The 215,595-nt window shown below is 40.9% G+C and overlaps 6 protein-coding genes and 1 long non-coding RNA gene across 7 annotated transcripts; 3 read left to right on the forward strand and 4 right to left on the reverse strand.

The window, feature by feature from the left end:
• Positions 1-42,202: 42,202 nt before the first annotated feature.
• LOC310996111 lies at positions 42,203-123,427 on the forward strand. Its single transcript, XR_014595883.1, has 3 exons — positions 42,203-42,618; positions 100,630-100,681; positions 123,337-123,427. It is a non-coding gene; the product is annotated as an uncharacterized lncRNA (long non-coding RNA).
• A 3-nt stretch (positions 123,428-123,430) lies between these two features.
• Positions 123,431-151,780, forward strand: lrfn1 (leucine rich repeat and fibronectin type III domain containing 1). The gene is made up of 3 exons (XM_083985417.1): positions 123,431-123,452; positions 146,387-147,782; positions 150,388-151,780. The coding sequence occupies exons 2-3, from the start codon at positions 146,407-146,409 to the stop codon at positions 151,286-151,288; spliced, it is 2,277 nt and encodes a 758-aa protein (XP_083841543.1). The 5' UTR covers positions 123,431-123,452; positions 146,387-146,406; the 3' UTR covers positions 151,289-151,780.
• Positions 151,781-156,261: 4,481 nt separating this feature from the next.
• On the reverse strand, positions 156,262-159,828 carry nkapd1 (NKAP domain containing 1). Its single transcript, XM_083984734.1, has 5 exons — positions 159,486-159,828; positions 158,433-158,521; positions 158,138-158,278; positions 157,942-157,995; positions 156,262-157,322 (listed from the first exon to the last, which is right to left on the reverse strand). Exons 1-5 carry the CDS (start codon positions 159,591-159,593, stop codon positions 156,869-156,871), a joined length of 846 nt encoding a protein of 281 aa, XP_083840860.1. The 5' UTR covers positions 159,594-159,828; the 3' UTR covers positions 156,262-156,868.
• A 5,546-nt stretch (positions 159,829-165,374) lies between these two features.
• Positions 165,375-175,131, forward strand: dixdc1a (DIX domain containing 1a; the record flags this gene model as incomplete). The annotated part of the gene is made up of 15 exons (XM_083984723.1): positions 165,375-165,397; positions 169,031-169,188; positions 169,312-169,457; positions 170,784-170,873; positions 171,129-171,182; positions 171,282-171,332; positions 171,607-171,711; positions 171,833-171,886; positions 171,986-172,078; positions 172,722-172,799; positions 173,368-173,529; positions 173,687-173,753; positions 173,938-174,046; positions 174,279-174,387; positions 174,654-175,131. The coding sequence occupies 15 exons, from the start codon at positions 165,375-165,377 to the stop codon at positions 174,735-174,737; spliced, it is 1,383 nt and encodes a 460-aa protein (XP_083840849.1). The 3' UTR covers positions 174,738-175,131.
• Positions 175,132-175,548: 417 nt separating this feature from the next.
• Positions 175,549-178,087, reverse strand: pih1d2 (PIH1 domain containing 2; the record flags this gene model as incomplete). Its single annotated transcript, XM_083985707.1, has 5 exons — positions 175,549-175,683; positions 175,835-176,106; positions 176,242-176,469; positions 176,643-176,769; positions 177,905-178,087. The coding sequence occupies 5 exons, from the start codon at positions 178,085-178,087 to the stop codon at positions 175,549-175,551; spliced, it is 945 nt and encodes a 314-aa protein (XP_083841833.1).
• A 445-nt stretch (positions 178,088-178,532) lies between these two features.
• Positions 178,533-184,608, reverse strand: tmprss5 (transmembrane serine protease 5; the record flags this gene model as incomplete). Its single annotated transcript, XM_083985708.1, has 13 exons — positions 178,533-178,541; positions 179,338-179,490; positions 179,633-179,775; positions 179,871-179,969; positions 180,865-181,049; positions 181,173-181,335; positions 181,514-181,557; positions 181,665-181,778; positions 182,006-182,147; positions 182,516-182,629; positions 183,724-183,804; positions 184,188-184,326; positions 184,525-184,608. 13 exons carry the CDS (start codon positions 184,606-184,608, stop codon positions 178,533-178,535), a joined length of 1,470 nt encoding a protein of 489 aa, XP_083841834.1.
• A 10,718-nt stretch (positions 184,609-195,326) lies between these two features.
• Positions 195,327-213,769, reverse strand: zbtb16b (zinc finger and BTB domain containing 16b). The gene is made up of 7 exons (XM_083984607.1): positions 213,641-213,769; positions 211,094-212,342; positions 208,345-208,442; positions 205,968-206,054; positions 198,367-198,537; positions 197,091-197,258; positions 195,327-196,142 (listed from the first exon to the last, which is right to left on the reverse strand). Exons 2-7 carry the CDS (start codon positions 212,245-212,247, stop codon positions 195,913-195,915), a joined length of 1,908 nt encoding a protein of 635 aa, XP_083840733.1. The 5' UTR covers positions 212,248-212,342; positions 213,641-213,769; the 3' UTR covers positions 195,327-195,912.
• Positions 213,770-215,595: the final 1,826 nt, after the last annotated feature.

Below are 215,595 nucleotides of genomic sequence, written 5' to 3' on the forward strand. Positions count from 1 at the left end.
TGAAACACGGGTCTGTCAGTCCCTCTGCTCTGCTCTGAGCCGAAGAGAAAACATTTATCGTATCCTACAGTTTTTATCCAATGAGGAGAGAGAACGGCATGCAGGGCTGTGTGTGCAGCCAAGGAACGCCGTGAATGTGGCGACGTAGGGACGAGGACTGTTATGGTGCGTTCAAGGAAACTCGTTTTTTTCCGACCTGTGACGTCGTACCAGTTCGATCTGGTACATAGACTGTACAAAAAGACGTACTGGTACGATTTCACGGGTCGGAAGTTACGAGTGGCCGTTATAGTGACTTTCACCGGTAAAACAGGTCGGAAAAACACGAGTGGGTTGCCTGGAACGCTACAAAGTCGTAAGTTGTGACTTGAAGCTGTAATTTATGATTTCAAAAGCCTGCCTGGAACGCAGCATTAGCGAAAACGACCGGATCACTCACTTCTGCTTTAACCTTTTGTTTTTTTTTAGTTTTTTTTTTATCTCGGAAAGCAAATATCAGACAATGACTTTGATTCAAAACAGTCCGACATTGTCTCATGGATATGCAACACTGCGCCTTTCACACACTGCCACTGTAATGAGAAATAGATTTGATTTCACATGGCAAAAATTACTCTGGTGTCGAGAGGAAATGCACGCACAACATGCTGATTTTTCCCCAACAAACAAAATTAAATCAGATCCTCTTTGCATTACACAATTGGTATCCAGAAAGTAAACAGTCTTGTTCTTTTGTTTTAGAGAGACAGCAATGCATTGATGGTGATGGTTTTAAAATTCAGGTCATGTCCCAGCAGACAGCGTCTGAAATGGGTGACCATATGATCCTGTCTGCACTGATTACCTGCAGCACTGTTAAGTGATTACTCTGGCTAATAAGTTGTGTAAAGAGAAGAGTGTCGTATCTGCAGTGGAGTCGTCTCTATTCCTCCTGACAGACATATCAACACAGCTGTCGGTTTTTACAGCTGTTGTTGCTGGTATCACTGCCTATTTGTGCCTTGTTTATGAAGCTGTAAACTGACAGGAGGCAAGAGGTGTGTATCTGCCTCTGTCATTTTGTCTGTGTGCGTGTGCATGTACATCTATGTGTGTATCCATGTGTTTGCAGAATTGTGTATTGGCCTTACAATAAGTTTTGGCTATAAAGAGGCCTGCCGTCACACTTGTCTTGTCAAGATTGTCTTGACCTAGTCCCATAACAGTATTAACACTATCTGTAGAAATTTTCAGAATCAAAGTAATAGCAATGTTGTCAAGGAAAATTCATCCTTAGCTTTGTACCACACAATAAGTGTGAAATTCTTACACAAATTTGACTGAATATACATGTTGGAAGGCTGAGGAAGTCTGTAACCAAAGAAACAAGTTACAGTTACACATCAGCCATGACAATTTTAGATGCATCATTGTTGCCACAGAAGCGTGGCACTCTTGTAATCCTGTGAATTTGTTCTTCTTCTTAGGGCGCACTCACACTAGGGCCAGTTGTTCCGTACCGTGTACGTGTAATCTCCGGCATACTTTTACCTCGAGACTTAAAGCAGAAGTAAGCGATCCGGTCGTTTTGGCTAATGCTGCGTTCCAGGCAGGCTTTTGAAACCGTAAATTACAGCTTCAAGTCACAACTTACGATTTTGTAGCGTTCCAGGCAACCCACTCGTGTTTTTCCGACCTGTTTTACCGGTGAAAGTCACTATAACTGCCACTCGTAACTTCCGACCCGTGAACTCGTACCAGATCGAACTGGTACGACTTCACAGGTCGGAAAAACACGAGTTACGAGTTTCCTTGAACGCACCATAACAGTCCTCGTCCCTACGTCACCACATTCACGGCGTCCCTTGGCTGCACACACAGCCCTGCATGCCGTTCTCTCTCCTCATTGGATAAAAACTGTAGGATACGATAAATGTTTTCTCCTCGGCTCAGAGCAGAGCAGAGGGACTGGGAGACCCGTGTTTCGGTCCAAACACTCTCACTATGTAAGCGATTGCTGTCGGAAGATATAACTATTTAAGACTTATATTAACACAAATATATCACTTACTTCTGCTTTAATTTAAATTTTAAAATATAGACACAAGTCTCTTCAATTTTTGTAGTATTCGGCTAGAGCAAGAGACGGTCTAAAAGGCACCTGAAACTTCTCTCTGAAACTCTGCACCATGGTCACCAATTAAGCTCTACACGCATGATTTTCCCTACAAATTTAGTTGATGCTCAAAAAATCAGAGAGAGAATTTTGACCATGAGCCTCCAAGTGCAGCCAGATCCCTTCCTGCTACTCGGTATTGGCTGATACCCACAGCACAAGTGTCAGAATTGGTATCGGGAGAGAAGGAATGGTATCGGAAATCTCAAGTAAGTGCTCACAGAAAGATGACCGTGCATCCGTCTCTGTCTGATGAGCTCTGTCTTGACGTCAAGGTCGTGGGAGCAATTTCTCTGTTGATGCAGATCCTGTGGCACTCTCAAAATTTCCACTGTCTTGTTTATATACATTACTTTGTAATATGCATTATATTTGTGTTATCATATTAACATGATGTCAATGTTTGTTTGTTTGTTAATGTCATGTTTGTCAATTCCAATATTGGTGACACCGCCACTTTGAAGAGTACCATGGAAGAAAAGTATAAGAAGTTGTATGCATAGAATTGATAGGACAATTTTTTTCAAGAACTGTAACAAACATTTATAATTCAATTCACACAAAACACAAAGTGCTGGTGGAGGTAAAGTAAATAATCCAATCACCGCTCACTCCGATCTCAGCTGGAACCTTTTCAGGTGTTGAATAACTTTCAATTTTATAATCAGCCATTAAATAAGGAACAAAAGCTGCAATGGTGCTGAGGAAATGTGGCTGCATAAATTAAACAAAATCGAGTTGTAATAAACCTTTGACTTGCAGTATTTGTGATTATGTGTGTACGTGTGTGAGCTCATTTGCTCCGCTACAACATTTCTGCCATTTCTCATCACTGTTCTCACCGCAGTTAGTTATTATCCTAAAATGTACGTAGGCAACAACAAATAGGAATGATTGCTACTTTGTTTTGTTCCAGTGATGGACAAGTTAGTCATTTTGACCTTAACACAACCCATTGTGCTAAGAGAGGAGCTGTTCTGTGAACTGAAAAGATGCTGGCAAAGTCTCAAAAATTGTAAATATTATAAACTGACTTCTGAAATGGCAGCGTGTGTGCTAATTAATCTTGAGGATGTTGATGTCAATTACCTTTTCACTCACACGAGCATCTTATAGTGCATCAAAGGAAAGTCGTTCAAAGGCTTTCAAGATGCCGTAAACAAATGACACATTAAAGTGAGTTTGCTGATTCCTAGTGTTTGAACCATGTTTTAAATTTTCATTTCTATCAAAGATTCACAATTTCTATTTCAATTCACGTGTCCTGGCACTCCATTGTGCTCCGTTCCATTAAAATGCACATATAAACAGAGCGTTTGCTTTTAGATGGAATTAAAGCTGCGGCTTGATTTGATAAATGCATGTGTGGAGCGTGAAGCATCTGAATCTCCTCATCTATGGGAAATATCCAAAGTGGGTGAACTGAGGTGACAGCTTAGCCAGCTTGTTTACCAGACAGATGGAAATGCTGTTTTCTATTTATGCTGGGCATGACACACCAACCCCCTGAAGCATCTCAGAGTGGGAGAGGGAGGGGGCAGAGGAAACGCAGTTGTCTGACAGTGATTATTCTGTCTTAAGTAGAGGGGTGTTAGCATTAGAGCAGTTTCAGTGCAGCTGTTTAGGCCTCTCCCTCACAACTAGACTGCCCTTAGTTATGAGGGGAAGTCCTGACACGCACAGAATCCCTTTTGACAAATTGAGGCCACTGGGAAATAAAATTGCAGTGGTGGGTACAGAGCAATGACATACTGCAGCAGGCCAAGTGCCTAGACTGTTAGCAGTTTTTGTGACCTCACACTCAAGTCCACTCCAGCATCCATTCACCATGTCCCTTTTCCCCCTTCATCCCTGTCCTGCCTCCCTCTAGGCCTGAGATTAGGATTGTTGTGAGTCAAGGAGCTCCTCCAGACCTGCCAGTTTTTTTTCACAAATTGATATCAGGACCTTGCCAAGGAACATGAGGTGTACTGTAGTCGGCCAACGTTTAACTGATAGATGACACCATGGTAATCAGTCATGACAGCTCATTGTGAATCAGGAGAGTCTTTCATTGGAAATCATGTGTGCGTACACTAATTATAGCCAGCACAGCCAGTGCGTGACACATGTGCCTCATGGGCAGCGAGGTCATCCAGTGAGGAGGCCGTCCTTGACTTTTAGAGAACTCTTAAAGATCCTGGTAGTGCTGGTGAGCATCTGCCATTACTGCAGTGTGCTTGAGCTGGAAAATACAGCTCTGACCCTTCAGCCAGGCCTCACTGTGGAGCAGGAGGAGAGCTTTAGAAATAACGTATCCATGAATAAAATATCATTATTTCGACGATTCCCATTAATTGAGATACCATAGATTTGCCCTGAGTACAGCTGCGGTATTCAATTAGAAACAGGTGGGGCGACCTTGTGTCCCGCAGCAGAAAAATCTACAGGCATGGCTCAGCATAGTAGTGGAATAAATGAATATTGAGGTCAACTTGAGATAACATTCAAGTTGGTCAATGTAACACTGTTCAGGGACAAAATGGACACCTGCACATTAGGGTTGGGTTTTGCCAGGTTTAGGCCCTGATTCGATATCGATTCAGTCAGAGATATTTAAGTCACAATATCAATATTGCTTAGATATGAATGAGATTCTCAGAGAACTAATGCTGTAAATTGCACCTCTAGCCTAGTGCATTATTGAAAACATTAATGCTTACATTATGAATGGAGCCCCAAGCAGTTGCATTAATGCACTTTCTATTTAATATGACCAACTATTTAGACATCCATGTCAAGAAATAATAGATGTAATGTGTGTTGTTAATGGACCCCAGTGCATGGCTAAAGAAAATGAACAAGTACACAGTACACAGCTTCTTCTCGCACATCTTGCATATGGCTTTGCTTTTGTCCAGCTCTTCGCTGTCTCCATTGTCTTAAAATCCCACATGTACTGTAGCCACACAGCTGCCTATAGACTTGAAGGTGAACTGGTTGTGTCGTCTTCTGCTATCTTTAGGTCTCTCACATGCAGAGGTGTTTTTGTGTGTTGCAGCTTGTTTAATTTATTTTTATCAGCTGTTTGTATGACATACACTCAAGTAATTAAAGCCATAAGCGCATAACAGCTATGTACATTTCAATGGGTTATGTGAACTGCATTTTTTCTATTTCATTATGAGAGAAAAAGGTGTCAGATTGTGTTTGCTCCAGTAATGATCACATGACCTCATTGTGGCTGCTTAACTCATCCACAGGAGTAGAAGTCACATGAAAAGGTATAGACCTTGGCTTTGATTGATTTTTGAAGGAAGCTTTTTATTTTTTATTTTTTTTCAGCCCAGCCCTGGTGCCCATGCTCGCATTGGAGATGGTTACATTTAGGTCCTGTGTGAAATGCAATGGTAGGGCTGGTCAGGGTCAGTGATAACAGGAAGGTTTAGTGGGAAAGCTGGTGTGCACATGTTGCCCAGATTCACCTTGATAGCCTGTGGAGCCTGGCAGTGTGTTGTTGCCTCTGGTAGGGTGAAAAGTTATGATGGTTCTGGAGGTTGACAGCTGGGAATAAAATTTAAAAAAAGAAAAAAAAAAAAAAGGACTTGAGAAGGGTGTTTATGATGAGAGAGCAGGGGAGGTGCAGCGCTTTCGCTGGGGGCAGAAGTGTCTGCTCTCAGGGGATTTGACACTGTGCACCCCATCTGCTTATACAGACATTCATCCCACTACTGGTGAGAAAAAAAAATCATCTAACTCAATAACAAAACCCTCATTGTTTCCCCTCACTGGCCGCGATATCTACCGCTGAGCCTATAAGACAGACAAAAGAAATGAGACCTATTTCATGAAGCCTCATGGGGCAGAAAAGGCAACACTGCTAGAAATGAATTTATCCATGGACTGTCAGATTGAACACTTGAGCGACCGCTGTGAAATCCCCCTTTTCAAAAATAAATATCAACATTTTTCCAGCAAATTATTATTAAAAGCCATACTGTGACTGCCCTGTTTCTGCTTTTCCCTTACGAGTGGTGTGTTCTTTTATTGGTAGTAATGGTGTTGTGGTGGATCACAACTGCTCCAGGCCAAGATTCTTTTATGGCGTAATGTTGTTGTGTCAAATTGCATTTTAGGCCTTTAATATTGATTTTTTTTGTGGAGCTTAACATCACTGGCAGATGGCCATGTTCTCATCATTCCCTCTGATATCGAAACAATGACCGAGTCAGTGTGTAAGTGTCTGTTATTTGTAATCTTAGACTTTGGGAGAGGTTGTTGACATGATCATAGGCCAGACAGAAACAAGCAGAAAGCGCAGGCCAAACTTGAAAGTAATTATATATGCATACAATTATTACCATTTTTACGGCCCAATATCATCATCATTTGTGCTGGAGGCAGAAGTAAACAAGCTGCCAAGCTGTGATGACATCTCACTAAATCTTTGCTGTAATGTATTTAAAGGATTTTCATTTGAACAGATTTTACTTTTCCTATGAAATGTGTATCATAATGCACCAGAAATAAAGTTTGTAATCTTATCAGTTTTAACAGATGCCTGCTGCAGGTGTCTTTTTAGTTTAGTTACCCTCTGCATATGTTCCCTGGCAAAATGTTTCAGATATGATTAATCTCGATGGAGGAAGCTATGGATTGCAAAATGGTTGTTTTATGTGTTGATTGTAGCTAAAGCTGAAGTACCACAGCTTGGGGTTACTAAACTACTTTTAATGCAGAGTGTGAAGGTCGGAGGTCACCTGTCAGGGGGGCAGCAAAATGCTTTCACATCAACTTAATGACAGTAATGAAACTGCAAAAACACACAAAGTAGTCTAGTACAATTTTGTTTTGTCAAGCCAAAAAGCAGCATTATTATAGTGTTTAGCATTGTGATAGGTATGTTACCTCTTCAGCTCTACAATGGAAAAGTAACCTCGTCTCTGTAAATTACAGGCCACCGCAAGCGGCATTACACTCCTATCTGTTTGTCTGTCACGAACACAACAGTCAGTCAACAGTGAAGCACACACCTGTCTCTCAAACAGTAGCAACAGATACTCAATCCATTGAGCAATACACTGCTCAGGTTGAAAGCTGCTTCCCATTATCATCATCAGTATCACACACACCAAACATGAATTTGCAGGGAGACTGTAGTACTTTTTTTTTAATCTGAAAAGTTCTTCCTTGTATAGAGAACTGAACAAAACACTTAAGGGAGTGTTTTTGTGTCATAAGTGCTGCACACAGGTGCACCCTCTCCACCCACGCACATTTTCCTTTGCTCTTATCCACGGTGAAGAATCTTGACATACAGACAGAGGTGTGAATTACTCACGGTGACAGGAGCACTGGGAAAGGCAAATGTTGCTCACATTAAGAGATTGCAACTCAAGTCATGATTGATAGATAGTGGCTTGACAAAATTTGAGCTTTTTAATCTGTCAATTACTGTTAAATAACTGAGTAATGGTTTTGTCCAGCATTGCCCAAAAGACCCCTTAAAACACAATGTGAACACCACCTTGTCGCTGGAAGCTCTACCAGACTGAGCTTCTTTATGTTACTCCTGTGAGCCTGAAAAAGTGGAGTCATCCAATAATTCACCAAAAATGTCAAAAGTTTGAAAGTCTAAACAGAACTTGGCATTTGAAATATTTCTGGCTCTTTCATTAATAATCATCTCGAGACCTCTCAGACTTATTTGTGATCTCCTGTAGTAGTCCTGACAGAGGCTGTGAACCACTGATTTAGTCTGTCCTTTGCGAGAAACTACTTGACAAATGCCCGTCATGGTTTCCCACACTAACATGGTGTTTTCAGAGTGCTTGTTTTGCCTACAGAGAAGTCCAAAAGCCAAATGTATTAAATTTACAAAAAGAAAAGGCAAATCTCCACATTTGAATAGCTGAACTGGATAAGGTTCGGTGTACTGCTTCAAAAATCACCTCTCATTTTACTTATTTTCAGTATCAGACAAATTGCCAGTGGTCAGGGGAATTTTATCCATTTTTATGTGTAGTAGACACTCCATAGTTGTGTTGCTGTTTTATCTTGTGACTGGAGGCTAGGGCTGCAGCTATTGATTATTTTGTAATAGATTATTCTATTGATTATTTCATTGATTAATTGAGTAATACGGTTGTTTGCCTTCTAGTAAAAAGGCATGTCTGCAAAGGAACAGTCTATAATTGTGATGTACTGACATGCCTACTAAATATAATATCTTGATAATATTTGCGCCTCTTAAACTCCAATCTCTCTTACATTATTCTATTCTATCCTATTATTTCAAATGCGATTCTGATCGGGTTTGTACAGATCCGTTTCTATGTAAACGGCACCGTTGCTCAAATAGGATTTGGAAGTGTTTTCTGTGTCACTCGCAGCATGCATGACACATTGAGCATTCAACAACAATGACGACATGATGATGGCGTATTGAACCAATGCCGATAAATCGTGTGGAATGTCTGCTCTTGGATCCAAAAATGAAAGTACCACATTGCATCGTCCAACACCCCCACCACGTGATTTCACTGGGCTTCGCTGGTCCGCCTCCACCAAAGGCCCCCTTCCTCTGTGCTGTCATCCCAGTGGTGATGGCAGCACAGGAGCACAACTCAGCAGTCGTCTTGGTTGCTGTAGCTTCCTTGCAATTAGCAGACTATTTGCACTGCAGCTCCACATGAATTGGGACAGAAACAAGCACAGTTCACTGTCGTCCGTTTTGTTTGTTTATTTTTTTATGGGTGTAGCCTCTTACCATAGAAATCAATGTGGATAAGACAGGTGCAATATGGACACGCAGCTTGGATTTGGGTTAGGATTATTAGGGGTTATTTACTAGGGATGCACCGATTCCATGCGTCAAAACGCGTAGTGTCCGAGTACTCGAATACTCACCGATACCAAGTCCTAACATTACACATAAAGTTACTTCAATTTTTTTTTTTCTGGGGCACCGAGTGGCGCACTGCCAAACATACTGTCTGAAATTTAACAAAACAAAAGTGAACTCCTTATATTCTGCGTTGTGCTGAGATTTCAAATGTTTAATCAAAGAGGAACTATGCAAGTCCGGTCGCTTTTCCGCTGTTTTGCTATAGCTGTCTGTCTGGCCATGTGCATTTGTTTACAACAAAGCCGGCAAAAAATCAGTACATGGGGCGGTGGATAACGTTGTATAACATAAACGATGTTATGACATATTTTTGTAGTCTTAACTGTCATTAGCAAAAGATTATGGTTTATGGGCCGCGTTTGTGTCGGGGTGTGCAGAGACGAGAGCTGGGACACCGGGGCGAGTACTACACTGATGTTGCAAGGTTGGTTTTTAGCCATGAGCCAGGTAGAAGGCAGAGAGCCTCCGTTCTCACTCGTACAAGTCACAAGTCATGTAGTTAGCTATCATTAGGTAAAAATGTAGCATAGCCATGGGGAAATCCTGCTTTGTACCTCTTTAAGTTGCTTGTGTTGTAGATTTTGTCCCTCCTTGAGAGTTTTGCTGGACATAATTCGCATTCTGCTTTGTTTTTGTCGCTCTCATTCACCTGAAAATATTTCCACACTGCTGACATGACTCCTCGCTGCTCACCTTGCAGTAAACCGAGTGCTGCCGTAAAGTGGTATTGATGTCATGGTATAGGTGGCAATTTTATGAGTACGAGTATTACCCGATACCGCTATCAGTATCAGTGCATCCCTAAAATTTACACAATGTGAATTAAATGAACGCAGTGTGTTTTATTTCGTTTCCTTGAGCTAATATTAGGGACGTCATAACTAGTCGTCAATATCTAGTCTCAATTAGCGAACATATAAAATGAAGTAGAATGGCTGCTTTCGGTTTAACTGCTGCATCATTGAGGACTTTAATTTTACAGTGGATGCAACATGAAATGGTCCTGCACCTTATTTGCTATTGTCTCTCTTTCCTTTTTTTCTGTCTTTACTTAGATCGGGCCACTAAACTCTGACAACACTGTGTGTCAGTAATAAAGTCCATGTTAAACACAAGGTGCGTAAGCCGTATATATCGCGAGTGTTTAATTAATTAAACAAAGCTTTGATTCAGGAAAAATTGCCTCAATCATTTTTTGTAATCAAATTATTCGAATACTCAAGTAATCGTTTCAGCCCTGCTTGAGGCTGTAGTTGACTGGCAGGGGAAGTTCCCAGACAAAAAAACCCCAGAGACAACCACTTTTTTTCCAGTCAGTTTAGGCCAGGATTTGACTCGGTGACGTTAAAATGGCAGTGACTGAAGCAGGATTCAGAGGCAGTGGGATTCTCTCAGGACATCCTTATCAACTATTCTTTCATTTGTCCAAGGTGAGGTTTGAGACCCTGAAATTCAGGGGATTAATGTCGACTGTGATAACCGACAGGATGTGCCTTCGGACTTGGAGCAGCAATCCACAGGACTGCTGAACCATGACGCCCTTGCAAAGTATTTCATTTATATTTTAGAAATGAAAGAAAAAGAAATAACCAAATCAAATGAATGATAAATGAAAGGACAAAGATGATAAAAAAAAAAAAAAACATAGCTTAAATGCTGACCGTGTCGGTAAAGTTGGATGAGGAGGCACAAGGAATACTAACCTCATCCTCTCTGCAAGAGCTGAGACACTTGATTAATCAAAGAGGGGGTCAGGCTGCCTTCATCACCACCAGGTGGGTTTCATTAAGTTGTCATCCTCAGCAGCAGTGAGTGTGCTGTTTGTGTGTTGGCTGCTCTCCACAGTGCTGAAATTCTCCACATTGTCTGACTGTATTGAAATCTACCCTGTATGTTTTGCTGTATTTGTCTTCTCTTCCATTTAAAGCTATCGTATTTGTGATCTTCAGTCAAGGTTGTTCACGTTGACCTCAACTTAGTACATTGCATTTCTCTTCAGTGTAGGTAGCAATGTCTTTTAAAGTGTGATACAGATGCACTGATGCCCTTTAGATGTCAGTAATGACTGTCTGACCTTTCCATATAACTAACAGAGATGAGTCCGATAGCTACTGTATTTACAGTGATGAATCGAATAGCACAGATAGCACAACAAGTAAATGATGTCTAATGGCTTAAATTGGATATTTGCAAGTTCTAAGTGCTACATAGCCCATGTTGGCATAAACAGTTATTCACTTAACAGGCTTGCCAAGACCTGCACTTGTCATTGCATCAACAAGACAAGAGATTACAAAACGCACTACTTCTTCAACGCAGTCTGAATGCAGTAGTGACTCAGTATTGGCAAGTGATAAGATGGACTGTCCAGACTGGGTCTAGTTGGTTTGCAGGCTAACTAGTAGGGCTGACCCAAAAAAAATCGAAGCTTCGAAGCTTCGTTCGTTGCCATGGAAATCGATCTTTAAATCCGTCATCGATTGTTTGTTTTTCTTCTTCCTTTTTTTTCTTTTTGACACCGGTTCTCATCAGCAATTGTTACATTAAAATGAGTAGGCTACTTGGCATCCTGGAAACCTGCCTGATTTTGGAGATATGCAGTGTTTGTTTGCCATTACTTCATTATTTCCGCTACGATCGCGCCCCCCCCCCCCACACACACACACACACACCCCACACCCCACACGGTCAGACGTTACGGTCGCCGCCGGAATAATGTGCAAGTCTTCTAAAACTTTTCCTTTTTGTTGGTGAGTTGATGGTGCATTCTAAATGAATATTAACTTCAATTTTGGCAGACATGGAAAAACTGCACAGAGGAAGAAAAGCAAACAGTCATCATTGAAAATACAGATTTTTTGGCTCAGAGACACTGCTAATGGAAATTTTATGCTGCTGTTGGACCCTTAACAGAGGAGGAATAAATTCATGTCTATGATGCTGTGTAAAAAATGAATGGTGAGACGATGATTGAAGCAATTAGTGCCATTAAATTTAATTGTCCACATATTTCTATTTAATTGCACCACTCATGCATATCAATCCGTTGGGTCTAAGAAAAGGAATGTTTACAAACTGTGTCACTTCAGCTTTGTATAAACGATAACCACATTATTATTTACATAATAAGCAATCAACTCTTCATATGAGAAGAAAAGCTGGGGAAAAACTGTAAACTTGAATGCAGCACAAACTAGTGTGTCGGATTTTTGGCCTTAAAAAGAATGTGTAAGTAATTGTCTGCCACAAACTAACCTACCCCTATATATGCTTGATAGTGATGATTAAACATTCATCACTATGTTCAAGCAGATATTTTCTGAGGCTCCTGTGGACAAAACCATCATCTTCCTGGAAGCAAAAATATAGTCCTCATTTGATTTTCTCCACGCCAGCAAAATCTTTCTCCTATCTAGTAATGTTTTATTTTCCCCACATTTGTATTCCTCGTTTGCATGGTTTAAAGTGTGGTCATTAAAAACAAACCTGTCATGCAGGGTTTTCATACCCAAGTGTGTGTATGCTTTTGACTATGTAAGAAAAACAGCATGGTTCATTAGGAAGCATTTGGTGGAGCACTGGCTTATTTCTAGTATCCACCGGGGCTATAACTGTGATAATACCACAGTGACATCATTTGATAAACTAAAGTGCATCATTATAACAACTCTGTGCACAGGCTTGGGTTGTTTGTGGGAGCTCCTCTGTGGTATACAGAAACAATGAAGACAGCGTTGCAGCAAAGCATTTAGATTTGCCTTTCCTAATCACACTGCCAAGACTGTTGATTACATCCGCAATAATCAATGTGACATCCTAAATAGAAAACGGAAAATGAAAAATAGAAATTCACAGCCTTTATGAGGGATTCACGCCCATAACACACTCACCGACCAAATGATCAGATTTTATTTGTCAAGACTTATAATTACATTTTTAAGCAGCACTAAATCAGATGTGTCTGTGTTTGCGGTTGTGGTTACCTATTGGAAAAAGATCAGGATGAAATATTGGTATTGCTGCTCCAGGCTGAGAAGATGCTTGTTTCAGCATGTTGAGCATGTCACCCTGCCTACAGTACCACAGGACCACAGCCCCAATCAATGCTGCCTTGACAAATCTCCCCCAGAGTGGGAATCATATTTTCAAGCACTTGAAGGGCATTTGCTCTCCCTGGCCCCCATGGTGACCCGGCCCCAGCTCACATTTACAACCTTTTCACGTTGCATGACACATTTAATCCACTCTGTATTCACAGAGACTGGAGGATGTGTTCTATCTCCACACTGCACTCCATCCGTCACATGTTTTACCAATCAGGAAAATACAAAATAAAAAAAAAGTTAGATTACAACATAAGACTGGGGTTGAATGCAACATTAAATTGTCTAGCCAAGCAGTACTTTATAATATTTAATAGCTCCACCACAGTAATAAAGTAATGTACCATAACTGTTCATTTTATGGATGCATAATCTCCTAATAATCTGTAAGGTATTTTTCTGGAAAGAGTAATGTAATTTGACATTTTACAGTGAACTTTGCACACTGATATAAACATAGCTCTTCATTAGATATACCTGTTTTTATTTAGTTTGTACTTATTGTAGGAAAATGGAGACAAATGGGACCACTTCTAATTAATGACTCTTTACTAATTGGTAGAGCAAACTAGAGTCTTTAGGAACAGGTCAACTGTAAAATGTATTTACTGGAATAAAGTGTAAATATACAGTGTATATAGAGTTATCAATAAATGGATGAAGAGATACTCACTTAGGTTTATTGGAACTATCATTAAATGAAGTTAATTAGTTAACTTGGGTTCAGGAGCGAGACCACGCCTCAACCACACCTCTAATCACCAAGCAAGCCTTCATATACCCGGTCACCCCCTCTCCCTCCGTTTGCCTCAGACGTTTCTAGGTCAGGCAGACTGCGCTGCAAAGCACGCACATCATGGCCCACGAATTACAGGTCAATTTAGACTCAGAAGACGATCTCTACGATGAACTTAACGAGACCGATGTCTCTCTAGCCCCGTCTCAGCCCACGGCTCTCGGCGATTCCCCCCAGCGAGACGAATCCCCCCAGCGAGACCGAATGCGCTCCGTGGTGAATATTCCCTCACCTCGCCGACGCAGCCGCTCCCGCTCCCCAAACGAAATCCCGCCAACTCCGACCAGATCCCTCGCCTCCTCCCACTCGTCGGGGAGGGCCGAAAGCCGCGGTCGCCCCAGGCAGAGCCGCAGAAGCCAGCTCCAAGGCTCTCCTCGCCGTCGCCGGCGTTCACCCCACTCGGACGCCGGCTTTCGTCCCCGGCGCGGAGCGCCCTCCCCTCCGACCCGGCCGACTCGTCGCCACTTCGAGCCCGACATCAAGGACTGGACCGTCGCTCGCCTCCGCCGCTTCCTGAAGGGAAAGGGCATCCCCTTCCACAGCAATGACAACAAAGCAACGCTGTTCAACCTCGCCTCCGCCTCCACCCGCACTCCAGCGGCCATATCCGAACCTCCCGCGCTTCCGGGTTCTTCCCACGGACCGAGCGCCGACGACGTCACCGCACGTGACGTCACAGGGCTCGCGCCGCCTCCTCACCGCCAGCCCGCAGCATCAGCTCCCCCTGGCGGGGAACAGGTCGTATCTACCCCTGCTCCCTTCGATTTCAATCAGGCAATCACTGCCTTCTTTTCATCTCTCCGTCCACAAGCTCCACAATCCTCCCATGCATACGCATCCTTCCATCCTATCATCCCTTCCTCTACCCTTCCTCCCGCTGCACCCAGCCATGCAGCTTCTGCTCCTCCCTCTTTTCCAACGACCCTCCCGGCAGCCCAGGAGACCCATCCACAGGCTCTCCAAAGCTGCAGCTTCCAGCCCCCCTCTTCATTTCCATCTGCTCTGTCCTTTATCCCGACCCTCCCCCTCCCTCCCCCCTCCTTCCCCCCATACCCAAATGTTTTTTCTCCTGCAACTAACTACTCTCTAGCCACAGCAGCCCCACCGACTCAGCCGGCCTCTTCAGTGCATCGCCCTTCTCCCATCTCTTCCGCTCTGCGTCATCAAATCCTCTCCGGTAATTACGTCGATCTATCCCAGCTCTTGCAACCGTCCATAATCGAAGCCAGTCAGCCCAGAGAACTGCTCACCAATTTAGGTCCAGTGCAGCTCCGCCAGCCACAACCCTCCAGGTCGAAAGACCTTACTTCCACCGAGTTCGCTTTCGCCTTCTCTCTCTACCGCGACGTCATTTGCTCCACATTTCCCTCTCGTAGAACCGAGCTCGACGACTACCTATCCATCGTACTCGACATGGCCCTACGCTTCGGAGGGACAGGGTTCTACTCCTATCACATGCATTTCGCCAGCCAAGCAGCAGGGCGCATCCAACAATTCAACCAGGGCACATACTGGGGAGTCCTCGATTCAGAACTCTACTGCCGCATCTTCGCGGCCCGCACTTCCCTCTCCTGCGAATTGTGTGGAGCCCCCTCCCATCCTGCTTCGGCGTGCATGGTGAGTAACCCGCCCCCTCGCTCACGTCCCTCCTCTTCACGCAACCCTGTCTTCGACCGATTATCGGCTGCAGCGCCTCCTCCTCCCCCCATCCCCAGGCCGGCAGCCAGTCGTCCAGCTGTTAATGTTCCCTTACCGAAGGGAATCGACAAACGGGGAAGGCCGATCCTCTATCAAGGGGGCAGGATGGTCTGCAACAACTTCAACCATCTGGGTTGCTCTCTGTCCACCTGCCGCTTTCTGCACGTCTGCTCCTTTTGTGGAGGAGCCCACGCCAGATCCACTTGCCCTCACAACCCAACCACCCTTCCGGACTGACTAGCACGCCACCTCAGCACACCAGTCAAGGTAAACGTCCTAGCCGAAGCTTTACAACACCATCCAGATAAACAGTTCGTGCACTTCCTTATCAACGGCTTCACTCACGGGTTCCACCCGGGCATAGAGGTTTTTCCAGACACCACTCACACCTGCCACAACCTCCAGTCCGCCCTCACCGAACCCGACACCGTTACCACCCTCTTGGCTAAAGAAGTCAAAGAAGGCTTCATGATGGGCCCGTTCGACAGTCCCCCCTTCCCCGTCTGTCGCATCAGCCCAATAGGGGTGGCCACCCGGAAATACTCAGGGAAAAAGAGGCTGGTCATAGATCTGTCCTCCCCACACGGATCGCACGTCCCGAGTATCAACAGCGTTATTCCTAGCCCGGACTTTTCCATGCAATACGCTACCATCGACCACGCCATTACCCTCATCCGTCTGGCGGGCCACGGCGCATGGCTTTCTAAAGCAGACATCACCAGTGCATTCAAAGTGTTGCCCATCCACCCCGACTTCTGGCGATTTTTCGGGGTACGCTGGAACGGGGCATACTACTTCGCCGTCCGCCTCACCTTCGGCTGCAAAAGCAGCCCCAAAATCTTCGATTCCCTTTCCGAAGCCTTATGCTGGATCCTGATCAACACTTACAAACTGCCTTACCTAATCCACCTTCTTGACGATTTCCTCATCGTCACCCCGCCATCCTCGCCCCCCCGCTCCGGACTGTCTTCCCTTATGAAGGCCTTCTCCGAACTCGGCGTCCCTCTCTCCGAAGAGAAGACCTCAGGACCGGCCACTTCAATCGAGTTCCTTGGCATAACCTTGGACTCCGTGTCCTTTCAAGCATCTCTTCCCTCCGAGAAAATTCAACGTATTTCTCTGCTCTTGTCAAACTACCTCCTGGCTGAGAGGTGCACTAAACGCCAGCTTTTGGCCCTGCTCGGTCACCTCAATTACGCAATGCGCATAATCCCTCAGGCCAAGTCCTTCCTCTCCAACCTTCTGGTTAAAGCCGCAGCGGCCCCCGCTCTCCACGACAGAGTCGTGCTGGACGGTGCATGCAAGATGGAGATGCTCATGTGGCAACAATTCTTGACCACCTGGAACGGTGTCTCATTCTTCTACGATGACTTCCTCACTCATCCCGAGGATATTCAGCTCTACACCGACGCTGCACCCTCCATCGGCTTTGGAGGCTACTACGGCGGTAGATGGTTTTCTTCCGCCTGGCCAATCGAGTTCAACTCTCTTACCCCTGAGTCTCATACTCAGTCTTCCGCTCTTTTCGAGCTGTATCCCATCATCATAGCCGCTGTCCTTTGGGGGCACGAATGGTCACGAAAATGCATCATCGTCCACTCCGACAACATAGCAACTGTTGAAATCATCAACAAAGGCCGATCTCGTTCTTTAGCCATCATGCAGTTCCTGCGCCGACTCACTCTAGTCTCAGCCCGCCACCAGTTCATCATCAAAGCTGCCCACGTTCCCGGTCACCAGAACGGTATCGCTGATTCATTGTCCCGCTTTTCCTTCCAGAAATTCAGACGCTTGGCTCCAGAATCACATCTTCATCCCACTCCGGTCCCACCGTATTCAGCCACAATTCACAACTAACTCCTCAGCTAGCCTACATTACCAGAGCCTCTCAGGAAGCCGTCCTCGACAGCCTGGCCCCGAGCACACTCTCGGCCTACCTCACAGGCTGGAACTGCTTTAAGTCTTATCTTGCCGCATACCGGCTGCCATTTCCTTCCCTGGACGTCATGTCCATCTGCAACTTCGTCACCCACGCTCATTCTGTACAGAAAATCAAATCTTCCACCATCCAAACATACTTGGCCGGCATCAACTTCGTCCTTAAACTAGTCACTGGACACCATTGCCCCTCCACTTCTCATTCCCACGTCACCATGCTGATTAAAGGATTAAGGAAGCGGGAGCCTCCACGTACAACGAGACGCTTGCCTCTCACCGCCGACCTTCTCGCTCTCTGCATCCGTACACTCCGCTCGGGTTACACGTCCCCCGCGGTGGACCTAACCCTCGAATCCATGTTCATGCTGGCTTTCTTTGGCTTCCTGAGATGCTCCGAATTCGCCCCTACCTCTCCTCGATTCGACCCCTCTCGACATCCCAGCCTGTCCGACGTCACCTTCCACACTTCCGAATCGCTCATATTCTCTCTCAGAAGAAGCAAGACAGACCAGCTGGGAATCTCGTTCCCAATCTACATTTTCCGCCTCGATTCCTACCTCAGCCCTTTCGAACCAATATCTAAGTACATCTGCTCCAGGTACTCGGCGAACGCATCCCCCACGCACCCCCCTTTCGTCACCGAAACAGGGAAAATGGCTACCCGGTTCTGGTTTCAGAAACACTTCCATAACATTCTCCGCGTCTCAGGAATATCTCCCTCCCACTACTCGTGCCATTCCTTCCGAATCGGTGCGGCTTCCACGGCCGCCAGGCTTGGCATCTCGGACCAAACCATCCAGGTTCTCGGTCGCTGGTCTTCCCAGGCGTACCGTTCTTATATCCGCAATAACCTCGACGACCTCCGGCGGGCGCACACTCAGCTCGGTTCCGCTTAATCCAATTTTGGGGGCTCGCATCCTGCTCTGACCGAATCCCTCTGAGACGGAACCCCCACCCTGAGTCTCAACCGCCGCCATCGCCCCATCCCCCAGACCAGCAGAGCCGGCCCCGACCCCCTTCACCCTCACCCCTCCACCCCCCTCATTAAATGATTGAACTCAAACCGTTGTGGCGTGGTCCTTGCTAGTGAAATGAAGTTAATTAGTTAACTTGGGTTCAGGAGCGAGACCACGCCTCAACCACACCTCTAATCACCAAGCAAGCCTTCATATACCCGGTCACCCCCTCTCCCTCCGTTTGCCTCAGACGTTTCGACCCACCCGCCCCTCTCCCCTTTTTCTTCTATCCAGGTATCCCAGGCCTCCTCACTCCCTCTGGCATCACCCGGGGGCTCGCATCCTGCTCTGACCGAATCCCTCTGAGACGGAACCCCCACCCTGAGTCTCAACCGCCGCCATCGCCCCATCCCCCAGACCAGCAGAGCCGGCCCCGACCCCCTTCACCCTCACCCCTCCACCCCCCTCATTAAATGATTGAACTCAAACCGTTGTGGCGTGGTCCTTGCTAGTGAATAACTGTATAATTTCAACACCTACAATGCTAATTACGTCATTTAATTTTTTTATTTTTTTTATTATGTCATCACTCAAGTGGGCAGAGCTCGGTAATGACTGAGGGCTCTAATTTTGTGGCGCAGCGTAGCACAGCCCACGCAGTGGTACCTTCGTCCGGCGCAACACTATGCACAGCGAATTTGGCAGTTTGGTAGACCAAGGTGCGCTGAGATGGGTGTGGCGGTGCAGCAGGGGGAGGAGCCGACAGATTCAGCTTGATGCAGTGACAATTTTGTACGAAAAGGCGGCGCCGAAGGTGCGCTGAAAGCTCGCCAGCTCCAACCTGGTCTACTCTTGGAGCAAGGCGAACTGCAGCCAGCGCAGTGGTAATTTGACTGACCAGCGCACAGTGAGTACACGTCACCAAGACCTCACAGGCAGGTTTCCAGAATGTCAGGCACATTTCAATGCAATAAATAATCACAACAACCACTATTTAATGTAACTATCTGAATCAGCACATAAATTTATATCTATATTGATTGTCCCGACTTCTGTCACATCTGATGTCAGATCAAAGGCATTTGTCACGCGTAATGGAAACTCGACATGACTGAATTAACACAGCTGAATTTGTGATGGAAACTAACGAAAAACTAAACACAAACAAACTATCATCTCTCTCAGCCAAGTATACGTATATATGTATATTCAGCATCTCCCATCTCAAAAGAGAGACACTCTGCAATGCGTCCTTTATGCTTCTGATTTCATCCCTGTTATGCATGATATTTGTTTATGTTGTGATCTGTGCACACTACCTGATCTTTGTTACAAGGGGTTTAGCTTACTAAATGTGAGTGTCTTTATTAGTAGAGAAGGGGCCGGGGTGGGCTTTTTTCATTGCAATGCGCCTTGCCCACGGCACATTTAAGGCGAGTTTAAGCCGAGTCAGGTGAAGACCTGACTCGGCTGTCTGCACTCTCGCCTTCTCTCCTCCCTCTTTGCCACTTGCACCGGTAGGAGGGACGGAGGCGGGACAGAGGAGTACTTGCGCCAGGCTGCGCTGGGCTGTGCCTTGCACGAAATTGGCCAAATGCGCCTGGTCACACCTGGTGGCCCACTGCGCTTGGTCTACAAAATTAGAGCCCCAAATGATAATAAGTCCTTTAACATGGAAGAAAGTTTGGAACAAAAGCCTTTCTAGAGCTGGCAGTATGATAGTTGGCCATGGTTGCTCGGCTGTGCTGTGTTGTGTTTGCATGGTCATCTGTGAGACCTTGTAAAGACAACTGTGTGGCTTTCCAAATCACACCCAATCAACTGAATTTACTCAGAATTCATTCAAGGTGTAGATGCATCTCATAGATGATCACGACATTTCCAGTGTCATATCAAAGGGTCTGAATTTTTATCTCAATGTGATATTACTGTAAATTTCTACTTTTTGATAGATTTGTGAGAAGAGATTTCTGAAATTCTGTTTTCACTTTATTTTTGAAGGATAGTTGGTGTAGATTTAGTGTACATAGACTGAAATATGTATATATACAGTATATTTTAAAGTTTTGTGTAAAGCTGCCTCAAAACTAAATGTGATACTTTCTAAATGCACTGTGGATTATCTTATAAAAACAAATCAGGTTAAATCTGGTCATAACAACTTGACATGGGGTTGTTTCTGGAGAAGCAGAAGTTGTCACCATTGTAATTAAAGAAAATACTGTCATTTAGAATAGTTCGTAATGAGGATGTAGGTGGATTTATTGAGTTATTTATGAAACAGTGGACAAAAAATGAAACATTTCCTCTTTCCAGTGTCTTGAATGTATGTATAGGCCTATGTATTTTATTATTTTAACAAATGAAGATTAACATCCTGCTTTGGCCCGAGCCGTTTTCAAAGGCCTACAGACCTAAAAATATGGCTGTGTGTCTCCTCACATTTCCTGTATTTTGACAGTTACTACAACATTTTCACTGCTCACTCTGTTCACATGAGTGCACCTGAAGTGCGGGGGTATAAGTGAATGTTATAAAGCCTTTGACCCATGATGATCAGCCAGCCATGAGATCCAGTTTTGATGTTCAAATCTTTTCTTTCTGTTGGCGAGTTTGCCTTTCCCTATAATATTTGATACATGCTAACCTTTGACATGAGAAGAAGTCAGACGCCTGACAACAGTATACATAAAGGCGCTCAGGGGTGAGGGCAAAATCATCCATTCACACAACCTTCAAGGACTGTCAAATCTTGCCATTTCAAACATTTGGACATATACGTAGGTCTGATGTACTCAGCTTTACATCGGAACAAACGTTTGAGAAAATACCACGAGTGATTGGCAGGTAATCTTCTTTCTTCTAGCTATGGATGAAGGTGAATGTATTATTTTCTGGTCAGACAATAAGCAGCAAATGAAAAAATATGCCCGAGAAGTGCTCTGTCTAGACTCTCTTGGCACGGAAAGCAACACTGTGCAGATAATGTGCTGCCAGGGTGAATATAACATTGTTCCATTTAATTCAGGGCTGATGCATGTCGGTGCCAGTCGAGAAGTTAATGGCATAATAGAATTACATTTTGTGATCCCCCCTTCACAATCCCCAAAAGGTCAAAAAGGGAGTAAAATGTCAGTAAAATCTCAGACTAAAGCTTCTAGAAGAAGCCTAATCACAAAGTCGCCTCAATATTGTATTATCAATGTAAATTCAATTACAGGTAGATTATTACAAATAGTTTTGTTGATGAATAGATAGTTGACATGAGAGCAGAGACCCTCATCTGAAAAAGAACAGGTTGCTGATATAGCACCATAGAAAACTCTGACTAGAGGCTCTGTAGCACTGCAGTGACCGATCAGAGGTAGGTAAAGAGGAATAAATGAAAGAATGTAATGTCCTGAATGTAGGGCAGTGCAGGAAGGGACACAAATAAAAGCTCAGACCTGACAACTAAACCCTAGTTTCCTGCTGAAAATGATGGTGCAGCTGCACGCAAATGAAAACACTGAGGCTGCCAACCTCACTCTTAAACTTTCAAGGTGATACCTGATTCTTTGTATCAGCAGGAAACTGTTGCCAAGGGAACAGAATTACTTGACTGTTGATAAAGAATGTCAGGCAATCAAGAGGGAGCTGGAGGCGCTGAAGCACACTCTGATAGGGCGGCACCTCCACCTCTTCTCTCAACAAGGATGTGGGAAACCTGACAACCCATCAGCTATTCCATGGATGCTGGTGGGATTCGCTGGGATCAGGAGCGGACTGCCACTGTTGTCTAAATTTCTCTATCCAAGCACGACTGCTGCTGGTGGAAGCAATGTAAAGCAAAGACATTCATAATGACAGTCATTACCTGACAAAAATAGATCTTGGAAGGTCACCTGTGAGGCAGAGCCAGTTTTACACAGAGAGGCAGCTTACAAATGTCAAGGTGCCATTCTCTGAAGATCTATAGCTCCACATTTTTTGTCTCCCTTTCTACAGCGTGTTGGCTGCACAGTTTGGGGGAAGGCTGTCAAATCTGCACACACAAGCCTCTTGTCCTTATGTAACATGCCTAATTTAATGCTACTTGTTTCAAGTAGGAGCTCTCACATACACTGAGTGGTCAAGTGAATGTAGGCCCTGGAATATTTTGTTACAAACTCTAAATCAGGGCTATTCAACTAGCGGCCTGCGGGCCAGATCCATCAACCAATAATAATAAAAAGAATAATCATTATCATAAGAATACGAAAAATAAAAACGGTCCGTGCATTTTTTTTTCATAAAACCCAACATTAAAACCCTTAAACAGGCAGGAGTGGAAAATAAGTTGCAAAAAATAATTTAATGTTATCAATTATCTCTTTAGGCCCTAAGAAAAATATTTCCACATTCAAAATATATATATATATTCAATATTTTGGATTTTATGAGTTGTATCTCCCAGGATACGTTGCCCTATTAAGGTATAAAAAGAGCCCAAATGATAAACATATTAATGTTCAATTTTGATGAAGATAAGTTATACATTGTTGTAATCCTTGGTCATTTACATTACACATAGCCCTTTTAAAGTTGATTTTATTCATTTTTTCCAATCCAACTTTGTAATCTCGTAAGAAAGCGATCTCATAAAGTGACACGCCACTGCTGCTACTCCTTAAAAAAATCCTAGTGGAAACACTGTTTGTAGTGAAGACAGGCAACAAACTTTTGTATGTTTTTACAGTAAGTCTGCATAAGGGAGAAATTAAAAATAATATTTTTGCATTTACCTCTAGAGAGACAGAATTTTATGTTTGTATTTCGCACAAATCTAAATTAACTCATAATAACATTTTATTCTAACATTTTGCACATGTGAATGACAGAAGATGGCAAAATACTTGCTTGTTTTGTGCACATAGTTAGGAAAAGACTGAAAAACAAAAAGACCAGGTTTTTGGCCTGCCTGGCTCAGGTGTCTTATGTTTGTGTCTTAGATAATGTCTTTTTCGCTGTAGTTTCAGCCTCAGCAAGGTAGCGATCTACTTGTTAAAAACAGAATTGTTATAATTGTTATAAGCTAAGAGATATGATTTTGGGTTGTGCATTTTGAGCCAAAAGTATAAAGGCCCTAAGTCAAAAGCTTTCAAAACTTCTATGTATAGGAAATAATAAAAACAAACTAGTGAGATTGATAAATCTATGCAGGAGTGTTTTGCTTCACAAAGAAAGAATGAAAACACTCTCTCCAACTTTTGCGGTCAAATTGTTTTTCATCAACAACAATTTGTTACACAGATCTTCATTGGGTATTCCCCCCCCCCCATTTTTTTTTTTACATTGTATCGTTACTATTTCGTATTGTGAGCCCTATGTCGTATTTTATCGTATCGTGAATTGACTATTTTGTTACACCCCTAACTACATACATACCACCTGTTATTATTTATTTTTAGCTATTTATAGTCTGTGTTTAGTGTTGTGTTGTGTGTGGGTTCTGTGACAGCAGTTGACCACATCCTTTCTTTTCCCATAAAATGACCTATAGCCGAGATGCCCTGCTTGAAAATAAATATATGTATTTAAGTAATATACAGTTATACTGTTGTAATGGGCAAAGCTGTGCATGATAATATCTGGTACTGCAGTAATTATTAGCATGCCTTCCAGTTTGAAACAAAATTTTGAATAATGAACATTGACCAAATTTCTACCCCTAATCTTGCAACGTATCTCATGGGATACATACATTTCAAAAGCTGCTAAGTAAAAATAATTTCTTCATGAGAATGTTTAGACAACTGTTCTAATTAATTTTAGGAATTTATATTGTGGTTTTATTGAAAATAAGTATGACTAATATATGATTAGTTCCCCGGACGGAAGCAGGTTCTCCACCACTGGCAGCCATGATGTTTTCAGATCAGGCTGACGAAACGATGAAAGATAGCCTGAACCAAATCATATCATCTATATGCTAATACCAGACAGGACTTTTGATAAATGCTAACTTCATTAGTGAAAACCTCCCAGCACACCCCCTACAGCATGTTAAAGTGGGTGTATCTCCTGGTGCACGTTGTTAAAAGTGAGAAGCAAAGAAAGAGTGGAGATATTGTGCAATATATTTGCCAAACGAAATGTTTGACGCTCCTAAACGATACATGCCCATTTCACGACACACTGCCGACAGCAGACCAGAGAGAGTCTGGCCAGAGGTGCAAACATGTCGCTTTCAAAGTTTGTCCGCTCCGCTTGATCTCCATGGTCCTCTCAGCTCCTCTCAACCACACTACCCGTAATTTAATTTTTTTGCCTATTTATTTATTTTTAGGGGATGATGTAACTAGTAGCCTAACGTAACTAGTAATCTAACTCATTACCTTTGAAATAAACTAATAAGAACTGTAACGTGATTAGGAGTAATCAGTACCACCAGTAATGTAATTACTTTTCAAGAACACTGCTGTTGATGAAACGGTAACAGAAGATAGCTCAGAACAATGACCGGCCTCCGGGCCACAGCCCTCCAACAAAATTGGCCCCCTCAAAAATATAGTTGAATAGCCCTGCTCTAAATCCTAGAGTCTGTTTTTATATTTTCATTCATGGTATTATAGGTTGTCCTTCATCCTGTGTGAATTCTTCAGTAATGCTTTGAAGGTTTTGCTTAAAATTTCATAGAAATATACACATGGACTCAAGGATGAACTGAATAGATTTGAGATGTCACAGGTCATGGTGAGCTCTGAAAACACATTTTTGGCCTTGTGAATTCAATATCTGTGAAACCAGGGAATCAGGGAATCCCTTCAACTTTTGCTGAAGTTTTGCAGAGTAGAGTTTGGTCAATGTCATAGTGACCTTATAAAAGATGTTTTTGTCAGCCTGCATTTATTACCCCACACTCACATTCAGAACCTTGCATACACATGATTTTCTGGCGTGGGTGGCCTGATAATGTAGGTATGAAACGCATTGTGAGAGATGTAACCTTATGATAAAACATGTTGATTTAGGTTGTTTGCCAGTTCCTGTCTTTTTATTTTTGCAGTCTCTTCAAATCAGTGGTGTGCACACTCAGGTACAGAACAGCTCGCACATTACTGATGTGAAAGCTGAGCAGCAGGGATATCAAGGGCTACAATGATGCATTCAGGCACAATCTGAAAAAGCCCCCAATGGTGCAGAAATTACAAATAACTGCGGTCGTATGTAATGGTGCTGTCACAAAACCTCACCAGTATGGCACAATTGGTTAAAATTGCTCTTGCTTCTCTGCTTTTTCAATTGAGAGGTGTACCAAGTGGAACAGGCACAAGTATCAATATTCAAACATGTGAATGAGGGCACTTCGACATATGGCATACTGTGGGAGTGGAGGAGGTGTTTCCCCTTTTACAGTGACTGAGATGAAAAGACAGAACCAGCTTTGGGTACGTGACAAAATGTGGTAAAAAAAAAAAAAAAAATTCAGTCTCTGCTGACACAGTTTAATGCATCTTGCCCAAGGCCCTGCTTCTGTGTTTGTGACGATCAGTGTCTAATAGGATGTCATGTAAAAAATATATTACTAGCTCTGGCATTAAAATAATGTAAGGTACAATTGAGTCTAAACTATAAAACATGACTGAACCTGTGATAATCAAAAATTGTTGTTTTTATTTTTCAGTTTGGCTAACCCCACCTCTTTTTTTCACATCAGGCAAATGAACTGAACTGAGGCTTCCAGTGCAGAAGTTGAAATGATTGAATAATCATAAGATTATTTTTCTTCCAGAGAGTTTTTTTTTTTTAAGTGCTAATTAAATGAACCATTGTACATATCTGTGGGATATCATTGGTTATTTCAAATTAAAGGTAATGATTCAGTTTGTAAGCGATGCCATTAGCTGAACCAAAAAGTCAGAGGTTATCATTACCATGGATAAATTGGGTATTTCCAGCATTACTCAATAACTTGGTTGCACTCATTTAAAAATAATTCAGTTTTTTGTCTTCTTTGAGTGGTTTACTGTATTCTGAGGTCTGAATAGTGATGGAAGCAGAGAGCACAGTGTGAGAGCTCACTGTGTACTCATCTGAATCATGCTCAGTTCAAAAAACTGTAAACCGCAAATTGGAGGTAATTATGCTCCACTTACCACAGAATCACCTCTCTGAAGACTCTTACAAGCTAAAATGTTTGAATAACATCCGAAGACAGAACATTTTATTTCCATAGTTGTGTGTATATTTAAAATCCTAACTAAAATGATAACATTATATTCAGTAAAATCTGTGAAATACACCCCGCTCTCTTTTCGCACTGCTTGGGAGACATGAAAACGGTAGTTAAGGTAATACTGGAAACTGAGGAAAAGAGCCAGCTCTCAAGGATTTTTGGCATGTAGGTATGTAAAATTCATTGATGTAGAGCCATGCTCGTTGAGATTCTTGGCAGGGTTAATGTGGAAACATTTGTATCACGTCACTGCCAATTTACCCCCAAATCAGAAACCAGCAAATATAATCACCTTGACTATATTACTGTTGCTCTGATCATGCATTGTTAGGATAATCTAAATGAAGGTTCATAAGTTTTATAACTACACAGTGGGTATTGAGTTCACATCTTGTGGATGTGATACAGTATACAGTTATTAAATGACTGGAACTAAAAGATACCCTTATGTCCATTGGGGGCACATTGTAATGGACTTACTGTACTGCTACAGTGGTTTGTGCTTTAGGATACTAAACGGTCTTTTTTTAATCTGTTGTAAAAGAGCATATTAACCCTTTCCCCATATACAACCTCTTCCTTCTGTCGAACTAGTGGGAGACAAAAGGGAAATACCAAAGGGGGATAACCAAATCGTAGGTGGTTATGCTTTTGTACAGAAGCAGTGCCACTGACTGATGAAGTTATACCATTGGCCAGCCACATGCCAGTTCACTGTTGTAGTTCCACATTGGCTCTACTGCATTCAGTTTTTATTGGCACAAAGTGTTTCTATTATGTATTTACTGCCTGCAGTGTTTCCAATTTAGTGCATTTATAGCTAGATTAAGAGTCTCCTCAGAAAAAGCACCTAGCAATGAATATATAGATTTTCTGGACGAAACTTAGGTACAGTAGTTATCATAAAAGATAGTCAGCAGTACTGGCCACGAGTGAAAGGTACTCTTCTCCTGTCTGCTCTGTTCACTGAGTGGCAGACAGGTGGAGCAGCAGTTTGTCATCCAGGCTCAAGCTGTGTGCTTTGTGAGAGACAAAAGAAAAATACTCTGTCACTTGTAACTTTCTCTGTGAGTGATCATTGTACAAGTGTATATACACCAAATTTCAGGACAGTTTTTCTATTTAATTTATGTGTTCGGTGATATTGTCTGTCACCACAGATACAAAATAGCCTTTAGATTTTAGCAGTGTCAGACCAGCAGCTTGGAAAGGGCTGGCAAGTAAGGTGACATGTTTTAGCTACTTTTTCAAACATGGTCCAGATCACAGCAAGAGAAAAACCGAGAACTGTTATGGGAATTTGGCTATATTAACATACTGAACATGTGAGCATTCTTTCAATCTATTCTTCTTGTTCTTTAATGATTTTTGGTTACTTACTTATTTAGGAATACTAAATAACTGTGCCAGAAGAAGTTTTTCACATGCACATGAAGTGCATGGTTTGCCCAACTCATTATGGATGACATTATACACTTTTTTTTCAATTTGGATAATGTTTCCACAGTAAGCATTTGAGTAAATACAGTATACTTTTACCCATGATTTGGGCATCTGTTTGCCTTTCTTGGCTGTCATTTACTTCCTGTGAAGCAAAGAATCATGAGGAAGCACAGGAGGAATTCATTTTCCATCACTCTACCCTGCTCGAAGGGTTCTCATTGTGTTTATTTGGCCATGATTACCTCCAGCTGTCTTGACAATTCTGTTTTGACAGCTGAATTAAATATAGTATTACTTCCAACTTTCACCAATTACAAGCCAGAATTAACACTGTTTTTGTCTAACAGTAGAAAGTAGAAATTATTTCTTGTCTGGTCAAAGTTTGGTATCCGATCCTGAAGGTATGGAGAGAGAAAAATATTTAGCCTAAGTTGCATTAACCTTTGCTATTTATTTCCGTACTTAATCTCTTTTTTTTATTTTGCTTCCCCCCAGGGGCCTCACATAAAATTTCCATTTTATTCATCTCATATCGATTTAGAAGAACAAGCTGTCAGAGCACCTGTTTCCAGCTGTACGTTGAAACAGGCTCAGCTGCTCAGCATCCTCTCACTGATTCCACTTCAGCAAACCTCAAATTCATTTCAGCCATGGGAAACATGAGGCGTCAGTTTTTGGATATATTAATTTCAAGAGAGTTAGAAATCTGAATGTTGTGATGAAGTTTTTTCTCACACACTTTCAACCTTGATTACATCTTGTTTTCTGTCTTGATATCAGGCCAGTCTGGTTGAGGATGGAGAGCTCTCTGCAACGTACTTAAATTAATAGATTGACATTTTGGGATATATGATTCTTGACAGTTGATGAGAAGATCCGCAACTCCGTATTAAATGTAAAACTAGGTTCGGTGAGGTTATCTTACCTTCAGAAGACTTCCAAAGACAGGAAACAAGTTGAAACAGGTACCCTCACTCATTGCATAGTTAAAGAAAAAGCTTTGAGAGGTGTTGATTGGATGCTTGGATTCTGTTACCTTTAATCAAAACCAGGCTAGATGTTTCCCTGTATCTCCACTCTTTACACTAAGCTAAAACAAATCCACAAAGATGGCTTTCTATCTAGTGCCAAATAAGCATATGCTTTGCCACTTCTGGTGATACATTTTCTCAATTTCTTTTGATTATGTGAAGCATAAATGGGTACAGATTGGTCAATGACTAAATGAGATAAATTTAAATCTTGTTTCGGATCAGACGTTTTTTCATCCACACTGCCCATAGCTGTTGAGAAAATTGACAAATCATTTATCTTGGGAATGATGAGTAGTCCGAGTAGTCTAGTCGAACAAAGACAATTTATACCCTACCTGCCTTTCCAATGACTCCAGTCTTGGCTGCTCTCCAGCACCAGGTCCTAATCACCCGCTAACTCAGAAACTCTTGAAGTGGAAGTGTCTGCTGCCAGGATCCTTCCACAATCCCAAGACTGTCGGAGCAAATTGGTTTGCAGGGGGATGAGTGTGTAATTGTTGCAGAATCAGATAAAAAGTTGCTTGACTCAGACACTTCATGTTGAGTAAGTGAATTCTTTCAACTGAACAAAGGGCTAACAAGTGGAGTGGGTCAGGTATAGTTACGCATTACTGGGCAAGTTCTTCCCCTGTGTGATGGGTTTGTTCTGAGCAATCAGCAAAAAATAACACAACTTCAGAAATGGGTGAAGCTGAAAGTTCCTGTTGTTCAACATCTGCATCAAAGGCGGTTAAGAATCACACATTCTTTTGTATGTAAATGTGTCAGTGTCACACACACACACACACACACACACTTTAATAAGTAATACAACGAGAACATTGTCAGGAAAATTACGACTAAATTCCAACATGTCAAGGTGGCATCAAGTTAAGTGCACATGAGGGGAGCTGTTAAACTCCTTCGCCACATTTCTCTTTCTGTCCGTCACTCACACAGATACTCTACGGGCAGATTTGACAGCCTGTATCTGCTGGTAAGAGTTCAGAAAGAATGCCTTAGTTCTTCAAGATGAGATCTGGAATTGATGATTGCGCCACATGATCCAGACCTTGAGCCAGTAATTTTGCTGTATATGAAACTCCCCCCTGCAGATCTGTCGTCTGGGAGTAACATCAGTTGGCTGACTGCGTGAAGAGAACAAAGTGCAATAGTGTGTAGTTCTACTGTGATGTATTCTCATTAAATAAACCTACGCTTGACACTGAGGCAAATTATGGATAAATGTTGGGTAAAACTGCTCAAATCTCTTCTAACAGATACAATACTGTAACAAGCTTTGAAAATGTTTAACTCAAAGAGCACTTACTTTTTGTACATGTTTTCATTGTTCAAACAACTACGATAGACTGTAACTGACATCTTGTCCTTCTCCTTTGTCCAGCCCTGTCGTTCTGATGAAATATGGATATTGGCTACTAATCATTTGCATCAGCAAATACATTTTGAAAGAAACAGTTTGACATAACAAGGACACCATACTAAACCACAGAACAGGGCATTTGTGATGTTTCTTAAAAACAGCACTTGCGTTTTCTGATTGGATGCCTCTACCAGCAGGATGTTATCATTTCAAACTGCCTGTCGGTTTTCTTTTAGGCCTGGCTTCGTTTAAGGCTCAAAACCAAGTTGGTTTAAAGTTTTGGGAAAGACGTTTTGTTGACCCGTCCAGCTGTGAACCTCTTCTACTCTTCTGTTTTCTCCCATGCTTTAAATTGTCAAGATTCATGCTGTCAGCAAATGTGGTTTTCTTGCATTATGCAAAAGACACTGATACAGAAAAGACTAGTACACTAATTTTTCTTAGGAGGACAGTCTTGCACATTCGTCCTATGTACAAATTTCACTCACGGCAACTACAGCAGATTTAAGAAGCCACGCGTCCTACACCCACCATCCTCCTAAGAGCACAACTACGACTTTTGTGCAGTACAAGAACTCAGCAGTTTGTCAGGAAAGAAACATGCCACGCAGCAATTCAATCATCCTCAGAACATACTAGACAAAACCATCAAGTCGTGTAGACAGTCAATGTGACATCAAGGAGGCTGGGTTGCTCTTGGCATGTCGCCAATCTTCCCTTTAAGAAATCATTTGAATATGCAGATCAATGCATTTTTGGACATACACATCAGTAACATCACTGTCATGGTAAAGAGATTTCACACAGTCTCAGCCGTCATTGCCAGAGTTAATTGCTCAAAAGAGTCTCTATGCAGTTGAATCAAAACAGGATTAAACACCAATTGATCTTCCCCCTCATGCCTTTCTCTGACACCCTTTACCAATGAATGTATACTGTAAAGGCGCTAATAAGCGTCAGCCCTTATGGCTATTCACACTGTTCACACTTTTTTTTTTTTTTTTTGCAGAACTGCAGATTTGGGTTTGTGTCTTCTTTGAACTCAACCCAATAAGGAAATATTTTGTAGGACCTACTGTCACTAAGCATCTGCTCTTTTTGTCTTCGTTAGACTATTTTATTTGTACTTTTATGTGGATCTGTTAAGTGAGAATGTCTGCCTGTATTTCTGTATTTCATGGCATTTTGAAAGAACATCTAGTTCACCATAAAAGTGCCTTTTATTACTAAACATGCCTCAGGAACAGCCTATTAAAATGTGTCACAACCTATATTTTACGCAGGACTTTTTTTTCTCTTGCAGAACAAACACATTTTGCACTAAATAGTCTCAGCTAAGCTGGCAGCTGGTAGAGAGAGAGCATTTGGAAACAAGGTTATTTTTCGTGTCTTAGTCTGATCTTGTGATCCCCTCGCAAAGATTGTTTTGAGCTCTGATGATATTGGTCAGGAAGAGCAGCTTTAGGAGCTTGATCCACAGTTGGTGCTGTATAACAGTAGCTATTGAATATTGAATAATCAGCCCCTGGGGAAATTAATGGTGTTTCCCAGCAAACAGGCTCTAACTCTGGTTAAAATGACAGTGGGCAGGAAAGAGGGAAAAAGGGGGCCGTGAGCCCATTTGCTGGGCATACTTTGTGCTATCTATTGAAGTTGCAGAGCTGCAGGTGCCCAAGGCTCGACTCCTCCTCCTCCTCCTCTCTTGTGACTCTTCTGTGTACACACTTGACTCCTGCATGAAAAGAGCAACAGCAGCTGTTTTACCTGAAGCACTGTTGTCCAACAGAGGGATTTATGGATAAAGGGCTGTCAATGTAGAGCAGAGAGAGAGAGAGAGTGTCATCACGGTCGTCCTCTGAATACACCACATTCACTACTGCAATTGACAACTATGGAGCCTGAACAGCTGCTCTCAAACTTACATTTTGCATAACTTGCAAAACCCCCAAACATAAGCGTGCCCTGTGAGAAAGAGGAGAGTGCTTGAAACCAATAATATTAAATAATGTTTCCTGTGTTGAGGGCTTTTTAGTGGCGGATACAGTATGTAGAGAAGCCTGAACAGGCTGCCTCCCTGTTGGACAGCTGTACTAATGGAATCCTGCATAGTCACAATTATAGCCAAGTCCCAGATCTACTCTGAGTGCCAGGTGGAAACAAGACATTGTGCATCTACAATTTTATTTCTCTGCTGCTGCCTAACAAGAAAACACAGAAGAGAAATTAGTGTCAGGCCTAAAGGCAAATAGTGCACCATATGAGATCGTATCATTAGGAAATGATCTTACACTAAAGTGAAACAATTACATACATTCTAAATGTGTTGGCTATGTTTTAAACTATCGTTAGATTACGGCTAAGAAGTGAACATTATATTTGTTGAGGTTTTGAGTATGGGAAAATTGTGCAGAAAATACAACAGACCAGGACCCAGGCGGACCAATCAAGGGGCTAACGCAGAGAGACGCACAACCTCACAAGCTTTCAATCACACCTTTGGGCAATTAAGAGTTCCCAAGTTAACCTCGTGTGCGTGTCTTTGGACTGCGTTGGAGAACCTGGAGAGAACCCACACAGACAGAGAGAGAGCATACAAACTCGGGACTCGGGAATCTTGCCGAGAGGCGACAGTGCCCACTGAATGCAGCTTGATGTAAAAGTGAAGTTTGCCTGTAATCATCATTTTCTCTGGAACTGAATTACCTCTTAGAGCATGGTATGGTAGAGGGTGATATGAGACTTACCAATGACCGCTTGGAGGCTCTCACTAATGTGCCAAAGAAACACAGAAGAAAAAGCTATGTTGACGTTGGGCCAGAAAGTTTGGTCTTTACAAGATGTGATAAATGTCTGTGGTGGAGATTTATCATAATTATCATCTCCATTTTTCGGATTTCCCTTCTGTATGTCAAGATTGAGATAGAAACAAAGTACTGGCTGGTTGAAAGTTGTTCAAATCGATATGTTGCAGCTCAGGAGGAAGAGCATCCTGCACTAATTGTTTTGTTTGCTTCTGGATCTCTACCATCAGCATTAACACTGGCGGCACCTTCACCTGTCAGGATGCGCTACAGTCCTATTTCCTAGCATCGACACATACTCAAAATCTAACAAGTCAATTAAAAAACATCAAAACAAATCAAAGAGAACTGAAAAAAATTACATAATACCACAAAAGCTTTTTTTTTTTTTTTTTCTTTTTTTTTTAAATAGAAATGTCTCTGTCTCAAGAAGTGAGATAAAACAGGGAACTGACTCTGTGTGTCTAATCTCCTGCAGGAGAGAGAAGTTCAGGGGTGCTAATGGTGAAGGCCTGCTTGTCTCCTTTTGGTTGTTAACCTTGACTAGCAATGGGTCCATCTCAGACTGCACCCTGGGTTATAGGGGGTAAAAGCTCAGATATATAATGAGGCTCAGCGCAAGCCTGGCCTCAAAAGTAATTAACAAAATTTGTTAAGTCAGTCCTAAAATAGACGGACAGGGCAGGCAGTGTAGAGATGCGAGGACCTGGGCGATGTGAAAATATTTTTTAGACTGGGTTAGTAGTGGAGCAACAGCATTCAGGTCTTGGATTGACTTTTGATTGGAACTAGTAAGTGAATGAATTGCAGTAGTCTAGGTGGGAGGAAATAAAAGCATGGCTAAGTTTCTCTGGTTTGTGGCGGAAATAAAAGACTTGACCTATGTTTCTCAGGTGATAAAAAACATGGCTGAAAAAAACTTTCTTTCACTAGGTCCATTGACCTATATGGCTTCTATCAAATTTAAATTCCTATTGGGAGCGTGCCAAGTATGATGACCTCAGATTTAGTCTGATTTGAAGAATAGTTTTTCTGGCACTCCATGCAAAGACATAAGCCACCCAATGATCCTTTACAGTTCACGCATTGCTCATCTGGGAACTGCTCGGCTTAATATGGTGTTGCACCACTGAACACAAGTAATGCATAAATCAGTGTTTGACCTGGGGGTTGACTCACCCTCCGCCCCAGAGTGTTTTCTTATGATTCAGGCTGCTTTGACATTCACCTGCCTGCCCTCATGGGCAAAGTAACAGGCTGGTAGCTCTAACCTTTACTCAACCAGTGATTTAGCCTGCCTGTCTGCACTGATAACACACTCGATCAGAGTCAGCCCGAGAAGAGGAGATGAGCGTTGCTCTGTGGCACTGCTATGCTCAGGTAGGGCTTTTAGTCACTGCCTCCCATCCTCGGTGAGTTAGCTGGCATCCTCCTTTTATCTCAGCCTTGGTAGCCTCTATTCCTCACGCCCACTGAACCCTAACACTCATCTATTCCACAGCACACAACCATGACGTGGAGCCTTGAAACTCACCTACATGAACTCATACAATGGCAGCCCCCAGATCCATCTAGTCAGATATCCTTTCACTGACTCCTAAGCTCAATTCACTTCATCTGCAGGGGAGAGACCGCGGATTCACTGTGGTTGAATGGTGTCATTTTGATGAGGCTTTTTGACTTACTGAAAGAATGCCTGTAAACTCCACGTGTGCACGACTCTACATTCACAACCGCTTTAATTCAGGCAACAATGGCACAGTGATAAATGGCATGACTAACGTCTCCCTTCATTTTGCAGCAGAGTACAATAGAGCAAATGTTTTATATTGCAGACCTTGATGTACTCTGCTTGAGATAGAACACTCCTGGAACACATTTGTCAGCAGCAATTTAAGTGTCATAGTTGAGTTAGTGATAATACCTTGTATAACGTTTCTAAGTTCTGTAAATTTTAATAATGTCCTTTATGTAATAATGGTCGTAGACGATATGCATGTGGCTAAATTGCCAATAAATCTAAGTTGTGCAGGGTAACAGAGAAAATATTTTAAAAAATAATTTGTAGGAAAAATTGCAGCAGCAAAATGACCTTCATTATGTGAATTTACGGATTTTCAATTTAAAGTCAAAACTTATAGGACATGGAGTGTTTAACCCGCTCCCTCTTTTTTCATGCATAGCATTTGACACAAATATTTAGTGAACACGGCATTAATGATTCTCTTTGAGTTTCCCTGCCTCGCAAATGAATGTGTAATGTAATCTCATATCTGTGATTGTTGGCAAAGTCTCAGTGCTCCTGCTTTGTGCCTCTGTTCCTGATGACAGGACCTTTTACAAAACAATCATCACCCAATAATGTGCAGCTGAGAGTTGTGTGTTCAGCACATAAAGGTGTGTAAAACTGAGAGTGCATGCTGCATTTTTTTTGCAGGTTTTTTTTTTTTACTCTACTGACAGATGCTCTGTGAATCTGTGCTGTGAGTGATTGTGTTTGTCAGGACGGTGGTCTGTTTGTCGAGCAGTGGAGAGTGAGATTGGGAAGTGAGAACAGTCGCCCAAGATAGACAGCTGCAGCCACTTCCTCCTGTATGCTCGAAATTGAGTTTCTCAGGATAAGAAAAAAGCAAGAAAAAGTAAAAACTGTCCGCCCACTGCATGTCTGCTCTTCATCCTGCGGCACTGCCAATCAAAGCCGTGTCCACCTCATATCACTATGCCAACGCTTTAGCTGCTAAACTAGCCTCGTGGCAACAGCTACCTAAACTGAGCCCTTCATCTCCACACCAGGATGCTCCAGCCGCCCTCACTCGTCCTCAGACTGGAGAGGAGAGGAAAGAACAGTGTTTTTGCACAGTGGTCCAGATACAGAATACGACACAATGCTTGTGTATGTGCAATCAGACTCTGTTGCTCTTGTAATTGGAGTAACAAATTGTCTCCCTTGTAATCAGCCTCTCTTTGCCTGCTGTTCTCATCAAAATTCTTTTGAATGTTCTGTTGCCATGGTACCTTGAAAAATCTGCTGCTGAGATTTTTTTCCTCTTCTTGAGATAGCAGTCCTCTTTTCTTTTTTCCTGTTTGCTTCCCTCAAAGACAAAAGCACTTTGGATCAATTTGAGGCAAAATTAGAACGTAATGCAGAAATAGATTGTTTTGAGAAAAAAAAAAAGAAAAGGAAAGAAAACATACACTATGAAAATAAAAGATGTGATGTTCTGCTGTGAACCATCTGCTGAATTTTTGTTGGATTAATTCTGTTTGAGTGCATACACAAACATTAAAAGAGATATAGGGTCTGAAATTGCTCTCGGCAGGACTGTGGAGACTCCAGGGCAGAAGCCTCACCCACAGCATCCAACACACACATCTTAGGATTTAATATCTATATACAGAACAAACATTTTCGGACTAGATGGAAATTCTTAGCTGAACTTTCTAATCTCAAAACACTTTCAGTGTGTATCAGACGTACTGTGCTAGGATCAGACTGACTGTGTTGGCCTGACTTCCTGAATTCCTGATTCCCATCACGATTTCAAGGAATCAATTTTGAGAAATACTGACTTTATTTGTTTCGACTGAGGACTGAGGATGAGCAAGTTCACAATTTACACCGGATTGAATGTTAAAACTGCGCTGTCCAATATTTCTTATATTAACAGTGGATCACATGACTGTGTGTACTGTAGCCTATGTGGTTTCCGTCATCTCAGTGGAACCTTTTAGCGTCTTTCATCTCATTGTTTTGGTTTTACAGCCCCTCAGCTTCACTGTTGTAGCTCACTCTCACCTGTCTTATCAAACCTGCTTCCAGGCACAGCAGGCTACTGTTTTCATCAAACAAGCTTAGATAAACCACAGTACACTACAAGCACAGCACCAAACAGCAGACAGCGCATCAAAGGAACATTTAGCAGCTAAGAAGTCAGCTCCTTCCCTCAATAGTTTGAGGAGAGCAAAAGAGCTTAAAAAACAAACAAACAAACAAACAAACAAACAAACACTACATCTGGCAAGTGGCCATTTGTGAAAGCTAATGTGTTAGCTGGATGTGTAAATAACTGCAACAACTTTATAAGGTGATAATTTGACTTTGTTGGTTTCAGTTTGTTCTGCAGCTACAGTATAAGAAGAGTAGTGTTGTCATGCTGTATGTGGAGATAATATTATGTTATTTAGCCAGAGTGAAATGTGGATTTGTCTGATATAAGTTTAGTTGCACAGGCTTGTGCCTGTTGTCAACAGCAGTCAACTCTATATTAAAAAAAACAAAACAAAAACACGTGGCAACCTCTCAGCTCCACCAAGGTGTTAAACTGAGAAGAACAAAAGAAGTGAAAAAAAATGCAGCAGCGCCTGAGGAATAACAGACAAGGCTTTAATGTCAGAAAGCCTCACTGTCAGCCTGCATTAGGGTTACATGATAATTTGCAGTCAATAATAAAGATATTCGTTAATATCCAAGACGCCTATAGCCTTAATTCACTATATATGAGAAATACAGAAACTTTTGTAAGACTGCAGGCATGCAGAGATTCATTAACTGTAAAACAACAGATGTGATGGATGATTTCATGCCCCCGTGCAAAGTGAAACAGAGTGCTCATTGAAATACTGAGTTATACTGAGTGCAGGAGCTCCATTAAGAGATAGGGTGTCAAAAATCTTGTAGGAAACCTCTTTAAAGAGGCCAGACACTCACTATGTCTGCTTTTTCTTTTATTGCCACTGAGGAGGTGTCTCTTGGTCCAGGAGGAGGTGATTTAAATTTCATTAAAAAGAGAGAGAGAGACCTTTTTGGATCTTTTTTTTTTTTAAGTCTTAACCTAAGAATAAATGGAGTACGTGGTTTTTAAACATATCCTCTAGCTGTTTTAATATGGTACAATGTCAGATCCTTAATTACATGTGGTGATATAATTTCTAATATTCTTAAATACCATTATCCAAGGGGCCATTTGAGATGTATTGTAGATGAATTACCCATACATGTAACACTGATGAAAGCCGTTGCTGCGAAAATGCACTGGTCGTTAACCCCAGTGCTTTGTCTTTAGTTCCTTAAGAGCAGCAGGGCTCTTTTTATAACTTCAGGCATAAAGACAAACTTGGAGGACGGCTTGTGAGTGAGCTGTACCTCACACTTCCCCAGATGGCCTATGTCTATCTTTAAGATTTCGCATACAAGGACACATTGAAGAGCCCTTAACGCTGCTAAGTAGCACTTGTTATATTCAAAGAAAAGCAAGACAAGGCTGAAACACAGTTGCATGATACGTGAACGTGTGATTGGATTCTGTGGATATAGCATTTGTGTATTTTGTGACACACATAGCGTAAGAGTGACCTAATGCTGTTGCTGAGGCCACAGCAATAATTGCAGCTCCCTGTGGTTTGCCATGCACAAACCACTTGCTGTAGATTTCATTCACGTCCTGTCATTTTATCATATAGCCTGCTGCAAGAGACTTGGTTGTAAATCACATATCATTTTCTTTTTATTCTACCGAGATCTGAGGACAAGACCCACTTGAATAAAACAAGCGTTGAATGCTCATATGCATACATACACTATATATACTGTACGTTCTGCATCCACTCTGATCTCTGCTGAAATAGTCTGCCTCCAACAGACGCCTGTTATTCCACCATGTTAAAATAAAGTCCCGCTGATAAGCCAATTAGAGACCCTCACAGTGGAAATCACATCTATGGTGCTTCCGCATTTGATGGTAAGATGGAAGGTTTAAAGCACATTAAGAGGAACTTTTTGCATTGTGAGAGTGAGCGCTAATGTACAGGGTGATTCAACGGTATAAACAAGACTGCTCTAATCCACTACAGAGCACTGTATGCTGTAATGATGCTGCTGCTTTTATAGTCTCTGCTGCTCGGTACACATATGCAAAACTATCCAGTGACACGTTGCACTGATGCAGCGCCACGTTATAGGTCCTTGGGGCTCACCGCATGTGTGCACCTGAACCTAAATTGAGCAACTTCAACTTTTAAGTTACCTCATTAGAGTGGATGGATCAGACTGACCTAATCTGCCATTACGCTTTCAAAGACTAGTGTGCAGTAATTTCATCACTTTGGCAAGTGAAGACAGTTAAGACGGACAATCTCTCAATATCGCACTAATCAATCACTTACAGTGCATTACTGTGAGAGGGAGCTTTGCCCCATGGAGTGAGGCCTGATATAAATAGCAGATTGGCTTCCTTCATGGCTCTTTTGCACTTTGCATCAGTATTCACTGCATGCGTCTCCTGCGCTCACCCACCTCAGGAACACACATGCTCATTCAGGTCGGCCTCAGAGAGTAATCACATAATGAAACTTCAGCTCGGCAGCACGCTCTGCAACACAATGAAATTTTTGAAGGATGCATCTATTCAAAAAAAGAAAGAAAAATAGCACAAAACTAGTTTTGGGGGTGCATTTGAATCTAAACCCTGCTGATTTGAGCTTTTTCAAAGATAACCTTGTCGTGAATATTTGTGGAGTTACAGTAAAGTAAGGTGGGTTTGATAGAGAAATTGGCATTCAACAGAGAAGGCAGCACTTTGTGAGTGCACAAGTCCCCAAAATGGGATTGTGTCACATCTCGCTGATCCATTTTAATTGCCCTGGAGATGCCCCGCCCAGTATGGAATGCCCTTTAATTATGACTGGCTGCTGCTCTTGTACTAATAGTTGTACATCAGATAATTGTGCCACCTGTCATGTTGCAGCAGTGAAACAAAGTCGATGTGATACCTACAACTACAAGAGTTCAGTAATATATTGTTCCAAAACTGAGAATAAAAAACTCCTATGAAGATTTAATGTTTCTATAATTTTCCTTTAAGGACATTAAAGTGTACCTGTGTTTCTCGGTAATGAGGATTACTGTACCTTTTTATTTCTTATCATATCCACAATAATATAATCTTACATTTGGGATCTGTTATGTGTGATATTTTCCATTAGCTTTTGTTATACGATGAGGTAGTTTTTATGGCTTATTAATTCAGCTCACAGTGGACAAATTCCATTTAAACCAGCATTTTGAAGCTAAATTTATGCTTTACTCTCCTGACATTCTCCATGTCTTACGTCTCTAATTTAACCACCATTTCATATACTACACCTTGTACGTGTGTGTCTGTGTGAGATGCTCCTGCAGCCAAATGGATTGGATTTGACAGGATTTGTCAATCCACCAGAATTTCTTTTTCTCATCACATGTCCTGTGGCCCCCGTACAGGCAGACAATACACTTGGGGAAGATGCGCAACAGAAGAAAAAAGACATACAAAACATGTTATCCTCTACTTAGAGGCATATTGCGGCTGCACACATTATTATGAAGGATGGGCTCTCTCTGGATTTTCTTCTGCAACTCTGAGAGGATTACCCATTGTTTTGTTGTTGTTTTTTTCTTTTCTGGTGGGTGGATATTCATGGTTATTTTTCTATACTGGATATCCATTTCCATTGATTTGGGCCAACAGGACTGCTTGTCCCAAAGCTATGCACAGCAAAGCATTAGGTGCTGTCTGAGACACGTGGGTGGTCAAGTTATTTGTGTTGCAACATATTATGATGGCCATTCAAGATTGAGAAGGATAAGAAAATAAAAGGGGATTCATTAAAGCCTAAACACAAAGCGGTCAAAAACAACTTGTGCCTTTAGGGGCTGAGTGTGATTTTTTTTTTTTTTAAGTGCAGCAGTGACCCAACACCCCTCCTCCCTCGCTCTCCATCCTCCCTCCATCCCTCCCTCCCTCCTTCCCACCGATGCAGTATCTTGTTGTGCTGGACTGAGCCACCAGCCCATCCCGGTGTTATCACAAACACCTCATAGCGCCTGCTGTCCTGTCCATATGAAGCCGCTGTCATCTTTAACATCTCCCTCTCGTCTCCAGCACAGTGCGGTTAAAAAAAAGGAAGAGGAAACCCTCACTTTAGTCGTGTATAGTGCTTGAAACGCAGTCTAAATGACATCACATTGCTGCAGTGCTGCACTGTCCGTGAAAGGTGTCAGTCGTTTCCTCTGATACCAAAGAAATGTGTCCACTGGCCACTTGGCTCTGCTCTGCTCCGCTCCAGACATCATGGCGTGACAACATGTACTCATTTATATCTGGCTGTTATTACGCAGGTGGACGCCTGCACGAGGAGTCGTAGGCTGCAGGCGCATTTTCTAAAGGCTGCCTGTTTTCTCCGCGACACAGGAACATTTCCTGTCCACATCCCGCCCGGGGAAATCGACCGCATTGCCTTTTTTTTTGTGTTGTGTTGTTGAGGGAGCGGACAGACCAAGTCATGTACGAAAACTAATAGCTGGCATGGGTGCGCATTGTATCAGAGGAGACGGGGAGAAATCACGGTATCAGTGCCTGGGTGGGATTGTTTCTTTGCGCTTCGTTCAGGGGAAGTTGGGGCAAACAAAACGGCCACAGTGATGGCAAACAACTGCCGGTAAAAACAGCCACAGATTAACTGCACTGTGGGAAACCCGCTGCTTACGGACAGTTTTTGACCTTCGTGATTAGTGACGGACTTGAAGCCTGAATTTGACGCCGACCTTAAACCGCCTCAAGCTTTTTTTTTTCTTTCTTTTTTTCCTCAGAGCGCAACCTCTCCGTTGAGAAAGCGCCCCGGACTGCAGTTTCCCTCCTCTCACCATCTGCACCGCAATTCACAACAAGCGTGAGATTTATTGGAAATTGAATCCACCTTATCCCTGCGTTACGAGCCCGTACGCCGGGGGAGACTTGGCACGACCACGTACTGACGCTTTAACTCCTTTTGAACACGGATCGGACGCGAGCGTCAGGACTCTTGTGAGCTGGTGGATTTTTTTTATTTTTTTGGTGGGAGGGAGATTTCAGCTTTTTACATGTTCTGCCTTTAAAGCCCCAATCGGATCGTAGGCTACTGGGATTTAAGGTGGGGTTTCATCCAGACACAGGTAACTGGAAGATACCCCGCGGTCTCTTGTTGATGACACTTCATCAGCAGATTGTCGCTCATCACGTCCGTTTGGATTTTTTTCTTCTTCTCCAGCACAGCCCTGACCAGCCTGTAACGAGAGGGTTTTTTTTTTTAACGAGTGGATTTGGAATAACTGAACTCTCGCTACCATCAGTGATTTCGTTGTGAATTTATCCAGTGAGACGAGCGCGTGGACGGTTGAAACCATGTGTAATAGGATCAACCCTTTGGCATCTTCTTTATTAGTCCCACTTTTGGTAAGTCACTGAGTAGACTTCGTGAGAAATGTGCCGTGGACTTTTGCACCTCTGACACGTTTGGATGAAATATGCATCTCTCCGAGGAGCTGAACACTGATGTGTCGCATTGATTGAACAAACTATAGGCTAAATGGAGAATAATAGGCCTGCATCTATCTATCTATCTATCTATCTATCTATCTATCTATCTATCTATCTATCTATCTATCTATCTATCTATCTATCTATCTATGCTGTGTTGCATAATGTGAAAATCTTATCTTCACTCTACTTTAAAGGCAGCCGTTCACAGTAGTCTGATGGATAATGTGATGTCTGTCTGGCACTGATGTGTTCAGGTTACTCGAGATATTCAGATTCAGTCCTCACGTGGCGGAGCAGTTATTGATAGTATTAGTGCTGTTCTACAGTCTGTTAGTCAAGAGTCTGATGGAGCCAAAACAGCCCTGTCATACTGTATACCAGTACTCTGGCTCCCGTAGAGCTGTGCAGTGAAGGAGACTGTTAAACACATGTGAGTTGAATTTCCCAGGGACTAGAGCAGAAGTGGAAATGGCCCGGGCGTGTCTGCATCAGCACGACGCAGAGACCAAGACTTTTCATAAATTAGCAGCAGCACTGAAACGTCTTCCATCAGGGCTAATTGCACTGATTGCTGAGTGAGTGGACAGTTTTACCATGGAGCTGGAATGGTGTGGGGAAAAAAAAAACTTGCTAATGTCCTATAAGTTGAGTTTAAAAGGGATCCAGGCAGATGATTATCTTGTTTGATGGTGAGGCGAGGCCTGGGCAGCGTGTGTGCACTGTGTACACAAGTTAGAGGGCTGCACACCTTTGTTTTCCACAATCAGCTAAGTAGGTTTAGAGATGATAAAGAGATACAGAAGCACTGATGCAGCATGATAATGATCTCATGGGCGCTGTGAGTGAATGCTGGCAATTACGTTTGCAGCTGGAAATTTTAGCCCCTCTCATCATTTTCCAGTTACTCAATAAGCTCATTCTCCTTGGATTCAGCTCAGCATTTGCTGGAAGTTTGTTACACTCGAGCTTTTGTAATTTTCGGTATGCAGGGCCAGAGAGGTCAGTGTCTGGTTGCTGGATATACAGTTCATCACTCAGAGGACATTGGCAACAACAGATGGGAGAAGCGAGGGTCCAGGGTGACTGTGTTGGAGATAGTGAGGTTGTAAATCTGTTAGATTGAGGTGGGGTTAGATGTCAATATGCTTACACTAGAGTCAAGTGAACATCCCTCATCTAGCTCGGCTTTATCCGCATAATACCTTCCAAGTCATCCCCTGGGGAAGGTGTAGGCATTGGGCAGCTGTGTTGCTACATCAGGGCGTGCAGTGAGTGTTACTGCAGCTTGCAGTGTCTTTGGAAAACACTGACTACCAGCTGCATCTACTGTATGCACCCTCCTTTACTCTTAGTGAGCCTTAGGATTATGTTTATGTCCCTCCTAGGCACCTCTCTGCAACTGTCCACTGAAATTACACAGTCAGATGAAATATGAACATTGCCACAAGGTCTTGGCATTGTTCCATGGGCTGACAGATGCCTGTAATGTCTAAGAGCAATAAAAGAATCTACTGCATACGTCACATTAGGCTTTTATGGTTTACAAAAAAAAACAAAAGAAAAGCACAAGCAGCTCAGGGGCTTTGGCTCACTGTTATTGTTAAGTGTTTCAGTAAAGGTTGAACTTTGTGCTTTGACTGGCTGTGTGAATAGAGCAAATTGAAATTATGTTTGGTTAAAGCTGTGCATCATACAGGTTTTTACGTAAGGGACTTGAAGTGATTTCTAAAAACAGAGGTTAATGAGGTTTCTTCTTAGGAGGGTTGATACACTTGAGCCTTATTGGATTTGTAATTTGAATTAGCAGTGCATGCAGCAGGGCTCTTATGTATTTAGATGTGTGTTTTTTCCACTAGCTTTGTGTTCTACAGTAAGTGGTGATGATCACGTCTCTGGCTTGTCAATGTGTTGCAGGATGTTACAACAGAAGCTCAGAGCACTTGCTGTCATGTGTTCCCCTAATGAAGTCAGGCAGGTTGGTCATTATCATGCATTATTGCCAACACTTGTATGTTAAGCAATTCAAGTGCAGGGCGCGAATGACTGCAGAACAAATTTAAAACTCAGCAGGTTGTGCAATGTGCATAGAAAGAAAGTGGTAATAACATGTGTGTTGTAGGTTTTTTTTTCCCTTTCTACTTTGCCACATACCGGCCATGGGGTGAGATTAATGGAGTCTCTTTTACTTGCCGTTCTGTTGCATTGTGTTACAGCAGCTGCTCATGGTGCCGGTGTCATGTGTTAGCATTATGAAATCAGGACCAGTAGAGGTTTATCAGCCAGTGCAGGAGTGAAAGGATAACAGCAAGCATGAGGTATTGATCCGCATTTGGGAGTATAAATGTCTTCATATGAGAATATGTTGGCTAGTATTTGTAATAAAATTGCCTTTTACAGTGAGTCATGCTTGTAGCTTGACATTTGCAAACTGTACACATTATGCTCCAAAAAGAGCAAGCTAAGATATAATTCAAATAGTTGCAATGGTATAAGTAGTCTAACTTTTCGCATGCATGATTTTCAGTCAGTCGGACACATAATTATGTACAGTATCATAGTACCGTGTAATATTGTGTGCTGGCTTGGAGTCAAGAGGCTGAGAGATAAGAGCGGATCCCTGCATTAACGAAAAGGCAGTTTGTTGAAACTGAGAAGGGTCACTGGCCTTAGTTGTTACGTGATGGAATTTTCATTTTCACATTTGAAATTCATGCTGCTTTCGCACCCATGCATTGTCTGGATATAAACAGTGAGGGATCAAAGGATATTATGATGCAAACCATGACAGACTTAAAAGAAGTGATGTCAGTGAATTAATTCCATCCTTGTGTTATTTATTTATTTATTTTTAAATTCTGGACTCTGCATGCAGGAAAGAACCAGTAAAGAAAAGAGAAAATAAGTGCCAATTAAGTTGTTATCAGTCGACAGAATGAGATAGATGTTTTTCCCAAGGCAAGTTAAGTTATTTAGAGTTCGAGATGCATGAAAAAAGTTGGAAGAAATGGCGTAATTACAACTAGCCAAAAAGATCAAAGGAGTAGCCACCAAAGCACTGAAGCAATTAAGTAGAACTACCCTTTGAATTTATTTTCTAAGGTTAGCGAGTAACAAAAGTGACAGGAAAAAGGCAGCGTTGCAGTGAAAGCATTGAACACCGGAGGAAACACAGGTAAATAACATTCAGGCCTCAAGAGTCATAAAACACTTTCCACTTTTCAACTTTGCTGCATCATGAATTTCAACAAGAGCAAAAGGTAAAATATTACACTAAAACGCCACTGCAGTGATATTTTTCAAAGCGAAAAACAGGGCTGTTATCAGGCATTGAGACATTTGACACAGCTGTACAGCTTATCCTATTTGAAAAATGTTTCTTCTTAACACGAGACAGAAATGAATTAGTTTACAGTACTTTATGATTCAAAATATATTTTTTTGTGTACACAGGGCATGGGTCCACCTCACATGACTGAATTAGTTCAGACGGTTTGTGTGCATGCATTAGAGAGCAGAGTAATGCAATTCCTTGCACAGTCCAAAGACATGCATGTGAAGTGGATTGGAAACTTTATTTATATTTTTTGTTTGGAGGTGACTGTGACCTGTCCTGAGTGCAATTTGCATCTTGCCCAATGCATGCTGGGAAAGACTGCCCTTCCCAGCGACCATGAGCTAGAATAGCAGTGTTGGGAGTGGATGAATGAAGCGCAGTATTTGCTGAAAGTGACTGGCACTGTCTCTCATGTCTACAAATACTTAATAATTTGTGCTTTTGGTCATTTTGTATGAACATTCATATTCTGATATGCTATCTTTAGAAATGGTGATAGCTCCATGGCTCCTTTTATCTCCGAGGCTTTTAGCCCCTCACATCTGAGCAGTACATCTGAATGAGGAAACCTGTCAGTTATTATCACCGAGAACCGAACATGTGCCAGGAGCATGGCTTAAGTTGCTGCTTGTTTCTGACAGAGACTTGAAAAACAGGTGAGCAGGTGCCTTAAAGACTGACCTGCTTGGCGCCATTCGATGGAGTGTCACCTGTAAAATGGAGCAATAGGGTGTGACCAGTATGTACAATGGCAGCTGGAGTGGGAGGAAGGAAGCTGTTGAACTGTGAAGGGGTGGGGAGGGTGGGGGTGGGGGCACAGATTCACATGAAGATCTATATAGAGAGAGCAGAGAGCTAATTCTTTCAGGAATAACTGCACAGGATGTGGTACGATATTGGACGACCAGCTGAGCCCAGTGGTAAGCAGCCGTTGCAATCCAAACATACCATAATCAACCTGTCTAGAGCAGCCAGAGTGACACACATACTGTGGAAAAAGCATTTCACCTGCTGTAGAGCATATGGTATTTAAACTGCAGAGTAGCGTCACATTTTATACCCATGTGATCTACTGCATGGTACCAGCCAGTCGCCCGTTCCTTCTGTTGAGTCGGATAAGAAAATTATTGGTGGCATCTGTCTCCCTCAAGAACCGATGTTGTGCAGTCAGCCTGCCACTGTGGGAGACTTGAACTGTTGCTCATGACACTGTGTGTCATAGCCTTTACATGGCCATTTAAATGAAGCGATATGATATCACTATGTAAACAAGGAACAATGCCTGGATGTTGCACAGTACAATAGCAACCTCCCACTGATGTCCTACACTGCTGCTTCCAATCTTGTACTGTTTAGCTGAAGGTGACATTGATTTAGATCATTCTTTCACTAGCTTCATCTGGTCATATTGATCAATATCTGCTACCAGAACAGCATTTCCCTTTGGCTTTCTCGAGAAAGCCAATTAAGAGCGCTACATGCTCTCATACACAATTTGAAATGCTCACAAACACCATCTTCCCAACAGTCCCATTAAATAATGCATAAGAACAATACATTATTGTGCAGGGCCGCGTACCACAGGTCTTACTTAGCCTCGTAAACCAGCCTCTCGCGGAAGTGCATTTCATTTCATTCCGAGGGAGAGTCTGGCCTCATCCCCATTCTAAGCGTTTGGACTGAAACCCTCAGAAGGCCGAGCCAATCAGCGTCGCCCGCTGTGATTGACACAGCACGTTGGCCAATCAGGGACCGACTGGTGCAAAGCCCCGTCACTACACCAACTTGCTGATTGGCCGAATGGGGTTGTCTGTCAACGCTACTACCAAAGATATTAAACCGTCTTTGCTACTACTCCCGCCCAGCTCCCGCCCAGCTCCCGCCCACCCCAAACGCTTGCAGGGGGGATGAGGCCAGACTCTCCCGAGAAATGAAATGAAATGCATTTCCGCGAGAGGCTGGTTTACGAGGCTAGGTCTTACTAGCCCTGTTAAGACTTTCTTGACCTAGGAAGCACTGGACAAAACTGAGGCATTAAGGAAAAGATAATGCCTCTATGATTTACTCCTACTGAATATGCCACTACGATGAGGGATCATTCTGTCCTTACATATTGATTAGTTTGTCAGAGAGTCGTACTGTATGGTGTGCTCTTCATCCGACTGCTCTAGCCTCAATGGAGATGTCTAACTCTTCTGCCTGTTATAGGCTGGATGGCCGTTGAAGCATTAAGTATTCTAGTGAAGCAAATGGTTAAGAGCTTCAACCTTCACATTATGTTTCCTCTCTTTTGTTGCATATCTGCCTTTAATAGAGACACATGCATAATCTAGTACCCCAGTGCAAAAACAAAAAGTCGAGAGAACAATATCTTGTTGCTGACTTTATTTTTATCTAGTTGTCTATTAAAAGTATCTATGCATGTTGTTCCAGGACAACTGCAGGGATATGTTTCACTTAATGCTCTTTGATGTTGTGCAACCACAATAGGGTATTGTTTTCTTATATATAGGAGAAGATGAATCAGAGACTATTATTACAAAAGTTTTTTTTTTTCCAGTGCTTTAATTTTTTCCAGAGTCCCAATGTCTTAATACTTAATCAAAGAGATGTTGAATTCTGAGAGATGCTTGGCATCTTGCTTTCTTGCTTTTCGAGCCGACAAACAATAGCAGTGGGAAAAAAACCTCATCTAGCCTTGATTAAATCTCTCGCAAGTCTTAATGTCTGTGAGGAGAATGTCAAAGGACCACTGCTGCATTGATACAATTCCAGCAAGGCTTGATCATCACAAAAATTCAGAGCTTAAGCGAGATGAAAAATATATTACCTCAGAGGCAGTATCCACTCATTTGGCTCTGTTCCATGAAATAAGTTCTACTTGGTGTGGCGAGGCGTTGCTGCACATGTTGTTTGATATCCATCTAATATGCACACAAGGAGCTGATAATTTGCTGTCTTGGATTTTCTTTTGCTGAAACAAGAGCAGCCCTGCAGGTTTATGTCAAGGTGTGGTACATTATATTTGTGTAAAGCTGCACAGTATTGATGTGTAAATCTCGGCGGCATTCAAAAGCTGAAATACTGAGCGTTTTCCTCAGAATAGAGTGAACGCGCAGCCTCTGCACAAATGTAGCACAAATAATTGTTGCTGTGTATTTTCTGTATTAGAGATGAATGCAGAATGTTGTTATTATGTCTGATGGTCTGATTTTATGTTTGATTTTCCTCACCAGTGTTAAGTCAAGAAAAAAACACAAAATGCTGGAGAAAGAAATACTGTCCTGATAACAAACGTAATAAAGTGTTAATTCAGTGTGGTCTGTTTAGTTGACTGCACCTTTCTTTACTGTAAGTAAGCTGTGTAACGCATTGATCAGCACCTTATTCTACATACATGAGCAGGGGGACATTCAAGCTGGGTGGATTACATGCTGACGTAGAGGTTGAACCGTAGCTTAGAAAATCTATTCCTCCGATCGACATCTATTTGGAGATCTTTATCTCTGTTTCCAAATTACAGGAGCTGTTGCTGATGTACTGTTTCCAACAGTGAGATAATTTTAGCAGTGCTTCACTTTTTGGGTGATATTTAAGGTCTCTCTTCTTTGAATTGATGTTTGTATCCCTGGAATGTGCCCAGTGACTCCCATGTGTTCACAGGCTGACTTGCTGTTTAGTAGGCCGTATAAATCCTGCAGGACCTGGACTTTTCATGTGTTTTCTGCATTCACTGCTTGACCATGCTGAGTGTAGCATAGATTAGCATAATGTAATTCACATGATATAGCTATAGCTTGTATTCAGTTAGTCAGCACCCACTCTCATTCCTTTCTATGGATATCCACCCACCTGCTCATCGACACTCACCTGACAGTTTACATTAGATGCACCTTGCTAAAACTTACACAGTCTAATACAACATTATTACTGTCATAGGATTTATAATGTTGCTATTTTCGAGAGGTGTTGATTGAATTTTAGCTGTGAGACTGTTTCCTTTTTTTGTTGCTCCAACCCATTTATAATTATGAGAACAGCTCTCAGTAGAATGAATGAGAGAAAATTGGTCAACACAACAGCAACCCCCAGAATTAGAAATTCTGAAGCTATGTCCCAATTTCGCACTACATACTAATCTTATAAAATATGTATTATGGATGAATCTTTTCAATATCCAGTTTCTGCAGTTCATCAGTACTTCACCCTTCTATCAGAACTTTACCCTCTTTTACACTGGAAAAACAATTTGTTAACCACAACAAATCCACAGCCAAAACATGAAACTACAAAGAGCTCAGATTAAAAATGTGAAACTGTTGCAGCTCATCTGATTCTGTTTTATTGTGAGGAATTGTGGAAGAATAGCATCCATCATCAGCTCACTCAAAAATGAAGTGCTTTTGAATAGGCTATGCATTCTGTGCTTAATTTTGTCATTGGGGAACCTTTAATTGGCATGATTTAACAATTTAAACAGAGCCTAATAATGCCTCCAAATCCCCAGAAATGTGGGCATGAATGTGTATATGCATGTATCTGTGTGTCTAGTTGCCCATCTGTCTGTCCTTGATGTCACTGTCTGTCTCTTAGAGCTACTCTAGCTTATTATCTTTGGCTAATTTGTGCATATTAACAGAGCCGGCTCTAGTGAGTGATGGGACAAACCAAGGAGAAACTTGACATAAAAAACAACTGTGTGTGTCATTTGTAAATTTGGTTTGTTAACAGTGCAATGTGTTGTGATTACAACTTAGTTGTTAACACCATTTTTCAGACAGTGAACAGCAACATCAGTGAAAACAGGGTTAAAGGGGAAAAAAAGCAAACAAGAAACAGTGTCTCAAAGAGGATTCCTGTCAAACCCTTTTTAAGAATGCATCTGCCCTTTAGTGGGGCACTGACAATATCCAAAAAAAACTATCTTTATTTCTTTTGGAACAGAGCCTCATGTGAAGTGGATCAAGTACATGCTTTGTGCAGCTACTGCCAAGTCACAATGCAGCTTCAGCCAAATATAGCCCATAAAAGGCTATAATGGGACAATCTCTGTACCTTACTTGTGCTTAAAGCCTTTGGAATAACTATTTACAATAGAGATACTGTACAATGCAACAGAAAGTGCTTTTTTACCATTCATTGCAAAGAAATTGCTATACTGACAATGTGAGTACTTTTTTACCAGCATGTTTCAGAATGAAGACAGTATCCTAAGTGTGCCTGCCTATTGTGCCCTATATAAATGGAGATCTATTCAAGGGAATGAGGCTTGTTAGTCCAGCACACCAGTTCACTCTTTGTAGGACACTTGCGGTCAGCTGGGATGATCTGGTTGCTGCCAAATTCCTTCAGTTGATCCGATGCTATTGTTGTAATTATGAATACTGAGGGCTGCTCTGAGCTGCGCTGGATAAGCCTGTCTAGCAAATGCCACAAATGTAAATTCTAATGGGAGGGTTGTGATTTTTTCGTATTTTTTTTTCCCTTCCTTCATTAAACACATGCAAGCACTGGCCATTGCAAAGGTAATACTCTGCCCACATACCGCTATCCGAAAATTAGAAATGTCTCTCCGGAGGCCAATTAACCCTCAGCACTATCAGAGGATTTTAAGAGGGTTTTTACTTTGAGCTGCCCAGTTGCTAAACCGGCATGATTACATAACAACAAACCAGCCGAAGGACGAGTGGTTTAGCTTACCATGTTTTCGATTAAATCCTTTCTGATGTTTGGAATCATCTGTAAGGGCCTGCACTGAGGGCAGGTTCTTGACATTGACTTACATGAGATGTGAACTGGCGAAACAAAAGCAACTCACATTTAACCATTAAAAGAAAAACAGCAGTGGCATAACAGCCCCAGCCCTCAGTTAACCTGTCTGTCAAGATGCATTGAGACATGCCAAACTGACTTGTGTCAGAGAAAACAGTGCCCAGTAGAAGGTCAGCTCTATATCATGGTCGTACGAGCACTGCTGAGATGTGAAACAATATGAAGGCTTTATGGTTTGATACTGACATCAATATACTCTGTGGCAAACTAGCAAATAAACCAGCCCAGCAATGTAAAGCGGTGATCTAGTTAAAGAGTGATTATCTTCCAACAGGCAGTAGCTGTATGTTTTTGGCCTTTGGAAGCCTTTGGCCATGCTTACAGTTATTGATGATGCATTTTGACGGGCCTCAGCAAGATCAGTTCATTAGATCGGTCTGACAAACTACTTTCTCTATTGAGAGACTTGACGGATGATGACTGCGTGCAGTCATTGTGGGCTGGTGTCTATTGACTAAAAGGCCTCATTTCTGGTGGCGAGGATTAGTGATGCAGGACGTTCATAAAGCGTGTCAGCATCCTCCTGGATGTTTGGATGGACGGATGGTTGAAGGCTCCAGACTTACCCTGCAGAGCCACACGTAGGATTTATCTTGGCAGAGGTGGAAGGTAAAACGTGAAAACTGATTTACTGTTCTGTAAACAGTGGACCTCATGTTTACCATTCTGCATGAATGTTTAATTCACAGCTTTTGAAAGGGAATCTCTAGCCACATGACATCTAAACAGTGTTGGCACTAGACTTTACAGCAGGACAATGTTAAACAACACTCTGTAAGGGGAGAAACTCCCCCCCCCCCCCCCCTCCCTGGCATTGTACTATCAAACAGTTACCTTTGAGGTTAATTAATTAATACTTCCGATTGAATATTGCCATTTCTTAAGTGAAGAATCTGAACACCTTTTCTGTCATTTATGTCAGTTTGTTTTAAAACATCAATCTGCCACTTACTGTGGGGCTGCTTTAAATATGTCAACAATCTGTTAATTGTCTGTTCTTTTATGCCCCAGAAATGTGAAAAGTTTTTCAGTGTAGAGCTGCAATTGGTAATCCCTTTAAAATTATGAATACATTTATTTGCTTTGTAAAATCCCTACAATAGATAAGCTGTGACAAGGGGGAGAAAATGGGGTACTCATAATTATTCATTAGAAGTGTTAATTTTTTGCTTGTCAAGTAATCCCTCAATTGTCTGTTTGTACTCTTAAATATCAACTTTCATACTGGAACAGAAAATAATATTAGTGGCAATTCAGATACTGTAGCTTTAAATCGCACACTGTAAGAAATGTCCGTAGAAATTACGGTAAAAAACTGTCAAATAGCAACAGTAAAATACCGTAAAATCAAAAATAGTATATCACTGTATTAAATACACTGAATTACCGTAAATCAAGATACAGTAAATAACTTTAAATTTTACGGTCTTACTAAGTAGAAAATATGGAATTTTACTGTGAATGTTGTAAAAAGTTCGCAAAATTCACGGTAAAATACCATAATGTCACAAGCGTGTAATTACCGTAAAATTGACGGTATCATTCTGTCTGAATTACAGATTTTGCTGGTGTTTACGTTTAAATTTACGGTACACAACCATTAAATCATACCATCATTTCTATAGAAAGTAGAATGTTAAAAAGTATGGTATCAGGACAGGCTGTGGTCACGTGGGCATTGTTCGGGTCGATGTGAAGCACTTAATGCAATAGAAAAACTACATGTTGTCAAAACAGAATTAAGATAAGATTAAGATACTAAGTCAAAATAACATGTAATAGCCTATATGTAACATATATTTCAGAATAAATGTGCAAACATGGAGTTTAGACATAAATATATATCTTTTAAAATACAAACATCTCTATTGTACAAACATGTAGTCTCCATAACATACCTACACACAGTAAAAAAATTAAAAAAAAAAAAAAAAAGGAAAAAAAGAAGAAGCTTGAGTCAGCTCTGGCTTGGGTGACCCACAGGTGACCCAGCAGTAACCATAGTAACCCATTTGTTGGATCAACGGTTGGTTTGCTGCGCGCCACCAAGATCCGTTATTTTTGGCCGGAGCGCCGTTACAACCTGGTTACAACCAAGCTGCTCTGTGGTCAGCCAAAGACGACATAAGTAAAGTGGATTAATTTTATTTTTGATGGAAATGCCCCAGCTTCAGTCTGCAAAAAAGTCTGACTGCTTCAGCAACGAGTGTCGGTGGATCGGACTGGACTTTCTCAGGTTGGATCGATACCAACTGTCCGTGGAAAAGCTACAGATGAACTGTAAGTATTTAAAAATGAGCATGGTTTGTGTTACTTTGGCCGTTTAGCACATGAGCTAGGCTAACGCTAACGATGGCTAGGCTAACGCTAACGACCATTATGCTAATACAGCTAACGATCTATTGTTATGCTAATAACGATAACGGTCGTTATGCTAACGCTAACGGTGGATCGTTAAGCTAATTATGCTGACTACTATAGCATGAGACTAGCGTGAGAGACAGGACCTGAGAGTAACCAGAGTTTTTGTGTTTTCTAATCAGAGTAAAGTATGTGGAAGCTAACGTTAGCACATGGAGATAGACGGTCTGAAGAGGAGCCTTGCTCTCATGGAGGTGCAGAAGTTCCTAAGGGAGGCCAACATCATTACTGTTAAGGTAAAGTTATGTGTTACTGTGTTTGTGTGGAAGAGGGAAAATACACCGGCCTAAAACTGCCTTGTTCAGATATCCATGTAGCTACTTCTGTCCATTATCATTATTACTGAAGTGTTACATGAGTTCATTTTGTGTTCAACATATATATTTGTACAGAACCATCCCATCCTTAGTTGTACACATTTTTAACACTACAAAATCATTTTACCTTCTCCTCAGCATGGTGCAGCTGGAGAATACAAGGCAGCCTACTTTGCAGGAATGTGGCATGGCCAGTACATCTTCAGCGTTATCAACACTCAGCTTCAGTGAGTACATTTAAATTGATAGGCTTCTGAACTGGTGCTGCCATTAGCCTAAATGTTTTTGTTTCTTCATACCTGTCAAATATTTACATGGCCACATCAATAATTATGTCTCCCATTTATGTCTACAGTCTACTACCATATTATCTGGAGTTCCTTAAAGCAGATATCAGCTTCACGGCCGTTTTGGCTAATGCTGCGTTCAAGGCAGGCTTTTGAAACCGTAAGTTACAGCTTCAAGTCACAACTACGACTTGGTAGCGTTCCAGGTAACCCGTAGCTCGTGTTTTTACCATCCTGTTGTCTGTGAAAGTTCCCTATAACGGCCACTCGTAACTTCCGACCCGTGAACTCGTACCAGATCGAACTGGTATGACTTCACAGGAAGGAAAAACACAAAGTACGAGTTTCTTTGAACGCACCATGAGTTAGCAGCCCCCGCCCTTGTCAGGCATCAATTGGTCCTCGTGCTACGTCACCACATTCACGCGCATCCCTTGCCTGCACACACAGCCCTTCATGCCGTTCTCTCTCCTCATTGGATAACACTTGTATCCCACAAGGAAAATTTTCTCCTCGGGTTACAGCAGAGCAGAGTGACGGAGAGACTCGTGTTTAGGCTGAAATACTTCATGTAAGTGATTGCTGACGGAAAATAGGACTATTTAGGACTTATATTAACAAAAACATTCCACTGATATCTGCTTTAAGGATAAATCCTCGGAACTATCCTTAAAAAAAAACATCAAAATCACTGATTTAATGTCAAATCCAAAGGATTGTGTGTTTTCAGCTGTAGCCTCCACAGTTTCTCCCTCAATCTCTCTCAATCTATTAGATCTGCTAAATCTGTTAACTGTTTTAAGCGCCTCCTGAAATCATATTTATTGGTTGGCCTTTCTATTAGATTTTTTAAACCTACTCTTCATTCACCATTTTTTTTTTTCTGTTCCAACTTCTTTTATTAATGTTTTGTTTGTTGTTGTTGTTGCTGCAGGAAGCACTTTGCAACAGTGTGCTATATAATAATAATTATCATTATCATTAACAATGTTTTCTTTGTTGTCTTTCTTTGTCTGGTTGCAGAGAGGTTCATGCCAGTCCACAGTAAACACCTGATTGAAGACTGCTGGTGAATTTTCAAGCAGGAATGATGACAACACCTGCCCGAAGTTCTTCAACATTGTACCATGTCTGTATGAGACTCTGTCCCACCTGTCTTCAGTCAAGTCTGGACCCAATGACTCAAACACCAGTCTTGTCAAGGCTAATTAGAGGTAAGCAATGGTTTATGTCAGTGTAGCAAATGAGTAGATGCAAGCACAACTCAAACTTCACTCAATCGATCTCCCACAAATGCACGGTGCCAACAGCTTCATACAAACATACAGTAGAAAAAAAATCAGTATTACGGACAGGATTCAGGATTTTGGCTGCAATTCGACAAGGGTGAAACAAATACTGATGACCATTTAGTCCTGAAAAGTGACAATTTCTACCTTTTACACAAATACAATAAAATAAATGAAATACTCCTGATGACCTGCAAAACTATATTCCAGAGTGCTGGTTTCATTCTATGTATAGCTCATTGGAGCTCAGTTTAACAACAGAAGGCTGAATTTATCTCTGTAGGCACCATGCTCAGGCACTGCATCAATCTAACCTTTGCTTTGTTTCTGTTTTCTGGCTGCAGAGAGGATCATGCCAGTCTACAGTGGACACCAAATGGACAAATATGAGTCTTCAAGAAGAACTGGTGACTGCTGGATGCTTTAAGCTCCAGTTTCTTGAACACCATGTATATGTTAAGAGCCCTCTTCAGCCAAGTCTGGACTCAGTGACTCATTAGTGTTGATCAACACAGGGCAAGTGGCTCCTTTTTTCATTATGTTTATTTCTTCTATCATGGACTATCCTTCTTCATATGTATGGACACACACTGTCTTTTCAAGATGTCAACACTGCCTTGTGAGTATACTGGACAAGTTCTGTTTTTCACAGAGAATGTGTATATGCAAAGAGAGGTTTTTAAAGTTTATCAATTATAGTCTGTACTTTGGTTTACAATGGGCTTAAAGGACAATTCCAGGCGAATTCAACTCGGGGGTGTATTTTCCTATCATTTTAGGTCTAAAAGAAGGAATCTGAATTTTCAGTTTAATCGCTCCCGTTTTGCAGTAGTTGCGTCTGTCCCCGCATCGCCACGGCAGCGATGAATGGGAGTGGATGTAAGTTCTGCTGTTTAGGCTGTTTCCAGCCCTCAAAGCCGCAAATTTTTCCCACAGACAGCGTCAGATGGCGACTCAAACATGCGCCGAGAAGTTTATTTAAGCAAGCAAGCCGACATGTTTGTAAAACTAGGTCTAATTCAAAGTCTCCTGGAGTCTCGCGCGAGACCCAGTTGCCGTGCTCGGTGTGTTCAGGTGCAGTAGGAAAGCTACAGTTTGTGTCATAAACACAGGAATATCAACTCTTTACTTGCTTCAAGTAAAAAAAACTTCTCGGCGCATGTTTGAGTAGCCACCTGACGCTGTCTGTGGAAAAAAATGTACACTTGAAGCAAGTCAAGAGTATTCCTGTGTTTATGACACAAACGATAGCTCCCACTGCACCTGAATACACCAGCACTGCAACTTCGGGCTCGCGCAAGACTCTGGGAGACTTTGAATTAGATCTAGTTTTACAAACATGTCGGCTTGCTTGAAGTAAATAAACTTCTCGGTGCATGTTTGAGTCTCCATCTTACGCTGTCTGTGGAAAAAAAATGCGGCTTTGAGGGCTGGAAACAGCCTAAACAGCGGAACTTACATCCACTCCCATTCATTGCTGCCGTGGCGATGCGGGGACAGAGGCAACTACCGCAAAACAGGAGCGATTAAACTGAAAATCTTAAGATTCCTTCTTTTAGACCTAAAATGATAGGAAAATACACCCCGAGTTGAATTCGCCTGGAATTGTCCTTTAATTGGTTATTTCCTTAATAATTTACCATTTGCATTTTCTGACTGTAAAATCTACGCCAACAAACTGTAATTCCATTATGTGTTGTACCGTATTTTTTACGGTGAAATTCTGGCAACCACAGCTGCCAGTATTTTACCGTGAATTTTGCAATAAAATACCGTACTATATCTTACAGTTTTACCGTGTTTTTTACGGTGAAATTCTGGCAACCACAGCTGCCAGTATTTTACCGTGAATTTTGCAATAAAATACCGTACTATATCTTACAGTTTTACCGTGTTTTTTACGGTGAAATTCTGGCAACCACAGCTGCCAGTATTTTACCGTGAATTTTGCAATAAAATACCGTACTATATCTTACAGTTTTACCGTGTTTTTTCACTGATGGACTGTAATTAGGTTTACAGTATATCCGTTATTTTTAAAAGAATTTACCGTAAACAGCTTTATATTATAACTGTTATTTTTACAGCAAATTACCGTAAACAAATAACAGTTCTCTACTGTGAAATTTACGGTTGCCAAAACAGCATACCGTAATGTGTAATACATTGTGACCGTATTTTCTACGGTAAAATTCTGGCAACCACAGCTGCCAGTATTTTACCGTAAATTCTACGGAATTTTTTTTACAGTGCAGGCATAGCATTTATACTATCCAGTGAGTCCAGAAACATATTGTCCCACTTTTCACAGAATTAGTTAATGACAGAAGCAACTTCAGAAAGTGTCACTTCAAAGATTAATGAACTGCCTCTCCAGTCTCCATAGCTTCAGGAAATTCTTATTCATGTACACAAATCTGTACCAAAAAAGCACCAGAGATCACGCTGCAGAGATGATGCGACGTTAATTTAGGGAGTATGTGCTGTCAGTGTCTCTAATTATTAATCCAAAGGCGACATAGATTTGTCAGGATTTCCTTGCTTCAGCTCAGCACTGAGGTGCAATGTGAATCTCATAATTATTGACTAAGGTCGGTCTCTGTCACCCTACAATTCACGAATAAAGCATCCATATAAATGACATTTAAAATACATCGTCTTATTGGTAAAATTATTATGCATGGTGATTCGTCAAACTTTGAAATATAAAACTCAAAACACTTGCCCTCTCCTCTTCTCTCCTACTTTGTTTGTTTTGCCCGGTGATTGGGTGCTGCTTTGTGAGTACACGTCTCTGAGGAAATAAAGCTCCGGTTCAGGATGAAAAGGAGATAACGTCTGAGAAATCCTCTAACTGAAAGAGCGCATGGCATTAGCTCAGTAATAGCAGATGGATACCCCTTTGATCCCCGGTTGGGGAGGAGAAGTCGATTGAGTGACTGTGATAAGACATTCAGCAGCTAAGCACTTCCATTGTATCTCAACTTGACTGTATTTAGACTACACAGGCATTTTAATAACACTATTATTTAAAGAGGGGATTGAACTGAATTACAACGCACATATATCCCTTTGCTACCGTTGCAACAATCTTGATAGTGTTTTTAAATATGGCACTGACGTTGACAAGACGATACCCATGAAGCATACGTATGTCAAGAACACGTATAGTACATTACAGCCTACAGTGTCAAATCCAATCATTAAATTAAAGAATTCATCATGAATATCTGTACAGCGGCAAAACTCTTTGAATTTTGACACGTCAGTAATTTTTAGATTAGACAGCTGAGCAAGCAAGACACTTGGCAGCTGGCTGTCACTTGAGTAGCTTTGGGGAAGAGACTTCATCGTATTAGACAGTGAAACGCGTTGTGCATTTTACGGTCTTCAGTGATGTCCCCTGTGATCATTACACATAGCCACAGGAAATTCAGTTTTAAATCACACATTAAAAAATAGTGGGACTAAAATAGTAATGACAAAATGTGTGTGCTAAAGCTAGATGCATAGAAGCTATGTTCATTGGCCATGTACTGGAGATGGTCAAAAAACACCTTTTCACTCAGATAAGAAAAAAACCCCATTACATCATAGGAATAACATGGTATGGACGGTTTAGCTTTGAATGGATTTTCCTTCCTCGCTCCACGATCCCTTTGAATCTTGACATTAGCTTTATTTCACTTGTGAGGCATTGTGGCTCAAGCTCTTTGCTCGTCTTTCATAAGACACATCAGTATTATTTGATGTGTTGCCATGGCAGCAAACATCTCTCAAACCCGTTAGGTGTTTGTGGCATCCTGACGGCTCAGCTGGATAAACTGTGTGTCATGTAATTGTGATATGCTGTTTGAATCCAGCAGGGACACTTAGTTACATATCAATCTTTGTCCCATCTTTTTCTCCATGCTGCAGCACTGTATTCAACCATAAAAATAACCTCCGTGACAGCTGGGAAGTGAGACTCTTATCTGACCAAATATGGAAGGAGAGACATTTTCAGCAAGATGTTCTGATTTACTGTGCTTTAGCTGAAGCGTAGACAGGAAATCATGAATGTTTGTTTAAAAATCTGATAATGGATGGTGATTTGAAAAGTAATTGTATGTAAACAGTGCAACCTTAAATCAAACTGGTCTTTTGGATTAGATATGCAATAAAGACACTTGGAGGTGTAAAACAAGCCTTATTCAAAACAGATGCACCTCCATGTTTGACTTGAGGGTGAGTGTTTCTCTCAGCATGGCTGAGGTCTAATCAGTAGCCTAACATATGGCTGATGAACCTACAGCTCTATCTTTCTGGTCCAAGGACACTTAATAGACTCCAAATGATTTTGCTCCAGGCAAAATACGTTTTGGGTGACAGAGAACTGACTAAGATATTTATGTGATACAAATATTAAAAGAGCAGCACAGTTGCGTGTTATTTGTGAGAATCATATTCTTCTGTGTATTGGGGATGGATTGCTGATTTAATGACTTGTCTGAAATGTCTGAGAAATCGTTTTCATCTAAGTGACAGAGAAGAAGACCTCCCTGTAATTGAGTTGGTGAACATTAAGATCTTACTCTCCGTTCAGGTGATTTGATATTCAATACAAGTTAAAAGGTTGTTTCGACCTTGCGCCATGACATTTAAAGCAAAACTCCTGAGAGACTTCATTTGAAAATCTTTGTCCTCTAACGTTGGATGAAAAATCAGCTACATACACTTGTCTTGTCATTATCTGGGGGTAGGTACGTGTGCAAAAATCACTGTTAAATAACTTTCTTCTGGTGCTGGAAGAAAAGTCAAGGGGTCACCAAAGTCATTAAGAATTAATATCTGGGAACCATGAAAGTCTGAGGCAAAGATTTTGCCAGTGGACTCAGTGGGTAGTGGTACTGAGTTATTACACATGATAGGTGGAAACTCTGACCTGTTGGCTGCACCAGATGAAGTCAGGATCATGGCAGTAATTAGTCTTCACCCTGTACGGCCCTGAGCCATTTCCATTTCCATACCATTTCATTGCAACACATTACCGTAGTTGCTGTAAAGTTTACTAAATGGACAACTATGCCACCATTACAGTAAATACAATAGATTGAAGCTTATTTTATTTCTCAAGCAAGATAAGTACATCATGGCCCATAGATTGTGTATGAATGACTTCATCATGATGTTGATGCTCAAATGATACACAAATCAAAACTTCACATAACTGCAGTCATTCACCATTAGTCTGTTTGCTTTCAGTTGAGCTGACATTAGCTTTTCACATTATGTATGTCCATCATTTACATTTAGTTTGACATCTATTCATATGAGCAGGTACCTTTTTGTTTCTAATTTAGGTGTAGTTTCCAAAAAGCATCTAATGCACAGCTGTGGTCACACTTTTCCACTGCCCAGCTTGTTATGATAAAAGCAGAAAATGGTTTCTATACAAAAGCCTGCCCGACTGTTATTGAAATATGTAATTATTTTCACAGTAATATGTTTGGCTAGGAGTTTGTGATTGTCAGGAACTCCCTGTTAATCATGTTGGATCAGATTACTGTTAAATCTTACATAGACAATTATGTTTACTTTGCGCAACAGTGATCCTCCTAGGTGATCCAATTGTCTCCCAAATGAGTTTTTAGATAATATGCTGATAACCAGAATGAAGTTACAAAATTGTCAGTGTGGCAGGTGATGAAGTGCCTCAGCAAGCAATTTACATATATGGGAAAATCAATAAGGACATGCTAGGGAAAAAGGGTAAGCAGGATTTAGAATGTAAATGAAATTAAGTATCACTGCTAATAGAGCACAATTATAAGACCACTGCTACTAGGGATGTCAAATGGAGATGTTTTTCAGCAGATGCACACAGTTTTGATCAGCGATTTATTTTCCAGTCATATAAACGTGAAATACTGATGTGAAAGTATGAGGAAAATTGAGTGTGACACAATGTTTTGCAGGAAAGATACGCAGGCGTACAATTTACAGCACGTATAGTGTTTGCTCTTTTTACTAGATTGCTAATTTACATAAATGACATGTACAGTGGACTAGTCAGGGAATGGTGAATTAGTTATAAATCTTGACACAAACTCCAGATGATTTTTGACAGTAGGCAACATCACAGGAAAGTGCCATAAAAAAAGTCTTTTGACTTTGAAGTAGCTAAATTAATTTGACAAGGGCACATGGGAACACCATAAAATGAGCAACAATTAAATGTGACTCAGCTTTTGAATCTTTGGGGACAAAAGCTTTCCTTGAATATGAAAACATTAGAGAAATCACAGCCCCGGATGTCTTAGAGTTTTAATTTAAAACATGAAGATATCATAGCCAGTTTAGGGTCATTGGGCCAAACCAGAATCAAAGGGTTGTGGGCAACAAAGATGTAAGTGATGTTTTAGAATAATAAGCATTTGGGAGAGCACTGCTACTTATTATTAGTATTGTTAATTATGATATGTTTTGGACATTTCAGTTAAGACAGACAGGAAATGTAGAGGAATGGCATGGTAAATGGATTATCTGGCCAGGAGTCAAACTGGTGACTTAGTGCTCAGGGTTTTGTTGTGGAACTGCACCACTTTTTTTTTTATCAGGGCAACCCCAGCTGTGTTACTTAAGTAATGTATAGAGCAAGGGTAGATGTCCCTGCATGGTTTTTTTTAAATGGGCAATTAAACAGTGTCCATATGTTACAGTGCAAAATTCATGATTTTAGGTACTCATCCCTGGCTGTGTTCCCTGGGACGGAGGCTGTCCATGAATAATTAGCTCAGTTTGAGCTTACTCGTTAAGAAGCTTAGAACTGCTATGAGCACATAAGTATAAGCCGGCTTAGGGAGGTAAGTCTTGTACACCAACTATTGACCACATGTTCTTGGGGTGCACAGATATATTTCCAGCATCTTTAATAGGTGGTATACTGGAGCACGATCACCTGTCGGATTACGGTGTCTTCTGAACCTGGAATCCAGCAGTGGAAGAGCTGAGCTGTCATCCACCGCTACTGCAGACACTCCACTTCCACATCCTGTAAACGCTTGAAATGATTATGATAGGAGCAATAGTTGGGATTGACATTGACTCAACCTGCCATGTGCAGGTTACACTGGCAAAAATGAAGTCTCTAAACGAAGTCTTTATGATAGCTTTTCCTTCATTTGGGCCATACCACTTATGAGAAAGTAATAAGCGAGTGACCCTTTATGTCAACCTGTCTAAGCTGTGATGGCAATGTCAGTAGGATAAGAAATGTATAATGGCCTTGTAGTCCCTGTTGCCTTTTAAAGGCACCCAGATTTTCCACGCCATTACCTTTGAGAGATGAGCACCACTAAAGAGCGAAATATCCAGTTTGAGCAGTGTTTCACACCAGCATTGACTTACACAGAAGGGGACCTTGTTTTTGTCAGTAAATCAACATGGCCTGCGAGTCTTGTGGCTGCACACAAGGGGGAATCATTGGCAGGTCCCATCCTTCAGGTTTGCCTTTGTTCTCTGCATAGTAGACTGTTTCCACTAGTTACCAAGACCGTCACATAACCTGGAAGGTGCTGCAGTGGAGGCTCAGTGAAAATAACATCTGCAGTAATATGACACATCTCGGATTTCTGGCATGATTGCATGGCAGCTAATTTGAACGCAGCTACCTATTAAATAGGACAAGAATAGTAAACATTTCTATTTCCGGTAGGCAGAGAATTAAGATTTTACCACCATTATAGCAAATGGTGCATGTCACTAGTGTAGCGCATATAGCAACCAGCTAAGTGCCCATAAATGTACCCCTTTGTAATTCAGGCAGAGATTTCTTCATCCACCATTTCCCCTTGAGATCTTTTTTTTTTTTTTGGAATTACAATAAAGCTCCATCTGTCCATCCATTTTGAAAGTAGTTCATACAGCACAGAAAAAACTCTCGAGCCTATACTCTTGATGACAGAACTGGATGAGATTTGAAAAAAAAAAAATGTAAAGGGGGATCTTGTGCGCTTCAGTCACCTCAAAGGAGCAGACGGTGTAGCGGAGGAGAGAATCTATGGGTCATTTCACAAGGGCTGCACTCACTGAGAGCACTGGACCATTCATATGCATTTACGTTTGTTGAGCGGCTTCCATTTTAGTGTGCAGTGTGTCGTCTTTGACGCCAAAACGTTGATTAGCAAGCGTACTCCGGTGTCGCCTGTTGCCCGGCTGCAGTATCCCCTCGGTTAGATTTGAAGAAAGTGTTTCAGCTTTGTTTAATTATGGATGTTAAACTTGTTTGCTTTCTGCTTTAACTCTGTTAAGAAATGTAGAAATGGCCCCTGGCAAATGAATATGTAGCGGGCTAATGTCTACATGTGGTGTGCACTGTATACAAGATTTACATGTTAACTAACAACGCTCTGCAGGCTTGACTTCTTGCAGATTGCACTCAGGCTAAACTAAAATGCCAGTTTTTCAGCACACTGTCACACCCACCAATGAAGATGCATCTACAGTAAGGGAGGAATGACGCAGATGTTACTGTCAGCTGACTTCTTTCTGCGTGGATCTAAATTTGGAGCAGGGCCATATAATATCAGTTTAGAGTCAGTTTATTACAGAAAAAAGTGGATTTTGGACTGGATTTCACATTTTCGATTCTAATTTGACAGCTGTTTCACTTCATATTTTTTTTTATTATAATAGGATGACAATAATAGGAGAAATCCTTTGTGCTGAGCTTTGACACTACTACTGTTGTTAATCCACCGTATTCCTGCTGAGAGTTTGCCAGCATACAGTAATACCCCAGTCAAGAGAATGTCACTTATTCATAGTGTATTTTTAGCCCATATTATTGAATATCTTTATGGGTGTTGTATATTCTTTGGTAGAAGGCAGTAAGAGAAATGCATGTCACAGACAGTTGTGATGCAGCTGTGTAGCTGCAGGGCTCTGGCTACATGATCAGATTTCACTGGTTTCCTGTATCCAGTTTCTGCAAAACCACAAGAGAGGATCAATTTAACATGGCAAAATTTAACTCTTAATTGTCTCGGTTAATTTAAACACTCCACATTTGAGATATGGAGATGGAAGGAGGCACATTTTCAAACAGTTCACTGCTCTACAGCTCGCTCCCGCTATTGGCATGCAGTCACACTGTATCCATTATTAATCACACGGGTCTCAAGGACGACGTCTGTGCAAATTAGTATGCAGAGAGCGCGAAGATCACTTACCAGCAGTGACTTCAGAATTAAGTATTAAAAACAGAATTCTGGCCTTTCTTTCTATATGCTGGGCCCGTATCTTTCTGCTGCACAAAATGGCCACAGGGATTTAGCTGGAAATTTCAGGCTTCACAGTGTTTGCAGTAAAATTCTCTGTGCATGACAGATAAAGATGTTGCTCTAACATAAATATTTTTACCTTCATCTTCTTATCTTGGTTTTTGAATAGGGCCCAGGAAAAAAAGAAGGGAAAAAAAGGGAAGACTCATTGAATCCCCTGCTGAACTCTTACTTTACAGTATGTGAGCAGTTGAATTATAGCGATTGCTAACAGAGCAAATCTCCATATGAAGCTGGTTTTATCAGTATGAAGGATTTGGGGAAAAAACTTGAACTTGTTCAGGTTCATGAGAACTGATCATACTAAATGTGCTGATAACACTCAGGTTGCAGCAGTCGTACCTTGTTATAGCAGAAATACGTATTTGCTAAATGGAAAGTGACAAAACTGACGTTAGCTTGTTAAAATATTTGGAAGAGTACAAGAGGTTTATCTGACCTAATGCTAAATCAAAATACTGTTTAATTTAATAGGGAACATTTAAAATTACATTTCACAAACACACACAGTATGCCACATAGTACAAGATGTTATGCCAATTAAATTACATCAGTCACCATGGCCTAGTCTGATATTTCTGTGAATGCCAACTTCTAAGCCCAGACATCTACATGTATGCAGATACAAGTATCTGCAGATAACTGTAATAGTATGTTTGCTCTTGTCAAATTGATGCCACTTCTTGTTTTCACAGTGCTAGTTAAAGCTAGCCGAAACCCCTGCAACAGCTACTAAATACGCCTTATGTTTGATGCACTGTGTTTTATGTTGGCTTATATAATTATCTTTTCCAGATTGCAGTCCACAAGTTGACACTGATTTATTTTTTGAACCCCGTGGTGCCTAATCCATCCAAAATGAGAGGGTGGCTCTTCACAAACTCATATTCACTCATATTCTGACTAGAAATTGAAAAGCTTCTATTGCAGTCAAATAGCTCATAGAGGGCAAAGGTTCACAGATGGGGTTTCAGTGAAAATGCCTTATCAAAATACAGAAAGCTATTATGGTAAGTTATTAAATTATCCTGTGGATGACTTGAGTCCAACTAAAGGTCTTCTTTCATGTAGGGAACTGTGGTTGAAAGGCAAGGCCCTGTCGGTGCACACTTAATGCCTGACATTCAGCTAATGAATCGTCATGCTGCTGTAATATATTCATCCCCCTGCTGTTCCTGAGAACAGGTTAGATTGGGATACAGAGGGATTCATCACCGCTTTCGCTGCCCTCTACACACTTTCACTCTATCAGTGGGTGAACTAAGACAGTGAGTAGGGACCTTGCATTGCACTGCTCAGAGGCATCAAGCTGAAAACTGTGCCACTTTTCCATCAGTGGCAGCGTGATATGGCCGCCTCTCTCACTGAAAAGGAGGAGTCAATTGACCAGTGAGCAAAGGCATTTTGCGTAGTTCAAGAAAGTAGTAGTAGTAGTAGTCTGCAGTTTTGTTTTTCAGTGGAATTTCACCTTCCCAAAGCCGCTTTGGGCACTTAAAGGCAGCAATGGACACTGAAGGAATTGCACAAGAACAACAGAATCTTATGGTGAAAGCATTCCTTCTCTCTGCCTGGAATTACTCTGCCAAAGCTGTACTCTGCCTTCACAGAGTGAGGAGGGGCTCGAGAGGCAGTGTTACCTCTCACCCGTAAATGCAGTACAGTCTAGCAACTCTGGTGGTGTTTTAAGTTCGCAACAGTGCACACACTTTTTTTTTTTTGGCTCCGATGCAGGTTACATAGAGATGATTAAAAAAATATATTGCTAATTACAGCTCACTAGTTTAAAGACGGTCTAATAAGGCAGCATGTTAGTGAGAGGGAACGACCCGTTAGGTGCAGCAAAGATTCATAAAGAATAAAGAAAGCAAACGGAGAAATCCCCAGTGCCAGCTCGCTGAGACTCACAGTCAACCACTGACTGAGATGACTTTGAACTTGAGATTCAAAATTGATTTTCATTAAGTTGCTTTAATGGGTTGAGGCTGCCACCCTATTACCGCCACCCAAACTCCTCTATGATTTTTTCCCAACATGCTCTCATTAAATTTGAATGTGAGTTAGGCCTGTTTCAATCTAGGAGGGATCATCGCAGCATCCCTCAGTCGCTCTGTTGTGACACATTGCCCCCCTTGTCTTATACTCTGTGCTGACGTTGGCTCACGTCCTTATTGTTTCTCACGTTCAGTCAGTGCAACCACAAACACACTTACCTAATACATATGATGTGTCGCCAGCAGCGGGGCTGGCACCCTGCCGCCGCTCTGATTTTGGGGATGAGACGATTTGCTTTTGAGGTGACTTGATCCCTCGAGGCAGATAGTATCGTTGGTCCCACAAGTGCAAGACACTTAACCTGGCCAGTTAATCACCCATGCTAATGATGTCTGCTGCGAGTCCATATGCTGTACATCAGAGGCCAATAATGAACAGCTTTCATCTAAACCGCAGATGCATGTGTGATGTGCAATTATGTTATACAGTACACATGGTTACAGATTCCAAATACGTTGTCAGGTCAGGTAATGTAGTGTTATCTGACGTCCAGAAAGTAATATTAGTTTTGAAACAGCTTGTTATATCATAGGAACAGCCTTAGTGGATGTTCTTATGATATAAACATAATAACAAGCTATTTGACTTAATGCTGATGCTACAGGATTTGGTCAAAGAAGGTTTTTTTCAGATATTAGATCATGTTGCATTTTATTGTTACAAAGACAGATTTGTTTCTGTCTATAATTTCTTTAAGAGAAAGTGTATGTGTTGGAAGACTAATTTGGCAATTGTGTAGCACTGATATGTTACAAAACAAAAGACTCCAGGATCCAAAAGGATGCAGATGTCCAAGAGCAAAAACGGAACTGGGGCACCAAGCAGCGCTTCTTTCCATTTTTTCCTGTTTAAAATGATATGTTGCCGCTAAATCTTCAAATTTTTGATGTTCTTTGTTTTTTGTGTGGCTTCTATTTAAAAGACACAAATTAATGCAGCAGAGACTGAGACATCCAGGCTTTTAGTCCCAAGTGTGGGTCAAGCTTCAAAAACGCAGGATCCTACACTTCCCCTAATGCAACCAATGACATCTTTTCCTCAGACCCTCCCTGTCTAGCTACATCTTTAAACACTCCACGCCTCCACTTTTAAACAGGATTTCTATTTTAAAAACTGTCTGCAAGCTTGCGATGAGATTGCTCCAGAGATTTCCCCTGTCATTTTTTTTCAGCAACAGTATTTTGATGTGTAAAATAGGTGGAGTACCCCTTTAAATGAGATCAGGTGTACAGTACAGTAATGGTCACAGTCGAAATCTTAGATTATTCTCATTAAAAGAAAACCTTCAGGTTATAAAAAAAAACTTTTTTCTAAGATCCTAATAACAGTTTTTGTTGTTGTTGCTAAAACAGGGATTGTGCTATACAGATGGTTCCTGATTACAAATAATGAAGGTTTTCCCTCATGTATAACTGAGAAATCCTTAACTTTCTATTGGATTTCTACAAAGTAATTTAGAAGGGATTCAACTGTGTATCTCTGTAAAATACAAAAAGCCTTCATTGTTCGCCTTGTCCGTTAGAGCCTACACACCAAGTCTCATTTGAATTCCTTTTAACTATCTGATCGAGTTGTACAATTACCATTAATCATCTCTCAAGCCCTGCCATTACAAAGGTTATATCAACCCTAATTCAATCTTCTTTTCTGCTCTCTTACTCTGTGATTGAGGGAGGGTTTCAACTCAATTGAGTCTTAAAATGAGAGGATAAGACTGTCGACATGTAATTATGTCTAACTCCCATGCAAATGTTGTGCCATTGTGCAGAATATGTATGTAATATGTTCTTGCATATGTATTAGGGTAGACACTTCACTTTCTGCTGTTTTAATTTTGCTTTATCTGTTTTTAAGAACTAACATGGACTCAATCATATACAATTTACTTATGCACTTATGTGTGTGTGTGTGTGTGTGTGTGTGTGTGTGTGTGTGTGTGTGTGTGTGTGTGTGTGTGTATGTGTGCTTTAAGGCACAACACATTTGCAGCTCTTCCGGCTGACATGCTATAGAGACCTTCTGTGGCATTTAGGTGGCAGGTGGTGATTTTTTAAAAATGTTTTTTGACAATTCACCCATTGTGTAACTGCACTTGTCACAAATAATTTGTTGTTTTTCCCTACGCCCCCTCCCATGCTGCGAAATGCCTCTTAGTAGGAACATCTATATGACTCGTGTGCTTTTCCTTTTAGCAGTGCTCTCATAGACCACTTAGAAAGACCGCAGTTGTCTTGTGCCATACTGCTCACACTTAATAGAAGATTTCCAGCATTGTAATATGATGCTGCCAGGCCGTAACTGCGGAGGCCTGGCTCAGCCTCATCCAGCAGCGTGGGCTTATATGCCAGCGCCATTCACATTACCATCAAAGGCAAAAACAGGAGTGTACGACCCAGTGCTTATCCAATGTCAGACAGTCGTTCTGGGGGTGCCACTGCTCAATGCAAATAATAACAATTAAAAAAATATACAAGAAGAAAATTAATTCAATTTGCCACTGAATTTGTTCAATCATTAGCTTGTTTGGTCTCCCTCTTAATGCTGTTGACTGCCTGATTGGCTATAACAGTAACAGAGGAGCAGACCATTTAAAGGGTTTTACAAGTGAAATGGACTGCAAACACAACAACCTTTGAGGAATGTCGTTCATTATGGCATTGTGATCATTTCCAGCTTTTCCAGCTGAAGGATGATGTGATGATCGGGAGCTAAAGGTTAGAGGACCAGAAGTTCAGGTCCTCACTCTGCGTCTGAATATGTGGGTGAACAAGAAGCCCCCCCCCCCCCCACACTCTCCCCTCTCCCTCTGTGGCTGCCGAAGGTGGTGCTGAGAAAGAATGGTGGCACAGGTCAAAGAGAGATCAATGCCTCTGAATATGTATCAGCTGTTAGGGCACTTTTGTGTAGCTGCCCTTTGTTCTGCCCTTACAGATGGGAGCAAGAGAAAAATAGACCTGGTTAGAGATGAAATGATTTGTTGATTAATCATTTAGTCAGTTGATGTAAAATATGATCCTGCAACTTTTTCGCTGATTGATAAATCGTCAGTCATTTGTTACGCAAGAGTGTTGAAGGCAACCTAGTTACAGCCCTTCAACTGAGAGGATTTGCAGCCTTCTTTTCTTATATAATAATAAACTGAATATATATATACTACAGCTGTGGCTGCGGGCATTAGGTTTTTTCCGGTTGTCCATCCTTTGGTTCCGTCTGTCCCATTACAGTGAAAGCAACATCTCAGTACCGCCTCATTTTAGTTCCTTCAGAACGATAGAAGTTCAAGGTCACTGTGACCTCACAAAAATGTACCTCGTCATTCCTCAATAATTCATACCGGAGTTGAACACAAACAGTATAACAAGATGAGGGGATGACATTTGATATGCAAATTAGATTTTTTGCATTTTTTCTGATATTAATCGATTTATTGTTGCAACTCTAAAATGAAGTCACTATTTTCATTCGGTCACAATTTATATTGTATTTATAGTTCAAGGTGCTTTAATGTCACTTTATTTTTTTATTTTTCAGTTGTTTTGCTCCTCATCGTATTGCTGTGTTAGTGTTACTGATAACACATAAAAGGAAACAGGTGTGTTACTTCTGCTCTGAACCTCAGCTGGGTGCTCTGCCAAAAACAGCAGCGGGAACAAAGGCAGCACTCTAGCAGTCAAAACCACTGAAAGAATCATCTAATGTGTTGATATTCTAGGTGAATTTTATTCATCATTACTGGGTTAATGGTGATTCAAGTGCCATGGTTTTTTTTCCCCTTTGGTGGCAAACATAAGCGTATTGGTATTCTGTGTTTGCAGTACACCTTATCCTGTAAGCACGGCAAACCCTCCCAGGAAGAGTAGATGTAAAAAGGCTGGGAAACGTCTAACGCCACACATTCACTTCATCATGTATACAAGATAGAGACCTCACTAACTTTCTGTAATATAAAATGTAGCCATTGTTCCCAGTAATACCCAACATTAGTCACTTTTAAAGATTTATCATGAACAATGTACTCGGCAGTCGCCCATTTGTCTTCTCTGATTGTCTTAATGAAATTTTGTTTTTATTGTATGGTGCAGTCCTTTTTGTTCAGAGAGCACTTAGTGATATCATTTTTCTTTAATCGCAGAATATAGACCAACCACAAGCCACAAAATGGAATTGTAGCAGCAGTAATTCCTTGTAGTGAGAAGACTTTGGAAATCAGTCGTGACTTGTTGGCTTGATAGATGTTTCAGGCTTCCACATATTGAAGTTTCCTACAGCTCAAATGTAACCGTCTTTCTATGATATAGTTGCATCAGTTACAGCTCATACACTTTGGTCTCATGTTGTTTCTAATCTTTGGACCATTACGCGCTCAGCGTCTTTCTGTAAATAACTGTGTGATATCATGTGTGTTGTGCCGTATTATCACTTTAAAGACACTTGTGGGAATCAGCGGGTGTTGTTAGAAAGAGGGTAGTGACAGCAAAGGTTTATCATGTTCTGTAAAATAAAGCCTGGCTGCAGTATAATAGGCTGCTCCTGACCTATTTAGGACACTATAATGATATCCCAGCGGAACTGAGAGCACAGTATAAGATGATTTAACTTGGTGAAATGCTTGGACGTTACAGGGGTCGAATAGAATGGAAAGAGATTGTAAAAAGTTTATAATTAAGAACTGAGCTCTCTGCTATGTGCTAATGGCTTGTGGCTCCTCAGACCGAAGGTTGATGTCTTCCTCTCAAAGATAAATACTGAAGATAACTTGACAGGCAGTCAGAAGCTTCACATTGAATTTAATATAACCTGTGTGTGAATTCTTTTAAAGCGAGATGTGCAGTGATGTCTTAAAACAATGCTGTTTGATGCAATGCAGCACCTTGCATTATATAACTTTAATAACAGCATAGCCACGCTTCTCCTAAAAAAAAAAGAAAGAAAATGGTGTCGCATTGTCCTTTATCTTAGGAAAGGTGTCAGCACAAGTAGAACTTGATATATTTGAAATGTGATCATGTGCTGTCCAGTCTAGTTTAGCTATGGCCAGCCTTGCAGCGGTACTTTATTTTGTTGTCACTGTAAATCCACTCTCCCTGAAGTGCCTTTGGCATCATCACTAGTGTGTATGCTTATACCTCTCTGCATCCTTTCCACACACCTGCATTTTTCCCTTTTGCCTCCTTTAGAAAGCTCTGGGTTGCTTATTCCTCATTCACCGTGTAACTCTTTGTTCTTGCCGGTTATATCACCTGTACTTTGACTGAGAAGAAACTAAACATCAACCTCCCAGTGTTTTTCTGGGTCAAGTGCAAAATGAAATACAGTAGGACTAGTCAGGGATGCACCAGTGCTGGTTTCTATGGTAACTGCAGGGCTGTATTTAGTGCAGTTGTTTCACTGCGCCTGGCTCTCTGTTTTCAACCAGGCGAGGAGGGAAGAGTGAGGACCGTTCCCAAGGGGGCCGAGGAGAAAGTGGGGCAACATCTCCCATCACCGTCAAACGAAATCTTTCAGCCTGAGAGGGGATCATGTCATGATTCCCCTCACCCTTTTCTCACACAGGGCTAATGCATCGAAAAGGTACATACAATAAAACATGTAACAGCCGCGGCCCCAGATGTAACAGACATCACTTATCTGTCGACAGCAACACGAACTTCTGATCTTCGAAGTTCTTCGAAGCATCTTTCTATTGTTAGAAACAAATACAAAAACGTCAAAACATGTAAACAGAATAAATAACAGAAAAATAGGATAAAAGTGGTTTTCTGTATTGACAGACAAATCTTTTATTGGTACTAGTTTCATTTTGTGTAAAATGTCATGTAGGGTGTTATTTCTGTGGCTTCAGTTCATTTACAGTGTTAATGCGACAATTAAAAGACATTTAAGCTTGAAGGAACTAGCATCTATTTTAAAAGTCATTCAACTGTTGCTAGATTATTGCTATGACAAAAGCAGAATCATTCACAACCTTGTGATTGTCGTACATTTCTAAATTTTAATTTACCTTAAAGGACAATTCCAGGCGAATTCAACTCGGGGGTGTATTTTCCTATCATTTTAGGTCTAAAAGAATGAATCTGAAGATTTTCAGTTTAATCGCTCCTGTTTTGCGGTAGTTGCGTCTGTCCCCGCATCACCACGGCAGCAATGAATGGGAGTGGATGTAATACCTGGAATTGTCCTTTAATTTGTAGCATGTACTGTATTGTCTAATACTAATTTCACTGGTTGAGTTATACCTACAGTACAATTCAGGCTCCATCTGTCAGGAAAATCATATTTGCATGAAGTGCATTCTTTCTCCATTTTCTGGGACTCAGCATGGGCTGATTGAATATGAAAAGTACAAGACTGATCAGAACGTTATCATTGAACAAAGTCATTTATACCAATGTGAGGTAAAATAGCATTAGTCAAATTACAGTATTTTACAATAACCACATTAAGAAAAACTGTTATGATCATTTTCAATGATTTAACAACAATAGAAAGACTTGGCTCCAAGAAATTGGGTCCAAATCACAGTGTAAGACCATGACAGCACATTGTAAATGTACTGTTTGACAGTAGAATGATTATTACAACAGACATTTAGTCTGTGTATTTATTAGAGTCTGTTTGATTGGTAGTTGTTTTTGAGTCACTAACATCATGTTCAAACAATCTGACATTTCATTCTTTGTGACTTACCCTTTAATGAAGTCTTGTGTGAAAATCAATATAGATATTTACAGTAATGATTTTATTCTTACTGAGGAATCACACTTGCAGATTAAAAAAAAGAAAATACAGGTTTCAGAAGACCTGCGGTCGATGTACGTTTTCCCCCGAAACAACACAATGTCACTCGATCACTGTTTGAAAAGTTGTCATTGCAAACAGTACAAAATAGAGAATGAGGCGTATGCAAGCAATTGGGTCACTCTTTTCAAAAATTATTTAGACCTATATAAATGAATGATGTAGAGCACATCTGTCCAGATGATTCACATGTTTTCCAAGCCCAAATCTCTGGCATACACACTGCATTTCTCATTTAATATTGCATAGACCTGCTGCTCATGAGAAAAACGCGACTTGGAACAAAATTCATTTGTGTCAAAACATGAAGACACATTTCAGTGCCAGGTGACTCCAAGATATGAGAAAACAAGTAGAGGAAGTTCAAAGCCGGAGCACTCTGGGATGTAGTATTAAAATTAGACTGGAGTGAAGGTACGACTGGGGAAGCTCCTCAGCTGTTTGAAGTTTGACAGTATTTCACTGCCTACTCGTTGCTTCTAGCAACTCATTTCAGGTTCAAGAGGACCACTATGGGCCTGCACCTGCTAGACACACATGGGTGTTAACTATTTGAACACTTAATGATTAATTAAGCACTAAATAAACTACTCACAGCAGTATATTCAGTGCACTTGTCGGCTGATATTTTTATATGACTTGAATTAGCTTTAACCTTTTTTTATTTACTAGTTTTCTTTAAAAGAGTTTCTACTTCATAGTCTCTCTGAACATTGCATGCAGAAGCAAAGCCCTTCAGTTCTCATTGATATGTATTCCGTTTCTTAATTTGAGCAGCAAATGAGTATGTGAGTTAATGGTCGAATTAAAGGTTCTGCCCTATAAATGCAAAAAAACAAAACATAATCACAAAATGTGAAATGTTCTATGAATAATTCAAAATGGAGGTGTGAGGAGGGAAATGAGCCAAAAGAAGAGCTCTACACATACATGTAGAACAAAGGAATGTTACAGACACGCTCATTTAGCTCTCGGATTAACAACGATTCACAGTGAGTTTTGTCTCCCTCACAATAAACACAATCGAGAAGTTTTGTAAATTTAGAGGAGTAAAGAGAATTTCCATTGCCTCACAAAGCTATGTTAAAGATGGAGCCATGAGCACAGCATGTGCTGCATAGAAAAATATTCCCCCCTCTTGACATTTTGTTCCATCTTTTGTGCTTCAGTTGATTTTCCAAATGCAACCAATTGGGATTATTCTGTCAGAGAACAACGCTTTTATGAATTGAAAAAGAAATTGTTGAATCAAATGCTCAACTTCTTTTTTTTTCAGAAATACACACAGACGTGTTAATGTCACAATAAATTACACAGAATAATGTTTTCTTTTCAGGATTGTTATTTCCTGCTTGTCTGATGATGTTAATATACTTTCCCTGCTACACTCACTGGCTGATGGCAATGTGCCACACCTGAATTTTCAATGATCCAACAGTCCTCTGTGCAGTATTACTGCATTTATCAGTGTTTGCCACAAGTCATTTTGTTGTACAAATGGCATTGTCAATGGCATTGTTTCCTGTTCTCTGCTATCATCATTCGCTGCAGTAAGGTAATATTCATACAAAGCTACTAGCACTGAGACCAGCTTTACATGCCCTGCATTTGTTTCACAATAATTAGTTTGAAGTCGGAGGGTCTGGAGGACGGGCTGGAGGCAGGGCAGATTATCAAGAAAAAGCCAGGACCCTTCTGGGGGTCAAGCAGAAGACTGACTGCGAAGGCGTGTCCCTCTGCAGGAGGCCGATGGTGCAGGCGGGTCCCCTCTACAGGTCAGGCAGGAGGAGGATGCGAAGGCGGGTCCTCTCTGGAGGGAGAGCAGAGTACTGGGGTCTAGAGTAGGTGGCCAGCAGCAGGGGGTCCAGAGAGGCCAACAGGCAAAGCTGAGAACCACAGGCAGAGGAGTCTGGGAACTGGAGCACTGGGCAGGCAGCTTGATCATCTTGCAGGGCATCCTCAGCTGGGAATACAGCGTCAGGAGCAGGCGGCGCTTTAAGAACAGACGGGTTTACGACAGCCTCGGGAGCTGGCGAGGACAGCCAACTCAAAAACATACTCAGAAGCAGGTGGGACGCCAGCTGGGATGGCGAGTAAGGAACTGACGAAATGTTAGCCAGGACCCCCAAACTCTTAACCAGAGTCAGGAACAGGCTCAATGCAAGCTCATACCTGGAGAACACACTTGACGGTGGTCTTGACCCCAGTTTGAGAAATGCCATTGGCCATCCACTTAGACCGGACTCAGGACCATTCCTCCTTGACTTTAGTTGGGACCTCTGAATGACTCAGATTGTACAGCCGCTGATGATGGTTGAGACGGGAAGAAAGTCCAGAGGCATCTGGTGGGCAGGTGGAGTAGGACAGGTTTCAATACTGTGAGAACACAAGGACGTCGGGGCCGGCAGGTCTGGAGCAGGGAAGAAGAGAGGCTAGAGACAAACTGTGAGCGTTTAGGCCTCGATTTTAAAGTCAGCAGTGAAGTTTTCACAGCCTGAACAAGAAAAATATTACAAAATACTAAATAGGAGTGTTGGTTTTGGTTTGAGAGCCAAATGGAACAAAATAGAGGCATGGACAGATGAAACCTTAGATGAAACGGCACAGAAGCTTTGCACAAACCTCTGCAAACACATGTCCTGCTGTGGGCATACAGAGGGCAGCGTGTTGGCTCTGTTCACTGATGCTCACATCAGCTCAACACTGTTTGTAAGATCTGTATCTGAACATAAAACCAATAATCCTGCGTGAAGGGCCGTGTCTTCTACATGGTAGAATGTAAAATTTAAAAGTTGAAGTGAAGATCCTCAGCAGGTGTTCACAGTGGCTCATGTTTACATGCAGAAAATCAGCCAGTTTTTCAGTTATTACGAGACATGCTTTGCAGTGGATTAAATAGAACACAAAATGCTATTGTTGCACAATTAACATTCGCCCCATAATACTTATGAATGGCTTAGGAGTACTACAATTGAATTGATTTCGCTTTAATTCAAATTGCTATAATCGGTATGAGTGATCCATCCTCCACACAGTGTTTTGTGTATATACTGCAAAAATAACATTGCATTTTTCACTATGAAAGACTCAACAGTTATACAGGAAAAACTGTTCTGGCATACCAAGTACACCTAAAGGACAAAGTGTGAAAAATGATAACAAATGCTGAAAAACCTTTGCCAACAACATTATTGTTTGAACAACTGAACCAAGGACATTAATATATTTATAGATTGTTTGTTCATTTTCTTTGCCTTCAGTGCATCACGACCAAATTCAAGACCGTCCCTTCAAATCAAATCAAGAGCACTGACGTTAACATACAGGATCTGCACAGTAACAAAACAAATGATTATGATACCAAAGTCAAATTCCAGCGTGGAGAGTGGTCATTTAGCAAGCTTTAAATTTTAGCATTCATATGGGATTAACGTTATATTACAGACAACAGCTTCAAGATTAAAAATGTATGCTGTCGTCCAGAATTCTGTCACGGCAGCCTTTTTCATCTTTGGCAATTTATTGTCTCTGGATGTGCATGACAAACGGCTCATTCTCATTTTTGGCTTTTTTTAAAGAGATTGATGAATGCTCTTTTATACTTACTGTGCATTTTTATCTTCATAATTCTTATTCCATCACTTTAAATCTCTACATCCCTATTCCTGTGCAATATCTGCTGTGGTGGATTGTAATAAAGCACATTTATATTTAGGCTCTTGTACCTTGAATGAGTGCCTCCATTTTATGCTGCCTTATATTTGCACTCCACGACATTTCATAACTGTATGTGCTGTTTTGTACTCCATAATATCTATATCTATCTATCTATATCTACATTTACCGCTTACTTTGAGACTGCAGTTATACATATGAAGCTCCGGCGGTCGCAAACTTGCAGTCAGGTTTACCATATTCAGGTTTAAGTGATAAATTGGGTCATTCGACTTGGTTCTGAGAGAGGTGGTCAATGCATAGTCAGTGTATTAGCGGCAGCATATTCAGCTCAGTGTGTTGCTGAGATGTGTTGCTGTGCATGAGGCTACCAGACAAAAAAAGTTAAGAACTCACGTCTCCCCCGTGGATCTCAAAACAGCTTGCGCCGACAATTAAAGGTAACGAACCTACTCCTAAGAATAGGTGAATTTGCTAAATGTTGAAATATCCCTTTAAATTAAGCTCTCTGATAGACCCAGCTGACCTGCAGCTGCATGCGTAATACAATGCATGCTGGAGGAGTGTTTGTATGTAGGGTATTTCAGCGCTGGGGAAAAAAAATGGTGGACCAAAGTAAGTCACTGTTTTGACAACAAGATGAATGGCTAAAAATATTCTACATAAAGCATACATTTTAATGCAAATTGGATTCCTCTTCCCTTTAAAACACTTCCAGACTAGAATTGTTATTGTTGCAAGTGTTGTTGAGAAAATGATGATATTCCTGCAGATTATGTGTCCTGTTTGATTTATAATGAGTGAATTTGTAGAGGAGTAATCTACTTTTGAGGCGCTCGGGGAGGAGTGGAGAGCTGCATGGCCGGATAAAACCACCCCCAGACTTGAGAGCTGTCATTAATCAGACCCTTGGTTGACGGTGCCTGGTGGTACGTTCCCTTCAGACACTATTGTAGGATATTTATGTTGATTGTCTGTAGTCGCTCTTCCCCCTTGTCCTCTCCCATCCACTAGCTTCCTGCCATTAATTAAAAGCATGTAGTGAATTTCAACTCACAGCTCTCTTAAAAATATGCAGACTAATTTTCCCATCGGGCTGTTTTCGACCCGTCTCCTTTTGTTCCAGGAGCTGTCTCTCCCTGTCAGTGCTAAGGACCAACATGCAGCAACACACTGACACCGGACATTGTAGCTGCTTCAGGATAAAAATAATGGTCTGTTTAGTGATGGTTAAAGGGCTAATTTGCCGTGTTGTGCTCCTTATTTAAACTACATTCAACACACATAGTCAACGCTGGGTTTGCAGCTTCAAAGCTTTATTGGAAGTGTGACTTACTGTGCTGAGATGAGCAGTATCTGACTGTGACTGTGTGTGGTATCATACAAGGGATGGCCAAGTGTCATTTTCAAAATAACTGTCAAAGGAAGTGGATCAGCAGCTATTGCTGAAGTTCGAGATTATACAAACATTTGACTGTTATTGTCGAGGAGGAAAATTGAAAATAGAGTGCAGCAGCAGACACACTGCATGTCGACAACCTGCAAAATGAACTGGAGTAATTGTTGGAATAAAAGTCTCCTGCAAACATACCATTGTCTTCACCTCAGTTGAAGATACAGTACAAGCTGCTTTCATAAGACAACTGGAAGAGCTGACTGTCAGAAGAGTGCTCCATTAGTGCTACACCCACACTGATCTTTTCTCAGACATGCAAGGTGTATCATTTATGGCTTGTGCCATTCTTTACATACGTATGCAGCAGCCTTTCAGAAATCTGCAGCAGAGATTGTCAAAGATAATCATCATTTGTTGTCGTCACTGGCTTTTTTTTTCTTTTCTTTTTTCGCTTTTTTTGTCCTAGTGCTGCAGCGAATCCTGATTCCATGACAGGCGGATGCCAACTTTTATCCCTTTATAGTTTCCTTTAGAGAGAGGCACAAAGTTGGGTGGGAACATAAATTCAAAGTGAGCCTGGAAGTCAGTCTCGTGGGTATTTGACAAGCTGAATATCCCCATCAACTTTTGATCAAGCCCTTGACTTTATATTGGGATTGACAGTTTCTTAAAGCTAATGAGGCTTCTCTTATGGTTAAAACAACTGTGATATGTCAAGTGTTTAATTGATTTTAACACACATAAGGATTTCTTATATTTTCAAGCTAGACTTCACACAAGATCTGTGTAGCGAGAGTCAGGCATTCTTCACAGCAGTAGGTGCAGTGTTGTGGGTGGAGATGTGTGCCCTCAGGGTGAGCATTAAAATCATCAAACAAAACACACAATATACTCAACACTGGTCATTCTCCCGAAGTTTGGAAGGCATTGTGTGAAATTATGTTTATGGTCGGCTGAAAGCACTCAGATTTCAAGGGAATGGTTAAGATTTATTAAGTTTGGAGTCCTTCTAAACTGCACAGTCATTAATCAGGCATTGAAACTGCTACAGCAGCAGTAGCAGCAGCAGTCAAGCTATGGAGTAAATAAAACAACCAAACTGGCTCAGCATGCTGTTCATGTAATTTCACAGGTCAGAGAGCAGTATTTATTTCTTTTCTAGAGTTTTGAATCCCTCACACATTTTGTTTTACTTTAATATCTCATTTGACTCATAACTCCTGTAATACAGCGTAGATTCTCTCTCAGGGAGAGTCGAAAAATGATGCTAAGAAATAATGTAGTGTCTGTGGCTGTGATCATCATCTTAAAGTGAACTTGAAAGAGTCTCTTTTTGGCGCCTTGTCTGCTTTCTTCCTGAGTAGGCTGAGGTGAGCTGCATGTGTCACTATGTGAGGTTTAGTGAGTTATGCAAACACACATGAAGCACTCATGGTGATAAATAGTACATTCTTGGAAAGGCCAAAACTAAACAGCATAGAAATCTGTGATCTTCTAAAACCAAACACTGGTGACTCAATTTAGTCACCAGTGTTATTAGTCAACATACTGTAATAGTAATAGTGTGTGTGTGTAGTGTATTCGCCGTTGACTGTTGTTCATCAAAAACATTTGTACATAAGTTGTAACACTGTAGTTGTAACACATTACTGATGTATTTTTGTATTTGTATTAGATTCAGTGTCAGGATTTAAATACCAAAACGGAAAACAAAACAACAGAGTTTCAGGGCAGGCGAAGGAGTCCAGGTGAGGGAAGACAAACATGATGAGGCTGCGTGACGCAAAGCTGGGGGCGGGCAAGTGGCAGGGCTGGGAAGCAAAGATATACACAAAGTTAGTCCAAGGCAATGGTATCCATAACACAAAGGAAAAATGAGCTAACGGGACTGGAGACGGGAATTAGCCTCAGCTACAATCTCATGCATATTAACATGGAAATGTTCATTAATATGTATGTCCCATTTAAAATAAAATAAAAATCTCAATATCCAGAAACAGTCAAAAGTCAGAGCCACAAGAGCACCTAAACACAGAGTAACAGGGAATGAGGCCGAGAGCGTTACCACGAGGGTTAAAACAACAGACTGGCGGGTAGTGGAGGGTAACACCAGGCTATAAACTGCAATGAGGCTGATGAGCAGTAATCAGGCGGATGTGTTGCAGGTGTGTAGGAGAGTGAGTGCAGGAGACCAGTAGCGCCGCCCAGCCTGGAAAACAAGACAACACAAACACCTAACACCAAGTGATGGGGGGAAAAACACAGGGAGGAGAAGGGGCTTGGCCAAATCCTGACATCTGTGCTGCTGTGCCTGATAGGAAGATGAAAATTACTGCTATGCATTTACAGAAGCAGTGTTTGAATTTGTCATATTCCTGGGCTCACTTCATTGTACGTGGGCTCGTTTTGGTGCTTGCTTTGATCGTTAATGATCTAACATGGGAGATCTGGCGTTCTTATGGTGGATGATCTTCCTTGAGCACATGATCTACTTTTCAGATGAATCACTCAGATTCAACATCATTAAAAGGTGCTATATTTGGATACGGTTCAAAAGTTCATTCTCCGCTAACCAACCCATTGTTAGTGGTTAAACAGCTAGCCTGCTAACTGAACTTGTAGTCATCTTGTTCTATAGCCACTGTAGCCTCTGCAAGTTTGGCGTGGTACTTTCACGCACCAGGTTTCCACCTGAGCAGAATAGGAGCCTACGTCTCTATTTCTGTCAGTTTGCTGTGCATGCTCCGAAGAATTATATTTTCACCAAAATCTGGCTCATCCTCACACATCACACATGAAATGGTTCGCGCTTGTTAGAGCGATAACATCTGGCTCTTGCGCTGCTGACTTCTCTTATCTCACTGTGTGCCATGTTAAGATTCAAGATTTGGTGCTACGCCACCATTTCATATTGTATATCAACACGAACCACTCTTATAATCTCATAACACATTGACTGAGGAATTTCTCCCCTTTTACATTACAGAGAGGATACAGTAATGTGTGATTAATTTTATCCTTGATTTACTTCCTTTTGGTACATTAATTTATCTTTGACTGCTTCAAGCATGTGTTTCTAAAAGCTGTCTCATCATGGCTTTCTCACACAACTCCAGTCAATGATAAAACTGTACAGATTTATTTTTAAATTTCAGATCTTGATTTATTACTACTTGGACTGGCCTGGCATTAATCGAGTCCCCACTGTTGAATTGCCTGAGCATATGAACTTTAAAATGCAGGATAATCATGGTAGCAATCAGCTGTACAGTATATGTTCAAATATCATTTAATCCACTGTAGGATTTTCAAATCTCTGCTGGAATCCATGTTCATGACGAGGTACAGAGAGAGCTGCAGAGCTCGGATGATGTCTGTTTCAACTCCCATGCTCAGGTCAGGCAGCCAAAGGCCTGTTCAGGCATTGCTAACCGGCCCGTGCATACTGTTGTAGCAATTGACTAATTGAGCATTTAAAGAGGCAGATTGCTGTTTCTGCATGTTTCAATCCATTTACTATAACTCACATTTACTCCAAATTTGTGTGTAGACAATGTGAACATCGTATTCATCATTTCATTTTTGTCAGTCACTGCACCACTGCAGATGCAAATGCAATTAAAAGAGTAGCTTGGTCTGAATACTGTAAAATCTGTTTGTGTGGTACATTGATGTGCTTGTGGGAAGTGTAGCCATCCGAGATTTGAGAGTTGGCTGCTTAGAATCCTTTAAATGCAAAATGTTACCCAAAATGTTACCTCATTATCCCTCTCAAACATTCATTCCAGCTTATTGTTTGTCCTCCTGGTTGGATCTTCTGAAAGCTTGTAAAAACAAAGGCTGTTTCAAGTTATCAAGTCTGTGATGTGGCACCAATGTGTTGAGAATTCCTAGGAATAAAAAAAAAAAATCCTAACCACCTAAACGTGGCTAAATACAACCCTTATGTGCAACGATGTGTTGAAGAGGAGTCACATAATGCATTACCAACTATCAAGCATACTGCAGTCTTCAAGTTTATTAAATATACATGTATGCAAAAGCTTATTTACAGAGCATAATGTCGGGCTGACAAATATTCAGCATTTCTGTTTGTCGTGATAAACCTGGTAATATAAAGATTTTACCTGACTATTCCCATGAGCCATGTGCAGACTGCTCACTGTTTGAGCTGACTGAAAGCATTTAAATGTTCTCTTACTTGACTACAAGTGCTTGGTGTCTCTGGAGGAGTAAGTCAATGAAGAGAGGCTTGCTCTTTTTTCTACATCAAGAGGGAAGCAGTTGAGAACATTGACCTGAACTAAGTCACTAACAGAAATGCAAAGGTGAGGCTTGAGTGTTTAGACTATATCATGTAAAGTCACTTTTGTATTTCTCCCTCAAACCTTTTCAGCCGCAGGATTTCCTCGAAGATTACAGTTCACAGCCCCCCAGCCTGTAACATCACTTACATCAACAGCTTTTTCTTGTTCTGGTTTTAAATATAGATAGGTTAGCCATTTGTGTGAGAATTGGATATGAGGGAAAATGATGCAAAATGGAGAAATGGACCTTTGCGGAACAGATCATAAATGTATTCTTCCTGCAGCTTTGCAGATGTGTGTTCAGAGGCAGGAGATTGACAGATTACATTTGTCTTGATCTAGCTCACTAATTAGCATCACTGGTCTAAGTACTGTAGGATGGTGGTCGTTAGCATGAGAGCCCAACTCATCCAAAACAACATCCATCTGTTTAGAGTTTGCTATATTTAACCCACAAGTGCTACATTTAGAGAATTAAAGACAGAACCACTCCACAGGTATATAGGGAGCACTAGCTGTAGCACTGATCTACTTGTTTGTGCAGATAGTGGGAGTCAAGGGGAGGAGCAGCTACTTGTAGCATCCACAGACTTATCCCTGTAATACTGAGGGTTTGCTTTCTATTAAGATATGAATTCATAATTCATACATCTGCAGTTGTCAACGTAACCACCTTTGGTGTGTCTAGACGTTATTTCAGCTCAAACGGGAGCTTATAGATGCAGAAATAAAGATGTACAATGTGCCTTAAAAACATCTCCAAAAGCCTTTTTCATACTCCAGAGTACATTTAAAAGGCTATGTATCAAGGGCCTTGCTGAACTGTGGATTAGGCCCAGTGACAGGGGTCGTGGTAAAGTCCTCCTGTCTGGGTTATCAGTCTCTGACAGCCCACTGCTCTCTGATGGCTGCTGCCGTCACAGGAGAATGCATCACACACTTGTCAAAGCGCCTCTCCTCCACCCACCCCCTTCCGCTGAAAGTCAACACCACGGTCTCACCACACATATCCTTACGTGCTCACAGACACCCTCACAAGATGTGCATGCACACGAGCACATGCACACACTTACAGCACACACACATACAGACACCGTTCCCATTATGGTGACAAATCCTGCCTGAGCTGGCTCCCATCTGTGAGTCATGGTGTGGTGTGTTGTACGAGTCAAACTCCCCCGTCATCTGCCTTTCACAGATGGATCTGCGGGGTGTCCAAGGGCCTTGTCTGGTGGCCATGGTTTGAGGATGGTTTAGATTCAACCCTCCCATGATCCGGATCAAGAACAGACACATATTTCCCAAGCTCTGAGGTATGAGTGGGCCACTCTTCAACAACGGGGTCAGGTTAATCATCACGGCTTGACTGGCTTTAATCCATTAAACCATGAGTTCACCCCTACATAGCTTGGTTGACTGAATCTCTACACTGATCCCATTTCCTCTGTATACATATCCGTTCTTTCACCCTGGCTTCTATTTGCCCCTTTAATGGGATTAACTACAATGACACCAATCTAAAATCTAGCTTTAAAGTCTGCAGGGTGAGTCTTATTTCACTGGTTATTCCCATAAGGGATAAAACATGTCTTTGGTTACATAATTGGATTCCTCTCTCCCACCTAAATGTAAATGATGACAAATTAACGATAAATAGCCTGGTGTATGCACATCTTGTTTTCTGCTGGCCTGGTCAAGATGCCTCCAGTAACATAGAACATAACTGACAAACCATGTTAATTAATACGTCTTTTAGAATATGTAGAGGGCGCTGTCATAAATAATGGATGCTGTCAAGCTCAGCTCAAATTGCCCCAGTGACTTTAGGTCTGCGCAGCAAATAATGCCTTGTCCATGTAACTGCTCATTTTGGCAATAAAGATAAAATAGGTTTGCTCCATGCCTACACTTAAAACACAATACGTTCTCAGTTGTTATTGTTGCACCCACCAATAACTTTTGAAACACAGCTATTAAACAAGCTTATTATCAAGCCCTTTTCCACTTCATAATAAAATCAACGTGGAACAATTGACCTTGGCAGAACAAAAACCCTTTCACTCCGCTCTGCCTCATTCTCATGGTGCAACAAGACATTAGAAAGCTGTTTTCATTGCTCTGTCTCTCATTGCTCTCAGGGCCATTAACAATCGCCAATTCATTTTTTCCCCCAACGCCCTCATCTCTTGTTCTCTGTGGTCATAGTAAGCAAATTACAAGGCTTTCTACTTTGAATTTATGTAAATGAAATGTGCAGAAGAATGTATGGCTGTTGTTCTTGTTGGTGGTGGTGGTGATTAGTTGTTAAGATGCTAGGAACTGTTACTACCCACATATGACCTCATTTATGCCCATGGAAACCCTGAAAGGATTTCTCTGAGGCTTAAAGATGTTTTTGTCTCACAAGGAGATATGATTTGTAATTAGTGTTTTCATTGTGATTGAAATGCATTCATAACCTGCACTTGATCTATCTAATCTCTCTAATCTAATGTTTGGCTGGACTTCACTGATAAAATAGCCAGCCATATTTGTCATTGTCCTCAATTATAGTCAACACTCCCTTATGTGAGCATGAAATATACATAAGAATAAAGAACAGTGAAAAAAACAGGACTGTATAGTAATAATAATTTTAGTAACAGTAACAGTGCTGCTAAATTTAGAGATAATCCATGGCAAGGTTACATTAGTCTTATTGTACCTTGTGACACACCAGTAAAGCAAGGAAAATTGCACAACAGTTTAACAAAGGTCAGAGTATATGTAGAGTTCTGTATATGGTAATGCTACATATGCAGCCATTTTGCATAGAGACTCAAGGTAAGCTGCTCTGAGCACGGTTTAAAGTACTACAGTATAGAGTTTTGGTCAAACACACGTAGGTTTTATTATGGCTTACTATCAGCCCTCAGGTCAGGTTGATATTTAATGACATCAAACCTGATTTTTTTTTTTTATTCAGACATGATTTATTTTTAGCTTCTTCTAGCTTGTGCACAAAGCTTGTGGAGCAACGGCTGTTGCAGACTCCCTCTGGTCTTTACCTATACTTAAACCCTTTGTTACAGCCATTGGAAACATATTTTTCAGTTGCAGAAGGTCTCAACTATGTATTTTTATTTCTAATTTTTTGGGCTGCCAGGTCTTTAAAAATCTTACTTGCTCATGGATTTCTGACTTCTTAAGTGAGCAGTTCTGATTTTGTAAAGCAGCCTAGAATAAATAATAATAAACCATCAATAGTGCAGTTATTTATATTTATAAGTCATTAATAAAGGTGCTCTGGTTTCTCACTTAAACAGCTGTCAGCAAAAGTTAGTAAATCATGTGGAAACTGTTATCACTGCTAAAGGGTTGCACAATAATTCATAAAGCCTGCTGTAGATGGTAAATAGTTAATAAATGGATTGTGGCAGGGATGCCCTGCAGCCATAAGGACAAAGCAAGTGTCCTGCGCCAAGGAGATTTTGGGAAATGTTTTCAGTAATGGTTTAGCTAATCTATAAAACATAGCACGGATGTGATGCTATCCTTTGATAAACCCACTGGTTGCCACCTGTATATATAAAAGCACATTTATCCTAAGGTTTCTTATTGAATAAGATTGGACCAGTGTGCTATATTTTTTAGACAGACACTCAAAATAATTTTTCTGTCTTCCATCTAGCAGCACTCTGTGCAGCCAGGCTGACTCCACCTGTACTCCAGGGCATAACATTTTGATTGACATTTCGTAGCAATTTCTTAGCAAACAATCTGTTTGACTGCCGTCCTATTTCATCATGGCCTCTCTGCCTTTCACTGCCTCTCCTCAGAATCTGCTGGATAGTGTTGAAAGCATTTGGCCTGTAATGTCCTTTACTCATGCAGACACATGGCCATATTTCTTTTCTTTTCCTTTTTCCTTTTACCTTTCATTTTTATCCCGAACAAATGTCCTCAACTGGACCCAGATTAACATTTTTTATTGAGGACTGAGGATGGCGTATGTGCTTCACTTTCACAGTATCAAAATGTAACATGGGGGGATTTGAAAGAGTTAAATTGACCCCCCAGAAAATTCTCAAGAATTAATATATCACTGTCATACCTAGAAACAGATTTAACAAGATTACTGCCAAAAAAGAAAAGAAATCAGTCATTGTCTTCTCATGGAACCTTGCAGTAAACTGTGGGTTTTTGTTGCCTCTCTATCACGGCATTTTCCAATTTATCTTAATGGAAATCTGCAGGTTTTTTGCACAAGAGACCAAAGAGTGGCCTGAGCTGCATCTGTATTGAATCCATCATAAGATGAACAACAAAGAAATTAGATAGTATAACACACCCATACTGTAGAGTGGAAAGAATTTAAGACGATTTAATTTGATAACAGCAAACAAAGCCTACATGTGGCTTGTTGGCCCCTCTTTTTCACCAACATACTCCCTATCAGTGATGCCTGTCTACCCCAGTCACTTTGAACAGGACTCATGCTCGGGGCACATCACCACTGATTTATGGAAAAGGTCCACGGTGACGCACCAAATGGATTGGGCATCCGTGGTGGCTAATTTTGATTCAAGGAATTGAGAGAGCTGTGTTAAGGATGTTAGGCATTAAAGAGTTGTCTTTTTCATGGGATTATCTGTGAAGGAGGAAGTCAGTATTCAGACAGGGCTGACTGGCACGACGAGATCAGCCCCCATCCAAGTAGAACACTTCTTCAGGCATGCAGAACATGCAGACTTAAGTCACATAATCCCTTTCAATATCAGTGAGGGTGTCAGTACGCTGACATGAATGGATAGGATACGATGGTTTTGCAGGCTTACTGTTGTTTCTGATCACAGCGTTCACAGTGGTAGCTGGCAGATTGCTATTATTAGCCACTGCAGTGATACAAACGGTACTGTAGATCCAGTGACTGCGTGATGACAACAACCATTGGCGAGATGCTGCCTGTCTAACACAATGTCATCAAGAGTACTCCAGGCTGCCGTTTAGTCTTTGCACCCCAACACCATGGTATTTATGGGGCCTTCAGATATTGAAGTAAATAACTGGACACACAAAAGCTAACACTCAAGCACATCTCAGGGGCTAAACAAACAATGGCGCTCTCTGCACATTTGGTGCCCGAGTTCAAATGAGACTGTAGCTGTGGATCATAACAGGGCTTTTCTGGTGTTTTGTGGAAGCACTGCTCTGTCAGCGTGACTAAGCAAGGCTGTCCAAGTCCAGCTAACCATGACTGTTTGAGAGTGCTATGAAAAACAATCACTTTTCAAAAACAAGTGGGTTCAGGCAAATTGTTGACGTTACACATTCAGATGTTGCTAAATGTTGAAAATTGCATTGTTCTCGCTTCTGTACTGTGCTGCCAAGCATTTGAAATCCTGCCCTAGACGTGCTGAAAATGGCATTCAGTATTGACTGCAACATATTTCAGGATGTTCTTATTATATCTTATCAAGTTTACTGCTGCTGCCGCCTGCCGCTGACGCTGCTGCCCAGTTTCTCCATGGAACTCATTAATGTTTCATTGTTCCTCATCTCATCTGACCAAACATGTATTTCCTGCTGTGTAGCCCCTGACAATTGCACATGTTTATGTATTTATCAATTTATATTGTATACCCTCTTGTTCTTGAATCTCAATCTATACTCATATTCATGGGGCAAATGTCATGAAAACAACATCATTATGCTCCAAAACTTGTGAATTCCAGTTAAATTGAGTTGTAAATTAGTTTAAAATGAAGTAGTAAACATAGAAACTCAGCGTAATTACAATCTGAATTTGAATTAAATGAGCTACTGAATAAAATATATCATAATTGTATAAGCTAAAATTAAAATATATTTAGTTTTTATGTGGATGGACCATTAAATGCTCTATAATTGCATGTGGTGCACATACACAGCTGTAGGAAAAAAAAGTTGAAATCAAACTGCATTGCAGGAAAACTGCCTTGTCGTTATGCTTTAATATGAAGGTTTATTCTCCCCATTTGATAATAATTTAACATTTGGACACGGTTTGCTGTGTTTCAGATAGTTTGGAAATTGAAGCACTATACATTCTTTAACATCATTAGATAGGTGGTAATAAGCTGTGGGTCTGTAAATGACACATTTGGGTTTAATATGATCCTCAAAACGCCTTTAACTTTGCCTCTCCAGCAGACTTGAAAGGAAATCTTTTCACTTTCCATTTCAGGCTGTGACAGTGCTGCAAGCTATTTATCATTGGACTTCCCAACATGTGTAGTCTTAGCCATAGCCTTGCCGTGGATTTTCTTTTTTCTTCTGTGTATATTGAAACAGAAAAAGCCATACTGCTCTATTTCTACACTGGCAGTGCAGTACTAGGTCTAGATCTGATGCTCTAATCAAGTTTGATTGTGCAGAGGCGGACAATGGTTTCCCCCAAACAGCTGTGTTGACTTGTTGGTTGCCGAGCAGACGTAATGAGAAAACGAAATAGTTTCAAAGGTGTGATGTGTTTATGCAGATAATGGGGTGGAGCAGTTTTTCTCTCTATTTCGCCATAATTGCCATTTAATTTCCCATGGTATTACCTATTGAAGACACACACACCCTCGTCTCCAAATTTATCCAAAGTTTGCATAATTATCATGGGTTTAAATAACGGCCGCCATAATGTCATGCGCATCTACAGTATGTACTGTAGGATGTATGAGAGCCTTCTCCTCAGCAGATTAATGACATGTACTGTAGTCATCATACAGCGGTGGGAGTGATGCATGTGTTCCGGGTGTAGACGCTAATGTTACAGGATGTGCTGAAATTTTTCGAATGGAAAATTATACAATTTTTCAGACAGCCTTTTTTCAGCCTCCATTAACAACTACACAGACCTATTCTGAACACCTGGTTGCTAAATTAGCACACAGTCACATGTAAATACACAAGCTTCACCAAAAACTCAAACTCTGCACATGTACACAAACTAAAAATGTGCGTGACGTTGTGAATCAAGCAGCAGATTAAAATAACAAGCACATGGTCCACAGCTTTCATTGTTTGGTGAATAACTTAATGCACACTGTACTGTACACATGGAGGAATGGTGCATTTTTGTCCCCCTTGAAACACAAATTAAATTAAACCAGGGACATGATGTATCCTTGGATGAATGCTGTGCTGTATAATCGTATTTAGGGTGCAGTATATTTGTGCTTTGGACCTTGGCACTTTCTGCACAGAACCAGTTTACTCATGGGAGAAGCCAGAGTGGATTCTTCCTGCAGTCAGAGACAGCCTGCTGCTTGTAAAGGGGATGAACACACACGCTGACATTATCCATCATTACAGAAACGTATCCCAACCCAGCAACCTGCTGATTACATTGTTTATTTCATTCTTTTAAAACTGAGTGCAAACATGAGCATAGAAGAAACTTGCAATGGGATTATACAATTTTGGCAACTATGCTCAATGCAATTCTGGTGCAACATAGGAAAGGAGACAATAATAGTTTGAGTTTTTCACTCATGAGGGCAGAATTGCAGTTATTTTGGACACACCTGTGTACAATGACTGCATTTGAACCCAGTTACATAATAATAACACCCCACAGTTCAAGTTCAGTGTTAGTGCACTGAGCCAAAAAAAAAAAGATTCTATTGACACAAGAATAAGACATCTTGTTTTAGAGCCAGTGCTAAAAAAATGATGTTTAGACTCAGATATTGGTCCTAGGACTTCATCACTAATTCCAGTACATGCACTAATTCCTTTCTGCTTTTTGCCCTTCTGCTGCTGCCATGTATCACCTGGTTAGTTCAGAATATTCATGCAATTAGCATTTTTATTATTTGAAAAGAAAATGGTGTTGTAACATGCATGTGAATTTTGATAATTAGCCAAGAACAGCAAAAAGAAATTAGCAAATCATTTGGTGGTAAATGTATTCAGCAGTAGTTTATTAATGATGCATTCACCTCATAAATCATGACAACTTGCTCTTCCCCCACATGAGGGTACATTCGTTGCCTTTATATATGTAAAAAGGGTTATCAGTGCTTTTCCATGGTATTACTTGATAGTGAAACCAAATTTGAATTAAAATCTCCCACCCCTGCCCCCATGAGTAGACGTAGCAACAAGACACTGAGTAAGTTGTGCAGCCACTCCTCGTGGGAAATTTGAAATGTTGCTGACATATGCTCTCTGAGACCTTATCAGTCCCGGTCAGTACAGTCAATACCACCATTAAAGACATTCCAGTCAAAGTAGCCATTACACAGTCAGCTGCTTGTTTATGGCTGCATTAATAAGTAAAAACTCTGTTTCAGTTTGGAGATGAATACGTCAGCACAGATCGAAATAACAAGTCTGAAGTGCAGGGGATGTTGCAAACGTGGTACTTTGCTCCTTGAAAATTAGGAAGCCGGGAGTCGCTGTGTTGAAACAAACCCGTCCCTCTTGCACACTGTCTCTCATACCTACTGATTATTTATGGGGTACTGGTAAATGTGCTGAGCATGGCTAAGTGTATAAATAGCAGTATGGACATCATCAGAGGCTTCAGCTCACAAGGGGGCAGGGGAGGGGAAAGAGCTTACTACCAGAGCATCAGATCATGAGCAACAGAGACGATCCTCCCTGACTCATCAAGAACAGAGGGAAACTCTGATCCCTTGCATGCTCGTAGTCTGCACGGTGAAGGCTCGTGCGTAACCCTGCTGACCTCTGTGGCCACTGGTGCACTACAGTGTGTTGTGCTTATTGCATAATTATTCAAACGAGATGAAAATTGCATTATTCTATTACCATGTTCCACTTGGTTCACCGACTTATATTTATGGAGTAACGGCCTTGCAAATGCAACTCTCTGTCTTTTAAAAAAAAATTTAAATTTAAATTAAAAATAGCTGCATAACCAGAGCAATTATTAGAGCGTATATTATTTGATGAGATTCTCTCAGGCAACTTGTATTATAGCTCAGTGTCACCACGGTCAGTGTCTGCAACCGTGACGAGATTTCCTCCCCTAAGAAAGGACTGACACAATCACAGTCATGGTAAATATCCTAGTAGAATATCAGAGCAATTTTTTCCTCATCATTTTACACCTCCACCACCACCATTATCTCTGTGTGCTCATGTGTTCCAGCTCTCTGCGGTGCAGCCCACAGTACAGGCTCCTACTTTGCCTTGGGTTGTTGCCTTTGTCTGGAGCTCTCTCATCTCTGGAGGTCATATTGGCCGCCCTGGAGGTACTGGTAATGGTCAGTGTGCCAACTGTGTGGGCATGCTAAGAGAACCATATGCTGTCTGTGAAATCACCCTCAGCGGAGGCAGCAGAGTAACACGGCTGTTTGCTATCTGATGGAAATCACAACATGCTTAACATGCGCAACAGAGGCGAACTGCAGTCAAGCCATCAGTTAAGCATGCAGCGGATTAGATCAGGTATTTCTCGCATCCTTTCCTTTCTCGTCATGTCACTTCTTGTTTTGTATTCCACGCTGATCATTTCAAGAGAGGGGGATGTAACGGGCAGAGTAAGCAGGCTTTTCCTTTTCCTCAGACTCCATAGGGCAGCCTCTTGCCACTATTCGCAATTCATCCAACTGGTTAAGTTCACCATGGGCTAACATCAAATATGTGTTTCTTTATTTGTTTTTTATTGAGGGTTTTATATTAGCGGTGCGGTGTTGGCCTCAAAATATTTATTTTAGCCTTGTGGCAAGTGGAGCAGAGTAATAGAGAAGTGGATGTGCTGTGTGCCTAGCGTTTTCACACATGGTTTAGACACTGCTATAGAGAGGCCCTGTAGCTGATTTCTTTTTCACTCTTCATTAAGAATTCTAGAGGGTGTCGACGGAGAGGCGATAATGTTTCTATGGGCATCGTTGGCCTCCAGTCACACACCAACAGGTACTGCAAAGATGCAGGCAATGTTATGTCTCAGTTTTCAGCATGAAACTGTTTCAGTGTACGTTGGATGCTCCTCTGAAACAGCACTGCAAAAAAAAACAAAAAAAAAAACTGTGAAAAACTGTCAAATGAAACAACCATTTTGTTGCTATGTGGAGACCTAATCCAAGCTTACAGTTATCCAAACGCCTGCCTCACCCTGTGTACAGAAGCTCTGAGATCCTGAAGCACCGAACAAATACTGTAGCTGTTTGTCCTTGAGGACGGCCATGAATGAGAAGCCTGGGCTGCTACACTGGCTTTAGAAAAGCAGGGAGGGGCAAACCATCACTCTGACAGCTGCAGTTTTAACATCTGACGCTTCAGCAGCCATGTGTTAATCCTTGGCCTTATAAATGTTATAATTACATATAAGACTGCATATAGCTAAAAACTACTTGTCCATCAATTGTTTTGTAAATCAACACAACTATTTGGAAGGATATATTTTACAGACAGGTTATTTTCAGAAAAACAAAAACAAAATTGCAACTATACACTACAGTACAACTCACAGCAGCATGCTGATAGACAACACAACAGTGCATATCAATTACGGTGAGGGTGGACATAACTACAGCACAGCACAAAGGTAAATACATGAAATAGTCAATTATCTGTAATTATGACCACAAGGTCTACTTGTGTGGGGGAACCAGGTTTCAAAATCCTCTCGTGCAGGGCTCCACAAAGAGTCCAGAGTAATTTCATTGCAAATATACAATGTTAATACACATTTCCACGCTTCGTTCCAAAATTGTAGATGGAATCGCTGATCATATCAGCTATTTATTCCATACCAAGAAGATTTAATAATGCAAGCAGCTAGATTTCTATTGAAAAACATACAACTCTGGCAATCCAACAAAATCATTCTCCTTGCAGACAAAAAAGACAAAGTCTGCTATTCTGCTGTCCCTCTAGACCTCAGCTGCGTAGCCCTAGACCCCAGCAAAACAAACCACCAGGACAAGGAATGAGGTTTATATTTATAATTACTGAAGGGCCTGACTGTGTGTGGCTGTGCCTCGGCATATGAATCAGTCCAAAACCGTGCAGCACAGATCAGAGGAGATTGGGTCCTTTTTTTTTTATTCCAGAGGGAGTGATATAAACTGTGTGTAAGAGTTTGAGTCGTATAGCTGTGGTTGTTACTGAGGGTGTCTTTCATGTTCTTTCCCACTCTGCAGAGATGAGTGAGACCCATAAGTCTTTTTCCCACAAGGACTGAGCTGGATGTTGAGGTTAGAGGAGAGGAGAATCAACAAACTGCACAGAGCTGACACAGTGCCTCTCTCTGAGGGTGAATACCAATTTCTTATCTGTCCTAAAACAACAGTCAAAAAATTTGGAGAAAGTTGTTGATGGGGAATAAAAATGGTAAATTCCCTATATTATTTTGCTGCTGCGAAACATACAGTTTGTGGCTATTGGTAAGTGCTTCTCAAATGTGAGACCTGAATTGTTTCTTCAAATATACTAAATATCAATGCTTTTTTTTGACAGATGTATTCATAGTACTTAAGGTTGCAAAGGGGTGGACAATTTGCAACAAGGAATCAATCAAATAGATATAAATCAATTATTAAAAACGTTGGCAATGAATTTCATTATTGATTTGTTGTGTCATGCGATTAATATGTCTCTCACCATGTCACGGAACTATTTACTTAACCTTGAGTGAAGAGTTACGAGTGTAGGGACGATGGGGACAAGTATAAGTAGTAGCAGCACGAAGCAGCACTGCAACTTGATGGATGCAAACTGCCTTAAAACACCATAGAAGAAGAGTGGAGTGGTAAACATGTCTCTAATGGTGCTAACAGCCTCGCTGGCCTTCGGAGCAAGCTCCGTGATGAGTGTAGTATAGGTCACTCGCCTCAAAGTCTGTTTATAAAAACTATGAGCAAATCATGTGCCGGTGCAGCATTGCAACCAGTGGAAATTCAGTCAATTCAGAGCCAGATGAAACCTGTAATGTTGAAGAGATGGAAATATGCCTTCTTTTAAAATCCAGTTCATTGAAAATAGTCGACCAATTAATCGATTTTAAAAAATAATTCTAAGTTGTAGCCCTACATGTGATGGAGGAATGCGCAGTGCGTGTAGGGAGTGTGGCCTCAATAGCCCTGGAGTAAGCAGTGTACTATGTGATTGAGGAATAGCATAGATATTCAAGTGTGCTTGCATTATCTGTTTTTTTAGCCAAGATTATTTTACAATTTATTCTCCCCAAATATATTGAAGTTCCCTGTTAATGGCCAACCTTCAATTTTGTAAATTTCTAGTGTATCCTGGTTTAGTTCCATATTCCCGTTAATTCCCATGGAAAAGAAACTTTGAAAATTCTTGGAATTTTGCAATCCTAATAATACTCCATCTTGGGCTGGCCATTCAATTCTCTTTTCAAAAAATTGGATTAATTAAGAAAATAATAGGCAGATTAACTCATAATGGAAATCAGCACAAGTTGCGGCAATATGTACGTTTTCAACGGCACCAGTTAAGCTTTAAATGCTGCAAGACATCTTTCCGAGTAATCCTGACGCATTAGCAGAAAATGAAGATATTCCTGGAGGCAGTATGTGAGCCTAATGACATCTGATCTTTGAGGAATGTTTTGAAGCATTACTGCTTTGTTTTGGAGTATGCAACCTTTCCCTTCTCCTTTGCAAGTCACACATCCCACTACCAGTATTTCTTTCTCTAATTAGAAAAATAACAACAGTGACTAAAATGTGGGATCCTCTCACAAACCTAATCACCGTATCACTCAATTGAAGTCTATGTGCGTGTGTGTGTATTTGATGTGTCTGTGGGAGTTTGATGAGTAGATGGAGGGGCAGTTAGCATGCAGTCACAACATGTAAGATTACAGGACTATGAAAAGCCTGACTGATGTTTGTAGTGTGAGCGTGTGCGCAGTGTGTATTAATCAATTCCTTTGTGCAGAATGCCTGTGGGCATGGGAACATAGGTTGGACGTATCAGTGGAGTGAAGCATGCGTGAAATTGTACTTCTCACATCACTGTCTTAGGTCAGCCAGAAAGCCGGCCACAGGATGTCAGGTAATGGCATTTTGAAAATAAAGGATTTAGGTTGTATTAAAAAGCTGACAAAATACCCACACTGAATAATATGTCACTGATTCCTTACCACTACTTGGAAGTTTTGAGATTGGGTTAAATGTCTGGAAAATCACCCACATCTTAAGGGTGGCATGTCTGTTGGATATAATGGACAGTTACTCAGCTACCTTTGAAGGTTGCTCTCAATGTCAGGGTCTTTTGTTCAGGCCTTCCTTGTTTACACATGGGCAGAAGTCTGAGTTCGGTTGGGTAAATATGTCTTGCTTGGACAAACACCCTGTGCGGCTGTGGCTGGAGCAGATAAAGAGGACCGTTGAGATCCTAATCAAGATTGCTGCTTTGGCAATTAAATTTGACAGAGAAGAGTCAGAGCTACTTCTCTCTGTCATTATTTCCCAAAAAAGAAAAAAAAAGTGGGAAACTTTTTCTTTAACTGCACAAGTTTCAATTAACTGCAATGGCTCCATGTGTGTATTTAGTTATACACTGGGGAAAAAGAGTAGAAATTGTGGCTGACTCAAACTGTTTTAGCCTATATACAGTGCAGCAGTTTAAATTAGTTCCGTGAAGTTTGTTTGCGTCCTCTGGAAGCTATTTATACCTTCCTCCTTGTTTTATTTGTTTCCCTCACAGTCCTGCAGAGTTTGTGCATGTGAGATTGAAGCTTAGGTGAGCATAACACCACCGCACTAGAGGTGCTTAAAAACTGATCTTTTCTGCAGTTGCACTGATGGCTCATATTTATGTCCAGCATTTATAAGCTCTCAGCAGGTAAATCAGCAGAGAAGATTATGCCTTTAAATGTAGTTTTAAGTGCAGCATGATTTTGTGAAGTCAGTCACTGGAATGAACATAGTTGATTTTACTGCCGGCCGGAAAATATTTCAAAGGCTCTCCACAGCTCTGCTTTGCTTTAAAGAGTTTGGAGGGTGGTGTTTTAGCTTTTTCTTTTTTTTTTCTCTTTCAAAACCAAATGCACAAGAATGAGAGTGTAATGAACGGATTACAATGTGTTTATCCTCTCCGACAGAAGCTGCAATCGATAGCATGTCTGACTAACTAGCTTACTAGCCAACCCAGGAAGCACATCATTACCTAACTATCTTACATAAGTTTGTGGGGTTACATGTTAATTTAAAAAAAAGCTTCAATTGTGACGAGCACTGTGCAGCATTTTCCCGCTGCACAGAGGTTGGTCCTGGATGTTTGCAGATAATATTATGATTTTTACTGTCCTATAGGGTTGAATATGCCTCAAATATGTTTTGAGGTTTCCAAAATATATTTTTTCTCCTAAATGTCCTGTCTTTTATGGTATTAAAATTATTAAATTATTAAAATTACTCAATACACCATTTTTAAATTTAAACAAGCATGTAATATAAGAGATCAAGCAGGGTTGTATTAGCATGAAGTAACAGGCATACATTTTTCATCATCACACCTATAACAGTAGAACTGGCTGGCTTTACGCTGCGATTTTTTGGAACAATTATGTTTCTTAAGTTTCACATTGTCTTTAAAGATAACTCAGCTGGAAACACCAAAAGTCAGCCAGTCAATCAACCCATGGATCCTGTCTTCACCTATAGTCGCCTCACTACCCACAGCTGATAAGACCTTTTAACAACACTTTTCATTTGATGAGGAAAATGGACAGTCGCTGATAAGAAATAAGAGCCCTGCTAATGTCTACTCCTTTTTCTAAACAAGTACCCATTACATACACTAGAACAGGGCTTAAATTCGTTTACGCAACCTAACTGCAGAACAACTCATTAAAAAACTTAATCAAGCAATTAAGAAAGGGAATATAGTAATGTATCATTTCTTGTCATGATGTGGAGCAGTGACAACAAAATGCGCTGTAGGTGTGTCAAACCACTTAAAGTAATCCACCTGTAAAACCTGTTTAACACTCTGCACCGTATTGACGGAGAGCGGTAAACGCTAATGTTTTTCGATGATGTGTGTTGGCTCCTGAGTTTGACAGTGTCAGAATCAGTGCCGCTGTCACTAATGAACTAAAAAGGGGCGTCTAATTAAAAGTAATGAGCTGTGGTGGGCTGTATCACCAGTGAAAGCATCATCTCTGTGTATGTTGAGTGAGTGTGGAGGCTGTACTGTATATACTGGTACAGTAATATATATTCCCTTTTTCTCCCACCACAACGCTGACGTTGTATTCAAGATGGTGCCAGCTTAGCAGGTGGCCTTTGCGTCAGCTTCTCTCCATAGATTTTGCTGGTATTTTCTTTTTTCCCGCATTCTTTGTTTGTGTCGTATGGAGCTACACCCATGATCAGCTGAGCGGACTCGGAAAAAATTGTCCAACTGAAACCGGCAGGTATTCCCGCCAGAGCTGAGGAGTCACAGGAGAGAGGCCGAAACTGGTGCTAAGGTTAAGAAGAGAGCAAAGTGAGGGTGAGGAGATTTAAACCCTTCCTGCTACTTGTCATCATGGGAAATGTGAGATCATCGGTGAATAAGATGAATGAACTTCCTGCACACACTGTGGCACAACGGGAATACCGTGCTGTATCGTGAGTGCATGTCCTGCTCGAGGGGTTCCAGCTGGTTCGCGTGGACAGAGAGAAACAGAGCAGTGGCAGCAAAGAAGGGAAGCTGTCTGTTTCATCTGTCTGAAATGTTGTTACTCCAGATACACACCTTGAAATGTAGGGTCTGTAGTCCTGATAGTGAGCTGGTGGTTGCATGGCTGCCTGTACTGGGACTGTGAGAGTGTGGTCAGGTCATGGGGGACCTACAGGACTGCTTTGCTGTACAAATTTCATTATCTTATGCATGGAAAAAATACTTATCTGACCGTCACTTCCAACCAGGTGAATAGGGAGCGATGTGGTTCTGGCCAGGCAGGGCTGCTGGCACTAACGAGTCAACCCCGGGGCGTTGGTGTTGCTGATAAGCTGCCTGGCATTCTTTGCCACCTCTTCATCCTCTCCCTGGACTGTTGAACACTTTATGCAACCATCCGTGTGTCTAAGTGACTCACTGACTTCAGGCCAGTAGCGCTGACCTCTCCCTTAATGACGACTGGTTCCAAGGCTGGTTCTGCAGCACGTAGGGATCGACCCTCCTGTATAGTTTCCTTACCAGGCAAACATTGATGTGGATTCCCTTCTGCACCTGACAAAGCATGAATGAACTGTGATAATTATAAAGTAGGATGCCACCTACACATGTCACCACTCTATCTATCTATCTATCTATCTATCTATCTATCTATCTATCTATCTATCTATCTATCTATCTATCTATCTATCTATCTATCTATCTATCTATCTATCTATCTATCTATCTATCTATCTATCTATCTATCTATCTATCTATCTATCTATCTGTAAGGTTCTTTAATGGTAATGTAATAGAGCAATGACACTGCATTATACAAGGGCAATATATGGTGTATATTATATAGTCAGTATTCATTGGATTCAATCACTGCATTTAATGGAATATATAAAGCATATATAAAAGAAATAAACCATCCTCAAGGTGAGGCGAGTGTACAATCCAAGGATAATCATAATACGGGCTAAAGACAAATATTAGTTCTGCGTATAAAGCAGGAAATCATCTTTAAAGAAGGAGGGAGGTACGTAAAATGATGTTTCTGCTTGAATTTCTCCTTTTCTATATTTGGTCTGGCAGAGAGGCCCTGGGCAGAAAATGATTGTTCCACCACTATAGAAATATCAAATAATTTGTATTGAGTCTGGGATGGAATCAAAGATTGAACTATAAATTGAACCTTTTTATGATTCTGACACTATTACAACTGGTGCCGTATGGCCCCCAATGTTATTTGTGCTTGCACATTAAGGTGTGACCATTTATTTCTCTTCGCAGACTGCTTTGAAGTGAACCCCGTGAGGAGCATCCAAAACGACACAATATTCTGGTGAGTACCCAAATTGAAATTAAAACCCTCTTCACATTTACATAATATCCCACCACACATTACCCATCCAGACTGTGAGCATGAACAGAAAGTGATGGGGCAGAGGGATAGAGAGGAAAGGCTTTGATAATAATACGAAGAAGAAAAAAAAAAGATATTCCCATCCTCTGACTCAATCGATCCCTCCGTTTTTATTCCATGGGGTCAGTGTGTTTGACTCACCGTGCATGCATATTCTCACTACATAAAACACAAAGGCAAACCGTACATCTTTACCCCTTTTCTTTCCTTTCTCTCCTACATATATTAACTCTAATGCAGACACAGAGGAATATAGGAGCACAGCATCTTGTTCCTTTCCTCCTCTCTCTCTGTCACAAGGAGATTTAACCACACGCTCGCATACCGAGAGGGAGCGAGAGAGAGCGAGCCTCCTCAGAGTGACACTGTTAGCTATCCTCTCACATAGGCAGGGTTGGGCTGGCGCCACGGCTGTTTGCCTCATAGCCTGCGCAATGGGAGTCAGCTCCATTATCAGAGCTGCTGCTTCGCCACCCTGCAGCAAACCCAGCATCCTCTGCTCCTGCAGATTTAATTTCTTATCTCAATAGGGAAAACAGCCCCTCTGATGAACAGCAGAAACACCCTGGGCTGCTGTGAACACGGATTGAGAATACATACAATAGATGGTTTGATAAACTCGTGAACGTGCACACCACTGATATTCCTCATAGGAATTTGTGGCTGGTCATAGATATTCAAGGGAATTTGCTTTTAAATGTAAATAATGATCTGGGGAAAGGATGATCTCATCCCCACTACATACTGTATTTAAACATGGTGCTGCTGCACATATTAGACCTTAACCAGGATCCCTGGCAGGTGAATGTCGGCAATGTGCTGCTACTGTTATTCTATGACAAACCAGGCTGTCTCCATGCTACCGTTTGCAGATAAATAAATAAAGCTCTTCAACTGCTGTGCTCTCACATGACATAAACTCAGCATGAACCAGTGCCACATGTGCGCTCCTTTTGTTAAAAGTCTTGTGAGAGCACATTATCATCTCTTGGAGAATAGAGCAGCTGGATATTCTTAATGACATGTTTTTTATTAATGCTGCTTCCAAGAAGAAGAAGAAAATATCTAAGCTTCGTTCTGTGACTGGGTTTGTCCCCCTGTTGTTTTCACATTTGCTTTATTTTTGACAACCTGCAAAATTTCTTATTTGCTGCATTTGGTAAGAAGTCAGAGTCTGTAATGGAACTGAAAGATTTGAGTTGTTGTGGCTTTTTCAGCTTTCGACTAACAGCTTCATCAATGTCACAAAAAGCCACTACAGTGGTAATTGTGTGTCAACTTTCCCAGGCCCTATAAAACAAAAGTTATTATGTGTGCGGTGTACACAGAAGTTGTGGGACTTGATGTACCCTGGTTAAATTAGTTTACTGTTTTACAGTAATCATCTGGTAGAGCTGTCCATACTGACAGTGGTGGTGTCTTATCTGTGGTCTGTTATGTCAAGAATAACACTTTTTGTCTTGAAATGTTAGTGGTGGAGGAGGTATTCAGAAGCTTTACTTATTTAAAAGTGGTACAGTAATACTGCAGAAAAAATTATACTTGAGGAAAATTACTCAGAAGAACCCTCTCTTTTTTTTTTCTTCTAACATCGTAACTACTGACTTAAACAGCAGCTCAGGTCCAGGTTAGTTGGACTGTTTTCTTATCTGTTGGGACATTAAATAATGAATCTAAAGATTATGTATTGTATAAAGTGACATAAAATGGAGTAATAATACAAATTGCTAAGTTTGCATGTACTGTCACAGGCTGACACAGCCCTTACATTTAAAAACTGGATGATTCTGTGAGGCACATACATTGTTGTAAAGGAACACCATAAAGACACGCAGGGCATGACAGCTTAGCACTGCAGATATTGAAACTGATCCTTTTCAGGTGGCTGGGGTTTACATAATGTGACACAGTGAGAGGACATTGATTTTTCTTGCTTTGAACTATCAGTCCTGGAGGATGCTTCTCTGCACAAGGGGAGTGTCAGGCTTCAGCTTTGCCTGCGGGGAAACAGACATCGACTATATTACCTAATTTGGCAGTTGGGTTGATACTGTATAGGAAGTTAATAATAGCATGAGCATTAACAAAACATTTAAAGGAAAACCCATTATTAGGGGGGTAACGGTACACACAAGTTACGGTTCGGTATGTACCACGGTTCCGTACAGGTTCGGTACAATAGACACTAATTGAATGTAAAACTAAAAAAACATCTTCTGTTATAAAAGTTTAAAAAAAAATAGAATATAAAATAAAACAAGTGCATTAGGAGTGTTATAATACCATTCATTAATTCTAGAGGGGAAAAAACTTGCACTTGACAGCTGACAACTATTATAAAAAACAAACAAACAAGAAACTAACATCAGTGTTGGTTTACACAGTTAATTCATTTCTGTGGATCGTCTGGTTCATGTGTTGTCCTCTTCATACTGTATCATAACATCTTCATATGTCAGCTTTATGTTGTTGTTTTTAATAAGAAAAACATGAATAGATACACATCTGGCCTTTAGATGGTATATACTGTATATAGCCTATAGGAAAGTTCATAGTGTCATAAGATTAAGAATTGATTCAGAACATTTGAATTGAATGTTTCCCTTATTTATTTGGAGCAAATAAGAGAAGCGTTGCACTGATACTCTTATACTTTGATTATATTTCTTCTTCCTCAAACTAGACAGACTTTTTTTTTTACGTAGGCTATATTTTTGGGGGGCTTTTTTCGCCTTTAATGAGAGGAGAGATGAGAGAGAGACAGGAAATGGGAGGCAGAGAGGGGGGAATGACACGCAGTATAGGACTGCTCGGCGCGGGATTCGAACCGGCGTCGCCTGCAGTGAGGACTGAGCTAAACCGCCCCAGACTAGACAGACTTACAGTAAAAATAAAACACATAATATCTTGCACAGTTGTCAATTCAGAAGTGACAACAATTAAAGTTTATCTGTATGGTCTTACGACTGTTAGCTCATTGCCACAGTGCAAACATAGTAAACAAAAAATTGAAGGACGAGGAATAATGGCAGCAAAATAAATAAACAAGTAAATAAATAAATATCACTTAATTTAATTAGTGCTGATGCTCTGGGATGCTGTTAAAATGCTTATTTAACAGTTCTCCTTCCCTTAAGTTTGACAAAGGTTTCATTAGCATTACCTGAGGTTATTAAAATAACAACTGTTTTCTATATGGAATGAAATCATTACCATAATTCTTAATAATAATCATGAAGCCCTCAGGAAGCTATTTTATAAATGATTGATTATACCCAGCATTGCAGAGATACAGATGGAGTTTATCACATTAACATGTATTGCTTTTTTCAGTGTTGTGCAGCTGACTTGCATGTCCTAAAGTATACTGTATGTTATTCTCATCTTATCAACATGACATAAGTCGAATATCTTTTCAAATGTTAAGAGCTGTTAGCTAAACCACGGTCGGCACATTCAGCACATTCAGCATACCAAAAATATCAGCACTCCAAAACTTAGCTTCCTGACTCATTTTGAAATTAGACTCTCCTCATCCAAATAGCTGTTTTGATGTCTTTTGTTGGCATCTGCTGCTTTTCTCAGGGTGCTATAATTAAACAGGAGGAGGCCGCAACCCTTCTTTATTCTGTGTCAGTTTGAGAAATGGCTGTTGGAAAATACACTGTCTCAAAGCAATACGAGTTGAACAACAGCTAGATTTCACACACAGTGGAAGCCATTTTTAGGAGTGCGCGACTGAAGATTCTTGAATTAATCTTCATTACTGCAGTGGCATTGATGCCTGAGAAATGCGGCAAAAATCAGTTTGTGGAAAATTTGCCAAACAAGCTTTGCACCACATTTCCGATCTATCACAGACAAGTGTGATCTGCAACTACTTGAAAATGTAAACTTGCGAAGGCATATTACTTGCCACTTTACAGCTGAAAAAACTCTATTGCTTTGATCTCCTCAGCCAGTAATGGCTGGAGTCGTGACACCCGCAATTATAGTTAAACACATTAGAAAATGGGGGTTAATAGCCAGTGTTAAGGCATATTTAGCAGAGCTAAAGCACCTTGGACTTCTTTCAGTTGTTTCTAGACATTTTACGAGCAGCACTCCTTTAGAGGAGGGCTCATCTTTTTGAATCAAAGAAAAAATGCCATATTTTTATTTACCCTCCTCGTGTCATCACCCAGGTATACACCTGCAGCACATCCCCCTGATCTGACAACATCCTCAGGATAACTCTCATGTATCATCATTAAAGAGCAGAGACTCAGGCACTTTGTCAGAGTTTGCAGTCCACTGAAAAAGGTTCAAAGAGGGCAGAAAATAGATCTCTTTGATGAACAGCAGATTATGATGGAGAGGTGAGCAAACATTCCTCTCATTCACTGCCCACATGTGCAGTGCAGCAAGACTTACCATCACACGCAGCAGCAAATTGCTGCCTGATCCCAAAGACAAGCTGCAAATGAGATGTAATCCTCTTGGATCTTTGTTAAAAACTACAGTGAAACATGGATCTCTCCTTTCATATAAAGGCCAGTGTTTCTATAAATGATCAAATGAATATGCTAATTTACTTTAATTATATTACATTTACATAAAGTTATTATTTATAGAGTCTTTATATACAGTATTTATGTTCTCATTATATACAGTATTTATAGGGCAGCCACATATATTTACATTCCAAAGAAATTCTTTCTGTCATGGTCTTGTGTGTCTGAATTATCAGAGGATCAGCTGCCTCTCTCAGAACAGCTCCTTTTGTTGTAATATGACATGTGAAAGTCTGACATAAAAATTCCCACTGAGTTCTGTGATTTGAGAGCTCAGCCCGGCTTCAGCTGCTGTCTGTGTTTCCTCAGTTTTAGTTGGCCCACCTCTGAGGGAGGCGTCTCCAGAATTAGAAACTGCACTGACAACATGCTGGCTCTCACGTAAGATAACATGCGAGAGCTGACAGATTTCGGGGGTTTGTTCTTATATGCCTGAGTTTATTGCATTTGTTTGTGTAATGTCGAAAGCAAAAAAAAAAAAAAACCCAGATGTTTGCAATGTTCTCTGGATCCAGTGTGTGAGGTGCTTCTATCTCATTTTTTCATATAGAGGTGTAACGCCTGTTGGTAGTCACTTGGGAGTTAAGAGATATCTGCATTTCTATGTGCTTCTGCATGTATCTGTGCTCAGATTTACACTGGCAGTAGGCCAGGCCTGCGCTACAATGTGTTGGAAACTGTCTAGGCTGCATGTGCCAAATTGTTTTCTACTGTTTATATTGATGATATATTTATGAGTTTAGCTGCAAGGAAAACACAACCATCTAACAAAATTCATTAAATAGTAAAGAATCTACCATATTTGTATGCCACCAAATGTAAATCTATGCCTACACAAAATCTAAATAAAAGCTGTGTAACTTCAGCACAGATGCATACAGTATAGAAATTATTTGGAATACCTGGATACTTCAGAAATCTGAATTTGGTGATTATGAGTCGTATGATTTCATATTGGATCTATGAACCTTCGTCCACAGCCTTTATGTCAGTGTGTGAATGATGAATGTGTTCAGGTTGACTGGGTTATAACTCTGAGGAGAAGGTGTGTATATTTTATGGCAGACAAGTAATAAATGGACGGCAACAAAATCGAAAAACAGGCCTATCAGTGCCCCTTTAAATCTTGGGTGTATTTGTATGAATTGAGATCCCTATTGCTTATTAGCCTCATATCAAATTCAAACACTAAACTATTACATAGCTGCCATTACTGGTCCTATATACATAGCCAGGAGCTGGTGGTGTTGTCTCATTCCTTGCAGCACTTGCTTGTATGTATTGGTTTATCCTTGAGTCACGCTGCCGTCTTGGCTGGTCTGAGCGTGCAGCTGCTGTGTGTAACAAAGGCTTGGAACTTTATTTCAAAAATAGTCTGAAAGTGAGAGCCAGTGCCAACGGGAAAACTGGTGCAGCTACCTGCTGAGTAAGTGTTTCTCTAACGCTTTCCACAGTGTGTTATAACATGATGAGAAATGTGGTCACACAAATGCAGCCAATTAGCATTATCAATTATGGCGAGGTTCATTCTTTCTATTAACCTTTTCCATCTGCACTAAAGTAATGATTTTTCCGCTGTTGTGGAAAATTTATTGTGTTTGTACATTTTGTCACATGCTTGTGAACTAATTTATGCCAAAATACAGCATTAAAGTCACATTCATTCAGCCGGTGCAGGAGATGTAGTGGAACCGGGCGGCCTCATGGCATGGAAAAGGGTCAGTGTTGAGACTTCCATTTTATTGCATTGAATTGTAGGTGTCAGAAGAAAGACAGAGGCATTTTCTCGGCAACAGTGATTTTGTATGCTTGAAAAACACTGTATTTTTGGGAAATTGGCATAGCATTCAGGATTTACTTTATTCATTTGGCACACAAACGACACACATTAATTAACATCAATGTGATATAAATGTATCAGGTTTAGCCAAAAGACTAATTATCATCTGTAATCCCTGAGCATGTTGATGTTACACATTAAAAGGAACAAACAGGCAGATAAAACAACATCAAAGCGCTTACAGGGTACAGCTGAAACCTAGTGAAACCATTACAGAACAGACATCGACACACGCACGCAACAATCAGACTATCGCAGCAGCTGACGAGACTAAATGTCGCACAGGACTTTAAAATTATAATCTTTAGAGTGGCATGACAGACACAATAATAACACAAAAAGGCACTTTAAGTTTGCACATGCTGTTTGGATCAGTGCCATTAATAGCTGCTCTGTCTCTGTCTCTATCAGCCGTTCTCTTCACAGTGCAACAAACCTATCTTAAGTAGTAATTTGAGCTTGTTGCCATTGACCTGCAGAGGAATGTAATACGTTGTTGTGCACAGAGGAAGGTGTGGCAGCAGAAAGAAAGGAGCTGTTCACCCACTGAATGAGGAATTTGCATTCTGTTATTCTTTACTCGTGTATTGTGAATTGAATATTTCGTGTTGCATGGTGGAGCCGGTAAAGAAGGAATAAAAAAATATGTGCTCATGGAGTTTTGGTGAGAAAGTCTTTCAGTAGGGTAATGTTTCATGTTTAATTTGCTCAAGCTGTGAGCCTCTCTGGAGAATAGTGTCAGTGAGACCTGACATCTCAGGAGAGAGACGTAGTGGGACGTCCAAGGCTGACAGTTACTGAATCAAGAGCATGCTAAAATGTGAGCTTTTCTGCAGTGCTTTCTGATTCAAGCACCTACAACTGGTTTTGAAATTATTCTTTTTTTATGATGATAATCCTTTTTTTTTTTAAGCCTGCAGAGCTGATTCAATTACGACTACACGTCAGCAGTCTGATACATCAAATAAAATGAATCTTATGCTGATGAAAAATGCCCAGTGCAAACATGACAGTGTGAGACAAAGCAGAACAGAAATCCATAACAGACATCATGTTCCCTTTGTTTGAAATAAACCTACCCTGATTGTGCAGCACAACAAGGGGAGGTATAAATTATTCAGGTGCTCCCCAATGACTGCCCATTTACATCCGCTCACTTGCATCTGACTGGACGTATTCTTCTGCCGTACTCCTCAGTGATCTGCCCGTTTTAAAATGGCAGCAAAATACATGTGACCTCTGAGTAGGACTCTGCCTTCACCCTGATGCTTAATTTATTCATTACCCTCCGCTCGTATTGGGTATGCGCTGCAAAGCCTTAACTCGTAAATACTGTAGAATATCAAAACGAATGTGAAAAGGAAAGAACACAGAGGATTATTACAGCTATATGTAAATAACAAGGTGAAATATGACTGCTTCCTCATCACAGTGCGGGCAAAACAAGGAAAGAGGTGAGAGGAATAACAGAATGCAGTAGTCAGATAATAATACAATTTGCTGTATTGTAGCCCATGAAGGACATCTCTCTCCAGGCATCACAGCATGTCATTTTTCTTCACTGCTATTCCTTCATTCATGCTGATGTGAGGTTTGCCAGAGTAACGGCCAGGAAAAGGGGAAGATTGTTGAATACCCTCTCTGTGAAGCATTTCTATTAGGTTTTAATACTCATATCTCCACGGCGACACGTCCATGATGTTCAAGGGCTGAGTCAATTTTTGCAAATGTATAATCCTTAAAATTTTAATACAATCAGAGCCTGTTTTTAATGCTATTTATGGAAAGTATTTTTCTCAGAAATGCCCATTCATTGTATTATCATTGAACAACTACTCTATATAGTAGTTTCTATTAATAGTGGTACATCCCACTATTCCTGTTGACTGAAATTGTCTTACCATGCAATAATAGATCAATGCATGCAGGTAATCCAGTCAGACTACTCCCAAGACAACTAAAAGCATCTGATGCTTCACTGCACCACAATGTAAACAAACCAGAGCAAGAGAGACTGTGTAGGGAGGAGATCAGGGTGGATGGATGTGTCCAGTTAGGACATGACACCCTTTACAACATGTTTATGATGACAAACTTAACCAACCTGTTTAAGGTCGCAATTAAATCACAACACTAGCGTTGACATGAAGACTTGTCTGTCATAATCAACAAACATGGATGTTGCTGTCCTGAAGACCAGGGTGTCACATTAGAAAACACTTTCTTGTGTCTTTCTCGAGGGGAAAGGACAAATGTCGTACTTAGTCATTTAATTTGGAGAGTTCATTGCAAACTGCTGCCAAATGCACAAGTGATTCAACCATTCAGCATATACTCCAATTTTAATTTGCTGTCAAGTTACTAATGCAAAGAGAACATCTTATGGCTGCTACTGCAGTGCATTAAAAGTGCTCAATGCTGAAACACAGGGTGGGTTTTGTAACAGTATGAGGAAACCAAGAGATAACAATGTATTTGTCACAGAGATTAACACTAACAAAAATGCTTATAGATCAATGATCAGTGGCCACGTAGTCTGACTTCTTTATTAAGGTGTGAGTTTGTTTGGCTGCACTGTAAACAGATATGCCAACAAGTTAAGATAAGACCTGAATGAACATTTTCACATCCTCCAAATCTGTTGCACGGTGCAGGGTATGAAATGCAAATGTCTTTCAAACGCAGTGCGTCATCTGTGACAAACCTCTTTTTAAATACAAAATCGTCCTCATTTAAATTCACTGACTTTTATCAGCATTTCAACATCTTAGCAACTCTGTAAAAGACAGACTCAGGAATATAATCTCTAATGAAACAAAAACGAAATCATCCCTACGACTATGAATGTAAATTGTCACAGTAAGTCATTTCACACATACCACACTTGACAGTTAAACCCCTTAAGTATATATTCTTCAAAGACAGACTGCGGGCTTGAAAATAGTTTTTTAATGTCAATTTAATCGTTCTCTGAGTGCATGCCTTCATAAAGGGACTTGTAGACACAAATTGAGGTGAAGTCTGTTCAGTTTTCACAAATAAATGCAGCACTAACTCCCCTGACCACTTTCCTGCTTTGACTCTGTCTGATGGTGAAAGTCCTTCTCTTGAATCTTTAATTTCAAACACCTTTCTGCCCCTGTGAAAAGATTTGAGCGTGATTTCCATTATATAGGCTACCATCTCACTAAATCTGTTCTTTAAAGTATCAAATTGAAATGACCTTAACTCTTACTATTAATCAGCATTGTCTGTTCTGACTAAATATTTGTCAACAAAACATGTCACCATGTTATGACTGGAATTTGTCTCAGTCATTGATCATTAGTCACACACGATTGCCCGTAATCAGATGTGTGTGTCATCATGAGGCAGAAAGAGCAGAACCGGCTTTCAGCATCAGGGTGGCACGCTGATTAAATTCCCAGCCTGTGCTTGTTCCCCTGTGTCCTCTCCTTTTTGGCAAATAAATTGGAGTGAGCTGACCTTTAATCAGATATGTAGAGCAAACCTGAGTGTTTAAGCTTCAAGAATCAGACACGTTAACTTCAATTAATCAAGTGAATACACTATAATATTAAAGCAGGTGACATGCATGTGATGATTCACTGCACCATGCACTCGTCATCACTCCAAGGCATTACTTTTTTTATTTTCTCCCAGTTTGTGCAGCTAATCACTGGCCTCTGCCACACAGTCATGCTCTGCACTGCAATACTCAAGTCTGTGTGGACTTATCTGCTAGTCTGGTACTATATATTTTTCGTATCGTCTCATACATACCATTACAGTATGGCCAGCCTGGACTGACAGATGTGAGACCACAAATTCATATCAGAACTATAAAAAAGAAACCCTATTGAAATAATTTCCCAGCTGTCTTTCTATGCATATTCAAAGAAACATTTACTACAAGAAAGATTAGAAAAAGATCTACATAAGTTGCCCACCCTGCCTTCTTCCTCAGGCATTTGAGACAAAGTTAGCAAATGCAAAACTACTTGAGGATTTGTTCGAGCATTTCATGGAAGAGTAACTAAATCTTAAATCATCTTAATTTGTACAGTACAAATGAAAATGAGACTCACTTCACTTCTCCTAAATCACACAGCTCAGGCAGTCTGTTTTCCTGCTGACTGTTTTTGAATCTGCCAGCCTCAGTGTTCTGCCTGAAGAATAACCAGCTCTTGTGCAACTGAAGAAGTAATATACCATTCGGGCCAAAAGTCACGTAGCAAAAAGCTTAACTTAAAGCAGAAGTAAGTGGAATTTTTGTGTTAATATAAGTCTTAAATAGTTATATCTTCCGACAGCAATCACTTACATAGAGTGTTTGGTCTGAAACACGGGTCTGTCAGTCCCTCTGCTCTGCTGTAAGCCGAGGAGAAAACTTTCCTTGTATCCTACAACCTTTATCCAATGAGGAGAGAGAACGGCATAAAGGGGCGGTCCTCTCTCTGTGTGCAGCCAAGGGATGCGCGTGCATGTGGTGACGTAGGGACGAGGGCTGGGACTGCTAACTAACTCCATCGGCTGACAAGAAGTTAGCCAAAACGACCGGATCGCTTACTTCTGCTTTAAGGTTGTTGTTGTTGTTGGTGTTTTTTTCATTTATTTATTTTTGATTAAAAGCTGCAACTGAGCTGGTTCGTTATAATGTTATAAAGTCAGAGTTCGAGATGTTGTAACAGTGCCATGTTTCTTTTTAGGATTCTGCAGATTCAGAGCAGCTTTGATCTGCAATTATCCTGACAGATATACTCTATAAACCGAGGCATCAGCTGGCAGAAAATTTGTGACAACAGTTTTGTTAATCAATAAATCATTTGAACCATTTATCAAGAACAAATGCTGAGCATCCTCATTTCATTTCTCATGTTTGTCATTTTATCTTGAATATTTTTGTGAGATAATTGGATGAAGCCAGACATTTGACGACTGAACTGAATTTCAATTTTCAGACTTTTTCTTTCTTTTTTTTTTGACATTTTACAGACTAAACAAATTCTCAATTAGTGGTGCAAATAAAAAGCAAATAAATTGATTGATGGTTTGCAGCCATATACTGTAGTGAACACAGAAGCCAGTAATGACAAAATGTTGTTTCTGATTTCTAGCATAACCACCAACCTGATACAGTATATAAGTCATAAATAGGCCAGATGAAGCAGAAGCAGATTATCAAGAGCAGGCTGTCTGAAAAATTTATTTGAGAAGTATTTTTTATATAGGCCCTGATAATATTACCCTGCTAAATTATTTTTTATAGCTATAGAGGCTTGAAGGTAGATATCACAAATTAGTACCAGTGGAAAAAGCACTAAATTAGGAGTACTATGATCCTTACTCATAGTTGGCCTGACTGTAGATTTCCAACAAGTGGTAAGAGAGTTGTGGTGATGAAAAGGAGATGAAATAAAAGCAGCTATAACTTTCTTAAGGTTGGAAAGAAAAATATTTTATCTGTACTTTAAGCAGAGGAAGTGAGATGGAGCAGTTCTTAGATCTTGGACTTAGAAAAAGATCTGATGCACAGAACTAACAGGAATTTCCAGAAAAGCTGCAGATCTTTTTTTCTTCTTCTTCTTGGATTAATAGAGCTGAGTGGGTGGAATTCAGCAATCCTAGATTCATTATCATTAACTTCCAGTTTAGTGATACATCTTAGTTTGGAGATATCACTTTATATCTCGAAGCAAATCATTAACATGGATCTACAGCAATAATCTGACAGAGGATTCGGTTCTAATCATTTCATTACCGAGCAGATATGAACATCTTTTTTTATTGCAAATGTTTTTCTAAAGACATTATCAGTGCATTTTAAAGGCTGGAACTGGCGGGTGTGCACTGGGGAAATGGATATATCCTGTTTTGCAAATGATGTGACCAAGTTGAATTGTCCAATATTATTACTTTGGAGAGTTAACGGCACCTGAAAGTGTAGATTTAAATACAGTGGAAATCACTGTAGCCTAGAAAATGGAGGACATAGTCAGGTGGTGGAGGTAATTCACTTTTACTTTTACTCAGGAGGTAAATGGTTTGATCTTTTTGTTGCAAATGATATTGAACACTTTATATTGGCTTTCATTATGTATTGACGGAACAGCTCCTATGAATAATTCAATTATAAAGGAGAGCCTTATTGCAAACAATTTTTGTACATTGATTAAAGGCTTCTGTGTGTACTCATAAGGAGTCTTTCATCAAGAAAGAGGCCAAAATCAATCCACAGCAAACACCAAACATGAAATACAGTTGAGATGATGCACAACCTCCAACAGCAGGAAATGATCCATCAGGGAGTTATGGTCTGAACCATTTGAAGGGCAGTAACTGTGACATAAACCCTTTTTTGGACGCTTTCAAGCAGGATGACCTGGTGTGTGGCGTCAACTGCTGCGCTGACATCAAAAGGAATTCAAACAGAGCAATCACCAGCACAAACAACAACAAGGGGAGTTCAAGGAAAGCCATCTTTGAACCATGGGATGTCTTGAAACTCTATTGAAATTTATCAACACATTATTCTTGAAAAATAGTATTTGGAGAAATTGGCTTTTATGAAACCTTGGAGAAATATATAGTTGGTATAAAAAATCATTTTCTGCAGCATTACAATCAATATTACACTGCCCATCTTGAGATTTAGAAGATTTAGCCGAGGTTATGAAATACTGACTGACTGCAGCACACCAAGGTGCCAAAGATCTGCGGAGTGACATATTTAAAAAAGACATTTTCTCATTGCATTCTGAAATCTCTGAAGGCCTGGTAGAGAGTGATTGACACTTTCAAACTCTAAGCTCTGGGTATTATTCATGGAAATGCAGAGCATATTTGGAGAGGCCCATTTTAACATTTCATTGAGTCCTAGTATCTCACTAGAGATGACCTGTTCCAACCCGTGCGACTCTATATCCATTATAGATGGGCAGCAAAGCCGTGCAGTAGTACATATGTTTACAGCTGTCGAATGCATCAAGAGGAATCACCGAGAGTCCTGAGAAAAACAACTATCCATCTACAGTAGATGGATCCTGAAAACCTTGTTGTAACATTATCTCTTGCATATATAAATTATACATGAAAAGATAAATGTGCCCAAGTGCATAGAACCAAGAACAGGGCAACCAATGTAGCTTCAGGAATATCATACAGTATGTTAAAGAGGCTTCTGGAAATTAATTCTCCACAATTTTCTTCTCAATTATCCACACTTTCTGTAAAAAAAAAAAAAACATTTTACTTTAAGTTAAAACATTTTGAACACTCATCTTTATTTGTCTGCTGACAGAGCTTTCATTCACTGTAATTATTTACTGTAATTAGATCGACATGAAAAACCTTGGATTTAGAAATGATGAAAATGCACACCCTGAATTCACTGGATTAACCGTGAATCAACAGTAATGAATGGGATGAGATGATGAGGCTGTTCTCCGTTATGTTTGCAGAGAAAAACAGGAAATGCTTAGTTCCCTATCTGCTCAAGAGGTTGAATTAACTTTTTTTTAAAGTCTTTTCAACCTAAAATGAAATGTTGTTAATGCATGAAACTGAATTGAAGATTAGTGTGAAGTGTGTGAAAGTTGTGACCCACTTGTTTTGATGCAAAAGCCCACTTTGATTGTCTAATTTGAGACCATGCAGGGCAGTGAGGGGTTCTGGGTATTTCACTAAGGCTTCAAATGTGATTAATTGTTGATGTTTTGCTTTTTGTCAGTATTTGTTTGGAGCTGGGGGGAAGGATTTTTCCACTTCCAAGATGCATAGTGAGATATATTTTCTTTCTTTTTCAACTTAACTTCTGTGTTATTTGTTGATCAACTCAGAGTCTGAGCTCATGCATTTGTGAGTGACCAAGCAAGCCAGGCGGGGGTTTATTAATCTAAACTTTTAGAACATATGAGAAACTAACTTCAATATGGCAGTGTTTGACAGTTAACAGGTGAAAGTAATGAAGCTCTTTCTGTCAAATGGGAATGAGAAATTGACACTCAGGCAGAGACTGACAAGGCTCCTGAGAAATACATTCATATAGGCTACTACAAATACTGATGTTCTTTTTCCTGCTAAAGTTGCACTGCAGGATATTGTTCACAGTGACATTATATCCATTTATTTTGGTTGCAACACATTGTATGGAGGCGCTCAGGGTGGAAAGTGAGGCGAACAATGTTACAACTGTGACTGTGTATGTTGTTAGGTTTTGTGCATCAAAAGCACTTTAGTCAAGGTTAGGAAAATATTATGTTTTTGGTTGAATTGTTAGAAGGTAACCATACTGTTTCCTTATCAAGCATAATAAGTGCTGTGTGCGCTTGAACAGTACAAACAAAAAAAGGGACTCAGTTTGAAAAGTCACATGAGGATACTGTAGAAAAACAAATGAAAAGAAGGTAACATTTAGTAGATGTGTTACTGTACTGTAAGTAGGTGACTAGTAGGTATTTTGTGACTTGGCAAAATTGTTCAATACTCATTATGTTCATGAGCAACATTATCCAAGTGGCAAATATGTTTCCTTCAAAACGTATTATCCTGTTACATAATTGCAGCATATACGGTAAGCAGAGTTTCTAGGAGACAAGGTGGGATAACAAATAAAGAGAAAAAAAAATTGGGAGCACACTTACAACAGAAAGGGCCCCACAAAAACACACACTAAAGCCAAGAGATAATCTTTACCATCAGCAGCGTCTCAGCGTATCCACAATATCCTTTTTCTCCTTTAACGAGGCTTCAGAGTTTACAGCCGTGTTACTGGTTGTGTGAGGCTGTGCTTTAAGCCTCAGGCTAATGTCAGCATGCTCACATGCTTATAGTGAAGATGTCCCCATGCAGAAATGTAACATATTGCATATATGTTTCTATAACAAAAGTGATGTTGCCTCATATGTTTCCTGTAAAGGGATAGTATATGATAATCACATATACACATTCTCTGGTTATATGAAGATATAAGTTAATAACATATGAAAGACATTTGTCTACACATATCAAACATATCTATGATTAATTTATGATGGTATGATATGTTTTAGTTCATCACAACAACATGCATATAAAAATGTTTATATGTTTTTTTAGATGAATTTCTCATGAATTTAATATCATGTATCAACATTAATGTTTGTGTGGGCTAGACATGCACATCAGTATTTGAAATTGTTCTCTTATTTGTTTATTTCTCACAGGTTTCATATAGATTTTTTTTTACAGGTATGTATATAAATATATTTCACATATGGAAATTCAGTGGATGGGGGAATTAATGTGTCAAGGTGTTTTTTATTTATATTGCTTGGGATCACAACAGAAGAGATTAGGTTTAGAATGTTTAAGTTATGTGCACAAATTCATGACAGCTCATTTAATAGTTGTTGAGAGATGAACTGAAGTGATGGACAGACAGACAGACACACACCGCCTTCCCTAGAGTAAAGCAGCTAGCGTGGCTATAACAGATGTCATATTTAATAACACAAATGACTCTTGATTTGAGTTCCCGTGTGAATGCAGGGGAGTTTGTTCTGACCACCTTTAGATTTATGTCAGGATTGATGGGATGACAGGATTTAAGACATGGAGGAAGATCTCAGCTCATAACCAATGCTACAAGTCAGTGTGACACTGTTTTAGCAGTAAGTATGTAACAACTATAAATGCCAACCAATAACAGAATAGAAGTAAAATGAAATGGCTTGCAGAAGCACAAATCCACTTCTCCATCTCATGTGACTGATCTGTGTTCTTACAGTGCTCTATTGTTACCTTCATTTGTTGTTAGAAAGCGAAAAAGAAAAATGAAATAAATTAATTCTTGTGATTCAGCATCAAGGAGACGAGAGTGAGCAGAGGAAATCAGATAAACCCCTTTATTCTTCCTTTGACATATTGCAAACGGTCTTATCAGCCCTCTCCTCTCCTATTTGGCCTCTTCATCCTGACTGTTGTCTTGACAGACAAATCCTGTTACTGTTGGCAATAAATCCAACATTGAGACACAAATTACAGAAGCCTGAGTATTTACCAGGCTGGGGAGAGTTGGGATGTTTTCATGAGGGGAAGGAAATGAAGAGCACTTGTTTTTTAACCTGTTTTGTTGGTGACTCCTGCACCACCACCTCCACAACCTGTCAAAGTGACAGCTCTGGCAGCGCTCGGGCACAATGCTGACATTTTTTGCAGATGGTAAATAAGGAAAAATATCTGGCTAGCAAGTATGATTCATAGTTAGTCCCAGCTCTTGTTTACAGACAAGTTGTCACATTCATTTTGCAAATTATGCTTGTGCTTGGGGCTCTGTAAAATGGTTTTGCCTCCCGCTTTACTGGTGGAGAAGGGATAGTAAAAAATCATAAAAGCTTTTTTTTTTCTGTCCTCAGCCTTCAAATCTGTTGACTCAGAACCCCTCACAATCATTGATCTCTGAGTATTATGCAGCAAAGGTGCCAAAGCTTTATTGCAGTTTTCTCCAGTATTCAATTAATTGTGCAAAATTTCAACCAGCTAAAGTCAGCTCCATTACTCTGTCATAACCCTGCTTAGAGGCTTGTATGTAACAGGATATGCTAATACTTGTCGTACTAAGCCCTTGTAATCTTCATGCTTGAATTTGTGAACAGAGGACCATGTCTTTTCCACATACAGTAAATACTGATGGTGTAATATAGCTGACTGTAAAAAGTCGCTTGAATTCCACAGAGTTTTTAAATGATCCCAAAGAGTATAATGCAGCAAACGGTGATGCTGCCGCAGAGATGCACAAGAGCACCAAGTATGACTGAATGATTACAAAACGAATAGTGACGGATTAAGGTAGGATTCATATGTAAACCCGCTCCTGTATAATACATTTTCCTGGAGACTGCAGACCATATGCTTATGTAGCAGTCAGTGAACCATGAAATCACTTGGTTTTCATGAGGTCGATTTGCATTCTCAGGTTAAAGCTCAATGGGGCAGGAGAGGTAGTTGTAAAACCTTCATTTAGTATATCAGACCCGTCTTTTCATATTACACTGACACAAAATGATCAAAGTGACATTGTTACTGAAATGACACCACACGCTAATGACATGAGACATGCAGACAGAAATACCACCTTGTGCTGGTTTTTTAAACAATCACCGTGTGAACTAAATTTGAATCATTTTTCATCATAAACGCTTCTATATTCTCTGCTGACAGCATTTTGCTCAGTTAATGAAGTTAGATATGAATATTCACCCAAGCAAGTGCAGAACATAGCACAGAGAAAATAATAGGGAAAAAAAACCTTTAGATGAATTATTGTTTTAGTTTTTAATAAGAGGTGCCTGAGCGGAGAGACAGTCCTTCACACATTTGTATTTCTCTTAAATCTGCTCACAGCCACAGGGAGACTCTGCTATTATTCCGCTACCTAAGCCCTCATAATATTTCCCCCTGTTGATATGACATGAACATGTCAAACCCTGGAAAATTTCCATAAATTGCATCGTGCAGTCTGGTGGTGATGCCAAAACCTGTACACAGCGCGTCGTGCAGATGTGCAGACCTGCCTGTGGAAGGATTACACACATAATTGGTGGAACCACATTGCAAAACCGTTCTTTGGGAATTAGGGAAATGTAAAATCTAATCCTAGTGAGCAATTTGTTCTTGTGGGGAAAATATAGCTTGATTTGGATTCACTGAGACCCTGATTTGTCACCAACACAGGAGACGGGTCTGCTGACATATGAGCTTGTTTTTTTACAATGTGAAGAAGTGCCTCCACAAAATAAGTGGAGTTCAACATAGGAAAGATAATAAAGTACTTTGGACAACCCATGACAACTAAGCAAACTCCATCTGCTGATGGAGACCATGTGATGTGGTTAAAAGACAAACATTTCTAATGAGTGGACCCTTGGTTTTTTTAACCACTATTTATAAAGTTAAGGATGAACTTAATGCTAGAGTGCTGACTTATTATTGCACTTTCTACTCTTGAAGATGCCTTTTATTTTTTTCATACAGAATTAGGAACATGCTCAAAGGCAAACGTAACTTTATTATTTATATCCCCTCACTGCAAACTTAGATTCAATGATTCATCACTTGCCAGTTGTTTTGGATAAATATCATATTAGGATGTTTGATGTTTAGTGAGCTATGACCTACTATGAGGTTTTACAAGATGTTGGCTGATCATATCTCTAAAACATGTCCACTCTCTCCCCGAAGTATTGTCATGTAACTGGAGCCAGCTGATTTCAAAGATGTTTCACACAACAGTGTATGCAAAACAACAACATTTCACCACAGTTATGAGACCCGTCTACCACACCTGACCTAAATATCACACACACAATCTTATTTGTAATTTTTACATCTTGGCTAATTTGTTGGTGTTGGGCCACAACACATTCAAAATGGAGAACAAGACCACATGGCTTATTTCGTTCCACAGACAAAGCAAAGCCATTGAACTCAGTCTCCCAGCATCCTTCAACTTTTCATACCAAGGTATGAAATCCCCAATTCCTACCTACCCATTGGTCACTGTAGGGCCCAGGACCTTTAACGTCACCCGGTCATATAAAAGGAGAAGTGAAATCTGTAACAAATTGATCATGAAAAATGAAAAGTATTCATATACTGCTTGAAAAAGCTACACAGACGGAAGACACTCAAATTACTCTTTATTTTACATCTTGTAAATTGATGGTACAAACAAGCACTGGTTGGATAAAAGATATAACCTTGGGCTCCTTGGACATTTTGTGCTACTTTGTAGAAAAAATGATAAATTGAAAAGAAAAAAAAAGTGGCAAATGATTCACAGCCCTATTTGCAGTGTGGATGAAATGGACTCACATTGCAAAAAACCCCTCCATATTTGGATATGCGAGTTTGATGGTAATATGAGCAAAATCCAATAGTATGTTCAGGCCTGTAATTTAATCCATGTTTACGTGTTTGGATAAAGTCCTCTTGAAAAGCCTGCAGCATCAACTGGTGAATTAGAAGACCTTTACATCTGATCCTGCAGCTCTGTGTGCTGCACTCTAACCATGATACAACCAGCTTTAATTATCACCGTGAATGTTTTTTTTATGTGATACCAACCTGCCCCTTTAGTTGCAGACCTTCTCTCTAACTTTGCCCTCTAGAAACAGTGAATTCATGAGTATTGATTTGCTGGGGAACACACACACGGACACACACACACACACCTACCATTCATCTTTTCTTGACCTCAAATGCCAAAGGTTTGTAGAAGCTAATAAAAACCTAATTATTCAATCAAACTGCTCCTACAAGCAATTTTCCTTGAAACTGTTTTGTCTCATTTCAAGTAAAGAGCTCAGTTTGGTTGGAGTCAGGCCAGTGGGATGGGAGCGTTCATTAGAGTCTGATGGTGTTTTAGATTAGTGGAAATGGCTTCGACAGAAACAGATGCTCGTCCTTAATAATCATCTCACTTTTGTGGTTTTGTCCCCAGTTGACTCTGAGAGTTTTGCAACTAGTGAACAAATAGTGTATATATAGAAAGTATTTGAACACATTGGGTGTACACTTACTGTAGATACATGTCTTCAATGTGTTAACAGTTTTGGGCCACTGCTGTTCATGCTCCCCTATTAGGTAGATGTAATTAAGCTTTGACTGTGGCAACACAGCTGCTGAAAATCCATGAATGCGTACAGTACTATGATTGATATCTTGCCATAAAGCGTATGTGATCCTGTGTGTAAATCAAGTCATTAATCAAAGTGCCGACGTGAAGAGTAAATGAGTGTAAAGCCGGGGGAAAGGGGGAATGGTGTCATGGCATTCAGATCAGTGGATCTGCTGAGGATGAGTTTGACCTCACAGTTATGACAACTATCAGGCTACTCTACACCTCTAAACAACATCACTGTTTCCTCAACGAGAGGCTCAGTCCGCTGAGTCAGGATGACATTGAGAATGTCCTTTAATAAGCATGTTACAGCTGCGGGTGCTTTATCTCAGGCACCATAATCCCCGCCCGCAGTTACAGAAAGGAGGAACTGGCTGAAAAATGTAATTCTAACCAAAACCTTCACTCCAGTCAGGTAATTTAAAAATAATTAAAGTGTGTAATAAACACATAAAAATCTCCTCACACGGCCACGGTGGAATTAATTTCCCGTGCTCCTGTGGTCTATTAAATGCAGTGGGTCCTCACTTACTTGCTAGTAGCGGCCATCAGTTCTGTCAATATCTGGGGAATGGAGCACAAAGAGAGGCAACTATCTCCACTATGAATGCATTCACTCAAATCCATAATTGATCGGAGCCCCAAGGCTTTTTTTTTGTTCCCTAGATGGTCAGCAGAATCTGATGTAATGAGATGCCTGAAGGTTTGTGCAGAGGAGCCATCCTTTTGCTGCTTTTGTAGAGCTGATATCTAAGAAGGAAAGGTCTCTGTGTGGATTGACAAGACAGAATACAACTGCGGAGAGGTAAAAAGGAAAGAGTGTCAGTCGCCCCTGTTGTCAAGCCAGAGTATTCTAGGTAACAAAGCTGGCAGTGCAGGCAGATGACTGTCTCCCTAACAACTGTCGTCTTGCTCAGATAGGAAGGAAGGATTCACAGTGATGAATAATGACTTGACGGAGTATGTCCTTTGGCCAAAGTTGCCTGGGACCAAGGATTTTTTTTTTCATTTCAGTCTGCTCACTTCCTATAAGGGCCCGAAGAGAAAATGAAGGAGAAACAGAGAGGTGAAATCCTGTGGCAGTGAGAGCAAACTGGAGCAGGCAAGTTGACCGTTTGATACATTGAAGGGGAGCCATGTTGGAGATTAAGTGAGACTGCCTTGTTCTGGGTTGACACCGGACATATCACACTGGGCCAGGTGATGATTTGATGCTCGGAGAATGGAGATAAGACTGAAAAATCAGTTTTTAGGCCGTTCTGGATGACAAATTTAAACATTATGCATCTTCCAGTGGCCGCTGGGTCGCATTGCAGTCACACCGCTCACTGTCACGTTGACTGTCAGAGCGGGCTGCAGCACCACCACCATGCACACAAGCGGAAAGCGTTAATATGCATGGCATGATAGACTGTGGAATGATAGACCGTGAAATTTGTGACACCTACACTGTTACTTTGTTTCTCTGCTTCATTTCTTAAACTCTTGACATGACAGCACTGAACCCAGCACATGAATCGGAGAGGACTGTAATGACGTATCAAAAAGCAAAAGCTTGCGTCATAAATACTTTATTGCCCGGGTGAATAGCTGAAGGTGACAAGCCTAAAGTCCCTTTCTGAATACAAATTCATGTACAGTAGAGCTGGAAGTAGAACCTGAGTGCAGAATTCTGTTTCTTAATGCATGAGGGCTTTCTGCAGACAAATGTGAGCGATATGGTAATCTCTCTTGGATTGCGTGCTGCTGTACCCTGAGTAGAGACATGTCATGTAGCTTGTTTTGAAATCCAGAGACAAAAGAGGAACTGAGGACCTGTGACCTTGACAGTCACCCCTCACCAATGTGAAAATGAAAAAAAAAAAACACGAAAATTTAGGAGTAAAAATAGCCCGGTAAGTGAGTTACAAAACGTCTTTCACATCCATCTTGATCAGATTGGTGCATATAATGGCAACAACCGTATGTTAAAGAGTGCAGTGATTATTTAAACGCATTAATCACCTTATTTTCTCAGTCACAAAATCTCATCACAAGCAGAAGATTCACCCGTTCTTTGTTTTGCACGGATAAATTCCAAAGCTGTGTCAAAACATGATTAATTTTTCATTATGCTCCCCTTTACACTTTGTTCTCCTTCTTTAGCTACAATGATGCAGTGAAATATTAATGACAGGACACACATTCATAGTCATGGTATCTCCAACTCTGTTTTTCTGGTGCCTCTCCCGCAGCTTATGCTTCTTTCTTGTTGTTTCATAATCAGATCAGCGTTCATATCGCACCCAAAGCTGCCAAGTGGAAAAAGGAGCAAGCTCAGTCAATGAGATTATGAATGTATGACTGCTTCTCCAGTGTGTTGAGGAATGTTGCCTCCTCCACTACAATGCTATCTAGACGTAGGTGATAAACGTTCTACAATGTGTTAAAACCAGCACACGTCTGCTTGGTTTGTTAACTCAACTCAGCCGTAGGAGTCTACATCCTAAACAAAAAGCCTCACCCTGTTTTTGTCCTCTAGGTGGTGTTTTCCTGTGACGCCCGTGGGAGTCACCTGCCTCGTTCTTGACTCTTTGACCTTCAGCTGATTGAGATGCTGATGTGAAATCTGCGATGGAAATGAGGGCTTGATATCCGGTGAGTTTGTTGTCTTTTTCAAGTCGACGTGTGCATACAGTAGTAGTGGCCCTGTGCAGTCGCAGCTTCATCTTTAGTTGGAACGGCTCTAACTGTGCTGAAAATGTTGTGTTGTGCAGAGGTGCATCAGCAGATTGAAGATGCAGTACTATGTAGATCACCGATGGGAATTTATTACAGAAAAGACGATGAAACTACAGGTGCAGGACAGAACTGGGTCAAATTTGCAAATGTGGTTTTTTTTTTCCTGCAGCATTTGTATTACACTGTTTAAACACCCTTATGGGTGGAGTTTGTCAGAACAGAATCAGCCTGATTGGCCATATGTTTAAGCATACAGGGCATTAGGCGCAGGTTTTGACTGGCTGTCAGTGCAGGCAACAGAGATACCTTTGGATAGTGAGATTCATCTGGAAAAGGCTGAAACTGAAATGCACAAACATAAACATCTGGCTGTTCTTTACAGGCAGGTACTGTAGGTACGAAGGACGCTGTATATAAATAACAACATGCAATGTCTGCACGGGTACACATAGTGTGGGAGTGTTTTTCATTATACTGTAACTCGAGGGGGTTCATGGACAGTATGCAGTGCATCCTTAGATTCACAATTGATAATAATGGGTTTTTTGCACAAACGATATATTACACTGTAATACATTGTATGTAATTTGCAAGCCCAGTAAATGTTTTCATATAACAGGGTTGCAGTGCTGGGATTGTTTTGTGACACAACATGATGTTTTAGTTGTTGGAAATGTTGTGGTGATGATGTGGGAAGAAAAACAAGGATTTGGTTTCAGAAATGAGGAGGGGTGGTGCAATGGGTTATCATAATAACTCTATAATAACTATAAATATTTGGATTGTCAATACGTTTCCGTGATTGAGTCCCAATACTTAGTTGTTTATTGAATTGTGAGTGAGTATAAAACATTATATAGATCCCTAGGTTTTCTCTTTATGCCCCAATTATGCTGGCAAGAGTTAGTAGCATTTTGTTTCCTGCAGTCTCTCAGGCTGCACACAACCTCTACCAATAAGAGGAACAAATATCTAGCCTCAAAGGAAGACGTGGGGGAAAAATAAGGGCAAAAAGTTCTTGTTGTTGTTCATTAGACTTGTTGCTTTGAGCCTGCCAACATTTTCATCATCTCCTATTCTTTTATCTTAATTTTGACAGCAAAAGTATATTGTTGAGAATTCTTAATGAGAAAAAATACAAAGGACACTTTCTGTGCTATATAGCATCTATCAGGGTAAAGTTAGAGCAGGTTGCCATGTCATTTTAGTGGCTCATTTTCATGGATCTGGAAGAGTACAAGTCCTGGACCTGACTTTCTGTAGCTGCTGTTCTTGTCGTTCGTCGCCAGAATACTCCTCTGTGAGTAATAATTACTCTCCTACCTAAAACCACTGAACTCATTTTGTCAAGAATTTCAAATGACAAGACCCATGTGTGGTACAAAGAGCTCCTATCTGGAGTCATAGTGTAACTGGCTGGATCTCTAGGCTAACTAACCTAAACTAGACCATAAAGTTCTCCTCACAACACTGCGGCAGCACATAAATGCCGTTTCATGTTTCAATTCTACATTATATAGTATAAAACTATTAATTAAAACAGAGCCCACGAGAGGCTAGAGTTAATGATCTGTGTTCCGTCTTCTGAGAACAGTCAGTCGAAAATAATTGTGTGCATCTGAAGTGCTGTAGGTACCTGCATCCCCTTAACATCTGTCTGGTGTATTTGGAGTAGGTCTGCATCCTGAAAATGTCATCGCTCTACATCTAGGCACCGTATCTGATGCAGCATGCTGCCAGTAACTGTACTTTGCTGAGGGCGTGGTTTTACGAAAAGGTCTGGGTAATTCCTCTTGGGGGGAGAGTTCAGTGAGGAGAGGGGTGGGAAATGAGGTTATCTTGCCTACCTCTGACCCATTGTGGTCAGAACTCTGTGGTTCCTGTGGTCAGGGGGGAATCACACGGTGCTGAGAACAAAGAAATATGATGGCTCCCACTTGTCCTCTGCTGGTTCAAAGGGAATGGCAGGGCAGTGCTAATTAGTCGGCTTGTGTTACTGAATTGAACATAACTGCCGTTCCCTTCAGTGTTCCCCCTCCCCCTCGTCGTACGCCTAACAAGCAGCGTCTACAACAGTCATGCACCCTGCATAATTCTGCATATTTTGTGCAGTGTGAGACATCCTGTTCTGTTTCTGTCCTTAAAAAAAAAAAGAAAATAATTCCCATAGTTAAATTAATCCTTTCTAAGAGAATTGAATCAACCCATCCCGTCAAATAAAAGCAATTTGTGTTGGGTGAGTAAGGCAAATTTGGCCCATATGCATTCTTTGGGCATCTTTGCCCAGCTGTTCGCTCGAGTGTAGTTTAATCCTGGTTGTCAAGTTTGAGGGCGATAAGAGGCGGAACAACAGGATTCCCCACCCGTTCCTCTCTGCCTGCACAAAATTATGGTACTACAACTGAGAAAATGGCGCTCAGTAAGTAGGTAATGAATACATGTTTTTCATGTTTTTAATCAGGGATCGAGGGGAGAGTGAGGAGGAGGTCAAGTTATTACCTTCACATATTCAACATTCCAGTGGTAACACTGTGCATGTGTGCCTCCCCTCTCCCGTCTTGTGTATTGTGGCCTGCTCCTCTTGTCAAGGTAGTCTGAGTCTTGCAGTTTGCTTTTCATGGAATACCAAGTATTGGCAGCAGTGACAGACAGGCAGCGTGAAGTAGCAGCTCTGGGTACAGCTGAGGTTTACAGCACATGTTGCCACGGCGAGATATCATCTCTGAGCCTGATTCTTGTAACTGCAGCTCTAATCATCCACAGAAATTAAGCCATACACTCCCTGTCATCCGCGTCTCTGAACAACAAGGGCTTTGTGAATTTGAAATGGCGTAGCTAAAAGCTATTTCCAAAAAAACAGTGAAAAATATAGTAAAATCAAACACACCTGCATGCGCGCGAGCACAAGTCAGATACAATGGATGCATAGCTCCAGGGGAGTTGTGCTCAGCGTCTTTCTCTCTCTTTCTCGCTCTCAGTCAAATATCTTTTTGTTCGTGCAGATGCAGTCAGGGTTGGCAACACATTGAAGACTGAGTCACTTAAACAGCCTCATCTTGACACACAGCTGACTCACACTCTATTGATTTCTTCATACACCATATCGTTTGTGCGGTTTGTCGTTGCGTATGGGAGGGAGGGCGTTGTTTGAACTCCTCCGAGGCACATATGTTTGTCTCGGAGCTCCCTGATTTGCAGTGTCACACAATTAAGAATTCAGAAGGATGTTTAATGACGTGCGAAGGTGCAACCTTATTACATCCTCACTGGTTTCAAGAAACATAACTGAGCTTAAGAATCAATTTACATTAATATACAAGAATAAGCACCATCGGTGTCTGTGAGCGTAAACAAGCCTCTCTCCCAGAGCTGCAAAACAGAGGACCTCTGATCTGTGTTGTCATGCAAGGGTAAAGCCCAGAGCTCATTCATTCAAAATAACAGGTGCATTATATTTTGATGTAACTTTTTACTGCAGTGCTTGAATCCAAAGAGGTAAGCACTTCACCTGGAAATAAAAAAGTCTGAATTGAGAAACGGATCAAATTTTATTCACGTCTCACCTGCCTGTTTTATAAATCTATCATTTTATTCATTTTTTTCTGAAATCAACAGGGCATGACAAATTACAGAGCGCAGCATCTGTCTGGTTCGTGCCCATCAGAGGCTGAAGTTACTGAAAGTTCAGCAATACAGAGACGCATGCTCAGGCAAAGAGAAGAAAAAACTAATTCAATACTTAATCTAAACTGGTCTCCCTGGGGTCAAACAAACCTATGAAACATTTAAAATATGCTCAAGTTATATTGTCTGGATGAACCATGTTCAGTACAGTATTTGAAGTGTTGTTGTACTCACTGGAGTTGCGTTGATAAATGTTATATGGTGCTTTTCCAAGAGAATCAAAAGCTTTTCTGTTAATGGGGCAAAAAATAAGATATGATCTTTTATGCACATAGAGGAGGCTGTTTATTTTAAAGTGCTATTTATAAATCCACCATAGCTCAAGGGAAAGGCCTTAACCACCTGCTGTGCAGAGATACATACAGAAACACATAGAAACACACCCACTGTGCTCCTCTCATATCTCCTTCACATCGTACCAAAAATGTGAAAGTCTGCACATCCTCCATCTCTGCCCTCTGCTTTTTTAAAGTGCCTCATGATATAATGTAGCCATCTGTGCATGGGTCTAAACAAGACCATGACAGGAGTCCCCTTCCTTTCATGTCATTTACCAAATACAGCGTGAGAGAGTAGGCTGCATGATAGTGGCAGACGAGTACAGTAGCTGGTGATGAGCCACGGCTCCTCCATTGTCTAGCATGCTGGAGAAAGAGTGGGAGCCCCTAAAGAGGCCTGGCAGAGTCTCTGCTTCCATCTGCCTGCATGCCTTGCCATGGAGCCCAGCTCGCACCACTTGAGATTATACTCACGTCCAAGCTGTTACTGTAATTTGCATTGGCTCATAGGCAGAGGAGAGTGAGGAGGAGGAGGAGCTGCACATGAGGCAGGGGTGTTATAAGTGGTCCTGGCAACACAATGAGCTTGCCTGGGTGTAGTATTATGGACAAGTGGCATGGACAGAGCTATATTAAAGTGCAATAACGGCACTGAGCAGGTTGCCCTGCTGTCCAAGATTATGGTCTGTGTTAGTGTCTAGAGTAAATTATAGAAATGTTGTTTGAAACTATCCCAGTCACATTCTCCATCGGTGTTGTGTGTTTTATAGCCACATTATTCTCAGTTCATTCCCCACACCTGTCTCCTGCAGCAGATGAAAACTATCAGTCAGAAACATGTAGCAACTGAAATATCCGTCATTTCCAGACAAACATACCCTTTGCTGTGCATACCACTAATTCGCAAGTGATATATCCAGTTCCGTGTAATTCATTTAGATGAGAGATCACTCTCCTGGAAGAGGAGGCCCACACAAACACTGAGAAAATAAACAGGAGTGTGAAAAGAAAGGGCCAGGGCCGAGGATCAAACCAAAAGACAAAACCACTCACGCTGCAGCGCTGGCCTCTCTTTTTCAGATCATACATCAAACCTGGGAAATGATCCTAACATCTCCTGAAAGAATTCATTCAAATCCAAGGCTGCGGTTTTATTTACAAATCATTTCCTGCACTGAGCAAACGTCTGCATTGAATGTGGCAGCAAGCACCCATTTGGGAGATGTTGAATATGTAGAAACTGCTTGATGTAGGACTTTGAATTAAATTCACGTTCTGCCCAATAAAAGGGAACAAAACCCCCTCAAAAAAATCACTTTCAGCTCAATCCCACTGAATGTTCTCTGATGTCCTCATTTCTCAGGCTTAATTTGTTCCTAACTTGATAGCTTTTGGACAGCAATTTGGTTCAGTGGCTAATTTATCAAATTTACTAATTAACTAGAGACAGAAAATAAAGAGCAATTTCTGATAATGCCACCTTCATCAAATAGGTTGTGAAGTAATTATTTATGGTACAGCCACATGCACGGTGCCCATAATGAACTTCCTCTTGCTGGTGGTAAAGTCACTACACGGACTGTATTTAATGTTTCTTTTCCATTAATATTGGCCAGTACAATTATTTCCATAAATAAATCTTAGCCTTTTTAGTTGTTATAGGTACGTGGATTCTATTTCCAAGGTTAAATAGATATGCAATTTAAAGTAAACTAAGAAAGTAGCTAAAGCATTGTTCAAATGTTTTTATCAGTTTCATTTCATTTGACAAGTTTGGAAGATATCAGCAACTTTACAGGGCATGACTATTTTACAAGGAATCGGCTGTATTAACTTTGTACACAACTACGGAAAAAAAAATCTAGATATCTTATTATCTAGAAAAGATAATTATGTGACTGATAAGCGAGAGCTAAATGTGTCTTTCAGTCCCAAATAACAGGCCTGACAGGTTTGTGATTAGGGGCTCACAAAGCCATGAGCTTGTCTGCAGTCAATCTAGACACTCCATTGATATAATTACTAATTATACAGATATGTCTTGGAGTAACCGCATTGACCTGATTTCTACAAATAACTGTAATCGGAGGCAGAAATAGCAAATAAGGATCACATTCACTTGAAGAGAGTTATGCATATCAGTACTTTTTAAACACGACCCTTATTGGAATGTGGCGGGTAAAACTTGCAGGCTGATTTTTGTTTTTCTAACACGTTGACATCATACAATGTTTTTGCTATCGTGCATAATTATGATCATTATTGGCTTTTTTTTTTTTTCTTAGGAAACTCTGCAGAAAGGTTGGATGAATCTAAAAGGTACCTTGTGAGATTTTGAACCACTAGTAATACTGTGGAGCAATATTTTTCACCATGGCTCTGTTCAATACCAGGTATGGTACAACGAGTACCAGTACACCTGAGAAACAAATGCATGCAGGCCACACTGAGGGACGACCTATTGTCTGAATGTCATCTTCCACAATATACTTAGTCCCACCACAGTTTCATTCTGAACCCAAAGTACTTCACCATTTCAAATGGATAACACTTTATTTAATTGCACAATGATTCTTCATCCTTCTTGCCCTGCTATCTCTCTCTCTCGCTTTATTGGCATGACAGTTAAAAGAACTATGTTGCCAAAGCATTAGGAATCAATGACACAATACAACTCATGAAACCAATATACAACAATATACAAATAAATAAAAAAGTATACATAAAATGATTTACCCTATGCGTGTGTGTGAGCATGCACGTGTGTGCTGATCTCTCTCTCTCTCTCTCTCTCTTTCTAATGACAACCGACTCATCTAGTCAGGACAGGCTAAAAACAGTCACACATGTAATCATTTGCATAATAATGTGACACGTGTAGATGCACATGTAAATGCATATGTGGAAGCATTTTACAGTAATACCAGATGTGAACCGATGTAGTCTGTAATTGGATCACTGAAGGCTTGCATCAGTGCCAGGCTTGAACAGGGCCCATTCTGTTCCTGTTCTCTTGGTTTGGAGAATGGTCTCAGACTTTTGGACACCACTGTATGTGCACAAGGATGTGCATTCACACAATGACATGACACAAAGTCCCGCCAATAGTATTATGAGATTTCACAGATCAACAGTTGGTAGCAGTAACTTGCCAAGGAATATAGCTATACTGTACGCCAGCAAAGGCAAGGGGGGAAAAAAACTGCTAGCATGCCAACATGCATGTAGACAATGTACTGTAGGTTCCAGTTCTTTCTAAATTATCTTTGCAGATGTTATATGGATGCAGTTTTTTGCCCCTAAGGACACGCACAATGTGCTCTTTCAACAGGGAGCCTTACATTGACTACAGTTAAAGCGGCTTGATTACCAACCAGGGGGAGAGGACAATGCTGCAGGGCCCCAGACCCCCTCCCAAGTTGTCTGTGTATCATCTACTTCTGCTAATATTTCCCTTTTACTTTGTGGCCATTTCTTTATTTGCTAATTAGTTTGATAATAACTAAAGCACAATAAAAACTGTAAATGTGAAAGACCATATGGTGGCTCCCAAAAAATCACAAGGCTTTCTTGTAATAGGGCCATATGTCAAAAAATAGATTTAGTACCTTAGGTGTTGCATATGTTGTTTCATATGCTACATATATATAAATAAATTTGTGTTTAGTCAAATAATTACACACCAACTGAACATACCACTAACCCTGAGGCTGGTCAGTTTCCTTGCATCCAGTGAGGAACTCAGTTGGGGCCCATAGCTAATTTTTGCCGCGGGCCCACTAGTGAGTTAATCTGAAGCTGCAGTTGAAGATTACATTTAAAAATACATGAGAAGAGAGCAACATGACACTAGGGGCCCTAGTTTGCTGGCGCAGCGCAGGTGGCGCAAGGTAGCGCAGCTGGTCTAATGCAAGTTTCGACCAGCGCAGCCTAGCGCAAAGTCAGATTGGAAGATTGGCAGATCGCGCTGCGCTGAGATAGGCGTGGCCGCGCAGCAGGGGGAGGCGTCACAGATTCAGCTTGGTGCAGTGGAAGTTTTGTGCGAAAATGTCTCGCCGAGGTTGCGCTGAAAGCTCGCCACCTCCAACCAGGTCTACTCTCAGCGCAGGGCGAAGCGCAGCAGGTGCAGTGGAAGTTTGACTGACTGACCTGCAGTGCACACACGTCACCAAGACCTCACAGGCAGATCTCCACAGTTCCAGACACATTTCAATGCAATAAATATCCACAATAACCACTATTTAATGCAACTAATGGAATCAACAGTGAATTTATATCTATATAGATTGTCCCGTCACATCTGACGTCAGATCAAAGCAGAGATCAAAGGCTGTCGGCGCCACCTGAATTAACACAGCAGGGACGAACTGGCACTGAAAAGCAGCTGTGGATGTCCCAAGCAGGACTGAGGGTGGATGACTGCATGTCGCTGCCGTGTTGAGATACCACTCTGCCCTTGTGATGATCGCTTTATTTATTTATTTACTTATTAATTCATTAGAGCGAGCGACCACATCACGCAGCCGTAATGAAAAACAAAACACAAATCATCATCTCTCTTAGTCCACCACAGCCTCGGTATCAGATAGTCAGTATATAGCCTACTACAGTACTCTCTATCACAGAAAAAAAGAGAAAAAAAGAGACGGACAGAGAGAGAGAGAGAGAGAGAGAGAGAGAGAGAGAGAGAGAGAGAGAGAGAGAGAGAGAGAGAGAGAGAGAGAGAGAGAGAGAGAGAGAGAGAGAGAGAGAGAGAGAGAGAGAGAGAGAGAGAGAGAGCGCGTCCTTTACGCTGATTTCATTCCGCATGGTGTTTGTTTATGTTGTGATTAGTGTAGGCTACACCTCTCATCTTGCTTACACAGGGTTTGAATAACTGTGAGTTTCTTTATTAGTTTATTAGTTGTTGTTTCTTACATTGGGCAGCCGTTCTCAGTGTATCAGATCAATCCTGGTTAAGTATATTAGTAAACTCATTATTGGTCACTCTGAGCTCGGACCTCCGGACCGCACAGCTGTTTCCTCCGGGGAGAGGTTCGGCCTCTGGCGTCGCTGTTTCCTCCGTCCATGTCCAAGTATAAAATGACAAACTTGCAGCGCGCATCACCCGCCACGCAGTTAAAGGTGAGGAGAGGAGCTCATTTGATTGGTGAAGATCTGACTCGGCTGTGTCAAACCCACTCCACGCCTTTCTCTCCTCCTCCTGTCTCCCTCCCGCCCTCTCTCCTCCCTCTTTGCCGTTTGCGCCGGTGGGAGGGACGAGGGGAGGGTTTACACTGGTCTAAGTCTGACTGCGCGGCCCACCAATCTTGCGAAAAGGACCTGGTCCACGCCCCGTTGGCGTGGCGAAGCTGCGCTGCACTTAGACTTCGCTCGGTCTACGAGACTAGGGCCCTACATGTTCATGGTGCACCCCATACTGAAACAAAACATGTAGATACAAATGATTCAAAACATAGTAATGAACAATGCATAAATGTGAATGCAAATCCAGTATTAGCAGTTTTACAAAAGAAACTGGTGCATGGGATTAATGTGTTTTGTTTTGTTTTGTTTTGTTTTGTTTTGTTTTGTTTTGTTTTGTTTTGTTTTGTTTTTAGCTGTCATGGTGAACGGCTACATGGTGATGATATTGTTGGCAGCAGCGAGTCTTCATTTAATTCAATTAATTTTCTTGGTACAAAGACAACTGGAGATAAATCCACATATGTCTATTAGCTGTCACACTGCCACACTGCCACATTTGCCATTTCAAGGTGCTTTATTTGACACAGAGACCAGATTAGGGAGGCTCAGACACCCTGCAAATATGAATACAATACCCAAAATATATGTTTGTCAAAAGTTCTGCCTAGACCTACTTTGTGCAGTGTTTCCTTTGAAGTGTGTCAAATTGAAGCCGTGTGATCCATTATTTGTGTGCACTGACTGAATCACATGCAGGCAGAGCTGCCTCGTTCTGAGGTTGTGACACACACACACAAGCGTTATAGCCTTGAGTGAATTTAGACCACTGTCGTCTATATCAATTAGAGCTGTGTGAGTTTTTTCCATTATTTTTACAGTAGATTTATTCATGTGGATCCCGTTGGTAATAAATCTCAATTGTTTTTGTTAATTAAATAATACTTAGGCCTCAAAGGAATGGGTACACATTGAATATTTATTCTGTATTTGACTTAAGATGCAAAATGATGAATGAAGTAATTTATATTTCGTAGGATCTGATTAGGACCCTACGAAATATAGACACAGCACAAGTTTAAAGGAGTTTAAGTACCGTTTTTTACAACCTGGACCTTATTTCTGGCATATGGTCATTTACTCACCCATATAACTTTGGTGTACATCCATTCGAGAGCCGCGTATATCCATATAGTGGAAGTGTTTGGGGCACCGAGAATGCAGCCTCTAAATAACGCATTATCTGCTGCAAAACTCATTCTGTTATCGTCATCTGGGCTCTGTAGGAATCTGACAAATATTCAGCCATGTTGCACAAAACTAGCAGTAGCAAATTCCAGGTAAACAAGCCGCCCGCCACCACAGAGTGAATGAGCCGTGCTGCGGCTGCGTGCGGCACTCAGAGATGACATCATCCAGTTCAGAGGTTAGTACTGTAGGTCAATCTACTGACCCTGGATGACGATAACAGCTAACCCCGGACTCAGAGGGGAATAGCACTAGCGAATCATAACAAAATATTGGTGAAATGAACGAGTTTTGTGGCAGATAATGCGTTATACAGTAATGCGCATTCTTGGTGCCCCGATCAATCCCACTATATGGACATATGTGGCTCTCAACTGGATCTAAATATCGTCTGAAGGACTCCTAATCACACCAAAGTTTTATGGGTGAGTAAACGACCTTATTCTGTGCCAGAAATAAGGCTCAGGTTGGAAAAAACGGCACTTCTCCTTTAACAAAACCACCAGCCATAAAAAATGCTTGTCAGGTGGTCATATATTTTCAGGAATCCCCTTCTCCAACGCACACCCACACTTTCTGGACATCTGAGATGGAGACTGTCCAACCATTTCTGTAGCTGTCTAGCTCTATGTTTTCATGCCTGATACAACTATTTCCTTTACTTAGTGCATGAATAACCAACTTCAACAACATGAATGTATGAAAAAGCCATTATCTCTGTTTATAAATAATACCACGTCTCCGCCCTCTCCATGATGACAGACTTTTAACTTGCCCTTTGAGTTTAGCTGATATGGAAACTTTTGATTTTTATTGTGGTGAGACACTACATCATAAGAACTAGTTATGATCAAGTATAAACCAACAAGCTCTGTGAGACCATACAGTACATAGGCACAGCATAGCTTTGAGCTAAATGCTAATGTTTTTATGCTAATATGCTAATTACTACTAAACACCCGAGGGTGTCGGGAATGTCATTATTTTTGCAAGAATTCAGGCAAATTCAAATTTTGACCCGATGATGGCACCAGTGGAAAACTGAAGAAAGATATTTCAAATTATCCTGTATTTTCACTCAAAGTAGCAACTTTCAACCTTGTGGTGACACTAGAGGAAAAGTCAGTGTCATTAGGAAATCATTAAATCAATCTGAATAATTGAAACCATATCATCTGCAAACCATAAAGATTTGTGCAAAGTGTTCGTTTTGAGATGCGTCTCCGGATAGCAGAGAAACCTCTCACCAGCACCATTAAGATTCATGTAATAGCTGGTCAAACATATACCAAAAAAAAGTCATCACAACATAATGCTAGTGTGCACAATAAGTCAGCGTGATTCATCTCCTATGGACCATGAATGTCAGTAGAAAAATTTAGGGCAATCCATCCATTATTTGTTGAGATATTTAGTGGTTGACAGAGTGACTGGCTATTTCCAGAGCCATTAGTCATTAGTGTAGCTAAAAACCCAGGTTGGATGCATCAGCAGCTCTAATTAGTCTGTGATACTGTGTGAAAGTGCGTGTTTTTCTGCCTGAGGAAAATCCAAATCTGAGCCATATTGTGACTGCAATAGTTGACTGAAAGGAATGGGTTATTTAGATTCTATTGTGTGATTGATTTGCATTGTTTGTTTCAAACGTGGTTCCTTTAATGTAGAATAAACTGGTGGTCAGTAATCCATCCTTGGTGCCATTTGATATATATTGTCTTCACAGTGAGAATCAGCTCGTTACCAGAATCGGTGAATCACATAACAGGCATACATAATGCCTTGCAAGGGTACATACGGAGCAGGATCAATGCAGTATAGGAGTCTTGGGAGGATGATTTGAAACCAAGAGTGAATTCCTTAGCATCACCGTAGCAGAGTATAGTTTCATGAGGCACCAATTCAGAGGGTCTATTCAGCTATTCTGCACAGAGCCAGGAGGGTGTGGAGCTGCAATGCTAAGGAACATGAAGACAAGAATAATATAAAACACAGAGCCAGTGGGTAAAATGATGAGTGCAGAGGACAAACAGGCATGCATCAGTGAGGAAATAACATAACTGTCACCATATGGGAACACATGTAAAAACAACACATGGAAGAGTCAGTCACACTTCTAAAATAACCAGTTCTTGTCACTGACCCTTACTGAATTTGAGAATATCTAAACACGAAAATAGAAATCCCATAAGCTGCATGTCATTCAGAATCACTGTCTGTCCTTATGTTGTTTGCTAGCTGCTCCTGTTTTTTTTTTTATCATGGCTTGTGTATCTGTACCTTTTTCTTTCTTGGTTCGTCGTCAAATATGTTGACTGTACTTCAGCAATCTCTTGGAGGTTGTCGGTGAAACTGCTACATTGAGAAAGGAGTAACAGCCGCACTGTGTATTGTCAGGCTTTGTGTAGATGTCAGGACACATCTCGTCTCCAAAAAGGAACAAATTTAGGTGGAGCCCTACTATCACTAAGTTGGATTGTTTCTCATAGTAAAGCAAGAATATCTTGTTATGGTGTACTACATGAGCAGGTTGTTCAAATCTAATTTACTTTTACTTGAGTATTTTAATTCCATATTACTTCTACTTGACCACATTTCACTGTGAAATTGTTTTTCTTACTTCTCAGTTGTTTCTATTTATTTTTGAAGATGAAGATAGAATGAATGAGAATTACTTTATCAATTCCCAAATGGAAATTCAACATAAGATAAGTACATCAAATGGTTTTACTATGTGAAAACATCTTATTGCATAAATATTAATAATCCAGTCATGTAAAAAAAAAAAAAAAATACTGACTGACTTATTGTTGCCAGTTATTTCAGGTTTGAATGATTGTTATAATTTGCCATAGCCTCTTTGTTGCCTTAGTTTGTTAGAAAATTACTTAAGTTGTATCCTTCACTCTGCTTTGTAATGCCTGTACTGAACAAGCTTACAAATGCCTACATGCCCTTCCTGCAGGATTTATCATCCAGGGGTCTAATTTCACTTTAGTAAGATTTTAATTCCAAGACTCTAACATTTAACAGAGTATTTTTTAAATTGTTCTGCAGCTAATTTTACTTAAATTCAACATCTTAACACTCTGTCATTAAAGATGAAACAGTGTAGTTAATCTTTATTATAATTACTGTAGTGCCCTTAATCCAGTGTGTGAACTCCGTGAAAGATGGCATCCTCCCTGAGTGTGAAACTCTGCAAAACCTCTGAGATCAAAATGTAAAATAGGCAAGTGGCCATTGTAAATCAGAGGGCAGTGAATTGTCCTGTTTATTCTATTAATCATGACAGCTAACAGATGGAATGAAGTCAATTTTGGCTTAGTTTTGGAGGCAATTTGTGTATAAAGTGGATTGACTGGAATAACACCATATCAAATAATTCCATTATGCATCATATGGTGGTTGTGATTAGTGAGACTGTTTCAGTGAAGGGTTGAATGAATAGATATACAGTAATCAGGATTCTGTGCAGAAATGTAGCGTGAGTGGCTGCAAGACCTAAAAAGCAAGAAACAATCACTTCACTCGGAAAAGCACTCTTATGTCATTCATGTGAATCAAACTCATTTCCACTTTGATTATTTGAGTAAGGGGGCATTGCATGCTATGATTATTTGTGATATTTTGGGGTTTTGGATTGTTATTCAGAGAAAGCAATCATTACACATGACAACATATGGCTCAGGGAAATCATGATTGGCATTTTTCATTATTTTCTGACATCTTATAAACCAAACAATTGATTAATTAATGAAGAAACTAATCTGCAGATTTACTGCAACACTATAATCAGTTTACATTTGTTCACATTTTATGCTGCTTGTCAAAGAAGATATTTTCCAAAACTGATATTAATTACAGGTATGTCCCTTCCCATGTAGGCTAATTGACTTTTTTGTGTGAATCAGTAGGCAATATTCAAGGGAAACACGTTTGGAAATCAGTCAGACAAATGATTCACCAATCTGTAACAATTAGCAGCTTTTTAGTTGTTTTTATTCCAAAAGCTTTATAAATATAACATATATTTACTTGCCTGGAGGTAATTTGCAGCTGTTGCAGCAGCAATTGAGTGTTGATTATATCTGTATTCAAATTAAAAAGAGCTTGTTGCAGGTAAATGGTAACAATCAATCAACTCAGTGATGAATCGACACGTGATGTGCATGACAGAATTAACGCTGTGCCAACATAATCCTAATGTTCTCAATCCTGTTTAGAGAAGCTCGTACAATTAAAGTTTATGGAGCTTCAGTAGTTTGTGCTTCAAATCTTCTTCATTGAAAGTTTTAAATGGGATGTAATTGAGAGACCGTCTTTGCATGCAGGCATACTGTAATTATAATATGCAAATGCTCCTCCTGTTTATGACGATAGCCCCCCCACCCCCCCACCCCTTGATGAGATGCAACCAGAAATCCCTGGGGCTGCGGAGCTTCAGTTTAGGCGGCCACTGGTGGGGACAGAACTGACTCCAGTGAACTCAGCCTGTCAATAATTATCCCTCCATCCTGACAAGAGTCACACAAGGGCAGCTAGCAGTTCACTGCCTGCACAGTCTAATTGGTGTTTACCGCCTTCTGACAAAGTCATGTCCAAGAAATATCCGTACAATACTCTGAGCAGATGTTTTTGTGAGGTAAGGACAAACTCTGGCATCTATAGCCCGTATTTGATCACTGACTATTTTCAATGTCACATTCAACACAGACATGCTTGAGCTCCAACTAATGTAAATGTAATGTAAATGTAATCTCATCTGGTATTTTTATTTATTGCCTTTAATTGATAGTATAGTCGAGGGAGACAGGAAATTGGGAGGCAGAGAGAGGGGGAATAACATGTAGCAAAAGGCCACCAGAGGGCGAGGACTATAGCCTCTGCTCATGGGGCGTCTGCTCCGCCCACTGAGCTAAATGGCACCCCACTGGTTATTTTTTTATACATTGAATTGTGGATTATTTTCCAATAATAATAAGTCGTTGACTTAATTTTGACAAACTCTTTTTTCTGTCATTTTGTCTTAAAGATGAAATGGAACAGTGAAGATTTCCTTGCTTGTGGTTCACTCACTCACTCACTCACTCACTCACTCACTCACTCACTCACTCACTCACTCACTCACTCACTCACTCACCTGTCACTTGAAGCGGCTACACCCTCAATTATACAGACCTTGTTTAATAGAAATAGAGATAGAAAATAAGATATCAACAGGTGAATTCTATTAAAATTCACCACACACTCTGTACAGTGAAGGAGGAAAATGGCCATATGCCAGGCTGTACCAGGCTTTAAACAGTCCTCTGTAAATCTGGGTGTTTTAACATGGAGGTCTGTAGGGATTGACTTGTTGTCGAGCCAGCCTCAAGTGGTTGTTTTGTCATATTGGCTTCATTTTTCCAGTTGCCACTCACTTCAAATCTGGACTTTGTGGTACTCCAATACTATATCATATATGACTAACTGTACTGTAACCCTTTGATGTCACATCCAATAATGGCCCACCCAAACCCACTGTGATGGCATACGAGTCTTCATTCATCCGAGTGTTTACCTGAAATATGCTAAATCATTGAGAAAACAGTCAACCTCTCTACTTGATTGGCTCACTGACCTACTGCATTGAGGCTCAAGCTCCAAAGTGAAGCCTGAGAGAGGAGATGAAATAAAAGAGAGAAATCTGTGTAATCATACGACATCTTCAGTTTTCTCTGAGTCTAAAACCCAAAGATATGTCGTCAGCAGCAGCAGCAGCAGCAGCAGCAGCAGCAGCAGCAGCAGCAGCGGCGGCATAGAAAGCTACAAATCCTCACAGCATTAAAGCAGGAATTAGGTAACAGGGAAACAACTGGGTTGATTAATTTTCTGCTGATCGACTAATTATTTCAGCTCTAGTGTGCTCTCACATGAATTAAGATTTTAAAGGTCAGTGGTGGTTCTCATTACAAAAAAAGTCACAAAGATCATCTGAGATATGCTGGCCTTGAAAAAGAAGCTATGGGCACTACGTTATAATCTCAACATTACATCAAGTGGGGCCATATTTCATTCTGAATGAACATGAGCTGACAGGTAATAAGCACATTCCTGTACAGTTTAATGAAGGTAGATATGACTCATATACATTATTCTCACAGAGCACAATAATTAGGGAGACACTGTTTGATCTGTGCATTTCATTTTTGTGAAACTGGAGCGTGTGCTCGCTTCATGTGACAGTTCTGTGATTTATGAGATATTCTTAGTCATTTTCAGTTGTTCAATTTGTAAAACCGTTATTTCTGTCTGGTTATTTAATTATGAGAACATCCTTCTGCAGAATTCAGGGACATTCTAATTAATATTTCCATCAGTATTATCCTGAAGTTACGGTATCTGGGTGTAGCTGAGCAGGTGAAACAGAAAACGTTTTTTTTATTTAGCTGTTTAAGTAAAAAGTTGTGAGGATACGTTGTTGTCCTGGTAGCAGCTCGACCTGTTTGTGTGTGTAAACAGGATGATGTGTTGTGAGTACGCTGGCAGGAAGGTGTTGCACAGTCAGAAATAGGATGGGCTGTTTGAGACAGCATCTTTCAGCTTTTATTTGATGCATTGTTTATGACGCCCTCTAAACTCTACTTTTAGTCATTTTAAGTGAGCAGCTGATTGTTGAAATACGTTCTCAGGTGTCTTATCTTTGAACACAGCTCTATTGAGAATTTGTAAACCATAAGAATCCATAATAAGAAGCAGCAAGTTTTTTGTTTGTTTTTTTCATTTTCTTTTCTCTCAGTATATTTGAGAACAAAAATAAAACACAGACGCAAAGTTATATTTTCCGAGGCAGAGAGGCAACTGAGCATTAATTTATTCTTTTCTTTGCTTTCTCCTCTTACTGCTTTCTTTCTTTGTTCACCATGTTTGTTACATGGACATGGAGATATATTGCTGTGCCGTGTGTGTGTGTGGGCGGCTTTGTGTTGTGATGCACTTACGTGTAGCCTACACACCTTGGGCCTCGATTTATGCTTCTCTTGTGATTTATGAATGGTAATGAATGGTAACACTGAATGATCTTAATGATCTCTGTCAAGGATCAGATGTCATGTGGATGCAATACTTTGCTTTTACCAGTCATGTATTTTTCATGTCATTTCCTGGAGAGTTTCCAGTGACATACTGTAGCTGCTATTTAGTTGGTGATGACAAGGAGATTTCAAATCAGTGTCAGCACTAACAATAAGATTATATTCAAGAAAAAACTGGACATTCATAGTGAGATACTGTATAGCACGTTTTGTGCTGAATCAAGAATCAATTTGTTTTGTTGAGTGGGCAGTAACTATTAACAACTAACACTCTCATTTTCTGTTACTATCGCCTCTAAACTGTGTAGACCTTTCACAGAGTTTTTAAGACAGTATGAGGAAAGTTTGAATATGGTTAACTGGAGAATAAAGGAAATCGAAAATAAAGCCTTACCAAAGCCTTACCACCAGTGTGTTGCTATTATGGAGCAACTAAAGATTATTTCATTGTTAATTAATTCAATTAATGTTTTTAAAATAAGGGTGTGGTCTATAAAACGTCCCAGGCACTTCCCTCAAGGACAGGGTGATAGTCAGTTGCTCATTTTCATTCAACCCAGGGCCATAGACTCACAAACAACACATTTCCTTTCACAATCATAAAAGAAAGATAAAATGATTAAATCCTCTCGTTTGGTAAGGCAGACGCCATTTGTCATTTCCCCCTGATAATTAATTAAATAATTAACCAATATCAACAGGTTTTTGATGATTTCGTCCTCCCCTGTTGTTTGCTTAATTGCTTCAGCTGTAGCTTCCATTACCTCTTTTTATCTAGTTTGGTCCAGTATCAGAGGCAAGAGGACAATTACCACACAGCCAGATATAAAGCAGAAAAATTGATGTTTGTTCAAGGCAACACTGCAGTTAACTTTTAAATAGGCACCAAGGGAGAGAAGGCCCAACATAAGAAAGAAAGGAGAAGTGAAAGAACTGTTTCCATTGGATCGGTGGCTAACAACCCCTTAGACCCAAGAATATACTGTATGTTTGTGCAAACAGATAACACAAACCTTAACACCCAGTAGAAGCAGGGTAGCTCAGTATCAAAATGCACCTCAATCAATAATAAGCCTCACCTCAAACTGAAGCTAGTTTAGAAACACAGCCACCAGTAGGAGGGCAGACAGCAGGGGTCCTTTAGCCAGTGTTGTAGCTTCTGGAAAAACTACATTTAAGACAAAACAGGACGAGAGACAACATTTCACAGGCATTAACCAAAATAAAACGCCAGCTCTAGTACACCTCTAATGCAGATGAGAGTCATCAGTCATTAGTGTCCACAGGGAGAGCTACTTAGCTCCCTGTAAAATTGGCTTTACTAATTCTGACATGCATTTTAAGCTGTGTTATGGGGGTAAAATTAAACAAAAGCATAATTTAAGCAAAACTGGGACTTTGGGATGGCAAGTTATCAATATTATTAGAGTGAATAATATCACAAAATGAAATTGATAAACAATTTTTTTTCTCTCTCCACAATTTGCTGTACCAGGTTTTCAGGGGTTTTCAGACATTTCAGTTTAATTCTGAGCAAATCACCAACAAACATACTAGCTGTGAAGTCCAAAAGTCTGGTGAAAATGTGACATTCTCCTGTTCAGAGCTTCAGATTCAAGTTGTTTCTGCTTGTCTACGTATTTGTTTTTTACTAGTCACACTTGTAGTAATCCAGCCTTTTGTGGCCAAAGACAGCAGATGTGAAAGGAAGCTGGTACTGTAAGTTGTGGGACAGATCAAAACGTGAGAAAAGCTGAGCTTAGTGTTGAGTGTCAGGTTTACTCGTGGGTGGTTTAGGATATGCAGATCTTCAAATTTCAATTATATTAGGCTACTCACCTTACTATATTCAAAAGCAAATGCACTAAGTGGGGTTTAGAAATGAGGTTATGACTGCATTGTTTCTTAAACTCTCAGACTCGAGAAGTACGCAGATGTTTAACAGCTTGTGCATAAGTTAGTCATGTGCATAATTATATCTCAATGTGTGCATGGACTGTGTAGGTATGTGTCATAGGTGTCATTATGTCCATGGGCGTAGGTAAATGTGTGATTAAAGAAAAAAAACTGATTTAGTTTCTGAATATGACAGTATAGGATTGTCTTCATTAAAATGAAGTTCAGTATGACTGGACACAAAAACAAACCTAAATCCCAGATCACCTTGCACTCTAGTCTACCATTATCGATTTAGCAACTGGCACTAATATTAAGCAATAAAACAGAAATAGAAATGTGAGGCGGAGCTGCCCTTTTCTTTTTAATATCCTCAGCCATTCAGACATCTGTTCACGTCCCTTCCTACCTTCTCAGCTCCCATTAAGATTGAAGCTCTGCTTTTCGGGCGACTCGACATCATCTTAATGCTATTCAAAGACCTACATTCTACACCAGAGTTGCCGTGGCAACAAAGTTTTCTCCCGCCCTGAGATGCTGAAAGATCAATAGAGTATCCTCGACGGTGAGGCAGGACATGCGCCGGCACAGATGGTCCTCTGAGAAACCATGAGCTTTGTGGCCTAGTTACTATCTGAATACTAACACAAGTAAACAAGATCCCTATTGTGCCGAAACTCAACAAACTTGGGCAACAATGTTGGACAAAATCTGAACCAAAGATCTTGAAATTCTCCTTCTGCAGCTCTAAAGGAGTATTTGAAAGCTTTGAATTCACTTTACTCCTTAAAAAGAGATGAAAGGTAGTCTAAAATGTTTTCTCTCACTTTTTTCATTTTTTTCTGTCTCCATTCAATAATCCAAAAATATTTAGCAATTTTGTGTTTTAAAGAAGTGGCTGGAATTACTAATTATTTTACACATTATTAAATTATATTCATACACTTTTATAATTATTAAATTGGTGAATCCATCAGTCTGTTTTCTGGCACAGATAAAAAAAGTGTGTTCATTAGAATTGTATTGATATATACTCCAGGCAGAAAACATGTTAATATGTTAATAAAGATAGATATGTTACTAAATAATTATAATCCATGTCATTACTACCGGTTTCCCATTAGACTTTCATTCTTGGCTAGTATGATAGTGAAACATTAAATTACGTTCTATGTGGGATTTAAAAGCCCGGCAGAAAACTGGCTGTAGGTCTTAACTTCCCCAGAATCTTAAAAAAGGAAAATTTTAAAATTAAATTAGACGAGGCAGGCACAGTGTGACGCCAACATTGAGACACGTTGCTAAATAAATAAACTCTCTCTGGAGGTTTGAAAAATTTTTCACACAGTGTACCACCTAGTGTGTGTCTTTGTACAAGGAAATTGTTTAACCTCAGTGTAAATATGAACACAGAAAATAACTATGTGAGCTTGTTGTATTTTTATTTTGCTTGTATATTCTTTCTTGAATAAATTGCACTGGGAGAAATCCTTTGAAATTTCAGACAGCTAAGGTGGTTATCTCCTAGAAATAGAGGTTAAAGCTAATCCTGCAGAGCCAGAACCATGGTGCTGGGGAGTGTAAACAAACTGAGCAAAAGGTTTGGGTTTGTGTGTTTTAAGATACAGTTTAATGGTCCAGTGTAAAGTAGATGTAATACTGTCTGTGTTGAGCAACAACCTTTAACCAACTATCCCACTGGTTTGAGCTTGTGCTTCAAGCTGTTTTACTTCCCCCAGAAAATTACATCATACAAATCCAGATTTTAATGAGCGCTGTGATTGGACAGCAGTATTTCATAGTTAACGAGGTGCCCTGTTGTCTGTCAGACAGTAGCCAGTGTGTGTGTGTGTGCATGTGGATGTTTTTGTATATGTTGCGTGCAAAAGAGTGAAATGGGGGAAAAAAACAACAACTAAAGATTGTTTTATTATTGATTGGTAAATGCAACACAGGTTGACATAAAACGACAGCGGTGCACTTGCAATTTCTCACTTCTCTCGCGCCTAGCAACAGCATCAGGCAACGACATCAGGCCGACTTTTCAAAGTTGAAGACGTGTGAAAACAGTGTTCGTGCAAAGCATGCAATTAAGTTAAAGTCTGAGAGACTGGAGGAAGAAAACCAGGCTTATACATAATTTCCCTATGAAACTTGACATGTGTTGTTTGAAATACTCAACGAGTTCTCCTCTGCAGGCGTTTTTAAATCTAATTTAATTCAAGGCTATCGGCACTGTGAGCGTTAGATGCTTTTGCTTTGGGCACAATGGGGAACAAAATCGGTGGTGTTGAGGACGTCAGCATCACATCAGTGTGGTGGAACGTAGATAGAAAGGCTCAAATTACTCATGACAAATTGGATGGAGTCAAATTGTGCTTAAAATCCACAGCCAGGTTTGGGGGTTTTTTTAGTGCAAAAAAAAAAAAAAAAATTATGGTGGGCCTCTAAAAAAAGAACCAGACATCATTCTTGATTGACATTGGAGCTGGCAGGCATCAGAGCTGTCACCCTGTGGGGTTTGATGGGGTGGAAAGCTGTAGCAACCTTTATGTCCATCTCTAAACCAAGAAAAGAGAAGTCAGTTGTCAGCCGTTTACTTTATCTGCGTTAACAGGTTCTCTCATCAGCAGCAAAGCTTAAGGTATTAGCAGTGAAGATGGACACCAATGAGGGCATCAGCACATCACTGTTGGTGCTCCACTGGGGTCTCTTATGGTTATTACAGCCAAGGATCACTTTTTACCCCTGTCACCACAGGCGTGTTCTCTCCAAGAGAGAAATCAATACCTCTAAAGGGGAATCAGAGAATCAGAGCATCCTCAAGACGCGAGAATCATCCAATAATGCCTCCATTGGATGGACTTGGGGAAAAAAACAAGCTGCATCTCCATTGTTTTCACCTTTTACTTTTTGTTGCGGTGATTTACATGACAGGTTTCTGTCTAATTTTGCAGTACATCTCAGGAAGCATTGGGGGGAGAGCGTAGAGCGTGAAAAGGTCATAAAAATCCTTGAGCACTGCTGACAAGCGCCCTTTTCTACCTTTAATTCTTCACCCCGATGTGGAATTCAGAGCAAGAAAAGCCCATGAGCCTTGTTATATATGAGGGAAATGTACATGGCGTGGTTACCTTACCTATAGGAAAACTGTGTTGTAATCATTTGAAGAAAGATATGGTTCCAGTAATGCAGCCTGGTGGCACGAAAAACATTCTGTTATTTCCATCGAAAGGCCACAGAGACATGGGCCCCTGACAGTATTGGCACAGCCTTTCATCATCACAGGTGCCATTATTTCAGAAAAGCTCCATTTCATTCTGTGATTGATACCTTGCTGACTGTCTCAGCAATCTTGGTCAGACTCTTGATTTCTGCAGCACGTCTCATAAAGGCAATGATGCTGTTTATGAATTTAAATATCTTTTTTTTTTTTTTGACTCACTGTGTCTCCTGCTTTTTTTTTTTTTGTCTGTCTCGCACACAGGAACTGGAAACTAATCAACAATGGACCGGGTGGTTCTGTGCGTGCTGCTGTGTGCAGCTCTGGTGAGGGGGTACAGCTGCCCCGGCCGCTGCATCTGCCAGCACCTCTCTCCCACTCTGACTCTGCTCTGTGCTAAGACTGGCTTGTTGTTCGTGCCGCCGACCATTGACCGCAAGACCGTGGAGTTGCGTCTGACCGACAACTTCATCACCATCATCCGCAGGAAAGACTTTTTCAACATGACCAGTCTGGTGCACCTCACCTTGTCCCGAAACACCATCAGCCAGATCACTCCGCACGCTTTTTTCGGCCTGCGATCCCTGCGAGCGCTCCACATGGACGGGAACCGCCTCAGTGTGATAAGGACCGACCACTTTAAAGGCCTTATCAACCTGCGGCACCTCATCCTCGGGAACAACCAGATCCACCAGGTGGCCCCCAACGCCTTCGACGAGTTTGTTTCCACCATCGAGGACTTGGATCTCTCCAACAACAACCTACGCGGCCTTCCCTGGGAAGCCATAGCCAGAATGACCAACATTAACACGCTCACGCTGGATCACAACCTGATTGATCACATTGGAGAGGGCACCTTTACTCTGCTCACCAAGCTGGTCCGCCTGGACATGACCTCAAACCGGCTCCAGAAGCTGCCACCAGACAGCCTCTTCCAGCACGCACAGGTCCTGTCCGACGCCAAGGGCTCCAGCTCGTCCACTCTGGCCGTGAGCTTCGGTGGAAACCCGCTTCACTGTAACTGTGAGCTGCTGTGGCTGCGCAGGCTGACAAGAGAGGATGATCTGGAGACTTGTGCCTCACCAGAGCACCTCATGGACAAGTACTTCTGGTCCATCCAAGAGGAGGAGTTCATTTGCGACCCTCCGTTGATAACCAAACACGTTTCCACTAAGCCCTTCGTGATGGAGGGGCAGGGTGTGACTCTTAAATGCAAGGCCGTTGGGGATCCAGACCCAGATATTCACTGGCGGTCACCAGACGGCAAACTGGTGCATAATAATACCCGCACCATCCTGTATGCTAATGGCACCCTTGATATTCTCATCACTACGCTGAAGGACAGCGGAGCATTTAATTGTGTGGCGTCCAATGCTGCAGGCATTGCTACAGCTGCTGTTGAGATCAACATGATCCCCTTACCCTTGTTTGTTAACAACACAGGCCACATGCGTGAGGACCCCGGCCTCTCAGACATCACCACCTCCTCCAAATCTGGCAATGACACAAAGGGCTACGACAAGCAGGACAGGAGGGTGATGGTCGAGGAGCTGACCTCCTCGTCCGCCGTGATCCGTTGGCCATCTGAGCGCTATATCCCCGGCATCCGAATGTACCAGATCCAGTACAACAGCTCAGCAGATGATACTTTGGTGTACAGGTAAGACATGGTGCAGGGGGTGGGTGAAGGGAGGGAGAGGAGGGTGGTAGAGCAGGGACAGGAGGAAAGGTGAGACATCTGGAGTTACCATCTGCTGAATGACACCACGGTCCACAGTGGCAGATTGACAGATCCCAAAGATGCAAAATGATTAAGTATGTCCCAAAATAAGCAGCTATATAAGCTATAGTGTAGTCTGGGGGGATAAACTGAGCAAAGAATATTTTTCCATAAATTAAAATACATTTAAATGCATTGTAATATGCATAAAAAAGTGCAGTATAATGAAGATATGTATAGGTTTGGTAAACAATATTCAGAATCACTCTGTTGTTTGAGGAGACTGTTGCAATCAGATGGATAGATTATGAACTCCAGCACGCGAAAGGACTAAAGGGCCCTTTCAGCATCATTAAAACATAATTTGACAACAATAACACAAGGCCAACTATTTCACTGCATGTAACTGTTTATATCATTAGCAAGTGTCTACATTAATTGGTTGCAACACAGTGTGTGATTAGATATGGTTGTCTAATAATAGGCTTGGTTGTAGTGGTGGTGGAGGAAGTATTCAGATGATGTACTTACAGTAAGTAAAAGGAGAAGGACCACACCATGAAAGTCCCACATCCAGAATTTGACTTCAACAAAAGAAAAGTGAAGTATTATCAGCAGAATGTACGTACATAATCAAAAGTAAACTCATTGTAGAAAATGGGACTGATATGTTATTATATGTGACATTATTTTATTTTACACTGATGCAACAATGTGCAAGCAATATTTTTGCTGTGGGGACTGGATGAGGAACAGCTGGGGTCACAAAATCAATCTAAGAGGTCTTAAGATGATTTTCTTTGGTTCGTGTCTTTGTTTTTTGGGACAGTTTACCTTCAGACTTCAAACAGTAAACAAGACTACATGTTCCAAGTGGAAATTATTCTTTGGTGAAACTACAAACAACTATGACAAAGCACTGATGTTTTTTTTTGTACCCAGTCAGAAAGGTTAGGAAGCAGCGGTATCATTTCTAATATTGCATTGAATTTGAAATCTTATCATCTTAAAATTTGAATGTGAAAAGTAACTGGTTACCGCAGCTGACAGATTCTTTCCATCTGAACTGTATGAACGACACAAATCAAAAAATGGATATACAGTACTTAAGTAAAATGCCCTTAATTATTTTGTACCACCGCTTGGTGTTACCTCAGGTGTGTGCTTAAATATCCAGGTTTCTTACGTATTAAACGGGCTTTATGCACAGCTCCACTACTTCCTGAAATAAGCCAGCTCCTTTATTTCCTGTCTTACATTATTGGACCAACTGATTAATCCAGGTGTGTCTGACCTCACAACAATGGTCAGGCACACCTGGATTAATCAGTTGGTCCAATAATGTAAGACAGGAAATAAAGGAGCTGGCTTATTTCAGGAAGTAGTGGAGCTGTGCATAAAGCCCATTCAAATGTTAGAAATGTTTTCATCCTTATAAAGTTTGTTACAGTCTAACATAGATAAAGATCATTATACGCTGATTAACAGAACACCTGGGAAGCAGAGAGATACATGCAGTTAAAAGTCCCAGTGCTGCTGTTCTCTATATTAGCAATCATGGCATGTCTCTCATCCAATCAAAATTACTTAGCCGGAACTAACAGTTGTATAATGTGTAATATATGAATGCATAAAGTGATCATACAGAGAAAAATGATAAAATGAAAAACTCTCTCTCACAAGTAAAAACTGAGTGAAGCTTATGTAGTAAACTGGTAAGTCAAACGTACCATTTTCAAACCTCACTAAAAACACTGTTTTGAATATGTGAACAACGTTTGACGAAGTGCAGCGAAGCTAGCGCCCCGAGAAGAATTGCAGGATTCATGTGTTCACAGAGCGAGTTAATAACAGTGGTCGACTTCCATTTTTGTCTTAGGTTTTATCAGATATAATGAGTCTCTCTCCTGTATAATTTTCTCATCCAGTTTAGGCATGGAGCTGAGTGTTGTTTTGTCTTTAGGTGGTACATCATTACCTACAAATGATAACCATCACAATCCCCCTTCAGGGAAAAGGAACAAGCTTCTAATTATATTAACGCCAATGTTGACCTGAAGACAATGCCTTTCTCCTTCGTATTTAGAGTCATGTAATCTTGCAGTTGCCAACAAAATGTGACCTTAGGTATTCACACATCAAAACTGTCTTCACATCATGCATCACTTGTCCTGCAGCCGGCAGCTGTTGTGGCATATTCTTTAGACAGTGAGCCACTTCTGCCTTGTTTATCACCATGCAGTTTACCTTTCACTGTCATTTCATACACATGCCCAGTAGAGCGACCTCTCATTGCTGTTTTGTAATGTAACTTTTTTTTTCATAAGTCAGCTTTAATGGAGTGTAGTGCTTTTTATGTTTCTCCAGCAGAATGAGTGATATTTAATGCTATAGAGCCGCAATGGCCCCGTTGTCTTCTTGCTGTGTGGAACTGACACCTTTGTGTGATTTAATACACCTTATGCAAATCAGTATATGTGGGTGTAATTCTGATGATTAATCCTCCACATCGTCACCACTGCGCTGTGTTTCTTTCTCTCTGCAGAATGATCCCATCGACCAACAAGAAGTTCTTAATCAATGATCTGGCCGCCGGGCGGGAGTACGACCTTTGTGTGCTGGCGGTTTATGACGACGGCATCACATCATTAACAGCCACACGTGTGGTCGGGTGCGTGCAGTTCCACACGGCCAGCGAGGTCAGCCAGTGCCGCTTCATGCACAGTCAGTTCCTGGGAGGCACTATGATCATCATTATCGGTGGTATAATTGTTGCTTCGGTGCTGGTGTTCATCATCATCCTGATGATCCGTTACAAGGCCTACAGCAGCCCAGAGGACGGCAAGACCAAGGTCAGCTCCAGCATGCACTCGCAGACCAACGGCAGCCAGCAGCGGCTTCAGCGCTCCGCCTCCAAGCAGCCTTCTGATGAGGGCCAGCGTGAAGCCCAGGCGCCCAAAGAGTGCATGGCTCTGGTGCTGAGGGTGGACCATGAGAAGAAGGAGGATCCAGCGGCCACCACTGCCATCCTGGAGGTGGAGCTGCCTCCGCTGACCGTAGACAAGATGAAGAGAAGAACCAGCCTGGACGGCCAGCGCTCCGGCCCCCCGTCCGAGGACACGCAGACAGACAGTAGCCTGACAGGCTCCACCATGTCCCTGTGTCTCATAGGCCCCAACGCTGGCACCAAGGAAGCTCCCAGGCTCAAGGACAAGAAAAGTGCCCTGGCTAACATGGGGTTGCTCCCTAATGAGCTGGCACGAACTAGGCACCGATTCTCTTTTGACGGTGGGGATTACTCCATATTTCAGAGTCATAGTTACCCACGCAGAGCGAGGACGAGGTGGCACAAGTCCACCAACCAGCTCAACGTGGAGTCATCTCCCCTCGCCAACAGGAGAGTTACATTCAGCAGCACCGAGTGGATGCTGGAGAGCACAGTGTAGCCGGGGAGGGGGGAAAAAAACGGCTCAGCCACAGGCAAACACACACATGTAAAAACACAAATATGTCATATAACATGCCATATAACACACACTTTTCCTGCACACAGCAAATGGTAAACACAAGCACATTTACTTACACATGCAGACTTTCTGTGAGTTGCTGGAGAAGAACACAGTCTCCCTTCATCCTGCCTCCCCATCATACTCCCAGAGAGGTTTGTTGGCCATGTCCTTTCTTTATGCAGCAGTGCCTTATTCTAAAAAAAAAAAATGTACGAATGGAGGATGCTGCTCACTGTAGTCATAAACCTTCCTCTCTATCATTGGCTCCCATCCTGATAATGGGAAGCATTATTTTGGATTTTTAATTTTCTCCCTTTTCTGTGACACGGCAAAGGGCGTGGCATCTGGATGTGACTGTTGAATTGTTTTGAAAAAAAACAACAAAAAAACAAACAAAACAAAAAAAACGTCATCATAACTGTAAAGTGAACAGCCAGGTATCCTGTTATGTCAATCATGTTTTGGGTTCTTTCAAAAAAAAAAAAAAAACTTTTGCACAGAAGACACGAGATACAAGGACAAGTATCACCACCAGTCTATACAATAATAATAATGATGATTAAAAAAAAAAAAACGAAGAAGAACAGAATTTTACACATGCCGATTTCTAATGTTAGCATAGAGAGGATGGACCTGGAAACCTGCTGTGGATTCCTCTTCGGCAGTCGGACTATATGATGTTAAATAGGTATTGTCCCAGATGTGACTGTATATTAATCGGTACTGTATCTGGCTGGTCTAGATAAAAAGACAACGAACAAAAAAGACATATATAAGTATATTAAAAACATTGGTGTATGTGTACTAACTATGTAAGTAAGTAAGTCATATGTCACATGACTTTTTACAAAGCATTTGGGTGTTGGCTGCAAGTTTTTACATTAAAAACCTGTGTCATCACACCTCTCCCTATTTAGTATGTCAAAGTTTGGACCATTTATCCCCTCACGAAGGGTATTAAATTTTTTTGTGTGGGTTAACTGTGTAAGTTGCGTTTTCCTTCTTGTGCTTCCAGAGCAGCAATGTGTGTCCACTACACACTGCAGGGGGAGAGACGCGCGAATAGAGGTGGTAAATATTTGATGAACTGCGTACTATTTATAAGACCTCTGTGAAAGCTGCACGACGGCCGTGGAGCAGAGTGGGGTGTGGGACAACGAGGGACATGATAACTGGACGTTGTGATGCTGAATTCAAATGCAGCCAGCTGTCTTTAACAAGGGCGCGACTTCATTTGCTCACCAGTAGGGGGGGACAATGCTCTGTATGGTTCCTAATTACCCACAGACTGCACTGAGGATGCATTAACAACAACCTTTGGCAGAGATGTGAGTCCACCTGATATTTACAGTCCAGTTTTTATTACGATGTAATTCTGATTTCAGATATTGAAAAAGACTTAATGTCTTACCGTACCTCCCTGCCCCTATTAAGTATTTTATCACATCAGCAGTACTGTACTGTGTGTTAGCGCAACACAAATAATTCATGAATCACTATAATGTAGTTAGGAGCAGATAACTGCACTTTTCAGTCTTCATTCATGTATTTGTCAACAGCTGCACCTCTTGTTAAGCATCCATCAGTAATGGGTAACAAACGTGCAATAACAAATGTGAAACACTGCCATAATCATATTTAGTCATATGATTAGACCAGCTTATGTGGTAAAATACAGGGGGGAAAAATAATGTGCTCTTGATAAAAATGTTCTGAGCTCACGAACAGAAGAAGGTGGTGTTACGCTGTTTTCACGGAGAGTAAAGAAGACGTGCTGAAATAATACATTTACAGATGTATTCAGAATATAATGGATATACTGCCGCTATTCCTGTTTCACTACAGCTGTCTTATATTGTAAATCATTCATTAACTCTTAATACACAACCTATGAGACTCATAAGAGGAGCTGTGGCTGCTGACAAATGCATGCATAAACATTGAAAAATGACCTATAATCTGCCTCTAACTATGTTCTAGTGTGTTATAAATCCTATTTAATGCTTTATAAACTGGCCATAAATGTGTAATATGGTGGGTGAAATGCAGACATGACTGTGGGAAAACATATGGTAACACAAGTACACACTATTAACCATTGGTTAAGTATTAAATACTGAATTCATCATTTATAATGCATAAAAACTCATTATTATAAATGCAGTTGGTGCTTTTCAATGAGTAAAACATTAAACTTTTTGAGGAACATTTTTAACATTTAACTGTGTTTATAACTAGTATTCATGTGTTATAAATGATGAATTCAGTATTTAATGCTTAACTAATGCTTAATAGTGTGTACTAATTATAAAGTGTTACCAAAGATACAATCAGGATGGATGAGGGATATTTGTTTGGTGCTTCAGAAACCTCCCTCTGATTACAGCTACTTAGCACAGGCTGAGATCAAACGGAGCTGCGTGGACAGCACACAGATAAAACATGGAACATGGAACATAGAGATAAGTCACACTGGAGGTTTTAAATCCTCTTCAATTTGCATCCTCAGTGACAGAAAGGATTGAGTCTAAGAATGGGCTCATCCCTTTCCTTTCTCCTCATCACACTTAACCAGTTTTCAAGCCAAAACCACTTGCATTTTATGTAACCTGAAATATTGTTTTTTTCCAGCTGGAGGACTTAACTTCAGGGTGTAAATGCTAAGCTGTCAATTTGTGTTGCATGCATTTTTCAACCCTTGTGCATCTTCTCATTTAATGCTGATGCTTCCCAGCCTCCTATCTGTAATAATTCAACACAAAATCTGCTTAGGTAGAAGGAGGCTGAGACATCGCCAGAGCTACAAAATCGTCCTGGACAACCAAACGGAAAGAGCAAAGTGTGTTTTGTCTCATCAGCACTTCTGAGCGGCTGTGACTTTTTATTCCACTAAAGATAAGACTATGTTTAATACATAGTAATGTGTATGAAAAATCCAATCTCAACCCGGCTGAGTGAGTAGACCTAAAAAATGTAAAGACTTGTGACACGTTGGCTCTGATATATGTAAATAACTTGGTTAATTTTATCATACTTGAGCATGATATCTGCAAAAAAGCAACTCAATCAAATTGTATTTTTTATCCCAGTGAGATCCGTGTCCTGATGGTTTGGCTCTATACGTATGTGATTTTCTTCTTCTGATTTCAGTGTAATCTAAAAATGAAGACATAGTTTCTATGGAGATCCAGTAATTACCATGTGAACCATCCAACTTAAACAAGAAAGCATACCAGCATTTGCTATTTACAGTAGCACTTGGAGAGTTGGAGAAGCAAAGTTGTTACCCTTTCCATCAAGGGTGACGTGATTGTCTGTAAAAGAATTAATGACAATCCATAATAATTATTTCGCTGCTGACAATCGATCCAGTAGTTATGAGGATATTTCAGTCTGAGTGAAGGTGATGGAGCAACAGACTAATACTGAACTCATCAGAACCAAACATTATTTTATTTGTTATTACTTTCTAAATGATTGTTTTCTGACTAAGTTAGATATATGCCGCTATAAAACACATTCAATTATGGATTTTGCCCTCTTGCCAGCTGCTTATTAACCTAGACAATGTGTTCTTAAAAACCACTGTTAACACTGATTTGACCGGCCCGAATTTCATATGCTTTTTTCTACTTCCAAGACTTGGGCAGTTGCAGCCAAGCTCAACACAGCCCACTCTCTGCTGCTTAGAGAGAACACTTAGCCTATTGACACAGACTCAGCAAAGTGCTTCAGGCTTTTGCTGTATACACACACACACACTTTCAAAATGGTTTAACTACACTTCCTTCAGCATCAGATTATCTAAAAATACCCAGATGGCACAGACCTACAACTTGTTACCATGTAATTTAGACTTTGACCTGATCAAAAGAATGTTAAATACGAATGAAGTGTCAGGAACAAAGTGTGCATCATCTTCATTAGATTCAGATAGTACAGTTTGAGAGGGCACTGTCAAACATGTGTATTCACGGATGTTTTGGCGTTATTCCGTCTTTTTTCCCAGGCATTAAATCCCACCAATGTACTAGATTCCCTAAGCAATAGTGCCTTTCAGTGGATGGCACTCTGCTGCTTTTCAGCACAGAGCTGAACCACTGAGTGCTCCTTGACTAGCTTAGCAGTCAAAGAGCACTTCCACAAATCTCTACATTTATTCACTTTGATCACGAGTAGCAGCTTATTAAGGTGTATCTTCTGCATCTTGAATAGATGCGCGTGTTCAAACAGGACGAGACTGCAGTGACATCTCTGATCCATGATGGTCTGTGAAGAGGAAACCAACCTCTGTTTATTTCCCCACAAACAGCCTGACAAATCAAAAAAATAACATCTCAAATTGTAACTGCATTTTTTTTTTATGCTGGAGGTTATTTCAGAGTATTCATGTATGAATTATTAACTCGCTTATCTAGACTTCCACTGGCATCTCATTACACTGCTGTATTTGGATCCTAAATTGTGTGAATGTACTGAAATGACAGAATCTGAGCAGACGGGTGGAAACGGTGGTTTTTCGTATTTATACTGCAATATGTTTGAATCGCATTTAAGTGTCAGATCCGTGGTACGTGGTTTAACATGTATAACTATCTCTGTGTAGGGCTGGCAATATTCTGTTTTTGTTTGTTGAAACAACCCAAGAAAACAGTGTTAGTCAGCCCCTCACTACCGGCTGACTTCTGTGACACCGTGTAAATCTTTAAAAAGGGGTAAATACATACAAAACCTTTAATAATTTAACTATAGCACAGCATAGATTTTAGCAAACTGTATTTGTCAAGGACTATTTTCAGCTGCAAATCCACATCTGATGGTGCCAGTGTGGTTTTAATCATTTTTCAGAACCTGATGTCTTGAGCACAGTTTTATTCTTTAAATATATTAAAAACTGTACATTCCACTGTTTCAATATAACATTAGAAAACTGAAAAATATACATGTATTTTTCATCCATGACAAGATTCTGCATAGAAATATTAAAATTGACAAAACTAAAAAAACATGATTAAAACGAAATGGACATCCTACTGTAAATAGCGAGGAAAATTGCATAACTTAACTGTCGTTTTGTTTTTGTTTTGTTTCCTTAATTAAATTAAAAAGCAGTGGTCACTTCAGGACAGATGGTCTCCACGTTAGGCCGACAGTCTGAGGCGAGAGTCAGTGATCAATCAATGAGCCTGCAGTGGAGAGGATTCTTCAGGAGGCAGGTGGTAGGTGGTGGATGCCCCACCTCCTACTCCTCGCGCTGCCTGCTGCCTGCTGCCTGCTGCCTGCGCTGCTGCACAACGTGTTTCAAGCCACTGCAGAGGTGATGAGATATTGCTACACTGAACGCCCACAGTGAGGGCCGACAGCACCGGCTTGTTGATGTCTAACAAAGTACAATATAGAACGACCCTGCAGAGAAAAGCCCTCTGTTCAGTTGCGAGGAACAAAAGGATCTGCAGTAGTTTTCCTGTTCGTTACCTGAGTTGTGCGCGACTGCGCGTGTGTCCATGTCTGTGTATTTCAGTCAGCAGAAGTATCGTCTGAGCTGTCCTCCCTGGCTGCTTTCCAGTTTTTCCTTCTCTTCTTTTTTGAATTTGGCCCCGAGTCTAAGTCTTTGTGGGAATCCTGTTTTCGCTTTTTGCGACTGCGAGTCCGTCTTTCCCTTTCTTCGTCGTCACTGTCCCCCGAGCTGCTGTCGTCTTCTCTTTTTCTGGTTTTTGCACTTTTTTTGTCTTTATGTCGACTTTTAGTCCTTTTTCTCCTCTGCTTGTCTCTGGCAACGCTGCTGTCGTCGCTGCTATTGTCACTGCTTGAACACTTTGCTTTCTTTCGCTCTATGTCCTCTTTCTTCTTCTTTTTCTTTTTCTTCTTTCGAGAGGATTTTTTCGAGTGCTTTGATAAGCTTGCTTCTGTGTCAGACTTGGACTTTTTCAATTTGTGGTGCCCAATCTTCTTTGTAGCTTTCTTTTTCCCACTGAAAAAAACAAAAACAAACCAAATTGAACAAAATAAATACAGGTTAGATTGATTAGATTAGAGTGATGGTAGGATTTAAGCTATGAAACCAACCTCCTTTTACCTCTCATAAGGATACTACTCTCACTCTATGAAAAATGATAGGGGTCTGTATAAATATCCTTTAGTGTCATCATCAGTGTTCTCATTTTTTGGCTTGAAGCTCATTTTTTAACAATAACATAGTAACATGAATTTATTAAGACGTGGCATTTACCAGGCACAATCTAATGCCACATGTCACAAAGGGTCAACAGTAGAGATGTAAATTGCCATGTTATTGGCTGAAGCCTTTCACATCATTCCCTCCTATTAAATTTGTGTTTAATTACACAATGCTCATTGGCTGATGTGAGCAGTTCATTTGTTTCATTAGATATGAAAATTATTTGCAGGACAGAATCTCAGTTAATCTGAAGTGACATGAACACAGCATAGCTAATAAAAGATGCTATGAAGATCCATTATGAGAAGCGAAGGGTCCAGATTTTATTAAGCTTGACCCGCACTACAGAGGAGTTTCTTTTATGCAATCTCCAATTGTTGCTTTATATGAACAGTGCTGCGTTTTTGCTTACCTATCACTTTCAAACTCCTCAGGATACAGCTCCTTGAAGCCGCTGTGTCCCCACCTGTGTTGGCAGCACATAAAATAAAAATGTTAATTTGTCAGCTTTGTCTGTGGCTTTGAAATTTGGGGCATTTCCAGTGATTTTACAAAAGTGTAAAAACAATTAAAATGTATTTAAAAAATGATTAGACTATATAGTGTACCTATCAGGATCCTTGTCCTCAAACTCATAGAGTTTGCGAGTCCAGTATCGAGCCTCTCTGTCGTCATGTTCAGAGATTCGCTCTCTGCCTCGACTCAGGTCTCTAGCTTCATCTGGCACTCGATCACAGTGCAAACGCCCCCTGGAACACAACCAATATTAATAAATCAGCCAGCAAACATATAATAACAGCTCCCTAAAGTTAGAGCTGCAGTGTAACACATAGTTCCAAATGAGTTTTGGTGTCCCTTGTGTCCTGGTGGCTCAGATTAAACAGGGACATCCGCTGTTCCTACCTCACACACTCAGCATCTGAAAAATGTTTGCCGTGGGACGTTTGCATCTCATAGCCCCGCATTTTCCACATTTCCATCTCCTCCTGGATCTACAGTGGGTCAGAAAAGGTAAGTACATTAAGAACTACCCACACAAATAAACGCACTAACTGCTTCATTTGAATTTGCCTATAGCAAGAAGTATTGCGATTGAAATATTTACATAAGTTATGTGCATTCCTCATCACTTCGGTGTAAAGGCTGCCTAATATCAGAATCACTTAAGCATAATGATTTGTAAGCAGGGTTGGGAACCAGATCATTAGCAGTACAACCTAAAACCATAATCCATGTGCAAGTCATTGCCAATTTAACAGATAAAATTTCTCTCGAGTCTCAGTTTAGGGTAACATCTTCATGAAAGAAAACTTTAGCATATAGGATACTTTCTAAGCCATCATAGGCACCATCAACCAGTGGAAAGAAAATCAGCAGCTCTCTAGATAGCTAATTATTTATGTTTGTATGCACATGCACTTGTTCCCCATCATGTGTGTCTTGACAGTGTTTTTTTTATGTTGATTGGGTTTTAGAAAATCACTTTGTGCTTTGCTTCAGAGTGCTCTCTAAATAAAATCATCATTATTATTAATCCCAAACAATGGCCAGGCTGATTAATGCTTTTCTTTGTTTTCTATGATAGTAAACCAAATAACTCTGGGTAGCAGAGTGTTGGTTGGATAACATCCTAGGCTTAAAGAGATTGTGATGGACAAATCTTCTGACACTACACTGAACAATGAATCAGCTGTGTATCCCACCATAGTCTATCTATCTATCTATCTATCTATCTATCTATCTATCATCTGTTGTCAGTGTATGTGGCTCCTATAAGCTTCCCTCGTGCGTACCATTAAAATGCATAAAAACATAACGTGCAAAAAATCACAAGCTCAGTTTCAACACAACCCATAATTATGGCAGCAGGACAGGTTCAGTTTCTTGTACTTAATTACTCGACAGCTGAGTGTGTTTCTCATTTGTCACAGGAGGAACACGTGAGCTCAAACGCACCTTGTTGTGTGCATCTGTGTGGCGGATTACATTCCTCAACAAAGTCTTCCCCAGCGGTTGTTTCGACATGTTGCCACCTGACAGGAGATTCACATAAGTAATAAACATACAAAAGCTACATTGGTGGTTGATAAAAGTTGTAATAAGGCAGAAAAAACTGTTTATCCTCTAAACACGTTGATAGTTAAACGGGGACTCGCCTGTTAGCTTAGCACGCTAGTTGACACTGTTGAATGATCAGATACTCTGATAAAATGTAACTGTTTAAAATGCAGTCGGGACATCATAGCACTGATGCTCGTAGTGCACTTTCGCCATGTTCCCGTCGATGTATACAAACTGTACCTTTCTAAAAAAAAAAAAAAAAAAAACGAGTTGCATTCAAGAGGGACAAAACGCCGCTCACTCAGTCGCTACTGGTACTTCCGCTTGTTTCATTACGCAAAGGCTACGTCACTGAACGTCGGGAAATCCGGTGCTGTTATTGGTCCAACGGTTCTACAGCTTGTGGGGAACATTCAACAAACTTTATTGGCAATAATATCGAAATAATCATTAAATTGATGTTGATTGTTTAAAATCTCGACTGTAACGAAAAAATATGCTTTTATTTCTACCATTCTACTGAAACCTAACACTAGTGGCGTGTTTTACTCACATGGCTCTCATTGCAAACAAAACAGACACATTTAGCTTCAGGTGCCAGCCGCCATTCAAATCCAACAGAAGAAGAAGACAGTTTCAGGTCAGCAGGTTGCAAAAAAGATCAAGAGAAGAGGAACATAACGTATGAAGTAAGACCGTGATGTTGGTTTCAATGCAATATGTAGGTATCCTTTTATGTTGTAAAGAGCTAGAAGAACTAACATCTGAATAAGCTGAATCCATGAAAATTTGTTTTGGGGTTGCTGTTAGGGCATTTCTGTAGGCCTACGTATTTTTTTCCCAATACAACAATGTAAATTAAATTATTATTAAATTTAATTTAAAGGAAGGTATTAAATAAAAAATTCAGTGAGTTGATCAACCATTAAAATAATCATTGTATTGCTTTCATTACTTCGCACAGCCTGGTAGTTTTTTCTTGACCTGCAAAGTAAAGCAAGTTTGACAAATATGGTGGAGTATGTCATTAGCCTATTGAAATCAAACAATAGGTATATTTTAAGTACTGTGTTTCATATTTGCAAGTATAAGGTAAATTGTTTCATGAAATAATAGTAATCTCCACAAAAATGGACTAAACGTGTCACATGTTAGCCACAGACACAATAAGGATCACTTTGTGCGATTATAGTTAGTGTGAAGGCAGGTAGAGTATACGTATATCAAGACATCATGCCTCAGTGAGACTAAAATGTTTAGATCTACATTAGGTTGGCTGGTTCATTTTCAGCTAAAAACAAAATCAATGAAATGCAATAAAAAATAAATAAATTAGATTTTATGCCACCGTATACCACTGCTTCCAGCCTTACACTATGCTTGAGCTGCCTTGACAAACTGAGTATCTGACCCTCATACAAATAAAGTACCCCAGGCAAACAGTTTGCAAAGTGCAGTGCTCAGAGAGGTACAGTACACGCTGATCTAATGGGCCCGAGCTTTCAGAGGATGCAGTTTATCCACGTAAAGCCTGCATGCAAAATGCTGAAAAATAGATAACTTTTTAAAGAGTTCAACCTTTTTCACTAACCTGGTTAGCCAGTATTTCAAAGTGGTGTGGTAGACTAATTAGTGTTTTTATAAGTCTACTTGGACGGCTATGAAGGTGTTTTATGTTACCACTGAGAGGAGGATGATGATTGTGTTCTCCCAACTATCCTTTTGGAATAAAAGTTTCATCTTGTTCCAATCCGACCTCATTTTAAAGAATACCTATGTAAAGCAGGCATAGTGTTTTAAACAGAAACAGTTCAGTCTTGAAGCAGGCTGAAAAGTTAAATCGATTTTGTTTGTTTCTCCTCATCCATGCTTCAGATTTTTGTCAAGATACTCAGGCCTGTCAAGTTGAAATACAAATCACTGTGAACAATGTTTGACACAAATTATAGCTGTCTGGTTTAAAAAGTCAGAGTAAAAATCTAATTTTATGAGTCATAACTAAGCTACTTGGTTCAAACTTTACCAACAGAGGATCTTTTTAGTATTTTTTGACTCACAAATCTGATTTAAAGCAGTTTTGTCAAAGTAGTTAAATGTATTACCTCTGACAACAAATGTGACATTTCTTGTATATCAAAGCTGCAGAAAAGTCCTTTCATTGGTGTTGGAAATTAACCTTACATGTAGTCAATGTAATGTGTAAAGATACATTCACTTAATGTGTTTACTTAATTTCTTCAACTTTATTCTTCTACTCCATTTCTCTACTATGTTTATCTGGCTATAGTTTTTTATTTTTTGGAATACTGTGGTACAAATAAGCAGATCTGAGATTTAATACTGCATGCCCTAAAATCTTTGTTATTTTTGTATTAACTGCTGTACTGACTTGAATAGAAGAAATATTTGCATTTACATAAATATTAAACTTTTCCATGCAAAACACAGATTTTAGATGATGTGCAGCCTCGACAGAAGTGTGAGCTCTGAGGGCTTGATAATTGCCAGATAATGTCAGAGCAAAACTGTTTGTTTCACGATCACAGTTATTTAATGCATGAATGTTTTGGAAACAGCTGATTTATAGTGACAGAGACTGACTTTCAATTATCTCTCTCAGTATCCACTGTTATCGCCCTAACAATAAATGTACACAGCCGCCGACTTCCTTTGCAAATTGTATTTGACCAAAATAATGGAATGAGATTCCTAGGGATAGTCTTATCATCAGTCTGTGCTGCTTCATACATATCTGCTTGAAGGTCAGTGGAATAAAAAAGAAAAAGGTTGGTAACTCTTGTTTCATAGCAGGCACAATAATAATTTACAATTTGAATCCATGGTGACCAACCGCACAAACAATATGTTCTGTTTTAGCTGCTTATTTGATTTACAAATTGGCCGACAGCATTCGGTCCCTGTGGCAAACCGGCTTTCTTCTCACCTCCCTGCTCCCCCAGCACTCTTTGAACAACAAAGTCGCCCCTTAAATCATCCATGCATGAATTGAATATTCTCTGCTAAAGAAACACCTTGTTTCCCCCCGGTTCCCTCAGTCGTATCTTGGTTTGCCAAGTCTTCATTGTCTGCCTGTTCTGTGCCTGAGTTTGTCCTTGTCTTTTTAATACTGGAGCAAAAACATTTATAGTCACTCTGAAAAAAGAATAGAAAGTTAGAAGTTACTGAATGTCAAACTGATATCAATGCTCCAACGGCAGCTCCCTCTGCCCAATAATCATACCCATATTCTCTGTAAATATTACACCGACTGAGTTGAGGGCTGCATGGTCCCATTTGAGTTTATCTGTTTCATCCTTCCCCAATACTATCAAATACTGTCGCAGGATACAGGAGCCACTTTGATTTTCTTGCCTCGATGGGCAAGTTTGTTTTCACAGGAAAAGCATAGCCAGATTTCTCTGTGTTTTCCAGTTGGCAGTTTTGCAAATTGTAACCAAATATTTGACAAAACCAACTGTCAAACAGTGAATTTATTCGTCTGTGGATTACAAAAGACAGTGAATAGTGAGCACTTCAGTGGCTCTCCTCAGTGTTAATAATAATTACAAGTGTGTGGGTACAAATCCCTTCTGAATAGGTCAGTTGGAACTCCTTGTGTATTATTGTCTCTTTAATAACTTGTCATGATGTCATGAGTATCAAACATTTGCGTGACAATGATCATGTAGAAACACTGATCAGCATAAAAAGAATAATTCAATATTTTGGGAAACTTATTATCTTTCTTTGCAGGGGTTATCTGAGAGGACAGGGTATCTGTAAATCCTCAGGCCTGTCCATGGAATATGAAGCTCCAGGCAGGAGTCTGTACATGCTTAGCAGGGGGAACAGCTCGCCTGGCTCTGTCCAAAGGTAATAAAATCCACCCCCCACACTACAGCACATCTGGAGCTCACTGATTAACATGTGGTAACATGTTGCAATAATGTGAAGTATAATATACAGCTTGAAAAGGGTTTGAAAATTCACTCTTGCATAAATCCTTTGATTGTTTCTATTTTAACTATGTTTTCATTCTGGTACTCACAAAAAAGGGACAATAAATACATAATCTCAATGTATGTAAATTAATTTGCATCTGCTGTACATTTCTTGAATATCTTTATGTTTTGCCACTTTGTATTTCTGCCTCACTACATTCTAATAATTAATTAGTGGTTATATTGCAGATTCAGATTATTAATAAAAAAATAATCATCAGGTGAATTATATCATTATCAATGACCTGCAGCATTTAACTGATGCTTGCACATTCATTTATCAATGATTTTCATCCAATAATATCATACTGTATCTAGTAGTCTTAGATTAGATGGAGCTATCTGCATAGCAAGCACTTTATTTTGATGACACATGTAATATGGCCTGCATTTCCATGGCTCTGTATTAACACTACAGTAAAGCAGTTCATTGAAGCATGTGCTGATGGTGCTCATACAGAATTTAAGACAGAGTCATTATGTTGTGGGCAGGACTGCAAACTGCCACGTTGAGTTCACATTCTCGCTGATGACACCAGCAACATTTCTACCAGCTAAATGACAGCACGCTCAGTTTAAAGAGTAGTTAACACATGTTGTATGGCACATTTTGTTTTTGTTTCTGCTGCTCAAATTATAAAGCTGATACTTTTTTACATTTTGGTTTCATGTGGCACTGGTGTTTTTAGTGCAATAACTCTATGTTCAGCTTTGTCACAATTGCAGTAAAAGTACCATTCAGTACATACACCACACAACCATGAGTGCTGTTAAATGAGCTGTAATTGTAGGCCAATGTGTATTGTTGAAGACCATTTTCTGTTTGTTTATTTGCACATAACTCTGTACACCCCCTGACTGTGTAAATATATCATTAACCTCTCGTTTCAGCTTGTGTGATTATCGTTATGCAAGCTAGTGATTTTTTCCCCCAGCAAACAAAGGACATCATCACATAGATTTCCATGGCTCTCTTTTCCCTCCATCTGCTGTTTCTCATTTTAGCTGCAGTGACATACAGAACAGATAGAAGCAAAGGGAAAGGAAAGAGAAGGAGAAAACCTCCCTCCTCCTCCTTGTGAAAGGAGAGAGCAGTGAAGGAAGGGAGGGAGGGAGGAAGAATGAGGGAGAGGGGGGGAGGGTAAACACACCCAGACAGAGCCATGTCTGACATCCTCACTCACTGAAAGAAGGAAAGACTGATACAAAGCCAGTGCGACCGAGCAGAAGAGACGGAGGGAAGGAGGCAGGGAGGGAGGGCAGAGGCAATAAATGCAAAAAGATCGGCAGAGAAAAAAGGGTGGGAAAGATGCACAAGGGCTGCATCAGTTCTTGTCCGCAAGGAACAAAAAACATTGTGTTCGTGAATGGGAGCTGGTGAGCTCAAGCACAGGGCGAGTGCAATGAGAAACCAGGCAGACTTCAGCCGCTGGTGTTGCTGAGTCCCAATCCTCCCAATCTCCCTCTCTCTTTCTCTCTCTTTCTGCCTCTGCCAGCTATAGGACTGAGCCTTGGTATGATTTAGAGGAGGGGTTCAGGGCTTGTGTTTGGGATTTGGAGCTTTATGTTTTAGGAATATGCTGCTGGAGAGGATTTGAATGTGCTGTTATGTCTGATTGAACACAGTGTGCGACGTGGAGACTCCTCTGGTTGCTGCTTTCTGGGCTGCTCCCCTCCCTGCCGCCCCTGGCTGTGTTTAGGCTATGGTCCTAACTGAGAAGCAGGGCATCACCCAGATGCGGCGCTCCGACTGTCTGGGAGGATAAAGCCTGTAAACACCAGCATGGGAGCCAAACAGATGAAATGGTAAGTGCTGTTTTGTTTTTTTAGATTATTATTACGACAACATGGAGCTGTTTGTGTCTACGGTAGCCTACATGTGCATCAGAGGAGGAAGATGTACAAAAGATGAGGCCTCAGATCATGAGACAACATCATTTTACTCCTCTCAATCAGTGCCTGTGTCTTAATGTCAGGAACATATTGCACCATAACAACTGACTGATGCCCAAACTGTGCAGGTTATTGTTCACTGTTTACAGTGCAGTAGGTGTGGGTGTGTCCCTGTATGTGGCTGTGTGAGCCGAGCTGCCATTGCCTAGCAACCACAGTCCAACTTCCATTACCGGCTCTTCCATTTCATGATTCGGAAATTTGGATAAAAAATAAAAGTTGTATTATTTTTTTTGTTAAATAAACCTGGCTTTTGAGTTGTCAACACATTTTAATAAACTACCATCTTTTCAAAGAGTTAGAATTTGCCATACTAGCCACTAACTTGACTAAATTAAAGTCATGCTGATCACCAGTGGTAAAGAAGAACATGCAATAGCCTAATGTAAAAATCCTATTTGAAAATCCCAATAAAAGAATTAGGAACAAACGTACTAAAGGTTTCAAAGGTCAAAGTTCTTACATTTCAGAAACCCCACTGACTGATTCATTTTTACTGATAACATTATTAAAACTGATGCAGTAACATTTAAATGTTTTATCCGGTTGAGGTGAAACTGAATTTGACAACATCATATCAACATTTTAGACCAATGCAACCCAAACTCCGGGTTGGGCTCAGAAAAGAGGAACATTCCAAGTTATGTTACACAAGTACAGTACTCTTTACGACAAAAAAATTGAATTGAATTGAATATGAGGGCATTTTATCTCTTTGGATGTCAAACACTTATGTAAATGAAACTGTCTGAGAGGTAAATAGGAGAACTTCATTAGGTAAAACTGTTGCTAACTAGACGTCTAAACTGCCCCAACTAGACAGAGGCCAAAAAAGGTTTATTAGCAATAAATTGTATTTTACGAGATTATAATATGTTTTTTCATATTAAATCTTAATGTGAAATTGAACCAGCAATTACAGTTGTCAGATACATGTAGGCTAAAGCAGCACATAATAGAAGCACCTCAAAGCTGCACTATAGAACTGTAGCCACTGCAGTGAATGTATGTTGTAACTTTCCACCACTGCTGATCAAACGATGTTAATCTGTCATGTTCAAGCTCATCTGTTGCAAATCCCAATGCTTAATCTTTGGTTTAGCCCATATGTTCCAAATCTGTCTGTCTGTATGTAGCCTATGTGTTGCTTTGGTGCAACAGATCAACAGCTAGCATCTCAAATGAATTTGTTAGAGGTTATTATTGAACTACTCCCCGAGACAATGATAGAGGGTATCTTGATAATGTCATCATCTGCAATGACAAGATTAGTAGGAGGCCGCCTCTTTGATCCCCTTGTGAGAAACACTTAGGGATAATCACAGCAGCATCTGATAAGATGCTCAGTTCTTCTTCTTTTCCTGATACCTGTTGCAATTTCTGAGGAGTTGATGACTTGACTCCCAGAGGTTGCTGCTCAGTGAGCAGATTGTAGCATGACACTTGTCACATGACTAAATTCTGCTGACTTACACGATCACACTGTAATGAATTGTTCATACTTTTTGGTAGCAGCAGGGAAACAATCTCTGCCTGTCACTTGGGTCCAGACTGAAATATCTCAACAACATTACCATGAAATCTTGAACACATGACACCCTGATGATCAATTCTAAAGACTTTTGCCTCCCCCTTAGCGCCACCATGAAGATGAAAATAGTGTTTTTTTGTGAATTGTATGAATCCATCCAATAATTGGATTCATTTAAACTTGAATTCCCCCCAGGGTTGTACTGTAACAACTTTGGTGATCCTCTGAATTTCCGGGTATATCATATAGTATATCGGGAATATCAGGTCAAGATTTCTTTATTTGTCCAGCGGTTTGGTTTATGATTAAATATCTGAAAAACATCCCATATAGTCTCAGTTATGTTTGAAATGCATCATTTCCTTTTGAAAGGGGTCCTTAGACACACAAAATAGATCTCCTACAGTCCCATCTGTTACAAAACGAACATAAAATAAAACAAGTTATCCTGCCATCAATGTCAGGAAAGGAAGTAATAGATTTGAATGAGTTCATCAAATTGTTCCAGTGTGATGGTGTTTTAAATTGAAAAGCACATCTTCCATTTTCTTTAGGAATGAATGGCACAATAAAAGCAGCAAGTTGACAATATCCAAATGGAGCTGAAAGCTGTTTTAAGTATAGTGGATAGTTAAAGTAAATGCATTTGTGGTGCAGCACCTCAAACACCTCAAGATACATCTACAAATGTTTTGGTATGTGATATGATCAATGATAAGAAATAAAAGCGATTTTCTAATGTGGACAGCAAACCAATGAATTCATCAATTTAGTATGTCTAAAATAATGAATACCGTTAAAACAAAAAGAACAATATATTAGAAATTATTTTCTGATTCAATGTACTGATAGCAAACATTTATTGTTTATTAGTGTACTTACCTGCTAATCTAAGATTACTTAATATTAGCATTAAGAATCTACATTAAAGTTGCAGTTTCTTAGATCTAAGACACAACGTAGATGCACATTGTAATAGATTACAGGAAGATGTGCACATTCCGTCCAGAGGCAATCTGAATTCACAAGTGACAGATAATACAAGACTAGTGTTACTATTTGCTGTCTGTTGAGATATTAGCTTGTGCTGAGTAATGCTATTAGATAAGCAGAAAATCTCATCGAATGCAGTCCAGACATTGCTGCATATGTATGAGGAAAACATGTTTGACCGTGCAAATGCAATCCTTCAGGACACTGACTGGTTTCTCAACACCGTGTTATCTTAGGGGTTAAGTCCACTGTTGTGTTTTTCTCCTTCTTGGTTTTTAGCCTCAGGAGCGGGGTGATGAATTGTGGTGTGTTTTTCTTTCTCTTTTCTACCACAGAGTTCGGATCAGTTTCCACAGAAGCAGGTTTGTTTCCCCTCACAGACACAGAGGGAAAAAGACGAAATCCTCTGTTCAAGGACCATGCATAATGCCATAGGTCACAGGTCACAGTAGCTGTGTCCAGTTAGTACAAACACAGCTTAGTGAAGATGACAGTCGGCCTGAACCTTAAGCTACCAGCGTTTCTCCCAGAAAACACAAAACATAAATTCATACAAGCTGCAAGAAACCCAGTCTTTCAGAAACCATACAAGCATTATGTTTTGAAATCATGGCCAAAGGGGGAGCAAACTATGCAAAGAATTTCCTGTGGGAAAAATGACAGAGTCGCACGCATTCCTGTTCTCCCTGTGTATTTTTCTGAACAGGTTTCAATCCTGTCCTGTCGTGTGTTTTTATTACTTGTTTAATAGGCTGTGATACACTGTATTCCAATGGGCATTGCATGTTTGAAATCAGTAATTTTTTTTTTTGCCCAGATGGGTTTAATTCACATTTTTGTGCTCCTTAGGGAGTTATTAAATTGTATATCTCCATTTTATGTAGCTATGTTTATTTATTGCCATTCATTTGGCAGGAGATGCAAACACGCTCACTCCTGCCTGTGCCCACCATCTGTTTCAGTCTCAGCTCAGCCAGCCCTGCTCACTCCCCCAAAGAGGAGTATGTTATCACCCAGTCCACTGACACCACTAAAGAGGAAACCGTCCATGATCAGTCTGAGGACCAGGGGGAACTTCGGGATGACAAATCTGAGCTGACAGAGAAAAAATCTGTCACAGGTTGGTTGGCTGCACATCAGCTCTTTTCTAGCAAAGTATGATGCCGTGAATCCAAACACACACACACAAAAAAAGCCTACCTGCTCCCCCCCTCACACACACTTGTTCATCTCTTCCTTTCAGAGGAGGTTTCTCTCTGTGGATTGTGTCCCTCCCTCGGGCATGATGGGCAGGAGGAGGAGAAGTCCTGGGAGGAGCAGCTGGACGCCCACCAGGAGCAGCTGGAGAAAGAGATGCAGGAGGCCAGGAGGATGGTGTTCCGCCTACAGGTAAGTTCCTGATGACAGCACACATGAAAAACAAACCTGCTATGAACACATTGACAGACGGCACTCAGACCACAGATGCATCAGAGAAAGGCAGAAGCTCAAATTCACCAAACTGTGAAATTTTAGACAGCTTCCAGATTCTTGATCCCCTGCTCACATTTGTGATGTTTTTTAATGGATTCAAACTTGGTAATTGTACAGTATGGGATGGGTTGTGGTAAATAGAATAACCCACCTCCAGTGTAAGACAGAGGACTGTTTCTGCATCAGCTCCCATTTACAGTACTGTATATGGATAGCATTGGTATCCCTCATTGCAATGTGTAGACAGGCTGTCAGCAGGTAATGTCAAGTCTCATATTTTAACCATCAGCTTGTCAAAACTGTTGTTACATTTCAAATAAAAGCAGCACAGAGTTTCCTCCACATAACCAAACACTTTCGGTGTCATAAACCCAATATATTGGTCTTACCTTTCAATAAGCCAAGGAGTTGTTACCCCCGCAACTCTTTTTTACCTGAAAAAACATATAGCATAAAATCAATCCATGGACCCAAACTCTGTTTTTTCTATATTCTTTCTCAATTCATTGATAGAAATGAATCAGGAGGATTTTTTTTATCATGTCTGTATAATAATCAAAGATACACTATTTTTAACAAGTCAACATACTGTAGTCAAGGCGGTGTGGAGTACTTAAAAATAGATGTGCGAGTGACTTTTACAGAAATAGACCTGCCACTGTCATGTTCAAACTGAGTGCAGTCACTTTGCTAAGCTGGACAGTCCTGTCTCTATTTTTATCTTCATTCATTGGATCCAGTGAAGTTAAAGACATTCATACTGTACATTGAGTTTGTATCCTGGTTCTAGACTCTGCAATCACCGGTCACGTTTCAGATTGAAACAAAAATAGCCTTAAGACATTTCAGACTTTTCTCTGTTCCACACTGACCCTCAAGGATTTCACTGGACTCATGGAGCTGCACATGAGAGAAAACTAAAGTGACATGAATTAAGTAGGAGTTTTGGAATCAAACTCTCTCTCTAAAACAAAGAAGACATTGCTATGCTAAGATGACAGCCGCAAAACTAACAGATAATACAAATGAGCAATTTATCCTCTCGTACATCATTAATAGTTACTTTTGAGTGTTCATTATTAATTTACCAGACTTGGAAAGATTGATGATCTCTTTTCTGATTTCTGACTGGCTTGATTAGCTGGAATGGAAAGCCCACTGAGCAGCCAAGTATGACAATTCAGAATTCCAATATCTACAAATACAAAATACAGAAATGCATCAGGCCTCTTTTGTCCACAGGCTTTGCTGCTTCATGGCTCCCTCCCTGAGGAGGACCAGGACGGATCTGTGAGCTTCGGAGACAACCGGGCCAACACTGAACAGCAGCTGGTACAGTGCCCTCTCTCTGCTAACTCAAGAAAACAACTCTTGCTCGCCTCTCTGTGTCAAGTGTCAGTGTCAGCCCTTCTGTTGTGATGAGGTTTGCAGCAGCCATCACTCCTCTCGAGTGTGGATACCATATAGAGCACAAATGAATCTCTCTAAACTGCTAGCCGGCTGTCATGCAGCCTCATTGCTTCCTCATACAATCTGACATTTCTCCATTCTCTAATTACCCTGCTCATGCCTCCTTTCCCTTTGAAGGTTCTAATCCGCAGTCGCCTGGACCAAAGCATGGAGGAAGCTCTTGATCTCAAGGTACAGAACGTAAATGTAATTAGGTTTGCTACAGAAGAGCTGCCTTACGAGCAAAGAGTGCCTTTCTCTAATGTCTCTGTTCACTTGTGTGGCTTTCAGAGGGAACTCCTGAGACACAAACAAGAGGCACGTCACATTCAGGCCATCAAGGTAAACCGCTTACTCTAATTTTGTCCTCTGTGTGTGAATTAAAATGGATTATAGGATATAATTCAATCTTTTCCACACTTGTACCCTCCCAAATTGATGTCTCTACAGTTTCTATCATACACAAACATATATTTTTATTGTATAATTTACATGTATTTGTTTCTTAAGGATAATAAAGCTTAGATGTGGGTGGATGCTCTCTTAGGTGGATGTACAGTATCTGTATTCAGGTCTTCTGCTCACGTTTCTTTGATCTCTCTCTCTTTCTCATTAGGATGCTCTGCAGCAGCGCTTGGCGGTGCAGGAGGATGCTGTGTTGCAGCTAAAGCAGGAACTACTGAGATGCAACATGACCAAAGATCAGCTGGAGGGAGAAAATGTGAGACAAGTGATGATTTCCGCTTGACACGATAAAATATTTGCCCTGCTTGACCTGTGGGGGCAGGTTTGTGTGAGGATGATACAGCCCTCATATATCACACTGATGTATCTGTTTGCAGGTGGAGCTCAAACAGAAGTTGAGTGAACGGAACAAATTACTTAGTGAATATGAGGTAACGTCTTTAATTATTTACATTTCAGAGGATCTCTGAGATACGGTACATACATGCATATTAAGTCTCGTGTTGTCCATCTTTTTTTTGTTAAAACAGCAGCAACTTGGGAGGAAAGACAGGATACTGCAGCAACAGCAACAAAAACTTGATGAAGTTCAGCATAAGGCACATGAAGCCAACCTTGCACGGGTATGGACAATGACATGCTTCAAGTATTCCTCACACAAGCAGCAAATCAGAATAAAACAAGTAAATCCAATTTCAGTATTCCCAAGTAATAAAGCGACAATTGCAGTAAATCTTTATAAAAGTTCGCTTTAAGGAGAGATTTTACCTTTTATGATGCACCACCAATAGGAGGCATCAGCCGTGGAAGCACTACTTTAATTTGTTTTGGTTTGCCCTGCACTCAATCTTGAGACCAATTTTTACAAATTAGACGTTTGAAAGCTCTCCTCATTCTATCCTTCCTATATATTTCAGGATTCACATCGTTGTGGCAGCCTTTATTTGCTCAAAAAGAATGCTTTTTATTTAAAAAAAAAAAAAAAAAAAGTTTAAAAAGAAAGAAAGAATAATCTAACACCGCTGGGGACTATCTTTATGAACACAGAAATGGTTTTATTGGGTTCTATTTTCTTGCAGCAGGATAGCCGTATATGAGATTGAGTGTACATAATCAACAGTGCCTATATTCATTTTATGCAGAGACATGTGACCCAATGCAACAGTGAGGCTTCAGGCTTTGGATACACAGGCCAAGTAATTACAGAGAATCACCAGTCATACTTTTGAAAAGTGAGTCTCACCAATTTTATCTGCTGTCTGACAGTCCTTCAGGAGTGAAAGCGGTGGTTACAGTAACTCAGTGGCTTCGACATCTCCTCCAGTCATCCAACACAGTACACCGGTATGTGTCTTTTTTTCCCCCTTCATCCATTTTGTAATCATACTGTAATTTGCAGTTTACTCTGTTCATCCCGATGTGTTATTTTATGGAAGCTGATTTGCACCAGAGACAGAAAAATAGCATGATATAATTGCATAATATAATGAAATAGAAGGAGAAACTATAAAAAACTATGAGTAAAAATGATTTGTCAAAATGTTATGTGATTATGAAATTATATATTACAATTATGAGGTACTGGGTCAAAATGATGAATAATAAATCATAATTATGAGGCCTAGAGTCATAAAAAAGAAGAGAGAGCCAGAATTATGAAATTGAAATTATGATACAGTAAGTGAGCAGATTAATGAGATACCGAGCCCAAACTGGCCTTAAAATGTCAAAATATGAAGGTGATATAGGGCGTAAATCAAATTTAGTATAAAAATTGTGAATTAGTGAGTCAAAAATCTGACTTACTGTAACATCTCATAATATTGACTTAACATGAGTTCTTTTCGATAAAATACGAGAAAATGAAAACTCTATTTGTAGAGACAGTATGACCATCAAGACTCTGTGACAGGGTGAAGAGCTGCAGCTGGTCAGGGAGGCGCTGCGCAGTTTGAGGGACAGTTTTTCTGGCCATGACCCCCAACATCACACCCTGGACACTCTGGAGCAGGGTGTGTCCAGTCTCATGGACCGATTACACTTAGCAGACATCCAGCGCAGACAGGACAGAGGGGTACGTGCACACACACACACACACACACACACACATACACATACACAACATTTCAAAGTACATCCAAGAAGTTGCAACACATTTGTCACCTGATGAGGGATGAGTCAACAACAAATGCAACTGACAGTTTACCATGAGTAATTGGTTCTTCCTCCAGGAGGAATTTAAATCACCAGGACGCAGAGCCAACTCAACAGACCGTGACTCCTGGCCGCCCAGCTCAAGTGAGACAAACAAAATCCTTGTTTTGTTTGGGATTTGTCATCCTCTGCAACATCTTAACTCCAGCCATAGCTGTTCAGTTACACTGCTATGTGCAGAGAGAGCATTGTTGGCTGTGATGCTGGAGCCATTTTTTAGCCTGTGGTTGTGAAGAACAATGTTTGCTGTTTTTGTAATTATTTCCAGAAATGGCACACTCGCACAGCAGCCCGGGATTGGACGCCACCGTCTCCACTAAAGTGCTCTACTTCACTGATCGTTCGCTTACTCCGTTTCTGATTAACATCCCAAAAAGGTGAAAATAAACACACTTTATGGTATCCTGGGATTATATTACTGTATTATTGTTTGTTCCCTCAATGGAGTGTGCATGAAATTGCTGTTTGGGTTAGAGCTGGGTTCTTGCATGACCAAATCTATATATAGACGCTTCAGTGGCTGTGGTAGTTAGATGTTTATACTAGGAAAACCTAATGCCTCTGGGGTGTATGAGTACATAGATCATAAGTGACAGTGTGTGCTTACAGGCTGGGTGAGGTGACACTACGCGACTTCAAGGCTGCTGTAGACAGACAAGGCAGTTTCAGATACCACTTCAAGGCCCTTGACCCGGAGTTTGGCACAGTGAAAGAGGAGGTAGGCGTGGGACTTAAATTACAGCTTCTACTCTTGCTCACATCATCTTCAGAAGGCACATGTAAAATGCTTGTTAAAGAGAAAAATGCTAATAACAGTCGTGCCTGTTCTATACTTCAAAACACTATGAGCTGACTGATTTCCATAGCAGAGAATTTGATAAAACTGACTGGATAGTGATTTTCAGTTCCTATGTGGATCTTTTGGCTGTACATTATAGATGTGAGTCAGTCTTCGATATGTAAATGTTGGTATTGGCTGTTCAGGTATTCCAGGATGGAGCGGTCGTGCCTGGCTGGGAGGGGAAGATTGTAGCGTGGGTGGAGGAGGACCACGGAGAGAGGAGGTAGAGCCCAAAAGACCAGAGATCACCACTACAAACCTCAGTTGTTCCCACTGGACCAGGATTTCACATGAAAATACTTGTGATGCCATAAAAACAAAGTCATAATACAATTAACTGGGACCAATGGATTTAACACTGTTTCAGTCTAAAACCATGTTTTAAAAAGGAATGTTTCATATGACAAATTTGACTTGAATTTGACATTTCGGTACCTTTTTTTTTCTGACGGAATGCATACTAGACATTGTTTGCAGCTGATAAATTAATATGTGGGGCTACAAATTAATGGTCAGTAATGTTACTTGAAAGTTAATGTAATTTATAATAAATGTGATAAGCTGAGCTCTAACAAGCTACACTCAGTGCTTAGTATGCAAACCTTTCAATAAAAGTGTTGACATTTTTCACAAGTTCCAGATTGCCAAATAGTGATGTTGTTCTGCATCAATACTGTTGTTTTAATAAACATGAATTATTGCATGGATCATTTTGTTGTCAATTATTCCCTCAGTGTCAGGTAATGACACCGCACACCAGCTCCTAGCCATTACACACCTCTACTCATGCGCCCACACGTTAATAAACAAAACCCACAGATTGTCATTAAAGTCAATAATGTTTTTTGGGTTGAGGATTAAATTTGCTGCTGCAGACCAACCCACACAGTGACATTATGTTTCAGAAAAACATTTTGGCTTTGTGAAGGGCAGTTCACAGCTGTTTATTGTTTGTTAGCTCAGGTTTTTCATAGTATAATGTGTTTGCAAGGGTTGCTGATCACCTCTTTTTGCTTTTTTCTCTATCAAAGCAAATAATCACAAAACATCTACTTTAAGCTCAAGCCTTCGTTTCTTCTTGTTAAAGATGGCATAGGCCGTGTCTTCATTTACAGGTTTTGGAAACTCCAGAAGCAAAGAGTAAACATCCTCCACTTCCAGCAAGACATCATCCTGCAGATGTGAATACATTCAGAACATTATAAGACTCATAGCAGCAGGAGCAGGTCAGTTATGTATTTTTAATGACATCCAACTATGCATCGACACATTGGATTCTAAAGTGGTTCATTAAAACTGTTCAAGGGAGTGTGTAGGAGCTAACCTTGGAGATTCTCAGCTGGCACTCTGACACGGAGCGGACCTTTGGCAGCTCCACCGTCAGCTCCACGCTGCGAGGAACTCCCGCTGTATCCATTTTCACCTGAAGCTGGTACTCTGGCTTCTGAGGCTGCAGGAAAGTGCTGGAGACGACCTGGATCAAATCCTTTTTGTGCTCCGTAGGTCTGGAGATAATTTGGGCTTCCAGCTCCACGTCTTGTTTCTCCGAACGTAGAGAGCAGATCTGCTGCAAGAGGGCAGCTGGGGTTTGACAGGCTGTGAAGGTGAAGTGCTATAGATGATTAGAAACTGAGTAAGGTGAAAGACAGTACACCTGCAGCTGCAAAGGAAAATAGCTCTTACATTAAGGGCTTGTAGCATCTTAACAGGATATGAAACTTCTTGCCCTACCTGTGTCAGGTTGTTTGGGGGTCTTGGACTGCTGAAACCCAAGGCGGCGGTGAAAGTCATCGACACTACCTCTTGGGCTACAGCTGATGGCGGTGTACTGCTGAGATAACCTCAACCCAAGGTGCTGCTGGGCAAAGCTCAGGGCCAGCATATAGACTTCTGATTTTTCTTTCCTACTTTCTTCTAGCACTGCAGGGTGTAAGGCTACATCCAACACAGAATATGAACCTGCAGAGGGAAAACATCCAATTTATTAGCTATTAGCTTGTTCTGAAACCACATAAAGCACCTTTAAATCAACCAGAAATTACTGTGTTGAAGTGTTAAGTGCTGTAAAATGAAACACTAATAACCACCACTCAGCGTGTAACATAAAGTCCAGAGCTGGCTTTGTCTTTTACCTTGACTTTCGTTTGTGACTGTTTCCATTTTTCCTGCACATATAGGTAATGGCTTGCTGGGATCCTGAGGTGCAGGCACACGTTTCCATCTGCATATGTTGATGTACAGCAACCCTTTGCTGGGCTCCTGTTGAGAGCACAGATGTACTGTCTGTAAAAACACTCTCTGCTTCTGACCGACTAATGGACGCAGGTATGACAGATTCATTGTGTGTAGTAAAAGTCAGGTGGTATTTTAATGAGTGGGCAGTAGAGCTGAAAGGTACAATTTAGTAAATGGGCTGGCAGAAAACTAAATGGGAATAACTTTAATAATAAATCAATGATTCAGGTAGTTTTAAGGGATATTTGCAGCTTTCAGCCTCTCAGAAGTGATTTCTGGTTTTCTTTGCCTCCTGATTGTGCGTGACTGTCTTGTCTGTGATTAGAGAAAACAAGACATCTGAACTGTGGGTTTTGAGAGCATGTGATGGTTTGATCAGCTAACTCTGGTAAAGATTTGTACCCCCATGTCATGATGTTCATAATCTGTCAAATATGTTTTGTGGATTAAATTGCTAAATGAAAATGACTACAATATCAACCGGATATTGAGAGGTGTTGTGCTTTACACAAAGACAATTTTGTTTCCCTTCCCTTAAACACAATTTGTGAGGTTTTCTTTTTCTTTTTTTTTGTTACAGCTGCTGTTCATACGCTGAGGGCCCTTGAGATGTTTAGGTTCCTATCCATTACACAAAACCACCAGGGAAGCGACTGACTCACTCTGCAGCATCCCCACAACAGCCAGAGTCATGAACTATCATTATGATGATCTCATCATCAGGAGGTAGCCTATGAGATTTGTGTAAATTAGTAGGATGCTTGGAATAACCCTCCTTCCATTAATAACATGCAAAGGTAGTCAGGACAACAGAGGCTGGTCATATTCTGAATATTGATTTGATTACCGTAAGTTCATTTGTGTTCACTTTATGTGACCTATATATTAATACAATGTATTTATTATTTTTGAAAGCATTCTCACTAGAATAATTTGCTGTAATGCACAAGAGGTGATGTGACAGTAAAACAAGGCAACATGAGCAAAATGTTGAAAACGCAGCTGAACTTCCAGTCTCTGACAGGTCACAGTGTGGTGCTACACCTGTGCACACCTGGTCCTGATTAATTGCACGTGCCTTCCCACTGACGCTCGGTGTTTGTCGCGATAACTAAATCCACAAGTTAACACGCCGCTGCTACGTAACACGACAACTTACCAGGATTTCAGTGCACAGGCATGAGTGGAGTTCAGGCGGTGCCATCAACTCGGCCCCTTCCTCCATCTGTTTCTGGATGAAGCTGCGGTAGGCTGCGGGGTCATGTTCGGACATGTCGTCCAGCAGGGACCAGAACTGGCTCACCTGCTGTAAGACACCGGCTGCACCGTCGCTCCGGGACATTTTAAGGTAAATGTCTTCTTACTTTGAAGTTAACCAGTGGCTAGCTAGCTTAGTTAGCTCTCTAAGTACCAGATACACTCTGAATATTAGTTTAAATTGCTAGTTTTAAAAAGAACACAACGAATAGTGCCACCACACAATTTTCACAAACCACTACTAGGTTACTGTTGTCAGTTGCTATGGAGACTTGACGAGCGGAAGTGATACACACGCCACCTGGCGGGAAAAGTGGAGCAGCTCAAGAAACACACGACACAGTTTTAAAAGAGTCATAATTTATATTCAGTACATGGAAAATATAACGTAAAAATGCATTTCGATGTCTCTAGTCTGTCTTTGTGTATACATCACGGACACTAAAAGTAGGCTATTAACTGTAATTTTCAAATGCGTCAAACAATAATATCAGTATGATCGTCTGCTTGATGTGCTGCTTCATGAGGTCTCAGTAACTCTGCAAAGAGAAAGGATCATTATTAGCAGTGGGTGTAAAAACTGTAATCATACACAGTGCAGTTTAAAATATTTGACCACATTTCTGATGAATTTAGGCCTCTCTGATAAGACCTATTCATGAAAGAGAGAATAAGAACAATTTTGCTTTATAAAGTAGCCTAATTTAAGCAGAAGACCAGAAGCATTAGGCTATCAGCAAAATTGAAAGTAGCCCAGTCAAGTAAATTAATAGTGTTATTGGATTTGTTTTAATATTGATGCATCATTTCTACTGTTGTTAGCAGCATTTTAATGTCGATCAATGTGATGCTAAATTTAACTACTTTACATTCTGCTGGGTAGCCTAGTCTAGAGCTGCATTAAATTAATCAATTGAAAGAAATTTAATCTTAAACAGTTTTGTAATCAGTTTATCATTTCCCTCTTTTTTTTTTCTTTTTTCTTTCTGGTTCCAGCTTCTTAAATGAAAATATTTCCTACTTCTTGTCTGATTGGGAATTATTATTTGCAGGAAATATGGTTAGCCTATTTAAAGAAGAAATATTGGTTAGTTGTGGGTCTAGTCTATTGTACAATGCATCATATTTGATAAAAAGATCATATGTTCATTAGCTTTTGACCTGAAGTGCAGTAAATATAGGCTACAATATTACTTTCCAGTGAAATGCTGTGTTGTAATTATTGAAAAAGATATGGAAATGTTTAAATATAGTCCAAGCACTGTACCTCTGCACTGCACAATATTTGGTTTATTTCTACCACACAATCTCTAAAAAAAAAAAAAGTCTGTAAACCTCCATCATGTCGTAGATCCAGCCCAAGAATTCAGCCACTTTGGTGTAAACGCCAGGATGATTGGGCTCAGCACATCCTGTTCCCCAGCTGACGACCCCTACCAGCCTCCACACGTTTTCATCCTGGCAAACAAGAGGGCCCCCGCTATCCCCCTAGAGAGGTAAACACAGATGCACTTCATTATAGAGTGACCCAGGTTTCAATGTGCCTGCAGTCCATCCCAAGCAAATCACAAAAAAGAGGATGAATCTATGAAACGCCTCTGCAACTTAGTCTTCAAAACATGCACCTGACCTGACATGCATCCACTTTTCCCTCTGTGTACCCGGCACAAAGCATCCGTGATGTGATCTCTCCGTTGTACATGCAGGAGCTGTTACACTTCTTTGTGCTTATTATGGGAACTAGTGCCTCTTTCAGGGTGTCAGGTGAGTGAACTGAGAGAGAAAAAATACATTTAAGGCTGCGCTGTCAGTACACTTGGTAACCTCAGATCTAAATTTGTTTTTCAAGCACTGCAGTAGCATCTTACCACCATCAGGCTGTGTGTATCCCCACCCAGAGATCCAGCACTGTGTACCTCCTGGAAGATCATAGTCATACTGAGGCAAACAGACAGGCCTTATTGTATCTGGTTAGAGGGAAAACATGCAATTGATTTAAATTAATTCCAGCAGGCAAGAACTAACAAGTAGACTGTTTGGAATAAACAATGAACATTTTTTTCTTATTAAGGCTTTTCCCAGTGCTTTATTTGAGAGACATGCTACACTTTTTCTCCTGTTGTGGTTTTTGCCTTGTAATTGGCTCCCTTAGGTTTATCTAGGTTTCTGGATATGGTCGGGTTCTTGTTAAGTAGGTCCCTAAATGTCTGCCTTCACTGAGAAATACATTTTGTTTAATACTACCTCGCCTGTATGTTCGAGCTTCTCTGTACACTCAGTGATGGAAGGTCTAACACTAGGAGGCTGTTTTAATGTCCATGTTACGGTTCATCTGCTGAAGGGGAAATGTGTCTTTGTGCTCACCTGAAATCTCAGTTTAAGAAGTTTGTTAATGACGATACGTTCATGAAATGGACGGTAATCGTGGTCCTGTACAGTATGTAACTTTCAGTGTAATGTAGAAATGAGAAACACTCAGTTTAATGTTTCCTTTTTTTAAGTAATGGGGCTTTTTTGAGATAAAACTATTTCAGACACAGACTGTGGAGGGTAAGGCTTAGATTTAAAATATGCCTGCAGGGTAATATGTCTTCAGGAAAGCACTCTTTTTAGGTTGAATGATACCTTAAAGAACTGGCTGTTGAGCTCATAGTTTATAATTGTTCAGTATAAAAAGTGTGGGATACCGCTCTATATAATTTCTTTATTTGCTAAAATGTTTAAGCACATGAAAGTAAAATAAACTAATTAAACTGACACCATAGCATTGGCATTGTTTGCATACTCATGGCCTTTTTGGAGGGCTGCTATGTCCACCCTTAAGTTTTCATGCAAACCACGCGAGCAGTCTCCCAGACTGACCTGAGAAATTCAGTGGAGTCCGTAGTTTCATCAGGGCGATATCACTGTCGTGGCTTCTGTGGTTGTAGTTCTTGTTGTAGATGATCTTCTCCACTGCATACCCTGTGTGCTGAGCCATTTTTGCCGAGCTTCGGGTGACAATGCCAGCATAGACCACCCAGCTGGAAACCTGAGGCAGTCTGTAGCTGGTGTTTGAAATGAGAAAACAAGAGACCTGTCATGCGTCCAGTGAAATGCAACTGATTATTCTCCTTCATCAAGGCTGTAACCTCTGACCTTTAAGGCTATAGTGAGGTAGGCGGTCTTACTTGTGCACACAATGGGCAGCTGTTACTACCCACTGACTGGTGATGATGGAGCCTCCACAGGTGTGACGGTTGCTGTAGTAGAGGCTGACCTGCCAGGGCCACCTGCCCAGTGTAGCTTCAACTCCCCCGATTATCCTGGGCAACTTCGCTCGTGTCCCACACTCTATACAGAGATCCATTCATCAAGAAGTGGAATTGGATTGTTCAGAAAGCGCTGCAGCAAGTGCCACCAATCACTCTCTCCGCTGCTGATATAAAGCCTTTTCTAAGAAACACGAAGGAACTACAGGGCTGTGTGTTGGGTGCAAAGTCAAACACAAAGTTAAGTTTAATTTGCTCACCAAAACATTGCAAAGCGATAACCTTCCCTGTGATACAGCTCCCCCTAAATGAAAATAAATTGGGTAACTAATGATGCATAATTAATTTGTTAGTAGCCACAATTTTCTCTGCTTCATTATGAGTATGATGTCCTCAGACAAATTGCCTTACCTGAATTGCCACATATTTTCCAGACTGCTCTTGTGTTCTGAGGTAATTTGTATAAAGCCATCTGTATGGTTTGGCCCGATATCAGTTAGATTCACTCCTTTATGCTTGGTCAGTCTGGTCAGGGAACACATGCAAAATGAGTGGGAGTGAGTATTAAGATAATTCAGACTCACAAGGTGTGAAGCAGGATTGCAAATGAGGTATTAACAGATCATAAATAAGCTGAGCCTTCAGCCTCAGCAAAGCAGGTCAAGATTAAACTATAAGTTAGTGAGTGGGAGCTCCAGTCTCAATCAATGTTAAAGGCTGAGGTGGTGTGGGATTCTGTCAGGAGTGCGAACCTCAGATAACCCAGCTGTCTGCAGACCAGCGTTCCCAGCGATGAGTTCCACCTCTCGTAGCACACCGGCAGCCAGGTGGGCAGCTTCCCCAGCTGGATCTCCAGGAGGGAGTTCTCTGGGCTGATTCTGTAAAACACTGAACCTGATTGATTGAAAATCCCTCCAGAGACAAGCTCTCAGTCAACAGTAATGAATGAGCCTCCTCTATGAGTGGGAAATGATTAGCAAAAACACAAGTATCTATGCTAATGTAGTCAATACAAACACATCATTATGTGCAAGGTTTTCATGTCAGTCAGTGGGCATCTCTCAGGAATGAACAAGAAGCAGCTATTGAATGATAATGCTACTGTTCAACTGATAATCACTACAGAGATGAACTATGACCTGGTATGATGAAACCCTTAGTAACAATAAACACAAAATCCTTCTCTGATTGTTAATTCAAAACACAGTGAAAAAAAAAATGCCTGTCTCCAACAAACACCACAGAGAGAAGGGAACACAGACCTTTCCTGGCATCAGAGATGGTAATGTCCTCTGTCACGTTGCAGAAAGATGTCTCTTTTGTGTCCCCAAGTCCCACTGGACTTTGGGAGGAAGAAGGCCTGAGCAGAAGTTTGACTGTAGTATAGACAAAGTTGTTCAGTTTTTTTAATGGCAGCAAAAACATGTTGTTTACAAAGGTAAACCCTGTCTTGTAGTGCAACAATAACGTATTACAATGCAGATGAGGAAGGTATTTTTGTAATGTTGCCAGAGATGCTGCTGGCCAGAGAGAAGCTCACTGAAAAAAGACTCAGCATTATTATGATTATTATGATTTTGCCGCAAAATTCTCCTCTAGGGAGAAATCAGTAAAAAAAAAAAAAAAACTGAAGCTGCACATAGCCTACTGACAAAAATACATATCGTGACTGAAGTCCTTAATGCTGGTCCTGCCCCATTTACTGTGTCTAGATTGATGTTAATATGTTAATATGTAGCTAGTAGAGTGCTCCATTTGATGAATCCAAGGACATGGCTCTTTAACAGTCTGATTAACAAATTTTGAGGCTCTTCATAAACTACCCATAAAACTGCAGCCTCATTTTTGGGTTTTGGATTTTTGGTGATATTATCTGAATTATGCTGCACCCTGTTTAAAATTTACCAGAGTTGAAGTGGGAATAATGAATGAAGGTTTAAACACTTAAGTCCTTAATGGTATTGCAAGACCAGCATAGCCATTTTTAGGCAAGAATGACAGGGAAAATATACCGTAAGTCAATATTGCCTTAATGACATTTGGGTTTCAACAAATGCAACAAAAAGTTGCACGGAAATGTTGGAAATACTTTTAAACTGCTGTTTCTTTTATATAGTTTGTCCACCAGAGAGCACTGACATGTTTAAATGCCCCACTCAGTTTATGTTTTAATGTTAAAAAAAATCGTTTGAACGACTTTTGGCATTTCCAGTGTTTTTATGATGTTTTGCAGATCGATCAGTCAAGGGAATAACTGCAGGATTAATAATGAAAAGTGTTAGCTGCAGCCTCATATCAAATATCTAAAACTTTTTAAACGCTGATATGGTATTAGCTTTAGTAGTCCAGGAGGAGTTGAGCTTTACTGGGTAGTAGCTGTAGCTGTAACTTGACATTTTGAACATTCATTTCCAGTTCCTGATTACTTTTAAGCTCATTTAGTGATTCTTTCTTAGACACAGTGACTCACCCAGAAACCAGACACCTACAGCTAAGCCTCCCAGGAGCCCAACAGCACACACTGCTGCCAGCAGCCTCACCAGCCTGTGAGCTAAAGCAACAGTTAGGACAGGAGTTAATGACTTCTGATACCAAAGTGAGTTTAGAAGAATGATTAAATATCTGTTTAATACACATATAGCACAGGGACACACATCATTCAGACAACATTGAATAAACTCTGTTCTGTGTACAACACTGGAGAGATCAAAAGAAAATCTACACAGAAAGAAAGTGCTGCTTTGCTGGACTTCTTATCGCCACACTGCAGATTCAGTTTGGTTTGATTCAGTATAAGTCTTAATTAGGCTTGTTCTTTACATGTAGAGCAGTGTGTGTTTAACAGCTCTATTGTTTTTTAGTACTAATGAAGCAAGATTGCAGTTGTAGCCTGAGGTTTGATGCCCATTAGGGTGGTGCAGTGCAGGAGCTTACCGTGAGTTGTAGAATGAATCCCTTTTAACCAGCCCTGCACCCTCTTGGCCTCCTCCTCTCCTGCCTTTTTCTCTGAGTGAAAAGGATGACTGACAGCCGTCGGGTTCTCAATCACTGATAATGTGTCTCCATCTAGACTCTATAAGAATTACAACAGGCAGGTCCTGAGCTGTACACGAGGCCCAGACCTCATGTACAGCTTCTCCCTGTGAGATAAAGTTCGAACACGCTTCTCGGTGACAAATGGTACCTGCGACTATCTGTTCCTCAACTACCTGTCAGGCTCTGTCAGGTTTAATTAGAAGCACTGTAATCCTGAATATTAGCTGCCACTGACCAGTCCAGATGTATGGAGCTGGCGGGGTGCACAGGTGTGCGAGTCATATGTGTCCTCACTCAGGAAAGTATGAAGCCCTGGCATGTCTATTTTATGTCTTAGACAACACATTGTAATCATTAAAACATTGCCTGTTCTCTTTTTCAATTTTAAGGGTGTCATCAAGCTCCAACATGTTTTTGTAAGCAACATGTTGAGTGTTATAACAGATGTAATTCAAATTATACAATTTAGCACATTTCATCAAATAATTACATCTGCTTGATATTGTTGTTTCATTTGAGTATAGTTAGAGATGCGTAAGCTTCACTGTACAGTAATTAGCATATGTTGAATATAGGTGCAGGAGCAAAAATTCCCCACAGCTGTACAGCATAGACCATAGACATGCACATGAATTATTAAAAAAACATAAGGCAATGTGACACAAACAAGTGTAATACAGGTTTTAAGTGCGTACTACATATGTAAACAGCATCTGTTTCTGTAAATTGTGAGGGTACAAGTGAAGGTGAACATATGAGAGGTGGTGTTGTCAGGATTGTATACATTAGCGAAGTGGAGAGTATATTTAGTCCCTTTTCCTACCATGTTTTCCTTGCGTACAGTCCTAAGGAAATGGCAGTGGTGTCCGTGCTCATCTGTAGGCCTGTGCTGGAGGTAGAGAGGTCTGTCCCGCGCGCAGTTGATGCACCATTTAACAGAATGCAACTCTGGATTTTCCCTTCACAAAGAGACAATGAGGTCAGCAGTGGAGCAGAGAATGAGGCTGTTGTTTGCCTGGGGGTCATGGGGCCTGTGGAAGCAAGCTGAACCAGGTCTTTGTAGGGGGGAGCATCTCCAGAGATACTGCCAAGCTGACTATTGATAGGACACCAGGCGGGTTGCTAGGTAACACTTTTTACCTGTGCCAAAAGATTGTCCATTTTCACCTGAGACACCTTATTACCTGACAGTTTGTAGGTTCTGAGAAAAGGTCATTATTGCAGATTGTTGAAAAGTCTCACATCATGTCAATCCCCATCATGTGGAATCCAAAGCTATCATCTCTCAACACTCAAGAACAAAATGAAGTCTGCTCTGTCTGCCCGCTGACAGATGACTTTCTCCTCTCTTCACTCTTTTAACGAATTCACACTCAGTTTTTTTTTGACAATATTGTTATTCTGTAGTTGAAATAAATTCTCTGTTTTCCAAGTACAGTAGAAAAGGTGGCATGTGAACGCTTTCAAGAACAAGTCATCAAGTCTAAAAATAGTAAAAAAAATAAAAAATAAAAAAAATAATTACTTAGTCAAGCCAAGTAAATCTTTATTGTCCCCAAACGGGCAATCTTTGTTATAGCTTATAAGACCGAAGACACAACAGACAACAGCACAACAATGACAGCACTGCATAGTTCGCAGGCAAAGCATCAAAGCCACAATGAAATCGGCACAAAGAAACACACTCTTGTGTCACATTGCAATAACAGTACTGCCATTTCCATATAACTAAAATACATCAACAGAGTAACAATAATATATATTATTGTTGACCAGCAGCATAACATCAAAATCAACAAATTTCCATCAGCTAACACCTAGGAAAAGTCACAAAAAATACATAAGTAAACACATTTGTTTCGTGTGTGCGTGACTACCTCCTTTCCCCTGCATTAAGGAGGGTGGTGGCTATTGGGTTGAATTAGTATTTGTATCTGTTGGTCTCGTCTGAGGGGAACCTGAAACAGGTAGCAGAGGGGAGGAACTGAAACTCCTCATGAAGAGCTAGGGTGAGAGTCGTCTGACAGAGAGGAATTTCCCTCTTCACCACCTGACTATTGTACAAATCAGACAGATTGCTCTGCTGGACACCAATGATTTCACTGTTGATGGTCACTTTTTTTGACAGAGCAGTCTAGTGTTCATTCAAACCGCCAAACCAACAGATGAAAGACAATGACTGAACTGATTTGATGTAAGAAAAAAGGTCATCAGGGTTTTATCAACAGGAAATTTAGCACGTTTCTTTTAACAGAAATGTCACTGCCCCGACCTATTTTACAAATCATGTCTGTTATCTTCAAACGTGAGCTTATTGTCTGTGATAGAATCGAGATTTGTAACTGACAACAGATTACACCTCTTGGCCATCAATGACAGTGCACCGCATTGCAGGAGCATGTTATCTAAGGTCAATACACATGTCCTTTGTCTTCTTACACCAAAAATAAAAATAATCAATCACAGGGCCGTGGCTAGATTCATCATCATGGAGGAAACTAACAATAACTGTGTCGTCTGCAAACTTCAAGATGTATCTGTTTGTGAGCTGGCTCCTGGCTATTTACTTAGATGAGGAGGCTGGGCTGAGAAAGAAAATGGAGAGAAAAACAGGGTTTGATCTCTTAGAGATATGAGATTAAAACCTGTCCTCATTTAATTTTTCTGAAAGTAAAATATTATATATATATAAAATTCAAATACATTGAAAATCTTATTGAGAAGAGATTGTTAGTTCGATCCTTTTTAGCTGAAAGGAACATTTGATGCAAAAGTTATAAATGCATCTCCCTATGCATGTTGTGGGATTAGCAAGAGTCCAGGTGAAGGAAACAACTGCCAGGAAGAAAATTCCTCCTCCTCCTCTGACTGCCAAGTCGAATCCAAGAAATGGCCCAGATCTGTTTGGCTCATCTAACAGGTGTCATATGGAATTATTTGGAAATCAAACACAGAGTAATGAGCATTGCATCAGTGGTGTAAATTGGATGTGATGGAGCAACAGCTGAAATTCATATCAACAGGGTTGTAAGGTTAATACAGTTTGAAAATATTAGCTCCGTTTTGTTTTTTTTCTGCTGCAGAGGCAAACAGAAGAGTGAGCAGCTCCCTCTTCTGGTGAAACTTGGGTCATTTTCAGGGCTGTGTGGTGATGTTTGATTGTGTCATATTTCATGCTACAATCAAATGATTAGTTGATTAATCAACAGACAACAATTTTGATAATTGACTTTTATCAAGAAAATATGCTAAATGTTGCCTTCTTAAATAAGTGATGATTGATGGTGCTGTAATTTGTTTTGTATCACTGTAACTTAATCTTAAAATCTTAATTAGATATCCACATACAGTTGATCTGACTAAATCAGGAATTTGAATATAAATGGGGCTTTTTTTTTTTTGAAATTTTGATGAACACTCTTTTATTACATTTTATGGAAAAATTAATTAAAAAAAAATCTGATTCATTGATGGATATAACCTGTAGCAACAGCCATGTTAAACAGGTGTCTGAAATTAATCTGATATAAATGGTGCAGAGAATACTGGAAATATTTTTGTATAACCATACAATTTAACAACTGAAATAAACTGAATCCTCTGAAGTGACCATGGTGCCTTTTTAAAATAGAAAACATAACAATACCAGCTGAATGCAGACTTAACAGCAGGACTGCTCTATAGGACTGCATTAATGGTAGTGAGTATACACTATTTCATACATCATAAGCAACAACCATAGAAACGATCTGGGCCAGTAAACTGTCAAGATCACTGAAGTTAATATACTGAATCTTAATGACTGACTGATGAGAAATGGCTCATGTTCACCTTTTGATCAGACATTTAAGTTCATGAGTAAATCTTTTCAACGTGACTACAACAATAACAATCTGTCACCATGCACAGAGGTGGGGCGGGGCCCAGATGCCCCAGTGTGACCCATATTCATTCATTTATTCATGTCCCACGGTGTGCGGCTCCACTGTGAAGAGGCTGGCTGCAGGCCAGTTTGGAGCCGTATCTACCTCTCTCTTCTCCGAGGGGGGAAACGCTCTCCATGTTTGGTGCTGTGAGATTCGATCAGCTCCACTCTTATCTCAGCCATTAGTATGTGTGCCGCTCTCAGTGTCCAGACCTTGAACATCACATGCGGTCTCTCTCAGCCCTCTGTCAGAAATCCCACCATAGGTTCTAAGTGAACAGAACAGAGGGAAGCGTCTTTTTAACATTTGCCCAGCGATTGCCTCGACAGGTTTTTGTCAAAGTCCGCCCCACCGAGGCATTTAAAACTGATTCAGTGGTGTGTGGACCGCCATGAGAGTTGTACCATTGATACACGCGGCCGTGACCTCTCAGCAGAGACGGGCATTAAAGGTTGGAGAGCCCACAGATGTAGGCAGGGCAGAGTGGAGCCTGTTCAACACACGCAGCAAATGCCTTGGTGGATGTTTTTTTTATGTGACACACACACCCACAGGCTTATCTCATGAGCTCAAGTACCCCGCCACCTGTCATGTTTCATGTGTGTTCCTCTAAACTGGTTTTTAATTTGGAGCTTGTACAAAGAAACAAATCGACATTTTGGGAAATTATTCTCTTTCTTGTTTTAAGTTGGATGACTAGAACGACACTGTTCTCAGATCTGTCTGCTAAAGAGAAGAGCGTTTGCTTGGCAGAGCAGCATAAAGACCAGTAACAACAGGGTGAAACAGCTCATCTGGCTCTGGGGAGTTGTTTTACCTCTGATATGGCCAGGCAGTGCGTCCCCTTTCCAGTCTTTATGCTCACCTAACTGGCTCCTGCTGCAGATTTGACTCTGGTATTGATCTTCAAATCTAACTCTCTTCCCCAAAATATCAAACTTTTCCTTAAACATGATGTTGTGTCCCAGAATTGACTATATTAGGCTTGGGACTAGTTTTTTTTTTTTTTTTTAATTCATAATGTCATGGTTGGGAGTCTTGGCCTAAACAAAGCTAGGGTCTACTCACTTGACTGACAGATCTTTCAATAGGACAGACAATGTACAGTAATGTGCTAAATTTAAGCAACTTATACGTTTAAATATTTAAAGTTATGATTTATTTATTTTTGCATCATTAACATTTGTAAACAAAGCAACAAAGTGGGTCTGTATCATCACACAAAAGCACAAAATTCTCATTTTACTCAAGTTATACAGTAGTATACTGAGCATTACTGAATTATCAGAAGAAATCAGAAAACCCGTCATTCGTTTCAGTTATCACACACATGTATGCATAAACAACCCCAGCCTCTGCAGAAATATCAGGACAGAATGAAAGGCGGGAGGAAAGAGGAGAAAATGGAATTTGTCCAATTTTTGGAGATATTACTCTACTCTCGATTCAGGCTTGGATAGTTTTGCTGTTTAAAGTGTGTCATGACATCCTCCAGCCAACTCAGGAGTAAATGACTGAATTTTTTTTTGTACCTGAGGAGAATCTGTCGCCGAGCCAATGATGTGGAAAGAGCATCAACTACTGTTTGGTTAGCTCGCCCTAATATAGCTGTCAAATGGTCAGGATCAATAACTGTGCCACCTACACATGAGAGGGTACTGAATACCCCCTGCCCAAACGTCTCTCTGCTGCAGACAGGTCCAAAATACAAGACTAGAGGGTAAAACGCTTATTTTGATGTAGAAGCTAAAGTCTTACATTATATGAACATCTGTACAAGAAATTAAAATGTTAAGAAACTTTCTCAAGAGGTTGTTGCTCCATTGTGTTTGCAGTGTCATGACACAATCATGTGTTCAAGAGTTAAAACCCTGTGTGAGCTGTCCAGGTCAGGATGCAGCACAGGCTGAGGGCACAAGTCACTGATGTGTACCTCAGCACAGAGTCGCACACACTCAGAAACACACTCGGCACTCAAACAGACTGCCAGGTTCCCTCTCAGTGATTGAATAGTTGTGCTGCTCTGCTGGCTGCCAGTGAGCTCTGCCTTCTGTGGAGCAGTAAATCCTCTGAGCTCCAGCTCTTCCTGCAGACTGCAGTCTCCTCCAAGTCAGCCACGGTAGCATACTGCCCTCTTGTGGTAGGTTTAAATGCTTTCAGCCAAGGTCCATTGAGGATAAGTCAGAGTTAAAGATGGATTCACTTTTTGTATAAACGTTCAGCAGCCCAATGTTCATCTTTCATACAGAGTGTGTGATAATAACTTTGTCCTATAGACTTTTTCCTCAAACATTGTTAATGTGTTGTATTTACTGGTGAGGTGGCACACCTGATGAAAAGTGGAAATGAATCATGTGAGGAATAGCTTGTTTTATAGATTGACCTGCATGGGTTGGACAGTTTTTGGTTTTTATAGTTCAAGTCTTTGACAACTATTTTAATGTGGCTGTTTTGCTATTCAGCATATTGTAATTACATGGTACACTGGTGGTGACAGGTCTAAGCATGAGTATGGCCTCATAGGCACTAAATGGTATGCAGTTGTGTCTGTATTGAAAGCGGCAGGATGAATAAATAGCTGTCATGTATGTGTTTGTGTCTTGTCTTGTAGAGGCTAATGATAGTGAGGGTGGGTAAGAGCAGAGCTGCTCCCCACCAGATGGTGGGTAATGTGGTTTGCTTTAGCTGCCCACCACGCTCACTCTAATTAAACAGAGGAGATTACATTAACACCAGCTCCCACTCAATCTGCTCCTCCACTGAGCGTGGCCTTGGACTGAAGGCAGGGCTGATATTGGAGGTGGTGGAGGGGGGGGGGGGGGGTACAGAGGTGAGTCAAAATGACATATTTGCATCAAAGCTAAATTAATTTCTTATTAAGGACTCGAAATTTAGAGAGAGTAAAAAAAAAGAAAAGAAATGTTTCCGACCATATGGTTGGGTGAATTGAAAAAATGTTAGCACCTTTCCACCCTTTTTTTGCAGCCCCTGTTTACTCTGTATGTCCTAGAGCAAGGAATTCAAACTCCATCTGCTGCTGCATGACACGGTGAATTGACCATAAAGATCTCAAGTTATGACAGATCCAAAGAATCCTGCAAATGTGAAGTCACAGAACAATTCACTGATTGAGCAATGAACACTTAAGTAAATTATAAGCAGGGCAGTAATTGGACAATAAAAAAAGATTATGCCATTAAGAATTTAAAAATGAATAAATCAATCTGTTGCTAAACAGCTAAGCAGATAATGGATGGTGTAAATTAATTTGACAATGCATTTTCCCAGAGGGAAATTAATACTTGATTTTACAGATAAACAATAGCTGCTTTTTAAAAGGAAATTAATCTGGGTTTTTTCCTCTGAAATTGCAGTTTAATGTTTTTTTTTCTTTCCCATTTGCTGACTCTTTTAGCTTTGATGAAAGACTCTCTCTGAATCCTTGGATTGTCACGACTTTGCTTAAATGCTGTTATATCAGAGAGGAGTTCTCAGTGGCTATGACCTGAATGTGTTGATGCTGCATGTAGCTGTGAAATAGAAAGAAAAAGAATAATTAAGAATAATGTCCTGTTTGTTTGCACAACTAACAAGTTCACAAGTTTCACTCCAGTACCCTCCACCTCACCCCAAATTAAGCTTATGTCATTGGTTCCCAACATTTGTTTTCCAATCTTATTTCATACATCCATAAGTTGTGAGCTCCACAAACAAACTGTCTTTTTTTCCTATTTCATGCTGTTTCTTCCAAGTTTATCATCTTGAAAACCTTCACATGACCCTAGAAGCACTGATTCATGTTGTGTGTTCAAGACTGGTGAGGTTGACCCAGTCAATTTACAGAATCTCCTTGTCGGGCATCAGCAGTGCCAGTGTTTAAATGTTTGTTTTCCCAATGACATTTACACATATCTTCACAATGTTTGCGCTGTTGTTCAGTGGACATGAGTTTAGTGGAAAGACATGAAGAAAGTTACATGTTGTAGCTAAAATAAAGCCTAAATTATTCCTGTGGTCAAACGAGTGAGCTGAAAAAACCCAGAGCACTAGAAAACAAGAGCATGATCATTGTAGGAAAAGACTGTAAACACTGCAGCCTGGAATGTAGCTGAAGGGTCTGAAGTCATATACAGTAGCCAGGAAATAGATTACACAATAAAACATTCAGTATTCTCAGAGGGCACTCAGACTTTATGGGAAAACGACAAGGTTAGAAAAGGAAACCAAAAAACACACTGCACCAGTACAATGACCTGCTAAATCCCAAAGGAATTAGGCTATCATAAAGACCCAATAATTTTTTTTTTAAAAAGTGCAGTAATTAAGAAGTCTCACTATCACTGTTCTGTGCAGTGAGCAGCTAAGATTCTGAATCTTAGCTGCTTTTAACATCTGGGATAAAACAGAGGCCAGCTGTGGCTCTGGCAGAGCGCCATCAGGTCACCACAGACCCTGGAATGACTCCAGCTGTGTGCAAGTTGCCCAGATCACTCTGACTCTATAAACAGCTTGAGAATGTGAAGCTTTGTGGCAAAAGCCAATAAACTGTTTAGAGGGATCAGCAGCGTTGTCTTTGTCCAGATGATGGGCAGAGCTGAAGCAGTGCTGTAAAGTCAAACACTCAGGTTGAGTCAGTGGCTGTGGAGGGAGGGGTCACAATTACCCCTGGGGTACATGTACAGTTTCTGTACAGCATGTGGAAAAAATGGAGCAAAATTTGCAGTGTGTTTTGATATGATTTTGCATGCGAGCGAGGAAGCCTGAATGGTTAGTTAAAAGTAACAGTTTACAGTATCTTGATAGGTGAAGGTAACAGTAGAATTATTGTAAAATGTTATGAAAGTAGAGAATAAATGGTTAGAATGATTAGTTATAAATTTAAAACTACAGGATTATAAAGGTTGATAAATGGTTCTAGGAGACTGTTAAGGTAATTTATGGATGGTTTGGCAGAAGTATTATCAGCTGTGCTCAGGTGGTAGAGTGTCTGTCCACTAATTAGCAGCTTGGTGGTTCGATTCCCAGCTCCTCCAGTGTCCATCACCCTCAGGCAACCCAACATATCATGGCTGTATGAAAGTTTGTGTGAATGTGGCGTTCATTGTACAGTGATCTGTGTGGTTTATAATACCAGAAAAGTGCTATAAAAGTGTAGCCAAACTAAACATTTGACTGTTCAGTTGTATGAAAAACCTTCAGTTTTAAAATCAATTCAGATGAGGATATTTAGAACATGACAGGTGTGTTGACAAAAGAGTGAGTTCATCTTTAAGAGGCTGTGGGGACGCATTAGACAAAAAAGGCTGGGGCACAGGATGCATAAAATAGTAAACTGTTTTATTCTTTTTTTAACCATGCCACTGAACACTGACGCATACAGAGTTGTGCCTGAATCCACACTGAGAAAACACTTTCACACACTGTGTTACAAAGCTGTAATGAAGAGGGATTTTACTGCACACATGGCAAGAAGAACAACCCTGATTGGATACCAGGTCGAGCTTTGATCTGGCCCTGAGGTAGACAGACATTGACATAATCTAAACAATGCTAATCACATCCTTCTAGGACACATCAAATAAAAGGACATCTGCATTATCACAACATAGAAAGATCAAAGAAAAAACCCCTTTTCAAACAAAAGTGCTCTATTTCTTTTGGTCCACCGAGGAAATCCATTTATAGTGCATGTTCATGTAGAGTAGATACAGTGAATGTGTGTTTTCATGGCACTGAGTGTTGTTGGCTACTTAAGGAGGCATTGGTAATGCCCACACATGCCAAGATTTGCTATACACACAGTTTTCTTCCAAAGATCTCAGTCCATTGTCACTTTGAAGGAAATAATTTGAGACAAGCGTGTACTTTTACATCAAAATTGCTTGGAACTTGCATCAGAGTATCAGCCACTATCACAGTATGTTGCTCTCAGTTGCAATGTTGAGACAAAGTGGATCTACATGGCAGTCTATCTTTAATTAAGGAACAATAAACAAACACCCAGGAACAACTACCAATAGCACAGACCCATGTACTCAAGCACATCGATGCGCTACTTATAAAAGAGGCACAAGGGAGGGATTTTAATCAAATCAGAGACTTATAAAACACACACTTTAAGATGTTTCTCAAATCATACCAAATGTAAACAAATAGCAAATTACTGTAATACAAAAATACAACATGTTTAACTCTATAAGGCCTGTGTAAGGCTCACATAAGGGAATAACATACCATGACAGTTTGAACATTACGGCTACACTACAACTGACAATAACCTGCTCATAGTGATTCAATGTCAGAATTTTCTTTTCATGTTTTGTAAAAAAAACAAAACTTCTTTTCACGTTTTCTTTAATTTTCTTCTAGAAAATTCTGATTTTGTGATTTTATAAGACATCTATATATAGGTAATGATGATATAAAACTACACATAAAGCCAGGTTGAGGCTCTTCGCATTTTTTACACACTGCTTGACCATTGAAGTTATGACGAATTTGTTAGAAAAAATTAAAACAACTAATGGATGAATAGTTTTGCAGTAGGTTTAAAACAAAGAGGTAGAGCTCGCTCTACTAGAAATCATCCCAAGAGACACCGACTGTGTGATGAAAACCAGTACATATTTGGTAACAAATAAACAACATATAAATAGCAAAACCTATTTCTTTGCAAGAGTAACTCAAACTGTGAGCCAGTTACCTCGAAACAAGAACACCCACTGCAAGAAAGACAAGGCAATTAAAGAGATCAGGCTTATGAGGTCAAAACGTGGCAGCCATTCAAGTAAAACATGCAAAAAATAAACAACTCAAAAATAAAAATCCAACAGCAGAAAGAAAAAAACAAAACAAAACAAAACAAAACAAAACTGAGAAGTCACAGGAAATTAGGAGAGAAACCTTGCAAAGTTCAGCCAATCAAGCCTTCATGGAATTGTTTTCAACACCGACTGCACAATCATAGACGTTGACTCTCAGGTTGCCTGATGGTTTAGCAATCAAAGCTCCTGCTACACATACAGGTCAGCAGTCGCAGCCATTGTGGCACTGAAATTAACCACAGTGGATCCATTAGAGATACACTTGTTATCAAAACTGAATGTGTTTGTGTGAGAGAGCGGGAAAGACTCTGTATGTTTGTGTGTATTTGGGCTGAAACAGTTAAGTTGTCAGAAACCTGTCAACATTTTACATAATCAATGAACTGTTTGTCAAATTATTTTCAGAGAAAGATGCAAAATATTTGCTCTCTCAAAATGTGTGAATTTGACTTTCAGCTGCATCTGTTTTCTAGTGAACTGTCAGCTGGACAAAAGTGGTTGTTTAAAGGTGTCACTTTGACAGCAGCATTTTCTAAACAGTTTAATGTTTATTTGCAAAAAATAATCAAATTAATAATGAAACTAATCCTTATTGGCATCCCTAGTGTGTACATACATTTCTGTTGTTAGGTAAAAACCTTTTATCTTCCAGAATGACACCTTCCCACAATGCATTTTTCAGTTTATCCAAAAAGAGTCTGAATTTTTTTTAAACCCATAAAGAAACATTTAATCCTTCAACTTTACACACAAGAAATACTGGAGTTTTTGAGGTTTTCACCCAACTCTACATGTGTGTGTGTGTGTGTGTGTGTGTGCGCGTGTGTGTGTGTGTGTGTGTGTGTCAGATTGTGCGTGGGGTCCAAGTCCTGCTCAGACGTAACAGACGTACAGGTAAGTCTTTTCTATCCTCCAGTCCGCCGGCACATCCTCGGGTTTGTGGCCCTTCATGTGCTTCTGCATGGCAGCCAGGCTCGGGCAGAAGTCCTGGCAGATGGTGCACTGGTACGGAGACGCTCCGTTGTGAGTGCGCAGGTGCTTGATCATAGCTGAGTAGTCTCTGGACCGTTGGTGACACAGCTTACACTCAAATGGCTTCTCACCTGAAAAATTCAACAATACAGCATTAACCTTGCAGACCCAGAGCTAGAGGCCTGCCAGGTGAAACGGGATTCACCTCTATTTCAGTCCATTGAACTTACTCTGGTGTGTGTGTGTGTGTGTGTGTCCGTCAGTGTCATTGAGCATGAAGTTAGTTTCTCTCTGACCTCTGTGACATTAGAAAGGAATTTCTAGGAAATTCTACTTTTTTTTTTTGCACACAAAAAAGATTTTGTCTAATAGTTTAATTGCGTTTTTCAGTCAAAGTTAATCAGTTTATCTTAACTTAAGGCAATAGTGATAAGGATTTTCTGTACTTATCCTTCAATTTTTAATGCTCTTTATCCTTAAAAAAATACATCTTTGTTTGATATGGAACAATTTTGGCTCTGGATATTATTTGTATATTTCTGTTATTTTCTAAAGCTCCATGAAATGAACCTCCAGCCAATGTTTTTTCACTAAAGCCGTGAATCTTCAAAAAACAGGCCACCGAAATACTTGTGTTCTTGAAACAGAATAAATCATTACCTAAAACTGCTGGGTGCTATAGTTTTGAGTAAATGTTACACAAACGGGGGCATTTGTAACCGTTTTCATCTGCATATGATTAAACATTTAGTGAGTATTTACAGCAGCAGGACGGTGTACTGGCCGTGTTCATCATAATGAAGGAACATGTAACTAAGTGCAACAGTCTGCTTCTTTGATGTGTTTTGAATAGTTTCTCAACCACATAGAAGCTCCGTGGCTTTGACTATAAAGAAAATAGTCCTGACTCCCCAATAGGATCAATTCATTTTCGTGGGATTTGACTGAGAGTGAGACATAAGTCTATATTTTTCATGTCTCTTTAATGAAAAAATATTGAATTAGACTAAGCTCTGTTAACAGCACCTGTACACCCTGCTTCCTCCTCTGTGTTTGAGTGTTGTGTTATGAACTCGCACCTGTATGTACACGGTAGTGTGTCTCTAGCTGGTGTTTGAGGCTGAACCTCTTCCCGCAGCCATTGCACTCGTAAGGCTTCTCTCCTGTGTGGATGCGTTTATGGCCCCTCAGCGTGCCGTCGTCTCTGAAACAGCTCCCGCAGAATTCACACTCAAACGGGTGATCGCCTGAAAACACACACACCGTGTCACGACAGCAGCCACAACACCAGCATAGCCCATTATCATGCAAAGGCATTAAAGGCTAACTTTATCCTTGACACAACATGGTATAGCGCATATGTAGCTGCGTAGGTCAAAGAGTCACACAGCCCTTTGTGCACATGCATATCAAGCAGGGAAATAATGTGCTTTCAAACGTTGCTAATGTTATGACATGAGGACACTCCTCGTGGCTGTCTGCTAATAGCTAATAAAAGTCCTCCAGGCATGTGCTGCTCTGTTCTCTATACTGTAGTTAATCTATTTCTCTCCTAGGCTGAGGGTTTGACTCATCTCCAATGACCTATGTGCCTCATTATCTCAGTGTCCACAGCAACAGCCAAGTCAGAGGATACATTGCTCTCCTCATTACAGGCCGATTCTCCCCAATCCTCCACCCCACTGCGGAGCAGATGACATTTACAAAATGTTACTTCCAAGCAGAATGGCATACAAACAAGATACGCTGCCATGGCCAAAACTCCCTTCACTTCTGTCTCTTCACATCAATTATGTATTTCTCCTGTCTAGACATCAAGCCGTCCTGACAGCTGGGAGTGTTATTTAAGGTAAAAGAAGAAAGGGGGACATCTTTTCAGTAAATATCTCTCCGTCTCCTGCGGCACTAAGACTCACCCTCGGTAGAACACACAGACAAGTCATTTCCATTTGCTTTTCCTTCAATATTTATTTGGGTTTCCTCTATCATTTTGGGTGAACCACACTAGAACTGACAGCCGTGAATTGCAGAAGCCCAAAGGCTGTATAAGAACCCAAAATATAAACAGGATGAAATTGCCCAAAATATGCACCGGCCATAACGGTACAGTGCTGTCATCAGAGAAGTGAGTCATCTTATAGAGAAGGAAAAAAGGAGGGTGGGAGAGGATGCATGCAAATTGACTAAAACCTGAAAGCCAATAACCTAAGGAAATTAACCCAAATACAAAAATAAATACCCACCGTCTTTGTCTGGTTCTCAACATATGCATGCGTTTGACACCAAATGTGTATGTCTTGTGACGGGAGATGACAGCACAGACGGCAACAGCGGTGCAAAAGATCCGTGTCTTACCCGTGTGCGACCGCAAGTGTCTTTTGAGGGTGGTGTGGCTGGGGAAGGGGCGCTCACAGTGGCTACAGATGTAGCTGTGCATGCCTGCATGGACCTCCATGTGCTGCTGCAGGGCCTTCTGGGTCTGGAAGCGCTTTGCACACAGCAGACAGAACACCGCCATGTCAGTCCCTGGAGAACGCACAAGACACAGACGCACAGTTATTTCAGTACCATACACAGACAGGGCCTTAAGTGGGGAAACTGGGTCACTTCAACTTTGTGTGAGTCCTCAGAGGGAAAAGCTTCTTTCAAAGAGCAAGTGCCTCTACCTAAACTAACTCCCCTAAAAGCCCAGAGGCACTTTCTACTGTGAGTCTTTATACGTTCTATTTTAAACCATGAAAGTCATTGTTTTCTTTAAGAATTTCCCACACAATGCACAGCATGCCAATCACACAATCAATGGCTCCTTCCTGGTGTGTTAGATGTGTAATTATTCTCTTCATTCCCCATCAGGAGTCAGCTACAGCCTGTGAAGTCCTCTGTCTCTGTGCTCAAAGAGCGGCTGATAGTAGCTCCACCCTAAATGATGCCTACACTATGCGCTCCGTGCAGAATGTTAAGTAGTGATATCAAGCCATTAAAGGCAGGACTGCAGGAAAAAACACAATCCAGTTTAATCCTGTGTGTGACCTGGCATCTCTTTGGGGCTGCTTTCCTGTTGCACAGAGTGTGGAGAGGAATACAGATAGGGAGTCGCTGGTAGGGTAGTTTAAGTCAAAATGGCTTTGTGAAGAAGATCCATTGGCTGTCATACAGTCAACACTTGATCTACAGGCTGTGAATGCCAGGATGGATTGGAGTGCTGGCATATGAGTGTTTGACTGTGTGTGTGTTTTGACGAGTGCAAACTCATATGTGTGGTAAGACTGAGAGACTGGTTAATCAGCTGCATTGGACATAATGTGCATGTCCTGGAGAGTGAGGCTTTAATGTGAGATTATGAGGTCCTTATTTCTCTGTCTGCTCAGGTTGCAGATCATTTACAATGCTAGCAGGTCCCATTGCTCCTGACTCAGATTCAATCAGACATCTCCAGCGGAGGATCATTAGTAAACAGAGGACTGTGCCAGCACTTCATTGGAATTCAAGTGGGGTTGCTGTGTCGCATTTAAAATGCAGTCTGATGAGGTCCACTAAATCAAATCATTTGTTACTGTTATTGAAGTGCCTTGAGGCAACTGGCAATTAAATTGGAATTAACGCAGGGAAAGGGATACAGCACACTCATACTAAGAGGGAAGAGTGTCAGACACTTGCTTTAGGTTCAATCAAGTTAACAGACAAGCCTGTTCAAAGCTGAAAGAAAAAGAAACAAATCAAGAAAATTCACATTTCAGAGATAAATCAGGAACATTCACTGTGTGTTGTTTACTAATCCACGAATCACAGTTTGCTCAAACAAACAAGACGCTTTTCTTAGTCTTAACATTTCACAGATAAGTACAATTCGGAGTAAACACACAAAGCCTCCTCTTTGAAATTATAGTGCTTGTTTTTGAACCTAGTTTTGAAATGTTTCCTCCAAAACGGCTCTAATAGAACTGATCATTCGTAATCATTAACAGAAAGAAGACAGGATGAAAGACATTCCCTGATCTTAACAATCATATGGGGAGGTGAGCTGGTGGAATGAACTGCACCTGTTCGGAGGCTTTATCCTGTGGACTCTTGCACAAAGGTTACACAATGAGGTTCAGGCCCTCATTGACCAAGCCCATTAGTCATAGGCTACTCACACAACTCCTACAATCCCTGTCTTTATGCTGTCGACTAATGACCAAGGCCCTTTCTCACCCACGGATCACAATATTTTAGTTGAAGACAAAAGACCCTCCATTCTCAACGCCTCTGTACCCTCCCAACCCCCCTCATCTGCTGACCATACAGGAAATCCTTTCACTCTCTAACCAGCTTCACTTTCTGCCTGAGTCATACCTAACTAATGCCAGTTCACTATGCGTCGTGCAACTGTGCAGCCTGGATAATGATCAATCTAAAAATGGCTAAAGACATCCAAGCAGCACAAAATGCAGTCGCTGAATGACCTGTGGTGTAGAGCTTTGATGCGCTTTAACTAGTTTCTGTGGTAATTTCCGCTGCAGCCAGAAGGGGGAGTGCTTTCTGTTCCAATGTGTCCAGTTCAGCTGCAGGCAAAGCAGAGCAGAGCCCTTAACAAACTGAATAACACATTATCCACCTTGTAGTTACTTCAAAGCTACTTTAATTATCCTCTCTCTACTCTCTTTACTAACTCACTCATCATATATTGTAAATGGCTGTTTCAATGTATCCCAGCATGCTTTGTTCTGCCTGCTCCCAAAAGTTTCACATTCCGGTTTGTTTAAGGGGGTAAACCGTTACTCCCTGACACACTCGCAGACACTCACAGACGTATATCCTGATCCCTCTGTCACCAACAATACTGAAACTTGACAAAAGAAACATGACAAATATTCTGTCACAAGAATCTCACTCTTGATCTCAGGTTGACACACAGTGACAACAGCTCTGCAGTCGTTTTCGATTTTATTCCGCGCAACCGACGCTGAAAATAAAAATGACAAATAATGTCTTGAAGTGTAAACAAAAACCTTCGGAGGCAAGGAAGTGTTTGTATGCGTTAGTGGTGGCATTTCGCCTCGCTGTGCTGTTAACTTTTCAAACGAAAAGGATTTGCAGTCGTAGAGTTTTCCAGTAAGCTTTGGTAATAAGTGCGGAGGAGCTTCTTTATGAGAGAATAAGCCCTAAAGTTGGCTGTCATTGCCCCCTGCTTTCTCACCCTTAACCAGACAATGGGCCTGGGATTTGGGTTTTAAGGCACAGGATGACCCCCTGACCCTTGGCCCTCAATGGGGTAAATACCATGTAATCAATGGTATTCCTCAAAAGGCTGAAGAGTTGACTGTGCATTGTGTTTAGTGGGAGGGAGCCTTAACAGTGGGAATAATGATTTACTTTCAAGCAGTTCTGCTATGAGGCATAGATATAAACATTTACTTTGTGCGTTATACTACCAAGCTGCTTGTCTAATGCACAATTAGTTTTGTAATTTGGAGCAGTTTTTCTGAGGTTTTTCAGTTTTTTCAGCATATCTCCACTAAGGCGATGTGTACGCTCATGTGCTTTAACATGGTCAGCCTTCATACATCTGCCACTTATTCAGTCCAACTGAGGTGGGAGCCAGCCAGGCTCTCACGCTGCCTAAGAAACAAAACCATGTGTCTAGGCAACCAGATAGGATCATGGTCCTTGTTGGGGTGAAGTGTTCAAGCTAATCCCTTCATTCACAAATAAGCGCAGCCTGTTTCTTTTCAAGCGGCAAACAAAAGTTTTCCCACCCTGAGAATCTGGGAGTAAACCCACTGCAAATTGAACAAGAGATTGTATTCAGTGACGGCCACAAATCTGTATAATTTCTTCTGTGTTAATCTTAACTTTAGTGTCCGCTCCCCACCATTTACACTGATTTGTCAATAATTTTACTTTATGTTTGCTGAACTCTACAGAAACAAAAACATATCATGGTGGCTGTTATCTTGTAATTATAATTTGCCCTATTTAAAAGAATCCCTTCAGAATTAGATTTGTGGAGGTATTTATTTCAGTAAATTGTGAATGACAGCCAAGTCAACACTAAACAAATCCCCTGCTGCTCTCAAGAGGACAAGGAATTTCACAGATTTCACAAATTACAATATTACATCATGGCCGATCATGTCCATCAGCTAAAGTATGCAAAGCTATGGACCATTTCCTGAGGCCCTGCTCAGTGTCTATACGGTTTACTCACTTGTCTGCTTGCTCACTGATCCCCCAGTTAGACATACACACACAGTCATGCAGGCAACATTATGTGCCAGACCTCACATGACCCTGTGCATTCATACTACTGTATGTGATCATACAGGCGCTTCCTGTAGTTGTGGCGACTCGAGAGGCGGCACACACAGACACACACAAACACTACAGTACCTTAAACAACCCCGGGTGCTCATCAGTAGACTGCTAATCTACCCGAGTGAGGAACAGGCGACTCAATAATTAATGCAACAAGAGATACGTTGCTCGTGTTTAACCACCATTCCATGGAGCGGTTCATTGAGGTCACACACCGTTTCATTCGCCTCGATTCCAAGAATGTTTACGATATTTTCTCTATATACTGTATTTCACTTTGCAGGGAACGATAGGTCTTCCTATGTACAGCTTTGTGTGTCACGGCAGTCAGCGCAAATAAATACGATGGGACACAATGAGCAAACGGAGCACAGTTCAATTCAGTTTAAGGCTTGTACGCATTACAACCGAGTATTAACAGGAGAGTGCAATATGATGACGGACACTCAATTAGGCGAGCTAAAAGGTCTGCATTAAGAAGGCAGCATTATAAAGCCTGGGCTGTATCTGAATGGACTACAGGACGGTTTAATTAGGGTTCGGACAGAAGGTAATATTATTCACTTGATGAAGCAGCCCGTAATGTGTGGAAACAGTGCAGCTGCTGTGAGTACACAAAGGCAGCACTCTTGTGGCCTTTGCCTTGAAGGCAAGGTGGCAAAATGGTCGGCCACTATGGTCTGAAGGATATACAGTCACTTTCTGTGTTTGCTGTGGATGAGCTACAGACTTGGGTTTTCCAATATTGAAAGCTTAGCGTCCCAGACCCTTGACTTGCTCTGATGAAACAAACCCCTTTGTTGTGAGAGCAATTCGGAGACAGATCCATTCTTTTATTTTGGGCACTGACAAGTGGGTCAGAGGAGACTATGACAGTGCTGTGGTGAGGAGTAAACAGCAGCACATGATGTTGTTTTCCTCTCAGTCCTGGCATCCAACACCAACAGCAATCCTCTTGCCCTCAGGAAGTCCTCACATACCCCCTACCCCCTTCCCTTCCCACAGTCCACTCCGCCCCCAAACCCCCACCCCTCCCTCCTCTCTTTGATCTCTAACTTCAGCAACCCACGGCCATTCACCTCTGACATATCAAAATGGCTAAAGAGACTTTCACTGTAAACTGGTCTTGCAGGCAGTGTTGCCAAATTGCTTCAGAGTAAGGTCTCCCAAAAGTAGTATTATTTCCCCTCCAGAGGAGGTGGACAGCAGTGTTGCAGCTGCTGAGGTCTGACAAGTGTTAATCTGCTAAGAGGAAACTCATTTGGCTCACTGGTTATGCCACATGGTGAATTAAAGCTGTGGCTGCACCATCGGCACTGAGCACTAAAACATCACGTGTGTTTTTAGGAGAAATAAAATCCAGGTGATATTTATTAAATCTTTTAACTGAGTTGGAGCAGTGTCATAATTTCCCCACATAACCTCAACACAGCTGATTGAATTACCTGCAGCTCATGTCATCAGCTGTGAGAGCCACAATAAGAGTCAGTAAAAAGGGTCATGCGTCACAGCAGACTGAGCTGAGATCATGACAAAATGAGAGAGTAATGCCCTCCTGTACCCTGCTCTGAACACGGTGCCAAGCTGAAACCGAGCTCTGGATGTTTACAACTCAGAGAGATGAGGGTAGAAACTTCTGGGCATCGTTAACACCCCTCCATGTCCACATCCATTAACTATTCATACTGTGTGTGCCACCTGGAGTTACAGTTACATGCCAGTTCTCCTGAGAGGGTTATCACCTTTCTCTGACAGTAGCAGAAAAGGTGTGGATTCAGACACTGTCAGGCATATGTACCGTCTGACAACAATCCCCCTGTTTTTCACAGTCAGAGAAGTCTGAGTTGAAAACATGTGTTAAGGCCCGTCACTCCAAGATCACGGGATAATATTTAAGAGTTAAGGGTCGCTTCAATCCAGGTCATAGGTTTTATCAGTGATTTTATCAATGACACTAACTTTGTCAGTGTTCGAACAGACCAGTATTAAGCAGTAACTCACAAGAGTGTGGGTTCATTATTTATTGACATAAAAAGAGAAAAACTTTAAAATAACTTTGCAAGTTACTTAGTTACATTTATTATTGGTTAATCTGCCAATTATTTTCTTTATCCGTCATTTGGTCAATAAACTGTCAGAAAATAGTGCCAGTTCCCAAGGTGAGATCTTCATCCATGAGTATTATTTTTTTTTTAAAGTAAGGAGTCATCAACTGTTGAAAATTTCAGAGAAACCAGTAGAAGCATATTTGGGGTATTTGTGGTTTAAAAGAAATGAACCATTAACAAACTAGATGCAGATTAATTTTCTCTTGATAAATTAATTAACAAACAGTTTCGGCTAAAGCACCCGAGTGTGTGCTATAAATGATATGAAGTCATTAAAAGTTTTCTTTATTCAGATTTTTGGAAGCTTTCCTCACGAGGTGTCAGGGATCAAACAATTCACAGGAGCGTTCCTTCCTTAAATTATCAAAGAGCTAAAAATATTAAACAAGCCATGTTGGCAGAGAATACTCACCAGCAGAACCCTGGTACATGACCCATCAGTTAAATGGATTAATACTAATACATTAATATGATATTTTTGGTGAGCTTGTGTGGTTGGATTTAGCATTTTTACTTAGGTGTACAGGTATTATGTATTTTGTGTTCAGTATGTGTTTATGCCCCATGTTTCACTTGGCTGCAAAACTACATTCTCCAGTGGCTGCAAAACTACATTCTCCAGTGGCACAATAAATTTAAGTCCAATTCATTAGAGAAAGTAATACTTTTAATGAGGTCATTAGTTAATTAAGCCTTGTATGTTGGCCTCAGTTATAAAATGGTATTAAAAGTAATAACAACACTCCTGAAACTAATAATAGTAATACTCGTACAATTATTAATCATTACAAATACCAATTAGATTAGAAAAAACATTTGTGTTCTTTGGCTTTCTCCTGATTTTAGTACTTCTTATTTCATTGATAATTCACTTCGCTGTCTGTCTAACTTTTAATTAACTAGCACTGTTCAGTCTCTTTGTTTGCCTGCTTCTATTAATTATAATAGTAATTTTTCTTCTAAGAATTGCTCCTCAAGCAAGTTGTTCCACGCATGATGAGTCCAGATTGCAAATCACTAGTCACCATCCAGGTTGTGCAGTCACTCAGCCAAAAAGCACAACTTTAATAAAAAACATTTTTTTTGACTCATCCGTGTGCCAACTGTTAATGGCAGACACTCGCCGGACAGGAAAGGATTTTCTTCATTTGAGAATACTGAAAACTATAAAAGGTGCATCGTGGTGTTGTGTGTGTGTGTCAGTGTAGGGTAAATAACTCCTTGGCCGCTCTCAGGCAGCAGATGAGAATAACGTCTGTGAAACTGTAATACTTGCGCTGTAAAGCAGCGGCCGTGGTGAAGTAGCACGCAGTGGGTCTGGATGCCAACAGATATTAGTGGGTGATATGTGAGAGGGCCTCCCACCTCCATGTTGATAAATTATGGAGCATAATGACAGGAACAGTTTAACCCTGCCAGCATGACAAGCAAGTTCAGACCCACAATCACAAGTCCTGTAGTCATGGTTTACTCAACAGGTCAATGCATGGCGTCCTGGTTAAACATAACAAGTGTCACTGTTGGCGGTGTTGGTGCACGTTTGTGAAGTACCTGTGTGCGTTTGCCTGTGGGCTTCCAGAGCATCCTCTGAGGAGAACGTCGCTCCACACTGATCACACACCAGCGCCTCTGCAGGAGCTGTAGATAAAACGTATCTTGATCAGTCATAAACACAGACATGTGTGTCTGTACTTGTAGAGCAAGTCAAGTAATTTAGCATTTATAGAGAACTGTGAAGAAAGCGACAAGAGAGGAACAAAGGCACCCCATTTCAGAAGTCACCAAAGATGCCTGCTTGTCACACACTTGCGCTTTTCAGGTGTTAACACAAGGAAGCAAATGCACAGAGTACAATGGAGCAGAGGAAAGCGCAATAAAAACACAACTCAGGACAAACAAAAGCACCAGACAGGGTGCAACAGGCCTTCTTCTTGACAAAAAGGAGCCAAGCTGAAGAGTTTTATTTACCGTGCCCTGTTATCAGTCTCTGAACAGTGAGCAGACTGTCTGCCTGAGAGGCCACAGAAGGACTGGGTGTTCTCTCTACAGCAGACGCTTCCCGCCTGCGGCACATCCCTTTATCAAAAAAACACTTCAGAGTCAACACCCCAAATCCCATCGCATACACTGTAACTACAGTTCCCAGTTCACCTTTGGAATGCCCTTGTCTATTCTGATGAAGACATGAAACAGACAAGTATGCATACCGCTTGCAGAAACATCCAATCCTTGTTCTGCACTCACCTCACACCTGCACAGACAGACACATAGGACAGATATGCACGCGCACACACACACACACACACTCTGTCAAACACAGGCGCGCGCACACACACACACACACACTCTGTCACACACACACATTCACTCTCACAGCTGTTTGCATGTGGGTTGGCTCTCACAGAGATGTAAATCGGTTGCAGATCCATACTGGCCCAGGGCTCATTCACTGATCTATTTTCTGCTCAGCTGGCTTTAAATGAAGTTAAAATGACTCATTAAAACACCCACAAGCTTTGGGAACTCTGAGCGCTACAGCCTAAATGTGGTCCTCTTTCAACTCTTACGATGCCTCTATACACAGACACTGTGCCACTGTTCCCAGCGCTGCACACAAATAACAAAAAAGCCCCAATCTGTTCATTTCTAAAAACAACAATTTTTGAAAACAAACTGTTACTGTTTGGGATGGTGCGTTTTGTTACACGGCACAAAAATAAAACTTGGTTGAGAGAAGTCTTATATGGTAGTAACACTGGAGCAGTGTTGTAGATCCTGATGTTGTGTGACGCTGTCCAGTGTGGTGTGTTGTGTTGTGTGAGATTGTGTGATAAGGGAAGAAGAGAACATAGTGCATTGTCTTGTGCAGTCAAAGGCACGGAGTGTGCTCTCATCCATAAACCATCAAACTGTCTCCAGACGCGGCTGCAATCGTCCTCCATCAAAACACTTTGTCTGGCATACCAAAATAAGAGCCAGCATCGAGCTGAATACCAAATCAGCCCATTAGAGCAGTGGAGCACTCGCTCCTTAGCAACCAGCGGGATCTAAGGCTGCTATACCGAAATACACAGTGACAAAGAAATGAGATCCACATCTCTCTTTTTTTGTAGCATTATGGGTTGACATATTGGGATGGGGAGAGTTTATGCAAAAATTCAAATTAGGTTAAAGGTGCTGCTGTTGTGCATGTCACTGCGAATTGAAAATCAAAGCGTGTTGTTGAGGTCTGCAAGTAACGCAAGACAAAGCGCATGTGTGTGTGTGTGTGTTTAGGGTTGTGCAGAGGGTATAGACGAGGAGGAAAAAACGGGACGACTCAGGTGAAGTTTAAAGAAGCAGATTCTCTCTCATCTGTCAGCAGTATGTCATTCCCGAACAAGGGACCTCGCCTTTTCTATACACATATTCCAGTTGAGGTTTCTGTTTTAGTTTCATTTTTAGTCCCTGATCCACCCTCCCGCCCCCACCCCTCTGCTCCTCTTTCTCTATTTTGGATAAAGTAGCTGGGAGAGCAGTCAGGTCTGATTAAGTCTGCATTTGGGTACAGTGTGTTCCTGGACACACATCTGCGAGCGAGCCATCACACACGCTTCGGAACACTGGCAGAACACCCAGGCCTGCCGGCAGCTGATGATGTCATCACTCAGAAGGGGCAGAGCTGGCGAGCTGCCAGAGTCTCCGAAAAAACACAGAAACGATTCAAACGGAGAGAGAGACTAGAGAGAAGGACGGGGAGGAGAGGAGAGGAGCGGGAGGGGAGAGGTACATAGACCTAAGCATGGAAAAAGAAAGCATGATCCAAGCACTAACTGGTGGGAGGAGGGGGGGTTGTAGTATGAACAGGTGCATTTGAAAGGCCGCACTATCAAGAGGCTTCATAAGCACAGAATACTGTGAGATGAGGAGTGTGAGAGTTACTAAGTACCTGTGTGAGACAGCATGTGCATCCTTAGCCGCATGCTGTCCTGGAAGTGTTTGCCACAGTATTCACAGCCGTGGCCCTTCTCCTCGTTATGCAGCCTCCTGTGGAAAGACAAACACTAATGTGAGCGTGTTAACAGAGACAAGAACAGAGCGAAGAACGCACTCGTGATAATAAAAGTATCTCGTTTCTGCGCCTTCTCGGTACAGTCTCCCAAACCCAGAAGCATCATTGTCCTCGTAACAAGAGGAGCATGTTTTAATTCCGGCAAGAATCCCTCACTGAATGCAGCATCATTAGTGTAAGAGGCCCTTGGAGTTGTGAATCACAACGCATGAATGCTAAAAGAACACAGACAATAGGATATCTGGCTAATTTCAGAGTGCAGACATACGCGTGCCTCCACCCGCCAGCACTGCAAGACACTGGGCATGCACACAAAACACGACGCACACACACACACCAAGCACATGCACGCAAATCCACATCCCAACACAACATGCGCGCACATACACTCCTGTTAACTGCAATGAAAAGAAGAAAGGGAAGATGATTCGCTGAAGCTCTGCCGGCAGCAAAACCTATCATATCATATCACACACATCCAAGCATGCGAGGCATCTGTAGTGTTATCCTTATATCACCCCGCTCACAGCACAGCAAATGGCCTGAAAAGAGTGCACGGTTAAACACACTCGGGTCAAAATAAATGTCCTGGTATGTTATTTAACACACATGAAATCAACATTTACATATTAAGTACAGGGAAAATTTTGCAGCTACCTGGTCAGGAGCACTGGTAATTTTTCAGCTATGATGATTTAACCGACTTTTAATGATGATGGTAATTTATCTCATTAGCTACTTACAGAAGCTTTTATTTTGGCAGTCCTAGGTGTGAACCAGGATTTCCTTGTTTCTCCAATGTGTTAATTCCTATGTAAAATTGTATTAAAATGTTTTTCGAAGTTAACAAAATTATTATTATTATTATTATTAATAATAATGGTGAAACTGCCTGTGGCCTATAAGTTAAGGTGATGACCAGGTTGGGACGTTTTTAGAATTTAACTCCTCATCTCTCTCTCTCTCTCTCTCTCTGCATGTCCTGTCTCCTCTCCAGTATAATAAAAACAAAATCATCAATTTAAAAAGGACAAAAAAAACAATGACAATATCATGGTATTATTCAGATTCCTTAAAATCATACAAAGATATCTACAGTTTATTAATCTAGGGATACTGAACATTTTCTTTTGTTTTCAAACCAACTCAATTGCAAAGTTTGCAGTAACCTTTTAAAAATTACCTGAAATGTCATTTTAATTTTGTAATGTCAGCCACATTATAGGCACATAATGGTTTTAGAAAGAATTGCATATTTCACATTTTTGCACTGAATATCTATAAATGTTCTTCCTTTATTCGAACAGAACGACTTTAGTAAAAATTCTAAAACAAATCTATTAAACTCCTGTGCTTTTCTCATTCTATGACTGTGCTAGGAGACGCTTCTTTAACAACACTACAAATGTCAATCTGCAGACCAGGTGTATGCTCAGTGACCTGGTTACAGACCTGCAGCAACTTCATTACATCCTCAAGCAGTGCCACCAATGCAACTCCTTCAACCTGCGGACATCCGCCTGTCTCCATGAGTAAGCAGCTCGCATCAGTAAATATCCCACAGGATGCTCTGTTTCGTTGGGCAGTTTCAACACAACTCTAAAGTGGCACGAGCCTGAAATGTCGCAGACAGGGAAGGGCGCTGATCCTAATCACGGGCTAGTTAGTTACGTATTAGGACTTTGGGCTGACAGATTTGTTTCTAATGATTAGTGATGAGTCAAACGTTGCCAAGCACACACAGAATTATAAAGATCTGCAATCAAGTTAATGAGAGTTGCCACTGAGATGGTTGTTAAGTTTTTCTGTGCACAATGACAGAATGCAAACTGGCAAGCTCATAAATAAAGGAGTAATAAAGAAAAAAACGACAGAGCGAGTCGAGAAGCACAAGTTATCCATCATCTAGCTGAAGCGTCCAGCCTGGTCCCTGCTGAGCGGCTGCTCTCTGCTGATGCAAAGGAATGCATATCAAATAGCCTGGGAGACAGCCAGACACACTTCTGCACAAATAATCAAACAGAATTTCCGAAATGAGGCTTTGTAAATAACAGCATTATAACACACCAAGGCCTCTTTATTTCAAATCCTCCACAAAGACCCGATTCAAAACTTCCCGACACGTCTCACTGTTAAGACACGAGTGCAGGTGTCCCTGAGAATAAATTAACATATTTGCTGTTTCTCCTTCCAGCTTTAAACTCTCATAGTATTTTAACATGTTGAAGGGGGAGAAAAAATCCTGAAGACCAAGCAAACAGCTGAATTCAAGAGACACGTGTCTGCTGCTTTTTTTAACAGCATAATCACGTATACTCACATTCATCATGCCGCACACAGCACACACACACCTTCAAATTCCGCACATCTTTTCTAAGGCGTAACACATTTGTCAGTGAAAATATGGAGCAGAGAGTGGCAGTGTTTTTTTTTGTTTATTTTTATTTTGTTTTTTTACGTAATAGGCTAAAACTATGAACTCGTCTGGTTTTAACAAGTGATAATTCAATTTTGGAGCCAAAAATAAACTATAAAACACTAGAAATGATTTAAAACACAGTGTAATGCTGCAGTAGAGTGTAAGAGGAGAGTGTGGCAGTGATAGATGTTTCACGTTGCATGTTACCTGTGCTGCTCCATGGCCTGCCTGCTGTGCAGCTGAAGCCCACACTCCCCACAGCACTGCTGGCCTTGAGCCTGGCCCTCATGCCTCATCCCTGCTGCAAACTGGCCCAGCCTGCTGAGGAGCTCTCTGTGCAATAAGCCTTGGTGCAGCAGCCCGCTGTAGGCCCTCGGGTCCAGCGGCACTCCCAGGGACGGGGCCACTGAAACAGACACCGGCAGAATCCCCTCCCCTGTGTGGTTGGAGGGCACAGTGTATATGGAGGCCAGATGCTTCTCAGCGATCCCCGGGAAACAGTCAAGAGAGCTCCCCAGCACTTGTCTTCCGTCTTCGGGGCCTGGGTTCAGCTCTCGAGCGCTGGTGATGACGCTGCCTCTCAGGGGCGTCCCCGGGCCCTCGTCTCTGGGCTGGTCGGACATGCAGCTTCCCTCTCCGGCGCTGGAGGACCTGCCTTCACAACTGTTGGTTTCGTCCACCTGCATGCTCTCTGATTTTATGCTTCTGGCAGGATCCAGAGACGAGGCCTGGGTTAACTGCTGGGAACTGTCCATGCCGACGTCTGTCTCCAGCTTGGGGCTGGATTCGGTAGCGACCTCAGGTTCTGGACCGGGAGAGCTCCTCTCCGTCATGTACAGTGCTAGGTGGTGCAGAGCGGTGGGGGTGGTGCGGTTGGGTCCGTCCTGTATGGAATGCTTCTTGGACATCAACATGTGCCTCCAGTGCCTGGCCCGGCTGTGGTCACTGTGGTCTCCAGAGCTGTGATTCCTCGCCGCCACCTCCTCGCTCTCCTCTGCCTGGATGGTCTCCAGCACCTTCAGACACTGCTCCTCCAGGTACTCGATCTCCAGGATCTCCGCGGCATACAGCAAGTCGTCCAGGTCCTCGGCCGTGGCCTGGAGGGACGCGGTGTAGGCGTACTCCAGGATCTGCTGGAAGGTCTTGGGGGAGAGGAAGTCCAGGGCGTAGCGCAGGCTGCTGCGGTGGAACAAGATCTCAAACATCTTGCTGGTGCACGCCAGGACGGTGCGGTGCGCCGGGAACTCCTGGCCATCCACCGTGATGATGACATCACATAAAGTGCCGGTCAGGCGCATCTGATTGGCCCGCTGCAGCAGCGTGCTGGGGTGAGTGGGATTGTGGAGCTGGAGCACACCCATGTTTGTCAGACCCGTATCCAATCGGACCTTTGCTGAGCCCACGCATGAGGTGTGGCTGTCCTGCCTGCTTCACTTGCCTTCAGCTGGTTGTGGGTCTGTGGGTTGGGTTGGAGGGGGAGGGGAGATGATCATTAGCGCTTGTCTCACTTACAATGTGATGCAAAAGACAGTTAATTATACTCCAGTCTACACTTTCATCCATGCTCGATCAATAGGGATGTTTATTTTAAATAAAAATGAATTAAGAAATAGCAACTGGAATATAGTCTGTGCAATATAAACCTCTTACTTGATCATTGCAGCAGTTTTATTTCATGCAGCCAACATGTTTATTTATTTTAATTAAGAACCAAAGGCAGACAACAGGTCGATAGGCGCAAAGCAACAGTTTCCATTGCAGGTGATTAGTCTGAGGTCTCGTTGAGAGGCGGTCACGTCGCTGTAATAACGTCTGCATACTGAGAGGTGACGGTTCAATTTATCAAGCGCCTCTCTCTCTCTACCTCTCACGCACGCACGCACACACACACAAACTCTATCTCTCTCTCACACACGCACACACACACCTATGCCCTCAACAGGTAGGCCTGCTATTAACAAACGCCTTGAAGGGCTGATTAGTTCATTTAGGCTGCGCACGTCCATGATTACATGTGTTAGAGACAATTAAAGCACTCCGCTAAAATCCCCGAATAACTTCTGAAACTATCGCGTTGATAAAAAAAAAAAAAAAAAAAGGAAAAGGATGAAATAAAGCGAGCCCCTGGCAGCGCCTCGTGTTCCCCACGCTCCGGTTAAATACCTGGATGAGAGTCTGAGGGACGACTAAGCTGTGGATGTTTAGTGTAGTCGGACCACTCAGCGGCACCTCGGGTGATGCTGACAGGCTGCATCCTCAACTAACCGCAACATCGGAGCGCATCAGGTGCAGACGCGCAAAATCCACCTGCATTATCCAAAACACATTGCGACAAATTGACCCCCACTACGCGCTTATTTACTGTCTGTGTGGCGCGTGCGAGGGAGCGCGTGCTGCCTGCAAAAAAAAGAAGAAGAAAAAAAAGACCTAGTTTTGTTCTAATATATAGTCTCAGTGATAACCACGGTGGAGTGAACTGTCTGCTATCCAGACTGAGCTTCCTCAAGTTTGGTGACAAAAAGAAAGAAAGAAAAAAAAAAGCCCAAACCTGGCTGCATTGAAACTTCGGTCGATTTGCACATGTCCGCTGTCACACGAAATGACAAAAAAAAAAAAAATCCGCCACCAAAAGTGTCGTCATATAACATCTTCAAATTAGTGTGAGAGACTACGAAGAAGTTGATGGGAGCGGAATGAACGCGCTGAACAGACGAGTGGAAAGAATAAAAGTGTGAAAGCTGTCACAGCTCTTACCTCTGTCTGCTAACGTCCTCCGCTGATTAGCCAGGCAACATCATGCTTACACATTTCACAGTACCCGCTCCAAACTCACTCCTGCTCCAAGTAAGCAAATCATGAGCCAGCCACGACAGTCAGAGCAGCGGCCGAACAACACCGCTTCCGAGTGCAACTTTCAAAATAAAACCCCCCATTGAAAACCACATGTTGAAATGTTTGAACAAGACAGTAGGCTACATTTAAGTCATTATAATCGATAAGTTATTGTTATTAACTGATGAGGATTAATAATCGTAGCTAAACTTCTATTTTTTTGAAACAAAGATTTGATGTGCCACTGAAGATGACCAAATTGAAAGTTTTTATTTTTTATTTTTTAGAATTTAGTCAGTAATATTAATCTTACACCGAGAGATTGTGTAACTTCAACTGTGGCCAGTCAGTGTTGGAATAAAAATAAAAATAAATCCATTGCATATTCATTTTCCCATTCATATTTACAATTTTTTTATGTAGGCCTAACAATTTATGATCATTCATTTATATTTTGCACATTCATCACTGTCTATATAGGCTACAGTAATATCAAAATATTTATGTGACAGTCAATAAAAAGGGGATTTTGGCATTCAGTGCAGTAAGAATGTATTTGGGTAGCACTTTGTGAAAAACCTTTTCAGTGCTTATGAATCAAAATATTTAACTGTCAGTAAAAAGACACATCTGCAGTATTGTTACTTGACTGATGACTTCATTTTAACTGATGGATGACCTACTGTTACTACATTTGTAATGAAAGTGTCATTTTGATTTTTGACATTTCTACAGATGAGTATTTGGTGGAAACGGGAAACAGGAGGTACACTATCCTGCATGGTGACATTGTGCTCTAAGTTACTATAGTATTTTGTTAGCCATTAAAATACTTTCTTTAATTTCTTTTTCTTAACATAGGGGAACCCAATTTTCCCTTCATTACTGTGTTAAAAGTAGTAAAAAAAGCCCTGAACTAGAACAAACAATACCGGACTCGCCTTACTTACGCCTGACTTTTAAACTGTAGAAAGCAATGGTGAAGTATAAGTACTATTGCTTCATTTTGAGGTACTTAAATTCAAAATATACTTAAACAAAATATAAATGCAACACTCTTGTTCGCTTATGTCTTATAGTCTAACTGTCAAATACTGTATATGCACTGGAGTGAGAGCGTAAATAGCTTAAAATGGGGATATGTACACTGAACAAAAATAACACTTTTGAGATCTAAAACTTTTTCTATGTACACAAAAGACCCATATTTCTCTCAATATTGTTCACAAATCGGGCTAAATCTGTGTTAGTAGCCTAAGCACTTCTCCTTTGCTGAGATAATCCATCCCACCTCACAGGTGTGGCATATCAAGATGCTGATTAGACAGCATGATTATTTTTACAGGTGTGCATTTGGCTGCATGGCTACAATAAAAGACAACTCTAAAATGTGCAGTTTTATTACACAGCACAATGCCACAGATGTTGCAGGTTTTGAGGGAGCGTGCAATTGGCATGCTGACTTCAGTAATGTCCACCAGAGCTGTTGCCCGTGAATTGAATGTTCAGTTCTCTAACATAAGCCGTCTCCAAAGGCGTTTCAGAGAATTTGGCAGTACATCGATCCAACCGGCCTCACAACCGCAGACCACGTGTTGTTGTAACCGACTTGAGTGGGCAAATGCTCACATTCAACGGAGTCTGGCACTTTGGAGAGGTGTTCTCTTCACTGTACAGGGCAGTTGGCAGACAGGGTGTATGGCGTCTTGTGCGTGAGCGGTTTGCTGATGTCAACGTTGTGGATCGAGTGGCCCATGGTGGCGGTGGGGTTATGGTATGGGCAGGCATATGTTATATGGACAACAAACACTGGTGCATTTTATTGATGGCATTTTGAATGCACAGAGATACTGTGATCATGCGACAATGTGTACCAG

Source organism: Trachurus trachurus (genome assembly GCF_905171665.1).
Source record: "Trachurus trachurus genome assembly, chromosome: 13".
Classification (NCBI taxonomy): domain Eukaryota; kingdom Metazoa; phylum Chordata; class Actinopteri; order Carangiformes; family Carangidae; genus Trachurus; species Trachurus trachurus.

What these genes read in the sequence shown, in the direction of transcription:
- lrfn1 (XM_083985417.1), top strand. Translation starts at nt 146,407, where the DNA reads ATGGACCGGGTGGTTCTGTGCGTGCTGCTGTGTGCAGCTCTGGTGAGG. An exon ending in GATGATACTTTGGTGTACAG is followed by an intron (nt 147,783 to 150,387) that starts GTAAGACATGGT and finishes TTCTCTCTGCAG; the next exon opens with AATGATCCCATCGACCAACA.
- nkapd1 (XM_083984734.1), bottom strand. Translation starts at nt 159,593, where the DNA reads ATGTTTATTACTTATGTGAATCTCCTGTCAGGTGGCAACATGTCGAAA. An exon ending in ACACAGATGCACACAACAAG is followed by an intron (nt 158,522 to 159,485) that starts GTGCGTTTGAGC and finishes GACCCACTGTAG; the next exon opens with ATCCAGGAGGAGATGGAAAT. An exon ending in TCAGATGCTGAGTGTGTGAG is followed by an intron (nt 158,279 to 158,432) that starts GTAGGAACAGCG and finishes GTTGTGTTCCAG; the next exon opens with GGGGCGTTTGCACTGTGATC.
- zbtb16b (XM_083984607.1), bottom strand. Translation starts at nt 212,247, where the DNA reads ATGGGTGTGCTCCAGCTCCACAATCCCACTCACCCCAGCACGCTGCTG. An exon ending in CAGGCCATGGAGCAGCACAG is followed by an intron (nt 208,443 to 211,093) that starts GTAACATGCAAC and finishes GTCTTTCCACAG; the next exon opens with GAGGCTGCATAACGAGGAGA. An exon ending in ACACTTGCGGTCGCACACGG is followed by an intron (nt 197,259 to 198,366) that starts GTAAGACACGGA and finishes GTGTGTTTTCAG; the next exon opens with GCGATCACCCGTTTGAGTGT.